Source organism: Pantherophis guttatus, chromosome 6 (assembly GCF_059756535.1).
Source record: "Pantherophis guttatus breed Tessera chromosome 6, ASM5975653v1, whole genome shotgun sequence".
NCBI classification, from domain to species: domain Eukaryota; kingdom Metazoa; phylum Chordata; class Lepidosauria; order Squamata; family Colubridae; genus Pantherophis; species Pantherophis guttatus.
Window position 1 is genome coordinate 53,140,721 of NC_142068.1, and position 231,380 is coordinate 53,372,100.

Sequence of the window (231,380 nt, forward strand, 5' to 3'; positions counted from 1 at the left end):
TTCGTTAGTCAAAAATTGTTTGTAGAATAATTGAATTGTTTGGCATTATGGTTGCAATCTGCTGGTAATAATGAGCTGGCTAATGCAAATCCTGACCACATAATAATCTGGACTTAATTTTTTTACTTGACTTTTACATTGAACACGCAACATCATTTTGGCTTCTTGATTGTCTTAATTAGTAACCTCAATCTAGAACATGAATAATGTGTGCCTATACACTGAAAATAAATCTTTTAGTTATGTAAAGCTTTTCTATTTTTAAACAGAACCTAACACAAAAGAAGAATGTCTCATCATTTATAAACGATGACACTAAAAACACTGTTGTAAAACTCATCAGGTCTCTGATACAAGCCATCAGCTCACATAGAAAAGTAGCTCCTGATATACCTCTGTGCATCAATATCATCTCTCAAGAATTGTTCCAGTAAAATGCAGCACAAGAGCAGATGGAATGCAGAGACTCTTATCAGTCTGACTAAACCCCACCAACATTTGATTCCTCCTATATTTGTATCTATGTGAATGCTTTTCACACTGATAGGGATCACCATTTATCAAAACAACAAACAATTACAGACTCCTCCTAGTTCACAAAACAAGCAAGCTTTCAGCCAAAATGGAAGGAGGATGGGAAAGACAAGAATTTTGTTTCCCTAGATTACCTTTATATAGATTCTCATTTGAAAGTAGGATACCCATTAGAATTCTTGTGTTGAAACTTTAACCCTTCTTTAACCGTTCAAATTTCTTAGGGTTGTACTCTGTTTTGACACTGCAAAGAAGGATTTTTTTCTGTTTGAGCTGGTTGATATAGATTTCTAGCCAAGTTTTCTTCTGCCTCTCTTTTTCTGTCCCTTCAGACTATATTTCATTGATTGTTTTTATTTTATTTTTTAGATGCTTATCTAGGAAACATGAGTGAGCCATTTTCACCTGAAAATGAAAAAAAACATATTTTAAATAAGTGAAATATAAATTTTGATGTTCAGATACATCAATTAGGTCTATAATAACAAAGGACCACTGATACAATTAGTGAATTCGACCACACAAAAATGTGAGTGCTGATGTAGGCAGTCATAACCATATAATTTAATGCCAGAGTTACATTCATAAATTTGGGAAGTTTTAAAATCAAAATAGAATTGTGTTCCAATCTACATGTCAATCTAGAAAATACAAGTGTGGTCAACTGCTTATAAGTTTTGATCCAACCAAATTCTCAACCATCCTGAAATGACCTCTTGTGAATTCTTTCCAATACTCTGCCAAAGACTGTGACAATCAAGAATCCTCCTGGTAATAAGGAATCAAGATGATCCATTTCTTCTAAAAACAATATTTTTAGAGCAAAGAAATCCAATTTTTTGCTAAAAGTATTTGTCATCTCAGATAGACTAAACAAATATGGTGATCGGTGACTGGCTTTAAGACACCAAATAGGTCATGAAAATCCCTGACTCTTTTAAAGAAATCTTATTTATAATGAAATCTTTTTATATTTTTCAATCACATCAGGGTACGATTGACATAAAGGCAAGCTATATGTGGTCTTTAGGTTAGATTTTTGTATACATTCTATTCTGTATGTGTACTATAATAACATTTATTTCTATTGTTAATACTGGACATTTATATTGCATAATGCTTATGTTTGTTATTATAGTATTATTAATAAAACCTACCTAATATCCTCTCCCATCTTGGGATTTTTTTTTTACAATAAAAGATGAGATGAATAAAATCCCAGAAATAAACAAAATACTGTAATAATTATCCTGTTAAATGTTATTATTATGAATTTAGTTAATTTAATTAAATGAAATTAATAAGAGAAATTAATAAAGAGAAATTCCTATAAATGCAAACGGATTCTAGTCCCCAGTACTAAAAACTCTACATTAGCTGTTATGCGTGATATTTTTTAAAACAAACAATTAACTTGCAGATCAGTCCTTTAAAAGGATTTGACTGGGCAACAGCAGAAATATGATCTTGTGTGCAACAATCCCTTGACATACCTCGGTGCTTTCAGATTCATTATTATTGCATTATATGTAGCACATCTGTTGCTGGTCGAGAGCCAAAGTATTTAATTCTATTAGATACATCTATACTGCTAAGTGATAATCTATACCAGGTTTATAGAACAAGCACTTAATTCTTGGCAGGGAGCAGTTGAAGACTTGATACAAGAGCAATAGAATATAAGCAGCACAGTTGTAGATCAGTGTCAGAAATTGGCCAGAAATCACTTCTGCATTCCTTGGCATGCAGGCATTCTAGTGTGGGAAACTATTCATTGAATTTATTGTTCTAACATCTGTAACGTTTTGGGTGGGGGTAAAGCAAGCAAGGCTAGGAGAAAAATACTATGGGGAAAACATTTACCTAATATTATACTAACTCTTTCAAGAGCTTTCACGTCAGCACTCTTTAAATAATGTATCTTTCCAATGGACATCTGGTAATATTTAATCAACAAAGATACACAGAGATATTTTTTGGTTTGTAACATCTGTGTATGTATAAGTAATGGACATGCATTCCATTGTTTGTTACAGTCCTTTATTCTTGAAGTTGCCTACCTTGTGCACCTTCTGAAATGCTGCTTTTATATGACCCTCTGTGCTGCATGTTATGCACACATGTGAATTCATTTCGAATTGTGAAAGGACAGGTAAAATGCTTCAACTCGTATAATCTGAGATATAACTAATAAATGCAACTGCAGATGTGGCTTTAACTCCAAGATTGTTCTCTTTTATTATGTCTCTCATTTATGAGTCTTGAGGGCCAAAACACAGTAACTTTTGAGTAGGTTGTGATTACACAATTTGTAGTTCCATTTTTTATCAATATCTTGGGAGGGGAGGAAAAATAGTTTTAAAAAATCCAATTTTTAGAACAATGAACAATGCTTAAGTACAATTTAAGCTAACATAGGATACATTCAACAAGAAATCTTTTTGTAAAACTTTTTAATAAAAAAAAAAAAGAAATCTCCAAGAAGCTACACATCATCATACAGTCACCATATAAGTATAAATATCAAAGATAGCTATAAGAAAGAGGAATTGTAAGATACAATTTCTTTTTCTTTTAACCAAGTTAGCATGTTCTTCTGACTTTCAGTATGATTGCCTTTTTATGATTATTATTGTAGTGTGTGTGTGTGTGTGTGTATGTTACATGTACAGATGTAATCATATACAGTATCAACTACCCAGTGTCACTGGGAGTTGGGTGGCATATAAATTTCATAAATTTGATTACAATATACCCTAGTTACCATCAAACTCCTATATTTTGATGGGGATAAATTATTTCATTATGCATTTGTTTTTAAATGACAACTCCATGGGGTAGATAATTTAATTTTAACATAAAACTATTAATTTTGAGATTTTTGTGTGTGTGTGTACGATACAAATAATTATAAGCAACTAAAATTATGTGGACCCTGCTTAATACATAAACAAATAATCATATTCTTTGCCATCTGAGCAGGAATGGCCTGCCTGTCATGATAACATGGCTTTGGTGTGTATCAGCTCATATTTTTTATGTTGTAAAGTGGTGACACTTAACAAACTTCCAACCTATTATTTTACGGTCAGTGAAAATTTCTATTCAGAATGGGAAAACAAAAGATGTATTATGTGAATGCTGGTGCACAGAGAAACAGAGTGACAAGCATTTAATTTCCAGGGCTGTTCAATGGATATGTTTTCATCCTGTGGGAGATATGATGTTGTAAGTGGAATCTCTCATGGGAGAAGCTTGATATAACTTATCATTTAGCCTGGACACCAGATGGAATAGTTGAGCTCTGGGTTCTATACTTATAAAGAAAGCACAATTTTCCCAGCACTCCCTTTCTCTCAGACTTCCTTAGTTGCAATGATAACTTGATTAATACCTATGTTTTGTTGCTCCTTTTCTCAAAAGTAAGGTGTTTCAGATACTCTTTCCTGTCAGTCCCAATCTTTCTGGACAAGATGTAGGAACCTAGAAAATGACTACTGAGCCTGATGAAACTAATCCCTTGGCATATCCAGTAAAACATATTGTCATATTGTCTAAGATGATTTAATATTATCATAGAATATGCCTAAATACAGAGAACAATACCAAAGAACCAATTAACCAATTAGGAATCTTAATGTACAATGCCAACAAATGTTAATGTGAGTTAATGTGAGTTAATCACAAACATATGAATTCTAAAGAACTGGTAGAGAACACTTACTGGTCTTTCCTGGCTACTGTGGTATTTTAAGAGAAATGTGTAGGAGGTGTAGAAATAAGAGAATAAAAAAAGAATACTAATTTATCCAAATGAAGCCTTCTGAATAGACAAGCTGTCCCTTTTAAATCTTGACTGACTTCTGCTTATTTGAAATGAAAAAGGAAATAGGCCATATAGCATCAGATCCTTCTTTTGTTTCCTCTGAAATCTCATTCATAGCTATATGCGCATTGTGCAGCCTGAAAAACCGGTACAGTGAGATAAAGGAAAAAAGATATTTGAATAACAGGGCAGAAGCAAAAGGGACAATCTGAGAAACCAGTTAATCTAGTGGGATCTGAAAAGAAATGTTAATTGAGAAGAAATGATTGAATGACAAGTAATTTAAGGGATTTCCTGGGATTAATTTACAGGTAAAATAATTGGAAATGGAAATTATTTGGAAATAATCTGGAAAAGAGACAAGTGTTTAAGAACAATTGTAAGAAAAAATCTTTCCAGATTAATAAATACTTGTTAAAAATCGGGAGAAGTCCAGAAGAACCTTTTCTTACTAAAACATTTTCACGAATAGGAGTTTACTTCATCAGATGCATTGAATTGCTACACTGATGTAGGATTTATAGGGGGGGAAAGACAAGATGGTTGGGCAGATGCAGGTTTTACATACATTATGAGACAAATAATAAATATTTTCTCAAAGAATAATTGTACTGTCCTAAAAATTTCATAGTATTTGTCGATATTTTGAGATAACCAGAAATCTTTGATGTAGGTTATGTAGAATATCAGTCTCTTGCATTCTTAACCTCTTTATTTTATGATTACTTTGAGATTTATAATAGATTAACCTGAGAGGCTGAAATGACCTAAGAGTACTTTGTCCTTGTTGAGAGCCATTTTTCTAATTTCTGTCCATTAATAATTCTGGACAAAGTTTATCCTATTTACAAAAATAGAATCTTGTGATCATTGGTGGCAAATAATGGCATATATCCAATGGTGGGATTCAAGTAATTTAACAACCGGTTCTCTGCCCTAATAATTTCTTCCAACAACCAGTTTGCCAAACTGCTCAGAAAGTTAACAACCGGTTCTCCTGAAGTGGTGCGAACTGGCTGAATCCCACCACTGCATATATCACATTAGAGGAAGAACATGTGATGGTGTATTTAATTTTGTTTGTCTAATTCATAGGTCCTGTGATGGTGCTCTTTGAATAAATGTTTGAATAAAGTAGACTTATATGTCATTTTAGGACCATGTTTCTATGTGTTAGGATCACTGTCCTGTTTCTTTTTACTTTTAAGAATCTGCATCAGGTTGGGCGACTTGTAAATAAATATGCAGAATAAAATGTGTCATATCTGCTTCTTAGGACTGAGACAGAGTGATTGGCCCAAGTTCATACAACTACTATGAATCTAAGGTAGATCTAGAATTCATGATGCCCTGGTTAAGTCCGGTTAAGTTTGGTTTAGTAGTTAAGTCCTACAGCCTTAACTACTAAACCAAACTGACTCTACTAAAGATATTTCATTTCTAAATATTCTTGGATTTCATTTATTAGCTTCATGCTTTGCATTTGTCTATATATGTGTGTGGGTCTGCCAGTGATTAAGAAAGTGTGGTTTCATTATTCAGTATGGGCTAAGGAACAGCATTTATATATCAGATATCCAGGATTATTTTTATCTCATTATTTTATATCTTGCCCTTAAAAATGGATCAGTGGGAGAAAACACAAGTCATGTATAATGTTTGTAAATTTCCAAATTGCCATTTCCTCTAAATAGTAATTGATTATGAGTCATCAAGTCAGTGTCAATTCTTAGCTACTACATTCCTCATGTCCACACTGGCATCTTAAATACTGGTGAAAGATTCAACTCTAAATTGCCAATGTTGACAAAGTAATAGTGTTCTGAGGCATGATGTCTATTTGCAAAGGATGATATCCAATTTTTTGTTTATTAAACTTATATCTCACTTTTCAGGAACTCAAAACGTACCTATTTCACTAAGCTATGTAAAATTCTTGCACAAATAATTTTTTTAACAAAGCATTAGTCTTTGAAATCACAGAATCTTGTTTCTTGTTAAAATTCAGTACCTGGGATGAATTGGAAGGATGTGCATGAAAAATGGGGGCAGAAAAGAAAGATTGAAGTGGGCAGAAATCTTTTCCTATATATACAGATATTTGCATTAATTGGTGGCTGGTTATTATCTGGGTTTATTGCTCAGCTTTTAATTAACTGTTTCCGGATTTAATCTTGCAGTGTTCTATCTGTCCTTGTTTAATCCCGCATTCTAACAGTGAGCTTATTTATGCAGATCAATAATGTTTACAAACATGAAAGCTGACTCTCTGTTTCTGAACTTATAAAGGATGGCATTGGTTATCAATAGCAAAAGAATCCTCAGCAGGTGGCATGTCAATGTGCATAAAATCAATGTGTACAGAAGAGAAAAGATTAAAACTTTTTGGGTGAGAGAAGCAGAAAATGATTCATGGACTCTCTAACACTTTGTCATTTAGGACTCATTCACCCATCCACAGATCCCTTCCCAAGTATGGCCTATTTATTTGGCATAGTTTTACTAAATAAGCATAAATAGAAGCACCCGCAGGCTTACTACAGCTTTGCACATCTTTTGTAATTTTAGGTTCTATGTTTAGCATGGCCAAGGAGTCAAATTGCCCTCTTTGAACATGATTAAATATTTAATTATTGGAAGTTATAAAACATATTTGCAGGGCACATGAAGGGAACTATGTAATTGTATCTTTCTTGCTTGTCTTTGCCAAAACAATCAATTTTGTTCCATGGTGTTCATCTTCTGCTGACTGCCAGCTGCCAGCAGTTTGGCTGTGCGAATCTCACCAGCTCAAGGTTTTTTTAGCCTTCCATCTTTCCGAGGTCGGTAAAATGTTGACCCAGATTATTGGGGGCAATATGTTGAATCTGTAAGATGCTTAGAGGGCTGTAAAACACTGTGAAATGGTATATAAGTCTAAGTGCTATTGCTATTGCTATTCTAATTATTTAAGATGTCTATGATTATCTCCCAAATCCGGTTATGCATGATACATGCGGGGATGGGGTATGCTTCTGAGATGGATGCGTGAACAATGCCAGGGCTGTATGCCAAGAATATGCACTCCCTTCAGAATCATCTAAGTCATAAAGGTCACCCCAGATGCCCAGCTAGACATCCCTGGGCAGCAGCAATGTAGGAGGAAGGTGCTAGAGGCACATGATGATTTTAGTGACAACAGCAAAGGCATCATTATATTTTACATAGGAGAAGGCAATGGTAACCCACTGCTGTATTTTACTGAGAAAAACAAATGGATAATAGGATAAAGCAACTGACTTTTATGGTGCCAGATGGTGCCCCCCTCCCCTGTTGAATGGTATTCAACACGCTATTGAGAAAGAGATCGGGATCTTTTGGAGTGTTTATGATCCAATGATTAAAGCCTTCCAGATGTCTAGTTGCTGATGCTTCTACCATGCAGAAAAAGAAATCTAAACCTGCAAAGACCGAATTACAGTGAGAACATGGAACCTAAGAACTATCAGCATGGGAAAATGCAATAATGAAAGATGAAATGAACTGACTACACATTTACATGTCAGGAGTCCACAAATTGGAATGGACTGGAATTTTTCACTTTGTTAAAACACTGTACTATTTACTACTTAGAACATACACATACAAAAAAGATGGAATTATTTTCATAGTCAGGAAGGATATAGTATTTGGGACAATGCAGTCAAATGCCCAAATAACATCAACAAATGTTTTGAGCAATTCTTTAATATGTTGAATTTCCAGCTTTGCATTGAATAATGATGCAGAAGAAGAAGAGTTTGATGAATATTATGGCAAGTTCAATCTGTTCTTCTGGTTAGACACTAGAATTCCAAAAAAAAACAAAAAAAAAAAACCAAAGTCAAGATAGACAATCATATCAGGAATCAGAGATGTTGAATATAAAATAGAAGCTGAAAAACAAATATAAAATAGAAAGGGAAAAACAAGCTGCAGAAACCCTTGACTCTAGAGGTTACTGCCATTCCATCAGATCAGGCCAGAGTAAGCATTCTTCTGTGAAACAGTGTCATATAGTGAGTGACACCCAGGAGGTGTGCCTACTCTGTTGTTGCACTGTCTTAGGAAACAACCATTCAGGTAACCCTGAATCTATTGACTTTGACCACCATGGATGGTTTATGTCACTAACTTTCAACTTCAATTTTCAGACAAAATACGGTATATCTAGTTTTCCAGCAGAATTGTATGCAGTGTCTTCATAATAACAATAACATGGGACTCATCTGATATATTACAAGCATAGCAACAACATGCAGAGTAATCCCCTCAGGATACGTCAGAGTTTTATTTTCACTCAAGCATATCAAGACTTTTTATGGAGAACAGTTCAGTTCACCTCCCAAATTCTTCTATACTGCTTTGTTACTATGCACAAGAACTGACTACACCCTGTATTATTTATATCATGAAAAATCCAACCGTGACTTGGAAGACACATCTGATCTTTAACAATTCTTCAGTTCAGAAAGCTATCTGCATTTTCAAAAATTCAGCAAAGATACTGTATAAGTATTTTCTAATGAAGAGTTGCCTGAGATACTGTTGGCTTCAGCAAACCCTGAAAATATCCAGAAGTTAGAAGAGTGAGATGGTCACTGAAAAAAAATATAAGTTGAAAAACTGATTCTTAAAAAATATGGATAGCATATGTTGACGAAATTATCCAGATTCTCAAACAGGAAACAAAACAAAGTAAAGGTGTGATTTTTTTTATATTTTATTTTTGCATGAGATAACTAAAGCCCTTTGTAGGAACTAAACCAGGGTTATGAGGTCTCACGTAGGCCTTACTTTTTCCTGTGTTGTACTTATAAAAATTTAGGGAATATTAAATTATCCCTTTCAATAATGTTTCTATTTTACTAGGCATTTCCAAGATGCTTAGATGAAATGTCATTTTCTCTTTGGATATCTATATCCAGGCCTTTTGCTTTCATCCATGCTCTTGATGGGTCAGGCATAATTTAATAAATGATACATTAATATGTATTTTCAAGCCTTTTTTGTATCAACTCTTTCACAAGTTTTACCATTGATATGCAACTCCACAAGTCTCTACTTCCAACTGACATTATTTATAGTAATGGAGACTTAATAATAAGTTTAGCACCTTGTTGCTCTCAAGATCATGTTCAGAGAAAGAAACTTTATCTCTCATTGGTTGAACTATATTACAAATTGCTTAATTTCCAGTTACAAATGCTTCTTCTAATTAATTCAGAGTGTTTTATTCTTTAGGTGCACAATTCAAATTTTTCACATTCAAATGACACATAACTAGATTGAATAAAAGAATGATTAAATATCGGCTTAATTTAAAGTATTATTTAAATCACTTACATTTTAAGTTACTGCATAACATAATAATATTCAAAGCAGTTAGATACATAAACTGCTTCCAGAAATTAAGCAAAAAGGTGACAGGGAAATCAATTGCAAAAATGTCCATTTAAAGCAGTGGTTCTCAACCTGTGGGTCATGAGCCCTTTTGGGGGTCAAACGACCCTTTCACAGGAGTCACCTAAGACTATCGGAAAACACATATTTTCAATGGTTTTAGGAATAATTTTATGGTTGGGGGTCACCACAACATGAGGAACTGTATTAAAGGGTTGCGGCATTAGGAAGGTTGAGAACCACTGATTTAAAGGATAACATAAAAATTAAACAACTAAACAATAAGATAATACATTCTTTTTTTTAATCAATTAAATAGAAGCATTATTATTCTCAACAATAAAAAGACTTTAATTTTGCTTGTACAATAATCTTAAAAATAATTGTGCCAAATATACTTGTTGAGGTAGGATTTTAAAAGTAAAAAGTCATTAGTGATATCATCCAGTCTAAAAGGGACAAAAAGGAAAAAGATCCGGGACTGATCCACCTCCCCTGTATATCTATTGGCAAAGATCACGCTGTTCATGGTTCCTGTCTATGCTCCATGGATCATCAGGTGCTCTGACAATATTTTGGGGATTTTTAATTATTTTTTTAAAAAAAGATCTTGCACTAAAGTAATAAATTTGAGTGGATCAACATTTTCAGGTCTCTTTCAGCTGTACATTTCAACTTATAGAAGGTAAGCAATCCATTTCGAATGGCTCAAAACCCAAGGAAGGAAACTGATTCCATAGCACACAGTGCACTGCTTGTCTATATACCATTTCATCAGGATTTTGTAAGGAGAGTCACTGACTGTCCATTAGCTTTAGTTCATTGATGGAACCAATAATGTCTTCTTCATTTAATAAATAAGCTAGCAATGTCCTTGGGGCTGTACAACACACACACAAAGACACTTCTTGCCCCAAGGAACTTACTACTTCTTTGCCAGCTCCCAGGGTGCCAGGTGGCTTAATGAATTAATTTTGCCAAGCGCTTTGAGATTTGGGGATAAAAGACTCAATAGAAGTGCAAAGTATAGTGATTAATTGCCTTTTCTTGGTGGGAAGTTGCCATCCCCTTTCTCACTTTCTCCAGCTTGCAAACCAGAGGGAGTATTTAACTTTTATATATATATAAAAACATCTTTACTAAGTAACAAATTAAGATGCAAATCGGGAGGGCTTTTTTTTCTTTCACTAATTGGCTGATAATTAATGAATGTGGAGCTGACTGAGCAGATGCTCCCCTTAGAAAAAAGAGAAAGACAGATTTGGAATTTTTCTATCCCTTATTTTTTAAAATCACATCAAGAAGATTGTAACATGTGGTGGGTGGGGAGTTAAGTAAAAGTAACTCCATCATTGATTTTTTTTTTTTAAAGAGAAAATTAGAATACGTATACGTTTCCCACTGATCACAAGGATATCCCTTTCTTTTACATTACTTTCCTCGTATCAGAATGTCCATGCTGGATGTGTATGCATTTCTGTCTGTCGGTATAGAGACAACTCATAATTAGCAGCCAGGCCTCTGGGACCTAATTAACCAATTCAATTAACAAAAAAAGCATACAAGTCACCCTGACATTTGTCAGCCATTAGATGGGATGTTGGGCTGGCAGGTTTTGTCAAGGCATTAATGATGATTAGCTCATTTGCAGTTCACTTTTTTACCTCAGGTCTTTCCACCTGGAAGTCTGGCAAAAATAACTCAGCAAAGAAACCAAAAGGAAAAGGGCTTGGAGAAGAAGACCACTCATGGAAACGACAGTGACCCTCAAAAAGAGTCTTGACCTTTCATTGAACACATAATCAATAAGAGCAGTCTTCGCCCACCTTCCCCTGGCTGTTCAGTTGAGTCTTTAGGGGAATTAGTGCTTCTCTGAGCCCAGAGACTGGCATTTGCTCCACAGGCTGAGCTATCTTGTTTTCATCTTCTTTGGTGAGAAAGGCCTCCACCCTGCAAACATCTTGTCAATAGTGAGCCATTACTCCAGCAGGGCTTCTCAGCTTGGCAGTCTTGCTTCTAGCTGAAGCCAAACTCTTTGTTCTTGGAGCTGATTAACTGCACGACTCCATAAAATAGGCAGATATTTATACATCAGTTTCTTCCAATCTTGCTTAATTGAAGAACCTTTCCCAAGCAGTTCTGATTTAATGGTATATTATGAATTGGTAAGAACATAATGCATCCCAAAACATAGGAAGCAACATTCTTGCCCAACAGAAAAGGAATATACTATAAGACTTGAAACACCTTCAAATGAACACTTACAAGGTTTGGGGTTTTAAAATCATGAATCCGGTGATAATCCTTAAATCCACTGAAACATATTTAACTCTAATTACAATGTAACTGCTTCTATGGTTGCTTGTATAGTCACTGGAATAATCTTTAGCCTTGTATTAATAAAGAAAAATAATCTGTCAAATTGTGTGGGATGTATCAAAATATTCTGCTTCAATGATTCTTTCAAGATTCAAAATTAACCATTTTAAGTCCAGTTTAACTCTGATTTATTACCTGCAAATTTCCTGAGAGGTTTTTTCTTCTTCACAGATGCTGGCTATATTAAAAATAAATAAAATGAAATTCACATGCAGAACTAAGAATACTTTTAACTTTTGGTAATACTTTGGCTTTAAAGTTATACTTTAAATGTTTTTTTAAAATAAACAGTTAAAACATTTGAATCAGAAACCAGTTTATCTGAACAGTTTATCTATCAGAAAGTAATGAGAGACAGATGCTTCATGGTATGTTGCATGAATTGATGACATGTGTGCTGAAAACTATATTTACATGCAACATGCTAATAATCACTATTATAGATACATAATAGCCATGCTGCATTCAGATGACCAGTGGTAGGAAAAATGAGGTGAATTTCAATGCTTTTGGGAAAAGAGTTCCTTGAATTTCTTTTTTCTTTTTTTTTTTTTTGGCATCTACTGATTTTTCCCATCAGACTTTTAGGAGCTTTTGTCTTGGGCATTTTCCACAGTGTGGGAAAGTATTATGTTTCTGAGATTTCATGCTGGTGATGTGAGATTGCAGAAAAGCAAATGACATAATAGGGTACAATATATACCAAGATTTATTTACTATAAATGTTAAAAAAATGTGAGATGTACATTGAATTTACCTTGATCTCAAGCATTTTTATAAATTCACTAATTATACTGGATTATCAAAAGAACCAAAACAACAACAATTGACATTTACCAAGCAGCATTTCTATACACATGGAACTAAAAATTTCATTTTGGAAAGTATAGAGGGCAAGGTAACTATATATAATTGGGACTATTCATGTACTAACAATATAACAGTGGCAGCCCATTATTGTCACATACATTGTTAAATCCACAAAGAGCAACTAGTAGGTTAAATCTATTTTAGCACAGAAAGCTTGACAAAAATCCTTGCCACCAAGCATTTGATACTGATCACAGTGTCACATCAGGGAACAAGAGCTCAAAAGAAAAAGTCATTTTTTTATTTCTGAACTTTAGACATAACGGCTTCTCCTCTGCTCTGGCTCCCCAGGTTCTAGTTCTCTTAGTAGGAGGTGTTTTTCTTTTTTGTATGCCACTCAACAAGCGTGAGATCTTTTTTTTCTGAAAAGAAAGAATCACAAGACTGCATGGATGCAACAGAGATGAGTTTGGAACTGATTCAGTGTTCATACTGTGCTCCTAAGGGAAATCAAATCATATCCAAACCTAAAGAATTATAACAAAAGGTGTGGCTATTACCTGTTATGTTGACACTTCATGCCAACAGTTTGTTTGTTTGTTTATTTATTTATAACATTTATATAGCTGCCCATTTTAGAACATCTCTGGGTGGTTTACAACCAATAAAATAATATAAAAAGAGCCTTGGTGGCGCAGCAGACTAAAGCACTGTTAAGATAACATCAGCTGCCTGCAATTATTGCAAGTTCAAATCTCACCAGGCTCAAGGTTGACTCAGCCTTCCATCCTTTCGAAGGTAGGTAAAATGAAGATCCGCATTGTGGGGGCAATAAGCTGTCTTTGTATAAAAAAGAACACCACTTGGGGGGAGAGGCGAAAAGCCCTACTAAGCAGGTGTATACAAAAGTATGAAGACTATTGCTTAACGCATTGTAAGCTGCCCTGAGTCTCTGGAAAAGGGCGGCATATAAATCGAACCAATAAGTAAATAAATAAATAAAAACAGTATATAATAACATATTAAATGTAAACAGTGTCAATTCTCAAGCCTACAAAAAGGAAAGAAAACAAATATATATATTATATATAGTCCCAGTCTGTGTCTATTGGCTTGGCTTCAGGGGTATGGTCGGTTTTTCTCCACCAGGTGGCAGGGCTTCATCTTTGTGGCTGGCTGGAATGTGATTTGGTTGGAGGTATCGGGGTGTGTGTGTCTGGCTTCTGGGGTGTAGATTTTTCTGACTGTGGGTGCTGGGACTCATTTGTTGACAAGGGCTAGTTTCCAGATGTCTGGTAGGTGGGGATATTGTCACATTTATTCATGTTATGGGGGCGTTTTTCTATTTCAATGGCTTCCATAATTATTCTCTTGTTGAGGTGTTCAGTTTTGGAGATTAATTTGGTTCCTTCAAAATCAATTTCATGTCCTGTAGCTTTAAGGTGCTGGAAGGAGAAAAAGGAGAAAAACCAACCATACACCTGAAGCCAAGCCAATAGACGCAGACTGGGACTCCCAACCAATCAGAACGAAGAGGTGGGGCATCCCAGCAAAGCAGACTACCAGCACCAGATTTGAAATAGTAACGCAGTTGCTGCAGAAGACCCCTTGCATAAGCCTGATGATGACAGATGAGATTCTGTCGAAACGTTGCCAAAGTGCTCTCAATCTTACACGGGAGAAGACCCAAATACACCAAGACTTGCATACCTGTACCCGTGAAAATCTACGAAAACAAATATATATGTATGTATGTATGTATGTGTGTGTGTGTGTGTGTGTGTATGTATATATATATATATATATATATATATATATATATGTGTGTGTGTGTGTGTGTGTGTGTATATATATATATATATATATGTGTGTGTGTGTGTGTATATATATATATATATATATATATATATATATATATATATATATATATATATATATGTTTTCTCAGGTTTTCGCAGGTGTTTGTATGTAGGTCTTTGGTTATTCGGGTCTTCTCCCACATAAAATTGGAAGTGTCTTGGCGACGCTTCGACGAAGTCTCATTTGTCATCTTCAGGCTGGTGTTCTCGGCTTCGTGCTTCCAGGAGCACCAGCCTGAAGATGACGAATGAGACTTCGTCGAAACGTTGCCAAGACACTTCCAATTTTACGTGGGAGAAGACCCGAATAACCAAAGACCTACATATATATATATATATATGCAAGTCTTAGTGTATTTGGGTCTTTTCCCGTGTAAGATTGAGAGTATCTTGGCAATGTTTCGACGAGGTCCCACTCGTCATCTTTAGGCTGGTGTCTTCGGCTTTGTGCATATGCAAGCAAAGCGTGATCGGAGATGCCATCTCTCTATAAATACTGGTGGGGAGGTATGGAGTGCTGGCTTTGTAAATATATAGTGTATATATTTGTATATATATATATATATTGTTAACTGGGTTACTCAGGGAAAAATTACCAAAATAACTGTTCCAAAACAGTCCTGTTTCTTGCTTTTCCAAGCACCCTAAAATCTCCATAATGCTGCAGATAATGAGCATATATGCATGTATAAACCTTTTTTTTCATAAAAGGATTTGCTGATGATATCACCATTGCCCAGTGATGTCCAGTTGAGGGTTCCTTTCATGTTTCTGCACAATTTCCCACTGAAGTGGTACACATTAACATACTCGTGATCACCTGCTTTCAAGCTGTTGGGTTGACAGGAGCTGGAGCATGTGAAGGGACCTTGCTCCATGACAGCAATGGATCTCAAGCGCAAAGCTGACGAACATCAGCTCAGTGTTCTAACCTCATGAGCCACCATATATATACACACCATTTTATATTTATAATCATATATATGAGATGAATTAATATAAAGGAGAAAATGTAAACCTAACTTGACATTTTTGCTTATACATAAATATCCAATGAAAAAATCTCAGAATAAAGAAGTAGAACAACAATCACAATGCAGGAATTAGAGTCAGGCAATAAAAGAAGGCAACAGGTAGCTTTTGGATAGAGGTATTAGAAAATTTCTTAAGGCCAAATACATTAGAATTTTATCTATGACATGGAAGTGGATTCCATGTATAAAATTCTACCCATGCTTGTGTGCAACTTTCTTTTTTCCTTCTATACTCTATGATATGCACACTGACACATGCATTTCATAAGCACTGTCACAATTTTCACAAACAGTCATTCTATAGAAAATGGATGTTTTGCTTGTTGCTTGGAGACTTCTGTAGTGGAATATTAAGCCACAAGAAAAGATTTCTTTATATAATAAAATAGCACATCAGGGAGAATACTTGTGTAGAATCTCTCTCCAGCTATCCTATTTGGGGTGAAAGAGAAATAAGGTAATGGATTTAATCATGTAAGTATTTTTTTGTAATTTCATAAGGGCCATTGACTCTGTGCCACGGGAGAGAGCTATTGTGTGGGAAGTGGGGTTTAGAGTCTTTGAGATGTGAGAGCAAAGGTAAGGCATTTGGGATTTCAGGCATTGCTCACATCAAGGAGTTGGCTGATAAAGGTCAAAAATAAGAATGTAAGACTGAGATTGTGCACCAGATACATATAACAACCATACCTGAATCTGTCTTGTCAGAACTGCAGTTTTCATGCTGTTGTTTTTTATAATGGCTTACTGAAAGTTGGTGATAATATAGGTTAAAGGTCGTGAATAATTCTAGTTTCTACCACTTTATTTGTGGTTTGAGAGATGGCTAATTATATTTCCACAATATTTTTTTTCAGCATAAGTATGAAGGAGAGATTAATAGTAATATGGCCTGTATATGCCTATTTTGTTTCCTACAATTCAACAGTAGAACCAGTGATTACCAAATAACAGCAGATCTACCAGGTAAGGTTACATAATTTATCAAGAGAATCCACATAGACCATAGAAACTGTAGAGGGGCATAATCCACTTTGGTAGCATAGCAAAAAGATGTCCAATAGTGCATTATTAATCTGCTATGGTATATATGCAAACATTTTTGTGTCATGTGACAGCAACCTGATACCACGAGTTTGACATGATCTATAGCATTTCAGCTAAACTTTTCCACTCCTTCTCTAAGAGTACAACAATGGAACTTCCAGGAAAATGGGTTGCATGTTTACTAGATCTATTGAGAGAAAAAGAAGGCCATGGGGAACCATGTTTCTGAAAGTGGGCTTGCAAAAAATAAATGTGATAATGCTGAATTACGTGTACATCTTCCTGAAAATAACATGCAAGATTGTCAGGTCTTTCTCTCTATGGCAGCCACAAAATAACATTAAGGCAAGAATAAGAATTCTGTGTGTGCTTGAGTTGCCAGTGCAAGGAATGTCAAGCTAGCAGAGAAGCAAATATTTTAACTGAGATCTGTGGAAGAAAAAAGAAGCAGGTGTTATGTAGCATGTGGCTACAGCTTAATATATTCAACCACTTCTCAAAGGGTTGATTGATCAACAGAACACCAAACCACCACTGAGAAGCGATGGTCTGGCAAGTAAAGCTGCACTAAGGGACTTGGTAAAAACCATGTTCCTTATGTTCAAAATATTTATGTATGTTTGTTTTGCAAGCTGTTTATTATTATTTGAGTTTTGTGGTTTAATACATCAGAAATAAGAGATTTATATGATGGGAGAAATGCTCCACTTGTGCTACTCTCTTCACTGAATCATTTTACAAACAAGCAACAAAACATCTAGGAGTCAGTGCTGCATATTTTCATTATACCCACGTTTTTGTATAATTCTAGATCATACTTCTAATTTGGTCTTGTATCCAGCATTACAAGTTATTTTTGAAGAATAAACAACATATGAATGCCAGCTTTTTTATTTTGAGGATATTTTTTTATTTTTAGACACAAATAATGTTAATACTGATTATTCATTTCTGGAAATAGTTTGGTAAAAGAAACTTGTGTATCTTGGTGGCAAAAGAAAAGACACATGGGAATTATACAATAGCCATCAACTCATGATGTACAGAAAAACTAAGTTTCAAATGTCCATTAAAATGTTTATGGTAGTTTAAGATCAACTATGCCTATTAGCTAGTTCCATGAAGTTGGCAGAATTCAGTTGTAAAATCATATTATCCTAGCTACATCATGATATGTTATTAGATTTATACACCCATTCACAACAAAGTGGGAGTGGTGTTTTTTTTTTTAGCAAAGCTAGTGTGTTTTCTTTTAAAACAGAGTTTTTCTTTTTTTTCTTGAAATGTTTTAATATTGCAGATTTTCATTCATTAATGAGAACTTTCACCTCATTTCATATCTCATATCTCATCTCTATTGGGTGGAATCAGTGGTGAAATCCAAATTTTTTTACTACTGGTTCTGTGGGTGTAGCTTGGTGGGCATGGCTTGGTGGGCATGGCAGGGGAATGATACTGCAAAATCTCCATTCCCACCCCACTCTGGGGGAAGGATATTGCAAAATATCCATTCCTACCCCACTCTGGGGCCAGCCAGGGGTGGTATTTGACGGTTCTACGGACTACTCATAATTTCCGCTACTGGTTCTCTGAACTGCTCAAAATTTCCGCTACCGGTTCTCCAGAACCTGTTAGAACCTGCTGGATCTCACCTCTGGGTGGAATTCAATAGACATTATAAAGCTGTTATTTTCTCACAATTTAGTTTTCAAAAGTATGGTTGGAAGGATAAAATGCAGTAGAATAGGCTTACATTTAAAGAACAGAGAATAATAAAAAGATAATCATATGTGTGCCAAAGACTTCAGTCCAGTTACCATAAGACACAACTGTTAAGAGCTGCACCCTTATTCTACCCAAGAACAGCAACATTTTTAAAGACTTTCAAAACATCATCATTATTCTAGATCATCATGATAAGAACCAAATGGATCCCTGGGGGGACCCCATTGGAGAGGGCAGGCACTGTGAGATGGGGCATACTTTCTGAATCCAATAGATGGCATTATTTGGTGAGGAAGACCAGAAGCACACCAATTTTGCCTAAGAGAATAACAGAGTTGGAAGGGACCTTGGAGGTCTTCTAGTCCAACCCCCTGCTTAGGCAGGAAACCCTACACCACTTCAGACAAATGGTTATCCAATATCTTCTTAAAAACTCCCAGTGTTGGAGCATTCACAACTTCTGGAGACAGGTTGTTCCACTGATTAATTGTTCTAACTGTCAGAAAATTTCTCCTTAGTTCTAGGTTGCTTCTCTCCTTGATGAGTTTCCACACATTGCTTCTTGTCTTGCCCTCAGGTGCTTTGGAGAATAGCTTGAATTCCTCTTCTTTGTGGCAGTCCTGATATAGTGGAACACTGCTGTCATGTCACCCCTAGTCCTTCTTTTCATTAAACTAGACATAGTTCCTGTAGCCGTTCTTGATATGTTTTAGCCTCCCGTCCCCTAATCATCTTTGTTGCTCTTCTCTGCATTCTTTCTAGAGTCTCCATATCTTGTTTATATCGTGGTACCATAACTGGACGCAGTATTCCAAGTGTGGCCTTATCAAGGCATTATAAAGTGGTATTAACACTTCATGTGATCTTGATTCTATCCCTCTATTTATGCAGCCTAGAACTGTGTTGACTTTTTTGGCAGCTGTTGCACACTGCTGGTTCTTATTTAAATGGTTGTCCATTAGGACTCCAAGATCCCTCTCACAGTTACTATTATTGAGCGAGGTACCACATATACTGTACCTGTGCATTTTGTTTTTCTTGCCTAAATGTAGAACCTTACTTTTTTCACCATTGAATTTCATTCTGTTAGATAGCGCCCAATGTTCAAGTCAAGATCCTTCTGTATCTTAAGTCTATCTTCCAGAGTGTTGGCTATTCCTGCTAGCTTGGTATCGTCTACAAATTTAATGAGTTCCCCATCTATCCCCTCGTCCAAATCATTAATGAAGATGTTGAAGAATACTGGGCCTAAAACAGAGCTTGGGGTACCCTACTGCATACTTCCCTCCATGTGGATGCAGTTCCATTGAGGACTACATGTTGAGTGCAGTTGGTCATCCAGTTACGAATCCATCTGGTGGTGATGCTGTCTAACCCACATTTTTCTATTTTATCTAATAGTAGGTTATCAAATGCCTTACTTTATCAAATGCCTTACTGAAGTCCAACTAAATTATATCGACAGCATTCCTCTGGTCCACTAATTTTGTCACTTTGTCAAAGAATGCAATAAGATTAGTCTGGCATGATCTGTTTTTGACAAATCTATGTTGGCTTTTGGTTATTACTTTGTTTGCTTCTAGGTGTTCACTGATTTGTTACTTGATTATCTTTTTCAGAATCTTCCCTGGTATTGAGGTCAGGCCAGGTCTGTAGTTTCCTGCATCTATTTTTTTTTCCTTTTTTGAAGATGGGAACTACATCAGCTCTTTTCCAGTCCTCTGGCACTTCCTTGGTGCTCCAGGTTCTTTGAAAGATATAGTTCAGTGGTTTTGAGATCTCATCTGTATTTTCTGCCTAGTATTTTCAGATAGGCAGAAACCATGGCAAATAGGTAGTTCTTCAGCTAATTTGGTGTTATGTCATGAAGGCCTTATAGGTGATAACTACCACCTTGAATTGCATCTGGAAGCCCAGTGGGAATCAATGCAGCTTCTGGAACACTACTGTCACATCTGTATATTAAAGAATGCCCAACACTGCCCATATTGCTGCATTCTGGATTGCTTGCAACTTCCAAGTGGTCTTTAAGGACAGCCTCTGAAGTATAACACAGGGAATGTTACACATAGGATTGTATAATTGTGACTGGAGAGTTATAACTAGCATGTCAGATTAAGCTGTGCAACAGATTTTGTGTGTGTGTATGTGTGTGTGTGTGATAAAAAAAAATGTGTCTTGGAAAGTATATTTATTGATAAACTCTAAAGTTGTATTTGCTTTTTTATTTTTTACAGCCAAATCACATTTTCGCTTTTCAATTTATAGTCAATTACTATTCTAAAATTGTTTTATCAGGTATTATGACCAAATTAAATAACATTTGATTTTTTTTCATCTCTAAGTGATAAACTTGAAATTTACCTCTATAAAACTCCGTTTTATTACTTTCAGCTCTTTTCTCTAACCTATCAAGGTTTTATTTGTCCCTAGTAATTGACAACTGTAAGTTGTCTGTAAGTAACTGTTCATAAATTGCAGATAATATCAGATTGTCAGTTCACTGGATATGTTTCCAATGTTGAAAAACAAACCACTTAGCAATAAGAAAAGCTGTGGAAAATCTGTTTACATTGTCAGTTTCCATCCATAAATAGTTCAAGGAATTCACTTTCTGACCCTGACCCTGTGACTTTGGTTGGAAGACTGTTACAAGATTTAAGATTTTATTTCCTGCATTTTAATCCATTATATAAACCACCACCAGTCTACAACAGGTAGTTGGGGTGGGGTTGTTTTGTTTTTGTTTTGCAGAAAAAAATTGTAGTAAACATTCCAGCAATAAATCTTCATCAAAATTTGCAATTAGTTCTCTTAGCTACTGGTGTGTTCTCTTCATCAAAGCAAAAAATAATAACAAAAAGTATAATAAAATAGGGAAGGGCAAGGGGGAACACTTGGAGGTAACAGAAACAGTTTCACTTTCTTCCATTGACAAAATATTGTATATATCTGAAGACATTTCTTGGAATCAAAGGAAAGAATTGGAACTTTGGTAAACAATAAACACTTCTCCATAGTGTCCATTTTCAATATCCTATTCCAAGTTCTATAACCCTTATATTTTACCTGAAAATTGTCAAATTAATTACATCTGATTTCACCAACTGGTGACAAGTAAGTCTGATTAGTTGCTTGCAGATAAAAATAAATGTTAATAGGCATTTTCAGTTTTATCCATAGTGGAATGATTCATTTTATACATTTTTATTATCTGCTTTTCAAATGCAGACATAAGAAATAGTTTCACCCCAGGTGACATCTGTTTTTAAAGTGTTACTATAGTTTCAACAATGCCAGCTCATTTTTATATCTAAATCTAGATAAAGGACTAATTTTTGCTGTAGGCTAATTGTGGAATTAATATTGGAAGGTACTTAAAAAAATCAATCCCTTGGTGGAAAAAAAAGAGAAAAAGAAAAGAGAGGAAACAAATATTTGAATAAAAATTGTTTTATCCTAGATTGATAAGGTGAATGTTTAAATGTGAAATAAAAGTTCTTGCTTTCTAAATAGATTCTAACTTAAGACTTCACTATTAAATTGTATGTTTTTATTATCTAAAGATTATGGTTTCACTCATTTTTCATGCTCAGTCATAATGTCTAAACATTATTTCACATTGTTTACTATGATGCAACTATAAAACTATGGGCACTCTTTTTTAATTCTGTAAGCTACTTTATATTTTAATTTTACATTTTAAAGAAAATGTAATACTAGTATATCTTATGTATTATCAATACATTAGGAATTTTTACTGAATTTATAACAATATTAATAATAAATAAATAAACCAACAAACAAACAAACAAACTTTATTGTCATTGTACATAAGATAAAGTTTATAACTGATAATCAGAAAACAATAGGTTAAGTCTTTTTCATACATTTTCCAACTTGATTTACTAAGCCCAATAAACTATAAGTGTTTAGTTTATCAGCATTTTCACTGGACTAAAAGAGAAATGTTCTAAATGGTTTGAAAGAAATTATGGACTGCAAACATTTATTTGTACAGCTTAACAATATAAAACCAACAACTTCCAGGAAAGATAGCAGAGTGAAGATGGTTTTGTGAAAAGTAGAACTGACATTTGTGACCATGAATAGGGAATCAATAAGTAGATCGGCTCCTTCAACTCTGTTTGGATAAAGAGACGATACAGGTAGTCCTCAATTTACAACAGTTCAGTTAGTAATCGTTCAAAGTTACTTGCTAATCATTTTCAAAAAATACTATTAACTGCTTCAAAGAAACTCAGTGCCTTCAAAGTGATACCAGGTGAGTGTTTTCAATTCTTAATATAAGAAAATGATGAGGTATCTTTATGATATTTAATAATTTAAACAGCAAAAAACAAAACAAGGTTTTGGCTACAGAAAGTTTTAAACAGATTAAGGTTCAGAAAATGTTGGAATGTTGCACTTTGAAATTAATTTTTAAAAATAAATGTATGTTTGTGGGGGGAAATTGATTTTGTATGGAGACATAATAAGACAAATAACATATTATGGCATTCTGATATATCTTTGAGAAACTACACAGTTAATTATAATGAGTTAATTATACCAACTATGTTGGTAGATTTGTAACAAGAATTAACAACCATCTGAATGGATTACAGAGAAAGAGTGTGTTCTATAGATGGTTTATTTGACCAAGGTTAAAATGGAATATGTTATTATTTTGGTTAGCTGTTTTTGGATTTGCTGATATCCAGATTGGAAAAATGTGGTATATTGCATTTTGAACATTGAATGTAATGTTTAAGTTTTTTTCTGCTACAGTTACTACAAATGCTAATTTAGTAGCATTTAAACTGGATGTATATCTGTATCTTTTCAGCTATATCTGAGCTTGTTTTTTTTTTTTTTAGGAAAAATTAGACCTCTTTGTTATGTTAAATTTTAGGTTTTTTTGTTTATATTAGGATAGTGGGATTACTTTATATTTGTTAAATGCGGGTTTGTTTAGACTTGAGAGATGGAATGTTTATTTGAATGTGTTATGTTGCTATTTAGAGTGGTTTTCTTGAAATTGTTGGCATTTAGAATGAAGAAATGTTGTGTATTGAATCTTGTCTGTTATGGTCAAAGACCAGCATAAATCGGGTAGGGTAGAGTCAGTTAAAAAGCATAGAAAATACATAGTATATCAGAGTATAATTTTTAAAAGTTATAAAAAGCTAAAAGATAGAAAACTAAAAGTATATATAAAAACAAGTTTTAACAAACAGGTTGAAGATTTAAGGTGTTTTTGTTTGTTTGTTTACATTAGGTATCTAGATCATTTTATGCCTTTTAAAGTAAATGTAATACCTAATATATCTTACGTATTAAATAGAGTTTGGCTTACAGTTAAGAGTTGAGGTGTGGAAAGTTGAGTTTTATATGTACAGTATTAATGTTATTATTTTAGAGCTGTGTTTGGACTTTTTGCTGATAACTGGATTGGAGAGAAAGTTGCTTATATGTTTCTACTTGTCATGAGGAGAAGTTCCTTTTAGGTTTTCTTATTCTGTTCAGTTTTTTATTTTCCATGATTTTTTATTGTTGAAATGAAAGCCTTTAATGAATTAATTTGAAAATGGATTGTTTTTAAAATTTAAAAAGATGAATCAAAATTTAAAATCATACCGTGTATCAAATGGTCCATACTTCAAAACTACTAGAGGAACAATTTTGCATACAGTTGTTATAGGCAGTGGTATGAGGGTAAACATTTATGAACCAGCTCATCTGATGCCACTGCTTCCAATGCTCTGTGCCACTGGCCACGAAAAAGCTGATAGGCATGCTCATGACTTAACTTTGCTTTCAACTACTTGGCTCATAAAATTTCAGAAAATATAACAATTGAGTTTTGTGAATTTTGTGAACCAACTCCAACAAACTACTGATGATAGAATATGTAAATTTCTGCTTCTTTTCTTCATTTTAAGCTATGATATGGGAAGTATAGTTTCTTATTGTTTGAAATGACATGCAGCTTATGAAGTCCACTCACATCAATGTGAAAATTTTGTTTGGCTTAAAAACTGGATAGAAATATACATTAACTCGAGAAAGCAGTGTACAAATATGACTTATGACTGCTTGCTTAACAACTATTCAACCTATCCTCAGCGTTAAGGAGGGTCACATGGTCACATGATCACATTTCAGGTGCTGGGCAACTGATTGGACTTTATGACACTTGCGGAGTCCCATGATCACATTATCATATTTTGTGACTTTTTGCCATTTTTCCAGCAAAAAAAAAACACCACCCATTGGATAAGCTAGATTCAGACCTACACTTACTTGATTTGCTTAGTGATTTGGTGACTCCTTAATGACTTTGATGACTCCTTAATGACCAATGATCGTGAAACTGAGTCTGGCCACATGGTGACTCAATTTATGACCACAATGACTATTGATCAAAAGTCGAACAGTACCTGTACAAAAAGTATATTAAAATACAATTGAAAAGAAAGCACATATCTAATTTAATAGACCAATTGGTGGAAGAAAGTCTACTAAATGCAAAAGTGTATAATCATGGCAGTTTCCATTATTTGCATAACGACACCATGACATCACGATACAAAGTTCATTATTATTATTTTTGGTATATGCAAGATAAAATAATTACGATTGTCTTAAAATAATTAAGATAAAATAAAATAATTACACAAATAAAGTAAATTATCACAAATATTTGGAATGCTATATTGAATTTAAGAACTCAAATTTTGATTCTATATGAGAAAAAGATAAATTGTGCCTTATATCTTGCTGTAAAAATGTCATTTAGGTGTAGTTATAAAGAAATATATTATAGCAAATGTTTTGTAGAGGTTTTGGGTAATATTGTAAGTTTAGTTATAAATTATTTAGAAATTTGCTCCAACATTCCTAATTGTAACCCAACTCCTTTAATTCACTCATTCAATATATCAGAGCCTTTAAGGTAGCTGAACTTCAGTTTTGGCTTATTGAGGGACAGACTTAAACATGGCTTCAACTGAGAAACTGGCTATCCTAGAACAAAAATGCTGGAGAATTCCTGGAAGCCTAGGACTGTAACAACTTGATCATCAATGGACACATAGACGTAAGTTACACCTACAAACTGCAAAAGAGACAATCAACAAGCCAAAAAAGGAACAAAAAACCAAAACAACCTCCCCACTAGCAGTTAACACCCAAATAAGCATAATTAACACCAATATTAACAACAATCCAATAATCAATAGGTAAACAATACCTCAATCAAGATCTACCAACGCAGACAAACAGATTAACAGTAGCAGAAGTGGGTTTCAGCAGGTTCTGACCAGTTCTGGAGTACTGGTACCTGAAATTTTGAGTAGTTCGGAGAACAAGTACTAAAAATACTAACTGGCTCCGCCCCCATCTATTCTCTGCTTCTGCCCCCATCTATTCTCTGCCTCCCAAATCCCAGCTGATCAGTAGGAAATGGGGATTTTGCAGTAACCTTCCCCTGGATTGGGGAGGGAATGGAGATTTTATAGTATTCTTACCCCGCCACGCCCACCAAGCCACGCCCACCAAGCCACGCCCACCAAGCCACACTAGCAGAGTCAGTCTTAAAGGAAGTTTATCACTACTGTTTAATAAAGAATATGTTAAAACAATTGCAAATGTTTTGTGACTAGGTCATTGCCAGTTTATTTACAGGATTTACAATTGCAATAGTATATGAATTCCTGAAAAATAACAGTGAACTTGTTTCAAATCTAGCTGTGCTAGATAGGGTGGCGTATACTATGTACTTATAGAACCAACTGACCTAGTATTAAATGTATTCAGACTCCAATTTTTTCCACTCATGGGTATACTGATAAAAGGTTTAACATAATTAACCGCCACTGTTTACATTTTGTAAACAGCTGTTACCATGTGAAATTTATGCTCTATAATCCAGAATTGTAATCTTACATTAGGTAAACACGTGTATAAACCACAGGCTTTCCAAATGCAGGTTATTTTATTGTCCCTAGGGACTGAAAAATTACTCTGAAGATGATAAAGCTTAGGGTTTTTGTTTTGTTTTTTGAAAAAGTCAAGTAGCTAATAATCCTTTAGAAAGAAATGGAAATCAAGTTGTTGTATACATGCCAGAGGGTTTAAGTGCATTATTTTTCACCCTTAGCATAAAACATGTTATCATTTAGCCTGCCTCCAAGAAACTCAAATTTTATCTCATCACCTGGCATCTTATTTTAATCTCTTCCCACTTTAGGCAATATCTTTACAAAAGAGGAAAGATTGAACTGTGTCATAATATAAAAGGCACGCACTACAGTTTCTTCCTCTAACTGTTGTTTGTATATGCTGATGCTATGTGTCTCAAAAAAAGGGTAACTTTTATCATTCTTTTTTTCTGGTAAAAGAACACTACTATACAATAGGGAGGAAGGACATTGTGATATTTAGAAAGAAGGTTACCAGCTCTTTTGGAGATATATGTATCTATTCTGTAAACTCACCCAGTGATTTCTGCATATCAAGCACTGGATCTGCTTTTTTACTTTTTTGGGTAGGGAGAAATATCTTTGCTTTTTTAAAATCAGTTCTTTATTTTCTGTCCAGTGAAAATGTTGATGCCACAGGGTTGATACAGAACAGCTACAAATTTCAACAAAGTGGTGCTAATGTTTGGTGATAAAGAAGCTTTTTGTTTCAGAAACATGTTACCATGTTTCCCCTAAAATAAGATCCTGTCTTATATTTTTTTGAACCCTGAAATAAGCACTTGGCCTTAATTTTGGGGAGGTCTTATTATTTTGGGGCACGTGGGGCAAGATTGGGCTCCTTTTGCCATTTTACCTGATTTCCAGCTCTGTCTCCCTAATCCTAACCAGAGGAAATGGCGGGGACTGGCTGTACATGCATTTAAATATTTTCAGGGAGGGCTTATTTTCAGGAAAATATGGTAGTTGAGTAACACCTGTGACTGAAAGTTTTACAAAAGTCCCATCTGAATACCCATCTGAGTTCGATTCTTTCAATCCTTACCAGCTCAAGGTTGACTCAGACTTCCATCCTTCTGAAGTCGATAAAATGAGGATCCAGATTGTTGGGGGCAATATGCTGACTCTGTAAATTTATTAGACAGGGCTGTAAAGTGCCAGTGCTAGTGCTACAGTTCCTTAATACAGCTGCACAAATTATTTGCATATTGTTTGTTTTACATAGTGCTGTCAGATGAAGAAATCAGAGAATCTCTCTCCAGTCTGATATTCCGCACTTGATAAATTAAAGGTTGATTGGGAATTATGAGATGAGTCATTACTGGAAAGTATAAAATTAGGATAGAAATTTGGATAGTCAACCTAGAACTGGGAAAGCCTTGATTTTGATTCCAATTTGGTTCATTAAATAATCTTGGAACCATCACAAAAAGTCTATTTTACCTAACAAAAACTGTTTTAGTGATATAAAGGAATGAGAGAACAAATGTGTCTTTTGAACTTCCTGAAAGAAAAAAACACTGAAAAAATATGAACAATGCTGGTCTAGGAAGTTCTCAATCATCCAGGTCATGGTTGTCCCCAAAGGTACTTTTTCCAAAAGGCAACTGGATCTTCTTGATTTTTACTTCTTGAATGAGAAGCAAAATATTTTCAAAGAAAAAAAACCCCAAGAAAGTCCAGCTGCCTTTTGGAAAAGAAATACCTTTGGACTAAACAATGCTTAGTGTTTTGTCAAAGAATCATAATTTACAGAAACATAGGATCAATTTAGGCACAATATTAAATATTAGATATGTAATATTAAATATTTAAAGAGTTACTCCCAGATAATATTATAAATTTAGTGCCAAACCAGTCGAAGTGATTATTTCAGGCATTTGAAATCAAGTAAATTTGGATCTAAAATTCTACCATATCTATAGAGCGTAGAGATAGTTTAAACTATCATGCCATATGAAGATGCTCATCGTGGTATTCCATTTTGGAATAGGCAGTGTTATGAAAAGCACAGAAACAAATTACAAAATAGTGAATTAAAGAAGTTAAAAGCATGAAGTAAAACTGATGTTAAGAAATTTCAAAATTTCCCTACCAATGCAGTGGAAAAGACACAGAGAAACTACAGGGCTTCTATCATCAGCGATTCAGTCATGTTATCAACCAGGACAATGATATCATTAACAGTATGCCACTTTCTATACTTTACCCTATAAGTGGGTTTGGCCCAGAAATTATTCAGTCTTCTCTGATGATACGTGGCTTTTTCCTCCTGGATTAACAGCATTACTGGGTTTTTGATTCTTAAAGAACTTTACAGATTGTCCCCAATCCCTTTGTTTTGCTTTGTGTAGTTGATGTAACTGGTATTTTGACTAAATGTACAATAGCTGAAAAATGATTATTAAAAAAGGAAAAGTACATTGTAATGTAGAGTTGATTTTCTTCAAATCGAATGGACTTTCATTTGTTATTAAATAAATCTACACCCATATCTGTTTCTAAGAATTGAAAGTTGAAGGAATAATTGGTTCTAATTTTTTAAAAAAAACATTTCATATTGTGATAAGTTACTATTAATGACGCGGAGATTGGTGGATGATGGTACCTAATTGAAGAAAGTATAAAACTGCACTAACAGGTGGTTTGGCACAGAGAAGAAAGAGATTACTGCTGCTCACTTCTGTTACTTAGAAAGAATATGAATCAATCTAGTCAGCTGGCAGCAGAAAGGGAGCTGTGGGGGAACAAAGACAGCTGGCTTGCCTGCAGTGCCCTCTCTTGTCCATAGCTGAGGGGCAAGCAGATCAAAAGAGTAGGCAAAGAGAGCTACCACATCTGCCCCACAGCCTGGGCTTCAAAAAAAGTCTCAAGGGAAAAGCCAAAAACTGTGCAAATTATTCTACTGATTGTCAACACTGACAATCAACATAAGGATTAAGAGATACAGTTTTCCGCTTTGTACTAAGGTGAGGTGGGTACAATTGGAATCCAAATAGCAATAAAATAATGTTTATCCTGTCAATGCTAGGGAATAAAAATATAATTTCAGTTCACCAGTAGATAGAAAGGACAGCTCCTCCCACTATAAATTATAATTCCTTCTCAAACTACTAGCTCTTATTGTCTGAAAAAAAGATTGCTTCAATACTTTAGGACAGCCATTATTATTTCTCTTGGTTATTAGTAGATCTTAATTTGAATTTCTCAGGAGGCAGTTTGCTGAGAAAATATTTTAACTATCCTAGAAAAGAAAAATGTCCCTTGTGGAATTCTTAAAAGACATTTTCCACCATTTCTCTTGTGTTCACCACTTTTTCCCCACAATGAGTCTATATACAAAAAGCAAAAACAAATTTCAGCAAGATGGATGCCATTTGCAAGAAGAGAGAGGTCAGCATAGCAAACAAAAAGGAAGCCCTCTTAATGATGACACTGCTCTTGAAAACCGTTGAGAAATTCCTCCATTTTCTGAAGACATTCTATAAAGTAGCCTCTTCCCACCAAATCCATTGTTTTATCTGCCTGGAAGTAGGATAGAGAATTTATCTAAACTAAAATGGGAACATTCCAAAACTTTCTGTGTTGTATTCTCATTCCTTTAAGGCTGCAGTCATATGTGTTTAACTTTCCGTGCAATTGTGAAACCAGCTTTTCATGTGTAGCTTGGTAAAGCATTATTAACTAAGCCAAGAGAGATGATCTCTATGAAAATTTCATGATGAAACTCCACCTCATTATATTACTTGCTGTGCATTGCCTGGCTTCCTGCCCATTCTGCAAATGTGAAGTCCTTAAAAAAAAAGCTCAGTTCTATAAATCATCAGTGTTCCCCTGTCAAACAATTATGATTTTCAGTCTTGCAATGTATCCCCCTTTGGAGTTATATTTAACCACCTGCACTGGCTTTCATTACATAAAGCATCATCAGTTAGGAGGATAGATAGGAAGGGAACCTTATGACTAAGTATATATAAACCATATGTAAAAATATTGGCTATGTTCCCTTTACTGTGCCATTGAATTTGGGCACTGGATAGCTGAATTTCAATGGAAATCAACTCCTCAAATATTACCCGATATAATATATTCTATACATACACAAAAGAATCTTTTTTTCTATTCATATAATGTGACTCTTCATCAATAAAACTCATCTCATACCCTGTCTCCCCCAAAATAAGACATCCCCTGATAATAAGCCCAATCGGGCTTTTGAGCGCATGGCAATAAGGCCAAGTGCTCATTTCAGGGTTCAAAAAAATATAAGGCAGGGTCTTATTTTCAGGGAAACATGGTAGTGACTTTAATATGGAAATAATAGTGATTTTAAGTTTAGGCAATGGGCCAGTGAGATTGTCTAACTAATCCTGTCCTGCACTTTTTACTGCTAGTGTTCCTAATCTGCACTGAAATTATGATTATTATAGAGCAGGAGTGGGCAATGTGAGTGTCCAAAGCTGTATTTCATACTCTTATAATATTACACCATTTTAACTGACAAAATAGTAAATTTTGATAGGACAATCTTTAATATTTTTAATGAACAAAGGACTAAAGTTTACTATAAGCTTAACAAGTGTGCATTTTGAGCCTAACAAAACCCACATCACTCCGAAAGAAAACCAAAACCTTTGTTCCCATCAACCCCTTGCAGAAATTACAAAATGCGTACCCCTTGTCTTTAAAAAAAAGAAACTTTCCATCGTTCTTCAAGAAAACATTAGACATTTATCCCCCACTATTTTTAAAGAATAATGAATTATGATTGGACTAGACATACAATTTACATCTTCTTCTTCTTAAAGAATTCATATAGTTTCCTTGGTTGTAAACTAGCAATCCCTAATAACCATTAAGGTCTTTCTATTCAGGTCACAAAATAGCAATGCTTTTACACCAGTCATTACAGTAGATACACCAGTACACCTCTATAAAGTCTTGCGGAAAATATTCAGGTCTGCCTGCAATAAAGTGAACAGAAAGGAAAACAGAGAAATATTGGCTTACAAAAGGCTCTGTGTTGAATTTCCATCTATCGCCTTGGCCTCAAAGACCACCCACTATCTAGGCTGCAAGTCTCTTGAGCAGCTGGTTTCCTCTGTGAAAAAGGAGCAAAGTTTTACTGCTCTGCGGCTGCAGTCAGAAAAGTACTCCGCCAGGTAATGAATGAAAAGTTCAGTGGGGACACAGTATGCATCCACACAATGACAAAGGAGGACTTTCAAAAATCAATGTGTTGCTGTGACTTATGAGAGGAGAGCTTGGATCCGCACTGTGCTCAGCATAGGGGCAATAAAACAGGCGATCTCAGGCCTTAGAAATCCAGTCACATCCCTTTGGAAAGAAAGAAAAAGAAAGAAAAGAGAATAAAAGGCTTGAAATTAGAGGTCTTCTGCTTGTAACCGGAGAATGTATAATAACGTCATACAGAGATTGAAGGGGGCAGATTGAGATATTGTGAGCAAAGCTGATGTTTCACTGAATATCAGGAGGCCTCCTGCCGAAAGAAAGGGATGAAAAAATGCTGAGCTTTTAATTTTTAAAAAACTTTCTCAGGTTTTTGGGAAAGGGTATAGTTTTGGATGTCTACATTAACATTTTAAAAATAATGTTACTTTTTATTTTTATAAACTTTAAAAGCTTATTTTTGCTTTCTTTCATATACCCGCTTACACACACACACACACACACACACACACACACACACACACGTGTAAATACCTAATTGCAAGTTCTTGAAACAGGATAAATGATTTTGCTTTCTGTAGGTCTTTAAAAATGGAATGATTTTTATCTTTATCTTTTCTTTATCTTTATCTTTTCTTGAAATCAAGCTTCAATCAAGATCCAATCGATACTTGAACTTTTATGTAGAATCATCCAGAACTGAAACTTCTGTATTGTTATTCTTGCACTATTTGTCCTTTTTCACTTTTTATTTCACTCATTAGATTTGTCCCAGTTGATGCTCTCTTTTCTTATGTTTTTTTTTTCTATTTCCCCTGGGTATTTCCTCTTTTAGGTAGCATAACCAGCTCTAAGCACAATGTAATAAGTTGGATTTGGTAGATGACAGTCTATGTTCATTCCAAAACTTAAGCAGCATCTCAATGATGCCTAACAATGAAGGTTTATTTATAGAACTAGCCTATAGACTTTGACTATTTAAGAAAAGAAGGCAAATTTGTCAACTGGGATAGTTAATTTTGTATCTTCACCACCACCATTTATCTATTCACTGAAAACTGAATGTTTTGTTGACTTATGTTTGCCCCAAATAACTGAATGAAAATTTTTGGGATAAAGACATCTATAATTTTTTGAAAGACCACAGACTTACACACTCAAACTATGCAATTTCTCCATGTTAAAGAAAGCATTCATTTCTCCAGCTGTCTTTGTATCTCAGTTCCATCGTGTCAGTAGATCTTTTTTGGCTTGATGTTCAGTACTAGACAGAACTGGTTTAAGTTTTCCATGAGAAAAAAATGAAAGACATCTGTACCACATTCAAACCAAGGCTTTGTTACAAACCAACAATAAGTATTGATAATTCAAGGCATACTTGTTTTTTAAATATTTGATTACAACTGTGTATCATTTATAATATCTATCCTTTAAAAGCAAATGCAGTCATATTCTATGTCATGAATTTCATTTAATTCCAGGTTAAATTTAAGGATTTTTTTTTTCATTTTAAATGCTCTTGTTTTCTTCATTCTAAATTTTATCTAATAATCCTGGTGTTAGACTCTCCAGATTGACTTTGTTTGTTGGGCACATAAGCAATTATTGGATGCATTTGTATTATATTAACATATTCTAGAATTAAATAATGAGGTAGTTCTTTTTTCTTTTGTTACAACATAAAAAGGGCATAAAAGAACAACTTTTTTTAAAGTCAAAAACCATACTGACTAAAGATGGATAGGAGACATACTAAATCAGGGGTATCAAACTCACGGCCTGCGGGCCAGATGCATCACATGCTGGTCAATCCCACCCCTGGTTTAGCAAAAGGGGGGAAAAGTCACGGTATGTCACATGACAACAACGTGACGTCACAAGTTTGACACCTGTGCACTAAATACTCTTAATCAAATTCAGTGGTTCACTAATTGATTGAGAATTTTATATCTTTTAAATCAATTTTCTATAATAATTGGAATAATTATTCTCTGTCATTAATAATTTTCTTTTCTCTAGCTGTTGAAAATCTTTGACCATACAAGGATTTCAGGGGATAGGATCCCTGCAGCTGTTGATGATCATGTGCACCTCTACTTTAGAGAAACTGGTCTCTTAATTATTGGAAATAATAAATACTTCCATGAGAAATATTGAATAAAGTCAGTAAATAACATATGATTTAAGGTAATTATGTAGATCCACATTAAGCTAGGGAGATAGAAGAAGTTACAGTAGTCTATTTGGTAGACCATGACACTTTATAATAAAAACACAGGATACCATATTACAAAATAGTGTGTTCTATAAACAATTATTATTTTCAGTACATAGAGTAATCGCAACATTATGGAAGAAGAGCAAAAGTGTGACCTATATGCCTTCAACAAATTATTAACGATTTTATGCATCTGTTTCTTTTTGATTCACTTGTCTTTGTACTAAGTTGAAGGGTTCCAGTATTTTAACCTTTCTTTTTAAAATATGCCTTCTGCATATTCCCATTCAGTAATATCATTTTTAAACTAAGATGAACAGAAATATTTTGGACAGTATTTGCTGTGGAACTGAATTTAAACAAGCAAAAATATATATTTTAAAAATAAAAAATAATAAATCTTTTATGTAACTAAGTATAGCAAATAGGCAATTTTCTCAAGATTGCAGTAACCATGTTTAGCACTGTCAATAATTAAATATAGACACAGAATAAGCCAATGTAGCTCTATCTGGTTAAAAGTGGAAGGAAATGATTAAACAGAATTGCAATTAATTCACTGAATAATATGGTAATTTTTGATGGCATATCGCTATCATCTTTACACTTTCCTTATGTACCGAGGTAATAAGGACTGCTGAGTGTGTTGCTGACACTAAAGTCACTAATAGTGTAATACAAGTTAAAATATGTCTCTAGTGTGGCTAGAACTAGCTGTAATAGTCACAAGTAATAGAATACTTCAGATGCTACTATTCTTACAATCTCTTTGAACCACAAGATAGGTGGAAAATAAATTTTATAAATAATAATAAAAAATAAATAAAATAAATAAACAAAACAATACAATACAATAATGAAATGAAATGAAATTAATTAAATGATAAAATAACCCTAATCCTAACCCTAACACTGAAAATGAGAGAGGTACATGAACAACTAATTAAATATTTGGCATATGCAACTCCTGGAACAGGAGAACAGATTGGACAGATTAACGTTTACAATCATAGTCTGTTAAATCAGCACTGTGCAAAGCATTTTAGTCCACAATCATCAGATTATAAAAGCTCTGAAATAAAACATACCAGCAAAGCTTTCTACCTGTATTGTGTCTGACTCTTTCCAACCCCACAGACCAAAGCATTCTAGGTTCCCCCGTCCTCCAATATTTTCCTGAGTCTGCCCAAACTAATGCTCTTGGGCTAAGTGCTTGACCAACCCTTTTCTGACAACCACATGAGTGATTTGAAAAATGATATGGGAGTGAAAATGTAGGCAGAAAAACATACTTCCATAGATCTTGTAACCCACAAAAAATTGGCTGTTCATAATGTGCTAAAATTAAAGTTGCTTTTTAAACTAATAGGTAGAGAAATTAATAAAAGGGAAATTATGTGGCTGTTATGTTTTAATGAATTCATTCTTCTTTATCATAGCTATAAAATATTCACTTAGTCAAGTTGCACAATCACTTCACTAGTGAACAGTTGACAAAATCCAGTGGCAAGACCTTGAATGTGTGCTAAAAGAGAAGAGTGGAAGAAAAGTGCTTCTTAAAACTCAGCTGGTCTGATTTTCAAAGAAAACTTCATAACAGCTAGAATGCCAAGGATTTGTTACATCCATTCCATTGGATATTTAATTTACTTATGGAAAAAAATTACCCCGTTGTTTTTTTTCAAAAACTAAATGTAGTTTAAGATGTCCAACTTCTTCTTCTTTATTCTGCTCCAATGTCTTTAAGCAAAGACCTGAAAAATTGAGCTTTTTTCCCTAGCATGCATGTTTGTTTATTATATAACTTGTATATTTCCTCACACAACAAACTCCAGATGGTTTAAAATTGCAAATTAAATGAGTAAAGGTCTAGATGCAAAAATTATGATTGCTGAGCCAACTCGGAATTTTGAATGTGAGCTATCTTCCTTCTTTTTGGAAGTTCCATAATTTCATTTTCGTTTGAATAGGCATAAAAAGACACAAAAAGGCATCAAGTTTAATAAATAAAACTCTTCTTCATTCAACGGATGTATTTGCAGAATTCATAGAATTATGATAAATCACTTAAAATATTCAATAATTTTTGCCTGATTTTATCAAGGTCCTATTTAGTTATTCCTGTTTGCATGAAGTCCATTAGATGCCCCTGGAAAACATCAGTATTATTGTGTGAGTACAATAATGAACTTCTGTAACTTAATTCCTCCATACTTCCACATGTTGTTTCAGATCTATGCACTCTTGAAGGAAGCCAAATCAACAAAGATGATTAGGGGACTGGAGGCTTAAACATATAAAGAACAATTGCTGAATTGGGTATGTTTAGTTTAATGAAAGAAGGACTGGGGTGACAACCAGTGGTACGACTAGTAGTGTTTCAATATCTTAGGGGTTGGCACAAATAAGAGGGAGTCAAGCTACTCTCTCTGATGGCAAGTCAAAAAACAATGAATGGAAACTAATCACGGAAAGAAGCAACCTAGACCTAAAAAGAAATTTCCTGACAGAACAATTAATCAGTGGAACAACTTGCCTTCAGAAGTTGTGAATGCTCCAACACTGGAAGTTTTAAAGAAGAGATTGGACAACCATTTGTCTTAAATAGTAAAGGGTTTCCTGCCTGAGCAGAAGATTAGATTAGAAGATCTCCAAGTTCTGTCCAACTCTGTTCTGTTCTGTTCTAATGCTCTACTTTGAATTTAGAATCCCCTCTCTGGATGTAGAATAAAATATAAATTGTCTTTAACTGAATTACTTGTCTTTTTATAATCTGTAAACCACCCCGAGTCACTTTATAGTAAATATAACATAACATAACATAACATAACATAACATAACATAACATAACATAACATAACATAACATAACATAACATAACATAACAACAATAAAAGAAAAAATTAATAAATAAAACATTAAATATTTAATAATATATTAATAATAATATAGAGAATTGCCCTATTACAATGCTATGTTTTAATCAAAATTAGATAAACTCACTGTGCATCTATAGAAACCCTTTTTTTTCTACAATATGCCTGAGGTGAGTCTTCTGAATTTATACATTAAGTTTTCTTTCCCTTCCCTGCCCTGCATCCCACATCCTTTGCAGCTATTCTCCCTTTTTTGACAGATACTCCTGTAAAAAGATGCCCAAGAGATATTTCTGCTAGTTAATTGTCTTTATTTTTCTCAGTTTCATAATTGCTCTACAAATTAGAAATAACTTTTTCTAGAAAGATAGAAATCAGTTAATTGTTTGCTACGTCGTCTAGGTTCACAGGTTTTAAGCACAAATTAATCTCTTTCCAATAAATAAAATAAAGATAGTGCTGGGGAAGGGAGTGCAGTCCCTTTTTTTATGATATTGTGGGGTTTTTTTCATACTCTAAAGCTTTTATGCCTTCAGCTGTCTTTACCAACTAGGAATTCTGCAAGAAAGAGGCCATTACAGCAAAGTAACTCTACCCAGTTTAAATTTGGCACAACACACATTTGCTGCCAAATTTTCCAGAGCAACATCTTAGTAAATTCTTTCTGACAATAGTTAGTGACAAGCATGTCAGAAACAACAAACTCAGTCACATATAAGGCATATCAATAATTTAGTCCTTCCCCCTCCCTTCCATGAGAGCTCTTGTGTTTTGCAATAATGAAATATAAGATTTTAAAAATAAATAATAGGCTGTTGCCAGACCAATTGTAGCTAGAAGTTATGAATTTGATTGATTGATTGAACATTTGACTTCATTCTCTCTAACAAGATCAAAGAGAAGCTCTTCCTTTTGCCCATGGCCACTTGCAATTTATTTAGAGATTGTATTCATAACCCAGCAGGTAGCAATATTGGACTGAGGTACACAGAAAATCAGGTCTTTGAGGTTTCTCACCCCCCTCAATTCAAGGGATGCAACAAATGAGATTTTTTAAAAGTTTATTAAGTCATTAACCGCTTAATCGCTAAGTGCAAGCCATTAGTTGTTTCTCTCTCTTTTCCTTCCTGTACTCCCTACCTTCTCCCCCCCACACAAAAAGCTGGTGATAATCAAAAAAACATGTATTTGTTTAAGCCATAAAATAAAAGCTGGTGTTTAAAACATGAGCTGCTTTCTCAAATGCGACAGACTGTAATTTTTTATTTATGCAGCTATTCTTTCCTCCCTACATCTTTTTTCTCTCTCTTTTTGTTTGCTTTTTAATCAGCATGGCAGGAACTAGTGACACTCAGAAATGACAGGTGTATGAATTGCAATGAGGGATCATACCAGCAGTATAGTGAACATGCTAGGAAAAAAGACACATGGTCAAAAACGCAAATGAGAAAATCCCACCAAATTTAGTGCAAAATTTCAAATTTGATCAAAGAAATTCTCTTTTTTTCCCCTTTAGTTTCTTTTGGCCAAGTATTTGAATTTTTCCAAATTTCTTGCTTAAAATAAGTGTACCAATCCTGTGTGTATGTTTCATGTATATATTCCAAGGATAGTTGCATGTACACTTATCTACCTATCTACCTACACTAGAAACTACACAAGGGCCAGTTGTTTAAAAAAGTTAAAAGGGAAGATTAACAGTTGATAACAAGATCATCACCACATATGAACAACGAATATCTTTCAATGTCCACTTCACCTGGAATTTTTTCGGTTGAACAAAATAACGTGTGCAAAGTCATATATTGGAGATGGACAATTATACAAATATAGAAAATATTAATATAAATAAACAAATGTTCAGAACTAGGACAGTTATCACCTATAAAGATCAAAATTTTCCAAATCATGGTACTCCCTGTAGTATTCTGTGGAAGTAAAAATTGCATTTTGAAGAAGTAAGATATGAAAATATAAACACCAATAGTTTATTTATTTATTTATTTATTTATTTATCATATTTGTATACCGCCCTACTCCCGAAGGACTCAGGGCGGTGAACAGCCAAAATAAAATACAGAGACATACAAAAGTTAAAAAACTATTAAAAACAGATTAAATAATTTAGGCTCAAAAAACAAATTAAAAAACATCCAATTTATCTAAACAACATTTAAAACCCAATTTAAAAGCCCATTTAAAAGGGAGAGTTAGGCCAGACCAGCCTGTTGGAATAAAAACGTTTTTAGGGCGCGGCGGAAAATGCGTAAGTCTTGGATCCTCCGTATCTCCGGGGGGAGCTCGTTCCAGATGGCAGGTGCCCCCACAGAGAAGGCTCTCCCCCTGGGGGCTGCCAGTCGACATTGTTTGGCCGACGGCACCCTGAGGAGCCCCTCTCTATGGGAGCGAACTGGTCAGTGAGAGGCTACTGGTGGCAGAAGGCGGTCTCGTAAGTACCCTGGTCCTGAGCCATGGAGCACTCTAAAGGTGGTAACCAAAACCTTGAAGCGCACCCGGAAGACCACTGGGAGCCAGTGCAGCTCGCGCAGGAGGGGGGTCACATGGGAGCGCCACATTGGTCCCATCACCACCCGCACGGCCACATTCTGGACCAATTGGAGCCTCCGGATGCTCCTCAAGGGGAGCCCCATGTAGAGAGCATTGCAATAATCCAGGCGTGAGGTGACAAGGGCATGAGTGACCGTGCGTAACGAGTCCCGATCCAGAAAGGGACGCAACTGGCGAATCAGGCGAACCTGATAAAAAGTCCTCCTGGCTACGGCTGCCATATGCTCTTCTAAAGACCGCCGCGAGTCCAGGAGGATGCCCAAGTTGCGAACCCCATCTGTGGGGGCCAACGACTCGCCCCCAATAGTCAGAGATGGCGCCAACTGACTATATCGGGATGTCGGAAACCACAGCCACTCGGTTTTGGATGGGTTGAGCCTGAGTCTGTTCCTCCCCATCCAGATCCGTACAGCCTCCAGGCACCAGGACATCACCTCGAGGGCATCACTTCAGTTGTATTCTGAAGTGAAACCTCTGAACATAATCACATACAGGAGAGAACAATTGTTATGCATCATGACACAAAGCATGTGAGCTCTGTATTTGCATCAGATGCCAGAACATACCTCCTTTCCAAAAAAAAAAAAAAATTAGCATTAATCTTCTGGGACATTTCTTAGGTATCTTAATACGGCATGGGTGGGTGTGTATCCTTGAACACTCTGTATAGAAAAAGTTATGCTTAGAGACCATACTAAACATTGGCAATTTATTGCTTAAAGAACCTTACAAATGTAGCTGCTATTTCTATTGCCTTGACTGTTTAAAATGTTCCTATGTGGAACAAAACAGGACATTCATAAATATTAAACAAAAGCAAAAGTATTGGAAGCTCAGTTTTTGTTCTTACTTAACTTGCCCTTCTCACAGGAAAACTATAGCTGAGGTAGAAAAATGTTAATTCCTATAAAACAAATTTTCCTTCTCTTTTCTTTATCAGTTGGTTTAAAATACAATATTGTATTTATTGTATTGAAATATAATACTCTTTCACATGATAATCCTTGACTAATCATAGACTACTTTCCTCTCCTCCAGATGTTTTAAATTATTACAATGCTCAACAATTGAAAGATAACACAATAACTATGTTCACAATCTGTGGATAGTGCAATACAGTACTTGCTTGTTGCTGAAAAATATATTTACAGTAGGGGAGTACAATCTACAATCAGCCCGCAAAGAACCTCCCAAGATATTCCAAATATTCTACACAAAATAGAAATATTAATGTGCCTGAAGGAAAAAGATATATAATAAAATGAGTAATGATATTCACTGCATGTAATTAAGGCCTTCTTTCTCCCGATTCTGCCTCCCTTTTGGAATTACAGCACCTAGCTTGCTTTTTGAAGAGTGACCTGAAAAAGTCCCATATGTAACCAATCTATGTTTTCTCAATTATGGATTCATTTCATATGTTCAGAAAGTTTTTTCAGTGTTGACAAACAGTAGCTGAAATCTTAAATTCTAAACATTCTGCTTCTATGTTAACTTAAGCTTTATTTATTTATACTTCCTCAGATTTCTATCGCTAAATTGGCAGCTAGTCTTCATCATTCTTAGCTTTTCTTTAATCCCTTAGGCTTTTAGTTCATGTGGAACTATTTCCCAGATATTCCTCCTCCTCCTTCCCTCCCTCTTCCTCTCTCTCACTCTCTCTTTCTCCGTTTCCCTCCCTTTCTCTTTCTTTCTTTGGAAGGGGAGGATAGAATAAAATAAATCTCTTATCCTCTTATGGACACAAGCCTTTGCTATCTATAATTGCAAGGAACAAACTGGATTATGCAAATAAGCTTATTATGCTAAGATTTGTTGTTAAATTTGGGGCTCATTAGCACTCCAGAAAGCACTGTTTGATGCTGTTTTAATAGCATATTCTGAGTGCATAAACATTTTTGTTTCACTTATTTTTTCTGAATCAATCTTAGCTGGATGTATTTTGATAATACTTCAGAAATTATAGGATGTTCCATTTCCCTCTTTCTTTACGTTCATGACATTTTCTGTAATCAACATTACCAGCCCCTGGTTGCAAGCTGGAAATATTTCTAATGCTTATTAGTTAAACTATTACTTCATTCCAACAAAAGAACATTAATATGAAAAGTTAACAATTTTTAAATTCTATTTTAATAAAGTAATGTGTAACATGCAAATATGTTGGAAGAGTTTGCTAGAGTTTGCTCAGTCATTCAATCAGTAATAATCTTTATTTTATTAGTTGTATGGTCCTGATCACTGTATTTTCTGATTAGCTTATAATTAAATAAAAAAAATAAAATAAAACTAGATTTCTGAAATAAAGACACAAATTACAAATGAACAGCATAACAGAGATTAAAACTAACAGCAACAAAAAAAGATTATATTTTAAGGCCTCAACCTTTGAGGACAAGAGAAAGTTACAAAAATGCTCAATCACAAGTAACCATGAGAAGAGCCTGAAGCAGCTATAAACAATTTTTTCAGACGTTTTAGTGAACAGTATTTTACCAAAAAGCTGTTCTCTCAAATACAAAGTAACCTGAATGTACCTCCCAAATGAAGGGAAAGTATGTTGATTTGCAAAGTTAAGACATTTTAATTTGCTGTACAGACCAGATTTCTGCTCTTCAAGAAGTCAGTGTGTATAATAGTGAATAGGATGAATTATGGAATATTTTCTATAACTATGGAGTTGAGCATTGGTTTCTAAAGATTATTATATAAAATGTAAATAAAGCATACATAAGAATAAATAGAATGCTTAGGGAATGGTTTAATCAAGAAATAAGATAACTATGTTATTATGCTCCATAGTTTGTTCAATACATCATAGAGAAATATATAGGCAAAATTTATGATAATTTTAGAGGTATTGTACTGAGATTTAACAATGTGTATATAGAGATGATATTGACTAAAAACCCAATTATTTACAGTGAAATTTGGATAGAAAATGGACTGTATTATGTAGCAAGGGATGTGAATGCAAAAATTAATTTCTCAAACATCAAGTAATCATGCTTAAGAAGAAGAATGAAGTAAACAATTACAACATGCATAAAGGGAAAAAAATGAAGCTCAAATTACATTTTTGTACTTTAGTAGAATGCTTGCAAAGGATGGTAGAATGGAAAGATTTTTAACATGTATAAATGTTGGTATGTAGCTTGGTCCATAATGAATATTTGTTGAAAGAATAAAAATAATATAAGAAAAAAAATTAAATTATATTTTATATGGAAGTGAGAACTGAATATAAAAGTAGATTGAATGCAGTGGAATTGGTATTTACGATATGTGTGGTAGTGGTGGGTAAATCCAGAAGAGAAGGTCAAGAATGAATGGTTCCAGGATTAATATGAACTAACAAAGGAGAATATTTGTAGCTCAGGGTTGAAATCAGGGGTTTTTGGTGCTGTCTGAGTTTGGTTGTTTTCTTGCAGTTTAAGTAATTTAATTACCTAAACTAGGTTAACATCATCAGTGCCAGTAAGGGGAGGGATTTGCTCTCAGTTTATATTCTAGTGGCTTGCCCTGTCTTTGTTGGTGGGGTTAGTCTTCGTTGGTTTGGAAACTAAGAGATTGTAAAATTTAGTTTCCCCTTAGTCACAAAGTCAGTTTTGTGAAGTTAAGCACTCACTCTAGCTCAGCCTTAGGAGGAAGACAATAGCAAACCACTTCTGAAATCTTGCCAGTAACATTGAAAGCAGTCAAGTCTGATATGTTTTTAAAATTATTGATTCTTACACTTTTTCTGCATTTTGCATAATGTTGCTGACTCCATACAAAATGCCATTACAGCTTGCATATATGGCTGCATTTAAAGGTAACAATCAATACAGTACATTTCACTGAAAATGAACTGCAGCCAGTTTAATATCTTTGCATAGGAATATTATGAGTTTTCCCAAAGACAAAGTTTTGTTCGAGAAACTATAGCCTGGGTTTCAACTAGGAGCTACTACACTGTCTTAAACGCCTTCCTGAAAAATTGCAAATATATTTTTCTGGGTTTTAGATATACTCTTCCTTAATTACATATGATGCTGATCATGATCATAATCCACAATAGCAAAAATGCCTAGACACCTTCATATTTTTATTTACACTATGTTAAACAGATGTCCTTTTCAGGTGACAGATAAGACTATGCTAAATGCAACCACAAATGCAGTCTTTCTTTACCAACACTTCCATTTATGAAGATTTTGTGATTTTTATAATAGTCTAATTGTACCTAAAGGCCCTCATGTTCCTGAAGAGAAATACAGTACCTGATGCCCTGTTTTTTAGTAAATAAATACTGTGTTTTTGTCTAGTACTTTTGTCAAACAGATGAAGAATAAATGTTTTGTCACATATTATAACTGGAAAGCTTTCTATTCAGAAACTATTAAGTTATTTTTGGTCTGTAAGGAAAGAGAGCTGAGATTGCCATGATTGGAACTTTACGTTTAAGTATATGAAGTACAAATTAAGAACAGTGCTCAGGAATTATTTATTGTCTTTGGAGATAAAGGAAATATAGGATATGTTACCTTATATACTAATCAAGAAGATTTTAAAATGTACCTGGTATTAAGTTAAGTGAATTCAGTGAATTCAAATTTAAAGAAATAATAATTATAGTCAATTAGAAAATAAATTTCTTCTTTTTGTCAAAATAGTTTATTGATTCTGTCTTTCTACTAGTTGCTCTACTGCAGGGGTTTCAAACATGGGCCAGATGCGTAATACACAGGCCATGCTCTCCCCAATTCCACGAAGGAGAAAAACACCATGAAACATCATGTGATGATGTGACGCCACAAGTTTGATACCTGTGCTCTATTACTATGTCACAAGCCTCAGAAAGGTATTGTTTCAAAAACGGAAACAAAAAGAAAAGTGATTGAATATTTCATTAGATTTTTGCCATATTTCAAATAAATTTTGATTCAAATTTTAAGGACATGGTGAACAAAACTATGTAGCTTAGCTAAGAATCTGAAAACATTTTGCTTTGATTTTGGGAGCTAGCAATATTTATTTTTACCAAAAGTGGACAATGGGCTATACATACACTTTTAATAAATCAATAATATTGAATCTACTTCAGTAACAAAGAACAGCTATTCAGATAATGGAAAGTGGAATTTGAGTCTCTTTTGATGGTTTAGATTCCATTTTCTATCACCTCTGGCCAATGTAATTTGTGTTCCAGGAGTTCACCATGTCTGGCTTTTCACTACCTGCAAAGGTCTCTACTTAATATAATATATAATATAATATAGAGTGACTTGAGGAATGTATGTATGAATTTATGTATGTATGCATGTGTGTATGTATATATGTATGTATGTATGTATGTAGGAATTTTGTATGTGTGTAGCAATGTTGGTATAGACCACTCTAATTCTGGGCCCATATAACATTGATTTGGTATTGGTGCAATTTAATGTTAGTCTATAAAGCCCTTTATGGTATGTTACCTGAATAATTGCAGGTCCACCTGTTCCACCCGAAGTGTATCCATCTACTGCAGTGTTTCTCAACAATGCATGCTGGCTGGGAAATTCTGTGAGTTGAAGTCCACACAGTTTAAAGTTGCCAAGGTTGAGAAACACTGATCTATTAGGAAGCAACTATTTCTTATCCTCTCTAGGCTTCTGGGAGAAGTAGTGTGGCAAAGTTAAACATGCTACTTTTCTATGACTGTTCCAATGCTCTAAAAGGGCCTTCTCTACTCTTCCCTGAAGAGGGAAGTTATTTAGGAAATAACTGAAAGCAGAATTATTTTGGAGGACATTATCTTAACTTAAGCATTGCACCAGCTTTTATTTATTCTTGACTCTCTTTTCTGTCTTTTGGGATTTTTTTTAATGTTATTGTTTTAATCATGCTGTGGATACTTAAGCTGTTGTTATATTGTATACTATGCAAACTGCTGAGAGTCATTATACTGTGGCAACATGTAAGTTTAATAAATATTAAATAGTCAAAGGAGAATTGTGGCTCTGTATGTGACACAGCATGTCATTTGACAATGAGAGCCTTTATAAATAACAGCTGTATGCATGACAGATAGATGCATGGCAGGCATCACACAATCAGGAATCATCTACAAGGCTATGAACCACTTCTACTATTTGCATTTAATGCAATATTTTAAAAGATAGAGCAGTATGTTTATACCTAGGGCCATAGATTTCCCTTGGCACTGAGAATATGCATATACATTTAATAAGGCATTGGAAAAGAGAGATAACCATGTATTGCCTTTCCAGGTGTCACTTTAACCTTAGACAAAACTAATGCTACCTAGCAAACAACATGTGTTGGGTATTAGAGTAGAAGATCTCTTGAAAAGAGATACAATTTCACTAAAACGAGGTAGGGTGGGCGGCAGACTTTCATATCACAGAAAATTTCTAGCTTTGCTTGAAATTATTTTTCTACCTTAGAAACAGATTTGCCCAATGTGAATATGATTAAAATAAACAAGTTCAAGTTGTTCTACTATAAGTAAAAGGTTTAGACAATCCCAATACTTTTAGATTTCTAACAGTAGGTATTCACAGGATCAGAAAACAGTCATCTGCAAATTAGAAATCTGATTAGAGCTTTTCTTCAGTTTCAGAAGGGAATCCAATTGAGCAATTATGTTCCTGATATTCTTTTTTATAGAAAGTTTTATCAATTTAGATTCCATAATGTGCAAAAGAACTGATAAGGGTGGAAAGGGCAGAATAACCAAAGCAGTGTAACACCTTTATTACAGTCCCACATCTTTTACATGTAAATTATGACAAAAGCAGAAAGCTTCTGCAGAAGTTTATAAACTACACAGAACCACAATCAGTTGGATAGTTTCATTATTCTTGAATAATGGCTCTTCAGCTAATTTTCCAAAGTGATTGATGTTTTGTTAAAACATCAAGGAATCTAGCTTTTCTATGTAAAAATAATTTATTGTGATTATAACAGTTAGGCCCAAACCATTCTTGCTTTCTTCCAAGCTTAATAATGAAACATTTGAAAACTCTTCTCATAATTTGCATTACAATCCCTTCCTAAAAAAATCAATAAGCCTGTAGAAACAATAACACATTATGGTGGGTAAAAAAATAAACATTACATTTTCCACCATCGTGTGAAAACAACAAATAGGTAAACTGTGATGCCTTTTTCTTGTCAGCAAATAGTACAATAATTCTGTGAATTGCCCAATCAGGCCCAGATGATCCATGCCAAGTAACATGCTTATAATAACATAACATATTGGAATTGTAGCACATTTTGAGCAGTTCTAACCAGTGAATGCCACTTCTCTATGTTGGTTAAATAGCCTGATAAGGATAATTGAACAAAAGATGTTCATTTAGGAGAGCCAGAAATACAAAGTGAATAATTAGTGAAGTAGAAAATGAAAGTATTTTACTATCACATCTTCATTTGGAAATAAGACATGAAAGACCTAGGAATGAGTACTATCAAATTTTCATCCGTCTTTTACTTTTCTGATATTTCCATTTTGAAGTCATTAAGCCATGTATGCTATCCATATAGTTTTACATGCAAAATAAAAGAATTAACAGAATAATAATTACCTATATGGAATATCATGTACCATGAATAGTGTATGAGAGAACTGGTGCCTTAACACAAGTGTCCTTAACACTTTATATTTTCAGTCAATGATCTGTTCAGCTAATAAATTTATTTATATTTATATGTAGAAATGAATTTGAGAGTTTGTATAATTTGGGATTGTATAAATTAACAGGATTTCACAATGTAATTTTTTCACATATTCACCAAAGCTATACATTTATTTGCTTCATCAAGTGAAACAAATAAATTTCATTTGATAAAATTAATCACTTATTCTAAGAAAATGCATATAATCCAAATTTCAGGAAAATGGGGACGTTAACAAAAAGAATGGTAAGGGATCTGCACATATGCATAATGGAATGTATATCAATATTGCTTTTTAAAAGCTGAACAACCAAGTATCCTAACAGATAGTTTTTCAATAAAACTAAGAGATTGCTATAAGAGGCCACAGAAGTCCATTCCAGTTCCTCTCAATAGAATTATCTTGCAGTGATGAAAATATACCTTTAAGTCATGGATGAAATGCTACCAGTTCGGACTGGTTTGGGCAAACCGGTAGTAATAAAAGCTACCAGTTTGGGCAAACTGGTAGTAAAAAATGCTACCGGTTCTCATGAACCGGTATTTCCAACAATCAGCTGTACCGCGCAATTTACATTCACTAGAAAGCAGGAAATCCTGCTTTCTAGCAAATCTAAATTGCGCAGCACAGCGGTTCTCCCATCCCGCTGTTCTACTTACCTTAGAAAAGCCTTCTTAAGCCTCCTTTTTCAGTGCTGTGTGGTGCACATGCACGCAAAGTGCATATTTGGCAATCACCATGCAAGCATGTGTGCAGTGAACCAGTAGTGAAGTGAACCAGTAGCAGACCTCAGGGTATTTCACTGCTGCTTTAAGTCATTTCCACTGAAGCTATCAGGTTTAAATCCTAAAATGACTTAATCCAGGCATGTTAAACTGACGGCCCATGGGCCGGATGCATCACAGGCAGGCCAAACCCACCCCAGCTCTGTGAAGGGAAAAAAATGTTGCAATACATCACATGATGGCAATGTGATGCAAGAGTTTGACACCCATGACTTAATCAAACTAAACTTTTATTAGGTTCATAGACTAGCATAAGGAGGATGGTGTACAGTCAATTAAAAAACATAGAAAGTATATCAGAGTCTAAAAATAAAAATTATGAAAATCTGGAGTATATAAAGTGGAATAGGGTTTACTGCTTGAACAGGTGGTTGGACTAGAAGACCTCCAAAGTCCTTTCCAATTCTGTTATTGCACATTGCAGCAGGCTTGGTTATCTGAAAGCAGCTGTAGGGTCTCTTACACCCTGGATACAATAAGGGTGAAATGAGACTAGTATCTATGTGTCTGTAAAACATGCACTGGAGAAACACATATTGTGTTGTTTCTGCATATTTAGATTCATAAGGGCATTTTCTCGCCAGAATCTTCCTGTCTTAGCCTTCAAGGACAGCTGCGGGGGAAGGGGTGTGTGATATCATCCCAGAGTAATGGCCTTCTAGTGTTTAGGTGTTTAGTTAAGGTACAGGTGTCTGTCAAACTTGTGATGTCATCTTGCCATCACGTGATGTATTACAACTTTTTTCTCCCTTTGCTAAACCAGGGGTGGGCATGGCCAGTGTATGACGCATTTGGCCCGTGGGCCGCGAGCTTGACATCCCTGACATAAGGAAAGCAGAGTATTTGTTGGATTTACTAGCAATAAATGTTGGAGACCTGGATAGATCCAATTGGCACTCTGTGTTTGCTACAAGCTGTTTAATGAGTGCTTTGTCCTAATCAGATCCAATGCTGAGTAGAAAATCTGGAGAGCAGCCCAAGAAATATATTTTAGTTGTCACTGCCTGTTTCCAGTTGTAAAAAGATTTTCTGATTCATGTTATGATTTCATCAGTTATCTTCCATTAATGAGACTAGGAAATCAAGATAATATTAAAGAGTCAAGACAACATGTGTCACACATCCAAGGTATGAGACCCATATGTAATAAGATGTTAGATTGAATATATTAATACCCGATTAATTTATATTCTGAAAGAAATTTCTAATGCAATATCTGGAAAATATTTTCAGAAAATAAAATTTCTGTTTAGTAATTTTTTATGGGGTTCTTTGATTCTGACAGTATCTTTCTAGAAAATGCAATTACCAATTAATGAGAAAAGGTTCCATTTTCCAAATTGCAGCTATCATCAAGCTTATTTATTGTCAAGTATGAATATATACTGGAAGCCAATATTAGTTGAGCAACATTGGATATGCATATAGCACATTTGTTGTATGTTTTAGTTACAATGCTAAAATAACTCTTGGAATTATATATTAGTTTTTTGTCTCAAATAGAATAAGATCTTTTCTGAATAGAACGTGTCCTTTTCAAATACTGAACCATGCTTTGAATGGAATAACCCACCCTGCATGGGACCTAAAAAAACTACCCTTTCCCCCAAAGTCTTGGTTCTCTCTGGTTTGATAACATTCTACCAATGCAACCTTATGAAAACAGATACCAAACCTGGACTGCCAAAGTCCAGAAAACCACTAAATGATAGCAAAGGGATATACAACACTCTAATCTTTTGCTGCCATCTGGCAGTGATTTGTATTTTTGCAGCCACATTCCTAAAAACAAGCATCTCCTTTCCATCTTCATTACTTTGAGTATTTAGATTCAACTATCTAGTGATCATTTCTCAATGAGCATGTTTTCTAGAAAAGTTTTATGTAATTGATCAATTGGTGATTGATTTCATGTTAAAGGTGAGATGGATAGAGATTTACAAGTAAAGAGTAGAAAACATTTAGGATGGGGCTGGGGAGGAGATAAGGATGCATTCCATCAGGCTGAAGCTTTGATGGAAGGCACAGAATGGGAGGGGGAATATTAACAAAGATATACATTTATCAATCACAAAGGAAATCCAGTTTCCAAATGTAGGTTTCCATTTTGCATTTGCATTTGTTTTTGTTCTTTTGTTCTTTTTTTTGTTTTGCATTTGACAGAATAGGGAGAGCTAAGTACCAATATTTCAGAAGGATCTATCCTCACACATATTTCAGACAAAGATCTTCTTAAAAAAGAAGAAAAATATAAATTAAATTTTAAATTAAATTTGGTAACAAATTAATTTTAAAAGACCCAAAATATTTCCAGGGAAAGAAAAGGATTCAGATTTCTTAATCACACGATTTGGCACATTATGAAGTCAAGAAGAAAATGATTCAGATGTATTAATCACAAGTGCGGCACATTTTGAAGTCAAGAACCATGTTGCAAATCTAGATGCCACTGTAAATAAAATTGGGTTGACTTGCTTAAAAATAAAGGCTAAACAAAGATATTTTCAGATATGAAAAAGACAGAACCACTGAATACCTTCTGTTTAAGCTTCATTGTTAAAGCAAAGGAATTGTAAGAAGTTACCACAGCTGTTATAGTTCTGCATGACTATTTAAATTCTTGCTCAGGAAAGAAACTAAAATGTAGCCTATCTATTCCTACTGGGTAATTTCACAGTCTGTAACCAATGTTCTGTTACTTTCAACATCATCAGCTTCACCCCTACCAAGGAGGAAGCTGTACAGATGTATAAATTACATTACAGTATTGCTTATAAAACTAGTATAAGCCAAGGGGTTAACATCCTGAAAGTTCTCCTTCAGCAGAAATGTGATGTGTGTTATAGTTTCGTTTTGCTTCTGGGTATTGTGATTAATTTCTGCATATTAAAGGAATTACTGTGTAGGAGGCCAGTTGAATAGGAAAAAAAGTGGAACAAGGAGTGAGGGGGAAAAAGTTTTTTTTAAATATTTCCAGAATTTCCTCTTTTCAAAGAATCTGTGTCAGAGGTGTTGCTGTTTTGATGTTTGTTCCCAACAGAGGTCCATAAATTTCATAGTGGTGCAAAAGAGGGAAAGAGGCTGTGAACACATATGTAAGTCAAGATGTTGTCTAATTAGGGCTTGGGGAGAAAATGTTTCAAGAAATCAACTTTTGCCAGACAGTTCAAGATAGCAAGATGATTTAAGATGATGAATGTTCTGCAAATGAATTACCCAGGAGGGGGAAACCTAATATTAAAGGATGTTCATGTGTTAGTCTTAGTGAATTTTCTTTTAATAATAGACTAAATCTGGTCACATTTGGACAGATTTTTGTTTTTATTTTGCTTTCTGTATAAGTTAACATCATAATTTTTCATAAGAAAAGAAACTTTAAAAAGACAAGGCAAAAGACTACAGACCAATTTAGGACACATATACACCTACTGTTTAATCCGTTCCTGTCTTGAACTAATGTCTTAAGAAAACTTTTCCAGATAAAGTCAGTTTTACATCATTTAGATATGTTAATATTTCTTCTTTTTCTTCTAATCATTAAAATGCTCGATGAAACTAAAAACCATTACAGCTTTATTTCTTAATACCTATATGATATTAAAATATAATAATATGGAAAGCCAGTAAATTTGCATGTTACAAAATAATTACTGTAAGAAGTGACATCTGAAAAAAACCTTTTTCTCTGGAGAAATCTCAGCTGCTTTATGGCTTTCCTTTTACAAGTAACTTTAACATTCTTATGTTTCATGGATTTTTCATTATCTTCATCTTGGTTTCTCATGGATCTTTATTTAAAAATAAGTATCAATATTTTTTCAATGTAAAACAGTCTTTAATGTATTTCATTTCTAATTATTCTATTAATCATTGCCACTCTATTAATCAGTGTTTTCTGTTTAAAAGACAAGTGTTCATAATGTAACCATGTACCTATATAATTTAAGTGTTTACTATAAAATATACCAAAGTTGGAGCTATGAAATTACCATATTACAAATAGGCGATACTGAATGTAAATTAAATCCAATTACACTGAATGATATTAACAAAATATATCTGTTTGGATTGAAATCAAGTAATATATGCTTTAAATTGTATCATTTTAATATGTCTGCTACAACTAAAGAGATATATTTTAGCTTCTTAAAAACGTATTTTAATAATTTTAATAGAATACTTTATTGACCAAGAGTGATTAGACACATAAGGAATTAGTCTTCCATGCAAAAGCTCTCAATGTACATGCATAGCAATAGAGTAATAATAATCATAATATTACATAATATAATATAATAATAAGAGGGGTTAGTAGAGAAGATGTGAAGGATAATAATAATACTACAGCTATACAACATGGATAAATATATTAGACATAAGGCAATACTGCGAGGATTAGGTGTTCGTTATGAGGGAAAAAATTGTCCCTGTGTCTAGCTGTTTTGGCATGTAATGCCCTATAGCAGCATCCTGAGGAGAGGAATTGAAACTGTTTATGTCCAGGATGTGTGAAGGATATGTAGATATTTTCTCAGCTTTCCTTCTGACTCGCTCAATATACAGGTCTTCTATGGAAGGCATGGTTGCAAATTGTTTTTTCTGCAGTTCTAACTAGTCTGCTGTACCTGTCTTGTTTAGTTTGAGTATCTGTTGGAAGAACATTTTCTGACTACTTTTCCCATCTTAGAAAAGAACATAAACAATATTTTCCTTTATTCCTTAGGAATCCAACAAATACTGTCTGAAATGGCTGTCTGTTGACCCTTTGTTGACCAATAATGATAAAGTAGGCCCTACGCTCATTGTGTTTTTATATAAAAGTCTTATTTACTCCAATGCTAATCTAATTGATATATAGATATTTCATCACTGTGTGTAATAACAGTGTTGCTTTTACCACACAAAGTTTGTGAAAAATAAATTAAACCCATGGAAACCAGTTGATACTGGTTTGGATTCAAATTTATTATGGCTAAATTCATTGAAATGGATAGAAATCAAGCAACCTAAATTATACCATTTCAATAGATCTACTTCAAGCATTACTAAAATCAGCTCAAATCTCTTTTGGTTTCTTAAAAATAAATTTCAGATCTGTTTTATGATTGTTCTTTTTAAAATAAGTCCAATAGACAAATATTCCCCTATTTGCCTGGCATGGAGACTTTTTCAAGGAGAACGTAACCCTAGTTTTGTTTAAACTTATTCCTGCCAGTTGAAAGAGAGCAGGGATTGTATCTGCACGTTTCCATTTTAACTGAAGATAGGACTAGAGCAACAGAATAATTCCTATCAGACTGCAAGCCAGTTCTCTATCCCCACAGTGAAGTACTTTGTCCTGTTTTTAGAAAGTTTTGCTATTTTGCTTTGTGTAGGCTTGTGCTTTAGTGTCCTCTAGTGGTGGAGTTGTGTGTTTTCTGTTGGGGGGAGAGAGAGATCAAGAAATTAAACCAAAGAAATTTGCCCTATGTAAAACATTATTTCATTGTATAAAGCTAGGGAGCAAACAGGCGTAGCTAACTTTGCAGCTTGTATCCTTTCTGACAGAATTTTACTCTATGTGAAGCTAATTAGTTCTTTCAACTGGTGGCTGCAAGAGTAAACAAATATTTGTACATAATAAATAATTTCTCGTGGCTAATTCAATATGTATATTCAGCAGACAGACCAACTGCAGTTTCGAGGCTGACCGATTGAAACAGATTATAGTAGTAGGCATTAAAAAGTAACATATTTTAATTCAAATAATATGTTCATCCAGTTCTGTATTTTCTAGCGTGACTATTGGTAGCTTTCCAATGTTTCAGGTAAACATCTTTTGTAGGTATTAATCTTTTAACTTGAAGAGATTAATATAACTGGAAACGGACTGGAAACTGTGTGTTCTATTATGGATCCAAGCAGGTATTATAGAATGTTCAAAATTTATTACAGAGAAGTTTATCCCAGTATTGATACAAAATGGGCAGATCAGAGGTCAACCTAAAGAAACAACTGGGGAGGATTTTTGCTGTGTGCGTGGATGAATCAGAGTTATTAAATACCATCTGGTTCATGAAATAAAAAATATCTGATTTCCAAGGCTCCCAAGTCAAGAAAGGAAAGAGAGTGAGAAAAATTTATCTTATATTTACATTTGCAGTCCAATAATATGCAAAGAAAAACCAGATTAAATACTTCAAAATGCCTAATACATTTTCCATCTAGTGCACTTGGACATGGTGGTACGAATATTAAGCTACTGGGCAGAGCACAATTTGTCCTTTAATACACTGATTTCTCCTGTTAAATTGTTGGTAACATATTGCAGGATAAAAATTAGTCACCCTCATAGCATTTACATAAATGGAGATTAGGTCATTGTGGAGTACATTAAAATAGGGTAAGGTCCTGCCAAGCATTGTTGGATGCAATGTTTCTTTATATATTTGGAAAGGAACTGTTAGAAATGGAATCTACTCATCAGAAAAACAAAAAAGTAGTTCTAGTCCATTCAAAAGTCCATCCTCAATTAGCTATGTTTATTTGTTTTAACTCTGGTCTGCTGAAAAACAAGCCAGAGTAGCCTGTTATCATAATTTGGCATAGTTTATAAAACATAAGGCACAGTTCTATTAAAAAGAAACACATTCCAGTTATTATATCAATGCTAGAAAAGATACCAATTCATGTACAGAAATCATAGCCTACAAAAATCAAAGTGCCAGATTCAAAAGACCAATTTGTGTTTTTTCTTCCTTGAAGAAGATTGTCTCTTGCCAGAAAAGCACAAATAGATCCAGGCAACTTACATTGTCTCATCTACTTTTTATGTACCTGTTGTCTTATTTAATTCAAAAGGTGTATATTTGCTTTATTCCATTTCTTTGTGTTAATTTTTTAAATCTGCCACTTACAGTCACTCTATTGAACTCAGCATGACAGAGCAAAAATAGATTTACCCAGATTGGATAATTCAGAATTATAAATAGTCTTCATTTATTAACAATTGGAACCTGGAATTCTATTGCTAAGCTAGGTAGTCATAAGGTGCAACATCACATGAGCATGCCAACTTACAACAACAGTTCCAGCAATCCTAGTTGCCACTGGTAGACAATTCCCATCAGATTGCAGCATCCTGCAGGTATGTGATAATAATTTGTGATCTCCTGCTGGCTTCCCCATTGACTTTGCTTAAGTCACAAATGACAATTACAGGACTGCAGGATGCTACATCATAACTGTGAGCCAGTTTCCAAGATTCAAGATTATGGAGATGCCACAGCAGCCTCAACAACAAGAACCATTCATAAATTGTCCTTGTTCACAGCTGTTTTAACTTCAAATGATCACTGAACATGGAGTCATTAAACAAGTACTACATGCATATATTTAAAGCAACTGCATCAAGCTAATGAAAGCATTTTTCACTAGAACATTTATTCTTCTAGTACAGGGGTGTCAAACTCAATCATGTTGCAGGCTGGATCATGACTTATCGTGATGTTTTTTGCATATGCGTAGCCATGGTGGCATGGCCAGGGATACAGCCCATGGGCTGCCAGTTTGACAGCTCTGTTCTAGTACCTGTAAAAGATACTAACCAGTTCTAGTACCTGTAAAAGATACCAACCTTTATATTAAGGTGCTACAATTACAACATCCTTATCTCTATTATCTAAATCCATATCTGCTCAACTTTGAGTTTGAACATCATTCTTCAATATCAGATTTCCTCAGCAGAGCATAATAAATTAAAATGACAAATAGATATATAAGCTTTAACAAAAAATAATAATGTACAGGCAATATCAATACATAGAAGTGTGTTTCAGATTCTGGCCACACACACACACACACACACACACACACACACACACTGAAAATGAATCAATGGGTTTATAAAGTTTATAAAAAAACAGAAGATATAGTAAATTGGGTAGTAGGTAGCATTCTCAAAAACTAGAATAATAGCAGGAAGAAATGTTACTGTTTCTCATATTGTAAAAGGATGATTTGTGACTAGGCCATACCTATTACAATGAATGAAGAAGTTTACTCAAGCATCCATTTAATGTATGTTGCCAAACATGCTCTCAAAATTTCAGATGTGCCTGAATGAGATAAAATGCTATAATAATATAGTTACTCCTTCATTCAGCAATGGAATACAGCTCATCTGTCCAGAACCCGCACTGCATATCAGACATAAATATAATTGAGAGAGTCCAGAGATATTTTACGAGAAGAGTCCTCCATTCCTCTAACCGCAATAAAATACCTTATGCCACCAGACTCCAAATTTTTGGCTTAGTCAACCTAGAACTACACCGACTTCAGTCTGACCTAAGCATAGTACATAAAATTATCCGCCACAATGTCCTTCCTGTCAATGACTACTTCAGCTTCAACCACAACAATACACGTGCAAATAATAGATACAAACTCAAGGTAAACCGTTCCAAACTCGATTGCAGAAAATATGACTTCAGTAACAGAGTGGTCAATGCCTGGAAAGCACTACCTGACTCTGTAGTTTCTTCCCCAAATCCCCAAAACTTTAACCTTAAACTGTCTACTGTTGACCTCACCCCATTCCTAAGAGGTCTGTAAGGGGCGTACATAAGTGCACCAGTATGCCTACCTTTCCTGTCTTAATATTCCTTTTTACTTATTCTTTTCATGTATTCAAATTATGTTTATACTTTTTACCTGAATCTTATATTTGCTTGACAAATAAATAAACTTAAACTTAAACTTAAACAACAATTGGGATCAGCAAGTTGATCATTAACTTAAACAATCACCAGGTGAAACGGAGATTGTGTTTATGATCTTACTTCAGCCTTCCTTTGCTTTATAGATGTAGGAATGTCATAAATATAAGGAATGGTTATAAACTTACTGTTAAATCGTGGGCGATTGAAGGAAGACTCGACACAATGTAACTGTAACTCTTTTATTTAACTCCAGAAACAGCAATGGCTATTCTAGCCTGGGCAGCCCTTTATATAGGAAGGAGCTGTCCCCGGCTGCAGCCATTCACGTGCCTCCAATTTTCCCGCTCTCAGGACTAATTCCTGATTGGCTTATTTGAACTGTTACTTGATATCTAACACTCCTCCCCCCTAGTTCAGTGTCCGCCAGTCCGGGGTCTCTTATGCTACGTAGTCGCGTAAGTAGGCGGGCCGTTTGGAGGTTCGACCGGACCTGCGCAGTTCAGTCGTCCCGGTGCCCTCGGGTTGGGAGGTTGAGGTCTGCTGCTCTCTCTGTGTGGGCTCCAGAACTCTCTCGAACTCGGTCTCCGGTGTGGATTCGCCTCCTTCTCCCACTTTACTTGGCTGTCCCCTCCGGCTCCTTTCGGCGCCTGTCACCTCCTCCGTGGTCTCAGGTACGTGCTCGCTGTTATCTTCTTCTGGGCTGGTGTTTGGCGTGTCCAGACCTGGCGTTTGTGTCTTGGCCCGCTCTGGTACTGCTTGCTTGTCTTTTCCTTCCCCCTGGTTGTTGTGCTGGGTTTCACTCTCGACTCTCGTTAATCTTCCTCTGAGTTGGTCAATGTGCCTTTTCCAGAGCTGGCCGTCTGTTGTTTGGACCCGGTAGGACAGGGGCCCCGTCACCTGGGTTATTGTTGCTGGTCTTGTAGGCGATGTTGAACTTGCCAATGCCTACCACAGGGATTCGGTTCCCTTGGTAGTCAATGAGGGTGAGGCGCTGTCGTTTGAGGTCGTGGGCTGTGATGTGTGGCAGGAGCTTCTTGATTGTTGTGCAGGATACCATCGATAGGCTGGATCCCGAGTCCACCTCCATTTTGCAGGGTCTCCCCTCGATCAAAACTGTCGCCGCCATCTTATTTGCCCTTCCCGCGCTGGCATGGCCAATCACGATGGTTTGATGGGTCTCGCCTCGATCCACCCGGTGGTCATCGTTTCTTTGTCCTCGCCCAAACGGTTGTCTCTTTCCACTTGTCTGGAACTTTCTGTTGTTCGCTGGCGATCGGGGGGGTCTGGTCCTCCTGGAGGCTGGCTGGGATGCCCTGCAGACCCTCGCTATGTGCCCTTTCTTTTCGCATCTTTGGCAGATAGCGTCCCGGAATCTGCATTCGGCTCTCGGGTGGTTCCCTTCGCATCCCGAGCACCAGGCCTCTCTCTTCCCCTGTTGTCTCTCCTTGCGATCGGCTTGAAGGTGATGGACTTCATCCTCCTCGTCCTCTTCCTCCGAACCCGATTCCACTCTTTCATAGTGCACGGCCGCCTCCTCCTTTACGGGCGGTCCACTTTTCATTTTCTTCATAGCCGCCGCCGATTTCTGGGAAGCTTCAGTTGCGGATGCTTCTTCCAAGGCCTCCTTGAATGTAATTTGAGGCCGGGCCAGCAACCTACTCTGTAACGTGAGGTCCCTCAGTCCCAGTACTAGATGGTCCCTCATGGCCTCTTCTAGATTCAGGAAATCGCATGCGGCAGCTATTTCTCGCAAGGTCGCCACGAACGCACTGATCGTCTCTCCCTCTCTTTGGTCCCTCCGATAAAACTCATGCCTTCTTACCAGGGATTATGCTTGCGGTGCGTAGTGTGCCTTGAGTATTTCTTGCAGCGTTGTCCAGGTCATGGTCTTCAGATCGGCTGGGGCGGCAAGTGCCTTTGCCATTTTAAACACTGCCGGGCCGCAATGGGTGAGAAAAAGGGCCCTCTTTCTCTGCTCTGATAAGCTCAGCAGATCGTTCGCCTCCATGAACATATAGAATCGCTCCATGTAAGCTGCCCAATCTTCCCCGGTTGGGTTGAATGGAGCGGGCGGTGTGATTGCAGACATCACGATAGCCGATGATCTGACCGGTATTATGCAGTGGATCGGATGGGTGGCTGATGATTGCTTGGAGATTGATGTGCAGTCCTGTTCCTTCAGATCCCACCTTCGTCGCCAATGTTAAATCGTGGGTGATTGAAGGAAGACTCAACACAATGTAACTGTAACTCTTTTATTTAACTCCAGAAACAGCAATGGCTATTCTAGCCTGGGCAGCCCTTTATATAGGAAGGAGCTGTCCCCGGCTGCAGCCACTCACGTGCCTCCAATTTTCCCGCTCTCAGGACTAATTCCTGATTGGCTTATTTGAACTGTTACTTGATATCTAACACTTACTTTTTGATCACTGTCATAACTATGAAAATTGCTAAACAAACCAGTAAACAAGGACCACCTGTAGTAAGCCAGATAAACATTTTGGATTTTGAGATGCCCACTAGATGACAATAGTAATACACAGAGAATCTTTGCTTCCATGTGACGGTCATCTGGGTTTTTACAGCTCCAGATCTGATAGCCTACCTTTTTACTAGGTGCTTTTTACATTCCTTTTTGGGGTAACTATATCTTGTCTAAAAGAAGCTTGATTTCTGCCACTGAGATCTAGTAACATCCACTCACGACTTGCCCCTCTTATATTACATCCCTTTCTTATACTTTAAGCAATCAAATGGCACACTTGTACATATTCATTCCATAATAAAGGCACATGTCCACATAGTAAATTTTGACAGCAGATATCGCATAGTCAGGCATGAAAATATATAGTGAGATAAAACTACTGATTAAAATAAACAAACCAATCTCTATCCTTTGGGTCAAAGTGCTTCATTCTAACTGATTACTTATAGAAATAAAGAAGCTGTAAGTTTTCAAAATAAATATTAGGCAGTTCATACATATTTTTACATATCAAAAGGGTATGAACACTGCATATCTGGGGGGATTCAGATTCATCTTGTTTTACATCTCCAAGATGCCGAATTGTAGTTGAACAAATAGGTGCATATGGGATTCACAGCTGTAAGATACAAGTGAATTCCTAGAATGCCTATAGCTTTGAAAATACTGTATTGAATCTATGTTTCTTCGTCTTAAAGAAACAAGCAAAAATTCAATTCTATTTAGAAAGTTCATCCTATGCTGAGGAACCTTAAATTTGTTCTTTATGATATCTTCTTTTTTGTAAAGTCTGCTTCTAAATCTGAAAATTTCTCTCTGGGTCTTCAGAACAATACATTTCTATGATTTAATGTTGCAATATTAGCTTAAAATAGCAAGTAACAATTTTCTACATGTTGCTTAAACAAAATCTATACTAAGTTGTTTATTCTATGCAATATACAATATACTATATAAAAGTAAAGGCTCCCCCGCACATACGTGCTAGTTGTTTCCGACTCTAGGGGCGGTGCTCATCTCCATTTCTAAGCCAAAGAGCCAGCGCTGTCTGAAGATATCTCCATGGTCATGTGGTTAGTATGACTAAATGCCAAAGGTGCACGGAGCGCTGTTACCTTCCCACCAAAGTGGTCCCTATTTTTCTTGCATTTTTTTACATGCTTTCGAACTGCCAGGTTGGCAGAAGCTGGGACAAGTAACGGAGCTCACTCTGTTATGCGGTGCTAGGGATTTGAACCGCTGAACTGCTGACCTTCTGATCGACAAGCTCAGCATCTTAGCCACTGCATATATAGCCTATATACTATACTATTAATTAGTTAATACAACAAAATCCGTAGCGTATACTATATAGCAGATTATTACACATTTGTAGAGATATATATATATCAATCAATAGATGTTTTGTTTCCAAGCCTAGGGTCCATTGAATATTATGACCATCTGATATTTCAAGTCATATACTTTAACACTAAAATATCTGGCTGTTTTAAAAAAATGTAAGGAATAGATGCTACCAGGTAAACAGTTCTTACAATTCCTGCATCTACTAAGTCATTATTCTTCATTGGTTTTACTTTATTGCCAGCTCCATTTCAGAGACAAGCATACCTCAAGACAGCATTTTTTCCCTACGGTTATTGTATTTCCAACATGTGTATATTGAATTGTATGCTTTCCAGAAGAGAATTACTCAACCAGTTTTGTAATTAGTTAGCCAGATTAATAGTTAGCTCTATACTAACACAGACTCTGACCTATCTTTTGCAAACATTAGATGAATTATCATTACCTCATGCAAAAAAAAAAAAAACCCACAAGCACAGCCTTGTGTGTGTATAAATTTTGTCTATTTGATCGCATTAGCAGTATTTTAAGGAATAAACATTTTTAGGAAATATACATGTTAGTTGAAAAGAGAATGTTCATATTCAAAGAACGTTCATATTCTATAATTCAAATTATATACTGGTTATAAGTTAGTATTCCATTAAAACACATTGTAATAATACATAATGAATCAGAGATCATCTTTATCTGACAGGAAGAGTTTGGTTTTTTTCCCCTCTGTTGCAATATGGGAAAATAACATCAGATTCACTGAGAATACAGTAATTGAAGATAGATGTGTATTTTCTTTCAAGTGTGAGGGCAAACAGCTTTTCATGCAATATCGTTTTTCCTTAATATACACAAGGAATTAGATGTGTGAGGGCCAGTTTGGTCTATTGGTACCCTTGTATTCAGAACAAATTACTTTCATCCCCATGATCAAATTATTTTTCAACTCTTTATCTTGTCTAAACAATGTAATGGCTTGGGGGGGTGGGCATGCCTACCAGTAATCTTATTTCTTTTATGTCAAGAAATGTGTTTGTGTCTACTTTTTTACTGATCCTATCTAAGAGTACAGAAGCCTAATTTTGGATGACATCATTCAGACCATTGGAAAATTGAATTATTTCTACTGAAATATTCAGTAGAAATGAAAACTTAAATAGCCCCAACATGTGGAGCTCACAACTTCGAAAATATTTCACTGTTAAACTCCATTATAGTTTTTAATATTCAAGCTAATCAGGTTTTCATTACTCCTTCAAAATTATATTTAACTACCTTAATAAGAGTCCAAAATCAACTTATTTATCTATAGATATAAATACTATTTCAATCTTCTTCTAATTTTAATGAATGATTTAATAAACCCCACTGAAACATGATTGTCATTTGCTTATACAATGTATAATATATTATCTATGAAATAAATTTTATATTAATCATTTCAAACTTACACATTTACTTTAAAGCCTTCTTGAGCAAATTCTCCATGATTCAGCAAAAAACTGCCTTAGAATTCCTTAACAAATGCAACCTGCAATTTTCCCAGAACCCAATTCTTTCCATAATATCATTCATCCAGGGGTGTCAAACTGATGGGCTGGATGAGTCATGCATAGCTACATCCACCCCAGCTCGGCGAATGGGAAAAATGTTGTGAAACATCACGTGATGGCAACATGACACCTCGAGTTTGACACCCATGATTTACACGGTCATTTGCTTGCAGTATTCTTCTATTTCTTGTTTATTTTCCATAGCCTGTACAAATGGAAGGGAACACCACCCAATCTTCCTTCCTAAATTTTCAAAATTCATAACAATATAATTGTGGCTAGTCTTGGCAATATCATTTGTTTCCCCTGTGAATTAGCAGGAAGGAATAAATGTGGAGCAGCTTGGAAGTTGGTTTGTCATATTTCTGATCTGTACTCCCAGCACATGATATATTTTAGTATGTTTGTTGGAATACATGTTTGTTTCTGTACTTCATAGTACAGAGCCACAACCAACACAACTTTTCCATTTATCTTTTTTGCAGCTATTGCTGCATTCTCTCTTCTCCTTTAGGAATCAATCATTCTGCCTCCTGTTCATCAGTAACCCTTTTTCTTCTCTTGAGGACTCCTAGATTGTTTCTTCTATAAGGACTTGAAAGTTGTTTCTGAGTTCCAGCAATGCAGAATATTTTTATGTCTCTTGTATGTCTCTTGTCTCGTCATTGTTCCTACTGGACTGGTTCTTTGTTAAATTATACTCCTTATGGCCAAGCTTTCTTTGTCAACTGCTGGTGCAGAATTTCTCTAGTTTTGATCTGAGAAATTCTCATTAAGAGATAAAGTGTGGTTATTTACTGCTGCAGTCCTCTGATTTTTCTTGACCATGGTTACATTGATTTGCTACAAACATATGCCAAGTTCTTTCAGAAAGGAAAATAAATGTTCCATAACATTGTAATGATTGCAAGGGAATGACTACAAAGTCATCTTTATTCATATCTTTTTAAAATTATTATTTACTGTTTATTGTCTGGACATTTTAATGCATTTAGATTGTTTTAAATTGCTGGAGTTTGACCATAATAAAAAGTTCATTCATTTGTTCATGAATAGTACCAGCAGCCAGATTTCTACAAAGATCAACAGTAAAACCACCACAAAGAATACTCTTCACTGTTGTTTCTACCGCATGCATGTAGTGAGAACAGCAGTGGACATCAATCTAGATGGTAGTCAGTTTTCATAAAATTTGCTCTAAAAGGGTACCTGAATATGGAGTGGAGCAAGACAGAGCACAGCTGTTGTCTCTTGCCTTACTCTGTAACCCATATCAACAATGTATAGCTTCAGAGGGTTTTTTGAGCAGGTTATCTACTACTTTCCTGAAATAATGCCAGACATTTTTTAAGAAATAGCCTAAGTGACTCCCCACACCAGAGGTGGGTTCAGCAGGTTCTGACCAGTTCTGGAGAACCGGTAGCAGAAATTTTGAGTAGTTCGGAGAACCGGTAGTAAAAATTCTGACTGGCCCCGCCCCCATCTATTCTCTGCCTGCCAAGTCCTAGCTGATCGGGAGGAAATGGGGATTTTGCAGTAACCTTCCCCTGGATTGGGGACAGAATGGAGATTTTACAGTGTCCTTCCTCTGCCATGCCCACCAAACCACGCCCACCAAGCCATGCCACGCCCACCAGGCCATACCCACAGAACCGGTAGTAAAAAAATTTGAAACCCACCACTGCCCCACACCATACTGTTCTTTCACATTGCATCTACCGGTATGTATGTAATCTCCAAATAAAATTAATCTAAACACCTGTACATATACATCCTCCACCATTCTTTGTAGCAGAATATTCTGATCAGAATAACAGAATTGGAAAAGACATCGGAGATCTTCTGTCCAAGCAGGAAACTCTATACCATTTCAGAATCACTTGCAAAATGGGTAGGATTCCTTAAACATTAAAATTGTGAGGCTTGATACTGATTCTTGTAAATATATTTTTTCCTTGAATTTACTGGGTATTTATGATTATATGAGGAACAAAGAAGGCGGATCTCCTTACCTAGAAATAATTTTTTACCTTCACCTTTTTTTATTTATATCATGAAGTAAAGGCCTCTAGCTTTTGAAAACACTTGTTTCTTCCTTTCCCACAACCAGAGTCAACCAAATGCTTTTGATGTCTAGGTCACCACATTAACAAGCCCTTGAGTAGATGGATGGTGCCCATCTCATCATGTCCCCACATTAATCACAAGTTTAAAATGTTTTTCCTTACATTTTTTAAAGTAGCATTCCACATTTTTTGCACTAGTATGAGGAACATATTTTCAGATATTATTTATGTGTGCCTTTCCAGGAGGTAAGTTCAAGAGATTTTTTAAATTTATTCTATATTTTAAAAATTTGATATGTAAAACCCAGCAGCAGATTGTCTTTTTCTTTCACCAAGATTTGTAAAATCAAACTTAAGGTCCAGAATTATACTCAAATGCATTTTAGTCTTGTAATATTAACTTTTTTTTTTTATTACCTCAACTATTTCCCCTGACTCCCTTGACTTCCACAGCAGGGGTGCTCACATTATTTCCTGCAGCGTTCCACCTCCACTTCAGAGCTGTGGATTTGAGGAGCTGCCCTACCGTTTATCAAAGCTTTCCCCTTGGTCATCAGAGAGAGAGAGAGAGAGAGAAAGGGAGAGAGAGGGGAGGGAGGGAGGGAGAGAAAAAGTCTTTCCTACTTTGGGTTGGAATGAAATTGTCAGTTTCTACTTTTTTCCTCCAAGCTTTTCTTTTTCGCCTTATTTGTATGGAGTTATCTGTTCACAGTTTAGTAATCTGTCTAGAACTGCTGGAAAGATCATTTTTATGCACCACTTCTGGCAGCTAAGCCAAAGGCTGGTAATAGCAGTGTGTTTTTATAGAGACACACAAAAACCAGGCATATGGCTGAGAGATCCACAGAATAGTTTATATTTTTCACACATCTTTCACCATCCTGCTTACAGCGCTTACTGCTCCTTTCAGGCAGAACATCCTCAAGAATTAAAGCCCTCAAGCTATTTGGATTTTAAAAGAAAGTGCATTGTTAATTTTCAAAAGCAAATATCAAATGTTCCCTTGCCACAAGGTATAAGCTATGTATGCCTGTAAGTCTTTACAAACAAGCATACACAAATATTTATCGCAGGTTAGAGTAAGATTTGTTAAAGAAAATCTTAAGAGACAGTTGGCCTATTTTGATATATCCCTATTGGTACAGTAAAAAAACCCACCATTTTCAGAAAGGTATGTTGAAGGTATAGGACTTTCATTAAAAGTTTGTTCTTTCTTTGGACATTCATTCAAATACCTTCTAGTGATTATTTCTTTTTTGTGCATTGTTGCAGTGTAACATCTGGTCTGCCAATATGTCTTCGTTCATGGATAAGCTGATGGAATTGAATAAATCCTAACTCTACAATCTCCTTATCTTGGACCTTGAAATCTGCTAATGGAACATCTTTCAGTTGTTAGTGAATGCAATTTAAGAAACACTTAAGAGTCCTATGAAAGTAATGGTTTGCATCTGTAGAAAACTACAAATGTGCAACATCCTAAGCATTTTTATTATGCAGTCAACAATAAGCACCTTGAAACAACTTTTCCCAGTCTGGTGTCTTCTTAGGTAATTATGCCCAGATACATTGAAATAATGGGGTGCTTTTCTACACATTTTCCCTAGGCTTATCTGCGAAATAAAGTCTGCAAAGAAAATTGTTATTGTAATGATAAAATCCCTGTCTATAGATTAATTAGAATATCAGTGAAGAAAATAAGTATTTCAGTGAAAAAACAATGAAAGGACCTATTTTATCTTTTTTGGTCAACATAGAGACATGTCCATGTCTTCTTGGACATCTTGTGGGGGGGGGAAGGAAAAGTGACATCTTATTTTTCCAGGGTGAAGAAAGATATTTATAGAATCTTCTATCATAAATACTAAATCTTTAAGTATCAAGATTTGATAGCATGGCATATCAATGTGCAATCTAGTTTGAATATTATGTTTGCTGAAGGACAACCAGAACTATTTGAAGAAATTAGTTATTGGCTGAACAATACATGTTTCTAAGATTTCATATAACCTATGGCTTGAAAATCAGCAGTTCCCAACCAGGGACCGGTTCCATAGAAAACAATTTTTCCACAGACCAGAAGGTTTCACACACTACCTAGATCCCATGCATGCACAGATGAAGTTACGCCTGCCTGCGCAGCCTGGTTTCTAACAGGTAATGGACTGGTACCCATCCGCGGCCTGGGGGGGTTGGGAAACCCTAATGTAAAAGCTTGTCTGGTGACACATCTGGTAACTGTTTAATTATGGTCAATTCATTATAATCCCCAACATTCCCTGAATTTTAACCACCAGCAAAGTGAAAGGTTTATAAAACCAAAGTTAGTGGTGATTATTTCTACATATAGTAAAAAATTCTTGTGGGTAATGTTTGGCTCCATATCTGTATTAGTTTAATGTAAAATAGATGCACATTTCCTCTCATCCAATAGACAATATATCAAAATGATGTGCTTAACATAGCCTTTTAGTTCAGTGTGAACACTTGACATCTCCTATGATGCAATTCTCCTTTTTTGGCTGAATTAATAGATCTTAAGCACATTCTCACCATCCTTTCATTCAGGTATTCAGGAAGGAACAGTTTATGCAGAGGTGCTTAATAAATCAAAGAGACACTTAGAGGGATGTGAATTGTTCAGTCTAGGTGATTATTTTTTCCCTCTATCTTTTTAGTCATTATAAAAGTCCAGCCCATGCAGACTACTCTCTGTGTACAAATGTCTGATGAAGTGGGAGAGATCAGAAACAATATTGTAGACAACAGATGAACACAGAATATTTAAAAAGCAAGAAGAGAAGAGTGAAGCCCTGCTGAAAGATTAAAGAATAGGAAAAAAGTACAAATGAGCAAATCAATTACTGTGTGAAGATTTAGAGGATGTTGTTTAATTCATCACGATCTGTGCTACATTGCGTTTCCTCACAGTTTCTTTTTTTATTGATGTTCCTCTTAGTTCTTTCCTTGACATCTAATTCTACAGGACTGAACAATCCTTTGAAGGTAAGTGTTGTGAACTGGAGGCCTGATCCTGCATCATTTCTGAAAAGATTAACTAGGTTCATTTATACCGAGATGGTGAATTCTTAATGATAAGGGCTCAAGTGACGCCAACAGGAGAGAACCATCAAATTAGGTGTTTGGAAATTAAAAATACTTTTTCTTTCAAATACCCGACTGTCAGGGGTGCACTACCAATTGAAAACAAAGTTGCTGATACGTATTTAACACATACACATTGCGTGTAATAAATCAGTTCTATTTAATTAATCTGTTTCTGTCCTTTGCTAAATGAAAGAAATATAAATTTCTACAGAATGTTGATGGACAGACTGGATCTAAAAGACCTAAGGAGTGGGGAGAACCTGAGTTTCCTGTGCCAGAATTAGACTGTCAGGCTTGTCTCCATTCAAAGCTCAAGAAAGAAAAACCCCAACTCCATGTTTATAGAGAAAGGTACTTTTACTGAGCATGAACTGAATGCAGTGGAAGAAAAGCAAAGTCTGAGGCAATAGGCGTGAAAATTGCATATTGAATACATCCCCCAGATCCCTCACCCCCACAGTCCCAAGGCAAATGTCCATTCCACATCTCCCCAAGGTGTCATGTGGGGTACTTCTTTAGGCGGCCCCATCTATCTGGTATGCTGGAACGGTTGACCTTGGCAGTTACCAGTTCTTCTCTGCAGCTGCTAAAGAAACAGCAAGAATATCTCTCCCTTTTCCGTCTCCACCAGCTCACTTCCCCCCACTCTCAAATACCATCAATACCCCCCCACTCCCGTTACAACGGCAGCTGAAAGCAATGAAGCAGAATGAGGCTGACACAGATCTTCCCATCCGACTGAGTGAATTTGGACTAGTTGGGCAGTCCTTTGACATCTTTGATTTGCATCCTGTGCACTTTCTATATCTTGATTTTGCTTTCTTCTATTTCTTCATAATCGCTAGAGATAGCATAGTTTTGCTCCAATGCAGAGACACTGTAAGTAAATCAGAAGGCAGTGGATCCAATATACACTCTTGACAGGCTCCAAGACTTTACTGCTGATAATTACTGAAAGCCATAATATTCTATTGGTTAGCCACACTAGCCACTGATAATATATTTTATATAATATAAAGATAAAAATGCCTTGAATTCAACTTTTAGTGACCATATAGAAATGTCCATGTAGTTTTCTCTGGAAACATGTGGAAGTGGTTTGTTATTGTCAACGTCCAGAATTCTATATATAAAAGAAAGGGACAAAGCTTCAATTTTATGGCAGGTTTGTATTTCATCTTTTTTAGGAGTTTAATGTAGAATATATGGTAATCCTTCCTTTAGTTTTCCCCCCCAAAACAACAGTCTTTGGAGGCAAGTTGGGCTCCGAACAGCAACCAATCATCCAATGACATTCTATGGTTCCCACTGTACCTGGATCAGAAAATCAGCAATTTCTACAATTCAATTTTAAGAATTGAAGATCAGAAAATCAGCAATTTCTACAATTCAATTTTAATTACGATGTTTCTACAGTTGTTGCTGAACTGAACTCCCTTGAGGTCCTAAGAAAGATAGGTGGTGAGAAAAGATATGAGTTTTAGTCCAAAGACAACATTTTTTGTCAGACTGATGATGATGAAGAAGAATACCAGAGTTGAAAGGGACCTTAGAGGTCTTCTAGTACAACTCCCTTGCTCAGGAAACCTGCTGTCCCACTGCTCAGGAAACCTTATACCATTTCAGACAAATGGTTGTCCAATCTCTTCTTAAAACCTTCCATTCATCTTTTCTATAAGGTGACATTTAAAATGTTTGAATCATATTGGAATAGTTGCAATCTCAAATTACTGGGATGATAATATGGTAATGAAGATAATCACCATCATAATTTTATCTTAATAGTTTTTTAGTCACCTGTTCAGTGCCATTTGTAAATATACCATGTTCATTTATAATTTCATGATGACAATTACTGTAGATGTAGCAAAGTTTGAGAATAGCCTCACACAAAACCATAATCATGAAAATACCCCTACAAAACACAATAGTAGATATTTTTGAAGACATCTTTGTTATTTTGTTAGTCAAATCTCAAGGTTTCTGTATGAACTGCTGTAATCCAGTTTTAGACTGTATGAAAGGGAAGCAATCACAGGGATTATTACTTAAATTTTTTCAAAGTTTCACTTTATAAAATAGTATTTTGGCAGCTTTAATATGTGTGGGCTTCAGCTCTCGGAATTGCTAGCTAGCATTCTAGAAATCCACACATCTTAAAGTTGCCAAGATTGAAAAACAGTATTTTAAAATATAAAATATTATGATGTGGTTCTTACCCAGATCTCAAAAATTGTCTTTTTAGGGGCTTTGAAATATTTTACTGTTTAAATTAATTAGAGAAAATACTTAGCATTATACTAATAAGTAATGTTTATATTAATAATCATGATCTTAGTAAAAATAAAATGAAAGAAAAAAGTTGGAAAATTATAAGTTTAATGAACCATACAATAAAACGACCATGTTGCTCAAAAATCTTCTTCATTTCACTTTTCAAAAATAAAAAACAAAATTGTTCAACAATATTCACAGTCTTTTGATTGAACAATCCAGCATTGATTGTTCCATCCAGTTTTTATTCAGTTCCCATGCCTGAAAAATGCACAGTAGATATCTTGCTAGATTCCAAGTGCTATAATGGCTATACTATATACCGTAAGGATACAGCCAAAAGCATATGTGCATCATTAATACTTCGAATCTTTATCACACTATCTTTCAAATTGTAATCAATTGCATATTTGTAAAATCCAGATTGCATATTTGTAAAAGACTCAAAATACATATTGTATATTAAGAAAACTAACAAGATTATTAAGTACGCCTTAAGAATATTTCACTTAGATTTTCATGCATGAAACTCAATTTTAACATATGGAAGATTTGCGACAAGTATGTGCACAAGGTAATACATGCATGGTACACTATATTAGAAACTTTCATGATGTGATAAATTCAGCCTACAGATCTGAGAACTTGGATTAAAAAAATAAATAGGTTTCTGCATAGCAGATTAAATTTTATAAAAAATGATGTAACTTCTGCAAATATATATTTAAAATCATGCACAAGGGCACAACTTCATAGAAAGTACAGGATATGATATCACCCAAACGTGATCTATATTTTACTTGATCAAAGAGCTTTCGAGAAAAATAATTAAAAAGTAAAACCTTATGCAATGAAATTCAAAAAAGAAGATTGAAGACTGGTAGAAAGCATCTGACTCAGCTTCAAAGTCCTTCAGAGTGCATATAATCAATGTTTGTCAATAGTAGTTTTACTCCCTTTAATTTATCTTTCGTGGATATAAAGCATGTTGTTATTAGTTACACTCCATATCTTCAGTCTGATTTTTGATGAATCAGGAGTATATTAAAATTCAGGGCACCTCATTTTATTCAAGGACAGATCACATAAAACTGTGTTTATTACAGTCCTTTCATCTTTCTGTTTCTCTGACTAGAGAAAACTTATTTATAGAAACTTTTATGGAACTGAAAAACAGTGAAAAGGCAGTATGGTATATATATGGTATATGTTGGTATCACCATGTCAGTATCAAAGTCCATAATTTGTTCTAGTTGTAAATTATTTTCTATATAATAATATCAAAGGAAATTCAGTAGTTTTCTGTATTAAAACTTAAATAATACTTCCATACGCTGAGTCATGGCAACTGAACGACTTTTCTTTTGGGTGTGAAACTTTTTGCTGCTTATTCAGTTAGCTTCTTTAATCTGAGCAAGTTGTTTAGGGATACCCTATATATGTTGTCCAGAATGGTTTCATTTCTTACCTAATCTAAATAGAGGTTGTTAGGTAGGTAAGCAGAAACTTGTTAAGAGTTGTTGCTCCTAAATATTTTCTCCTAGGTGGGTTGTTAAGAATGGTCTCCTTAATGAACCTCTGATGTGGTCTTGATCTTCTTGGGGACTGATATGCTGGACAAGCTTCCATCTCATTGTGTTGGTATCCAAATTGGGCCTTTATTAAATCAGCATCTGGATCCAACAAAAGAATGGCAGACAAAGCTGACACTCAGAGTCAACAAAAGAACCTATAATTTCTTACATGATTGAGGTGTCAAAGAAGCTAAAATAGATACTTGGAAAACACAACATATCTGTGTTCTTCAAACCCACCAACACACTGAGACAGAGGTTTATCCATCCTAAAGATCAGACACCAAAAAATCAGAAGAGTAATGTAATGCATGCAATCCCCTGCAGTGAGGTGTGTTCATTGGGGAAACCAAGCAGCATTTAATACAAGAGGATGGCCCAGCATAGAAGAAACAACACCACAGGACCAGCAGTACACCTTTATTTAAAAGAAAAAGGACACTCTTTTGAGGACAATGTTCATATTTCGGATAAGGAAAAATACATGATTTGAGAGAGTAGTGAAGGAATCCATCTATGCCAAAATGGAAATCATTCCCTCAATAGTGGTGGAGGCTTCATACACAACCTGTCTCCTGTTTTTTATGCTGCTGTTGCATCAGTCCAAGGAAGATCAAGACTGCTTTACAGATTCATCGGGGAGGTCACACTGAACAACTCATCTAAAAGAAAAGATTTAGGAGCAACAACTCTTAATGCCTCTTTGCATCTATTCACCTAAAGAATTTATTCAGATTAGGTAAAATCTAATACTGCTGAAACTACCTTAGTGGACATTTATAGGTCCCCCTGATGAACTTGTTCAGATTAAAGAAGCTACATGGATAAGTTTCAAACCAAAAAGAAAATAAGTCCAATTGACATGACTCAACTTCCAGCTCTACCTGGATGATTGAGAATCTTCATCAACATATTATTCCATATTATTCCATAATGAATTATACAATGTAGCACCATAAAGTTCTTCAAAGAACAAATATCTGTCATTAAAATTGGTGGAATTTGTATAGTATTGACTCATTCTTCAGTAACCGTGTTAAACAAAAGGGCAGGATATACAAGTCTCAAAGTAACAAACCATCTAATTTAAGTAGTACCTTTTGGTTAAACTGCACCTAACCATATAATGACTAACCAATGAACAGCATTAATCCAAATTTATCTCACATTTTAGAAGCCAGTTTATTAAAAGTGACATTACAAATAAGTTAGAAATAAAGTATGGCAACTCTTCCCCTTAGCATAGGCCTCAGAAAAGACTTCTTAGAGGAAAACTTTCCATGCCAGTTGTACTTGCTAGTCCAGTGTGATCAAAATTGAAAGTATGGTTAATGATTTGCAAAACCTGTTATTTAACAATTTAGATTGAGAAACAGGAAAAAATAGAAACAAGAAAAAGCATATTCACAAGCAGAAAGAAAAACTGTTTAAAATAAGAATGGTTAATTGGTTTGTCTATTTGCCACTTCTCTCTCTGATTGTCTTTCTTGGAAATACTCCTATTTCAGTAAGTATATTTATTTTAATGCCTTATTTAAAAGAGATTGATGAATTAATGTCATATCATACAACATTATGTTCTACTGCTATATTGGCAATGCAGTAGCATTGGCAAAGCTAAATATTCTATCAGTAATCAGAAAATATATGTAGTCTAGATCTTTAAAGATTTCAGATTTATTAATGTTTTATTGAAAATAAATGTCTTAGTTAATCTAAAGGGGAAATGAAAAACAAACTTTGGAAAAGATAGGCATTCTACCAAATAAAATTAATAATTAAATATTCAGCATTCATTTTGTATCTTCCTTCCCTTCCATATTTCTTTTCTTCTTCAGAAAACAGATTCAAACATTTATTTTATCAATCAATTTCTTACAAGCAAACATTGGCTTGCACTTAAGTAACAGGTTGAGACTTTTGAAATTTTACAGACCATTGTAGAATATTGTGCCCTTAACATAATTCTAACAGGGTCTATCTATCATTCATAGGAAAATATCGTCCAGTCTCCAACCTTCATTTTATTACGAAGGTTGTTGAGAGTGTGGTGGCGTGGCAGCTTCCACAGTACCTGGATGAAGCTGTCTATATAGATCCGTTTCAGTCCGGCTTCAGGTCTGGGCACAGCAGGGAAACGGCATTGGTCGCGTTGGTGGATGATCTCTGGAGGGCTCGGGATAGGGGTTGTTCCTCTATCCTGGTCCTGTTAGATCTCTCAGCGGCTTTTGATACCATCGACCATGGTACATGTTGCACCAGTTGAAGGGGTTGGGGGTGGGGGGCACCGTTTTGTGGTGGTTCTCCTCCTACCTCTCTGACCATTCTCAATCTGTGTTGGCAGGGGGGCAGCGGTCAACCCCGAGGCACCTTGTTTGTGGGGTGCCTCAGGACTCGGTCCTCTCACCCCTTCTGTTCAACATTTATGTAAAGCCGCTGGGTGAGATCATCCGTGGCTTTGGGGTGGAGTTCCATCAGTACGCTGATGATACTCAGCTGTATATCTCCACCCCAGGCTGCCCCAACGATGCCCTTGAAGTGATGTCCTGGAGCCTGGAGGCCGTGCGGGCCTGGATGGGGAGAAACAGGCTCCAACTCAACCCTTCCAAGACCGCGTGGCTGTGGCTTCCGGCGTCCCAATATAGCCAGCTGGTGCCATTGCTGGTTATTGGGGGCAAATCACTGGCCGCCACAGAGAGGGCTCGCAACTTGAGCGTCCTCCTGGATGCACGGCTGTCTTTAGAAGAGCATATGACGGCCGTGGCCAGGGGGGCTTTTTATCAGGTTCGCCTGATACGCCAGTTGCATCCCTTTCTGGATCGGGACTCCCTACACACGGTCACTCAGGCACTCGTCACTCCCCACCTGGACTACTGCAATGCTGTCTACATGGGGCTCCCATTGGTGTGTACCCGGAGGCTCCAGTTGGTCCAGAATGTGGCTGCGCAGGGGATTAAGGGAGTGATGGGGCGCTCCCATGTGACACCTCTCCTGCACGAGCTGCACTGGCTTCCGATGGTCTTCCGGATGCACTTCAAGGTGTTGGTGACCACCTTTAAAGCACTCCATGGCTTAGGGCCGGGGTATTTACGAGACCGCCTTCTGCCACCAATAGCCTCCCACCGGTCAGTACGCTGGCACAGAGAAGGCCTCCTCACGGTGCCGTCAGCCAGACAATGTCGGCTGGCGACCCCCAGGGAGAGAGCCTTCTCTGTGGCGGCACCTGCCCTCTGGAACGACCTACCCCCAGAGATACGCACGATACCAGACCTGCGGACTTTTCGTCGGGCCCTGAAAACTCATTTATTTCATCTAGCCGGGCTGGCTTGATCCCATCCTTTCGGTTTTAATTTGAAATTGGTTTTAACTGGGTTGTTTTAAATTGTGAGCCAAAATTATTAATGTCTTTTAAACTGTTTTTTAAATTTTATATGTTATGTTTTATCTCGGCTGCTCACTGACCTGAGTCCTGTTGGACTCAGGTCCATAATAATAATAATAATAATAATAATAATAATAATAATAATAATAATAATAATAATAACAACAACAACAACAACAACAACAGCAGCAACAACAACAACAACAACTATTATTATTATTATTATTATTATTATTATTATTATTATTATTAATTTGCTTCTAATGTTTCACTCCAAAATTGGAGTGAATTGGATTGCCATTTCAAATATTCAGATTTTAATAAACTGTGGTTTGTTTGTATGCATGTTTGTGTATTTGTACTCTGTATATGTTGAGAGGTCTAATGTTGTTATACTTACCGTCCTGAATACCCATGTTCAGGAGGGTAAATACAACAACATTAGACCCCTCTCTGTTTTGTATAATGGTTGAAATAGATTACAACTGCAGACATCAGTCCATTAATCAATACTCTTAAATACCTCTTAAAATAATGTATCAAAGATAGAAAATAAAGGGGAAAAAGTAGCACATATATTTTAGTATATATTCCTTACATTAATTATTATTTAACTATTAACTAATAAGGACAAATTATAGTACACCATCATTTTTCTTTCATCAAATATAGCAGTCCCTCCTTCCAGATTTTGCAACCATCTTTGTTCTGTTCAATTAATGATTAGATGAAAGGAAATGAAGTTATAATTTTTGGCCCTACTTGGAACAGTCTCTAAAACGGAAGCTGTAAGTTGCAAACAGAAGTCTGCAATAAAAAGAGCAAGGCAATACCTAAGCATTGTCACTTCCTCCCTTGAGCCATGCCTTATACATTCTGCAAATTCAAGTAGCAATTAGTTCCCACGGGAGACAACTGAAAATTTCCACCTCACAAGGGTTTGGATTTCTTTTGTAAAACTAAAATAAGGGGACACATTCATTTTATATGTACTGCCATGAACTCCCAAGAGGATAGAAATATACAGTAGCCATAAATAATATAATACAATATAATTATACAGATTCCATGATGGCCACTACTTACTTATATGGAAATCATACCCACCCTCCTTTTTGTACCAGTATCTGGAGGTCCACAAGACTGTAAATGAATTCCTCATTTTGTACTGCAGTTCTTCAAAGTGTGTACAAAATGTATGCATTGAGAGAAATACCGTATGTTATGGAGCATCATAATGAAAAGATATTTATTGGAAAAATTGAACATGTATGTACAATATATGTATGTATTATGTAATGTACAATATATGCACGGACTATGTACTGCAAATGGTCTGTTTTTCAAACATACAAAACTACACAAAATATATTGTTAGATTGTATTAATCTGTGACAAACATATTTTTCTTGGCACATCTTTAAAAAATATGAATAGATGCAACAATAGGAAAGAATGAACCTGTGGCTAGAAATGATAGAGAGTGAAATAAAATATAAATAAAATACTTTTTATGATGGGACAATGCATACATTTGACATTCAGTATTTAATATAAATCCAGAAGCTTCCTCTAATAATGGTTACATCACGGAAATGTGACTTTAAACAAATAAAAAGGAGGTATCATTGATATAAATTAGGAAGAATATGTAGATGTATCCTCAGCTTCACTCACTTTTACTAAGAAGTTGGACCTGAATTAAAGACATATATTTGAGTGGAACTATATCATAATTGGATATAGGCACGTATTAAATAATACATTAAAGTTGAAATTATTATTTTTTTAAAAAACTTGCATGAGCTTCAATCACCTGTTGTGTACAACTTTTGTTGTGTTGCATTGTAACCTTTAGCCTCCAGAGAGAAGAAGCAAGTTGCCAATTCAGCATTATTCATTGATCAAGGGAACCCCATATGCTCTTTTTTACAGGACAGGCAAGGGTGTGCCTGAAGCTACAGGATTGCAAAATGTCTTAGCTAGATACATTACCAAATGTTGAACTGATCTCTTATAGAGGGGAAATTCCTTTCTGACCCCTGAAGGCATTCAGCATATGCCCTGAAGCGTGAGAGTTCTCTTACAGCTAAGTGTCTTCTTAATGGGTTTCCGTAAGCTTTAACTTGAGCTATGTAGCCTGCGTTCTCAGCACAGATAGCAAAATGTTTGATAATGCAAAAATCTTGTGTCAGACTCATAGGAAGGTCTGCCTTGTGAAACTGACTGAAGAGGCTTTGTTGTTCCTGTCTCGAAATCAGATCTATTCTGAAGAAGAAACCAAGTGTGTGTGTTCTCACTATCACATGAGATAAATGGAGAACTTCAGACTGTTGCATGAGACAGAATTTCAGATTTACCAGTGATTCTACTCATAGGAATATTGAACTCATTTCACTTTGGCTCAAACGTCTATAGCCTTTTTAAAAATTTAATTCTCTTCTTCATATTTGAGGGGGGGAAATCACTAAACCTTAAACTTGTGGCACATCAGAAGAAAGAGAATGCTTGAAATTCTAGGGGATTGAAATGAAAAATTGCAAACAAAAAGCTTTATGGCTGCATAACCAGAATTGCACCCAGGCAAAAGAAACTTCTTTGAAAAAACATCAAACAAAAAAAAATGTGCATCTATGTGGAAAAAAGATGGGGAAGCATCATTTGAACTCCACGCCAAAACAAATTGGAGATTAATCCCTTCTTGATCCTATCAGTAGGGTTATAGAAGTGATTGTTGAGAAACTGAGGTCATGTTATGTGACTCCTGGTTGCATTTAGATTAGTATTTCCATAACCTAGTGGTTTTCACATGCACTGGATTTTCACGCCTAGATTTTTTTTCCAAAGATGTTTATAAATCCTTAGATCTCTTAATTCAACAATTCAAGAGAAGTTGCAATTTTCTTCTACTATCTCCACTCTCTTATAAATCTTCTTGCTATGGGGTATACCAGGATCTCTGATCAACTACAGCAAGGGGAGAAAAAAGGGCTGGGGAGAATACTGATTGAAGAAACTGCATCTGCCTTATCTCCTGCTTCATCTGGAGGCTTAAGGGATACTTATGCTGCTCAGGTCTGAATCCAGCAATTCTAGGCTTGGGAAATCTTACAAATATGCCTCTATTAGGGAGAATGAATCTATTTAAAAATATATAGATCTGTGATGCAATTATTTATATGTAGAGTTGCTATTTTAATTCACTGGTGCTATAAGCAGCAGAGTGAAACCAAAAGATCAACAGATAAATTATTTAATATTGTCTCCTCTAAACGTTTCATTTTCAAGTATTTTCTGACAACACAAATTTATGTACATAAAGTTATTGATGCATTTATTTGCATGTATAATAGATACAGATGAACAAATATGGGTTATTTCTAAGCAACGTATTAAGTATAAGGTTGCCACTTCAAGTTATTTTCTGTCTTCCAATATTTTAGGTTATTTTTCAATGTTTTGATAACAATTAGAAGAAAGTTATTAGTTTGTTTTCCTGTTTTGGTAGGGTAGAAGTAGAGGTAGATTCCACAAATCATATTTTATTTCTGTAGTATAGTTTTGTTAGAACAAAAGTAGTTATAATTTCAAAACACCCAAACTAACATAATTATATATAATTGCACTTCAGTAAAAATTGGGTAGCAAAAAGCAGACATGCATGGGCCAATTTCTACACTGCAAAGTTTTCATTGTAAGTGTTCCAGAGAATCCATGCTCCAAAACAATGCAATTTCACCTAAAAGAATAGTCCTCTATTTCTAAACTACAAGTTTGACTAGTGTGCTATGGATTTTCAATTGGAAATCATAACCTAAATCAATACCTTAGCTCATTCCTGTAGTGGGTTCCACTTACCACTACTGGTTTGGAACTGTGAGCACACGCGTGCGTGTGCTTGCTTCCCTCGCCTGTGGCGCTTCTGCGCATGCGCAGAGCATCAGTGATGATGTCCGGGTGGGTGGGCGGAGCCTCCCGCCATGGCCACTACCAGTTTGCTCAAACTGGGGCAAACCAGTAGAAACCCACCACTGGCTCATTTAGTAACAAAGTCTCTAAGATGTTGTAAGAAATTTTGCTGATTTTGGCACAACAGTGTTCCCTGGCTGCCCTGTAAAAAAATAATAGTATTTGTTCTAATGGTTATCATTATTATTAGTCACTCTTGATAATACCTTCAGTGTATTGTCTTAGGCATATTTTTTTAAAAAAATTGATTTATATGCCGCCCTTCTCTGGAGACTCAGGGCGGCTTACAGTGCGTTAAGCAATAGCCTTCATACTTTTGTATATTTTATACAAAGTCAGCTTATTGCCCCCACAAACTGGGTCCTCAATTTACTACCTTAGAAAGGATGGAAGGCTGAGTCAACCTTGAGCCTGGCAAGATTCGAACTTACTTTAATTGCAGACAGCTGGTGTTAAATTACAGTGCCTTGTCTGCAGAGCTATCCCTATTCATATCATGAATACTCAAGAATGTTTGGGAGGGCAGTAGAAAGCATTAAAAAAAGATAGTTACTAATGTGTGCTAGTACAAGTGAATCACTTCTCCTCAAAGCATTAAAACTGACACACCCTTTAGAAAGTTGATGCTACAGCTTTGAAGACTGTCCCTCATTATCTATGTATGCATACAATTGCTCAATGCTTAGTTACATTGGCACTCCCAGAAGAAATCTGGTCTGTCCACACATGGGCACATGTGTTCACATACGTAAATACACGCATACAGAAAATGAGAGCATACAGCTGCTAACATTTTTTGGAATTCAGTGCTTTCAAATGCTTTGCATAGCTCTACTGTTAGACCAAGAACTCAGCATACTTTTGAAATTTTCCAGAAAGTTGTAGTCTGAACATTAGTTGTTTTCAGTTTTTCAGGGGTAGCAAACATTCTCCAACAATTTTTCAAGAATAGGACTTATCCCTGAAAAGAGACAACTAGTTTCCTTATAATATTTTCTTTGGATAATTAAAGTGTGGGAAAAAATTTTCAGGGAAGCTGTGGGGACCTGAAGATAGTTTCATAGTGACTGGAGTTGATAAGCATGATAAAATAACAAGTTGGCAAATGGACCGGCTTCTTGAATTTCCTCTCCAGATAAGGAAAGGACTCAGGATTGCCCACACACAGCACAGAGAATAGCTTCCCATGAAGAAACCATAAAACAGAGTCTCCAGTGGTTTAGAGAGCTGAGAACCATGGGAAATGTCACCTTTAACTAAGCCATGCTTTTGAGCCTTCAAAAAGGACCCTGGATCATATATTTCATTTCTTAATATCCTTTAGAAATTGTTTGTTCACTGTTTGTTGGATATTAAGAACCTGTAGATTGGCAAGTTTTATTACATTGGGTAAGTCTCCTTCAATCCTCAGTGAAAGAGGATTTAAGGATTTAAAAAATATTTTTTTTATAAAAGCAAAAGGTAATTAAAACTGAGAGCTGAGGTGGCGCAGTTGTTAGGGTGCAGTACTGCAGCTACTTCAGCTGACTGCTAGTTCAGCAGATCAGCGGTTCAAATCTCACCGGTTCAAGGTTGACTCAGCCTTCCATCCTTCCGAGGTGGGTAAAATGAGGACCCAGATTGTTAGGGGGCAATATGCTATTTAGTATACTGTCTTTGGTGTAAGCCGCCCAGAGTCCTCGGAGAGTGGGCGGCATAGAAATATGACTAATAAAATAAATAAATAAATATTAAAAACATTGACTTTGGAAAGTTACAAACTAAGGACCAGAATTTGAAATAAGATTTTGAAACTAATTCCAAGAAGCTTTCCTGTAAGAAAATATAGCTGTTTGAAAAAAAAATAAACATTTTGAAATCAAGTATAAGAGATCTTCCTCTGGAAAAATGTTGATCAGAAAAATAAGTAACAAGATGGAACTTTAAAAGTTGAATACTACAGGAAAGCAGAAAAAATTAAAAGATTATAATTAAAGGAAAAGAGACCCACTAATAAAAGAATGCAACAAATTATTCTAATGGATCAAATTTAAGAATATTTTGGACTAATTTACTCAGAATTTACTTTTAAGATTGTCTGTTATTAACAAGACTGCTTCTGAGGCTGACTGGAATGTGGATTTAAAAATTACAGATTAAAAGAATGATATAGATAAAGATGTTATACTGGATATACAGGTGAAACCAGATGTCTTAACAATTAAAAGAGATACAAATAACAAACCAGAAGAGTGATTTGGACATTTTTTTCATTTTGCATTTACAAAAGAGATGTGTTAAAGTTTTAAAGACTTTCTGAGAAGAAATATGGAGGCAATGGGGGGGGGGTGGATCAAGTCCTGTACGCTATTAAAAAGTAATAAAAATCAAGATTGTTAAAAATAAAACAAAGGAATATAAAGAGTTTATTTGATTAAGATTAAAATATATAGATTATTATTTTCAGTAACTCTTAATGGACTTTTGTTGACTAGATTTAAATGTTAAAGTTTTTAGAATCTGTTTATAAATAAGGATTAGATGGGGTGGATTTGTTGTAGTTTAAGAAAAGGTGATAATGGTCATGATGAAAGGGGAAATTATTTCTATAGATATCATTTTTTTTCTTTTTTAAAATATATAAGATTTCCCCCCTTTTTGGACTTTTATATCTTTTCTGACATTTTACTCTTTTGTATTTGCTTTAGTTTGCATCATTATTATTTTTTTACTCTGTAATTGTAAACTTGAATAATATTACTGCAAGAAAGGATAATTGAAATCTGGAAAGCCAAAGAAAGTGTAAATAGCTGCAGATGTGACTGTGCCTGAGAAATTGAATCTTCACCTTATCACTAAACCAGTTCCAGCAACTCACGATTCATCTATGAGAAATTTCTGAAATTCTCTTATCTTTCGAAATAAGTTGTAAAGCAAATTCTCTTCCACAAATTGAATAAGTATTTATGGAATAAGTATTCAGGAAAACTTATCTATTTGACCCAAAGACATAGCTCATTCAAATTAGCTAAAATTTCAAGTTTTCCAAGCAACGGAAGTTGCCATTTTTCTCGTCTATGATTCCAGCCAGTAGCATCATTCCTTCTAAGCTTGACACTTCCATGAGGCACTGCTATTCCATTTATGGCCTTTTATGAAACAGAATTATGTTTATTACAAAGTAGACTGATTTCATCCACAAATATGACTAATTTACATTTGCTATAACAGGTTTTGCCATTGATTTTAAAATTATTTTGTTAAGAGACGACTCTGAAAATATTTCCTAAGGCAAAAAGTGTTTCTGCTTCTCATCCACAATTAGCAAAGTTAGCTTTTTAATCCATCTTTTCATTCTTGACCATCAGGAACCAGTGTAAAAAGAAATATCAGTGCATATTATGGCACTCCCTTACTAAGTCAAGCCCTCCATCTTCTGGCAATGTAGAATATCGCAGCCTAAAGAATGGAGAACAGAATAAAAGGCAGCAGGTTTTTATTTTAATTCTTATATCTGCTTTTGTACCTATTTAATATGACTGTGCAAAGCATTAGATAAGAATCTTTTATAAAGTGTGCCGGCACAAGCAAAGCATCTCTCTTTTAAGCTTTAAAGCAGCTGCATCCTCTGGAAAGCTTGGCAAGCTCATCTGAAGGCTATCTCCTAAAGACAGAAGCATTTTCATAGGGATCACCAAGGAAACACTTTGCATGCATCAAGATGTTCTTTGCACATCTCTGCAATAGAGTTGACAATGGCTCACAATATACTCTGAGTACATTGAGTATACAGCGGAATTAGATTCCCCTGAATTATGTTAATCCAATAATTAGTTTCAATCTCTATGTGTTCCTTGCAGATTAAACATTACAGATGGTGCCAGGAAACAAATCAGTGGAGATCACTGAGATTCAGGGGGGGAAATTCAAAATTAATGGATCTTAACTTCACCAATGGCAATATACCACTGGCATATATTCTGAAAGACAAGAAAAAGCTGATCAGCAGCAAGTGAGATACACCCATTTACAGAGACAATGGGTATGCTGTTAGAAGACCTGAAATACCAGATTAGGTATAGATTATCATAGAGAAAATCTATCCATGAAATTGCTAATAGTTAACACTAACTTGCTGGCACACAATTAATCAATGTATTCTGAACAATATACTTCCTGCAAAAAAAAATGGTACAATAATGAGCATTCAAGACACATGGCTGAAATATATTTGCTTTATTAGATTTTCATTTTACTTCTGTAACCTTGAAATTCCACCAAATCTGCTCCTAATTATCAGTTTAGTGCTATTTAGCCACTTTAGGGATAATTTGCCCAACAGTTTAAGCAACTTCTCTTCTTTGCTGATCCTGGCTATTCCTGAAACAGACTTGTAAAATTCCAGTTCAGATTTGAGTGGTTCAGCAGACTCAGTCTGGACTGCCAATGGGACTCAACTGGTAGTTTTCATGGTTCTTGGTCTTCGAACCTATGCAGAGAAGGGAAGCCTTGATGGTCGTCCCCTGTGTGAGGAGTCTTCCAGACCCTTTTCACTCTCTACTGATCCACATTCTTTTCCTTTAATTTCAAAGATGTTTAAACACATGGGTGCCTTCACACACTCCTCACACTCCTCCAAGATTCCGTCAATTGATGCTAAGGCAAACTTACTTTTTTCTACCCTTTTTTCTAACCATCATTGCTGTGAGCACTAATGATTACAGTAAAGCAAAGAGAACAATTGATTCCTTCCTATTTTTTAAGAAGGTACCTGCCAACCACCGGAGAACATAGGTTCCCCAGAATTTATTCTTTTATTCATTTGTTTGATTGTTTGTTTATTATTTGATTTTTATTCTGCCTTATTATTTTACAAGTAATTCAAAATGGTGACATATCTAATATTCTTTCCTCTTCCATGTTCCCCACAACAACCTGTAAAATGAGATGAGCTGAGACAAAGTGACTGTTGGCACTCTGTTAAGAATGGGTACCAGATTATGTCCCTCTATTCCTGCACTCAAGAAACACTGAGTAACCTCTCCAGGATATGAAGCAAGCAGAATTGTGGATCTGTCCAAAATAAAAAACAAGAAAAGTGGCAATGTATTATAGAGTTATTTCTGACAGAACCCTTTTGTTTATTCCCATAATTCAAAATGATTGTACAACATCATGCTGCTTTCTAATAATAATAACAATATGATATTACCAAAGTGTAACACAAATATGAAAGTCACGGCAGTAGTTTAAAAATGTCACCCAATACAACAGTTCACAGTTTAATAACCAAATGTAAACAACTAAATAGAAGTAACCTAATAAACATAATGTTGTTTAATCTCAACCCTGTGCTGAAAGTGTACTTTTACATGCCTAATTAAAATATTTGCAGTCAATGGGAAAAAGTAGTTTATAAAAGACTTAACTAAATATGACATTATTGTTGCTAGTTGAAATATATATTATTTTTAACTATACTGTGCATTTATTTTAAAGGGGATTGGGAGTATCGAAACTGATTTTTTTTAAAGGAACTGCTTTATTAATAGCAATAGCACTTAGACTTATATACTGCTTCATAGTGCTTTAAAGCCCTCTCTAAGTGGTTTATAGAGTCAGCATATTGCCCCCAACAATTTGGGTTTGCATTTTACTAACCTCGGAAGGATGAAAGGATGAATCAACATTGAGCCAGTCAGAATTCAACTCCTGGCAATGGAAATGCAGAATTAATGAGCAATACTGCATTCTAACCACTGGGCTACCATTGGCTCTTGGTTGACAGATAGCATTTATATTTGATTTGTCTTATTACTAAGTCTTAATACATTACTATTACATCTTATTACATTACTAAGTCTCATATTTCTCTCTCTCTCTCTCTCTCTCTCTCTCTCTCTCTCTCTCTCTCTCTCTCTCTCTCATTTCAGCATTCTGGGATTATATCATCATGGTTCAGCCAACAACCTGGTAAACTCTGCGCTTTTTAATGTGTTCTTTGTGACAAATACTTCATAATATTTACAGTGATAAAATATGGAAGGAATAATTAGGACCATGTGACCCTTTCAGAGACCCTTTTGGTTTGAAAAGAATTCCAGTGAAAGTGTCTTCTGTGCCTGCACTATATGGCTGCACTAAAATTGACAAAATATGACTATCTCATGGCTATGAACAGTTGGCTTATAGTTTTAATTTTATAGCACAAGAACCTTAACTCACACTTGCCTTTAAGTAGATAAGCAAGTCTTTGTTTCCAGTATGATGACTTGTGTAATTTCATATGGAAAATTAAACCTCCAGCCAGAGCCACTTTTGGTTAGAAATCATGCCCAATACCTACCGCAGAACCTATTTCAGGAATATGTTGATCTTGCATATTGAAGTAGTTGTTAATTTATCATCAGCAATGGGGGGGGGAACAGGACTCATTATGAGATTTTGTTCACTTCCTATTATAAACTGATTAATTCTATAATTAATTCAAAAGGAAGGATCTTTTTGAGTTTTGAATTTAAAGTTTCCATCATAGCAGCACAAGATGTGCAAAAAGTAAAAACCTGTGATCAAAAGCTATTAGTACTAAATATTAGAAAATCGCCTTTTCAAAGATAAAGATGAAGAAGTTAAACTTATCTGTTGCTAGAAATATCAGATACCAGGCAAAATCCATTTTGAAACTACATACATTCATATTTAGGTCACAGTTTTCTCAAATAAAGAAGGAAATATGGCAAGTAGATATAATGATATTATATAAATCCTATATTAGGATTTTTCTAGATTTCTGGCCAGCAAAATCCCTACTGATGTTTAATCTTCACTTGGATTCAGAGTTGATAGAAATTTTATGACTGCCAACTAGATATTTTTGCAATCATTCCATATGGCACCTGAGAATGCATGGTAAGCTTTGGGTCTGGCTACTCTTCTAATAGATGTGGAAGTAATTTTTATCGTTCTACACAACATGGTCTGGAAGAAAGTATTGCATGGATATGATGATTAAATTACTAGTTGTATCTTACAAAGATTTGTATAATAGATACAGAGGTTAGTTTTATTTTTCACACTAGATGATTCCTTTTTTATGTTGCCAAATCCTGAAAAAGTATAATGCTGCATATGATCAATCCTTTAATCAAGATAGATATTGCATATGGGGTCAAATTTATAATCATGTACATATCTGTATACCAAGTGGTTGATGAAGATTGTATAACTGATCAGTTATGATCAGGTAGGACAGTATAACAATCCAACTTCTATTATTTCCACATAAATGCTGGAGCAAACATAGCAGACATTTTGTCTTAAGCAGGCTTTGAAAAAAGTCTAAAAAGTCTAAATCAAATGACTAAAAAATGGTCATAAAAATGAGCATCAATAGCAAAAGGAATAACAGATGCAAGCTATCTTGAAAGAGATGTTTTGAATAGATCTTGCTGGTTCACATAATGTTACCTGATTCCTAATACTTGATTAGGAACAATGAACAAACTGAGCTAACCATAATCATAAGAAGACATCCATGGGCATGAGGGAGTATTGAGAAACTATAAAGATGGTTCCCATACAACCAAAATGGATTCTATTGTTTAGAAAAAGGGGGGGAACTCTTTATTCCTTTTATACAGTATTTGACACAGAAGTGGGAAAAGTACATAAAAAGCCAAAGACACCTTTAGTACTACAAAGTTTAATAAATAAACAGAGACATTCTAACTTTTGCAAAATAATCCCACATACTGTCAGGTTGAAATATGAATTCCTTTCCTTTTTCATTACCTTGCATTAAACTTTATTTGCTCCGTGGAGACAATGGCCCTATCTTGGAATGAGTTTCTTATCCCTCAGCCTGGTGTGCAGTCCTACAGCACTTTCATATTGCAAAGACTTGGCTCTTGAGAAATAATGAGTGAATAAAAGAAGTCTTGACTTGACATAACGATAAATGAGGTGAAACTTTTTTTTTTACCGTCAAGGAACCAGTTTTGGTCCATAGAAAAAAGAAGTTTCTATTTTAATATGGAATATAAAGCATTCATTGTACAAAAAAGTGTTTTTCATCAGAAGCAAAGGAAGAACAAAGATAAAGGCAGCAATCGAATGAATGAGTTGAGAAAACTAAGATAATGCCGTTGATAAGCAGTTCAAGGCGACACATTGTTCACCAGGCCATCGGCCCAGCCCTAGGGGAGAGCTTTTAAAAGTATCCCTGTATGCATTTTCACTCTCCTCATTACCATACCTGCTCTTTGAAACTCACCAGTGGTTCCAACAAACTACACTGACACCTGCCGGAAAGAGCGGATGACCCATCTTAATCAACTACTTCTGTGAAAAGTCTATGGAAAGAACTGTGTCCCATCTTTACTTTGCTATTCAGAAAGCTATTTGTCAATGGGTATCCTGAGAGCCATTGCTATGAACAAAGATCTGTTTCTGTGCACTGGAAATGTGGCACCATGATCAAAGTTAAGAAGAATCTCCTACTTGTTTCCTTTGTTCATGAATATGTCCCTTCTCTTATACGGCTACTAACACCAGAATAATTACCTGTACTTTATCCAGTACTAGTTTGATTGTGATGAAATGATTCCAGCAGCGCTCTGAATGGAATCGGGATTTTGAAGCACTCTATTTACTTTTAACAAGGCATTTCTCCTACCTCGAAGACCTAACAAATGTTGCAAGCACATCACAGTATTATATAGGAGTAGTCCATAGATAACAAGGGGAAAAATAAACTGTCCTATAAAAGGTTTTGAACAATGCCAGTTTGGATTAAAAGTTGAGATACAGCCTGAAGTGTAACAATAAACAAAATAATTGTCATTGACTATGTTTAGAATACAGACTACGTCCCAAAATAGACTATGTATTATTCCTACAAAAATATATACTAATCTAATTTTTTAAAAGAAATTTTAAACATTTTCCCATATGTGGTGAAATGTCATTATGAGTTTTTTCTGTACAAGTTTTTTTATATATCTGAGATATAGTAACAAAGATTTTAGAAGATCAATTGGCAAATGCATCTAATGCCTATATATGTGTGTGGGAAAAGATGTATACATTCACATGAACTTAACACCGAGAACTATTCTCAAGTTGAAATGAAAACCATGCACATTCTTCATCAAGAATATTTTTTTTCTATTGGACAATCCAGTTTACTATTCTGTCCATAATATAATGTGAGCTTCAATGAGCACACAAGACTGATTAAAAGAGAATCACAATTCAAAATATGAATACAAAATATTCCAGCAAGGAAGCTGGTGCATTAAAGTTTTTGTTATTTATCTTGTTATATAATATCAGATTTTTCATCTATCTGCAAAGACAATAATTAAATATAACTTCCATAACAATATGACTAGTTATTCAAGGAGTACAGCATATTAGGCTCATGCCTTTTACAGTACTGTATAATTTTTTTTGTAAATATATAATAGGATTGCAACCATACCTTCAAAATATTATACAGCATGAAACAATCTATGCCAAGTCATTGCCTAAGATTTCAACTCTTTCTAAAAATTGTTGTGAAAAAGAATTAACGATCAATTAATGATCCAGACCACATCTTCAGAGATGATAGTTATTTGACATTTCATTTCTTAGTTGAAGTTATTTATTTATTATATTTATATCCCATCTTCCTTCTAAGGGCTCAAAATATGCCCCCATGCTGTTTTGTTTTCTGCAGTACATTACGCAAAGGAATAGGAATGTGCTGATAATCACAATTTTTATTCTATAATGTTGTCTAGTTTAATTTCACCAGATCAATACATATTTGCTACACTAAACAACTTTGAAATGCTACTTTTCATACATGTTATAGTCTGTTTTTTTTCTGATATATCTGCAGACCCTACTGATGACTATGACGATGAATACAGTACTGATTATATAGAGCCAACGGAGACTGAAATCAGATTTAGTTTCTTTGACTCTGATTGGATTTATGAATTCTTCACTCATGATGGTACTTTGTTATATTCATTATAAGATGGAGAAACAGAATATGGGAAGGGAAAGAAAGGAATCCAATCTTTAGCTAAATGTAGAACTGGGGAAAATTGAAAACTCTCTACCACTTTATAAATCTGCCATTGCAAGCAAACATCAGTGTTCTGGATGAAAAACCTTTCAATAAAAATTGATAAAGGTTAAAAAATTAAAACAATTAAACTTCAAATTTATTTCTCTGTGCTAGTAAATCCCTGCCAGACAAACCCATGCCAGAATAATGGTATCTGTAAAAGAAACAGAAACAGCTATATGTGTTCCTGCCCTGAACCATACACAGGATCAAAGTGTGACCGTGGTAAGAAACATCTTGATATTGTCACTACTGTTACATAAAGCTGAAAAATGTAGATACTATTATAAATAATATAGTTTACAATATATAAAATATATTTATTTACATTGCATTCTAAAAGTCAGCTGGAAATTTGCAAGGACTTTCCAGTTTAAAACTATAATTTTAATTTCTATATTACTTTTTCACTTTAATTGGATTGTCCCATTAGAATTCATGATCATTTTCAATCATGAATACACACAAGACATTGTATGCATATTTTTGTTGAATATATTTCTTTCTTTAAAAAAAACAAATTCTGGACAAGGAGAATTCAAACATATGCAAAAGTGCGATCCTCACATGAATGGAATAGTCTCATTTTGTATGCTAAGATTCATATATACATATTTTTCATACAAGAATTCTGAAAACCAAGACAAATTCAAGCATCAAGCATAGATGATAAGGAAAATTAGTTTACCGCAAGGGGGGAAAAAAGCCAAAATTAATTGCCTAGAGTTAGAAGTAAAATATACTGAAAAGAACAGAAAATATCCTAGTGTGTTCAAAAGATTGTCATTTTCTATTTTGAGGCATGGAGTATAATAACAATGGAACATAGGAGCGATAGTTGAGAAAAACTTTTAGTGCTGAAATAGAACACAATAGAATATAAAATAGTAGCTTCAGGTCTGATTTTTATTTTACCAATAACAAAAAAAAAAAAGTTTGGAATGCAGCAGAAGGAAAATATAAGAACTTACTACAATTATCCAAGCATAAAACAATAACTCAATAGTTAGAAAACAATTGTGATCATTTTACTTAGTTCTCATTACATTTCAGAATCATTTGGGGAGAAAATGAATAAAGTACATAAAAGTAAGCAATATAAATCCACTAAGCAATCATTAGGTGTGGCTGGAACATTTATGTTTGGAAGTCTTCTGATATTCCAATAGAACAATGGCTAAATGTAGAGGATAAATACGAATATCTTCAGTTATTAGACTGAATATCTTCAGTTTAAGTTAAATACAGTTAATAGCAATCTCATATAACTATAGCAGTAAAGATATTAAATAACATTTAAAATTGAATATTTTGTAAAGAATTGCTTTAAACCAAATAGCTGAATATAATTGTATAAAATATTGCATTCATAATATTAGCCAATGTTAGTCAAATCAAAATGATAATGGAGCACTACAGAAATTATTCAAGAACTTGCTAAATGTTACAAATATAGGTGCACCATAGAACTTATTGATAATTAGTGAAATAAAATAGAAACTAATCCAGTAAATGAAGTACATATATATTGGCTCAAAATAGATATAAGAAATAAATACTGTATATTAACATAATTAATTATGAGAATGTAACAGTTTCATCAAGTGGGGAAAATTCATCAAGTCTTTCTTTAAGGAAGATATTTCATAAAATTATTTAATTGTATGTATGAATTTATGAACCCATTCATAAAACATGAAAAGACTCTATAGTCATAGTGGTACCCAATACAGTGCAGTCATATAAATCAGTTGTTTACTAAATGAAGGCATGATATTTTAGATATTGTAGCTATAATAATAGTTAAATGTGTTTATTTAAAAAGTCAGACTATGTGCAAACTAAGGATTCCCAGTCAGTACATTATTAAATTAAGTAGTTTTTAAACACAAAGCTATTAAACATATTTTAATAGTTACATTTACTTCCATTATTTACATTTGACATCTGTGTAAAGCATTTGACTGCTTATAATGGGATTTTTCAAAATCAGTCCATTGAATTGTAGTAGAATAAGGCCATTTATATGTGCAAATTATAACAACCCAATCTCAGTCCCACTAGGTAGACAGAGCATGAAATCAAATTCAGTTTATCTGAAACTACTTTTATTGAGATTAGCTATAGTAACAAAACCTTTCAAATCTGATTATGCTGTACATCCTTTACCTTCTTATAGTTCAATTAATTAGGAAGCATCTACCTGATTCACTTCTGAATATTATCTTGTTCTGGGATTTTAAAAAAATGTTTTAGTTTCTTTTGCTTAGGTAATGATACCTATATATTTCCATCATGCTCACCTTTGACCTGTAATGCCAGAAAAATTGTAAATGATCATGACTGTCCGAGCAGTAATCTCTGCATAATTTTGAGCATAAAATTTCACTAGTCAAAATAACTAAATAATAATATAAATAAAAACAAAATTAATTCCTTGATTATGAAATAGCTGCGTCTAGCTTTTCTTGCCACTAAATGTTCTTATATTGCAGATTCTAGGCCTTGACCATCCTAGCTTGGAATTCTGGGACTTCCCAATTTAAAATATTTTTTTTTCCATATTGTTTTGAGATACTGTTTCAAACACCATTGCAACTTAATGATGGATAATAATTTTATTATATATAGTAATTTTGTTATAATATGAAGATAAGGCGTACAAATTCATATTATTTATGTGTAGATATTTAACATACAACTGAATATTGGTATTTATAGTGCTGTAATATTGCTTTCCCCCGCCCCCAAGTTTATGAGCATTTTCATATGTACAGGGGAATGAAAGAGTAGGAATTGTATGATTATTTACTGTTTTACAACTCTGTAACTGTAATTTTCACCAGGAATTAAAATGAAATTGCACATTTGTGTATCTCCATTGTCAATCCTTGTACTACATAAAGTCTGTTTTTAGCAAATATCCAAAATTTGAAAAATCTACCTAACTTTCTTGTTCTTTTTACTGTTATTGTATACCATAGTGAAAAATACATGCCGAAGAATCAACTGCAATCGAGGAGAATGTCTGATTATGTTAAGAGCACCTTATTATCAATGCAGTTGTAAATACCCATATAAACCACCATCATGTAGAAAAGGTGAGACAAATTATTGTTGTCATACTAGTAACCAATTTCTAGCATTATGTCTACTGCTGCTGTGTTCTATGGATTAGAATCACAACTGTTTTTATCTAAATTAGGGCTGTCAAACTCGTGGCCCACGGGCCAGAAGAGTCATGGGCTGGCCACGCCAACACCCAGTTTACTGAAGGAGGAAAAAGTCATGATACGTCACATGATGCAGCTGTGATGACACAAGTTTCACACTTCTGCTCTAAATTATCATCTAAAATCTAAAACTTGTCACTCTAAAGTTGTTTCTTAACTCATTTCTTAAATGCAAACAATGGTCAGGACAGCCTGCATAAAGTTATTTAATGGACCTATAGACTTTAGATTGGGGAGACTTTGGATTTTCCCATATTAAATCCACTTATCCTTCTATGTGCTTGCGTATGAAAAGTTTTCCTCAAGATAGCCTGCATGGAGTTATTTTAAGTACAAGTGAGCCCATAGACAGAGCAAAGTTATTTAGGAGGTTTTAGAAGTAATTCCACTTATCTTTTTGTTTGTGTGGATAAAAAGTGTCATTGAATGAATAGCTTCTTACATTGTTTGAACAATCTCATTTAAATACAATATTCTAATTAATTCTTGAATATTAGCATCCTCGGCTTGTCAACCAAATCCTTGTAAAAATGGAGGCACCTGTCAGAGGCATCGTTTAAGGTATAAATTCAGCTGCAACTGCCCTGAAGGTTTCAGAGGAAAATTTTGTGAACTAGGTAAGAGAATTCTCTGTGTTTTGCAATGGTAGTGTGACTACTATAGGTGGATAAATTAACCTTTGATCTTTTTAATTATGTTAGTAATTTATGAAAAACTGATTAATATTCTTTGTATTGTAGACATTTACAGATAAAACTTATTTGAGCCCCATTTTGATCATCATGATGTAAAAAGAATATCCAACTTGGTTATTTTTTAATAAAATCTAAACTTGCTGGAATGCAGATTCTTGCGAAACATCGTTCTCAGATTCTATGTGGGTTCATGTATCTAAGAATAAAGAGGAGGAAAAAAATGCCAGAACAGGCCAAACTAAAACAAAAAGATCTTTCAAAACATGACAATCTTGTTGTAGGGACTGAAGACTGCTTTGAAGAAAATGGCCACACATACAGAGGAAATGTTAGCCAGACAATCCTCCAGAAAAGATGCCTTCACTGGAATTCTCATTTTCTTTTGGACATTAGTTATAACGCATTTATGGAACATGCTGACTATTATGGCCTTGGCGATCATAACTTCTGCAGGTAATCCATGTATACAAGAAAGCCCAATTCCAAGAATATCATTCTTATTTATATCCCATTTCAAATCAAATATTACTAAATAATGAATAGTCATTGGCTGTGTTCTGAGGACATCTTCAATTCAGCCATTAATAAAGCTTTCTTGCCCAAAAAAACAAGTCATAAAGTATTCACTTATAAGATGACAGACTCATTACCACTTTCTAGTCCTGGAATGCTCTCCATCTTTCCCATCTCCTTTTCCTAGACGATGTTACCATTTTTAAATTTAAGAAGATATGCTAAGCCTGCCAGTTTGCAATTTCATTTAAAATCAACTGAGGCGCCAAAAGAACCTGATGACTGACAAGTGAGGATTCCTTGACATCAAATTGTGTACTCCTATGTCAGTATAATGCAGGTTAGGTTGTTCCTGTTAGCAGTGATGAAATAACAGTACAATCAATTAGTACAATTAATTCATTCTTATTTACAGAAAAAGATCAGAAATAATTGCTACTTTGGATTATGCTTTTTATACCCAAATACTTTCCTAAACAATGAATGCTGACAGCATGTCTACAAAAGCATAAAAATTAAGCTTAGGCATTGGCACAGTATTATTAGCGGGTAAGTATTATAAACTGAGAAGATGCCATTATTAATCAAGTTTGTCTTCTTGGTTTCTGAGTGACTTGATATTTCAGTGTGAACATTGTTCAGTTCCACTGTTTATCAGTTCTTCAATTAATAACTTCTTTTCTGAAGATCCATTCTTCTGACAGGTGAATCTTGAAACTTCTCTCTTTTAGGAATCCAGATGGTGATGACAAACCCTGGTGCTTTGTCAATGTGAATAACAAATTGAAGTGGGATTTCTGTGATGTCCCCCCATGCTTGTCAACAGGTAGAATAAATAATAAAAAATAAAAAAATAACATGGTGTATATTCAGTGTAATTTAGTATGGCATTAATTTAGATTGGCAATCACTGTAGATTTCGTGTAATCCATCTACCTCAAGAGCACGATGCCCAAGACTTTAATGATACTGGAAGATTTCTCATTTGTAGAGCATCAAAAAGTATACCAAATAAACAAAATAGCTTGAGATGTCTATTACTAAGAGATATTAAAGAAGATGAAATTTAAAACAGGAAAAAAAGAAAATAAATGAATTACACAATGTAGAAAACATTTTCTGCATGATTCTTACAATGCAATTAAGGGGGCTTTCTTTGATTATTTGATGCTGTAGTACTCTTTTTTTTTTTTTTGCATGGAACTATTTCTAAGCAGAAGATTTTGAAGAATATTTTAGGAATATAGGAAGAACAAATTATTTCCCTTTGGGCCAAATCAGTTGTGTACCAGAATATGTTGAAATCCATTGTAGTAGACTTCCCAGAGCGTGACTGAAAAATCCAGATGAGAGTTATAGATAAAAAGGCTTTAACTAATGCTATTAAAAATATTGTTGTCTTTAACTGGTCAAAATGGCACATTACAGGGTGACAATTTGTTAACCAAGTTTCTTCAAATGGCTAAATTACAGAATGTGACCAAAATCCAGAACTGTGCTGTTGCTGTGGAAGGGAGGGAGGGAGGGAGGGAGGGAGGGAGGGAGGAAGGAAGGAAGGAAGGAAGGAAGGAAGGAAGGAAGGAAGGAAGGAAGGAAGGAAGGGAAGAAGGGAAGAAAAGGAGAAAGAATCCTCTATGCACCCTTCCTAGTCCATCTACTCTTTTGTGCATTCCACTGACCTATGCCAGCCACTACATTGCCTCCCCATACAGCTTTTTCAACCCACCTCTTGCACAGACCCTTCCTGATCTGCACCCCCATACACACACATACCTTTCTGATCCACACCAATGCCTTCCTTGACCTGTGCAATATCTCTATCATATTTCCACAACCCCTCCTACATGTCTTCCCTAACCCATTCAGCACCATTAGGGCTCACCCAAGAACCCTTTCTAATCTGAATCCTGAACCCCACCTTTCCTGACCTGCACAGTACCGTTTGCGTATTCCCAAACAACTAAAGGCATTTTTCCCATCCCTCTTTCCATGCACCATCCTCAACTATTAAACACCTCTTATACATTCCCATGGCTCCAACATAGCCTTCTGGATCTCTTCCATCCTTCTACATACCCAATTGCACAACACCTGTCATCCACTTTCAGTCACCCTTTTCAACCTATGTCACCCACTCAGATGCGTCTTGAGTGCATACCTTTCCTAACCCTTCAGGACCTCTTCCACAGCCCACATACCATTTGGACCCCATCTGACAGCAGCCATTTACCTGCCTGCTCGACTTGGACTTGCAACTTCCTGCTAGCTTTCCCAACTGACTTTCTTCTTACAAGCTTTAAACAAGCAAAGTAAATAGGAAAGCTGACAGGAATTCTAGGGAAGAAAAGAAGGGCGAGAGTGTGAGAGAGAGAAGGAAGGAAAAATGAGGGAGGGAGGAAACTCAATGGGGAAGCAGATAAGAAATAAGTTGCTCTCACTTCTCTTTGTTCACCAATGGTCATTCTGCTTGTCTGTTTTGGTAAGCAAATATCTCTGAAACAATGACCCAATGAGACATGGGTAATCTAAACCTATCTACAATTCTTAGATACTGACTGCCTGGGTTTTTAAAGCTAAGATTTTATGTAATTTTATTTATTTATTTAACATATTTCTATCCACTGTAATCAGAAAAGGGTTTTAGTGCTTTACATAACTGTAATATATTCCTTAGCTATTATTGTTCACATTTTAGGACCAATTGATGAATGTAAGACATATCCAAGTTAAGCCAGTCATCATTTTGTTAATGATCCTCCAAAGCCAACATTTGTTAATACCATATTTGTGATGCTATAATATTATTTCTAAGAATAGAAATAGACAGCACTTAGAAAGTCCAAATATTGTTTATTTATTAATTTAAAAGAGTTATACAACCACCCATCTTATGTTATAACCCCGAGCAGCATAGAAACAGTAACTAAACATTAAAAAGTATAAAATCAATATTAAAAGTTCCCAGTTCCCCCAAAACAACAATAAACAACTTTTCTGGACATCAGCCATACACTGCCCCAATGCTTATGGGAAAAACCAGGGTTTTTTGAAAGATCAGGAAGGTCAGAGTCTCCTGGATCTCAGGTGAGAAGATGTTCCAAAGGTCAGAAGCCACTATCAAGAAGAGGTGTTGCCTAAGTCCTTTGACAAGGCAACATTTAATGGACATTCAAAAAGGATGCATGCCCAGATGAATTAATTCTGCTTTATTGTAAATTTACTTTAACACAATTTTGCAAGTCTTCTCTGGGCTAAGCTTCCTTTTTTTGTGACCATTTCCTGGGCTTGTGGCATTTTGTCCTTCAGCTCTTGCCACAGTCTCTTGTGTCATTTCCTCTCATACAGCTTCTCAGTAAATCAAGATCATATTGATCTAATTCAATCCAGACCCCACATGACATGCTTATTTCAAGCCACAACAAATGACTCAACTGCACTATGCTTCAGCGTAGTGGTGAAATCCAAATTTTTTTACTACCGGTTCTGTGAGCATGGCTTGGTGGGCATGGTGTGGCTTGGTGGGCATGGCTTGGTGGGCATGGCAGGGAAAGGATACTGCAAAATCTCATTCCCACCCCACTCCAGGGGAAGAATACTGCAAAATCCCCATTCCTTTCCCACTCCTGGGGGAAGGATATTGCAAAATCTCCATTCCCATCCCACTCTGCGTCCAGCCAGAAGTGGTATTTGCCAGTTCTCCGAACCACTCAAAATTTCTGCTACCGGTTCTCCGAACCACTCAAAATTTCTGCTACCGGTTCTCCAGAACCTGTCAGAACCTGCTGGATTTCACCCCTGCTTCACAGCTTCTAGGAAAAAAAACACAAAATCTTTCTGGGAATTGGTATGGGATGATAGGCCCTACCTCCCTGCAGTGAGAGATTAGTATGGAGAACTCAAGAATCAAAAGGGAGTGATCTGTCCATGGCAAAGGGCTGATGTTAATGTTTCCCAAACCAGATCCCAATAGCACTGTCCTCAGGCAAAGATCAGCTCTCCACAGTGGAGTTGGATCTTTGAAAAGTTGGATCAGGTCCATGGTTCCCATGATAGCCATGAATTCCTGAGCCATCTCTGTGTGTGGAAATTGTCTTTGCCAAACCAGCCACAGAATCAAGGAGCTTGGGCAGGGACACTGCTACATTGGAGAGACAGAAGTAACACAACTGATCTCTATGGCTTGACCTAAATAATAGAATCTCAATTACATTCTTTACATTGCAGCAAAATTCTCTAGAAATATAACAACCTCCTTCAAGAATCCAGTAATAAGTAATACATACAGAACATGTGGGAAACCAGAAATAATAAGACCATTCAAGAGAATCTATGGAGGTGTCAAGTCACTTCCTGGCAAACATCCATGGCAAGCATCTCTTCAGAGGAAGATTTCAGCAGGTGTACCAAAAGGACATTATTGTGGAGGAGTATTGATTGAGCCATGCTGGGTTCTTACCGCAGCACACTGTATCATGTAAGCATACTTGCTGGATTCAGTTAATTTTCTTTTCGTTTTCTACAAATGCAAAGAAACAAAACAAAACCCCTAACTTTGATTTCATTCATCCAGTAGATAGAAGAGTCTAAAGTGCACAATTTTGGATAGCAAAAGTCAGGTGGGGAAAGTAGCCATGTCATGTTGTAGAATAAATAGAATTGTGCCATGTCTTTTCATCTGACACATAGTCTTGTTTCTTTTATATAGAATTCTAATGCTAATGCACAAGTCATGGCAGCTGTATAAAATTCAGAAAAATACCAACTTTGTCTTTTGCTTCTGAGCTAATGTGTTTGGCCTAGTCTTATCTTTAAACTCTATTATTTTATAATTTGGCAACCTGTAGAGTTATTTTTATAATGCTTTTGTTATTGTATGATTGTATAAAACAGAGAATACACTCTTCTTAGTATGGGTTAATCTACTAGAAACAATTTGTATGATTAATTCAGATGAAATTGGTGCAGTTCTCTGTAACTTAGAGTTCTATAATTATGACTGATTGTTCTTTTAGAATGGGCTACTTTCTTTCATAGGACAGAAGCACACAACCTCCAGGTGTCCCTTGGAGAACAAAATCTCAATAGGAAAGAGCATCATGAACAAAAGTTTGATGTAGACAAGATCATTAAACATGGACACTATACAGAGCAGGATGGCATCCCATACAATGATATTGGCAAGTTTCTATTTTATGTCATGAATAAATCCCAATCATTACCACTAGGAATGGAAAGAAGGAAATGTTAGTTGAACCTTAAGAACACTGATGCAGGTTAAATATTGAGAAGACAAGACTAAACTGTAATTAAGTTACAATAAAGAGAGCTAGCAAATTCATCTCCAAAAGTTTAGAAAATAATGTTATGTTTTTTAGTATAGATATATTTATTGCTTTTACTGCTTTATTTTTCTAAATAAATCTTCTAACCAAAGTTAGAAGTTAAGTGTAGAGATGACTTCATTAATTTAAGCAAATAAAAACCATGCTAATGAAATAGATAGGAAATATCTAGAAAAAATTAACAAATACTCAGCTCTGACCCAGAGAAATTAGAAGAAATCTCATCAGCAAATTTAAGGCTATGGTGTAATTCAGTGGCTTTATAATTAACCGTGCCTTAAAATACTGTGTTTTGTTCTCTTTTTACAGCTTTGTTGAAATTAAAGCCAATTGATGGGCACTGTGCTGTGGAAACAAGTTATGTTAAATCTGTGTGCTTGCCTGATTTTACGTTCCCTGATAACACAGAATGTTACATATCAGGCTGGGGAGAAACAGAAATAAGTAAGCCATGGCGATGGGAGCAATTAATTCGAACTAATATACAGACAGGATCTGAACTCATATTTGTTACAAGGATCTTCTCTATGAACAAAGGCTCCCTCTGCATTTTCATTTATAAGCTCCAAAATAGCTGCAGTCACTTGAAGTTTCAGAGAGCTGCTTTAGTGTCTTCCAATAGACATCAGGTGTGCTGCAATATAGCGCGCTGTTTTCTGTCTTCATTAATGTAATGAATCGATACAATTTGACTTAATTTGTCCTATTTTTTATCTTGATAGTTTAACAGGCTAGAAATTTTAATGTCTTGTTGACCTAATATGTAGCTTCAAACGCAATAGCTATGCTTTTAAAATGATTATATATATATATATATATATATATATATATATATATATATATATATATATATATATATAAACAGATGATGATAGATAGATAGATAGATAGATAGATAGATAGATAGATAGATAGATAGATAGATAGATAGATAGAGAGATAGGATAAATATAAAAATCCCTTCCTTCTTTCTTTCTCTCTTTTCTTTCTTTCTTTCTTTTTCTTTCTTCTGTTGTAACATTACAACATTACAACATTAACAATCATTTCTTAACCCAGTCACAAAACGGAAAATACAAGATGGGAAATAAGAGTTCTTTGTGTTTCTGGCATTCATTCTATAGGTGAATCATCTCATCAGCTATTGGATGCCAAAGTAAAGCTGATTTCCCAAAGGCAGTGTAATGCACCAAATGCGTATAATACCAGAGTGGTGGAAAACATGTTTTGTGCTGGAAGTCTTCAGAGAACAAGAGCAGATACTTGTCAGGTTTGTTGCTTTTTTGTATTTGAACACTGATTTCTCTTCAAACCAAATGTAAACAGACTATACATGGTAAAGATTAGCAAGGTGCTACATATGTACCTACTCATTATATCAGATAATATCCCCCACCTTCCTTCCTTTCAGCATAATATCAAAAGCATATACTGGTAGTCATGAACTTACAAAAGTTCATTTAATGACTGTTCAAAGTTTTTCAGACTTACAACCATTACAACATCCCTATGGTGATGTGATCAAAATTCAGATGCTTGGTAACTGGCTTGTACTTATGACTGTTGCTGGGTCCCAAGGTCAGGTGATCACCTTTTATGACCTTCCAACAAGCAAACTCAATGGGGAAGTTGTATTCCTTTAACAACTGTGTTACTAACTTAACAATTGCAGTGATTCACTTAATAACTATGGCAAGAAAGGTCATAAAATAGGGCAAAACACATTTAACAAATGTCTCTCTTGGCAACAGAAATTTTGGGCTCAATTGTGGTCGTAAATTGAGGACTATCTGTGCTTGTTCTTTTATACTTAATGGCTGATTCTAAAAGGCTACATACAATTTTTATATTTTCATTGTCAGTTCTTTGGCCAGTTCAAATCAAAATAAAATCAAACCTTTATTGTCAATGCACACCATGTCTACAATGAGATTGAATGAGCCTCCCTTGGAGAACTCCCCCCCCCCGAAACACAGAATACATCACAATAACTCAATAAATAAAAGGAAATCCCTAAACTCAAATAAGTAATAACTGGCACACATTCCCATATACATATATGTATATAACCTCATATTACGTTATACCGGTATGAACATGTTGCATGTTGTGCTGGCCCTGCCAGTCCATCATATTAAACCTAAATGTGGTGTTATGTTGCATTCAGAAGTCTGACAGCCCATGGATAAAAGCTATTTTTCAATCTATTCCTTCGGCTGGCTATGCTTCTGTATCTCCTATTCAATGGTAGGAGAGTAAAGAACTGCTGAACAGGGTGTAAATTTATTTATTTATTTATTTTATTTATTTATTTATTATATTTCTATACCGCCTTTCTCCCGTAGGACTCAAGGCGGTGTACAGTCAAGAAAAATATAGACACACAAACATCATAAAATTGCTAATTAAAATTATTACTTAGTTTGGTCAATTAAATAAAACCCAGAATTAGATAACATTTAAAAAATCATTCACATGTTCGTATGTTTAGCCCCGCCTGTTGGAACATCAGGGTCTTGAGGGCACGGCGGAAAGCACGGAGATCAGGGATATTCCGTATCTCCGGGGGCAGTTCATTCCAAAGGGTTGGAGCCCCCACAGAGAAGGCCCTTCCCCTGGGAGTCGCCAGTCGACATAATTTGACTGACGGTACCCTGAGTAGTCCCTCCCTGTGAGAACGAACTGGTCGGTGGGTGGCAAAAGACGGTCTCGTAGGTACCCAGGTCCTAAATCATCCCTGAGGATTTTCCTCACTCTGCTAAGGCAGCGGGTCCTGGCGATTTCATCCAGTGAGGTCAGGGGATAGCCCATGATTTATTGTACTGTGCTCATCACTCTCTGTAATGCCTTTTTGTCTGCGGCTGTCAAGCCAGCATACCATACCATAACACAATATGTGAGGAAACTTTCTATCGTAGACCAGTAAAAGGAACTCATCAGTCGTTGTTCCACCAGATTTTTTCGCAAGACCCTAAGGAAATGGAGTCTCTGTTGAGCCTTCCTGACCACCTGGAACGTGTTATTTTTCCAGGTGAGATCTTGGCTAAGGTGGACTCCCAGGAATTTGAAAGAGGAAACCCTCTCCACACAGCCCCGCTTAATGTAGAGTGCGGCAGGTTTCTCTCTCTGCTTCTGGAAGTCTAGCACCATCCAAGTTGGTCTTCTTTATATTTAATTTTAGTCCCAGATAACCTTCTAAATCTAAATTGATACTTTGCTTTTAAAACCATCACTTTTGAATGTAATGATTTACATTTCAGAAAAAAAATCATGAATTTATTTAATCCAAGATCCTATTTCTTTACCATTAATGTAATTCTTCAGGATCAAGTATAAAATGTTAGTATTAATTGTTTTTTAATTGTTGTCAATGTTAATTGTCTTTTTTATCTTTTACATTAGGGCGATTCAGGAGGTCCCCTAACATGTGTTACCAATGACACTTACTATATTTATGGAATTGTGAGCTGGGGAGATCAGTGTGGATTAAAAAATAAACCAGGAGTTTATACTCGAGTGACAACATTTCTCAACTGGATTAGAACAAAAATTATACGCGAGTCTAATTTTCACAACTAAGAATGGTAGTTATCAAAACAGAAAAAATGTTCTCTTCTATTTCAGCACTGAAGTATTTTTAGCCAAATTTCTACCCGCAAATGAAAACTCTAATACCTTAATAGCATTTTGGCTAGAACTCACTTGTTTATATAATGGCCAAGTAAATATGCAACCCTTTGCTTAAAGTAATATACAAAACTGATCTTTTTTATTGTTGTATTTTTAATCATTTGAGATATTAAGGCTATAAAACACAGTCATAACCTTCATAATAAAAAGTAGTTGCATTGAGAATTGTTTGCCCAGAAGACCTCAGTTTTTTAACGGGGAAGTTAGAATTTACATTCAGAAACCAGGAGGTATGCAGTGCAAATAAATATCAAAAGTTGTATGAATTCACACATCATTTGACACAGAAGAATCTATTTATATTTGCTTTCAAATCTCCTGAATGTCCTTTTCATTCATTTCTACAAGCATTGATTGAATGACAATAAACCTCCAATATCAGTAATCTCACATGATCAGGCCAGCTGAAGATCAAACAATATGTTATGCTATGTTGTATAATGAACATCTTGCAGTAAAGGAAGATATGGAATCTTGTTTTAAACTGACTTCTGCACAGATGGGAGATTAAACTGTTTCCTCTAGCCACTGTATTTCTAATCTTCTCTATCTTTTACTCAGGTTTTTTTTTTTAAAGGAGGCAAAAGTGCCCACTGGCATGAATTAATTTAGCCACATAGGAATTCAGAAATGAACATCATTAACAAATCAACAAAATAACTGTAGACTTTTTGGAAAGTGATTCCACTGATTTATTTTCCGTACAAATATATATTTTTTTCCTTTCAGCAAATCATGGTTCATATATTTTTAGTACAAAGCTGAGCCTGCCAGTCATCTAGTACTAATCTAATTTGCTGTCATAAATACTATATTGTATAATACATAGCTTTAAAAAATCAGGTAGAGTTTTTCATGCAAAAATATAAAGTTTAATATTAAATCACTCCTTGAGGGTTTGCAAAGGTCTTTTTTTGTAATAACTATTTCTGAACAGTGCACTACTCTGCTTCTCGGGAGATTAGAATAGCTACATGATTTGGAGAGAAAGCTGGAAAATATATGCATTTTCATTAGACAGATGTCAGTATTTCTGTTCATTTCTTAATTAGTTTCATTTTTCTTCTCTTCATTTGCAGAACTTCTGCTGCATCAGGATTCAGCTGGACTTGTTGTGATCCTTCTGTTATTTTCTCCTGCAATTGCAATAGATTCAGAATGTTATCTCCTCACAAAGACTATTGTGTCATTCCATTTGTAGCAAATATATTGAACAATATATCATATTCCAAGTAGCAGAAATAATGTCCTAAAGCTATCTTTCTAGGATTGTGTACTTTGACTGTATAAAACTCTTTACTATAGATTTATAGTTTGGTTAGTCCAAATTTCTTCCACTGATAACCTACAGATTTTCATGACTCTAATAATGATTTTCAAATAGTGGTTTAGATCCAAACCAGCTGAAATGCTGAGATGTTCACGGATGTCTTGTTTCCAATAATAGTTTAGGGGATGATCCAGATGCATACTGGGATCAGACTTGGTTCCAACAGATCCTGTATTCCTATATATCATTGCCATTCATCTTCCTGTTTCTTTTACAATTTAATTTAATTTAATTTAATTTATTCAATTTATATGCCGCCCCGCTCCAAAGACTCAGGGCGGCTCACAATACATTTAAAAAATCATTATAAAAAAACATTTAAAAATTAAAAACATTAAAAACATTAAAAACTCATTCACGCCTACAATGGATCTGTAGCCGAGACTTGACTATGAGGTACTATAATTATTGCCCCTGATTTCTAAAATTATAATGAATATTGCTTAGGTTATCTATCCATTCACTTACATAATCTGGATCACGCTGTTCTTGGGTTTCTTGACATTCTGTTTCCCGAGCATATGCCAGCTCTGCAGCCCTTCTGGCCATTTCCACTCTGTAAGAACCTGGAGGAGTCCAGCCAATACCTTTGATCCAATTCAAATCAGATTTGTATTTGACCTAGAAAATAAAATACAGTACTAATTGCATGGATCTTCAAGACTTAATACTTAAAATCAAATGAAACAAATCATATATATACTAAAGGCCAATAAAAGAAAATGGCGACCCCAGGAAGCAGGTGTGATAGGCAAGGATAGGTGACAGAGTACTGCAAGCTATTCTGTGCCACCTTAGTTGTTCTCCAAAATCAGGTGCTGTGGAGTCCTCCCATCTTAGAATGTTAAGATAAAACTGATCTTGTATACAGAATATGAAGCCAGATATTTTCTTTGCCATTGAAAACACTTGCATTTCTTCTTCACATAGCAAACATGCCTTGTTTATTAACAAAAGACCACACACACACACACACACACACACTTTATACAATACAAGAAAATAGTTGCTAGGACAGAAGAGATGGGCAAGACTCAAGATATCAAGTTGTCAACATGTATTACAGTCTGTTCTTTTTCTTCTCTTTTCTGAAGTGAATATATTACCAGTTATTGTTGAGAATAAATGTTGGAAATGTGCATATATGTGTATATATAAAACTATCTTTAAAACTTTTTGTAAGTCTTCACTTGCAATAATAGCAACTTACAGATGCATGGAGGAATTGGATTTATTTGGATGAGCTTTCCTCATGCACTAGGGCAGGGGTCAGCAACCTGAGGCTCTGGAGCCACATGTGGCTCTTTCACCCTTCTGCTGAGACTCCCTGTCACTGAAAATATGCATCACAATCGCCAATGTGCAACACCCGCCGTCATGTGGGTTTATTGAGCTTTTCAACTCCCGGTAGGCCAACCATGGATAAATCCAAGAAAAGAAAAGTTTCAGAAGAAAACAGAACATTTAATTCAACTACATATGCTAGTTTTGTGGCCGCTCAAGAAATAGTCAGGCACAGGAATAGTTTTGTGGCTCCCGGTGTTTTCTTTTCTGTGGGAAACTGGTCCAAATGGCTCTTTGAGTGTTTAAGGTTGCAGACCCCTGCACTAGGGAAAATAATTTCTTGGTTTTAGTAGTACTATTTTTTCTTTCCTAAATGCATTAGCATCTTTCTCTCTCTGTTTCTGTGTGGGTGTGGGTGGGTGGGTGTGTACATGCGCGCGCAGACTCTTCCACAAGTGAGCTATTCCCACAATCTTTTTTCCTCTAAACTGCCCACATCAGCATGACATCACATTTCTGTGGACAAATCTCCCAGTGACTGCATCTTTTAATGCATTTCCTATCTAAACTTTCATCCCAAAGGTGATTTTTCAAAAGACAACTGACTAAGCTGCTTCCTTAATATATACATTAAATTTGGATTTGAAAATGAGTCCATTGATTAGACATATCCTTGCCTAGAATGGGCTCCTTAGCCATAGATCCTAACATACTTACATCACTTTGGAGTTTGTAGGCTTGTTTGGCATGCCTGAGATTCAGCTGCTCCGGGTCACAGGTGTATTGATGTAGGCGCTGCCTATAGTTGACATCACTTATTAATTGCTGACTTTTCTTTGCATGAATAAATCCTGGCTGATCAGTTTGACTTCTGAATTGTCCTCTGTTTCTAAAATAATCTCTTTTATATTGGTTGTCACTCTGGAGGTGGCCCATCTTCAGGAAGTGTCTCATTTTAGGATCATCATGCGTATTGCAAAATCCAATCCGTTGACCTCTGTCCCTTAGGAAAGCTTCTTTGTATCTGAACTAAAAAAATATTGAGACATAGGGATGTTTATGTCATTATACAACCATATGGAAGCATAGTTTCACATAATTTCATATTATGCCATAAGCATTTTACATGTAGCCTGTACATGTACATCAATGCTAAAATCATGGTATGGCATGCTAATTATTTTGCTGAAATTATTTTAAGATTGGGAACATTTCATTGTAATTGAAGAATATATGTATAAAGCAACAATTACACACATAATTACACAATTTAAAATAAAACGCTAGGATGAGCTCTTCATCAGAGCATCTAGAGTGTTGGCAGCACATACAGGCATAGCAGGAATAAGCAATCTTTTTCAGCAAGGAACCATTCTCTGCCTTTGTTCCCTAATTATATTACAGTACACGCAAATACTACGCAAATTTTAGGAAAAGTTAAAGAAGAAAGGGAAATCAAGGTTTCGTGGGTATATTTTAAGTCCGTGAAAGCTTAAGCCATCAGTTTTGATTTTTTAAAACTCTTCACAAGTTCGCTAAATAGAACAAAATGGACCAAAATTATTGTCTTTTCTTTTGACAAGAAGAGCACATGTATCCTAATGTCATCTCTCTGAACAACAGCAAGAAGAGTTAATTTCTCCCTGAACTTTCTCAGTTTTCATTTGATTGATTGACTGAATGATAGACTGAATAAATACATACATTTATAAATAAATACATTTAAACTAATGTGAAATAAAATACAGGCCCAACTCACAGCACATTAATTTTTTTCATATGCATAATTGCATAATTATTTCATATGCAGTTCAATGGGAGTATTAGTGGATCTAATATATGGGGCTGTTGTTTTTGTGGAATCCTTATGGCACTAAAAACAGGTTCTTTCCTTGAACCTGTATAGAAAAAATCATGGATGATATGCCAGGGCATAAAGGCCTTTAAATGCAAAAAACAAAACAAAACAAAATATTTCATACATCACTGGCAATTTCTCTAGATGCCTTAGCTGTCTGGAAAGGGATGGCATCCAATCTGAAATCATAGCCAGCTGCCCGTGTTTCTTCCCAAGATGTTTTATATAGTTTCTGCATTAAGAAATGGAAAAACAAAGGGAAAACAAAATCAATTAATTTTATTTACATATCTGTTGTGGCTTTATTAATTAATATTTGATTCTATTACAATCATTTATTTATGACTCAAAAGCTAGCATGCATCCCTTCACTTTTTCACATACAAAATACAATGTCCTATTTGAAAAGAGTCACAAACGTCATAATTAAAGTTTGCTTTGATGCATTAGACACATCAATATTGCATTGACATTGCCCCTATTCTGTCTTTTGAAACATTTAGCAGTAGCATTTGGGTTTTACAGCAGAGACATTTCAGTGCTGCATTTCCACTATGTATAACTTCAAACATTTTTAATACCTTCTGTGCTGTCTCCAAACCCTGCTGGTTCCATCAAACTATCTAAAGTAGTGAGATGCTTTATAAGAGAGTAGATATTATTAAAGCATTAGCTAAATGCAAATTATGAAGAGAACACAGCTGAACATAGGAATGCAGCTGAACACATGGACGGTTTCACACTAGAACAGCTCTTCGTGTGTTCAGCATTGCCACATAATTCAGAGGTCTTGACTCAAATCATCATGAGGACCATGTAATGTGAAGTTCTTTACCCTGAAATCTTCTAAGCAAGTATTATAGCTAATCCACTCAGTTGTCGCTGTTTGACTCAGGGCCAACCCTGAGATAGGCTGAGAAGCCTAGGGTGCCAAGACTTAGAAGGTGCCAATGCAGCTTCTCCTTCTGAATCCTTCTAAAATGCAAATCCTTGTAGTTTAGGATGCTGTATACCCTTCCCTGGATTACATTTCTATCATCCCAACCACTATATAGTTTTTTTTTTAAAAAATGAAGTTTGTGAACTCAGTGGCCTTTAAAAGCGTCTGCTGGGATTGCAAGCAAAATGGCTGATCCTCGAACCCTTGGAAAATCATTGTTCTGCAGTTTCCTCAAAAGGAGCAGCCATTTGGAGCACATGTGGGAAATCTCCATCCGCTCCCATAGAAGTTTCAGTGAATCAGTCTACTCATCAGTTCCTTGGTCTTTACCGCAGTCATCAGTTCTGATTTGACAAAATCAATTCACCATACCTCCCTCAGAAGTCCATTTTATTATGTAAATTCTCAAGAGCTTAACTCCAGAAAGCCAAGATTTTCAGAAAATGGGCTGTGCATTATCATATTTCTCAAGCCATAAACTGGAGGAGCTGCTGTACTAGTACATGGCAAAGGAAGACCTAAATTTTACTCAGACTGTGATAATCTTGCTTTCTTGCTCTCCTAAGTTGTCTCAGGTAAAAGGAAGCCCCTCACAGGGTGGTGCCACGGTCTGCCATGATAGGGTTTATACGCCCAGTACAGGGTGATGACCCAGGAATGTGTCTTGTATAAGCATTGAGAGAAGTACTTTCAATTTCCTCTAGTTGCTCTGTGAAAGAGCCACCCATTACACATTCAGTATTACACATTCTAGGGCTTTAGTACCCCTAGACATTATTGCACAGCTATGACTATACCTTGAAAAATTAGGCACCAGCACCCAGATGTAGAGCCACACTTTCTTCTTATGTAAGTGAGGAGCCTTGGTGCGTGGTCAAGATTATTAAGCTGCTGTCTCACTTCCAGTGGTAGTTCTGCTGTGTTATGAATGAGACACTTCCTATTGCTTTCCTAAACATTCATAGAGACAATGCCAAATAACCTAGAAGGCTTCAGGCTCTGAGTTGGGGATCCCTGAACCAGGTAGAGATTGGGACCCACATTGTGGCTCTATCGTATTTTAACCTCAAATTTTATATTATGGCACTTCTGGTTAGGGTCTCATCTCATCAATAGCCTACAAAAAAGGAAATTCACAGGTCTGAATCTCCCATCCAAATATAATATTGAACAGATTAAGAGCACTGTTACAAGGGTAGACTCTTCCATTACATCTAGACAGCAACCTAGCTTTAAAGGAAGTAGGACATGGATGGTAATGGTGCACATCTATCTCATACTTTGCTGCCATCTTTCCACATCTGTTGTCTCAGATAAACACTCACTTTGACCTGAATTTGTCCATTTAGATTCATGAATAATTTTTCTGTGATAAATTAATACAACCTTCATGTTTTTGAATGGACCTGAAATTCTACCAAATTTTACTCCTGTAGTCTGGCCAGTAATATGCTTGTTTAAGATAAGATGACATAGAACACAAGCAAGCATGCATCCAAAAATTATAAAAGATGGCCTCTTTAAAGAGCAGTTTTAGATAAATCTTTAGATTTGTTTGCAGAACTTATATTAAAAGAATTTGGCATTCCCTCTCCCAATATGGATGAGATCCAAATCTAGACCCTTTTCTCAAGTTCTAGTCATTTGTCATTTCCCTCCCCTTTTTCTCTATCTCCTTTTCTTTCTTTTAAATCTGCAAATTTTTGGCCTTGCTGTTGCAGTTCATTCTTAACACAGATCCTTTGATTCGAAACCCCATGCATCATTTTACTTTATCACAGTTTGCACAGTTTTTGCACTCATCCTCGCACATTACATTCATTTGATTTATGGCTATCTTTGCAGCTTTACAAATACCAACATGGCTTTTTTTCTTCTTTTTCTCTGTGCTCTGGGGTCAGTCTCTCTCAACAGCTTTCTGTGTGTGGCATCTGATCCAATTGTGTATCTACCAAAAGCAGTTTCATTTTTAATGAGATGCCCCCAACATCTCCACCTCCTCATGCACTCACTGGCTGTTTCAGTTCAGATACATGCTGATCCATTTGAATGGTCTGAGAAGAAACAGAACATACCCGACATACAACTGTGCCATTCATCTGTGCATGGCAATGCCGCTCTAACTGCATGAGCAATATAGCTCTCTTATTCTTTTCTTCTGACATGAGAGGGAAAGGTTTGGTAGTGTTCAATGCAAAATGTGCTACCTGCTTCTACTTCTTTGTGTGTTGGAGCAGCCTTTCCAGCATTGTTCTCTGCTATTTTTATATTCCAGTAATTGATTAAATGGGTCACTTTATGGAATTATTTGCATATCAATTTTTCACATGACTATGCATATAATTTAACTGTTCACAATGAAACATGGTCTATTCATTGTTACAGAATGTTTTAATCTGTGAAATTAGTCTATAGCAGGCAGCAGTATTCTTTTACATGAAAGAAGGCAAAGATACGTGTCCGGGATAATGTTGCAGGATCCATCTGTGTACTTTCTGGAGAGAGAGAAGTTCCCTGAAGATGGGCTCCAGCATGAGCCCGAAAGCTTGGAAGACAGAACCTTTGGTCCCAGTGACCAACTCAGATCCGATCCTGCAATATTCTTTTTACCTGTAGTATAGTTTCAAAATTATATTACTCAAAATAGCTTGAATATAAGATAAGTAATCTTTGTCATTATACTGATTATGAGATTAACTTCCAAATGAAAAAGAACAATTACTTACATCACTGATGTGGAGTGCATTGAGCCGTGCCCTTATGAGGTCAGGACGGTCAAGGGGCAGGGTGTATCTGTGCATGTTGTCCAAATGACCAGCTCGATATAGCCGCTGTTAGGACAAAAAATATTTAGTGTAGTTCCACAATATCTAAAATTCTATTTTCTCCAAGAAAGGCAATACAGAATGCCTAACCTTGGATTCTTCCCTAAGCATAGCTAATATACTAAAGCAAAGCATTATTACACTATAGTGAAACAGCCCTTAACTGATATACTAACTAAAACAGTTAAGGGCTGCTTATGCTTATACTTACCTTAGGCAAAGCTTTATTTCCACTAAAAAAACAAAATGCTATCTCTATTTTGTCCAAGCAAAACTCTGCAGGCAAAAGCAGAAGTTTGCTCTTTGCAAAATCTTTGGCACTGCACAAAATACGGACTATGTCAGTTAACAGAACTTTTATGTATCTCGCCTGATAATAAATTCCTATGACATCGTTCAAATACGTCTAGAACTGAGATTATCCTACAATGCAAGTGCCAGAAAAGCAGATCTATGACGATCAGTAGTCTTCTAAAAATTATCCATGATAATTTGAGATCTGCTTACTTCCAAATGTTAATAGAGTAACTACCGTAAGCTATATACCTGCCCTAAACAACTTGGAAATTTAGAATAAACAGAATTGATCATCTCTCTATCATCTAACTGTCCATAACTGTGGTGGAAAGATTATGAGCTTCATTCATTTCTGATGGTCAGAACAAATTCATGGGCTGAGAAATACTGAATTATAAATGTGTATCTTTTAGTTCATGGATTTCAATGTTGCAGTTTAAAAAAAACTCCTAAAGTATAAATTAAGAATAAATTAATATTCTTGAAAATTCACAACATATTTTTCCACTGTTATTTTCTGCAATTTACTATACATCTGACAGCCAACAACAATCAGTTTATTTGTAGCAATAACATTTCTTCTAATGACATGGTTCTAAGTCATATTGTATGAGGTTGAGGGCAATTTTTATGACCTACAATATCATATATGCTTCTCTTACATCATTGCATTGAATGTAACTATTCTTTGCGTGGAGGAAGTCCAGAGAGTCTGTAACTGTTGTGAACTTCAGATGATCTGGTTTCTGGCGATATTTTGTCTGCAAACAGAATAAAGGACAATTATGATGAAGTATAATACAGAAGATTCTATACAAAGGATGTCATGTATAACATAACATTTTCATTATAGGTTCATTGGAGTCTAACAGATTTTGTGTGTCAAATATAGCTATTAGCCCAATTAGTTAAACCAGACCAGGAAATCAGTTTCAGTCCAGGCTTCCATATCATAATGATTGTATAAGGAAGAATCTTGATGGCCTACAAATCTTACAGATGCACAATCCTATGAAAGAGTTAGCAATACCTCACTGATGAGTTCTCCAGCCTTCTTCACATTTTCTATATGAGGGGATCTTAGAGGCATCCAGCCAACTCCCTTCATGCAATTCAGATCAGACTTGTAGGAAAACTATCAAATAAAAACAAAGCCAAAATGTGAGAATGTATCACAGGACATGGATTTATATTCACATTTGAACATTTATATTTTCTGAGATACTGGGATGATTTTTTAACCCATTCATATATTCCTTTTGGAATAAATAATGTATCACTGACAAATTTAGGAAAGAATAGACATCATTTCGGGGGCATCTTTTCTGAGATGTTTCCTTACCTAAACTGATAAAAAGAATGATCATGGACAGGCAAAAAAGCAGTGACAGCAGAAGCAAGTTCTGACTTCCTGCTAGCTTCCCCATTAACTTTGGTTGTGGAAAGTTGAAAGGAAGCAATCATGTAACGGTGGCTGACCACAGCAGCATGATATTTCAAGTTCTTTAGACCAGTAGTCTAAATGGATCTTGGATTTTGAATGCATTTTTTAAGTTAGCCTATTTGAGATACGTTTATTTTTTTAAAAAGAGTCATTGCTCTATGGTGCACTGTAAATCAATCAATCAAACAAACAAACGTGTATGTTGTCCATCTCACCAAAGGCAACTCTAGGTTACAAACAGACTTTAGGTTACAAACAGACAGGAGAGTTTTAGTAGTATAAATGCTTATCTCAATGCCTACTATTGAATATGACTACCTACCTATGATTGTCTTTATACAAACCTTAAAGTATACACCTATACAAATGCTATAGTATCCTTTAAAAGGAATGAAGCAGCCCTTAACTGTTTTAGTTAGTATATCAGTTAAGGGCTGTTTCACTATAGTGTAATAATGCTTTGCTTTAGTATATTAGCTATGCTTAGGGAAGAATCCAAGAGTGATTCTCCAACATTATTAATACTTGTCATTGAAAAGATCCTGTTGGGTGAAATCTTTTAAACTGCATTCTAAAAAGTACTAATTTGAGTTTGGAATCTATCAAATTATATGCTTTTGCTTTGATTTAGGCTAAACCTTCAGCCAATAAAGAGCCTTGGTGGTGCAGCAGACTAAAGCACTGTTAAGTAACACCAGCTGCCTGCAATTATTGCAAGTTCAAATATCACCAGGCTCAAGGTTGACTCAGCCTTCCATCCTTTCGAGATAAGTAAAATGAGGACCCGGTTTGTGGGGGCAATAAGGTGACTTTGTATTAAAAAGAACACCGCTGGGGGGGGGCGAAAGCCCTACTAAGCAGGTATATACAAAAGTATGAAGGCTATAGCTTAATGCATTGCAAGCCGCCCTGAGTCTCCGGAAAAGGACGGCATATAAATTGAACCAATAAATAAATAAATAGTACTATAGTATTTATGTCAATTTATTTATTATGTACTATTTATTAATTCAATTGCAAAACTGAATTAATATAATCCTTTAGCATAACTATTGAAAAAAAAAATTCTGAATTTATTAATCAACCATGTCCTTCAGAATGTACAGGTGCAGAAAAGCTTTAATAGATATAATTGTATACCAGACAGCCTATTTATTTAGTAAAGATAGCAATACTTGTTTGATTCACCCTGCACTGTTCTGTTATTGGCTGTCCAAGATAATTGTCTAAGTGTTACATTATTCTTACCTCTGACATTCAAGCACATGCATTACCTCACTCTGCAGCAAATGAACTCTTTTGGCCCACTTCATCCTCAAGTCTTCAGGGAGCACTGTGTATTGATGCAATCTTTTCCTGTATTCCTGGTCACTGATGAGATTCTGGGCTTTTCTAGCATGAACTAGATTAACCATGTCCATAGGGAGATTGTACTGAGAACAGGTATTTCTCGAGCTTTTCTTATATTCCTGTTCACTCTGTAATTTAGCAGCATGCAAGCAGTGTAGCAGATTGGTATCATCCAGAATGCTTCTGGCACCAATAAGCTTCCCCCTCTCGGAAACGAAGTTGTGCTTGTACTGTAGCTGTGATGGAAAAGAAAACGGGATTTATCTTGCACCCCTGCATCTGTGATGCTTTAAAAAGTAAGCTTTATGTCTCTCTCTATATATATATAAAAGGAAAGTGTTCACTGCAATGGACAATTCAATACATGAAAGAACCACCACATATTTTATTGGTGTTGTGCTTCTGTTCACTTTTCATCTTTTACATGTCAAAAACCTGGTTCTGATCAGCACATGCCAAGAGAAATTGTATTGTTTGAACAACAGGACTGTATATGTGAAAAAAGTGAGATTTTGTAGAAAGTCCTTTTGAATTCAATGGTTAAGTATTTGAGGAACTTGCTGCTAGTAGGAAAGCTGGAACATGACTGTGAGATGAAGCATTATACAGGTGAGAGCATCTGCATCTGTTTTATTTGTACGGTGCCAAGTTGGTTTTTCAATATCATCAAAGAGATAGCATGTTCATAAGCATCTCTCAGCATGACTCAGGCTATGTTGTGTTTATCTTAAAGTTATTTTGATGTATTCAAAATAGTTATTGTTATGCAAAAGATGCTATATTTGAATGTGGTCTGTAATATATGAAATCGCCTAGAGAAATGGTACTTGCATGAAGTCACTGGGATTGAGGAAAAGGGTTTAAAATCTTGACTTCTCACAATAACCAAAGAGAACAAATCTACAGATTGTAGGGGTATCACTACAATCTGCACTGAAAAGTAGCATTCTTATAATAGTGAAAGTTTGAATGTTGCTCATAGCGGCCTTATTACTTGACTTTGGGGAGAGAGGGTGTGCATTTTGTTTCAGGAAATTTAATTCCCATACAAAAACATTGGGCTTCTAAAAGCAGAAATTAATATATTACAATCAAATGTAAATGTAAATCTATCTTCATGTCCCATAGCTGCTTTACTGGAATACCCAAGGAAATAAATGGATTATCTATTTACATGGATCGATATTATTTTGCATGTTCTGGGTACATCTGAATGAAACATCCAGAGATGTTTTTCTTTCCCCTATTCCCATTGCAAGAGCTTCAGCCCTGCTTTGTTTCTGATTAACAGTGACTTTTTTTTAATTCACACAAAGAATCTCATTCATAAGTAATACATTCTGTCTCACATCCTTGTCTCACATGATTATGGGGCTGCTTTAATTCAGTAAAATCGGCTTTCTACAATGTATTACACGAAGTTAACAAAAATTAGGCAAGATGGAAGGCTGCATAATTCAACTCACATCACTGGCAATTTCTCGGGAGGCCTTGGCAGTCTGGAAAGGGATGGCTTCCATTGTCAGTTTATAACCCTGAGCACGGAGATTATGCCAAGATTCCCTGTATTTTGCCTAAAGTGGAAATGGCAACTTTAGTTTTCTTGGTTAAATTTTAACTAAAAACTAAATTAACAAAAGGAACTTGTTTGAGTTGCAATACGGGTTTCAAAATAGTTCACATAGGTTTTAGTCATTTGTAGAAAGATGCTTCTTCAAATCAAATCAAATAAAAACAATGCAATAAACATATCAAATGGTAACTATCTTTATATGGATTGTTTAATTTGTAGAGATGTATAAGGAATAATTACATCTGTAAAAAACCATGAGCCACCTACAAAACATATATTTGATGTGGATAGAAATTTTCACCCATATCATTTTTGCATGCATTTATTCATTTTCTGGGCTCTTTCTATTTCCACATTACTATGGGAAAGAAAAGAAGGTGAAAAATTCAGGATAGATAGTTCTCCTATCTATTCTAATATTAACATCCCAAAACAACTGCAATCATTATAACAATCTGATCACAGAATTTTTAATTCTAAAAATTCACTACATTGGAACCAATGTCAGTATAAAGACCATTTTCAATAAAAAAATTTGAAAAAACTAATATGCAAATTTTAAATGCAGCAATGCCAATGAATTAAGATACTGATATAATAGATGCAAAAGGGAATTAAAATTATCAGCTGTCAAAGCAGTCAGATTTTCCTCTAAAGAATCATGGCAGCAAATATAAAATGCAACATAGAGGTTAAAATTGTAATAAATAGATAAACCACAACTACTCTGACAGAGGATCAAGGACAGAAGATCGCAATTACATTTCATACATATCAGTAAAATGGATAAAACTGTCGACCTCTCCTGTATAGAATAGGAACTTAAAGACACTTATTAAGGAGAAATATGCCCAAGCCTAAAATAAGCACTTACCTCACTAATGTTCGCTGCATTCAATTTTGCCCTTTCAAACTCAGGAAGTCCCAGGGTTACCCTACAGTGATGCAAAGTGTCTTCTCCTGCTGCTTTGTACAGGCGCTAGGAGAATTGTTTTTAAAAGTTGAATTAACAAAAATTCCTTTTAAATGTTATTTAGTTACATTTCTGAAATGAAAGTACAGTCACAGGTTGGGATTTGTTTTTAACATATATTTCTAAATACCACATGTTTTGAATAAAATATGGATTTTATTTTAACGGAAATAATACATACATACATACTAAAATATTTTCCATATTTGCACAATAGACAAAATATGGAACTCTCCAGTCCAAAACTGAAAGCTTTGATCAAGAATTTCCACAACTGAAGAGAATCAATAGCACATAATGAAATTATAATCAATTTTCTCCATGTAGAAAAAGAGAGAAAAACAATGCTCCCCATTGCACTGTTGCAATTGCTGTGACTTGCAACCTCTATTCCCCATCTGAGGGAGAAGGGCAGTTTAGAAATAGGATGGATAGGATAGGATAGGATAGGATAGGATAGGATAGGATAGGATAGGATAGGATAGGATAGGATAGGATAGGATAGGATAGGTAGGTAGGTAGGTAGGTAGGTAGATACTGTTTTCTTAAAGTAGATACATAATTTCCACCCACCATATTGTTTCTTTCATGTTCATTGCATGCTAAGAATAGAAGAGGGATTTGTCAGTGTCCTACTTTCCATTTCTATTCTGTCACTACTATATACACAATTATAATAATATTATATACATGAAAGGGTTAATGCTAATGGAATAACAGGCCATTGTGGGGCCGTCCCCACTAACAACTTTGGAAAGTTCCTGTGCCTAGATCTAACTATACAAATAATGTAATTTGTTGCCTGTTGTTCACGTCTTGCTCTTTCTCTGTTTTTGCTTGCCTTTTATCCCCTTTTTTGCCAGCAAATGTTTTTGATGTTTGCTGATGTTTAATAAATAAACATCAAGCTACATTTTTGTTAGCTGTACTGTATAGTATGTATACTTCCTCTGATCTCAATATCAGGAATGACTGGGGATGTATGGGTGCAAGCTAAAAGAGCCCACAATAACTCAAAGAGAAAGGATGAGGGCAGATGAAACAAAATTTTAGGGTGTCACTCTTATCCATACTTTTCTTTTTCAATGGCACATATAGCTGTAGGAGAGACCCCTTTGGTCTAGTAGTTAAGGCACCAGGCCAGAGGCTGTTAAGTTCTAGTCGAGCCTTAAACAAGAAAGCTGACTGTGTGATTTTGAGCCAGTCACTCTTAGCTCATGATGTCAGGCTTGGGTGAAAAGTTGATCAGTCAATTCCTGTTCCAACCAATGGATTATCACTCAGTGATTCGAAAAAGTGAACTCTCTACTTGAAGAGAAAATGCTAAAAATAAAAAAAAATAGCTGGAGGTTTGTGGATTTTCCCTAAAACAGGTGCATTTTTCTATTATTATTCTTGAAATAGAAGAAAAACCAGCTGATATCGACTCAATCCTTGGATGTCCCAAAATGGGGAAGATTTCAATCTGGATGCTATTTTTGAACCTCCCGGTATTAGAAACATTTCAGTCAGCATTTCTGTCTAAAGAGGAACATTTGTTCCTTGCATTCAGTCAGCAAATACACAGCTGAGTTTTTAAAGGACAGAAATAAATAGAAATAAAGAAAATCATAACCCCATGCAAACCGCAATCTTTACAAAAAAGGCGATATACAATTATTTCTCTCATGCAAAATAAAAGCACATTGTAACATTGCATTTCTTGCTTTTTTCTTTTTTTTTTACAAACATTTACATTTCAAAATATTCTACCTCTTAGTCTGATTTATTATGTTATATGTAATATGTAATAATATATTCTGCATTTAATGTTTTGGGTCAATCAATATTTTGTTAACTAATTAATCTTAATTAATTAATCTTATCAATTGAAAAAACATTACAACACTTAAAAAAAGTTATTGAAAAGAACGAATCTATAAACTACAGAAATAAGACAGCACTAATCCATGATTTCTAAAGCCTTATTTCATGACATTTCCATAAACATTCAATGTTACTCTGGAAAAAAAAAACATAGCAAGGAAGTTTAGGGGACCAAACAGTTTCCCGATGCGGATTTTATTTTATTTTCATTTTAATGGTGAAATGAATCTGCAAGGGTCTTCTGAATAGTTTAAGAAATCAGAAGCAAGATTCTTGGCCTCTGGTGCTTTAAGTGAGTTTTTGAACACATTGATGTTAACTATCTTTGAGACTGTCCTTCCAGTATACCCCTTTGCATTATGGCTGCTTTCAAGAACAAAAGAGAAGTCATTTGCACGAATCCCTATGAAATAACTGCTCTGATTTGTTTTCTTTGTCAGTCTGATTGACAAAGAGATATTAAAAGCTTTTCTAGGAATAATAAAAAATGATCTCACAATGTTAAAGGATAAATTGATGGTGCTTTGCTCTCTCCCCACCCCACCCCCTTTCTTTTTTTTAGTATATTACACTTCTCAGAGCATGCTGCTTTCCTCTCTCCCCACATATTGCATTTTAAAGAGAGCATTTTCTGATCCATGTTAGCAGAACCTACCTCATTAGCAATCATATTGCTGAATTTTGCATGAAGGAGGCCAGGAGAGTCTGTCACTGATGTGTACTTGAAGGAATTTGCTTGCTGACGGTATTTACTCTGAATTCACACAGTGAGAGGCAGACAAAAGGAGAAATGCAAGATAAGGACATTATATTTTCAATGCTACAGATTTGGCTAGTACTTTACACAGAATATGTTACATGCAGCAATATATTGACCTGTACAATATATCATTTCAATCTCTTGCCTCCATATCATTAACCGGACCTGTATAGTAAAATCAAGAGACTCCCTAAAAAATAAACAAGGATTACAGTAGTTGTTGGCTTTGCTTCTTTTGAACTATATCTTAGCATTTTGGTGGAAATGATAAACAACCAGATATTTAATACACTTCAGTATTTTTTAAAAAAACAAAATTATTAAAAGTTCCAGAACTAGTCTTAAGTGAAGTAGAAATAATTATTCCACATTAAATATTATTGTGACTTTTCCTTGGTTAAGCAATCATTTCAATGATCTTTAGACTGGAAATTTTACAACCCAGTTTTTGGCTTAGTTGGTTTGGTCCACTCATCAGTTTGTTGTGGTGCTGTAGAGCCTCAAATGTTTGATTCAACTCAAAGTAGATTTGATTAAATAATCTCTTCACTTAGAAGCTTTGAACTGAATCCGTTCAGATCTAATATTTTTTACTAAAATTCCTGACAGAAATAAAACACTTACATTACAGCTCGAAAAAGTTGGATCTCTTTTATCAATAGTAGAGAGGTTCTACATTCACATAAGTCTAAAGGGCTTCCAAAGGATAAATAGGCCGGCTGGTTGGGTCTGTTTAGTCATATATTAGAACACATATGGAATAGGACATGCCCCCAAAGGATGAAAGCCAAACACCTCACTCTCCCTACCTTTTCTGCCTTTTTAAAGGGCTTTTTAATCCAGAGAGGCTTCTTCAGATGGGATATTAAAAAGAGATTGGGAACTATGAGCAAGAAGAGGACAAGCAGGGGGAGGATTCAGTTGTCTTCACCTCTAGGATCTTTTGACGAAAAACATTTACACCATGTTTATACATGAAAGGAAATGACATGCACATTTTTAAAATGTGGTTTCTGCCATTATATCTATTTTGGTCTTTATTTTGCCTTATTATTGACCCATTCTTTTGCTCTGGAGAAAAACTTAAGAGTGAGATAAGAGAGAGAGAGAGAGCAGGAGAGAGAGAGGACGAGGGAGAGAGTGCATAGTAATGAGGAAGAGTAATTCTCTTTCCAGGCCACTTATATCGAGTCACTTGGGTTTTGAAAAATGTGATTCTATGTCTAATATAAAAACACAGACTTCCTTTCATCTGGAAAGGAGCATTTCCTTCTACAAAGGATCACCCTAATGTACCAATCACTTGGGTCCTGATTACAGAACAGAAAGTTTCTGAAAGTAGTTATCAAGGTCTGGAAAACCTTGAACTCCGTTCAGTTCATCCAGGATATAAATTGAATGATCAAATAAAGAAGAATGGTGGGAATGAGAGCCCACCCTTAATCAGGAAGCCTCTTTGTCAGTTTTACACAGACATCTGGCAAAACCTTGTTTGTAGCTGAAGAAATCAAAAACATCTTTTGTTACCTCACTGATGAGTTCAGAAGCTTTCTTCTTTGCTTCAATCTCCAAGGCCCCAGGTATGATACAGCCAACTCCTCTCATAAAGTTCAAGTCAGATCGGTATAAATTCTATGAGAAACCAATCAAAACTAATTGATAGCATAGAACTAAGAAGTGGTTATTCAAATGCTTTCTTTATAAATAACTTCTGCTGCATGAAACATATATAACCTTCAACCATACTGGAATTGAATCTCCTTGTTTCATGATCAGAATAACAGAATAATAGAGTTGGAAGGGACCTTGTAGGTCTTCTACTCCAATCTCCTTCTAAGGCAGGAAACCATTTCAGATAAATGGTTCATTCAAACACACTTTCATTTAAATGCACAAAACATTAGCCCAGTCTTGTCTTGTCTTGTCTTGTCTTGTCTTGTCTTGTCTTGTCTTGTCTTGTCTTGTCTTGTCTTGTCTTGTCTTGTCTTGTCTTGTCTTGTCTTGTCTGTCTGTCTGTCTGTCTGTCTGTCTGTCTGTCTGTCTGTCTGTCTCTGTATAACTCTATCTATCTATCTAACTATTGGCAGAAAACAATACCTAATTCTGAAGTCGATTATGTATAAAATTGTAAATTATTTTTGATATTTCCTCTAAAAATCATTCATATCAATTAAAAACCCTACACTGATGAAATGATCATGTTTATACTCACCCCAGAAACATTAACTGACTACTTTTTTAATGTCACAGTTGTAACAGTGGTATTATATGTATGTATGTACATGTGTGTGAACACACATAGTTTACACATTTTAATAGTTATTAAAAGATACAAAAATTTAGGTACTGCTGAATCAGAAAAAGATAGACAACAGGCAGCCTACCTGCCTATTGGGAAAGGGTCTCCATCTATGGACATTTTACTTCAGTGTGGAAACCTTCATAGCCAGATTTTTGGAAGCCCTTTTGACTATTGCTTCTTAATGTCAAGTCTATCTGTAACAAATAATCTGTTCTTGTCCACAGTTTGATATGGATGAGATGATAGATCTAGCTTACTCCAACAAAAGCTAGTTGTTCACCTCAAAATGTGTCCTCCCAAATTTCAGTTTGGCAGAAACCATTATCTCAGAGCTAGGGAAATAGAGTAGCTACTGGCATCCATAATCTTCTACAATATACTGAAGGCACTGGGCCACAGGGTTAAGTCAAGTGGGTCCTGTTGCTGCACCATTTCTTCTGGTGGTGGGCAGGATCCTTTCTTGAGCTGCTAGATTCCATTGTCAGGATGGTAGAGTTCCGTAGTTAGGGAAATTCAACCTGTTATCTCTGGTTGGACTGTCAGGAATCCTGATTATTGTTATAGCCCAAATTTTCATGGGAGATAGCATGTTATACCCACAACACAGTCTGATTAATATATGTCCTTTGTCGTGGTAAAATAGCTCTGATTTCTATTGCACAGTGTCAATGTCATCAACAAGGAGAATGGACTATTGCTGAAATTTGTGGAATCCAAGTCATTTCCAGAGGGTATTAGGGGAGATTCCTAAATAAGTCCACTGAGATTTAATTGTTAGCTTGAATGTGAGGACAACAGTGGCTTTGTGATGAAATTGCATCTGAGCAAGCAGAGCTCCTTGGACTACTGAGGAGTTCAAGAAATTGCTGTGTTATTTTAAGAACTGAATATAAACTATTCAAGAGACCTATTGAATTTAAGCAGCATATAAATCTAGTACATACAATACATAAATATATTAGAAAATATATTCTTAAAACCCAGTCTTTAAATTTTCATAGGAGCAGAATGGGGAGGTCTATTTATACCAGAATCCTCAATCTTTCTGGCTTTGCAGATCAGCTGGGGGAAAGAGCGGATGGTTCCGTGCAAGCACATGTATGGGCACAGCTCCATTTGCACTAGCAATGTGCATATGCACCAACTGCTCACCCAAATGGAGAGCGTATGCACGCACTTGCCTACTGCTTGCGCAAGTGGGGATGCATGTACACTTGCACACCATTTCCGTGGTCCAGTGGTAAATAGCTCATGGCCACTATTGAGCCATCGCCCAAAGTTTGGGGACTCCTGATTTATACTGATTAAGGGAGGAAAATAAATGATTATAAAACTATAATTTATTATTATAAAAGTATACTTTAAATGGCTCAGCCCACTTTGATTTGAATCTGACCTTGCCCAATTTTCAAATGTGATTTTCACTAAAGATGGATCTGTCTCTCTGTCTAACAGAAAATGTTCACCCCTCAATTAAACATGGTATGCAGAACCATAATTTACCTCACTCTGTAGTTTGTAAGCTTTTTTAGCACACTGCAGCCTCATATCCTCCGACAGCGATGTATAATCATGAAGCAGTTGTCTATATTCCTGATCACTGATCAAAGACTGGGCTTTTCTGGCATGTACTAAATTCACCATGTCTAATGGTAGGTAGAACTTATTCTTCTGATTATCAAAATCTTTCCTGTAATTTATCTAAGAAGGAAGTAAAAACAAATGCTATTTTTCAGTCATGACTTAAAAGACATTCATAGAAAGTCATTTGACAAATTCTTTTGAAACTATTCCTTTACAATTATTATTATTATTATTAATTAGGAAACAGGCAAAAATTATAATATAATCACAGGAAACAACTGGTCACTGGGATGTACTGTTATTATTTGCTCCTCAACAAGCTAGGCATGCATTATGTGCACATTACTGAATCCTGTTCCTAAGTATATGAGTATTGCCTTAGAAGTCTTTCTAGTACTTTCAAAACTGTTCTTCAATGAAAAATGCCTGTATTATATTTGTGAGCAAAATCAACACTAGCCAGAGCATAAAACAACTGAAAGCAGTATAAAATCAGAAAATATGGAAAGAGCTGGTCCATAGAATCACCAAAAATATGTTATGATTGAATGAATATCAGCAGCAGCAGCAGCAGCATCCTGCTAGAAAGTTAAAAACATCTTTTGCCCTCTTCATTTTTCTCCTAACATCTTCTTTTGACATTGTTCCTGAATGTATCTTCCCTTCCATTCCCATACTTAATATTGGTGTGTTATTATTTTTTGCTCATTTTGTTGGATCTGTGTTCCTTTCATTGTATCCTTACAGAAACAAAATCTTATGATGCAGCGGCGTCCAACCTTTTGGGCACCAGGGACCTGTTCTGTGGAGAGAGGTTTTTCCATGGACCGGAGATGGTGTGGTTTCATGTTTTGCCTGCATCCCACAGATGAGGCTTAGCTTGTTTGCACGGCCTGATTTCTGGCATGCTGCAGACCGGTGCTGGTCTACGGACTGGGGGTTGGGGACCTCTGTTATAATGCCCAATAACTCAGATAGCTTAAGAACTTATTTAGGGAAGACAAGTCTATCACTGATTTAAACAATGATGGTGACATGGATTTTCTGGAGACATCTTTATTTTATTTATTTATTTATAATTTAAATTTTTATACCGTCCTTCTTCCGATGGACTCAGGGCGGTGCAAAGCCACAATAAAACACATATATCCATAAAGTTTAAAAACAGTTTAAAACATATTAAATAATTTGGCCCTTATATTAAAAAACTAAAGCACCCATTAAAATTCGTTATTTAAGCCAGCCCAGCCTGTTGAAACAGTAAAGTCTTAAGGGCATGGCGAAAGGTATGTAGGTCAGGGATCATATGTATCTCCGGGGGCAATTCATTCAAGAGGGCAGGTGCCCCCACAGAGAATGTTCTCCCCCTGGGGGTCGCCAGTTGACATTGTTTGACCAACGGCACCCTGAGGAGTCCCTCTCTGTGAGAGCGTATTAGCCAGTGGGAGGCTATCGGTGGCAGAAGGCGATCTCGTAAGTACCAGGTCCTAAGCCATGGAGCACTTTAAAGATAGTAACCATCTTGGCCATGACTCTAGGTACTGAAGAAAGATGGCAAAAGGAGTTATGGTATTGATGTCTTATCCATGCATTCTGTTTTTTCTTTTGTTTTGATAGGCATCTGCTTGGTTGATGAAATAAGGATGCTGGATTAGATAATTAGATTAGATTAGACCAGACTAGATTAGATAATTCTGTCAAGGATCTTATATTCTTATGCCAATAGAGGTGAAAGTATCATCCACTTATATTGTTTTGAATGTGCTGCTCTTAACCAATTAAATATTTGCTTATTAAAAATATGGTGATACAAGTTTATTTAGTGTACCACTTACATCACTTTGTAGCAAAGCTGCATGCATGAAGTGAGAAATGTTTATATCTTCCAAGCCATGGGAACCAATCAACTGCCCCCTCATTTTCTCAAAGGCCTCCTTATACTTATACTGAGGAAGAAAAAGAAAAGATCAACATAGCAAAAACATGAAAAGTGAAATAAAAGTATCCATTACTGCATTGCTTTTTGTTTTCTTCTCAGATAGTGAAGACTTTACGTAAAGCCATATGTATCAAATGGCCATATTCAGGCGAAACCAAATCTAGTTTACAAGAAAGGGAATGTGAATTTAGAAATTCAAATTACATTTATTAACATGTACTTTATTTAAGCAACAGCTGGTTTTTAATTGTTATGAGTAGTACTAAAGTGGTACTAAAGTGGTACTAAAAACACACAGTATTATATTTATTCACATAATCCTTGAAAATATAGATACATGTTATCCCATTACAATAGATCATCACACCTGCTCATTTGTTTTATTTTGTTGAAGTCCATATAATGGCCTAAGATGAGTTGCAATATTACTGAGGATGAGCTTAACATCTCTGAGTTAAACTCTTGATATACTTGGAGAAAAGATTTAAGAATTACTCTAAATAATAATAAGCCAGTAAACCATTTTAAGGAGTAGATGAATACTTTAACCTAAAAACCACACTAGAATATATTCAATCTGTTATCCGAATTTCCTAATTCTAAAGTAAAGAGCTTTATAATAATAATGTAACAGCAATTGTACTTTTGGAGACTACAACTGAAAGTTTAATAGGTAAGTATACTTCTAGATAACAAATTCAAGGTTCTGTGTTAATAATTGGGACTAGCTTTGATTCTGAGCCATTGCTACTGAATTAAATTCCATAAATAAATAAAATAAAGGACATCATGTTTCAGTATCAATTTCAAGTCCATCTTATCGCATACAATACAAAACCCCAACGATGCCCTTGAAGTGATGTCCCAGTGCCTGGAGGCCGTACGGATCTGGATGGGGAGAAACGGGCTCAGGCTTAACCCATCCAAGACCGAGTGGCTGTGGTTTCCGACGTCCCGATATAGTCAGCTGGCGCCATCGCTGGCTATTGGGGGCGAATCATTGGCCCCCACGGAAAGGGTTCGTAACTTGGGCGTCCTCCTGGATTCACAGCTGTCTTTAGAAGAGCACTTGACGGCCGTGACCGGGAGGATTTTTCATCAGGTTCGCCTGATTCACCAGTTACGTCCCTTTCTAGATCGGGACTCGTTACGCACAGTCACTCATGCCCTCGTCACCTCTCGTCTGGACTATTGTAATGCTCTCTACATGGGGCTCCCCTTGAGGTGCACCCGGAGGCTCCAACTGGCGCAGAGTGCGGCCGCGCGGGTGATTATGGGAGCAACATGGAGCTCCCATGTAACACCTCTCCTGCGCGAGCTGCACTGGCTCCCGGTGGTCTTCCGGGTGCGCTTCAAGGTTCTGGTTACCACCTTTAAAGCGCTCCATGGCTTAGGACCTGGTTATCTACGGGACCGCCTACTACCACCAACAGCCTCCCACCGACCAGTACGCTCCCACAGAGAAGGGCTTCTCCAGGTGCCGTCGGCCAAACAATGTCGGCTGTCGGCCCCTAGGGGGAGAGCCTTCTCTGTGGGGGCACCGACGATCTGGAATGAGCTCCCCCCAGAGATACGGAGGATCCCGGATCTGCGCACCTTCCGCCGCGAGTTGAAGACGCTTTTATTTCATCAAGCGGGCCTCGCCTAAATCTTCTCCCTTTTAAGTGTAAATTTTAAATTTTTAATGTATTTTAAAATTATGGGTATTTTAAATTATGGGTATTAATTCAGCCAAATTTATTTAATTCATTTTATTTGATTTTAAATTTTCTATATCTATGTGTTTTATTTCATGGCTGTACACCGCCCTGAGTCCTTCGGGAGTAGGGCGGTATAGAAATTCAATAAATAATAATAATAATAACAATACAGACAAAATAAGAGGCAATTTTATATACCGTTTGATTCTTTTTCCCAATTTGCACTTAAGAATTTTATTGGGAGTAGGAGAGAATATTCCTCTTTGTTCATGAACACTGACTTTGACATTCAAATTCCAAGAGGACTTTTAACATTAAATAAACCCTTTTTTAAAAATAGTGATCATTAAAATTATCTTCCCTTCTTTGTTCCAGTTTGCCAATATAAATTTTATAATACAGTTATCAAATACAATGTTTAAAGCTACATTAGGATCCATTTATCTAATTCTACCTAGCAGAGTAATATTTAATTCACACATAAAATTTGTGGAAATAATTTGAAATTCTTTACTCTCCAAAAGTATTTGCTTTCTTCCGTTGTCCTTTTCCAGTGTCTAAACAAAATGCCCTTACAATTATTTCTTTGCCATTGTTACTAAATCAACTTACATCACTTATAATTTCATTAGAAGTCTTTGCTGTCTGGAAAGGAATGGCATCCAGTTTTAATTTATAACCACCATGTTGCATTTTATTCCAGGATTCTTTGTAGTGAGTCTGTTTGGAAATAAAAAGTAAGACCAACATCCATTTAGTGACACTCAAAGCATGTTCTTCCCTACAAAGAACAAGCAACTATACTTAGAATGTATAGCCCAAACGTATATAAATTAACTTGTTTCTAACAAAATAGGCTTCTCTACTTAGGTCAGGATTGTACATTGTTAGTGTTATAGTTCATATGTGATGCTGTGTTGACTTCAGACAGAATCTTGAAATCTGCTTCAGTTGGTAATGGATATCAGAATGACCTTGGGAACAGGAGGACGAAGAGGACAATAGCCTAGACCAGGGGTGGGAAACTGTGACCCTTTTACAACCTGTGGACTTCAACACCCAAGCTGGCTCAGGAATCCTGGGAGTTGAAGCCCACAGCTCATAAAGGGGCCATATTTGCCCACCCCTGGCCCAGACAACAGTCAAAGAAGAGCTATCTAAACCAAAAAGAAATGAGAGTGGAGGAAATATTTCAGAAGGGACTCTCATAGTTCTCTGGAAAGTAAATGTAATTGAGGGGAGAGGGGAGATTTTATTACTGTAATCTTACGACAAAGCTAATACTAGTATTCATAGTTTTGATTTTTGGGCGGGGGGGGCTTGGACAATAGAATAGCAATAGCACTTAGCTGTATATATCACTTCATAGTACTTTACAGCCCTCTATACAGAGTCAACATATTGCCGCCAATAATCTGGATCCTTATTTTATCGACCTCGGAAGGATGGAAGGCTGAGTCAACCTTGAGCCCTGTCAAAATCAAACTCCTGGCAGTGGCCAGAGTTGGCCTGCAGTACTGCATTCTAACCACTGCACCACCATGGCTCTTCTTGAACAGCTGACAGTTAGACCCATTGATTCAAATTAGAACTATGATTAATTTGAAAAGGTTAATCTAGATTCAATCCAATGTGTCTGAAATGGTCATTTTATTAACATGTCTAGGGGCAGCAAAACTATTTTGCCTAATCTCCACTAATTTTTACCTTTAGTATTGGCAATAGCAATAGCACTTAGACTTATATCCCACTTCACAGTGCTTTCCAGCCCTTTCTAAGCAGTTTACAATAGCTTCTCTTTTATCTTAATTTGCAGTTATCATAAAAGGTGTCAGTAATAATAGCACTAGCAAGAAGAAATCAATAATTAAAATGCCCCAGATGTAACATACTGCATTCTGGAGAATAAATTGCATCCAAGCATTATAGAAAATTACATTGGGGCCATTTTTGTTGCAATGCAAACTGCATCTGAGGCATTTTGAATAAAAGCAATGGTGGCTACCCTCAAGATGAGAGGATAAATGTGCTGAACCTATAAAAGTAACTACAATTGAATGATTCCTTGCTACTACATAATGTTACTACCCCACAAATAACTTGGTTGCAAATTTTGCAACTTCTACCCTTTGATTTAAGGAGATTATGGATTAATTGTCACAATTGAGTACTTGTTATAAGATACCAAACTTCATCTCAATCTTGGCTCTTCTGTGGCATCTTGGAATCTTCTTTTCAGAAAACCACACAGACAACAATGTGCAATTATTAAAAATGAGAGGAACAGCAAAAATGCATATGCATAAGACAGGTCTTATAACCCCTTACTTACAGTCAGGCTTATCCTCAAGAAAATAAGTGAGACAAATACATTTTACACAGCTATAGTTAATATAAAGAAAGTCAAGATGTATCCTAAAAATCTTACCTCACTGATATTCAAAGCATTTTGCTTAGCTTGAGAGATCTCGGGAAGTTCTGCTATTTGGGTATAATTATGTTTGACATTCTCTCCATGTTCTTTATAAAGCCTCTGCAAAATTCAGAAAATACTTTGTAGGGCACCATTACATGTTTTTGTGCATAGTAACCCTTTCCACCCTCCACCAAATCAATCCTTATCAAATTAATTCAAGAACTATAGTCAATATAAGAATTCATTAAGTTATGATTTTCTTGTGACTGTCTTTATTAACTGGAGATTTAAAATCTCAGTTTCGGTTGCGGCATCTAGAATCTGGAGCAGTCTTCTAAGTCAGCTATTTCCAGTTGTGTCACTGAAACCTTTTTGACAAATTGTGAATTCCTTCCTTGGTATACAGCCAAACCATTCTTTGCTTATCATATAGTAAAGTTTATAAAGTGATGATTCACAACAGCAGTAAATGTTTTTTTTTTTTAATTTAAATATGACTACATTAATTAGCTTCTGTCAAAGAATAGCATCCCATTATCTCAACTGAGTGTGTACGGGGAGAATTGGTATGCTGCTGTCTCATGATAGAAATTCTTTTCTAAAATACAGCACTTGCAGGACAACGTGCTCTGGAAGACGGAATTATCTCCTGCTGTTTTCTGAGTTTTGAAATCCTTGATGGCAGATTTATTCATTTATAAGCCCTGAGTAAGATAATTATTTTAACTCTTGAATATGAATATGGAATGCTTCACAGGCTTATTTATTTATCAACATACCATACATGTTCTCCTGAGCTGTGGTGATAACTTAGGAAAATGCCTCTTCCCAATAATGCTTAACTGGTACCTACTGTGTTATTTTTTCACTGTGAGGTAATAATTATTTTCCCAGGCTTTAGATCTCACTGAGCACTTATGTTATTATTTAATTTGCTTATTTTATTGTTTTATTTTACATTATATTAGGATTATTTCTAAATGGATAGCTGTATTTAAATTTGAAATACAACAACATAAATCATTTTTCATCTCGTGTAATTGTCTTTTGAGTGTATCCATCAAAGAATTACCTAATACTTTAGAAATGATCTGCTACAGATTATGTATATGGCTATATAAGATTGAAGTGATTTGTATTACTGGCACTGATTTATTGTAAAAAAGAGAATTGTTAATAATTGTTTCAGTGAGAGAAAGAGAAATTCATACAGTATTTAAAATGTTCCCTAAGGAGAAAAAATAAATATTACAAATATAATGCTGATATGGTTGTAAATTGTAAACATATGTTTAATGTACCAAACTGTATGAGTCAGGATAGGGTTACAAATTTATCTGTCTATATATGAGTGTTCTCCTAGGCTTTTTAGAAGAATGGTAGGTTTCCATTAACACAAGTTTCTCAGTTCCTGAGAATGAGGTCAATGACAGAGAAAACTAGTGCTTCAATCAGATCATTCAAAGAGGCTACCACTTTTATAATCATAATGTATATACATTACAACTTACATCCACAGCCTGGTTATAACTAATTCTAGCCTGGATCATCTCAGGAGTGTCTTTAATACTGGTAAACTTCAAAGCATATGGGTGCTGACGGTATTTCTTCTGTTGAGCAAAAAAAAAAAAAAAAGAGAGATCAAAGCAGTGAATTTTGTGCTGCTCTTTCATGCTATTTGAAATAAAAAAATCATAGGTTGCTTGAGATTAGAGTGAATGTGTAAACATAATTATTATTCCTCTTTCTTCATGCTTATCACCTGAAAACTTTCAGATTAGAATTAGTTTCCATTTAAAACTAATTTTTACTAGTGTGATCATACAGCATTTCCACTTAAAATTTAAGGAAAACATTTCAAGAGGATTATGTGTAATAAAATGCCCAGAATCCCATGAAAAAAACCTTCATGCATTCCCCTGAAGTCTGAAATACAAACTAGCATTCTATATTGGTAAGCCCTTGAAGTAAAACAGCTATTTGAATATAATACTACAATGATATTTTGTGCATTATTTGAAATCTGATGATTTGTGTCATGAACACAAATAATAAAAATTGAAGCCAAGTCAAAGAGGCATTTCTGTAGCCTATCTTACTGCTTATGTTACACAAAAAAATGTGATATTTGATCATATGTTTTTCCTGTATTTATATACAGATCGTTCACTTCAAGGACACTGGATTGTGACATTTATATTAACATCACTTCTTTATTGCTTCTTTATTGAGCTATTTCCACAAGTGAAAATAATTGGTTCACCAATTTAACTGTTGTAATAAAAACATTTTAAAATATTTTTTTAAAAAATGGTAGACACTTGCTTCAAAAACTAAAAATATCCTCGTACGTATAAAGATAGAGTTCATAACAATTACGTCTTTGGGTTGCTAGAGACAAAGACTAATAGATATCCAATTTTTAGAAAATACATTCCTTCAAATTATAATTGCAAGCAAAAGTGAAATATAGTTGGTAAAAACCACAGCTTCCAAAGCACTGCCATTTCAATGGTGAAAATATTAAAGCTGCAAAATAATTATACCAAGTGCCTGAATATTGCTTGCTTAAAAGAATATTGTAAAAGCATAAATATTTTGTTTTGTTTTGTACTTTCTGGTCAAACAGCTTCGGCAACACTAAAACTGTACTAGAAAATCTGTGACTAAATGTATTTCTGCTATAAATGACCATGCCTGTCATCACACCATCTTTAGTGTGACTGCACAAAAGTACTTATGAATCCTTAAATTCTTTTAACATATTTGCTAGGAATGCATATTCGAGAATTCAGAATATTTTGTTTGTGGATGGTCTTAGTAGCATTCAGAAGCACCTATATGCTCTATTTTGTTTTTGTTTTTTGTACTGAAAAAAGTATGTGAATGGGAGAGCTTGAGCATTAGATGTATTAATCGTATTAGAGTCATAAATATACATGTTAAGCCTTGATGTACTTCATTAATAAAATGCAAGGTGGTGGGATAGCAATTGTTTGATTGCCATTATTATTCATGATATCACTTGTCACCTCCTTTGCTTTTGGAAAGACTATATGGACTCCCGCTGTTTTCTGTTTGGTATCTGGCTTCCTTCTAATTATGACTACAATGCCTGGTTTTGAGAGCCTTTTTCTTTTTTCCCCCTTTCAGTGAAATTATTTTAATTTTATACCGACATTTTACATGCATTATGGGGCAGGTATTGCTATGGCTGTCATGAAATCTCACCTCGCTAATGAGTTCTCCTGCCTTCTGAGCCTGCTTCACATTTAATGACCCAGTGGCGATCCATCCGGCTCCTTTCATCCAGTTCAGATCTGCTCTGTATCGGTTCTGACAAAAGGAAATGAAAATGCTCCATTGTGACTGCTCACACATTAAAAATGCCACCTAAAGAACTCACACATCAGAACCCCAACTGAGCCAAATTAGAGCCTGCTTTTGTTTTATCCACTTCTTTGCAACTGTGGGTAGAAATGTGAAAGGGAGGAGGGTGGTTTAGAAAAGAGACCGCGAATGTGCTGACAGTGAACCTTTTTACTATAAGGTTTAAAAGAAAATGCATCGAGAAGGAACTTATTTATTTACTCCCTTTTACAGATGACTAAATGGTTTCTGACAACATTCTCAAAGTATCAGTCATGAAAATCAGGGCTGGTTCAAAAGATTTCTCCATAGAAATCTTTTGTCTATTTTCTTGAAATAAGGCAAATGAGTATGATAAACCTTGCTCCAAGGTAAGTGTGAATTGAATTACAAGCCATAGGAAAGATTTGGGGCAGTAAAGGATATTAATGAAGGTGCATACAGGAATGACTTATTTTAATCCCTTTTTTGCATAGCTGGAAAAGACCAGTGCAAATAAGGATAAATAGTGTACATTTTATCTAACTGAGGAATTGTGTCACACCAGATCAAATTGAACTATAACTTCTACCATGTTGGGATCCCATATTGTATTAAATTATAATTTAGCAAACTCCTGAGCCTTTGATAGAGCCACTGTGTCAGTGGACTTAGTATAATCAGACTGTGATAGTTGTAATCAGTAAACCTACCAAAGATTAACCATCCAAAGTTATTCTTTATGATTAGCCCCAAATGGCTAAGATGTGTAAGGTTGTATAAAAATAATCAACTTTGGGACTTACATCACTCTGCAAGCCATAAGCCTGCTTGGCCCATTCTACCTTCATATCTGTGGGCAAGGCTGTATAGCGGTGCATAATTGTCTTATATCCTCTATCAGTAGCCAAGTCCTGAGCTTTCTTGGCATGGACAAGATTTACCATATCCATGGACACATGATATTGATTCTTTACGTCTTCAGATGCCTTTTTGTATTCCAGGTCACTCTGCAACTTGGATACATGAAGCAAGTGAGCCATTTGTGAGTCTTGGCTCACATCTTGCACTCCAATCAACTTTCCTCTAGTCTTCTCATAATTTTCCTTGTATTTTATCTGTTGAGAAAAATAATAGATTATGGCAGCAAAGAGAACAAAATAGCCTACTCGTTATTAACTGTGGGATCAGATCCAGTTAACCTTTCTTATAAAGGTATGTCCAGGTAAGTTCTTGTTTATCAGATATAATTTATTGATTAGTAAAATGTTTAAACAAAGATGCATGCATTTATTCTAGTTTTAATAATTCCTAAGGGAGCATATTTTTAAATCAATACTCACATCACTTGCTAGGTCCCTCTTTGCCTTGGCTGTCAGGAATGGTATAGCATCAAGATGAAGTTCAAATCCTTTCTCTTTCTGCCTCTCCCAGCTACTCTTGTAGATTTTCTAAAAATATGTTAATACCACAATTATTTTGCTTGCTGTCATGAGCTACAGGCATCATAATAGCACCCAATACCTCCAAAAAGAATCAGATTTGTATTGTTTTACCAGTTATTTAAATGCATTTCAAGTTCCTATTATTAATCCAGCTTGTTTCCCTATTGGTCAAATTAAGAAGATCCTTATAAAAGATGTCAATATTAGCAACATAGGTGTTCAACTACAAAAGCTCTATGGTGGTTTTTCCCAAATGGGATAATCTAAATGCTTTAAATTTTAGCTTCCATTATTCCTGACATTGGTGATGCTGAATGGGGCAATTGGGAATTGGAACCCAAAACAGTAAAGAGACCCTGTCACTCTTAATGAATACTAGACACTACTTTTCTGATAGAACTAGTTAACATTGTCTAACAGATACTCAGAATCCATACTAAATTATAATTCACAAAGTTTTTGGGAGACATTGTTGAACTCTTATTTTATATAAATGTATATTATATATAAATGTATAGATGCCCACATGGATTGTGCACCTTTCTGAAGTATTTTGGTAGGAATGCTTCAGAACTTGAACAAACATAACAACTCTCTACTATTACTTAAAACGTAAGCTATTTTTCAGGCTTTCTCCATAAACTCCACCCAAAATGGCATTTAAATCTCAACATACCTCACTAATATTTGCAGCATTTATTCTGGCCTGTATGAATAGAGGCTCATCTTTGCTGATGGTGTAGTTGTGAAGAAAATCCTCTTTTGCTGACCTGTATGCAATCTGTTCACAAAAGCAGACCAAATCATTACATCCAGAGGCATAAAGCATAACAAGAAATATTTAAGCTGTTACAAATATATCAACATGCCTTCTGCTAGGTCCAATCTGTAGCCCAGTAGCGTTGACATTAGCTGACAGGCTACAGTGGTTCAGGAGTGGAGTGGAGTGGAGTGGAGTGGAGTGGAGTGGAGTGGAGTGGAGTGGAGTGGAGTGGAGTGGAGAGGAGAGGAGAGGAGAGGAGAGGAAAGGAAAGGAAAGGAAAGGAAAGGAAAGGAAAGGAAAGGAAAGGAAAGGAAAGGAAAGGAAAGGAAAGGAAAAAATCATAGGACATAAAGTAGTATATAGTTCAGATTGCAATCCTCTTAAAAAGCCAATGATGGAACTGTTGACTAGCATTTATAAAGAAGTCATAAATTCATGCATTTATTCATAATGATTCATGAATATGCTTTGTTTCTCCAAATTCTAGTTTGTAAAGCATTGGGTTTGTCAATAATATCATTATGATAACAATTTGTGTAAGCAGTAGAAGCATTACAATAGGAGAGTGAAACCATTTCTTATTCACAGTGTGAAAAATTGGTTTGCAGCTGATGCTAGCTTCTGAATATTATATTGCATCAGAATGGGCTGCTTTCCCCTAATATGCTAATACAAAGTAGTATGATATCTATTTTCTAAACAATGGAAACAGTTCAGAATAATAAAAATAGTGTCCCAGAGCACTTCATCTTCTTCATTTTCTATTTCTTCGCCTATTTTGCCTGCAAGCAAGAACTGGTAAGACTACAAAATAGATGAAGTAATAGAAAATGAAGAAACTAAGTCTCTGGCATTTTAGAATTCAACAGACAAGCACCTGCTACATAGCATCCCAGATTTAACAATAGTTCTTAAGAAAAAGAAAATAAGCCTGGATAGTGGACACTGCCGTCCCTGGAGAAATACCAGAATAAAAGAAAAAGAACTGGAAAAATATCACAAAATACGAAGTCCTATAAATAGAAGTATAAAGGTAAATAAAACAAAGACAGCAGCAAAGGTATTACCAATAATAATAAGTGCCTTGGGTGCAACTAGAGCACCCTTGAACACTATCAGCATTGACAAAATCAACATCAGTCAATTGCAAAAGGCAGCTTTACTTGGAACACGTTACATCTTGTGATGATACCTTTAACACCATTAAACACCATCTGCCATCCCAGGTGCTGGGGAAGGTCTCAGTAGGCAGATAAAAATGCCAAATCCAATCTAAACCTCTTGCTAACTATGCAACCAATGATAGTTTATGAAACTTGCAAGCTAACTCTCAACAATTCTGTTTATCAATTAAGGGTGACATACACATAACCTTAGCAACAAACAGTAGAGTCCTGCTGAGGAAAGATATGCAGAAGTTAATTTCTTTTTCCTCAGTAGTTTACCACACGGCCTTAATCACCACAATATCCAAAACAATGGTAAACCAACACCTTGCTACATTATTTATTTATTTATTTATTTATTTATTTATTTATTTATTTATTTATAAATTTTACCAACTGCCCATCTTACCACAGGTAACTCTGGGTGGTTTACAATCTTAAAAGATAAATATACATTTACTAAAAATATAAATGTTAAAACAAGCTAAACATTAAGTAGTAGCAATAGCAATAGCATTTAGACTTATATACTTCTTTACAACCCTCTTGTTGTGGTCCGCCAACAGCCTGCGGAGCTGGCAGCAGAGTCGGACAGTGAAGAGGTTGGGGAGGAACATGGCCCAGTCCTGGAGTCTGGGGAAGCCTCGGACGAGGGCTCTGCATCTGAGGCAGAGAAAGGGCCATCTGGGAGGTACGTGCTGCCTCCAGAGTCGGCTCTCAGCAAGGCAGAGGAACAGGGGGAGCCTGTTCCCAGTGCGCACATGCACAGAGCTGCCAGAAGGCAAGAACAGTTAAAACAAAAGGGACGACTCAGGAGTAGGGCTTGAAATGATTGGCCCCATCCATAAAGAGGAGCAAAGGCACGTGGGCCTTTGCAGGAAGCAAGGTTTTTAATTTTGTTCAGTTAAAAGTCTGAAGCTCTGTTTGATTCTGGACTCTGTGTGGCTTTGCCAATTAGGTCTTTGGCAGAGTGTCAAGAGAAATAAATGTGGGTGATTATCAGCCTGAAGGACTCTTTACAACTATTTGGGAGTCATCTGTGAATGAACAGCTGTTGCAATAAAAGAGGTTTTGGGGACTACTCATGTGTTTTACTGACCCAGAAAGCCTAGGTCAGAACACCTCTCTAAGCGGTTTACAGAGTCAGCATATTGCCCCCAATAATCTGGGTCCTCATTTTACTGACCTCAGAAGGATGGAAAGCTGAGTCAACTTTGAGCCTGGTGAGATTCTAACTGCCAAATTGCAGTCAGCTGGCAGTCAGCAGAAAGTCTGCAGAACCGCATTCTAACCACTGCACCACAGTAGTTGGTGTATGTACTACATATGAACCAATGTAAGAAATAGAAAATGTTCACTGCTGAATCTTCCTATTTTTCAGTGTTGGTATTTGTAAAGACTTAGCTTTCTGGGAAGGTTTTCCAGTTGGGAAGGATGGAAGGAAAGAAAAGAAGCGCAGCAGGAGCAAGGTGGATGGACTCAGTTTACAATAGCAATGGGTGCATTGCAGGGGTGGGTTCTACTTATCTTTACTACCGGTTCGCAACGGGGCTGCGCACATGCACACATGCTCTTCTGCATCAAAATACAGAAGCATTTTGATGACATCGGAGTTGGTGTGCGGAGCCTCCCACCGGTTTTACGACCGGTTCTATAGAACCAGTGCGAACTGGGGGGCAATCCACCACTGGTGCATTGTCAGAAGACCTGAAGGACCAGGTTAGATTGTCATGGAGAAAAACTATTGATGTCAATAAGAGTTAACACTGCCTTGGTGACATAATCAATCAACCAATAATCAATCAATTTGTCCTCATAGATTTTTTTTGTTTTTAACAATAACAAATCAATACAGAAAGAAGATGAAAGGCAGACTCACATCACTCTGCAGTTCCTGGCTTTTCTTTGCATGTTGGATCTGGGAACTGTCTGCAACACTTGTGAACTTTAGAGCATCAGCCCTCTGTCGATACTTTTTCTAATTAAAATACATTTTAAGATGATTCAGACATTGTCACCACTTTTGTTCAACTTTAAAACTGATCAGGTATGCCTTCTATTCATTTCCAGTCTAGGTCCCAACAGCACTGCAAGGTTTTTTTAAAAAAACATTGCTGTCAACTCGGAAGTTAAAGCTAGCTCTGTTGATGAAATGTAAGTTGAACAGTATTCATGCATTTTTCCAGGTTTTTGTTTGGTAGTTTTAAATAATGGAATTTCGTTAATTTAAAGATGAAGGAGGCTTATCTAAGGCCCAGCTTTGACTATTTGTCTTTTATACAGTTCAATAGAACATTTCCTGTACATTCTTTCCGTAGCCGTGTCTAGAGAAAAGTAAGCCAGCAAATGGCTGCATTCATTCTGGGTAAAATAGAGTGAGGGATCAAGATATTGGTCCCTTTGTTAAACAGTGTCTTGACGCGAATTAGGAAAAATGCCTTTTCCATTGCAACACCTGTCCTCTTGAATGCTCTCACCTCCCATATATAATCATCTAGAAGCCTTAAACAGATATTTTAAAAATGATCCTTTCCTAACTGTTGGGACCAGAATAATAGGTAATCTCACCAGGAGAGGTATAATGTGGTACAATGGTAAAATTGTGGCTTCCAAATCACCTATTATTTATTGTAATAGCAATCACACTTAGACATATATATCACTTCATAGTGCTTTATAGCCCTCTCTAAGCGATTTATAGAGTCAGCATATTGACCCAATAATCTGGGTCCACAGAAGGATGGAAGGCGGAATCAACCTTGAACCAGTCAGAATCAAACTACTGGCAGTGGAATGCAGAGTTAGCCTGCAATACTGTATTCTAATCACTGCGTCACCACAGCTCTTTGTAGTTGTGATATTAATTGTAATCACATCCTTCATTATTTACATATGTTCATATTTGGTTGAAATAACTTTGGTTGAAACAGTATAACTTGAAACAGACTATTTAAAAACATAAACACGTATACTATCTCACTCCAATTCCTCAATCAAGTGCAATACACACTACTGTGGATATGGATTTAAGATTTATGGTATTATTTTAATATCATAGACATTCATTCTTAACTATAATGATGCACTGAGACGACACTGCAAACCCCACCTATTTGTATCTGTATCATATACAAATATATGGAGAGTAAAGATGGTTTGGGAAGACAAATGATAAAAACAGGAAATCTGTGCCAATGTGTTGCTACTTCTATCCATCCATCATGATGTTTCTTGCGGATAAGAAAAGGATGGAATTTATACTGCCAATAGAACAGTAGATTCAATATTTTAAGAAAATGCTAAATTCTGCAAACCTCTCCATTTGCAGAAAATTTGTTGCTATTAATTTAATAAAGCTCAACCGATGGTTTGACAGTCAATCACATGTTCAAAAAGCCATAACAGTGGGTCATGCCATCAGCATACTTACAAGTGCTTTTACTTTCTATAAAGCTTCAACAGCATATTTGAGTAAAATCAGTAAACTGACCTCACTGATGAGTTCTCCTGCTTTTTTTGCTTGTTCAATATTGATACTTTGGTCCGCTATCCAGCCAACTCCCTTCATCCATTGAAGGTCGGTTTTGTACTGAAGCTAAAGGAAAGGGAAATTCACAAGTTTTAAGTAGACTGGTATTACTAAAGTATATTAAATTGGCCAGCTATATGTAACAAGAGTAATTAGGAGACTTCTAGTCCCTTAGACATGAAAGCCATTTGGATGGGCCAGTTACTTTCTCTCAGCTCAGACATGGGGATATTAGGAGACAAGAACATTATGTATATCATCCTGGGATGTACAAAATAAAGGCATGATATAAATCTAATAATAAATGCAAATAAATATGTAAGTTATAACAACAATATAAATTTGTAAAGTTTTATTAGAACTTTATAAATGTATAAAATTGTATGTATAAAATTATTGGTATTACTGTTGGTACTACTAGAGTTCAACAAAATATTCTTCTATGAGAATAAATATACTAATTTAATAAAATTTAAGTCAAATTAAATACATTTTTATGTTTACAGTGCATATGTAATTTCGTGTGGATTGGTCTGTAGTCTTAACACGTAGCCTGTAAATGACAATAGCCAGGCTGTACCATCCGAACTATAAAACTCTGGATGACCAACAGATGGCAAACAAAAAATTAGATTTTTCAATCTACTGATAATCTGGATTTTTGCAGCCCAGATTTAATAGACCAAACAATAACCAATAGATTCTAATCACATAATTATTCTTATAAGCCTTTTTAAAATAATAAATGAAATGTCTTTTATCCTACCTCACTTTGTAGCCCATAGGCCTTTTTGGCCCACTGTGTCTTTAGATCTTCTGGAACTGCTGTATATTCATGTATTTTCTTCCTATAGTCAACATCACTAGCCAGAGCTTGGGCTTTCTTTGCATGTTTCAGATTTATCATATCCAGTGGTAAATGGAAATGTGCTTTATTCTTCTCAAAATCTTTTTTATATGCAATCTGCAGTAATATCAACATATTGCATTACCAAAAATTAAAAGAGATTGATGAAACACCAATCTTGAATTAGCAGATTAAAAAAAAAAACCTTTCAGTTCCTTCAAATCTCTGCACAATCTTACTTATCTGATTAAGAATTGAAAGATTAAATTTCTGTTCCAGCTTGTGAAATTTTCTTTACAGTAAAATGTAAAATTTTTATTAACACTTATTAACTGAATTATTTTCAAATAATTATGTTGGTTACTGCATTTGGAATAATTCATCCTTTATTCTTTGGCTGCAGAAGTTAGGTAAATATTGGGTTTCATTTGCAAAAACTTTAACCTGCATATCAAATGTGGCTCAAGGTGCCAGAAGCATGCCATACCTTTTCTTGGGGCTGTGCTATGACCCCATTTCTTCTAGGGGTCAAGCAAAGACCAAAGAATCAGTACCTGAAGACACCTTCAAGAATCAGCATTTTGATTAAGTCCTCACGCCTTTATTTAGAAGGAAATAAAATGCAATGGTTTTTCTCAATTTTCAACCTCTGAGAGAAAAAGAATGAAAATTTTCTTCTGCTTAGGAAAAGGAAAATATTATCTTCCTTTCTTTTGAGTGATGGATAACACCAATTGGTAGTTCAGGAAAACCTACATCACTTGACATAATTCAGTATGTTGAAGAAGAAGAATATCCGGCCTCTGAATGTGTTTGAGTTCTCGCTTCTGCATATTTCAATCAAATAAACACACAATCTCATGCAGATTTAGATTGGCATAAATTCAATGATTTCAATGTATCTTATACCAAAATAATAGCCTTAATAACTTATTTTGAACCAAAATTTCAATGCAAGTTTCTTTGAACTAAGATCTGAAACTCTGGCAATAAATTATATTATCAGTTATAATATAAGGAGATCTTACATCTTCCCAATCCACAAATATTGCGCCTCTGCATTATAATAATTATGAAGAATTTGAATTATCCATTTTGCCAACCCTGCTTAGCATTAAACATAATTGACATATATAATGATAGAACAGATGTATTGTTAGTCAGTGAAAGGAAATTATAAGGGAATAGGAAATGAATCATGTGAGCCTGATTCCTAATGTAATAAACATGATTTGATCATTATTACTATTTGGTCTCCAATCTCTACAGGATTTAAGCTTTTAACCCCTAACCACTATTGTCTTGCTTAATAAAGAAGTCGAATAAGAAGAAATACTGATGTTTTTTACTGTAACCAGTGGGTTCTGTAAATCCTAAAGAAATAATAAAAGTGGATATGAAAGGACATTTACCTCACTATTTATTTTCGCTACTTGCATAGAGTGCAGGAGTCTTGAATCTTTTGTTGACAAAGCTTTTCCTTTCATTTTCTCATAGTCTTCTTTGTATTTAATCTTTATAGAGAAAATAAGTAATAATTATAGAATCATACACTGTGACCCCTAAATATAAACTTCCTGGCATTTCAAAGGCTGAATAATGTACAAAGTAATTATCTAATACTGTGGTTTTTTTCCTTAAAAACTCTTTGCACAATGAGCTCTTTACTTACCTGAATTCTTACCTGAAAAGAATATGAAAAGCTCAGATGTTTACATTTTGCTTTCTAAGGTACTCTCTAACTGTACATATCAGGGCAACAATTTTATGACAACAGTTACAAAACCCAAAATATATACCTGGGGTTAAAAGGGACTGTGAACATTTATACTTAAATACAATCTTTTTTTAACTAAATCTAAGTAACTAATTAAATGTTGCCTGAAATACTTCAAAATGAATTAAACATATGTTTTGGTCCATGTCTATTTTTATCTGCATGCATGCTTAATTTCAAACCCTGAAAATTAATTTTCAAAGTTTCATTCAGAAAGTGTCTAGAATGCAAAGATGATTCTATCCTAGTTTATGGCATATTATTTTCAAAAACAAATCATATTGCTGAATTTCTAAAACAACTTGCTTTCATTTACATAAAGTATGCTGCTTTTTACTATGAATAAATTCTTCAAACATATAGAAAACATAGAACCTACTTCACTGGCAAGATCTCCTGAAACTTTGGCCGCAAGGAAAGACTTGGAATCTAACTTCATTTCAAAGTTGCGGCCTCTGTTTTTCTGCCAGTCTTCTTTGTATTTAACCTAGGAAGAAAATAAAGTTGCATATTATATACTATCAATAAAAATAAGCCATATATATAAAAACATAGCGAACCAGGTAGCGGTTCTTATGACTTATGACCATTTGTTCAAAGATAGTTAACAATGGTCTCCTCATCTTCAAAATTACAACCATTGTACCACCTCTGCAGTCATGAAATCACAATTTTGGTGCTTGCAACTGACTCATATATTTTTTTTTTAATTTGATTTATATGCCGCCCTTCTCCGAAGACTCAGGGCGGCTTACAATGTGCTCAGCAATAGCCTTCATCCTTTTGTATACTTAACGATGGTTGCAGCATCTTGCAGTCATGTGATCATGATTTACAACATTTCCAACTGGCTTCCAACAAGCAAAATCAATTGGGGAAGCCAGATTCACTTAATGACCAAGGTTATTCCTTTAACAACTACCATAAAAATTATTATAAAATAAAGTCCCATCACATTATAGCTCACTTAATGACTGCATTGCTTAAAAACTGAAATTTTGATTCCCATTTTGTTCTTAAGTCGATGACTGCTTGTATGCACAGACCCTGTTTCAGGCTATATTTACATCCATGTCTCTGTATTATTCAGAATCACTTGGATGCAGATGAGCTTGGTTCTTCTCAGAAATGCTCTTTCAGACAGGGTTCATTTAAGCAAGTGAAACCCAAGTGTGAAAAGGGTGTCTGAAAGGAATCTTATTTCATATTTTAGGTTGAGGGCTAAATTCACAAGCCTTATCTCTTCCTTACAATTCATGGATAACCATGATAAAGACAATTCAGTTTTCCTCTCTCCCACTGGTCATGATCATGGTAGCTAAGAGCGAGAAACCATGAGGATTTTCCCTTCCTGAAATTTCTAGCCAACAGTTGTTAGCTGGATTGTTGAATGGAATGGGAGAAACTTAATGTCCCTTTCTTTCATATGTTGCACCCTGCCAATATTTCTTCTAGATAAGCAGAACATTGTTTCTTCCTTCCACCACCAGCAGAAAACAGAACTCTGCTTCCCAGCTTCCTGCTAATAAATGCTCAGACTTTACTACTTTACTATCTAAACTAATCTGTGTCTGTGCTTCCTCAGAAGTAATTCTTACAGAGTTCAATTGGCAGACTCTACATATAAATCACTATGGCAGGGGTGGGCAATCTAGAACATTTTCAAGGCTCCATGCCATGGCTGATTGGCTGAAGCAAAATAGTTTAAAGCTAAAAACCAAACCCTCATATCCCCCCTTTTCTCTTTCTCTAATGCCTTCCTTTTCTCTCTTTCATGCAGCAGAAAGTTGTTGAATGTTTGAAGTGCTGTCTTGCATTCACTTAAACCAATATCTACACTGGAATAAGGAAAATCTTACCTCACTGTATAATTCTGCATTGGCTTTTGCCTTCACTAGCTCTGGTACATCTTGAGGCAAAGTATAATGTGATTTGTTTTTCTGATAGTTGGCTCGATAATTCAGCTGGCAAAAGTCAAAAACATGTTTTTAAAGATTTGTAATTAATCAAGATCATAATACTATTGTGAAGCTATGCTACATCTCAAAAAAGGATGTAAAATCTTCATGTTACCCTATAGTATAGCAACTTGTCATTGAAAAATATGAATGCAAAATAAAATATAAATTATAATGGCTAGTATTTTGTTAGCATATTAATAAACAAAGAATAAATAAAAGGTATTCTCAAAGAATATATTCTCACGTCTTGAAAAGAGGGTCTGAATGATTAAAAACTATACTGTATAATATTGGGAAAATTTGGTTAGTAAATATTCATTTAATTTTCATTGAAATTCTGCCATTCATTTTTTTAAGTTGTTCTATTTATTAACATATTAGATTTTACATAAATTAGTCATTGATGTCATAACTAAAATGGTCATCTTCTATCTGTATCAATTCCTGTGACCATTAAGATATGATTGCCTTCCATTTTCATCATCCTAGAAAAATCTCCAGAAGGGAGTGAAGAATTATTTCAGTCTAGCTAGCCTGTTTTGCTTCATGAAAGCACCTATAAAATAACGTCTCAACTTTATTATTCTAATCCCATAAAAATTGTATAATGTATAAAAATTGAATCCTTTATGAACAAAAGATAATTACAAAAATAAATATCTGGTAGACATGATTAATTACCATCTAATATTGCATGTTTCTCTGACGTATTTGTGTCACCGAGCGGTCTATGGTTTTTTCAGTTATGATATAGCAATAGCACTTAGACTTATATACCATTCCATCGAACTTTACAGCACTCTCTGAGTAGTTTATAAATGACAGCCTATGGCCCCCAACAATCTGGGTCCTCATTTTATTGACCTCAGAAGGATGGAAGGCTGAGTCAATCCTGAGCCGGTCAGGATCAACTCCTGGCTGTGGCCAGAGTTAGCCTGCAATACTACATTCTAATCACCATGCCATCAGGGCTCCTGGTTTATAGCATCCTGGTTTTATTTTGATTATGTGTGTTGAATAAGCCACAGAGACCTGTTTCACACAACTCATCAAACCTAAATATACTCTGAGTCCCTATACTCTGAGGGACTAGTTGTCTTCTGTACACTGTTCTTCCTCATCCTATCCACTGCTATTGTCCCTTTTAGTCCAACTCACACAATGGCCCAGAAGGAGAAACTGAATCTGCTAATCCTTCTTATTCTTGTTAGAAACAAGATGAAAAGCCATTCAATGGCCAAAGGGACCTGGCAAAAGCACCCATCTATCAGAGCTGTGTGTTCAAGTAGACAGTGTTGCCCTTGATAAATTTTGTATTATTCTTTCCAGGAATAAATACCTGTTTGCTTGTGCAAAGTTGCTGTGTTTTGGGATAACTATTTGACAATCATAATAGAACTTACATCGCTAAGTTGCTGGGCATTGATTTTTGCTTGAAGGATCTGAGGCGTGCACGTAACAGAACTATATTTCAATTTATCTATATTTTGCCTGTAGTTTACCTAAAATTAAAACAAGTAAACATTCAGATTATACTTTCAAAGTTTAATACAGATTAAACTTTCAAAATTACAAATGTTGATCTCATCCAAAAACGTTCAGATCACAATGCAGGGTACAATTAATATTTTTATCAGAACTTAATCATTATTCATCTCCTATTGGTTGATTGGTTTGATTGATTGATTGATTACTTCTTTACTAAGCTGAAAATTATATATCATTTAAAAATAGTTCATTTAGAAACTTTTTAAAAATGAAATGGGACATATTTAAACCATGTCATCTATAAAACATCTAAAACTCTTAATATGATATAGGAAATCTGCATCCAATGCATTCTTTTTAATTTGGTAAGCCATTCTTGCTTCATCAAATCACCTAGAAATACAGTGAAATTCCAGATATGTTTATCATGGGCTCTGATTTCTGGGGGGGGGGACGGGGGGACACAAGAATATGGCTCTAAATGTTGGAAGTCAACAGAATGACTTGATGAAAAGAAGGGCATCCTTCAGTTTGTGTCTGTACTAGGAGTCAGTGCTTTGAGGGGAAAAGATATATAGCAGCTCAATAATATTTGAAAGTGTAAAATTTAGTTATATAGAGTTTCAACAGATCTCATTTCAACCCTGACTATAAGGCTGAGCCTCTAAAATCCATATCTACACTGCTTAGATGTATAGGAATTTGTCTTTCTTGGACTAATTCATTCTTCTGACTGTTGTTTGATTACTTAGGCAGCTTTATTCTACAGCTTAATAAAACATGTAAGCAAATAATGCAGATAATACCTTATCATCTGTGTATGTGTACTCCAGTTCAAACAGGTGGCCAGAAAAGCAAGTTAACAAACAGAGTGCTAAAATCAAAACTTTTTATATTAAGGATGTTTCAATCTTTAGTGTGATTTAAGGTGGAACCAGATTCTTCTTTTTTATTTCCATTGATTCTTAAAGAATAAAAGCCATTATTTGGAATTTAAAATTATTAAAACCTTGGCATAGGTCTGACTCTCAACTTTTGCCATTCTAGATTGAGCTGACAAAGATATGAAAATGCTGGACTGCCTCAACCAAATACATTTCCCCAAACTGGTTCTCTAGATGATTTCAAAGTACAGTTTCATATTCTTGATAATCATGGTTTCATATGACCAGGGTAATACAAATTTCAATACAAATATTAAGGAACCCAAGATCAGAAAGCCAGTCTATAGTTATTGAGAATCAAAATCTCATGTAACTCTCCAAAGTTTCAGAAGTCTATACAAACTCAGTTAGATGGGTCAATGATCAGATACAATAGAAGGCAGCTCCTTCAGTGGAACACAAGTTCCTACATTGCATTGTCTGGAAGTACTTTAACAAAAATAAGACATTGAATGGCTATCTTTTTCTTCTGCTAGAAACATAATAGGGAATTACTATTTTTAGTACCCTATTTATTATTCGATTTACTATTGTTTTATACCATTTTTAGCTAGCAACAAAATCCCAAAATGGAATATACATTTTCAATTGAAAAGTACAGTATTTAGAAAGCTAATGTGAAATCTTTGAATTAGGATTAATCTAAAATAACTGGCAATAGATATATATTTATGTCCTGAACTGAGCTATCCTTGTCACCTAAACTATTTAACTGATATGTTTGCATAAGTCATTTTGCATAGGAAAGCAGTTCTAGGTTGCCTACATTTCAAGAAATTATAGCAGTATGCAAGAAATCAGGAGAAAATTTCCAGTTCCTTCTCCAAAATGTAATTCCCAAGATTCCAGGCAAGATTTAGCAAACTTTTAGAAACTAAAATGCTCTGAATCTAGCCAGGAAGGAGATTAGATTAGATTTCATTCATTTCTGTTTGTGACCATTATGCTTAAAAACAAGAATAACTGATATTCTTCCCTGAGTTTCATTATAGAAGAATATATACAGAATGTAACTACTCTGACTTACATTCTCTCTTTCTACTAAATTTGAGCACTTCAGTGGATAGCAATAAATAAATAAAATGCATAAGGTAAAAAAACATTTTAAAAAAAGTTCATTAAAAATTAGCAATCAAAGCCTCTTAAGAGAGAGATGTCTTCACTGGTTTTCTGAAGGATAAAAAAATTTAGTGGCAAGGCAAAAGACCCTTTTCTGGATGCCAAATAAGCAAGTTCCTGACAGCAGGAGCATCTTTAGAAGGGCTTTTCATGAAGATTTTCATTGACTAGTCATAATCCTAATGGGGCGGGGAGGGGGGTCTCGGTTGATCAGTTCCTGAGTAATCTAGGACTTTGATTAACAATTTCTTAACTAATCTTGCTAAGTAACTGGAAAGCAGAGCAAAAATTTCCATACATCTTATGATTTGGGTACCGTATGCCACATAACATCCAAGCTGCTGCATTTCAAACCATTTTTAAAGGTACATAAAGTGCAACAAAACCAACAAACCAAGATATAGAAAACTGAATGCTGTACCTCTTATATTGGTATTAAACCAGTATCTCTTATATTGGTATAAAACCAGTACAATTGTGGTAACGTAAAAGTCCCTTTGCTAGATAATTATAGTAATGACATTTGTTGCAAGCAATGAGAACAGGACTGATGCCAGTCTATCTAAATACAGCAGATTGTATCTCTTATTCTCAGTCCCTTGGCAGTTCATGAGCCTAGTCTATCAGCTAGAAAACAACCTGCTCTTCTAGGGGTTTCAATGTCTGTCTGTCACTGCAATTAAACAACTGTTTTACAAAGGTCAGAAACTATACTTTTCCCCCCAGGAGATGGCAAGTCATGCAAAATAAGTCATGCAAATAAGTTATTTACATCTTTCAGAGGATCCAGCTTCCTTGTTGTCTGATAGGAGGGGGTCAGGATCACTGGGTAATTGTAGTTAGACTCATCATGTGCATAGTCAGATTTATAAGCTATCTGGAATACAAGAAGCACAAAAACAACCACCTTTTTAAAACTATCCATTTTTAAATAGTTATATGACAAGGAAAAATGGAAACTATTAAACTTAACCAATAAAGCAAGATCTGGATCATCTATGTCAAAGATAACGGAATTATTTGCAGAGTTTAAATGCTGAATCTTCTTCAGCTATGCATAGCCACTATGATCTATGGGAACATTCCCTTCCATGTGTGTCATGGTTTTTTAATGTCTTGTACATTTGTAAATAACATGCTTCAAGGGATGTAACTAAGAAATGCCATCTCACTCAATACCAAAAATATTGGATTAAGTACAGTTGTTCTTAAATGCAGCAGTATCAAAATAAGAGGTGGCAGAAACAGCAGTTTATGAACTAAACTTTTATAAGCATGAGGAATAAAGGAATGCCCTTCCTTAAAAATTAATTTATTATTAATTCAATTATTTTAATGCCTAGTCCCAAGACTCATAACATGTCAATTAACAAAATACATTCTAAGAGGAATTGAACTACCTGTCATATAAATGGAAAAAAAACCCCTATTGTTTCCTCTAGTGATCCAAAATACATGTTTACTGGCATGATATATCCTTATGCAAAATTAATTTTTAATATTTCCTTTGAACAGTACTGAAATATATACGGCTGTTCCTGCAGCTCATAAGATATAATTAAAAGTGTGTCTCTCTTTCATTTCAGGAAGCAAAGACTAGATATCATTTTGAAATGTTATATAGAAAATAATTAAATACAATCTGATTTAAACAGCTTACATTGCTTGCCAAATTTCCAACCTTCATGGCATGCAGTGTGCGCCGGTCCATGCCAACTCCTTCATAATGGCCTTTCTGGTTCTGGTAATGTTCTTTATATTTGAGCTGAACAGAAACACAAAGCACCTCTCACATATAAATATTATTACTTTCCCTTGCAACAAAGAAGCAAAGACTTAACAGAGAATTTAAAACAATATAAGAACTGATAGGGTGTGACTGTATTGTTATTTCAAAAGATGATTCTGCGTTATCATTTTATTTTGGTGCTATGCTAGTTAGAAAACGTCCACTTATTTATGAACAAAAGACCATAGTGGAATCCAATTTAACCATACTGATTTACAACTTCAATATAGATTATTTTTAATAGGATATCATGTTTTTCTAAATACATAAAATGTTGACATTATGAGCCTTTCTCATCATAAGGCATATAATATCCAAATTCAATCGCTGTTACTTAAAAACTGATAACAAAATGTTATTGGGTTATAATCTGTTTGGCCTATATTTTGCTCTTTAATTTAATTTAAATTTTAATTTAATTTAAATTCAAAATTGATCACCAAGGCTACTTGATAATTGAGGCTATAAACAAACATAATAGATGAAGATAATTAATATTAAAATTAACATAAATTATTGGATTACTGATTAATTTATATGCAATCTCTTTTGCAATGATTTTTGTATTCTTTGATCTAAGCTATTCGTTTTTTTCTGAAAGTCACTTATACAGAAACAACAGTACCTAAGTTAAGCTTTGGTAGAAGTGCACACAAATAACTCAGACTTACATCACTAGTGTATTTTGAGATCTTGTTAACATTCCTGAATTGAGGAGTCTCACAGTAGTTAATACTGTGGCCTTTACTGTTCTCCAGATCCTTCTTATACTCAACCTTAAAAATTAGAATTAACAAGAACAAAAAGATATGTGTAAGGTGATAGACTGACAGACAGACAAACAGACAGAAAAATGCTCATATATCATCCATATATTAGCACCATTTTGCAGATGAAAAGGGGGAATCAACCTCAGGAGATTGGCACAGCTGTTATACTTTTGACAATAGTAACCAAACCTATTGTCTATCACTTTCATACAAATGCAGATTTTTTTTTTTCTGAATGTATTAGCTCTGGTGAAGCTTCTCTTGCACTGATTTAAAATAAAAAACCTGAAATTTTTTATATTAAAAAGTAAGGGATGATGGAACAGTGGTAGTTTTAGAAATAAGCTATCAGTGTTTCAGAGGTAGAAAGTAACTCTGTGATAAGTGTGACAAAGTTACATGTAAATAACTATAATAAAAATAAAATAATAAGTAACAATAATTTACCTAAAAAAATCGCCTCTACATTTATTGTTAATCAAGGTATATGATTTTACCTCACTGTACAGCTTGTTCACATCCTGGGCTTGTTTCAGAACTAGATTTTCTTGGGCTGAAAGACAGTGGTAATGGGCTGCTCCTTTCATTTGGGAAAAATCCTTCTTGTATTTAATCTGAAAAAGAAATGTGGTGTAACAGCTACAGGCAAGCCATATTTTTCATTTACTTAGCTATTGCCGATTGGTGAGACAATCATTTTAGTGAACCTATAATTTACCCCATGGTGCTATTGGTTCAATAAATGTATGAGTGAAAAAGAAATTAATATATACAAAGTCAGGTACAGTTGAACTGGACATGCTGTTAACCTGCTTTTGAATAGAATATTTGTGATTTACTTTTTCTATTTTTCAAACTAACAATAGCTGCTTCATAGTAGTGTCAACTAAATTGTGGGCGTGGGTATGGGTGTATGTACACACACACACACTCATTCCACACTAGCAACTTGCTTCAGCAAATAGCAGCAGGTTCTATATCAAACAACAGTTTCAAGATACATTATTTTCAGAAGGAAAATAATTTGGTGTTCTTTTCTTAAAATTTTCCTTCAATGTCCATCACAATATTTGAGACTGCATATCATGCTGCATTAATGTGTTTGCAATTTTGTTGTTTTATGAATCTTATTACATCCTATATAAGCACTGTTTGCATATTTGTAAGCAACAATACATTGGGAAAAAATGTCATAAAACTCCAGAACTCTTTTGTTCTCATTCCTGAGATAAACTTTATACAGAAACCATATCTGCATCCAATAAATCAAAGAAACTTTGGAAACATATTTGAGCAAATATCTTTCAGTATAAAAATAATTTGTTCTATCCAGTTGCAAAATATGAAAGCTAAACATTATAATAAGCTTGAGGTAAAAAAAAATTGGATTCAGCTTCCACATACTTCACAGGATTGTTTTGAAATACTAGTTTATATAATATTGTGTTAGTTCTTTATGCAAAATATATAATAATAATTTTCATTAACTGCATAGTTAGGAAAAGTAAATAAACTATGTCAATTTAGTTGATTATGTACAACTAGAAAATAAGACATATGCATATGCTAAATAGTTCATGAACCACCTGTTCGGATCCTTTATTGCTAACTGTAGGTATTACTACAGACTTAAAAACATGTAGAGCTTGGTAGAGTGCTAGAATACTGTAGCTAATTATATGCCATGAGTTATGGTTGCTTCTTAGCAACCACATAGATAGACCTTCCCCAAGACGGGTACTAGAATACAGTTTATTTAAGGTTTATTTAAAGATAAATATAGAAGATGAGTATTTCTTCTTTTAATAGTAATAAAATATTTCTAACTAAAATATTGCTTCTAGTTCTGAAAGCATGTATTTAGAGCATACTCAATCAGAATTCAAACAAAGGGTCATTTATGTCAGATATAAATGCCTTATTCTCCAATGTGTAAATAGTGTACAGACAGGGTATCAGGGGTTAATTTATTCTTCACTTCTTAATGTATTCATAATTCACCACTCCCACATATAGCTCCACCCATTGTATATATAAGGAGCTACCTACACCATTTTCCCCCGCTTCTATCTGTGAATATTCAGTGAATATAGAATGCCTAATGTAAATAAAAGAATATATAGTTAAACCTTTAACTCTTGTTGATCTTATTGAGTCTGATCCTGAAAATATTGCAACAAACTGGTAGCAGAGGATGGTTAATTGACTCAATAAAAAGCCTTAAAATGTCTAAGAAAGATAGGCCCAACACCAGGGCCTACAGCAAAGAAATGGAAACGGAACAAGAAATAATCAACGAATCCACGAATGCAATTTCGAGAGAATCCGAAGAATACACCACTGAAGACGAAGAAATAATTGATGACCAGGAGGAAATCGAAATAGAAAATAACGAACTCAGGTCAGAGATATTAAAACTATTAAAAAGCCAGAAGAATGATGAAAGCCTCATCGCGAACCTCCAAGATATGCTAAAGAACAGCGGAGCAGCGAGAGAGAAAAATATCACCAATGAAAAACCCAAAGAGCCAAAAATAGTGAGTAATATGACTGCGGAGAAAATCATTACAAAGAAGAAAAACGATGATCCCGCGCAAAAATTTGAATGGCAGCCATCTTGGTTTCAACCGGCCTCCAAGATGAACGAAGAAGAGCCAATCAGCAATCTCGATTCAAAATTTCTGGCGCGAAAAATATTACCGGACAACGAAAACGAAAAGGAAGATTCAAACACCTCAGAAGAATCAGAACCAGAAAGCGAGGAAGATCCAACAAAACACCAAATAAAATCAGCGATGAAAACGCTCTTTGATGCATTTGGGCCAAAACTGAAAATTACTAAAAAGACACTAAAAAAGCGAACGAGCAAGCCAATGCCTCAAGACCTGCCCGCTCCCATCCTGACTACTAGAGCGCTGACGCCGGAACCCAGAGAGCCCTGCCGATACCGCCCTACGCCGCAGACCGAAGCAAGCACCAACGCTTTCAATAGAAGAAGAAGAACAGCCACCGTCGCCAGAACGCCCAAAGTCGAACCAGAGACCGACTCATCTGAAGAGGAGCAGAACGAGCGGGCCGCAATGAGGAGAACCTTCCACGACGACGCCGAAGAAGAAATGGACAACGCGCATGCGCGAAACTACGCTGACGATCCGGGAAGACATGAACAGGAGAGAAGATCATGCAGACTCGTAGCGAGCATCCCCATGCCGTTTTGCAATTTTCTGCATTTACGAGACCACGGACTACCTCAGGTTGTAAGTAATGGACCCAATAATGTCGGAAATTTACCCAGTGACTTCCCAAAACTAAGGGTTGATGGCATTAATTTACAAGAATGGTATCAACAGCTCCAGGTTGTCTTTATGAAGGAAAACTTATTGTTTTTTATCACTAGTCCCCCAAAAAGACCTTGGACACTAAAAATAGATTGCTTACACCATAGAGCTTTTTTCTTAATAATATCTAGTGTGTCTCCTGCAATGTATCACAGCATTAAGTCAAATTTGACTGTTTCAGAAATTATTCAATGCATGTTTAATTTGTTTCACAGTGACAGTGTAGCCACCACCACAAGGATATCTAAAGACTTCTTTTCATCTAGGATAAAACCAGGGGTTTCCATAAGTGAACATTTAATATCTTTGAACAAAATAAGAGCTGAACTGCATTTAAGGGGGGAAGTGATTTCAGACCAAACAATGAAAAGTGTCATTATCAACTCACTTGACCCATCATGGGACAATTTCATGTCACATTTAGACACAATCAATCTAGGGTATTTATCCATAGAAAGTCTATCTAACAAATTGATAACAGAAGATAATTCTAGAAGGAATCGTTCTAACAATCACACAGAACATAAACCATATAGGAAAGTAGCTTTTCAAGAAAAATATAGTGGAACATTTAAATGTCATAATTGTGGATCCAGGGAACACAATAGAAGAGATTGCCCAAAAGTCTTAAAAGAAAGATATAGATCAGAATACAGAAACAAACACGATTATAGACAGCCTTCCATAGAAAGGCATAGATATAGGAGCCCACCAAATCACAGAGAGAATAGAGGGGGCAGAGACAATTCAAAGGATAGAAAGTCTGGTTCACTGAATGGATTAAATAAACAAGACAACACTAACACACAACAAAGTGAGAACAATAATTGGCTTATTGATTCTGGAGCAACTAATCACACCACTAATAACAAAAGTATATTGTCTTCATTTGCAGAAGATAAATTTGTAATTAAGGTTGCTAACCAAGAAAAGGTTCAAGTATTAGGTAGAGGAAATGTAACCCTGCCTGGTTTAGGAAAAATAGAGGGGGTATTACTAATACCTGAAATACCTCATAACATATTAAGTGCCATAAAACTAAGTAGAGATTCTGACATTAACATTGTTTTTTCAAAAGGAAAGGCAACTTTGGAAAAGAATAAAATAAATGTAGGCACTGTGGTGACTAAAGGAGGACTACCTTACCTAATAACAAAAGAAAAATGGTTACATAACATTGATTCAAATATGGAAGATTGTATTGAAATAGATGATGAGAATGTTAGCAACAGTGACAATGATGAATGTAAAATATCTCATGATCACACAGATGCACACAACGATAAGAAACCAAAGATAGGTAAACCAATTCATGATGAGTGTGCTCACATATTGCATAGGAAGCTAGGACATGCCAGTTTTCCTGTAGTGCAAAAAATGACTGAACACGCAGAAGGTGTTAAAATAAAGAATTGTGAAAATTATCTGGAATGCTCAGTATGTAAATCTACAAAACTAAAAACTAGTCCCAGGCCAAGAAAATCTACCAGATCAACTAACAAAATTTTTGATTTAGTACACATGGACTTAGTTGGTCCATTAACTCCATCAATCACTTATAGGAAACGTTACTTCCTGACAATAGTGGACGATTATAGCCGCTATGGATTTGTTTACACACTAAAACACAAAGATGAAACATTTCAAAAATTTAAAGAATTTTACAAACGCATAGAAACACAACACAACATCAAAATAAAACAAATTATGACAGACAGAGGATGCGAATTCATGTCTAAAGAATTCTCACAATGGTTAAAAGACAAAGGAATGTTACATTACACATCTAGTCCATTTTCTCCGTTCCAAAACGGGATTGCAGAGAGAAAAAATTCCACATTACAAACCATGATTAGATGCACATTGGAAGATGCTGGCTTAAGCAAACAGTTCTGGTCAGAAGCCTTACATTATTCAAATTACACACAAAATAGAACATGGTCCAGCATTATAAATAAGACACCATATGAAGTGATGTATAATAGAAAACCAAAATTAGCACACATGCATATATTTGGAGTCACAGCAGACGTACACATACCTAAACAATTAAGAAGAAAGGGAGAAAATGTGTCCAGGAGACTCAGATTTATGGGATATGAGACTGGCACTAAAGGATACAGATTCATTGATAATAACAACAAATTTATAGTCTCCAGAACAGCTGTGTTCCATGAACAAGCTAACTGGTCTAAATTACATCTTAATGAGATATTCCCAAATAAACATGAAGATACAAAATCTCATGAGAAAGGGACTATAGAAAAACAAAATACCAACAAATATAAAAACAAAACCAAAACTTGGACAAATAGCCAACTCAAAATAAAGACAGATACACTAACAAAAAAGGAAGCAAGATATTTGCATGATAACGATAGTAAACCAGAGAGAATCATTAGAAACACCAGAAATCAAATGCCAAACAAATACAAGGATTATGTAATGCACATGAATGGTGAACCAACAACACCCAATACATACGAAGAAGTGTTAAAACTTCCTCACGAAGAAAAAGAAAAATGGGAATTAGCAATGAAGAAAGAGATGGAAAGTTTACAAGGACTAAATGTATTTACACCTGCATCTGCACCTAAAGATAAGACAATTATTGGTACCAGATGGATATATAAAATTAAGAATTTAGAGGGAGGAAATACTCTATACAAAGCTAGATTGGTTGCACAGGGTTATGCACAGAAATATCCAGAGGACTATACTGACACGTATTCCCCCACTGTAAGAACAGAGAGTGTCAAAACAGCTCTAGTGGTAGCTTCAGCACTCAATCTAGATGTATTCCAATATGACATACAGACTGCGTACCTACACGCAAAATTAGATAAAGAAATATACGTGAGAGCACCTCATAGTCCATACACAAACAAAAATGAGACTTGGTTGTTAAACAAGAGTTTATACGGGCTAAAACAATCTGGTAAACGGTGGTATGATTGTTTAGTAAAAGTACTTAAGACCATGGACTTCAACGCTACCACTGCTGATAATTGTTTCTTTGTCAAGAGGGGTGATGATTACATTGAATTTGTATTGATTTATGTGGATGACATTTTATACATAGGAAAACATAAGGAAAGAAGAGAAACTTTTGTAACTAAACTAAATGAACATTTCTCATTGAAATCTTTAGGCAAGGTAAACAAATACCTTGGTGTCCAAATTAATAAGACAAAAGGGGGATTCAAACTTACCCAGAGAGATAAGATCATAGATCTTTTAAATAAATGCAACTTAAACAATGCCAAACCTTGTGATACCCCTATGCAAACTGACTTTTTAAGGAATTCTGATGAATCTTCTCCCGAGTTCAAGGATAATACATTCTATAGATCAATCATAGGTTCACTCCTTTACATATCTAATTGGACTAGACCGGACATCACTTTACCACTCAATTTATTATCTAGGCATGTCAGCAAACCAACAATGTACCACTGGGAAGCTGTTAAAAGAATTTTAAGATATTTAAAAGGTACACTAGACTTTTGTTTAATGTTAGAACCTAATGATATTAAAGAACCAAAGCTTACGTGTTATGCAGATGCAGATTGGGCTGGAGACACCTCATGCAGAAAAAGCACATCTGGTTATGTATTTCTCTTAAATGACTGTCCAGTCTACTGGTACACTGGTAAACAAGAACTAGTGGCTACTTCAACAACAGAAGCGGAATATGTTTGTTTATCCAAGGCCGCAAATAATCTTGTATGGTTTAATGATTTAATTTCAGATGTCTGGAAAAAACCTGCTCTGCCTTTTGTTATGCATGAAGACAATAAAGCAGCCATTGAAATATCTAGATCTGATGCCATTGGACAAAGGTCCAGACATATAGATATAAAATTTAAACATGTGAGACAATTATCTCAGGATGGATTTATTAAAGCAGTGCATTGTGACACTTCAGAACAATTAGCTGATATATTAACGAAGCCTTTACCTTCTAAACAACATAGATACTTAACCTCTAAGTTGTATGTTTTGTATTGTCCTGAATCTGAATGTAACTGGTGTTGTATAACGAATCGGCATTTAGAGGGGGATTTGTCAGATATAAATGCCTTATTCTCCAATGTGTAAATAGTGTACAGACAGGGTATCAGGGGTTAATTTATTCTTCACTTCTTAATGTATTCATAATTCACCACTCCCACATATAGCTCCACCCATTGTATATATAAGGAGCTACCTACACCATTTTCCCCCGCTTCTATCTGTGAATATTCAGTGAATATAGAATGCCTAATGTAAATAAAAGAATATATAGTTAAACCTTTAACTCTTGTTGATCTTATTGAGTCTGATCCTGAAAATATTGCAACAATTTAGTAGATCACAAAAAACAGCTAATGTCCTAAAAGGACTTTAGTTGCTCAAATAATATGATACCAGATAAACTATAGCAAGCATTTTGGATCTGGCCCATGTTAGCTGAGACATCCAATTTCATACTTACATCACTAGCCAATTCATTTGCCTTCTTAGCATTTAGATATGCTGGTGTGATCATAGCAGGGAAACTGCCTTTTCCTCTATGCTCTTCGTATTCTTGCATATAATCCTGAAGAATATTCAGCAGTGATCAATTACTTATTAATTTTTATATCTCATTTTAATATTAGCCTTTGTAAGCAGTACCACTTCCATATATTGCAACATCAAATGGACAATGTAAGAGAGTAGATAGTGAAAGAGGTTGAAAACAACATTTTACCAATATATTTTTAAATTCCTAACAGGAACATATGAAATTATAACCCATATTGAAGGCATCATCTTTTTAATTCATTCATTTATTTGTAGATCACACTAAAGGCAATGTATGAATTGATATAATTGTAGTGGAAACAAAATGAAAGTGTGGTATACAATGGTGTTATTGTGAAGTAAATTTAGTTATATTTTTTCTTTATCTGCCTTTAATTATTTTTCCTTTACTTATTCTTTTTTCTTATCTTTGCATGACATTGCTTACCTAAAACCAAGCACTGCAATAGATCATGTATACTATTCTAAGAAATCCATACAACCATGGAATGCAGAAAATACGGTATATGAATTTAATAAATTAATAAATATAGTGGACCATATTAATCATTTCCTTGCTAAGGGTATGGAGAAACCTTTCTCTTATCTTGCCATATCAATGAAAGAAAATAAAAAATTCTACTATCTAATAAATTCTTACAAACAGCTGACATACAATCTTTGCATCTAGCTGAACCTCCATATCCCCATTTCATTTTATTCTAAAATTCACCATTTCAAGAAGTAGCATGTGGGGCACTAATGCAAGGGAATCAAAAGTCCTAAACTACAAGAAGAACCACTACTCATAATTTGTAGACTGAAACCATTATTTTAGAAGCACACTAAAATACCTGTGAATCAATTTGATTGTTACCTGATTAAATTGATCTACATTTTCTCTTAACGTGCCAACAGAATGACTTGCTTTTCCCTTAATTTCTTTTTCATATCTTTGGTGATACTTAACCTGAAAGAAATGATAATAAAAGAAATGAATTTATTCTGACATTCTTTTAGGACTAAGACTGATTGACTACTTTCTATATAAATGTGCAGAGCATAAAATAAGTAAATAAACAAAAAAAGAAAAAAGTGGAAGAAAAATAGAGAAGACATTACCTACATTTATTGGTAACTGGAAACCTCTTGAGAGTGTTTTGTGTAAAAATAAAAAAAATGAACTTGGTATTCATGGCTTTGATTAAACAGGATATATTATAGAAAGAAGAAGATACGACTTAAGAGAGAAAGCTTAAATTATAATTGTCCTTATAAATGAAGTGAAGAATATTGGAAACCACATCTGTAACTTTTTTCTTGCTTCCTTATTTTTCAATTGTTTTCTTTTCTTGCACTTTTTGCTTTCTTTTTGTTTTTCGTTTTTTTCTTTCTTAATTTATATTAGTGTGTATTGGTGATTATCTCCTTTTCCCAAAGCTTCCCAAAAAATCATATTTAAAAACCGAATAGCCAATGACCATTGTTCTCATATCAGCCAAAAGATTGATGAGGCGATTCCTTACATGACTAAATATAAACATTTACACCTAATTCCTATATCCGGGAGTGCCATCTTTCTACCATTCTGAAATTAATTTGTCCTTTTCTTGTATCCTAAAATTCATTTTTTTAGCATAAATGTTCCATAGTAAGGAACAACCATTGATCTATTAAACTGTCCTTTTCAAAACTAGGATAATATTTGTAATTTTTCCCACTGCAGAAAATGCCTTATTTTTTAAAAAAATATGGTACAGATGTAGCTTTGATTTAGCATAATTTACAGAGCATATGTTATCTTATAGACAGAATGTGTTCTATTTGTGACTTGTAGAACTTACATCGCTAGCAAGTTCATTGGCTCTTTTAGCAATCTGATAAGCTGGTGTTATCATAGCAGGGAAGCTTCCTTTGCCTCTTTGTTGTTCATACTCTTCTGGGTATTTAAACTGAAAAAAAGTCAAGAAATGTGTAAAGGTATAGCAATAGAGCTATAAACCCAATTCATATAAATCATGGCCTAGGTCATTATACAAAACAATACATATAATACAATACATACATATTGACTGATGCAAAATTAAATAAGTCAATTATTTTACATGATATATCAATCTAGCTATAGAAAGATAAGTAAGTAAGAAATAGTAAGACGACCCATGCATATAATTTTTCTTTATACTTACTTCACTCATGAACTGGCCCCCAGCTGTTTCATGAAGCATTTCTGGAGTATCCATAACACTGCTGAATTTGGAAACATGTTCTTTATGTCCCTGTTTGTATTCCACCTAGGGATGGAAAAAAGACAACTTTTCTTAAAAATAAATAAAGAAAAAAAATTGTATTTCTAAACAGAGAAGGGCAGGAATATCTAGTGGATTTTCATTTGGTTTCAGTTTCTGCAAAGTTTTATATTTTGGACTGAAATTATTTATTCAATTTCTATACCTATACGGTCTGCTTATACTTTGATTTAGGTCTGACTTAGGTCAAAGTTGCGCGCCAGCTCCCACAGTTCCTGGATGAAACCGTCTATCTAGATCCGTGCCAGTCCGGCTTCAGGCCTGGGTACAGCACGGAGACGGCATTGGTCGCATTGGTGGATGATCTCTGGAGGGCTCGGGACAGGGGTTGTTCCTCTGTTCTGGTCCTGTTAGACCTCTCAGCGGCTTTTGATACCATCGACCATGGTATCATGCTGCGCCGGCTGGAGGGACTGGGGGTGGGAGGCACCATGTTGCGGTGGTTCTCCTCCTATCTCTCTGACCGGTCGCAGTCTGTGTTGGCAGGGGGGCAGAGGTCGACTTCGAGGCGCCTTGCTTGCGGGGTGCTGCAAGGGTCGGTCCTCTCGCCGCTCCTGTTCAACATTTATGTGAAGCCGCTGGGTGAGATCATCCGTGGTTTTGGGGTGCGATGCCATCTGTACGCTGATGACACTCAGCTGTACATTTCCACCCCAGACCACCCCAATGATGCCCTCGAAGTGATGTCCCAGTGTCTGGAGGCCGTGCGGGTCTGGATGGGGAGGAACAGGCTTCGGCTCAACCCTTCCAAGACCGAGTGGCTGTGGATGCCGGCGTCCCGGTATAGCCAGCTGGTGCCATCGCTGGCTATTGGGGGCGAGTCACTGACCCCCACAGAGGGGGCTCGCAACTTGGGCGTCCTCCTGGACACACGGCTGTCTTTAGAAGAGCATATGACGGCCGTGGCCAGGGGGGCTTTTTATCAGGTTCGCCTGATACGCCAGTTGCGCCCCTTTCTGGATCGGGACTCCTTGTGCACAGTCACTCATGCCTTGGTTATGTCACGCCTGGACTACTGTAATGCTCTCTACATGGGGCTCCCCCTGAGGAGCACCCGGAGGCTCCAGCTGGTGCAGAATGCGGCTGCGCGGGTGATTATGGTAGCGACGTGGCGCTCCCACGTAACACCTCTCCTGCGCGAGCTGCATTGGCTCCCGGTGGTCTTCCGGGTGCGCTTTAAGGTGTTGGTTCTCATCTTTAAAGCGCTCCATGGCTTAGGGCCAGGGTATTTGCGAGACCGCCTGCTGCTACCGATAACCTCCCACCGGCCAATACGCTCTCACAGAGAGGGCCTCCTCGGGGTGCCGTCGGTCAGGCAATGTCGGCTGGCGGCCCCCAGGGGGCGAGCCTTCTCTGTGGGGGCACCCGCCCTGTGGAATGAGCTGCCTCCTGGAATACGATTGATCCCGGACCTCCGGACCTTCCGTAAAGCCCTGAAGACGTTTTTATTTCATCAAGCCGGCCTAGCCTAAATGGTTTTTAATTGGGATTTTAAATTTTATGGATTTGGGGTTTTAAATTTGGGTAGCCAATGATTTAATTCTTTTAATTATCTTAACTTTTGCATTTGTATGTTTTTTAATTTTGGCTGTTCACCGCCCTGAGTCCCTTCTGGGAGAAGGGCGGTATACAAATTAAATTAATAAATAAATAAATAAATAAAGTATATGCCCTCTCTTCTTTTTTCTTTTTTCTTTTTTAGAACCTCTTACCTGCATAACTGAAAATTCTGAAAATTACCATGGAGAGCTGAGTATAAGGTTTTATTATACACTAGTGGTATTCATGGACTAATAAAAAAGATTAAAAGCACTGATTTTTGTTTTATTTATGTAACAGAGATGTCTACACCTATTCTTATTTCATTAATACATGAACTTGGAATCCTGTCTTTTTGCTAAATAAATTGAAATAAATCAAAACTAATTATACTTTCTCACGGTAAATCTTTAAATTGATACAGATTAAAGTTATTGTCTGATTCCTTTATCTTGACACAATATTTTAATGAGTTATTCTCAACTGTTAAAGTTGAGTTTATTAGCTGTTTAGACATATATGAAAAAAGTTCTAGACAAATCTGAAATCTACAAACAAGACTTGAGTGATATTTAAGGTAAGATAAAAGTGATTAAGATGACTACTTAATGTAATATCAATTTATAATTTGAAAGAAATAAAAATTATTGATAGTAGTACCATAATATTATTTTAAATTAATATACAGAATCCTGAACACATATCTTTATAAGGCCAGCCTGTAATATTTTCTCTATATACATTACAAGTATATATTAAGATACATGGATATAATTTGGTATACTTTCACCTTTATAATTGTTCAGAATCAGAACAATCTAAATCAGAAGCAAAATTCAGTTTCTCTTTGGGTTTTCTATTATTATAAGACTCTACTATATGCCAACAGCATTCCGTGTGCCTTTGGCGTTTAGTCATGCCACATGACCAGAGAGATGTCTTCAAACAGGGCTGGCTCTTCGGCTTTGTAATGGAGATGAACACCGCCCCCTACAGTCGGGAACGTCTAGCACATATGTGCGAGGGGAACCTTTACCTTTACCTTACTATATTCCAGGCAAGTATTGGGATATATGTAAGTATGCAATTCACTCTCAGTATCTGTGCTTTATGTTGCAATCAACAAATGTGCATGTGTGTAAAATACTGGACCACAACAAATGTGATCTGTTTTCCTATGAAAATAACATAATCAGGATTTTAAAATAGCACCGAAATTTCTGCTTTTTACAAAAATTTAATTAAGCCTCTCAGTATTATTACTTTAGTTGGAATCAATATCAATTAATTTATTTATTTTCTAAGTTATCCCAGAAGATTCATATCCAGAAGATTCTTGGTAGCTAAACAGAATTTTAAAACAACAGTATTATATGACCAAAAAAGTCCATAAAATAGCAAGTGTTAGGGGACCAAAACCATTCTTCCATATCCTTAGCAACTCTTAAGGCATCTCAACCAAGGCCCGAGGGAAAAGCCTCAAGGGTTTCAAACAATATTTAATGACAAGTAAGATGGGAGCTACACAGATTTCTAGGTGATATTATTTCATAAGACAGGTGAATATGAAGTGCCATCTTGTTTTGATGAAAGGATGTTGAACTTACATTCTCTGGCCTTATTTGTCAAACCATTATGCTGATTTTATTCTCTACAGGCCAATTAATTGCCAGTGATGTTCATTTTAAAATATGGACATGACAATGGATACATAAATATAAATATACTGTATAGCAAAAGCCTGATAATATTAAGAGGAAAAAATCCTTCAAAACTCTATGGAAATTCTGAAAAGTTTATGGGATGGAAATACCTATTTGTAATATTACCCAGTTCTTAAACAATGGTAATTTTAAATACTTTGATCCTGAGTTGTTAAAACATTTTGTTTTTTGTTCATATCCAAAATAAATGCATTTATTAATCAAAATGTTTGTTTTGTTTATTTATTAGTAAAACTTATATAGTCACCCATGTCATGAGAAGTGACTCTTGGCAGCATATAACAGTCAGACACTGCATAGACCAGGGTGTCAAACTCAAGGCTTGGGGCCGGATCCATCCCGCAGTGTGCTTAGATCTGGCCCACAGGGTCACCCTGGAAACAGTGAAGGACTGGCTCACAGTGCTTCTGCCAGCAAAAATGGACCTTGGGAGGGCTGTGTGCAACCCCCCTCCGAGCTCCGTCTTCACTGGCAGACGGTTGCAGAAGACCGTCGCAGCCGAAACAGAACTGGTGAGCCCGTTTTGGCTGGCAGAGCGCTCAGGCCACCAAAGCCGCCCCCTGGCGTCACATAAGTGATGTCGAGCTGCCCACACCCCTGCCCAAGGTCAATCACAACCCTGATGTGGCCCTCAATGAAATTGAGTTTGATACCACTGGCATAGACACATAGGTGATCAAAAAGTCATACTCACAAACAATTTTATAAGCATTGGCTTTAATCCTTAAAGAATTCCCGACAGCTATCATCCCAGCACAATCTATGGCCTAAATTTGATAAATAAATAAATAAAATCTCATTGCTCTGTCCCCAAATACATTCCCAGAAACTCACATCACTGGATAGCTCTGTGGCCTTCTTGGCAATCTGATACGATGGAGTCATAGAATATGGAAAGCTTCCTTTTCTGTTTTGCTGCTCATATTCCTGGTTATTCTTCAGCTAGACAAAACAGATATGTATGCATTTACACTTGGCCGTGAAATTATATCTCAAAAACAGACATACAGAGTTTCAAATATTTCTTTTTCTATCAGTTCTAAATCCCCTTCATACATTGTTGGCAATGTATAGATAATTTCCAATATTTTTTTTAAAAAGTGAACATAGTCTGTGAAGGCTGTATATGACAGGAAGAATAAGGACAGCATTTTATTTCCTCATGTTTCCTTAAGACAGTTAGCTGAGGAACTAAGCCATCATGAGAAATAATATTTGTTTTACAGATCAATGTCATACAGTAGTGATTTACTTACATCACTAAGACTTTTCTGCATTTGTGTTATCTTGATCATTTCCAACTGTGGGATAGTTTCTCTATACCAGGATTTGCTTTTGTTACATACATCATGGTAGGTTTTCTAAAAAGAATAGATGTATAGTAAGAAATTAATACAAAGATTACATCCATTTTTATTGGGTTTCCAAAAATGAGTTAGTTTTCTAAGTAGTATTTATAAATAGAAGACTGAATGTGCACATATCTATTTTATGTATTTTACACAATGGCGAAATCTGAACCGGTTTGCTACCGGTTCGCTGGCTGCACATGCGTGCTGCATGCCAAGCGCACGCTGTGCATGCACATGCGCACCAAATGTGCACTGCGTGCGCACATCCACACCAAACACACACTGCATCCACATGTACAATACGCACCATAAGGAGGCTTGGGAAGGTAAGTAGAACAGCAAAAGGAAGGATCAGCTGTGCTGCGCGGTTTAGCTTCACTGCTTTCTAGCAAAGCTAAACCACGCGGCACAGCTGATCATTGGATCATAGCTTTTTTTAACTACCGGTTCGACTGACCGGTAGCTTTTTAAACTACCAATTCACCTGAACCGGTAGCTTTTATGGTTCCCCCGAACCGGTAGTTTTTATCACTATCAGTTTGCCAAAACCGGAGCAAACTGGTAGCATTTCACCCCTGATTTTATATCTATTTTACACTGATCTTATTGCCTTTGCATAGGAACTGAAAATATCATTTCCCCTTTTACTCTGTTTGTTCACACTGAATATGAGGAGTGAATTACATATACCAGGAACTGTTTCTTATTTCAGTTCCAGGACATTTCAGCAAGCTGGATATAGACTAGAAATCAATAAAGTAACATCCTAATCTCCTCTATCCAGTACATCTGCCAGAATTACAACATTATGTAATTGCAAGGCAGTTTCATATTTTTTGTTTTTAATATTCATGAATCTAACTATGGTGTCTCACTTTAAAAATTCAGTTACCAATTTTTTTTCTTTAAAGAGATATTTGCCATAACTAGAGCATAGTTTGCTCAAATATCTCTATGTTATGCATTTGCAGAATTGAATATAAATTAACCACATGGTCTAAATTCACATAAGCTCCTTAGCAAAAAGGTGGCTGGTTGTTGGTGATATTGTGTATTCCACAAATAAGTCTCAGTGGAGTTATCTGCAAGTAAAAATCATTTTGAGTTTTATCTTCCCACTCAATTACTTTTGATATATGATAGAATTAACTTTTTTTCTTTCTATTTTTAAAATAAAATTATAAATATCTAACCAAAACAGCTGAAGATGAATGTGATATTAGTATAAATAAACATTCAAATCTGTATGTGTCTACTCAGAAGTAAATGTTTTGCTTGCAGCCAGAATTGTACAAAGCTACCATTCTAAGCTTTGCATAAAGTCAACATAAATCTTCAGATCAGGCCACCAGTAATTCAGACATGGTCATATATGGGTCATTCTTCAGAGAACCAAATGAGGGTTGAATAAAAGTTACAGCATATCAATGGTACAAGTAAGAACTGTTACAAACTCATGCTGAGCGCCGAATTAAAATAAATTAATAAATTAAATTAAATTAAAACATAATAAAAGTGAATTAAATGTTTCTAATATGCATGCATACTATGAAAAAATATACAGACTACATGTTGTTAAATGGCAGTCCCTAGTCTGCAAGTCTTGTTACTCCATATCATGATAGGCAAAAGAAAGGGAGGAATGGTTGCAAAGTATTGTATATGCACACAGGAGAGTCACCCAAGATTAGAAAGTAATTTTAGCTCGCCAATGAAAGCAAGGTGCTATCTATATCAGATAGCATTAATAGAAGACCATACTGGGAAAAATGATCAGTGATAACAGCAAAGGTAACATCCATACTGGCACATGATAAACCACTCAGTTTCATATCAAGAAAACCACATTGGTCTTGTGGTTAAAGTGACAATATAGTGCCAGACAATGGACTCTTTGGATAACACTCAAAGAACAGCAAGGCAGATTCTTACTCGAGGCACAAATAACCAAGCTCAGCTGATCATATTTTGGAAACATTATGCAAAGACCCAGCTCTCTTGAGAAGTCCATAATGCTGGAAAATATGAAAAAAATGCCAATCAATGGCATGCTAGAAACTCAATTATAGTAACAAAGGATGTGCCACTGGGAAACCTGAACAGCCAGGTTTCTGGTCTAACTATCTGGTGACTCAATCAATCAAACAGCACAAGAAAACTGTAAAGAGCTGAAGATTAGTATATTAAGTCTTGATGACTTAACAGCTTTTTACCTGACTTACTTGTTGCATTTTCTGCGTGGCTTCCATGTCTCTAGATTTTACATCCCAGTGAAAAACAGACTTGAATTTCTCACCCTCTTCTCTATATTTAAGCTGCATAAACATACAGATTCAATTGTAATGAATAAAAAAGGCATTGTATTAAATACCTATAAAGCAACTATAAATTATCTTAGTGCGCGCACAGCCCCCCACATGCCACATGCCCCCGCACATTTGAGCACGACCCCCCGCATGTGCCCCATTCCCCCACGCATGCACACATGTCCCCCACATAGGTCCTGCCCCCCATGCATACTCAGAGGGCTGAAAAAGTTATTTTTGACTGGTCCTCGCACTTTTGACCAGTCCTCGAACTTACGACTGTCCTCACATTTTATGTTTTTTGACCTATCTTATCACCATGGTGAAGAGAAGCAGTTGTGAAATGAGTGACATAGTTGTTAAGAATGCTGCACGGGCATAAATGTGAGGATGGTCATAAGTGTGAGGACTAGTCAAAAGTGCGAGGACCTGTCAGAAATGACTTTTTTCAGCTCTCTGAGTAGTCCCTATACTCATAGCCATGGCCACCCGGTCACATAACCAGCTAGCCATGCCCACCCAGTCACATGATCTCCAACCCACACCCACAAAATAAACCACGCCCACAGAACCAGTAGTAAAAAAATTTAGAACCCACCCCTGCATCTCATGTATTCACAATCATGTTTATACTTTTATCTATAATCTTGTATATGCTTGACAAACAAACAAACAAACAAATAAATAAAAACATGAAAGTAATTTTATCTTCTTTAATTAGCCTTTCTAGCTTTCTTGAGGCAAAAAAAATGTGTTATTTCTTTTGGACTTCTCAGCAGCTTTTGATAGTATCTAGGATAGTATCCTTCCAAACTGAATAAACTGGATGCTTACTAAAATAAATCTTTCATTTAAAAAATGAAATTGTGAGAAACAGCTCTTATAAACTCCCTTTGAATTTTCTCTGAAGCTTAATTTTTTGGCTATATAGAGTAGTATGTCTTCTATATGGCAAAAGGAAAGGAAAAGTAATCTCTGGTTTTTCTAGCACTCAATTTACTGGAAGTAACAAGATCTCCTATCATGACCTTCAAACGGAAATAGATATTGTTTTTGATCCCTGACTCATTCCTGACCAGATATCTCATGCTCAGTTTAAAAGAAATATAATTATTGTTCTTGTAGGTTTTATGAAGGGATAATTCAGAAATATAATTTGATTTTTTTTCAATATATATAAGAAATTTCAAGAAATTATCTAAGAAAGCCATATAGAATGAGGGTCATAAAGCTGTAACAACAATGCTTATCATACTTTAAATAAAATAGAAGCATCAAATACATATTCATATCATACATATTACACCTGCAAACTTACTCAGGAATAAGTCCAATGAACTGGAAGAATTTATATCATATATTGGATTGTAGGAGATATTTCCTGTTTCAATAGTGAAAATTCATAGGCAGTACAAAAAGAACCAAAGCCAGAAATTTAGGAAAGCTGTAACCCGTAGCACAGTAATAAAAGTATTTGGACATATTTCAAAGGCCTTTTTTTTTTTTTTTTTTTGTTGAATAGAGGAATGGTATCTAGCAACCTCCATAAAGTTTTACCAGGTTTCTCCATTGCAACTATAAAAAACTCATTTGACTTTATATTTCTGCTTAAAATGGAATATCTCAGGGTCAATGTCAAATTCAACAGAAAAATAATAATTCATTTTTAAGCTAGCTAGCAACTTGGAGAAATAGAACAAATATAGATTTTAGTGGAAGGAGTGAAACTGTTATTTCTATAGTTACCTAAAAAAAATCTAACATTACAATGTGATACAAAGCACATCTTACCTCACTTATTGCTGCAGACTGCTTTTTCACATTCATATTTATCGGTGTCTCAAAAATACTTGTAAATGTATTGTTTCTGGGGTTATGTCTATGAAAGAAAGCAGGCACAATTTTAGAGAATTATTATCAATAATCTCTAAAAGAATAGCATTCTTTTAAATAGAGATACTCATATTATCACATGACATTTATTTGATCACTGAACAAATTCCAACTTGAAAAACTGGCAAGGGTTTGTTGTTTATCATTTAACTTTGGCAATAATTTATACCTTGTTATATATAATTATAAATGTAAAAAATGTAATGATTATGTTTCAGGCACTGAATATTTAACTTTTTAAGTACGTGGTGGGTCCTGAAGCATAAAGGAGCGCTGTTACCTTCCCACTGAAGTGGTACATAACAGCACTCCATGACGTCATGCTGGCCATATGACCAAAGAAATGTCTTCAGAGAGCACTGGATCAATGGCCTTGAAACAGAGACGAGCATTGCCACCTATAGTGGGCAACGACTAGCAGAATAAACTTCTTTTTTACCTTTTATTGAAGCATAAAGGAAATTGGATAAAGATATTGGGCCTTTCTCACTACTGAGTTAAAGTATCATCCAGACATCCTTTAGTCATCATAAAATCAAAATAACACAAAAATGTGCTAGCTCTGCTACTAGTCTCTATCCTGTATTGCATCTCTTCTGAGTCACTGCTAAATGGTGTTCTAATTTGCGAGAATGCCATTGATTGTAGGCCAGGGAATTATTTTTATATCCTGACTTTGCCGATATCCTTTCTCTGTGTGTCATCATACAACAAGGAAAATGTCCTCTCATGATGGCACTGTTGCACTGTGGCTAAGGTTGAGGTCAGAAGCCAAGGACCTGAGATCAGGCATTACAATAACTATTCTCAGGTGTCAATTATTTGGCCTACTGAGAAATAAGTAGCTGCCAATCCATTGCAATGTAAAGAAAAGGGAAAGAGACATAGGATTTTAATTGGAGATTCTTTTCCTTTTTCTCTCTCTTAAATCAGAGAGTTTGTCTTGTTTTTTGAGACATTCAAGGACCTAGCTATGATAACATATTTCTAGTAGTTTTCTAATGTCTGTATTAAGAGTATATTATCAAGGCTAAGTCCTCAAATCTCTGCTTTCTAATTCAATTAGTCTCGATGGTGCCTGATGTGCAGAGGGAATGGGTTTAGGACTTTGCCTAACTTATCTAAGCTTGTTTGTTTTCCTATCCCGTTTGGTCTTTTCCCAAATTAAAACTAATGAAATATCTCCCTCTGAGAGTCCTTCAGTTGCAAGACTGATCATATGGGCCAATAAGAAAGTAAAGTCAGGAAAACAGAATTGTGCCAGTTCTCACAAACTTATAAAAAAAGGGAACAGAAAATACTCACTGGAACTGCTGATTTTTAGAGTGAAAAATACTAACAAAAACAATAATAAATATTTAAAAAGATTTTAATATTTATATTCAATAAAAACTATTAAAAAAAAACAATAATAATGTGACACATTATAGCCGCGATGGCAAACCTATGGCACGCGTGCCAGCGGTGGCATACAGAGCTCTGTATCACTAGCTGCTTCTCTGGTTTCCGGCGTGCGCATGCGCACCAGCCAGCTGACCTTTGGGTTTCTGGCACACGCACGCAGACACATTCCGGTTTGGGCACTCAGTGCTGAAAAGGTTAGCTATCACTGCATTATAGGCATCCATGACTAAACATGAAAGTTTAGCATGTGAACTTTCAAAAATATTTACCACTGAGCTTGAATTTAGAAAAAATATAAAAGGATATGCACAATATTCATCATTTTCAAGCATTATTCTCATTAACTGCACTCAACGGCAAGTAATTCTACGCAACTATCTTCCCAGAGAAGGTATTAGTAGCTACAACAGGGATAGAGAATGTGATTTGGCAAACTGAAGAGTCTCAAATCAGGCCTACTAATACAAAGATGGTCCACCCCCTATTTAGTTATTTAGAATCATTCTAATGCTTCCAAATTAAATAATCCCATAGAATTGGAGGTGATTTATAATGAAACCATAGCACTACGGTAAAATATTAACTTTTTTCCTTTGATGGAATAGGAATTTAAAATCTGAAAAGTCATATGTTGCTAATAACTGCTCTAAATTAAGGGAACATATTTTTTCTGGGCTAAGATACACGGTCCAATGAGTCTTCAAATAGGACTGCAAAACAAAATGGGTAAATTCAAAGAGAAAAAGAAATCTAATTTTGAGTTTATTTTAATCATATTTAGATTTAAATTAAACTAGGCATAGGTGATATAATTATCTTCCAGATATGCATGGAATTATTTTTCTATTTTATTAGAAATGACTTTCAGGTAAAAGGTTCTACGACAACCAACAAGTTATCCCACGGTGAATTGGCCATGTTGAGTTCTCCCACGGCGAGTTGGCTGGGTTGATTTGGCCATGGTGAATTGGTTGTGGCGAGTTGACCATTGTGAATTTGCCATAGCGAATTGTCCCATTCTGCTCTGAAACTTCAGACAGAGGCACACAAGTTGGGGTTTCAAGTTGTGTGCTTTATATAAACTGGATCTTTTAGAGTACACCTATTTTGGTCTGTAATCTAATAACCAGTTATAATTCTGCTGAACTAAAACTCTTGTCATTATCTTTTGAGCAGGCTGGTTGGTAAATCTGTGAGTTGTAACTCAACACATCTGGAGATTAGAAGGTGGGAGAAACCAAAACAGCCTGGTACTAAGTAAACAGTTACTGAGTACCCCCTGAATTTAATCAGGCATTTCACTTTCTATCTTAGTCTTTTAAATTATCATATCTTCAACTGTACTTTCAAACAGAACTTAGTTTTAATGCATACTATACTGTATTTATTATTTTAAATGCTATGGACAGGTTTTGTTTATCCCACAATACAGATGCATTTTATTGTCTGAATAAATCAGTAATAGCTGAAAAACATCTGAGAAAATTTTCAATAGTATCAGAATTTATAAAATATTATAAAACAAAATTGACACTTGACAATACTTACACTTGACAATATGGCCTTTTCTGGTGGCTAACAAAATTATTTACCGTTAGCATCATCTTGCAAACCTCACAGTGAAAACAGGCTTTATGCCAGGTCTGGAAAAGCAGACAGAAATGGGGTGAAAGTTATTTGTTTTGCATTTTCTAAATCTAGTTTAAAATTTTATAACTAATTTTTCCAGACAGTCTAACAATCAAACACACATGAGGTACGTTGTAAATCCATTTCTCCTTTAGAATCTTTTTTTTAAAAAAACAAAGCAGTGCAACAAATTTAGCAACTGTTCAATTCTAACTTGGCCATCCAATAGTTATATTGATTAATATACTTTAGGATAAGTATATTTTATTTATTTGAACAAAATTTTGCTGAAGTCATTTCTTCAAGATAGACAAATAGAACATTTATAATAATGGCAAATAGTAATTAACTACTAACCTGATCGATACAATTAATCTTCTCAGCAGGATAGACCCCATAGCCACACCTGGCACAAGATTGAATATTCATATTAAAATTATATATAAAAAATTAAATTCTGAGGGTCCAGTAATATACAAAAAATGCCTTGTTTCCTAAGAAAGATACTCCAGTCTGCTTGTGCTGTGCTTCTGAGTTGCACTCAGCTGTTGCCTGGTTTTTAAAGCTGCCACTTAGTAAGAGGGTTATTTTGGCAACTGTGTTAAGAGTTCATAGAGGGAAAGAGATGCAAGAATTCAATGAAGCCTTTCTCTAAATAGATGAGTGAAGTCAGAGAGAAGCATCATAGTCATATGAAAATAAAGGCTGTCTAATTGGTAATATATAAAGTAGGGAGTTCAATGTTCATTTGTCAGAGTCCCAGGTTTGCCTTCTAAATATATTTCAGATCATCTTCAGATTATTATGTATTCACTAAAAGTCTATTAAGGAAAGCACAAAAGGCCAAAGCATTTTCAGAGCAGAGACTGATTCCCAAGCTTTCTTTCTTCTCCTGCCCTCTGAAAAAAAGGCGGGGAAAAAATCAATAATACCTATTGTTTTTCAAAAACTATGGCACAGGATGGGGTTGGGAATTCCAGAAATGCCTGAAAAATTTAACTACTTTTCAAGTTGTTGTACTGAATATCTATTTTTCTTCAGGAATACAGTTAGCTCTCAATTTACAACGACAATTGAGGCCAAAATTATTGTTGCTAAGCAAGTCATTTGTTAAGTGAATTTTGCTTTATGTAACGACTTTTCTTGCCACTTGTTAACTGCAGTTAATGACACAATTATTAAGTAAACCTGGCTTTCCCCTTGATTTTGCTTATCAGAAGGTAGCAAAAGTGATCACATAATCCAGGACACTGCAAATCTGCAACCATTATAAAATATGAATCAATTGTCAAAAGTCTGGATTTTGATCACATGACCATGGGATTCAGCAATGGTCCTAAGTGTGAAAAATGGTCACAATTCATTTTTTTTCCCAATGCCGTTGTAACTTTGAACATCTCGATTTAATTTGATTTCCTCCCTTAAGAGGACCCTGCCCATAGCCCTGGAATAACACTAGGAAAAAGTTAAGATTTTCTCCCTTGTTTGCTAATTCAAACTTTTATCTATCGCCGGAAAAGCATGTCGCCTTCCTTAACTTAGTCCTCTCCAGATATGTGAGGATGACAGAACTGACCATGACTAGACGAAAAAGCAGTTTATTCCTAAAGGGGAAAAAATCCGGCTGGCGAAAACTGAAAGTCAACTGCCTGGAATGAGGGGAAAGGACGAAGCACTCACCGGGGTTGCGGATTGCGAAAACAAACGCTTGTTCCACGCTCAGCCCAAAGGAGGCGCTATAGAGACTTGGCTGGGCCGACCGGGAAGACGGATGGCTAAATTCAAGTCTCTCCGCGGTAACTTCCTGGGTTGCCGCAGGGAGTAAACTTTTCTGACCGTTTAGTTTCGCTTTTACCTTCGACTTAGCGTTGCGGACAGCAGGCAAAGCGAGAGGAGTGGGGAGCTGTTCGCCACGGACATCACGCGGGCAAGTATAGCTTATTTCGAGAAAAAGAACCTCATTCCCCCCCCTCCCCAAGACTCAAGTCCCACCTCCATGCCGATTTCTCTGTACTTCAGAAACTCCCTGGTAAACGACGGGCTTTTTCAAAACTTTTAAAAAGAACTCTGCTTAAGCTCTCCTCGTTGTGCTTTAATTCGCTGTTAAACATTTTGTGGCCGAGAACTCGCCCGTAAGAACCTTCAAAAAGTGATGGAATCTTGCAGTCTTTGTTTCCCTCCCCACCCACCGTGTCATACTTATTCGTGCCGAGGGTTGCCATTTTTGCTTTTAAAAACTAATGGTGAAAGTTACACCTGTTAGAGTTCTACTTGACTGATTAGTTTCATGCAGCTAGTCCTCTTCGGTCGGTATCAGATGGCCATTCCAGAAAATAACGCATCGTTCGTGTTCCTTTCCCGTGCTACAGAAAAGCGATCTGGGGAATTTCTGCTTGGCCTGGAGCTAGGAAAATGAGGATTTAAGTGCAGTTACTTCTGTGTTTCAGTTTTCCATGCTAAGATGCTTGGGACCAGCTCTTCAAGCACGCTATCATGGTTGCATTGATCTGATAAACTTACTCTATGGTTGGTTAAGTAATCCATGGTTCACTCAACTGATTAGAATTGCACAACGTGAAAAACTATAGGGTATCTACAGTCTGGGTTTATACAAGAAACGAAACTTTTGTGGTTTAGCTTGTTGTAGAATTGCAGCTTCTTGCTGGTCTCCAACTGATGGACACAAAACGGCGTGCTTGCTAGAAAAAAAAGATGGGCTCTATTATATCATTTCCCCCTATCTTATTAACTGAAGCATTCTTGCCTATTTTCTGATGGGGAAGAAAAGCTGATAAAGATCAGTTGATGAGATTATCCAGGATCCATTTTCAAGGTTTCTGGTTAAAATGAAAGAAAAAGAACTTGGGAACAGAAATGAAACAAAAAGTTGATTTTCTACACGAAAGAAACCCCCCCGGGGGGGGTGTTGCTCTTTGCCCAGCCAGTTATGGGGTCAGGATGGCTTTTCTCTTGTCACAGTCTTCTAATCAGAGCCATCTGGTGGCAAAATCCAAAACATGCTGCCTCTTATTTAATAGCTGTAAGGCAATACATAAGATAAGGATCTGGGAGAATTGCCTCTGCTGCTCTAGTGTTTTGCAACCCTCCCATTAAGAAAAAAAAGAGTGCTGCAGCAGAAGCTGGGATAATGCAGAGGCTTTCAGGATAGGTTCTCCTTTCCAAATTGATAAGGATATTGTAAAGGCAGGCAAGATTCTGTTCATAGAAGCAGAATAACTCCAAACAAGTTGAGCTATCCCTTTTTGTCTTACGGAGGTATGACACGAATTATTTAAGTACCTGCAGTTATCCCAGTGATATCTCCTAATCTCCATATTGTCTATGGAGATTCTCAATCATCCAGGTCATGATTGAACTAAAGGTGTTTTTCAAAAGGCAACTGGACTTTCTAGGGTTTTTTTCTTTGAAAAAGTTTTGCTTCTCATCCAAGAAGCTTCTTCAGTTTTTATTGAATGGTGGAGAATCGAAGGATTTCTATTATTTGCTGTCATCTGAACCACTCTGAAGGTCAAGTCGGTTGTTAGCTCTCCAAGAGTTGTTGAGTCCACCTGGGGGTTTATCTGTACCCTCAGGATCACCTGAATCAGAATGCAAATGGGTGTGTAACCTTCTTGATACTGTTGAAAGGACTGTGTTGTAGATAGGAGATAGTGCCTTCCTAACACTACAATTTTAACATAGATGGTCTCTGACCCTCTTTCAAACCATTGGTCCTCTCTGTCCAGAATGTGAACTTTGCTGTCTGACACACCTATTGAATGGGAAAACAAAATGACCACAAACACATGCACAACAAACCCATCAGGACAAGATTCAGCAGTTCATCTGCATTTGAAAGACAAAAGTCACTTTTTTGAAGACAGCAGATTTCACATTCTGGACAGAGAGGACCAATGGTTTGAAAGAGGAGTCAAAGCAGGGGTGAAATCTAAAATTTTTCTCTACCGGTTCTGTGGGCGTGGCTTGGTGGGAGGGTGTCCTGTGACTGAGTGGGCATGGCCAACTCGATGTAACTCACAGCCATGCCCACTCAGTCACAAGACCCCCTCCCACCAAGCCACGCCCACAGAACCCGGTAGGAAAATTTTTTAAATTTCTTTTTTTTTTTAATAATACTTTATTGATTTTAAAAAAAAAATTTAAAAAAGAAAACATCAAATCTCCATTAACATCTGAGGTGTCGTGCGGTTACATATTTACATTATATACATATAAAGTATCTTCAAATCTACCATTATTAGAAATAGACATATCCTTATAATCTCGTTCTATTATTCCACCATTTGTACCACCTTTCCCATACTGCCTTAAATTTTGAATTCTCATCGTCTTTAAGAGCACTTGTTAATTTTGCCATTTCTGCGCATTCTAGGATTTTATTTATTATTGTCATCTCTGGAGGGGTTTGTTTGTCCTTCCAGTATTTTGCAAAGGTTAATCTGGCCGCTGTTATAACATGTATAATTAATTGTATCTTGTCTTTAGAGAGTCTATCTCCCATCATTCCTAATAAGAAGATTTCGGGGGAAAGTTTTATATCTTCTTCCAGTATTTTTCGTAACCAGATTCGTATTTTTGTCCAAAACTTTTTTGTCTCCGGGCAGGACCACCACATATGAAAGAAGGTGCCAACCTCCTTTCCACACTTCCAACATATTGCTCAGGTACTGGGAAATATTTTTGCTAGTCTAGCTGGGGCTAGATACTATCTATGAAATATTTTATAGTGATTCTCCCTATAAATTGCTGATTTAGTCAGATTATAATTTCTATTCCAGGCCTCCTCCCAGTCATTGAAATTTAGCATATAGCCAATATTTTTTTCCCAAATGCTTAGTTGATTCCTGGCTATTCCTTCTGCTCTGTCCTCGCCTAATAAGAAGTTGTAAAATCTCGCTAGCATTTTCTTTTCAATCCCCAACATAATTTTATCCAAATTGTTGTTCTTCGTCTCTATACCGAATTGATCCCTATCTTTTTGATATCTTGAGCTTATCTGTAAGTAGCTCCACCAATCTAAATTGAAACCTTGATTACTTAATATTTCTCGTGATTTAAGAATACCATTATCATCTAATATATCTTTGTACGTGCCAAATTTTAAGATATCCCTTTTATTACAGGCAGTCAGAGCCTCCATAATTGAGAGCCAGATCGGTACTTTTGTGTAAAATCTTTGCCTAATTTCTTCCCATGTTTGAATCAGGGTCTCCCTTAATTTGTGTTTGTGGAAATATGAGTTCTTTTTATTCTTTAGGCCCCATAAATAAGCGTGCCAGCCTGCCTGTAGATCATGGCCTTCTAACATCAGAATTCTCTTGTTTTGTAATGTAACCCATTCTTTGATCCATACTAATTTGGCCGCCTTCTGATATGCTTCCCAATAGGGTAATCCGAAGCCACCCATGTTTCTTTCCCTTGCAGTGTTTTATATGCAATCCTTGCCTTCTTCCCTTCCCATAAAAATTCTTGCACCTTCTTTTCCATATCTAGGAAATATTTTTTATCAATATTCACTGGTATAGTTTGAAATAAAAATATAATCTTGGGGAGAATATTCATTTTAATTGCTGAGATCTTACCTGTAAAAGACAATTTTAACTTCTTCCATCTGTCTATATCCTGCTTTATTTTTGTAGTAGTGGACTGTAGTTATCCTCCTTTAAAGAGGAATATCTTGCAGTTATCCATATTCCCAAATATTTTATTTTCTTCGCTATCTGAAGTTCTAAGGACTTTTCTAGCTCTTTCTTGTTTGTCTCTGTCATATTTCTTGCTAAAATTTTAGTTTTGGTTTTATTAAGCTTGAAGCCAGCGACTTCTCCATACTGTTGTACTTCCTGGAGTAATTTGGGGCCAGATTTCAAGGGATCTTCCATTATTTAGGCCACGTCATCTGCGAAGGCTTGTGTTTTAAAAATTTCTTTCTTAATTTGTAGTCCTTTGATTTCTTTGTTATCTCTGATCTTTCTGAGTATGATTTCCAGCGCCATTATAAAGAGTAGAGGGGACAGGGGGCATCCCTGTCTAACTCCCTTTTGTATCCAAAATATCCGCGTCTTGTCCCCATTTATTAAAATGCCCTCTGTTTATGGTAAATATTTTCAATCATCTTTCTAAAATTTGTCCCAAATCCCATTAAATCAATTTGGTTGATCATAAATTTCCAATTTAAGTTGTCGAACGCCTTTTGGGCGTCCAAGAACACTAACGCCAGCTGTTTTTCCAGGTGCTGTTCATAATATTCTATGACATTTATTACAGTCCTCACGTTATCCCTCATTTGCCTCCCTGGGAGGAATCCTTTCTGATCATTGTGAATCCAGCCATTTAGAATTTTTTTTAGTCTTTCCGCAATTATACTTGTAAATAATTTGTAATCTGAATTTAACAAAGAAATCGGCCTATAATTTGCTATCTGTTTCGGATCGGCACCTTCTTTCAATATGAGTGTAATATAAGTTTCTTTCCAGGAATCTGGGATTCTTGTACCAACTAATACCTTATTAAATATATCTAACAGTTCTAATTGTAATTCTTCCTCAAATTTTGCATAAATTTCCCCCGGGAGACCATCTGGGCCTGGTGTTTTGTTTTGTTTTTTATTTTGGCAAGAGCCAATTTGAGTTCTTCCACTGTGATTTTGTTGTTTAACATTTCTCTCTCTTCTTCCGTTATCTGTGGCAAGTTAGCTTCCATCAGATATTGTACAGTTTTATCTGGATCAAACGCTTCCTCTTTATATAAAGTTTTGTAAAATTCTCTCGCTCTTTCTAACTTATCCACTTCTTTTGTCAAGATATCACCATTGGAGTCTTCTAGTGTGAGAATTTGATTTTTTTCCTGTTCTTTTTTTAATCTGTATGCCAGCCATCTTCCCGACTTGTTGGCGTTCTCAAAGTGGTAGTGTTTTGTTCTCTTGATTTTTTGCGCCAACTCTTCCTGATCCAGAATGTTAAGATTATGCCTTGCCATCATCCACTTTTGTTTGGCCATCTCGTCTCCCGGGTTTTGTTGTAATTTGCTATCCGCTTCTTCTAGTTTCCTATTATAATCCTCTCTAACTTTCCTTTCTTCCTTATTTTTGAATGCCATGTATGATATCGCTACTCCTCTCAAATATGCTTTCATGGTATCCCATACAATTTCCTTCGCCGTGCCTTGCTTGCCATTCTCGATGAAGAAGCGCTTAATAACTTTTTAAATTTCTATTCTGCCAGCGTGTCCTTACCTTTCTTCCGTGGCTCCGCCCACCCACCCCATTCCCCGGAATCGGGGAATGCACCATTGCCCGACTACGTCCTTGCCACGGAACCGCTGCCTGCTTGCCCTTCGCCACGCGGCTCCGCCCACCTGCCCCATTCCCTGACTCCTCCTGCTCACCTTTCTCCCGCGGCTGGCTGTCAGGGAAGGCAAGCGGCCGAAAGTTACCAGAGTCGCTCACTCTCCTTCTTGAATGAGCCGCTCTGATCCACGTGCCGGCTGCGCAAGCACACACCCAACCTGCCACTGATTAGTGAATTAAATAAACAGTGTGCGCTTGCACAGCTGGCGCATGGACCAGAGCAGCTCATTTAAGAAGAAGAGTGAGCGACTCTGGTAACTTTCGGCCGCTTGCCTTCCCTGACAGCCAGCCACGGGAGAAAGGTGAGCAGTAGGATACACCGTGTGGCAAAGAGCGAACAGGCAGTGGCTCCGCAGCAAGGCCGGACAGGGAATGGTGCATTCCACGACTCCGGGGAATGGGGCGGATGGGCGGAGCCTCCAGCTGCCATTGCTACCGGTTTTCCAAACCACCGGCCATCATCGCTACCTACTCATCCGAACCGGGAGTATTTCATCCCTGGGTCAAAGAGGCCAACTTCATATTAAAATTGAACAGCCCTTTCTCAACAGAGGGCAAGGGATACAATGCCACCTATCTTATGTCTACAACACAGTCCTTTCAACAGGCCCAAGAAGGTTCCACACCCATTGCACTTTGATTCAGGTGTTCATGAGGTAAACCCCACTGACCAGATGACTGCAAAGAATATAAATCCTTCCATTCCCCACCATGCGGTCAGAAATAAAGAACCTTTTTGGATGAGAAGCAAAATGTTTTCAAGGGGAAAACCTATAAAGTCCAGTTGCCTTTTCAAAAGCACCTTTGGAATAATCCCCATATTGTTTCTGTATGCCCCAAGGTTTTCAAAAAGTATGTTTGTTTTTAGCACTTAGAAACTCTTCAATGGCCTTCATTGTGCAGAGTAAATAACTCAGTTGGGTGTTTTTTTCCCTTGGTACAGTCAGCAATATATTATTGTATTTATAGATCATAGTACACTTCATTAGGCACGTGGTATTTTTCGGAGTATAAGGCGGACCAGAGTATAAGACGCACCTACCTTTGGTTGTTGTTTTTTTTTAAGTTTTTTTTTTTATTTTTTAGACAAGCACATATACAAACATACAATGTATTTTCTTTGAACAGAGTATTTGGCTGGTTCACAAATTTAAACAGTGTTTAGTCATTTCAATTAAATTTACAATTTCTATATTTCCTTTTTGCCATATTTATTCCTCATCTATTTTTTTTTAAAAAAAAACCAATATTACCCTTCATTCTCATCTCTAATCTTAATCAAATTTATTCAATTTTTTTATTTTTTTTAAATCATCAATTTTTACCCACCCTGCACTATAGTAAACTATTAATGTTTAAATCAGCTTGTACCTTGAAATTTTCAGTATTATTATTTTTAGATATGAAATGAAGTGAAAAGTTTCTTGCTGAAAAAAATGTACAAGAAGTTGATTCAGAAAATAATACTATTATTTGTTTGAATGGAGATCCATTTGTAAATTGCTTTTTTAATAATTTCTTTCTATAACATTCTGAAAATGCTAAACATTATGAGAGCTGCTCAGTCCTTCATATTCAATCTCCCAAAATGTTTCAAAGCTCATGAAGGCACAAATACGGCAACTGACCACAGACCTTAAAACAACTGTGTCTTTTCTTGGTAACACAGCAGCATGTTTAGAAATAAGGCATATACAATCAGTGGCAGAGCAAGAATGTTCTCTTCACATGTATGCGGGGTTTTTTTTCATTTTTCCAGTTATGTTAAATAATAAATAAGTAACAAAGAAATTGTATTTCAGTAGTTTTGTAAAACATATTTCAACCTAAACTTGAATGCAAATGTCTAACCTCTAGATTCACTTTTTTTTAAAAAAATAGAAATATATCATGCTATCTAAAATGATACTAATTGTAAGAATATTGATTGTAGAGTCTGTTGCTTATCTAAATATTGGCAGAAGATACCTATTCCTGTGTTGCCACTGATGGCTGAAGATACTAAAAATGATTATGCTGATACAGTCGATGCAAAACCTTCAAGAACTGATCGGTTATCCATCTTTGCAAAGTAAGAAAATAATTTTGAAATAAGAAATCTTAGTTATTCTAAAATAGGTATACGAAAAGTTGTGATAACAGTTCATCTGTAGATTACATGTGAACAAATTATTTTGTGACATAGGAATGTTTATGAATATTTTGATCTATTGACAGTCACTTTCATATATTTTTTTTGAAGACTTCCTTTTTTAAAATTAAAACGATTGGGAATATTTACCTCAATTTCATTTAAATTTCATTTAACATTTTAAACTCTATCCATATGACTATGGGCTCCCAATGGTAACTTATTCTGAAGAATAACTTATTCTGAAGAATAGGTTTTGATAGTCTGAAAGTTTTAGTATTTTACCATTAATCTACTCATACAATTATATGTTCATAATGTAGTCTACTATTTCTGATACTGAAAGTCATGCTTGAAAGAAGAAAAAGTTAACAACAAACAGGGATTCATCATTCAATATGTGGGTCCAGCAGCTATTCAATAAGAATTTGGAGATAAATGAACAACAGCTCCTGATCAAATTTTGTATTTAAAATGAGGCCATTAGGCTACCATTAGTTGCATTATTGCATTCCAATCTTTTATTGGTACGTAATAAAAATGAAAGTTTATACATCTGCAAGTTTCAAATTCAAAATGCCACTTTCAAACAGCTGTTTTTAACCTGAAACATTTTAACACTGAACCAGCTTCATTGAAATAAAACATTTGAAATTCAAAATAGTTCGACACTGATTTTTTGCAGGCTCCATGAAAATCCCTGCTTAGAGAGAAATGTTTATTATCCCCAATTATATATGTGATTTATACAACCATTCATCTCAGACATTTAAGGAAATAGACTTTAAATTGTCACTAAAAATTTCTGTTTTGAAAGTTTTATTAACAGGGATAAAGAATTGTTTTATGTTCCTATTAAATATTTTTAGATAGTGGTTTTAAGATGCTTTCTAACATCTTAAATACTGACTGTAAGCATATCCTGGAACAAATGTTTATTATAAAAAGCAGCATATAAATTCTTAATATTTTTTTTTTACTAAAATGGATTTACTTTTTTGGCAGGCATAGCGTATGAATCCTTTTATTTTATTCTTTTTATTGTGTTTATTATACAATAATCCAAGTCCTACTTTTTAAGACGGGCTTACTGTAGTATAGTGGAATTTCAAACTAGGGTTTCATGTTTATCTGTGCAAATCATTTGAGCAACCTCATATCTGTTCCTCAAACAGTCAGGTAAAGACTAGGGATGTGTTTTGTTTTGTTGTGAAAGGTTTTCTTGGGGTCATGTATACTGTGAAATACAGCTTTCCCAAATGATAACAACCACATCAACATGTTTGGATGTTGCAGTTTCCAGCTAACATGGGTATGGAAGTACACTAGCAATCACAACTGGAGATTATAAGGTTGGCTTAAGTGATTCTCTTGTCAGGATTATGCTTTTTGTTTCATTATAATTTACCTTACATTTTCACACAAATAATGATCAATAAACTGACTACATAGCTTCCATTTGACATGTGTATATCCAAAAGTAGGAGAAGCATTTTTGTTGGACAAGAATACTGTTTAGTATTACAAGCACGGACAGGCACTCTGTTGCTAATAAATATAGAGCATTTTGTTCCGTGTATGAGGCATTTCGTCCTTTTTGTTTTCATTGCTAAAACATGGCTTAACAACATAAGAGATCAGGGAACTGAAGAAAAGAAAAGAAAAGTGGAGTGTGTTTTTGTCTGTTTCTGATAAGAATGTCTCTAGTGAGAGACATGTATTCAAGTCAGATAAAATTCAGTGGGAAGCCTATCCTGATTTCTTCCATTTGAACATTTCATAAAAGCAGGTTTCTCTGTGCAAGATATGGCTTGTAGCAGGGATGGGGAAAGTAAGTAGAAGCTTGGGTGGGCATGCTTTTTGTACCTGTCTACATTTCCTTAAATCAAAGATGCCTTTTGCTAGAATCAAAACATGAGCCTGACAACTGAGCAATTGCTCACAACTGCTACGCGCAATTGTGTGATCTCCAAATTACCTTTTCCCTTTCAGAACACTTCCCAAAACATTGTTAAAATCTTACTTCAGCACAGATTATAAAACTAAACCTTATTTTGTTCTTTTTTAAATAAGTTATTCCTTCATATATATTTTTTAAAAAAGATTTCAAATCTAAACAATTAGTCTTTTTTAAAATGAAAAAAAAAAATCAATAAGGCCATTCATTTAAAAAAAAAGTGCATGGTTTGCCCACAAGGTGGCAGACCAATATAATTTTTTTTGTAAGAATCTTCATATAGTTTTATAAAGATATAGTATCACAATTTTTTATTCTGTCAAGTATGCAATGCATATGTTTCTCTAGAATCTCAGCTGATAAAATATGGTAAAGCAATATGACAAATGTTCGGATAGGTTTAGGACCAGTTTACACGTACATCAAATTTTTGTGTGTCTGATCTCTAAGTCCCTATATCATACATATATATGTCCATTATTTTTGCTATTTTGAAATCGATTTTTCAAAACTATTTTTAAAAGGTTTTTCATTTTTATACTTGTTACACTAAATGAACCAAGTGTTTGTTTGGATATATCAGAAGGTAGGTAGGGGTGTGTGTGTACATATGTATGCATGTATGTATATGTACATATGCCTACACACACACACACCCATCCAAAGTTTAAACTTTAACTAAAGATTCAAAAGCATTCAAAAATTATTTCATCTTCATTAATGCTTATCTAGTTTTGTGAGTTAATTCTTTACATTTTATGTTGGTTTTACCATTTTGTACTTCAGGTGTTGTGGGAAAGGCCTAAATTGTTGCACCCTATGATATTTACATCACCATATTATTTTGGTGGAAATATTTACTTTCTCTATACTTGATTATATGAGTTCTCTTTTACCTCTTGGCAATCAAAGTCATTCCCCCTTTGTAGTTAATTAGTTCAATTGTTTTTCAATTGAGATTGAGGTTTGTAAGCAAACAGTTGCAGATTAAAAAAAATTTAAAAATGTAATGCGTATAACATTTTCATATGGCAGAAGGACATAACACGTATGTCCTTCTTAACAAGGACATAAATGAATGAATCTACGAGTAACTCTTACAAGTAAGTCACTTGAGAACACTAAATGGCCATCTTAGAATTTCCCCCCTTTTGATGTTTAATTGTCATTATTCTATAATTTTGAAATTTTAACCCTAATTTAATTTTTAATGATAACTAATGATAACTTTTATATGTTGTTTTATTTATTGGTTACATTGCATTGTACACCACCCAGCACACCTCTTTGAGGGAGCTGAGTGGTTTAGAAATATGAAAAAATAATAAATAAATAAACAAACAAACAAACAAATTCTATAGTACTGCTTTAAATGTGCTGGAAAGGTTCTCCTCCCCTCGCCCTTTGAATTGGTAAATTGTGTGGGTGAATATTCAAAGTTGGCTATTGGCTTTAAAGGATATCATCCTGCTTGAATGTGCAGCGTGGTACACCTGCCTTTTGTATGCATTCTCCCATTCTAACAACAGTGCAATAATAAAAGAACATTGATGCAAGTACATCTTTTCTGCCTTTCAGCTGGAGCAGAAGAGGCTTACATGACCTCAGCTACGCACTAGGCCATAGTAATGGCCCTTTCAATAGCCTTATAGAAAAGTCCAGCGTGACCTATTGCTGACACAGACAAATTGTTGAGTCTGTGAACACATTGCAGTTTGCTTCAGTTTCTGGTGTTGTGTGAGCATGATGAGATGCTTGTGTTATTAGAAAAGATAATAGAGATCCCTCAGCATAAGGTGGACGTATTTTTCAGATGCAGAGTAGTGTACCACTTGATGAAGAACCAAGGTACTGTTCTTTCTTTTTCCTATTCACTCGATGGGAGAGGACATATCTAACATCCATCTAATGTTAGATGTTTAACTATCTAATGTTAAATATGAGTAAAATTAAAATTTGAAAAATCATCTTATAAATAGATTGACAATAAAAGGGTGAAGTGTAGAATCATACATTTGTTAGAAGAATTAAAGAAATGAACATGTAAAATAAAGCTGTAGTCAGGATATGTCTGATGTTACATTTGTGTTATTTGTAACATGCCTCGATGATCAAAAAAGGCTGTAAAGTAGATAAAACCTATTCCATTAAGTAGCAAATTGTGATTTTGATGACAATTGCAGAGGATCAGTATGGCTTTGGTTGGGTTAAAGGAAACAATAATTCACTGTAATCAGTAACAAATATTACATAGCAGATATATCTTTCTTTAAACTTGTATTTGTATTTCTGTTTATAGGCTTTAGGCTTATTGATTGCTGGAAGACATTGAAACTTTTTTTTTGTCTTAAGTAATTGAGCTGACCATTTTTTTTAAAAAAAATATAATCAATTATCCTCTTCAATTAATAACAAGGCACTTAATCATTTGCTTTGTCAGATAACTATAGGAAATTCCAAAATGTGTGGCATTGCAGATTTACTTCCTTAATGTCCTGCCAAACATTATTCATAAAATTTAGGTGATTTCCAGTAATCTAAGTCTGGACTTACATGGTCCTACACTGTTATTCCAAAGTAGGTGAAGAAAATAAGGTAAAAAGTTGATCTTCGATGACTGGTCCCTGAATTCTTAATGACACCTCTTAGATAAAATGTAACTTCAAATATTCCTGAGATTAAAAAAATATTGATTATCTGAACAAATGCCAAATTGATGAAGTCTGCTTATTGGGTGGGATCTTGTTTGTCCTAGTGGATATCCTTTGCCAAAGGACTAACAGGGAGACCACAACTAGGTATATTCTGAAACCTTGAGTTGAAAAGGGCCAAATAGGACATTAAGAAATGAAATTTAAAACATCTTTGGCAAGTGGCTGTCTAGTCTCTTCCACTCACCTCATTAATGAAAACCCATTTATTACCTGTCTTGGCAATTGCTTACACTGTTGAATTGTTACTCTTTTTTTCCTGTCACTCAATTGAAATATATTTTCATGTGTTATAATTCCATTGTTCAATGCCTATACTCATTTTATACTGGCGATGAGACCAGTATTATTAAAGAGTATACATTTTATGGTGAAGAGACCAATACTGTTAAAGAGTATACATAAGGAACAAAAAAAAGATAAATATAGTTAATTTAAAGGAATAAAATCTGCATTAGTCAATGACCATGTTCAGCACTGAGCAAGGGTTAACCTTCTAAGGTAACAAACTAGCAAAAACTATGATGAACATTTATTTTGTTAAGAGCTGAAACATGTACTGTAGAAGTTATGGGGCCCAGGGTGGGGGCAATATGTTTACAGTTATGTAGGACTTACTCTCCAGTTTTCTGATCATCTCCTTTTCCTGTTCTTCTCTGAACCCGTACATAAGTATATATCAAGGTTTGAATATGTTGAGCCTGAGTAAATGAACAGGGTCCTTCGGGGCTGTAAACTCAGCCATGTACTCTTTAAATCCGTGACCCTTCTGACTAGCTAAAATAGCCTGGAGATGTTGTATGAGTGGTTTTAGTGATGCATAATTCTTGAATGAAGGGATTGTTCCTTTACCTCTGAAGGAGGCTTTGGTTTTTCTCAAAAAGCCATTGTTGGACTCCACTACATTGTGAGTAATGCACTCATATTTTTGCAAGCCATTTTAATTATATGTGTTTTAATTTCACTAAACAGATGGGTAATTATTGGATTGTTTGGAGATCATTTTCATTCTTTCCACAATAACATTTAGTTATATTTCAACAGAAAAAAGAAGAATGAATGGGAAGGTCAACCAGAGGATTCTTCTGGTAACCAATATCGGATTATTATCCCTACATTCCAATATAATATAGCCTATAAGAAGCTTGGTAAATGCATTATTATAAACAATAAGAACTTTGCAAAAGAAACAGGTATGTCTTTATTCTTCTATCCGTGCATTAATTTCTTGTAATAACGTTTTTAAAAATGTGTGAACTTTTAAAAGTGAATACTTTTAATAAGTGGTAATATCACTATGTGCTGATATTAACTGACATCTTGTTTTAGTACAAACCTGACATAGGTTAAAATAATCTATAAGTGGACCTCACTTAATAGCAGTAATTGGAACTGTAATTATATTTGCTGATCAATGCAGTAGTAAGATGTGATGTCACATGACCACATTGTTTAACAACAGCAGTCCTCTTTCTGTTATTTAGAATTGTGGCTCATTAAGCGAGGACTTGTGACTTCCTGCCTGCTTCCAATAGGCAAGCAGTGTCAATGGTAACGCCAGCAGGAAGTCACAACCTTATACTTGTGACTTCCTGCTAGCATTACCATTGACACTGCTTGCAAGTAGTTTGGCAGGCAGATAAATGGCTGTTGGGTAGAACTGCTGCCAGCTGCAGAAGGGTACATAGTGGCTGCCACAGTGCCATGCAAAGCAGGTATGGACTATGTAATGCAGGCAATAGATTTATTTTTTAATCTTTATTTATTTAGAGAATTTATATGGCCAGCCACTCTCTTTCAATGACTCTGGGAGTCTTACAAAAAATAAAAACCCATATACAAAGAGTAAAAATAGCTCTCCACCCACTGGTGAAACAAGCCACTTGAACTCACTCTAGGTTCCCCAAATCGGTTCGCAAAACCAGGTCTTCAGGTCCTTGCAAAAGAGTGTCAACGTAGGGGCCAGTCTAATCTCCGAGGACAAGGTGTTTCAAAGGAAGGTAACCACCACGAAAAGATCCATCTTCTGAGTTCCACCAGATGTACCTCCTATTCCCTGCCTCCTCATCGTGGTGGGTCAGGTGGATGTACCTGGGTAGAGAGGGTCCTTCTCTTTACCTGGTCCTAATCCATATTGGGCTTTAAAGGTGACAACCGACGTCTTGAATTGTACCTAGAACAAATCTGCAGCCAGATGCTGCAGATGGGCATGCACTATGCAATAAAGGATCCTCAGACCTTTACTTTGTTGAGTGCATTGTAACTTCAAATGCTTACTAGTTTGTTGTGGTTGTTAACCAAGGATATTTGTTTTGGAATATAGAAGACTTTTTTTAATGAAAAAAATACAGTAAACCTCACTTTAGCAGACTGGGGAAGTTACATCTATCAAAAAACAAATCTCTGTTAAATCTAAATATACATTAATGTATAAATATCGAGTATTTTCTAAACAACTGAGCTTTTCTGGGATTTTTTCTTTCAGGGAAGGATAGTTTACATTCAAATTGTAATCCATTCTATTCATTGTGGTTTTCAGGACAATTATTCTGCCTCCACCAGGCTGTTAAATAGGGCTGTAACAAATTAATAACATTAATATTTCTACGTCTTTTTTGTAGCCATCTAACAGTCAAATAGTTGATTGTGGTCAAGCATGACAGCCATAATTAAAACCTTTTTGTTTATAAAAGTCTTTGGTTTTGAAAAGTTATTTTTAAATATCACGTACCTCTTTTTATGTTTTGATTATACATTTCCTAGTTTGCTTTTATCTTTTAATGGAGGGTTTTGTTCTTCTGGTTTGTTTCATAGTATTTTAAAGTAATTCTTATTTACCTATTTTAATTATATCTGTGATTAGTCACAATTACCATGCATGCATAATTCTAGTTATTGGCTCATCCCTTTCACTACGGTTACTTGTCACTATAGAAAAGTAAAAATAGCATAATTTGGCCTTCAGCAAATATTAGACAGATGATTATTCAGAGCTATAGGTTATAAAACTGCTTGTATAAAATACATATTTCACACAGCCAGGTGTGACATTCATTTGTTTTGGCTCAGGAATGTTTATACGAAATGGTACTGACAAAGATGCTGGTGACTTACAAAAATGTTTTCGGGACATTGGTTTTGATGTTTCCATCTATAATGATCTCAGCTGTAAGAAAATGAGGGAAATTCTTGGTGAAGGTACTGATTTTTTTTTCTTAACTTGACTTCTTAACTATTATCTTAAAAACTAGTTTGGAGAACTTTTTCTAAATTGATGCTGATCAGATACATTGGGATAACTATTAAAAATGCATAACTATGTGTCCAAAAATTCCAAGATGTGGGCACAGAATGAGGAAAAGAGTAATAAATCACATATCAACTTCCTTCTCTGGAGCTTTAGGATCCTCAAATTGTATACCAATTTCAGCACTTGCAATGTTTTAAGATTATTTATTGTTAAAATTATGGGCCTGTTTTTATACACAGAAAAGCACCCTTTTTAGTTGTTATTGCTAAATAGAGCTGAGTGACATGTTCATTTGAGCTGTGGTGGCACAGTGCTTAGGATGCAGTACTGCAGGCTATTTCTGCTGACTAACAGCAGTTCAGCAGGTCGAATCTCACCAAGCTCAAGGTTGACGGAGCCTTCCATCCTTCCGAGGTTGGTAAAATGAGGACGCAGATTGTTGGGGGCAATATGCTGATTCTGTAAACTGCTTAGAGAGGGCTGTAAAGTACTGTGAAGCGGTATATACCGTGTTTCTCCAAAAAGACGACCTACCTTAAAAAGAAGCCCTATCATGTTTTTGAGTGCATGCAATCAAATTAACCCCACTTACAAAATTAACCCTAATTAAGATCCCACCCACCTCAGGGTGCAGGGGGGGTGGAGCAACGCACACAGGTAAAAAATAAACTAGGGTGGGGATGTGGGTATGGTCTTACTTACCAGGCCTCGCACACCCCAACACCTGCCTCGCCTTCTTTTGCGGCCGCTTGCCGCCACTCGCATGCATCACTCTGCCCTCCGTTTTGCCTTCAGATGCTTGCTGGCATCTGTTATCTGCAGCTGATAACAGAGCTCCAGATCAGCCCAGAGCTCCATTATTGGCTGCTGAGGGCTTTCCAGAAGGCATCTGCAGCCGATAACAGAGCTCCGGATCAATCCAGAGCTCTGTTATCAGCTGCAGATGCCTTCCTGCAGGCATCTGAAGGCGATACGGAGACCAGGGCAAGGCATGCGAGTGGCAGCAAGCGGCTGCAGAAGAAGTGGTCCAGCAGTGGGTTACTGCTGAGTGGGACTGTCGGTGCCACCGCCACGAGGTGAATCAATAATTAGAATCCTCCAAAAAGAAGGCCTAGCCGTTTTTTCAGGGCTCAAAAGAAAATAAGACCCAGCCTTCTTTTTGGAGAAACACGGTAAGTCGTAAGTGCTGTTGATATTTAATGATGGAACGTGTGGTTGATTTGTAGTTGCCAATGAAGATCACAGTGACGCTGCTTGTTTTTCCTGCATCTTATTAAGCCATGGAGATGAAGGCCGTATCTATGGCACAGATGCATTCATGGCAATCAAGGATTTGACGATACTTTTCAGAGGAGACAAATGCCAAAGCCTAATTGGAAAACCCAAATTGTTCTTTATTCAGGTAAGAAGGCGTTTGCTGATTTTAATTCTTAAAGGATAGAATGTTTATCAAAACAAAGCTAGAAATAGCTTGACATACCCATATGTTTTAAAACAACACCAAAACTGCAAGTAAAAAGGGTCAAAAACTCACAGACATTTTCTTGTAAAATATCATATAACATACATTTGTGATCTTAGAAGAAAAACTGGGCTGTCATCATCATTCCTTGAAAAGTCTAAATCTTTATTGTACTGTGCGTGCCATAACATAATTGCAGAAAGTACCTGATTGTTCTCCTTTTACCCTTTTGTGGGATGCAGTGGCCCATTGTTCTATAATATTTTATTTCTCAGAAGAATTAGAGGTAGGTTTCAGCAGGTTCTGACCAGTTCTGGAGAACCGGTAGTGGAAATTTTAAGTAGTTTGGAGAACCGGTAGTAAAAATTCTGACTGGCCCCGCCCCCATCTATCCTCTGCCTCCCAAGTCCCAATTGATCGGTAGGAAATGGGGATTTTGCAGTAACCTTCCCCTGGATTGGGGAGGGAATGGAGATTTTACAGTATCCTTCTCTTGGCCCGCCAAGCCAAGCCATGCCCATAGAACCAGTAGTAAAAAAAAAATTGAAACCCATCACTGGGAAGGATACTAAGCATAGCTGGGCCGAAATTAATTTTGTTGACATATATGACGTCTAATCCTATCAATGAGAATTATGCTAGATGGGCCAGTAATTTAGCTTTGTATAAGGAAGCTTCACATCTCAAGCACAATTGGCAAATCTATGCAGCTTTATCTCTCCAGACCTTCTCCTCTCATTGTTTATCTTTGTGACAAGAGTTTCTCTTCGTTATTATGTATTTTGGATAGCCCAGGGGCAAATATATCTCCCAAAACTAGGTGTGAGTATAATTTTGGATACTTTATGAATAATAAATCATATGCCCACTAGCTACAGCTTGGCCTTTTCTGCATAGTCTAGTAAATGAAATGCAGCTGGAACATTTATGCTGCAGCCTTCAGACTTAAAACATTTTTGATGGAAATGTTCACTGCTTATCAGTGATAGAAGCCATTAATGTACACTATATCACTTCAGTGGTTATCCAGGTAGAATTCGTTAATGTACAGTATTTAATTTTACAAAGTGTAAGTATTTCTTCAATCATCACATGACTCTGCTAGAGAACTATCATAATGTGTTATGATTTTTGTTTACTATGTGCCATTTATACATACGAGAATTATGCCTCCTATTTAATATTATGGTTTCAGGCATGCCGCGGTTCTGAATTTGATGATGGGATTCAGACAGATTCAGGTTCTTCAAATGACAGCCTGGAAATGGATGCCAATCCAAGATACAAGATTCCAGTTGAAGCAGATTTTTTGTATGCATATTCCACTGTACCAGGTACACTTGGGGAGTAAAAAGTAACAATTTGATATAGGATGAGTCAGACGTAAAATGTGACAGAAAATGTAGGCATTTGAATAGCGACTATTGGAGGGGAGATGTTTTTTTTTACAGTGAATTTTAGTGGGAAACGCTACGTATTAGTGATGATTAAGCATCTAGCAGGTATTGAATGTTGCATGCTAAGACAATAAGGGATATAATTATATAATTGGGGCAGGTTTGTTATCTCACAACTATATAAATAGGAAAAACTAGCCTGTCAGCTTTTCTGTAAAGAAAACATGCCTGTTCCTAAACTTGTACAGTCCTAGTGTGGATGAAAGAGATAATGGTAGGTTAGTGAAAAGTGTGTATACTCTGTTGCAAATTCTTCAATTCCTCCTTAAATCCAAAATATATTTTTCTGTGGGATCTTGGATCTTCTATGCAAGTCCAGAAAAATACACATCTTCTTTACCAAGCTGTTGGCAAGTAAAGCATCCTCATCCATGCTCATAAAAAGCATCTTTCAGTAGGGCTGCATACCTCTGCCTAATGTAGTCCTTAATTTACAACTGCCATTCAGCCTGGAATTTCCATTGCTAAGTCATACAGTTGTTCAGTGAGTCAAGTGATGGTCATGAGAACTGGTCATAAGACACTTTTCAGTACCATCATAACTTCAAATGGTTGCTAGATGAATGGTCATCAGTCAAGAACCACCAGGAATAAAAAAAATAAATGGAGGGTTGCCATGATTGATTAGTATATATTCATCAGTGGTCCAGCAAGGGTCCTTAATGAACTCAGAAGCATGTTCTAAGGAACAATCTCATACAGAAGTGGAAATTCTGTTTTTGGTTAACATGGCTCATACCTATTAATTGAATTATTTTTAATTATTAATTTTTTCGCTCAAGCTAGTTGTAAAAATGTTGATATTTTTATCATATTGTAACAAATTATTGCACAAGTTAATTATCATATATCATGAATATGAATATCATGAAACTAAAAATAATGATATTCATCATACAAGAAAACCAATGTCTCTCTCAAAATACCTTTCCTATCTTAACTTTCACATTCTTTATAATTTTAGAAAAAGTTCTAGCCTATTAAAAATTCTTAAATTCTTTTCTATGTGATATATATTCCAGAGACGATTTATTTCCCACAATCGTACAGTCTTATTACATATAGAGAGGATATCATTTTTCCTTGTACTTTACTCTTTATTAATTTATTCAGTCAATTTATAAGCTGACTCCATCAATAAAGTGATTCAAGATGATAAACAAAAGCATAAATATTTTGGAATAAGGCAAAAGAAAATGGAAACATATAACAAACACAATGCAGTACATCAGAGAAGAAAATACTTCTCTGTATAAATAACAAGGAATTGAAATGTCCAATATCAGTATCAGAAGTCACAAAACACTGTGGCAGGGCCGACTGTAAATCCAGTTTTAAGACTTTCCTGTGGTAATAGATGGGTCAGAGGCATGCAGACTTTGTTCCAAAGAATATAGGTGGCCACAGAGAAGACAAAGGAGATAGTGTTCCATGGGATATGAAGCATACCAGTCTCACTCAATCTTTGTAGGGCTGTATGTTTTATAGCCCACATGTATGGGCTATAAAACATGTACAGATTGTCATTGCCAACAATCATCACTTTGCATTTATGATTTGCAGTTTGTAAAGCAAAGGAAAGCTGAAGTAAAATCATAAGCACAATTGAGGTTTCACTTAGTGACCATTTTGTTTAACAACTGAGTCGCCCATCCAAATTGTGGTCTGTAAATGAGTGCTACTCTACTCACCAAAAGCTTGAAAGACACTTGGAATCAGTGTTTCCGCTTTCCAGTTTAGTCCTATTCTACCTTTGGATTTGTTGGATGAGATAGCTAAATTTACAATATAAATTTGCACTGTGTGTTAAATTCTGTATTTTACCCTTTCTGACTTTAAAAGACAATTCTGTCATTAACATACAATTTCCCTATTCTTACTTCTAGGTTACTATTCCTGGAGGAATCCAGGGAAAGGATCCTGGTTTGTGCAGTCTCTTTGCTCAGTGCTGAATGAGTATGGCAAAAATCTGGAGATCCTGCAGATTCTGACCCTGGTTAATTACAGAGTAGCAAGAAACTATGAATCTCAGTCTGATGACCCACGCTTCTGCAGGAAGAAGCAGGTTCCTTGTGTGGTATCCATGCTAACCAAAGAACTTTATTTCTGTAAATTGGTGCCACCAGCACAGCAAATTTAAAATACATAACTTACATTATACATTATAACTTGCAATACATTTTTAATCTAAGCTTTTCCAGGAAAAGGCAGTTATAAATCAAGAGTTAAAATTGATATAGGCATTTAAAATACACAATACCAGATTACCTCAGTTGATTAATATATTGATTTTCACAGTGCCACATGTTTCTGTATTATTGGAGGTGCCTATTCCTTGTTTCTATTTTTACTGGGAGCAATCACAATATTTCTCTGGAGTCTTGCTTTCCCGTCATAGAAATCGCTCATTTTTCCTCTATTAATTACTTTTTTTAATTTATAAGAATTACTGTATATATTTGTCAAATACTGCCAGTGGCATGCAATACCAAAAAAAAAGTATTAGCAAAGTTCATTTGATGTTCAGTGATAAAATGGTTGAGAAATCATCTAAGTATGCTTAAATGCTCTTTTTCATACCAGTCTACATATAGAATCACTAGGTGGGGTCCATATTTAGTCTTATAAAGCATTACTTTCTGTGTACCACTTGATTTCATTATTATTAATTTAAACTCCAAAATTTCAGTGGGTCTGCTCTAAGTAAATCAGATGTTAATTTAAGTAACTCTATGAACATCTCCCTGGTCTCTTCCTTATTTTGGCAACCAGTTCTTATAAATGTAAGATACATATGAATTGCTTATTTTTATCCTGAATGCAAAAATGCTCCTGGTCCTTTTTTGCGATCAATGAACAATAAATACAATGTACAATCTATTCTACACCAAAGTAATTTTGTATCAAAGACATTTGGTAGTACAGTTATGTAATATATAAATAGAACAATATTAAAGGTTGTTGATTTGTTCAATGCATAATTCTACAAAGCAAGTAAAAGAATAGAAAATTATTTCTAAGATCTATTTTCCTGTAATTATTTACCACTGTTAACAAACCTTAATTTTGTTCTCATTTTCTATGCATAATCATAGTCTTTGCCCAAACAGGTTTCTCTTGGAATATCTTCATCCCCTGTGGTAATTGTTGGTTTCTTATTTTCATAATATACACTCAATATTATGTAATAATGTTTTCTTTTTAAAATTTTACAAAAAGCCTTTATTGTTAGTACATATTTACATATTTGCACATATATTGTACAATTATAGTAGCTACTTGATAGTTTAAGGACTTATCAAGTAAAGGGACTTGTCCCTTTTCAAACAACTTTTGGCCCAATATACTTTTCAAATGCACACACACATATATGCACTGATAAAAGTTCCTGAAATTGAATCTTTGGGATCAGGCATGTTGTTTTGGTTTTTGACACAGAAGAGAAGATCTCGGCCCTATGATGACCTTGATGAAATACATGACAGCCAATCAAAGTAGGTGCTATTTTGGGATGTAAAATGATTACAATTCAGTACTAAATAATTTAGTTATTTTCCTTGTCCTACATTTTGCATACAAAATAAAATTGGAAATGTAACTACAGAATAGCATTAGGCATGGGACTGCAACAGTACTAAAACGTTCTCAATGACTCCTAAGAATTCTTAAGAGTTTACATTTCTGCTCTATGAAGATGTATTAATAAGCCGTTTATCATAGCACTGGCAACAGCTATATCCATTAACTTTATAAGAATGTTAAATATTTTGAAATGCTTAAATTAATCAGCGGTTAACAAAGGGAAGGAATATAGAAAAATTCCTTAGTTTATCACCAAATATTCACAAATTCAGTAAAACAGAAATTTTCCACTGTGTTTATGTCATTTGTATAATGAACTGTGGATTATGTAATTTCTGATTTAGTGTTTAGTCAACAATAACAGGCACCCTTTATATCATGGATCAGTTATGAGGACATATTTTCTAAATTATCTATATCGCCAATCTATATATAAACAAAAACCATGTTTCTTTGAAAATATGTTAATGAATTCCAAGAAGGAAAAACTAATGACATAAACATAGATATACAATACAACAAATCTGTTTGTTAAGGTGTTTTTGTTTTAAATTTTGGAAGAAGGCATGTTCAGCACCTCACATCTGGAGAAATCATTGGTAGTATGCTGTATTACTATAATCCAGCTGTCATTACAATATGTGCTTCTCTAGGTTTGTTTTGTATCTTCCAAATATGTAATATATGTTTAATGCTAAAAAAGAAAGTCATCTTTAGCATAGCAATTTTCCTGGAAAAGGAATATTGGGCAGCAGTTCCTAGCAAGGATGGCCAACTGCTGTAGTAGTGGTCCTATATATTTGAAGGACACATTTGGGGGCTGATGTTGTATGCAGGCCAGACAGTGCTATAATGCATTATGGAGCTGTATGTAAGTCTAAGTGTTATTGCTATTGTTAATAATGAAAGATATTTGAACAATTGTTTCACTCTCCATCTGCGCTTCACAGCAAGACAGTACAATTTCCAGTTGTGCAACCTATTCCCTCATTTGCTTCTTTTGTTTTTTCAGTTTTATCTTGACTGGATTGCCAAACAAATCTTGGCAACATTTTCAGAAGTGATTTGCCATTGCTTGCTTTCTAGGGTTTAAAGGAAGACCCTAGCCCAGACTCATCTACCTGGATTCATGCCTGAGGCAGGGCTGAAACTCCCAGTCTCCTGGTTTTTATCCTAGTACCCTAACCACTAGACCATGGTTTTTATCCTGATACCCTAATTACTGGATCCCAACTGAATGTTTACATAAAATTTACATAGGATTCTTGCTGTCCCTCTTTCTCTGGCAATTTTGGTATGCCTTCCAGTTGTATCTGGGCTTATTTGGGGCAGATATGGACAAGGATGTTAAAATAGTGAGGGGAAAAATCTGTTTTGACAGTAGATAATGCCTTATCAGAAGTATTAGACCTTTCCTTATAGTTCTCCATCTGCATTTGAACCAACGGAAAACTAGCAGCATCTTGTCATCCCCATATCAAATCCCAAGTACTACTGGCCTGGTTTATTGTTGGATGGTGCTCTGATTTCACATGTGAGAACATGCCTCATAAAATAAATAGAAAAATTCTCCAGCTTGGTTGTCCTCTCCTCTTCAAATATCCCCCCATTGGGAAACAATCCAGTTGCGTCAGTGACAGAAAAATTGGCCTTTTTTGCTTCTGCACATTATGAACAATGGGAATATTCAACATGGTTGAATATCAACATGGTTCATAATTCTGGCTTGCTTCAAGTTGAATCAGACCTTTTGGTAGATCAATTAAAAGCATGCAAAGCTGGATCAGCACAAAACTTTGAAACATATCCCTTAATGTAGATGTAGATGTAGATGAGAGGTAATTCTCAGTCAGAAACCCAATGAGAGCAAGTCTAACCATTATAAAAATGGAAACAAAACTGGTCCACTCCAAAAGAGGGAGCCATATAGCCTATTATGTAGGGAGGGATGAAAAAAATTACATGTAAAATACTGAGCGTATAATCTTTTTAAATAAGGACTACTTCAATATTTACTTTCATTACTGACATTTTACTTTCAATGTTCTTAAATATTACTAGTTCTCACTTCTTGGATTTTTCTCATGCATTTTCTGAGTGATTTTCTGAAGCTTGACAATCTCAGCAACTTGTTACTCTTGGACAACCCAGCTTCAACTATTCCAAAACCAATTCATACAAACCCTCTTGCCTACTGTTGACCTACTGTTGACTGAATGAAACGGTAATCTCTTAGTCCAGTTTAAATATTAGGTAAATCTGCACCATTCTCTGAAAGATACGCAAATTAATCAACTGATTTACACCAAAAACCAGATAGGAAAAGACCAGCAGTTGCTAGCCACTGCCCAACTTCTGTAAAATTATTTTGCTGTTCAAGTTCCATCCAGTAAAATGAGATAGATCTTCTGATGACTTAAAAAAAAATACACCACACAGTTAGAAGTTAGAAATTTCCTTGAGCCAGATATATACCCCTCAGTGATTTTGGGAAACGGAGGAGAGTTTCAGTATCTCCACAAACTTGTGGACTACATCTGAGGAAAAGTATTTTAAGCCAATTATCAGGGAATCATGGGAGAAAATTCCCAAGCTCTGTTAAATGCAGGTCTGGACAAACATGAAAAAGGAAATACTGTGAAAATCAATTCTCGTGTCAGTGAGACATCAAATACAAGTATATACTTCTGCCTCGGTTCTTGGTTACGGCTCAGACTCCAACTGAAGCATAACAAAAACTTGCTCAATAAAAATAAATATGTGCACTAATTCTTTGGATATAACAATTGTTTTAGTTATTTATTACTCATTTACTTTGCAGTATTTGTTGCCATCTCAATCAGATTGGCTCCTGGCGAAGTTAAAGAAGTCTAAAATTACATTAAAAGCATAATAGTAATAGAAAGAAAAACAGTACATCTTAAGGGCCAAATACTAAGCTACTTTGGTCTGTCCAAACTAACAGCCAATCAAAGTTCTGGAGCAAAGTGCAATGAATTCACTGCTGATAAGACCTGATCCTTTTGAACAAGCATTGTGTTTGGATGGCACATTTAATTAATTATATGGCTGCTCATTTCACATAAAAGACTGGGCAGCTAATTAAAAAAAATTAAAACCCAACATAAACAGCATAAAACAGTAACAGAACATTTATAGATCCTACTCACCCATACTATCAGAGCTGCAGGTGAGATGGCAAAGCGATGTTTTGAATGACTTGCAGGTATGGGCAAGTCTGGTCTCGGAATGAAATCTCTATTTTGTTCTGGACATCAAGAGGGACTGAAATGCAGTGGTTTACAGTATAAGTGGATCAAAGATATGAATAGGAAAAATTCACATTTCTTAAAGGCATCAGCTGAAGTGACCTGTAAAGGTGTAAGGAGAAGGAGAACATCTGGTAAGTATTGCCATGCTGAGCATTGACTAATTAAGGCAGGTAGTGGAAGAAGGTAAGGTGGGCTTCTGCAAAACCAGGACATGGGTGGCATCAGGGTCATATGAGTTAAAACTGATGAGATAGGAAGCAGCACTACTTGACCCAGGGAACTTTCGCAAACACGGGACAGGTGCATTTGGGTTTAAAGTCTGGGAAATGGCTGAGAATCTACTGAGAGAGGGTCAGAAAAATTTGCAGTTTAAATTCTGGATAAGACACACTAAAATATTGCAGTAGGAAGATCTCTTGTATATGTATGAATTATTTCTTGGGTGAAATAAAGCTATCAAGCAGTGTCAAAGTTCATGAAATTGTGTGAACGTGAAACATGAGAAGGTGACTTTAAGGAGCCTTATGCAGAGTGGGAGGATTCTGGGCGGAATTAAGATATGAATTCTAAAAACATGAATAACAGTGTAGGAGAGATACTATGGGATGCGGTGGCTCAGTGGTTAAGATGCTGAACTTGTCAATCGAAAGGTCGGCAGTTCAGCGGTTCGAATCCCTAGTGCCACGTAATGGGGCGAGCTCCCGTTACTCGTCCCAGCTTCTGCCAACCTAGCAGTTTCAATGTATGGCTGTGAAAGTTGGACCATAAGAAAGGCAGAGCGCCGAAGAATCGAGGCCTTTGAACTATGGTGCTGGAGAAGACTCCTGCGAGTCCCTTGAACTGCAAGGCGATCAAACTGATCAAGATGAAACTCAAATACTTTGGCCACCTAATGAGAAGGAAGGACTCACTGAAGAAAAACCTAATGCTAGGAAAGATTGAGGGCAAAAGAAGATGGGGACAACAGAGAATGAGGTGGCTGGATGGAATCACTGAAGCAGTAGGCATGAGCTTAAATGGACTCCAGAGGATGGTAGAGGACAGGAAGGCTTGGAGGAACGTTCATGGGGTCGCGATGGGTCAGACACCACTTCGCAACTAACAACAACAACAACTTCATAATATTTCTTTTCCAAAACAAAACAGTTTTGGCAAGAGAAAGTTGCAAAGGTGTGGGCAAAGGAGACATACTCTGCCTTTTCATTTAAACCTAGATTTTAAAATTATTTTATAAATTCAAACCAAAAAAATAAAGAGGCATTGTCAGTAGTAAACTTTTATTTGTTATGCAAGGGATAATGGGCAAGAGGACATGAATGGGAAACCATCTATTAATGCAGATAGATAGACATATAGCCTGAAGGAGAGACAATAGAAATCAGAGGTTACTTTCATCCTTCCCTTCTCCTTGGTTTTGTCTCATCTCTGGGTCAGTGGGAGGAAAGACACTGAAGCTGTTCCTAATCCCACAGATCAAAGTTCAGATGCTTGGCAACTGACTCATATTTATGATGGTTGCAGTGTCCCCAGTTCACGTGATCGCCTTTTGCAACATTCTGACAAGCAAAGTCAGTGGGGGAAACGTATTCAATTAACAACCATGTAACTAACTTAACAACTGCAGTGATTCACTTAACAACTGTGGCAAGAAAAGTCGTACAATGGGTCAAAACTCATTTAACAAACGTCTCACTTAGCAACAGAAATTTTGGACTCAATTTTTGTGTAAGTCGAGGACTACCTGTACTGAGGATTGTTTCTCCATTGCAGTCACCTTTATGGTCCCCGTGCCAATGTCTTAACCTGCTGCACAATCCCGATTAGCAAATTTGAGCAGGATATCTTATAGAGGGGAAAAAAAGCACTGCCTCTCAGCAGAAGGGAGATAAAGAGAAACTGTTTCAACAGTTATCTTAATATTTGTGACTCATACTTCTCTTTCTATCATGAATGATGGCTGTGTTGCTGGGCCAGTTCAGGACAACCAGAACGTACACAAGCCTGACAAACAGGCTTTGTAGGCTGATAGAGCTGGGTAGTAAAATGCTATCTTATCGAACTGGAGGCAGTATCTGCGTTTTGAAAAAGCCAGTTCTTCCCAGTAATTGTGCAGTCCATCATCTCATAAAGTCCCATTACATTTGTGCCAAGTTCTTGCTATCAAGAGAAAAGCGTGAAAGAATGGAAACATGGTGGGCTTTGCCTATTCCAGCCTAAAATTGCCAACAGGTACCAGTTGCAGTCAATCTTCTGCACTAGTAGTCAATCAGCTGCCTGACAACAGAATTGTCAGAGATACACACTGGATTTTATACATTTTAGAATCGTCTTGACATGTTTCAGTTACATCAGAATGGTGTGGGTTAAGCTGCTTCTGGTATGAGTTGGGGTGATATTAAATACGGGAATTCTAAGAAAATAATAAGGGATTTTTTTCAACGATTAGATATACATAAGGAAAGGTCTATGGATTTGTTTTCTGAGAGTTTCCCTTCTTATGTTATTCATTAAATAAAGTATTTTGATGGATTGTAATAATTGCAATCAAGTAGCCAACTATATCTTCGTACAATTCATGTCTCTCTTGCTTTTGAAACAGTGTTAACATTTTTAAAACGATTGCTATGAGGAAATGAAATAAAAAAGCAAACTAAGTGCCAACCAGGATTTAGTATTATTATTGCACCTGTTCTGTGCCCTGTCAAAATCTCTTTAAAAACAGGGCCATTTCCCGTAATTTCCTCATTAAAACAACTTTCAGTTTTGACAGTAAATGAAAAAAGTTGGGTATTTCCTTATGAGTCATAGTTAGGGGTGTAATTAAGACTGATATAAAAAGACAGCCGCTCTAAATAATCCAATTTTCAATAAATGTCTCAGTGACATGATTGGGCATTGCTGATCTCCAGCATAGCAAACATCCTATCCTGTAAGTATTGCTAAAAATCATAACATTTATTTACAGCTGACATTAATGTGTACAATTTAATTTTATTTTCTTCTTCTGTGTATAGTTGTTAAAGAGCAAAGTGCCTCACTACATTTTATTGTCACGAAATTTGGGTAAAACCCCCTCATAAACACTGTAGATAAAATTTAAAACAGGAATAAAACTTGAAATTTTCCTTCCCCCCCCCTACTTTTGGAAGAGTTTACAAGAGTTTAATTGTGAATGGAAATTCTCTGAAGTTAATAGTACTGCCCTTTTTTAGTATTCCAAATTTGACCATAGCCCTCTTGTAAATTCACAAGTATATACATACATAAGATAATATCCTTTAATTTTAAGGTGTTTTACCATCCCTCAGCCCAATAAAATTTATACAAATGGCACGAATAAAACAAATGACACTAGCTTACTCTAATATTGTTTGGTGTATGCTGTATAAGACTAAGAGTTGGCACTTACTTTGAAAGATTTACCATTTAGAAGAAGACAAACTAACTGTCCAGATTCAAATGTAACTTATGTTTCCTTTAGCTTATCTACAGTCTTATTTTTAAAAAATCATTATTTTGTAAGTAAAACAAACTTTACTTATAATAAACCTTAATAGTAGCAGAATTGCTCAGATCTACAATATTGTAGTTTGAAAATAATTTTTGTACAATGCCTACTACATTATTGTAATAGGAATATAATATTACATAATAATTGGATTACTAGGAGATATGGAGCAACCAAAATTATATTTAGAGTGAAATTAGATTTACACGATGTTGTAAATTTAACATTCCCATAATTTCTAATACAAACTGGATGAATTTTTCTTATATAAGCAATAATATCCTACCATTCTCTATAAAATAATGATTTGCTATTTTTCATGGTGAAATAATGGGTTTTATGAGAAACTTTGTGAAGCAAAGATATAAACTAGATCCTATTTTATTACAATATGATATACTCTATCATAGTATCATTCTCAACTTTTTTGTTAACATGGCTGATGTAGATGCTGCTTCATATGTTATAATCTTCAACATCTACCTAAGGTATCTTAACATCTATGATATTTTCTTCATATTTGTCATGGCAGAATGCATTTTTAGGTAATTATAAACTTGAATAGTTCTATGAGCAAAATCTGGTGTCTGTTTTGATAAGACCTTAAATTGTTTGTTAATTTTTTCATAAATATCTGATAAATATTTTTATCAAGGCAAGTCATCCCCCTCCCCATCTCAGGTTCTGTTTCAATTCTTTAAACAAATATTTGATTGAATTGGAATACTCTTTTAAATAATATATTAAGAGTGGTTTGCATTTTAGTTTTGTCTTCTTTCTTATTGGAGGATAACTACCGATTTCTTGTTTTTGGCTCTTTCAAGTATGCTCTGCTCCACTTATTGAACGATTGAGCACTTCTCCTAGACTTAATGTGTTTCTTGGTTGTTTTTGGTGGGATATCGGCTTAATTAGATAATAAATAGAAATAGGTGTAGAAATAATAAGAACATCATGCCATCTGTGACTGAAGCTATCCCTCCACTCCCAAGAGGCATATACCATCAAAGGTTAATTTTAAAATAGTAGAAAACCAATATTTCGAAGAATATGGAATATATGTCACTTGAATATCTTGAATGTAAAATACAGTTACCCCACAAAGCTGAAACAAAATATTTAGTTTTAAAAGAGCTTTGTAGCCCTGCACCCTCAATCTGTATCTTCCCTGTGCTTATACTGGCTATATTCTAAACCAATTTAAGAAAATCCTGGCCAGACTGAGATATTTTGGCAACAATTTGAAACCTATTCAATCCAGGCAGCAGGCTACAATATCTTCCCACTGGACAATTCACCTGTTACCATTCCTGATCACCACTAATCACTAGTAGCATTGCTTCTTGTAGACAGGTTTCATTGGGCATATGTACATTTATGGGATGCAGTGGCTCAGTGGCTAAGACGCTGAGCTTGTTGATCGAAAGGTCGGCAGTTCAGCGGTTCGAATCCCTAGTGCTATGTAACGGGGTAAGCTACCGTTACTTGTCCTAGCTTCTGCCAACCTAGCAGTTTGAAAGCACGTAAAAAATGCAAGTAGAAAAATGGGGACCACCTTTGGTGGGAAGGTAACAGCATTCCGTGCGCCTTCGTCATTTACTCATGCCAGCCACATGACCATGGAGACATCTTCGGACAGCACTGCCACTTCAACTTTGAAACAGAGAGGAACTCCCTAGAGTCAGGAACGACTAGCACATATGTGCGAGGGGAACCTTTACCTTTACCTTACATTTATGCATGTATACATGCATGTGTAATGGTCTGTGGGAATATCTTTGAAAGTCAGGAGAATGAAGATCCACTGGCTCGGCAATAGTCAGATAAGAGACATCTCAGTCCACAAAGAATGGGCAGACATGGTAAGCATCTCAGAAAAATACTTCTAGTTTCCTGGAAAGTAAAGGCAAGGAGGAAAAGATATCCCCAATTATAAATTTCATTCTAGGTCCTCTTTCTTGTAGGCTGATGTTAATGTAAAATATATTCTTCATATAGCAGAAATGAATAAAGAAGTGATATTTGCTATCAAGATTGTTCCTTTCGATCCTTGCAAACAAAGAATTACGTTATGCACTAGTCACAGATGTGATGAAGAGGAAGAGGAATAGGGTTTTAGTGCAGTGAATGATTAATCTCATGATAAAATAGGGTTTTTAAAAAACTGCAATTTTCTTTAGTTAATTCCTTGTAGAAATGGAACTTTTAGTGAACAGTTGCTGTTCTGAATTTTTTTCTAGAGAAAAACAAGACAAAGTTTACTCCAGTGTAACAACTGTATGTATCCACAAAATTCTCAATTCTAATAAGAAGGAAATTCTTCTTGTCCTGAAACATAACTGGTGTACAGATCACATCTGCCTGGTACTCTTCAGTAAAAGCACTGTGTTTTCTAAATACTTAGAAATGAGAGAAAAAAATTGCACATGAGTTAGCTTCCAATGATTATGGACTATATTTCAAATTTAATACATTGTCCTATTTTTTTTTCTTTTTATCTTGGCACTAGCATTCAAAAGCCATGGTTCATTTCTTCAGACAAATCTAATTTATTTGTAAAATATGATGAATTCTGTTCAGCATAGAAGTTAGAATCGGTTTTGAAAATCTTCATTTTGACTGTAATCCTGCTAGCAAAGTAGCATTTATTAGCAGACTTACTATATTTTTTCTCCCCTTTGCATCTAAACAGGCTTTCCAAAATAGTTTAAACAGATTAAAGGGTCTTTCAGGCAAAAGACAAAAAGGAAAAAAGGGAAGTCCTATTAATAAATAAATCTGTTTGCATAATACTAATGTCCTTTGAATTGTTCATTTTGTTAATATTAATGTTTTTATCTGATGAAAGAAAAGTAGGAATTTCATATATTGCTAAACAGTATTATATATCAGTTCCTAAATCTGTTTTCCTTCTTACAAATCTTGTATCAATGCAATTCTTACAATTCTAATCTTAAGGGACTTTTTGTTGCTTTTTATTATTCTGTTGAAGTTCCAGGATGGTAATTGAATCTCCCAGTATTTTATTTTTTTTGCACAACATTCCAAATAGCAACTGTTCTTACTGGACAAGAAAATTAGAAATAAAATATCACATTCTTATTCTTGGCAAAGACCACATCCTTTGGGGAAAACTGACAACTATATGAGTTTTTTTGTTTGGTTTGGCATATGAAAGCATTTTATTTTATTGCAAGTATATGAGTAACTTACATTTAAATAAGATTGACAAACAATATTGGTTACCATCTGATAATATTTTGTATGGTTATAGTTTCTGTTTGTATTAAATAGATTAATAGGATTAGTGAATTAGTGAATCCTGAAAATAAAAGGTCTGTCTTCTAGAAATCCTTTGATTATGATAGCCTTGAGAAACAGTGAACTTCATCTTTAACATACATTCATTCTTTGTTTATTTTTCAGGTTGAACTAATAATCAAATATGGATTCCACAAGAAGAACTAGTATTGGTACATAAATTCTAAACATGTTTTTGCCTGATTTTTCTTTTCACAGCATTTTTGATACTTGATATTTGTCAATATTTGCCTTGTTCAATGAATGCAGTCAGAACGTTACAAAGTTATAACAATTTGTTATAGCCACCATTCCTACTCTTTTTTCAAGGTGACTTTAATCCACATTTCAAACCTAATCAAGAATTTGGCCATGGACATTCTTAAACCACCTTAGAAACAGATTTTCATACCTAAAGTCTTGCTCCTTCCAATAAGCTATTAGTCAATGAAGCAGAAAATGCCCTTGTCCGTGCTTTATATTTTACCCTTTATATTTATTACACACTTCAGAAATGTGGTCTGGCTGAGTTTGATTCACACTGAGTTGTGCTTATTCATCAAAAAGCAATATGCGTACATTTTTATTTTTACTTGACATTTTTCAAATACTGCTCTGAATTTTCTGTGAATACTAAGCACATTTCAACATGTTTAACCATTTTTATGAACCAAAAGGTCAATTTGCTAGAATTTTGTTAAGAACAAAAAGAAATTCTGCTTGTAACTGTAGTCTGCACTTTCATACAAATCCTTCAGGCTATCTTCTGATTTTCAAGAACTAACGGGCCAGTTCTGACCTTGTTCATGGGTCTTGATGATATGCAATAGTATCATAGTAATCAATAAAATGAATCGTGCAGAGGATGACAGGAGCTTATACAAGAAATGCTTCCTCATTCTTTCATTTGTATCCAGATTCAGATCATGGTATCTACAGCAGCATATATTTTTTTTAACCATTGTCATTGCTTAACTATATTACATTACTCATATTAGGATTAGGTAATACAGTAATGGCACACAATGCAAAAAGGTAATTTGCCATTGTGTGCCAAAAGCAGGGGGACTGCGGGGGGTACGTGCCTGTGCCCAAACCCATAATTATACGCACCTGCCCCCATGCATGCGCGTGCAACCCCCCCACATTCCCACCGCTTTTGGCATGCAATGGCCCGGTAGGCCCGGTAGCCCCATTTTTTGCTCTCCCCAGGTTCCAGAGCCTCTCTACAAGCCTGAGGAGGGCAAAAACAGCCTTCCCCACCCCCCGGAGGCCCTCTGGAGGCCAGAAACGGCTCATTTGCCGACTTCCAGTCCCACCGGAGGTTGGCAAACGGACCATTTCTGGCTTCCAGAGGGCCTCCGGGGGGATGGGAAGGCTGTTTTTGCCCTCCCCACGTTCCTAGACAGGCTCTGGAGCCTGGGGAGCCTGGGGAGAGCAAAAAAACGGGCCTTCCCCGGCCCTCCAGAGACAGGAAACAGCCTGGTTCCCTACTTCTGGTGGGCCCAGAAGGCCCAAAAATTAGCTAGCATGTGCACACCAAAGCTGAGCTCGCGTGCCCAGCAATATGGTTCCACATGCCATAGCTGGCACGCATGCCATAGGTTTGCCATCACAGAGGTAATACATTATCCTTCCAAATATATATTTTTATAAAGTATTTTAATATGGTTTACTACAGTATAAATTTAATGCTTTTTTTTGTTTTGATATATATAATCAATTGGAAATCATACAATAGGCAGTGCTGTGTTTGGAGTGTTCTCACAAACATATATAGACATCATATTATTTCTATTTTCAGAGTATGCAATATTTTGCAAATGCAAGTGTAAACAATAGTGTGGAACACTAATTAAAATGAGGTAAAATAAAAGGAAACCTAATGAAGCTACTTTGCATAAACACCATCTTTTGTATTTTTCTGTATAGTTCTGTTCTGGCAAACAAATTCCTATATGCACTTTGTCATTTCCCCATTTTTAGGAAATATTATACCAAGCTACACAAATTAATTAACTTATTCTAATCTTTTATGATTTATGTATCCTTCATTCTATTTTTCTTGAGCCACATTTTGATCTGTACACTTTGGTCTAGAAAATTCTGGTTGTGGGAATTTTGGAATTTGAAGTTCACACATTTTAAAGATGCTGAGGTTAGAACCTTCTTTTTAATTTTCTCCAAAATTGCTCTTAATTTTCTGGGTCTCTTGTTATATTCTTTGTTTCTTTGTTCCAATATACACTTTGCTTATCGCCCATCTTCTAGGAAGTATTTGCAATGTAGTGACATATTCAGGATCTTTTGTAGCTGTTCGTTTTTTTAAAAAATACAGAATGCCATTCCTTATTTATTGCACTTACTATTTTGTTTCATATATGTTTAAAACAGGTGGACAGTAAGTGAGAAAAAGAGAGATGGCTTGATGATACTTCAGGGCCAAAATTTGGCTGCCCAGCATTTAGCATTAGTATTTGTGTAGGAATGGCAATCTCTTTTTATAAAACATAAGCTTTTGTTTTTCTTTCTTAGGAAATTGTGACTGCAGTGTCTACAAGCATGGTTTCTTCATAAAATCACCACCACCTCACCTTTTTAATAATCAGGTACAGTTAGGAAAATGATAGCTTTGTTATCATCATCATCAAAATACATTCCTCATGTGTTGATTTTCTACTATATGTATGAACTTGATTTTTCCCCTTTCTGTAGGTTTCCTGGAAAAAGAGATATTTTATTCTTTCTCATTCTGCCCAAAATGGTTACATCTTGACCTATCATAAAGGCCAGCAAATAAAGGGCCACATTGAAATCAATGAGTAAGTATTTGAACAAGTGTGCCATAGGTTATTTTAACTGAATTATTAGTGAAATACAACACTTCTGATGCTTAAATAATAAATGTTGCTGCAATTTTCCCTGGTCTACATTATATGATATGTGGATGCACCTTCCCTGTGTCACAGTTCCCTGATCCCCAATTCTTTATAGTCCTAACCCTGTTCCACAAATATTTAAAAATCTAGTTCTTCCATAACCGCCAGCACAAGATGAAACAGTCCCTGATACTGAATCTCTGTTTAATAAGCTTGGCTAGGTTTTGTTTTATTCTGTAGGATCATTATCATCATTTTTATTCCTAACATCTAAGTTACTTTTATTTGTTGTTTAATTGAGGCAGCATATAATAACTAAGTAAATATTAGAGATGAAATTGGAAGGGAAAAGCCAAATAACACTTTTCATGATTAAAATAAATGGGTGTTATAGAGCTGCTATGAGTTTAGTCGCTTACTGACTGTGTGTATTTGTGAAAAGAGATTATATATGATTATGCATAAAGGGCTCCTTTTTGTGAAGGCACAATCCTGATTCTATAATCACTGTATCTGACCACAAGCAAAGAGTGATGAACTATTTAATGTTTGCCTGGGTTTTGTAGCATGGGTATGATAGCTCTACTGATTGCTTAGGAACTTCTTGGGGCAGGAATTTTCTATACCAGATATAAGTTACAGACTTTCTTCTCATATCTAAGAAGAATTTATAATATTTGTTTACCTATTTTATAATTATTTGACAGGGCTTCAAAAATAGAAATTGGCATAGGTGACTTTGAGAAAATGTCTGTTGTGAAAAAGATGTTCAAGTGTCAGTCCACTGAAGTGATGAGTATCAGTACAGAGAATAGAATATTTTACCTTATCGGAAGAGATAGGTAAGTTCATAATTCTTTTATGGGCCATGGTCTTAATTTGTTATAATGTTGGAAAACAAGAACACCCAAACTTTAAAAATGGATTCTCAGACTAAAACATTTTTGGGGTATGACTTTGTGTTTAAACACATCCAATGAAGGAGGTATTTTACAAACTTGATACCTGCATGTATTATGAAATTGCTCTTATTGATGTATTTTCTAGCGTTCAAATGTAATCTGCCTCCCTATAATTTCAGACCATTATTCTGAATTCTGCAGTTTGCATAGAAGAGAGATATTAACTGCGGTGGGCATAGTTCAATAATGTTTATGACAAAGTTAGATTTTCCAGATTTGTAGCTAGAGCTGTAAAAGAGAAGAGCAAACTATGGAGAACACTCACTCACAGTTATGGGAAGCGCGAGGGAGGGAGGGAGGGGAGGGGACGGAAGGGAAAGGAAGAAAAAAGAAAGAGAAAGAAAGAAAGAAAGAAAGAAAGAAAGAAAGAAAGAAAGAAAGAAAGAAAGAAAGAAAGAAAGAAAGATCTTTTTCATAATTAGGGATTATTCTAAGAGGAAATAGAGGAAATTCTATGATGAGAAGAGAAACATGAGCTAATTCTTAAATGAAATCAATTCTAGTGAAATATTTTGCATGGCTCCTTTGAAAACTATCAAAGTTCGGACTTGCACTGCTTTTTCGCTATGGGAGAAAAAAAAGTTATACTTTAAAAAAAATGCAACCGTATTATGTTTAGTTTCCAGAAAAAATGCCCATTTAGAAGAATAGGTTTGCCCTTATGACTGCAACATTTACTTAACAACCATGGATTTGTTTCATTACTGTGGTGATTCACTTAACAGAATTAATAAAATTGGTCATAAAATTGGTTGTTTTACAATTTTGACTTACGATTCTGGCTGTAAATTGTAAATTGTAAATTAACATGCATAGGATTCATTTGAAAAGCATAACTTATTTTGCCATTGTTAGTCTGATATCAATTTTTATTAACAGGAACTGTCTGAGGTTAACATACAGCCCACCGTCAAAATATCATCTTTCCTCTCTATCATTCTACATAAAAAACACCACTGGAATCATTGAGCAAATAGAGGAAGGCTAAAAACTGAGCTCAACCTATGCTCAAAATATTTTATGCATAAAATAATGGAACCACACAATAAGTTTCTTATCTGAAAGCACCTTGAGCCCTGTTAGGCTATTCAGTTCATATCTGAAAAATCCTTGGGGTTGTCTCCAAATATCTGTTGCCTTATAGATGCTGAAAGCAATGATTTATTCCTACAAAAATGAAAAGATAATGCAGATACTTACTTACATAAATGACTACACTTTACTTATTACCTAATTTACATAGCTGCCAATCTCACAAACAAGTGACGTACAACAAAATAGGTCTTCACCTTCTTCTTTTTCTTTTTTTTCTTTTTAAGAGGAGAGATTTAAAATCTCTTAAATCAACCCTGATTCTCCATAGATAGGCTGAGTTTTACTGGACAACAATATGGAAGTGGTTTTCCTGTGTCTTTCGGGATTTTTTTCCCCCCAATTTCTTATTCCAGCTTACAAATTAAGCATCCAAATCCAAGGGAATTCCACTCTTCCAAGCCATTGTGCTTAATTCCCAAGCCCAGATAGGTGCTGCAACTTGCTGCATGTTTCTTGATTAATTCTGCAATTCATAGGCAAGGGCAAAGAATAACAGAAGTCATCATCTGGGAGAATTGCTAAAGGTTATGAACATCATCTGGACTTAATTTTTAACTTCTGTTAATCACCTGTCAACACACTTTGATTCCTCACTCATGTGTCTATTTCTCTTTTGTCTATTTTAAAACATTTAAAACGCTAGCAAGGAAGTTGAGGAATGGGCTACCTTCCTGTTTACATTGTGCTCAGAAAAACAGGTAAATTAATATTGTATTTTGCCATTTTGAATTACACCAAAAGTATATGTTATTAAAATACCATATCTAATGTTTCTGGAGAGGCAGAAAAAGCTGAAGTGTTAATTTTCATTTGCCTTCATCCTTTTTCAACCATATTCTAGTTCACAAGGAAATGTGGAATGCACAGCAAATGGGATTTTTACTAGCAAATGTTGCCAAAAGCTTTAATAAGGCAATCAGATTACCGAAGCAGGTTTCAAATTATTAGCTCAAGAAATGTCACTTTTACAAACAACATTGTCAACTTTTGAAGTTGATAATGATGAGCTCATTCTTTTTTATTTGCCTTCATTAAAGACAAGTTTACTTAATGTTCTTCCTCCTTAGTTAAGAATGTGAATCAATTTTCCTCCACCCTATTTACATTTTGCTTTTACTGTGTAAAATTTTCTGTGAGAAAAGTGGGCTTCTTAATCTCCTGAATGTTGACAAGATAATATCTACATAATTCTTGATTTTTACTTGGGATCCAAGTCCAATTTTAAAAGACAGGATTACAACCCATCAAATATAAAACAGTCTTGTACTGTATTTATTTAAAAGATTTATATGGACATCCATCTTTGCTATTGGAGAAAAAAATAATTACGGTATATCTTAAGCAACTCTGGGTAGCTCACAACAATGAAAGCAATAATTATAAAACAATCAAAGGTAACAACTATGAAACAATCATAATCAATCATAAAAACAATAACACAATAAATTTGTGTTATACAGAACAATAAATTGTGTTATACATAAAAGCATGAACTAAATAATATAAGAAGAATATATAGGTGGCTATTGTTTAAATTTCACAACCTTCTTAAGTGCTAGATAAAGTTTTGATTTGCCTAAACCTAATCATCAATCTTACATGTTATGAACAATCATAAAACTGATTAAGACTAGTGAGTCTTTGCTAGTAAGGGGAAATTTTTGTTTCTTTTATGTTTGCTTATAAACCACATTTGCACAAGTGCTCTGGGTGGCATACAATTTAAAATAACATACAATGTGGCCAAAAAAAAAAAAAAGGTGAAAACCCAAGAACTAACATGTTAAAGTGTTAATCAATTTCCCTGGGAAAGAGCTGAATCTTCAATGAAAGGGCAGAACACCTGGGACTATTGTAGCCTTGCAACACAATCCTTGCATTGTTTCCAGAAAAGCACCAAGGCAGAAAAAGGCTTATCTGATCAGCCACAATGACCCCTGTCACAAAATGTTTAATAGCAAGAGCTCATAGATAAATAGTGCAATTTTATATCCCAAAGTAATGCCTCTTCACCTAGAAAAGACAATTTGGACATTTTCAACACAGCAAAACATTTGACGATTAAATTACAATGAATACAATAAAACAAGCAAGTAGTACTTTGCTAACTTTTGCATAACTTTCTGAAGATACTTGCCACCCTAGATGGATGTAATGTAATGTGGATTCTAATTATGGGCATCTGCAGTTTCAAAGAAAGAATATAGCAATGTATTTATAACACAGGTTATACACTGCCCATTTTTGTGGGTCTCAAGTAATTTGTAAATTGGTTAAAAATATAAGGAAACGTATAAAATAAACAGGAACAAGTAACAACGAATAATCTGCCTAAAAGATATCCTGCATACCACTTGTCCTCAAATGCTTGCAGAAACATGTCTTCAGCTGTTATGATAAACAATTGTTACGATTTATGTAAAAGTATATAAAGTTTGTTGCCTAAATTTTGAATCAGAAACTGACAGTCAGAAGTCGGTCCAAATCTGTCCCAGCCTGTCTTGATGACTTGGATACTACCTCTATCACCAAAAAGGATCAGTGTCTTGGCACTAAATATGAAGTAAGTGTTTAATTTTATAGACTTTTATAAACGTATCCACTTTAATTGCAAGCCCAGTTATTTAATATAAAGGGACAAGATATTAAAAGGTCCAGAAATACTGTCTCTTAAGAAATTTGATTTCATTCTTCATTCTTTCTCCCAATAGTTTTATTTATTTATTTATTTATATGCCGCCCTTCTCCGGAGACTCAGGGCGGCTTACAATGCGCTAAGCAATAGCCTTCATCCTTTTGTATATTTATACAAAGTCAGCTTATTGCCCCCACAACTGGGTCCTCAATAGTTACTCTTATATTCCCACTAAGCACAATTAGTCATTATTAGCTTGTTTTAGGAGTTTTGGGAGTGATTTACTCGATCAGACTTTCTTCCATTCTTATGATAACTCTAGATATTTATGATTTTTTTAATTCAATACTTGAGGTGGCATGAAAATAAAGCAAGGACTGCATATCTGTTCCAGAGGTGGTATTCAGCAGGTTCTGACCAGTTCTGGAAAACCGGTAGTGTAAATTTCGAGTAGTTCGGAGAACCGTTAAATACCACCTCTGACTGTCCCCGCCCCCATCTATTCTCTGCCTCCCGAGTCCCAGCTGATCATGAGGAAATGGGGATTTTGCATTCCGCTGGTGTGGGGTGGGAATGGAGATTTTACAGTATCCTTCCCCTGCCACACCCACCATGCCAAGCCCACCATGCCATGCCATGCCACGTCCACCAAGCCACACCTCAGAACCGGCAGTAAAAAAATGTGAATCCCATCACTGATCTTTTCTTTCAACAATTTTTTTTTCTTATCTGAGACCAGCCAAAATCATCAACTGGGTAGCATCCCAAGCATGCTGGCTGGAAAATCCTGGAAGTTCCAAATATGCAATTTTTAAGGTCCCCAAGATTGAGAAACATTGCTTTCAGAAAAAATTCCCATCTCTTCTTCCACATTATGCTCAATATTAACAGAATGTCTTGGCTATGCCATTGACAAATATTTCCTTAGTGATAAAGCATAGGTTTTTTTTTTTAATTTATCCTTTTCTTCTTCAACAATTGTAACATATTAAAAGGAAATTAAAGCAAAAATGTCTGTTTATATTAAGATTTTTAGCTATCACTGTTAATTAAGCACTTTGAAATAAAGCCATTTAGTGATTAATTATTTTCTTTGGGACATAGGACATAGCAGCATCAGCTTATAAAAAAAGGCCTAACTCAGACCCTAGTTGTCAAGAAATCCAGAAAGATTTACATATTTATGAGTCACCAAGAAAACTCCTACAACGCCTGGTGAGTTCAAAAACTGATACTGGATATGTTGTACATCCGGATTATCTGAAATATTTGTTAATAATATTTCATTATTTGCAATAAGGGAAATAATTTCACAAGCTATCTTCCTTCCTTCCTTCCTTCCTTCCTTCCTTCCTTCCTTCCTTCCTTCCTTCCTTCCTTCCTTCCATCCTTCCTTCCATCCTTCCTTCCTATCTACCTAGCTACCTACCAACCAACCAATTGTTACTCTAATTCTGATTCTTTTTACCCTTGTGAAGCTCCAAATATGCTGATGTTTGACAGTTAGTATTGATGAATGAATGATTAGTAAAATAATGCAGTATGCAGATGTTTTACCTTTTGGTCAGACTATCTATACAAAATAAATGTGTATGGGATCTATGCATTAGCTTGATAATGTTCAGTAGGTATCTGAGCATTTTACATGTACTGTCTTTTAAAATTATATCAACAGCTCTTATTACTGTACTTAATAGACAAATATGTACCAAAAGCAGAGAGGGGTTTTAATTTGGCTTTGTTTTCCCACCATTTAATATATAAATATATTTTAATCAGTGACCTCATTTTCTGAACTTCATTTCTGATTTTCTAATAAGAATGCTCACTGTTTTGTGCTGGGGGGTTTTCTTTCTTTTGTAGCTAACATTTATTTATTTGAGAATAACATTCTCAAATGTTATTGAATAAAGAATAATTAAATTATTTTTTTAGAGGGAACTGACAAATATTCCTGTTGAAGGACAGGAAGAAAAAGACAAAGAAGAATATTATGCTTCTCCAACAAGTCTTTTAGCTCAGGTAAGCAGAATGGCATGCTCTCCTGTGTTATTGATTAGGCTAGCCATGGAGTATGCACAATAAAGATGTTTGCATAAATAAATACAACATTTAATATTTATCCACACATTCATTATTTATGTAATTATTTGTATGCTGCTTAACCAATTTAGGAGGGTTATAATCATAAGTGATAAACATCTGAAGACCTTCATCCTATTTTATAATGCCCCAATTTGTCTTCTCCTGTTGTCACCAATTGGAATAATCAACTCCAGAAAATTTTGAACCATTATAACACAATGCTCCATATCACCAACTCTTATGAGTAGTCCAAAATAATGTTTTGATTAATTTTGGTGAATGCAGCTAAGATCTAAGAGAACAAAACAGTCTCTCTCTCGCTCTCTCTCCTTCCCTCTTTCCTGCCTCCCCCCCCCACACACACTTGTCTGTGGTCTCCTTTAGCATCTCAAATGTAGATTTTTACTCCCCAATGTAGCTTATGTTAATACATGGATACATCTTCCATCTATGTTGAAGATGATCCCAGATAATTTATTAAATTTAAGCATTACCTGCACCATAAATGAGAAAAAAAATACCTGCGCCATAAATGAGAAAAAAAATAGGACTGTTTTTCTTTGTCACTCATTTGTCATCTGAAGGGCAATTCCATAGAGAGCAACTGTGATATACAGTATATATAATGCTGATTCATTAGGGACTACTTTGAGAAAATTTTTTGATTTTAAACCCTATTCTAAGATTTTCAGCAGTCCCTGATATTTTTTTAGAAACTAAATTGATTACTAAGCAATTACTATTTTATTTTGCTTCACTACTAAGAAACAGTTTTAGCTTTAGCCAGATAGAGTGTATCAATATTCCCACAATAGCAGAATCCAAATCTAGAAACTGTTAAATTTAGTTGATGACACTTGTATATAAACAGTGTATAAGACATGCATTTATTATTTTACATCATTTATTTTCAAAGTTGGATGAGGTGATTGATGGATTTAATACTCTGGGAGAATCTTGCATCCCAGACAATGAAAAGCTCAGTAGCACTAAAGAATACATGTCCATGAAAGATTTGTAAGTATACTAGCAATAAGATGTTTCTCTCCTGAAACAAATATTACACATTTCTTTTACAACTTTCTTCCCATGTGTGTAGCAAACTCAAAGTTAACAATAAGTGCAATAGTTTAAAAGTTCTCCTGATTATGCATGTTGCAGGTAAGGACACCAGAATTGGCTTCAAAACCAGAATGGCAATCGATGACAGAAAGTCAAATCCTTTTTTTGTTGTAGCCTCTATATAGTAGTTCTACTGGAAGTGCTTGGTTCCTGTTGTCCCCTATATGGACAATACAGTTGTTTCAGATTTAGAACAACTTGGTGCAGCCAGCTGTGGATGGCCAGCTAGGTGCAGCTACCTTGCCAATACCAAGTTGCTTCTGCCAACTCACTGTCACCAGGTTGTTGCAGGACAACAACATGGGCCTTTCACTGTGGAGGAAACTCGTTGGTGGTGCCCAGATGGAGAGCCGGACAGGCAGGCAAGCAAATGAGTGAGCAGATGGTCAGAGTGCACAGTGGCAGCAGCAGTGGTGAAGGGATGTGAAAATGGGAAGCCCCCAGCTGCCACCACCATTATGTGCTCTGTACACCTACTCATCTGCCCGGCCACCTGGCTCTCCTCACTGACTCGCCTGCCCACTCACCCGGTTCCATCCAGACATTCACAGCAAGTTGTCCCAGGTGCCCACAGTAAATTACCTGCAGTAAATTACCCATATTGAGTTGTCCTGTAACGATTTGGCAGCAGTGAGTTGGCAGAAGCTACTTGGTGGTGGTAAGGGAGTTGCCGGGAGCTGGCTGCCCTCAGTTATTCATGCCGAGATGTCCCATTCTGGTCTTTTCTCCCTATAAAAAATGGCACAAAGCACTTCCTTCTGGGTTCTCTTCTTGTGCTGAAATAAATCCCCCACCGTGCTCAGAAATATTTTGAATGAATTGCTCTCTATTGCTTAATTGCTCGTTGCAAATAATCAGGAGAGGGAAGAGAATGAGAATTCTGAAAGTATGAGGGCTGGGGAGATAGGTCAAAGATTTGGACGAGGAAGAAGGAGATTAGGACTGTAGGGGGAAATTCCATGGTTCAGCTTAGGCTCCTGTGTTCCTCTTGCACATTCTTTCTATTTTAAATTAATCTTTACTACATCAGAAAATGTACAATCAGTCTTGCTGATATTACAATTCTATTTCAAAAGGACTATCTGTATGTAAACATTTGATTAACTATATATCCTGAATTCAAAGTGACATAAGATTGGAGATCAGTACCAAAAGTAAAATCTAACTTCTGATATTAATACTAGCACAGTCAGAATGATGCTAATTATTACTAATAATTCTAATTGCATATTGATCACATATTTAACTCATAATCAATAAGTTTCTAAAGAAGTATACTGCTATTCTGTTTCTGCACTAGTTACACACTTTGTTTCCTTTTGCTATGCCTGTATATGAGACAATTGTAAATAACACAGTAGCCAAATTCAAACGTCACATCAAATCAGAGTTAAATCCAATCAATGGATTTCAGGCAGGCTTGTTTTAAACAATCTGTATTTAATGCTGACTACATATTGTTGATAGAATGACATAACAAGTTGTGCTTAAGCAAAACCTGCTAATAAAATAGTCTAAGTTTTTCCTTATGGCCAATCAAGAAAAGAAGTATGTGACCTTGAGGTTTGCTGTATGGTGTAACATAGTATTTAAAGTTTATTAATAACAATATTTGAAGTAAGTAATGGAAGTTACCAGGAGTCAACATTGACTTAAAGGCTGTCCAAATATGGAATCACCCATAATTATTTGAGCTAGAACAAGAAGCAAATAAAATTCTGGATCCCTAAATATGTGAAGGCCCAGAAAAAGAAAAATTCATTAAGACTTTTCAAATTTGGGGAAAAAAAAATCAGAAAGCAGAATAATGCAATATAAGTAAGTTTATTTCCAAACACTTCAGTGTACTACTTTAATGTAGTTTCAATATATGTCAGAAGTCTGACTTTAGAAATTCATTACTTATGGCCATGAGGTCAATGAGCAAACTATCACATTTTTAAGCTAAACTTTACCCAAATTATCCTAAATTTATTCTTAATTTTACATGATCTGCTTTCATTCAAGTGTTGCTCTTCAGTTGATTGTCCAGAGGTTAAGAGTTTTGAGGACCTGAATGTCTTTTAAGGTTAATATAATCTGTCCCTCAGGATTCCAGAAATGGTGAAAAATAAAATAAAGCCAAAAGATGTCAATAAGGAATTAGTGATCCTTCCCCAAAATCAGATGGATATACAAGTGGCAGAAAATAGTGAACACAAACCAAAGCTGTTACCAAGAATATTGGGGAAAACACCCAAACTCTTCTTTTTATCAGTGGTTCAATTGTCCATTATTCTCAGGTAAGAATTTCTTCTGAATACATCCATTTCCTTCATGACTGTAAAATGTTGAGATCTAAAAGGAAACCTTTTTTTTTATTATTTGATTTATATGCCGCCCTTCTCCGGAGACTCACGGCGGCTTACGATGCGCTAAGCAATAGCCTTCATCCTTTTGTATATTTATACAAAGTCAGCTTATTGCCCCTACAACTGGGTTCCTCAATTTACCTACCTTAGAAAGGATGGAAGGCTGAGTCAATCTTGAGCCTGGCGAGATTCAAACCTGCAGTAATTGCAGGCAGCTGGTCTTAATAACAGGGTGCTTTAGACCACTGTACTACCAAGGCTCTTGTCAAATTGTTCCAATTCTAAATGGATAAACATCACATTGGTAGCTAATAAACAAAATTTTTAAGTTAGCATGTTGTTCCATTATGTGAATCAGGAAGTAATGTTTAACTATATCTCTCCATCATCTTATTCAATGAATTCACCAAAGCATAAATTTGCTCCTTTATTTACCTATTAAGAGAAATAGAGGAGAAATAAAATGGGTCAATTTTTCCTTCTTACTGAATGCCTTTTCTTTGGTTGTGACATGTAATTGTATATCTGTATTTGGTTTGACACTGTCAAATTGACAGCATCCTGTACTCCTGCCATATCCAAGAGGAGAAAGAGATATTAATGCTGTTTGGAATTTGGAAAGATAGGATTTTAAATAAAAATATGGGAGCGGGTGGAAATCCAACTATATGCAAAATTAAAGGACTATTGAAATCTGTTTGCTGCAGATTTGAACCATATCTGGCTGGATATTTCCCAGTCCAATCTAGTCTCTTACTATTGCTTACAGTATATGTTTCTCTATCTTAAGAATGAGCATGAATAGCAATAGCTTGAAATGGTATATGTTGTGATCAGACAGCTCTAAATATTGTATTTCATCCTCTCTTTCAGTAAAATCACAGATGATAACCAGTTGGAGCAGGTGGATATTCTCCTTCCCCAGAATAATCTTATTTCCTACTTAACACTTGTAAAAGCTTCTGGATGCATATGGTAAAGTCTTTTATTTATATTTTATAAATTATTTATTGCATTTGTTATTTAAACTTCTAAAAAACAATCAGCTGAATTGTTTTGGGAGACAGGAATGTGTTAACTACTTGCGTTCTTAAAATGAATCAGCCAACTAAATGATCAAATTCAAATTAGTTTTTCAACAAATATTACATTGAGGGGACTTTGATAAGACTCCTGCTGCCTTAACTAAATATGTTGCTTTATCATAATTAATATGCTGTCAAGCCAAAATAAATGCATGGGTTATTTTTAGTAATGCCATCTTCTCATCACCAAATATTCTTTCACAAGAGACAGCTCCAACTAATTAATGTGCAGTTGGTTAACTATTAAAAATAGCAAAGTCACTTTTGGTGACTTTTGGAGTCCAACTTTTGGTGAATTCATGGACAAATCCACACTGCTGCTTTTTGGCAGTATTGTGGAAACTGTTTATGACTGCCATTTTTCAAGGTATTTTTCCCTCAACTTCTCAGTCATACAGGATTGGTATTCCTTTGAGATTTCTTTTCCACAATCCAGCCTAATTTAATTTGCAAGTCCAGAAAAGGCTAGTCAGGTACTCATCGTCTGTTGAGATTTTAATTTCATTAACTAAAGTCAATTAATTTGATTAGATAGTTCCAACATTACAAAAAATCTTTCAGGTCTTTCTGTAGAGTTTTGCCAAAGAACCTTATAAAATTCTTTTTAAAGTTATAAAGTAGCTCTTTTCATTTTAATTATTTAATTAGTTCTTAATTCTTTTAATTTGAACTGCTGTTTATAAGTTAATTTTATGGCCTTTATTTTTTTAAAATGTTAAGATTTCATGCTTTTTAACATTGTTATTTATTACACTTATCGTACACTAGTCTAGCCATAGATTCTAAGTCTCTCAAAGGGGAAAAATAGACAAATTTTATAAGAAGCAAAGGAATACAGCTTGAAATGAAAAGGATTTGTAGATATGATCTCAGACTGATTATATACCTGCAGCAAATTATGGCAAGATGAATTTAATTAATCAACAGGGCATCATTATTCCTTTAAGAAGAATTGAAACAAAGTGAAATAGATTCATAAAAAGAGCTCCCCCTTTCCTGAAAACAAAGATAAACACTGTCTGGAAACTAAATCCTGCCAAAAGACATTGGAATACTGGAATGTTTATCTTTGGAAAATGAAGACTTTTTCATGGAGCTGTTATGTAGATAATTAAGACATGGAAATTAAAATGTATAACTTTAAGCATCAAGACTATGCACTCAATTCTTGTGCTGAAAAGAAATTGCAGGATTAAAGATGTATGCAGTTGCATTCTCTTTCATAGTTATCATAAGGTCTCCAGCTACCATTTGGTGGATCTTAGAAAACTATAATAGATTTCACAGATCTTTCTAACAATCAAAAAGTAACTTGGAAAACATGTGAAAACAGTTGTTCAAATGCAAAAACATTTCCCTTTAAATTCTGAAGACAATGCATAGTAAATAGTTTTTGTATTTATATCTCATAGCGTCAGAATTGATACTAGTAAAAGGAAATTGAGGAGTTTGCCTCAGGGAGAACAAACATATGAAGAGACCAAATTGGTGGACCAAAGAGCTGTACAATCCAGGCTGCCTGGATTGCATTGTTGCTCTTGAATATTTTATGATCAGTATTAAAGTAAATTCAACTGGCAGAAAATAATGCCAGAAGCCTAATATGGGGTTGGTCATTATTCCCGCAATAGACACCCAGGATAAAATTAAAAAAAAAAAAAAACCTGGCAAGTTTTTAAAGTTCTACTGCCTTGGTAAACCACAAGGTGTCACACTTTCTCTACCACAATCTTTCTCCAAATTATGAAAACATTAAGTAACAGGTTTTCTTTGTTGCATTGCTTGCTTAACTTCATCAAAAGTAGGAGGCTGTGGGAAAAATGTATTAATAAAACTATCAAGATCCTACAACTTTAGATTCTAATCATTCATAGCCTGCCATGCTACACCTGATTAATAACTAATAATGTATAGGTCATTCATTTATTTATTTGTTAAATTTATTTGCTGCCTATCTTGCCATAGGGATGCTCTAGACAGCTTACAATAATAAAAAGGAAGAAAATGAAAGGGGTGTAAACAGAACAGAAATAAAACAATAAAGAAATAAAATAAGCAATGGAAAAGCACACAAGAATGCATCAATATGATAACAAAAAAGATGGACGGATGGAGAGCAGAGCAGAGTGGTGGTGGTGGTGGTGGAGTCTGCCATCAGTCTAGCAGCCACTTTCAGATATCAGTGAATAACAAAATAAATAGGAAATTTGATTAGCTACAAACAAAATGGCTAGCTTCTAGTATCACATGTTTTATCTATTTTCTTTTCTTTTCAAACCAAATGGGAAATTGTATGTTTCATATTGAAGGCTTGGACATTGAAGAATATCCCTTTTCCCACCCACTTTGTGGTGTTGACAGGCAAAGAGCCCTATCAGTATCAATCACTGGCCCATCATATCAGGGACTGGCAAAAGGAGGAAGGATCCAAAAAATAAAATGGAAAGGAGATTAATAATATCCAAAGCTCTCCATTAGGATTGTGGTAGAATAACATGTATTAAGAACAGAAAAAGGAAGTTGTTATAAAGAAATCGAAAGTGACCCTGCATTGACTTTCTTGGATATAAAAACTAGGAAAGGAAAAACACTATCAGACCTTCAATCACTATTTCTCAGCCTCAGGAACTTACAGTACATGGACTTCAATTCCCAGAATTCCCCCAGCCAGCATTTAACCTGGCCTCTATCAATATAGTAGAATTTAAGTATTTCTTGAGGAACATGTTTCATAACTTGGTCTATCTCATAGAGTTAATATGAGGTTTAATACCTGATACTCTTTATAGTAATTCAGAAAGGTATGTCTGATTTTTTAATTAATTAATTGATATAAAATAGAAATCAACTTCTGGGTCCATAATCATTTTAAATCTTTGCATAATAGATCTTCTGTTTGTTCTTGGACTGACTTCTCTTAATAACGCATACACACACACACACCTGTGCACGCACATACATGCGCGCGCGTACACACACGCACAAAAGCAAATGCTGCTCCCAGTTCATTCATTGAGCATCAAGTTCTCTTTTCTGCTGCTAATTTTTGGAACCTATTGAAGTATAGTGTCCTGCAAGATATTAAGATCACAATAGGGTTGGTATATGACTGTATAATAGCTTGGTGTGGAATATTTTAATATAGTAATAGCCTTCCACTCCTCAGTTTCAGACAATTTTACTTTTAATTAATTGCTCTTCCTGGTCCTAATAAATAAACAGTTCTCAGAATCATTCAATTTTCTAACGTTTTTAATGCCAGCCTGACAGATGTGCTGGGCAATGAAAATTCAACATGATCAGATCCCACCAACTTCAGCAAAAATTGCCAACAGTAAAGGAATGCACCCTTAAAACTGTGGTCTAAAGTGATTTTCTCTGTTCATTTCCAGATCAGGTTAATAAGAAATCTAAAATGTCTGATGTTTGTCCCTTCTCTAATTTACTGCAGCATTTCTCAGTGGAAAGACCCATATCGTTTAGGATGCATATTTCATCAAGGAGATTATATAGTGGCTGTGAATGACTTGCAAATCAAAGATATGGATGAAATCTTTTGGTTCATAAGTAGATCCACAAGAAAGGAGGTAAGAAATAGCAATTGATGTAAAGCTTAGCCCTAAGCAATAAAAAGATTTTTATGCAAAATTATCATTAGATATTTTGCCCAATCTATCCACTTATAAATTGCTAATCCACAATTAAAAATATCAAGCCAGATGGTAAATGATCAAGTATCACCCATCTCTCCCCATTCACCTCCCCAGCTTGGTTTCATTAGCCATAGGGTCCCTTTTAAATTTAAGCCTGATCTTAGAAATAAAGTGACAATGAACAAGCATAGTAAAAACTAAAAGGGTTTCTTTTTTTGTCAAACTAGTTCCTTTCAATAACTTAAATCTTTTTAAATACCACCACTATTATCAGCAACAACACATAAACTGGTTATGTGAAATATCCAGAATATTCTAACTCCTGGTGAGGAGGATCAGCAAACTGAAATTTGTTGTTTTTTAAAACTAGAAATAAATCTCTAGACGCAGGGCTGGCCTACAATTTGTTTCTGTTTGTAGCAAGAAACAAGCTAACATTCCTTTCTATCTCCCGTCATCCCACAAGTTGTACGTTAAATTTATCACCATTTTAAAATCACTCTGATAGAGAATTAAACCCATTGTTAGGGCAGTGGTAATTCCTGGCTTTTTCATCTACTTTTCTGTGTCTTAACATTGAAATACTTGCTGAAATTATTCATTTCAGGACTTTGTTGCCAATATATTTTTCATGGACTCCATCAAGATGCTAATGATACACAACTTCATAAAACTGTCTGGCAAGAAAATTCATTGCTGTTGCAGGCTTAAATCATCAGAATTGTATACATTTCTCATCTCCAGTGTTTATTATAGAAATGCATGCTGATTGGATCTGAAAAATTGTTTATTATCTTACCCCAAAAGTACAAGATAAACTGTAAGATATAACACTAGAATTCTTACTTTTTTTAACACCATTCTTACTTTTTTCGCCCCCAAGGTAAAACTGACAATAAATCGAGTCCCAAATTCAGAGATTTTGCATGCTCCAGGATGCAAGTGTCCATAATGGCATGAAAGAACAGTGTAAGTATATCATAAGACTATATCTTTTTTATGTACTTAGCAATCAGCCAGGGCACAATCATATTTTCTTTGTTATGGTTTCACTGGCTTGTTATCCTATCTGTAGAAGGAAATCAATGAAAAGATGAGTTCAGTGACAATTGTTCAGTTCACCCATCTGCCAAGTCGATCTCTGCAAGTTCATTCTTCTTCTCAGTTCATTGTTTTCGGTGACAATATTTTAAATGATTAAACAAATAATAGAGCCAGGTTAAATATTACATAATTTTCCCAACTTAGCATAATAACAAGAAGTTAACTGTATGAAGATTTGCAGGGAACTGAAAAAATAAAAACAGAAACAAATTTGGGAAGATATGGTTTTGCTCTAATCTCATGGATGTAGCTTCCCAAACCACCATTATTTGATTATAAACATGTAGGAAGGATTCATCTTTTTTTACCTTTATTTCTTCTGATTATAGACACTAAAAGTTACAGGTGTCAAAACTGTTCAATCATTTCACTTTGTTATATAAAACTGGACCATAATGTTCTTAGATTCCTTTCTCATTTTTCTCTTACTGAGGTTCTTCCATCTTATTTCTGTTTGATAATTTAAAGAGACTTGCTTATATATATATATATATATAAGCTTTTTCTTTTTTGTAGGCTTTTATGTGCATATTCTTTCTAGAATATGCACATAAAAGCTAGAATTCTAGCTTTCTAGCTAGAATTCTAGCTTACGTAGGTAAAACCTGGCTAGAAAGAATATGCATATATATATCAGGTCTTTAGGTATCCTGCTATCTTTGTGAATGAAATGATGATCCTGGTTATTACAAATCAATGAAATAAAATGAATGGAAAGTGAAAGAATTTGCAGCTGAACATTAGGGAAATCAGTATTTTATATATATAGTTATCATTTCTACTTATATTTTAATAATTAACTGAGTTTCTAATAACTAATAGCAGTCAAAATAGCATTGATGAACAATAGGATATCTTACCAAAGTTTAAATGAAGAACATACAGTAGCTGCTGAGACATTCAGCACAATCTATGATAGGGACTAAATATAATATAAACTATAGCAAATCTGATACCGTGTTTCCCCGAAAATAAAACCCTGTCTTATATTTTTTTGAACCCCGAAATAAGTGCTTGGGCTTATTTTCGGGGAGGTCTTATTATTTTGGGGCGTGTGGAACAAGATGGGGCTCCTCTTGCCGTCTTACCTGATTTCCAGCTCTGCATTTAAATATTTTCGGGGAGGGCTTATTTTTGGGGGGTGACTTATTTGGCGCATACAGTTAGGCTTATTATCAGGGGATGTCTTATTTTCAGGGAAACGGTACATATCAACATCCATTTTAAAATAGAAAGTTGGTTCTCAATAATACTAGGCTGTGGTACTAAATTAAATTTATCTTTGATTGTGCCATTAAATTCAGTAGAGTTTAAAAACAATCAAGGATTAAAATGTTTTTTTTTTTTTGCTGACATTTCCTATAACAAGAGTGATCCTACTTAACGAAGTGTTTCTTCTCCAAAATAAAATAATCACAGATTTTATTTAATTGTATTAAATTAGGTTCAAACAAAAATCAATTTCCGTCATTCAAGATAGTCAGATATATTTGGATTTTACTGGAAAAAACATTAAAATTCCATGTTGGTTCTGATAAGAAATTAATATAACAATACTTGTTTAAAAAATACAGGAAAAATATTTTGAAGAAAATAACTTTTAAACAGTTAAAAAACATTTGGGGACTTTTGAAAAATTATTAAAATAATACAATTAACTAGGTGGAATATGAACAGCTAACATATTTGTTATGTTCCTTGTTTGAACATGATACCTTAGCAGTGTCTGATATTAAGAATGAGTAAGTGTATTGAAGCTTTTATAAAAACAAAAACAATAATACAATACAAACTTTTAAAATATTAAAGACATAAATTTAGACAATATGCAAAAACATACTGAATAAGGAACTTGAATAGTCCATATTGCAAAATTGATGGTCTTGAATACTAAGAAATGTTAAGTGTGTCATTTAATTCACCTAATTCTTTTTCAGGTATATTGGATACTTCAACAGAGCTTCAGAAAAGTTTACCTTTTTATGTTGCAGATAAACGTTCTTGTAAGAGGTTCTTGTAATAAAATTAAGGTTAAAAGATCTCCATGTATTATTAATTATATTCTAAAAATCTGGAATTATTTTAATTTATAATGATCTTTAGGTAAATTGTGCCTAAGACTGCTGCCCAAACGGTCATTATATACAGTATGTCATGTGTCTCCAGTGTTGCAATGAAATATGATGGTTCTTGGCATTTGAATTGGTTTTGTGTTGATCAAAAGATAAGAATAAGATCAAGTATGCTTGATATGGTATAGGATTAATTCATGGTTTAAAAACTGAACTGTAACCATGTGTACAGATATAATATCAGTTTTATATCAGAGAAACATATGCAAGGTTAATTCTACAGTGTATGTTGTACAATGGCTTTCCCTTATTTTTACTGTTTACTTTCTTCTAGAATTAAAAGTTTTGTTCTCACATGTCATTATTTATACCGTTTATAAACACAATAAAATTTATTTTTAAAAAGAAATATAAATCCACAGATAATTTTGTCATTCTTCATGTTCCTTTTTACTGTTTTTCCCAAATTTGTAAGCTATGCTTTAGGATGAGCATTGCTTCATTATAGCCAGAGATGTTCAGGAGAAAATAACAGACAAATTGACACATGGCATTCCAAGTATTAATCTGACAAAATTTGGATTCTACAAACCAGAAGGCACTTCATTAACAATTCGGTCAAATTAGTATAGCAGAGCTCTATTAGTAATGCATATTTAGAACTATGAGATATAGCTAAATTCAATCATACACTGACTTTGTGATCAGTGTGGATCCTGAAACAGGGACAGAAGTATCTGTGTCCACATGAACTGCATGTCCCAAGAACATCTGATGGCTTGCCAAGATTATGTCAAAGTACATTTTATTTTAAAATTGTGTGAGATTTCTGCTATGTTAACTTTGAGATCAGCAGACTAAGGAGAAGGCAGTGTCAATAGCAATCACAGCACAGTCTACCACCAAAAGTATGAAAACTGACTTGGGAGTAGGAAATGGTTAAGAAGAGAAGCATGGATGTTAAAAACAACCATCAGTTTCAGTGATAAGTAGAAAAATATCACAGGTTTTGGATTATCTTTAACAATATAGGTGGCTATAATGAATGCCTTAGTTTTGGAAATTCACCAAGTGTGATCCTGAATGGGATTGCCACAAAGAAAATGGAGTTAAGCCACAAAGAAGGAGTCAAGCTATTCTCCAAAGCACCTAGGGCAGGACAAGAAGCAATGGATGGAAACAACCTACAACTAAGAAGAAATTTCCTGACGGTTAGAACAATTAATCAGTGGAACAACTTGCCTCCAGAAGTTGTGAATGCTCCAGTACTGGAAGTTTTTAAGAAGAGATTGAACAACCATTTGTCTGAAATGGTACAGGGTTTCCTGCTAAACAGGGGGTTGGACTTGAAGACCTCCAAGGTCCTTTCCATCTGTTATTCTATTCTATTCTATTCAATTCCCCCACAAAGGGGTGATTATTGTCACCTCCAATTTGGACTGCTGCGATGCGGTCTCTCACATGATGTTGGTTCAAAAGTCTGTTAATAACATCTAGGAGGACTGTATTTTAACACACATTTATAAAAATGCTGTTTTAAATCAGGTCAAAGATGAACCATCTTCACAGAGTGGTTACATTCACACCCTAGGAATAGGAGGGCAATAACTGTAATTTCATAGCAGCTAAATTTTAGTGACATGCTGTTTATGATCGTTGAAGTATATCGCTATCATTGTTTGAACCTATTCTTGCGGGGGGATGTGGCTTTCTCTGTGTGTGAATTTATATTCCTATACATGGGATTGTTTCAACTTTTTAGTTAAAAATTGTCTGAATTTGGATGCATCCTAAGTGAAATGCAGTTTAGTGGAAGATATTATTAACATCTGCTAATTAGGAATGTAAATGTCAGAAATTGTTTTGTTCTGTCGCTTGGCAAATGTTCCATCCTGACATCTTCCTAACTAATTAAGCCTCATTTTTATTTAACTGTTGCACCAGTCATCTTTTTTCAAATCCCTCCTGCTTAGAAATATGAGGAGTTGCAGATTTAATTATAAACACACATTAGATCATGACTTCCTTCTCCCCAAGTCGTCTTTCACCAGCTGCTTTTGTTCTCCTTCAAAATATCTTTTGTTATCTCTGCTTCATATCTTATACTCTACCAGTGTGATAATTGTTTCAATTGTTTCATTAATAACAGAATGAAAAATAGTTTTGTTTTGTCATTTCTATGAATGCATGGCTGCCACAAACTGTCCTCCAGAATTGCTCCTCTGAAACTGCTAATGCCTCCCCGCTTTAATATCAGTGTTATTAGGGGGTTAACTCAAGAAACCAACAATGGACTAGAAAGCAGCTGTGCTTCCTATATGTTTAGAATGTAAATCAAGACACTATTCATTCCTCTTTTACAAGCAAGCAAGCAAAACATTCCATAATTATATCTAATACAAAAAAAAACCTCTCCTTATTCATCACTTCATTTTTTTAAAAAATCCAAGTTGTTCATCATGTCAAATGATTAAAATAAAATTAGAAAATAAAATTGATTTGACATCTAAATTAACTTTTAATATCATTTCTGGAAAGTGATCGTTCAAAATTCACTTTCTATGTTATCTTTGGGGAAGCCAAACGAATCCTTTCTGCTGAGAGATTTGTAGGATTCTGTAAGGAATTTGCTGGAAGCAAGTAGAGAGACGTAATATTTTCCTGTATTTTGCTTTACGTAAGTACTTATTTTAGAGCCGCTCTATCAACATAGTGATAGTGCCACTCATGTAAAAGGAATGAAGTTGTTCACAAGAGTGGAAAATATTTGTTCATGCCTAGGTATTCATCATGGACGATAAAAAGATGACAGTGTATACAAACAAAAGATCAAAGCATGTACAATAGAAAAGGCTTTTCAGGTGCATTTGCTGAATCATAAGTGATTTTTCAATACCATTTATTGAAGCTTTTCAACCATGAAGGCATTTTCAGAAACCCTTATAAACTGCCTTCAAGGGATATTTTTGTTTTGTTAAAAATATCTTGATAGACAAGCATGCTACATTTTCTATAGTTAGCATTAGTAGTTGGAACAACAGTTGCTAATAGTTGTTAAAGACATTATTTTCTTTATCACTACCTGTAATATAAATCATTAGAAGTATATTTTCATATAATTACAATTTCTCTTGCTTTAAGTTTAAGTGACATCTCCCAACATAAATAAACACAAATTGCAAATTGTGACAGTATGGACTGCATGACCTAATCTAAGAAGTGGGATTCCACAAAGTCAGCCTTCAACTTTTTTATTAATGATTTGGATGAGTAGATACTGTAAATGCCTATTTCCTCTTCAGCATGTTCCCATATTGCGTTGCACTCTTGTTTTCATACTATAGGAAAATATTATAAATTATTTTGATGTAAATTTTGTTATAAAAAAATAATCCAATTACTTAGCCTGTAATGGTTTGTAAATAGATTGCTGCTGTCAGAATGTAACCAAGTTTAAATTTATTTATTTATTTTATTTTATTTATTGAATTTCTATACTGCCCTTCTCCTAAAGGACTCAGGGCGGTGAACAGATTAAGATTTCATATACATATAATAATTTTTTTTTTTAATATAAACAGTAAATAATAAATTGAGTCAACTTGGTGTATCTGCTAAGACCTTGGCATAGAATTTAGATGTTTATGCTAGCCCTGCTTGTTGAAACAGACAGATGTTCAGGGCACGTCGGAAAGTGCAAAGATCTGGAATTATTCATATTCCAGGGGGTATTTTGTTCCAAAGAGTAGGTGCCCCCACAGAGAAGGCTCTCTCCCTTGGAACTATTAGACGACATTGTTTTAATGATGGTACTATGAGTAGGCCTACTCTGTGAGAGCGTATTGGTTGGTGGGAGGTTATCGGTTGCAGCAGGTGGTCTCGTAAGTACTCAGGTCCTAAGCCATGGAGCACTTTAAAGGTAAGAACCAACACTTTGAAGCGCACTCGGAAGGCCACCGGAAGCCAGTGTAGCTCGCGTAGAAGAGGTGTTACATGTGAGCGCCATGTTGCTCCCATAATTACTTGCGCATTCTGGACCAGTTGGAGCTTCCGGGTGCACTTCAAGGGGAGCCCCATGTAGAGAGCATTGCAGTAGTCAAGTCGGGAAATGACGAGGGCTTGAGTGACTGTGCGTAATGAGTCCCAGTCTAGAAAGGGACGCAATTGGCGAATCAGGCGAACCTGATAGAAAGCTCCTCTGGCCACGGCTGTTATATGATCTTCTAAAGACAATCGTGCATCCAGGAGGATGCCTAAATTGCGAGCTTTCTCTGCAGGGGTCAATGACTCGTCCCCAATAGTTAGTGATGGGACTAACTGGCTGTACCGGGACGCTGGCAGCCACAGCCACTCAGTCTTATAATAATAATTGATTGTGAATAGAAAATCCAACAGTTTGTTCAAAGTACTATAGAAAATTGTATAATTCCTTCTGTGTATAGTTTGTAATCTTTTTATAAACAATTAATTACTTAATTATTATATTGGTACAGATGGCGAATTGCAAATCCATCTATCAAAAGTTCAATGCAGAAATTTAAAAATCTTAAAATATGACTTTATGTCATCTTATTATCCTCTTTTATTGAAAGAATAACTTTTATAGCAACTTTCAGGCAAGAGGATTTTATTTCCAAATTGCTGAGATTTATAAGAACGTTTTATAAAGCTTTCCAGAAAATATTCAGCTAACAGATTTAACCAAGAGATAAGAATATTTGCCCCATTATCCCAGTAATCTTCCATAATCTAGATGTGTTGAACATTAGCTTTTAGTCAACATAGCCACTAGAAATGTCATCCACCTGAAAGGTACTAGACTGACAGGTGGTCTTATCTGTTCATTAAATCAAGAGAAGCACTGTAGTCTCACTCCTTTACAAACAGGCATTTACACATTTGTAATGTGTATTTTGAACCATATGTATAATTAATAATGTGAGCTTCAAAGAAAAAAACC

The 231,380-nt window shown here is 35.4% G+C and overlaps 4 protein-coding genes across 9 annotated transcripts; 3 read left to right on the forward strand and 1 right to left on the reverse strand.

The window, feature by feature from the left end:
* Positions 1 to 72,405: 72,405 nt before the first annotated feature.
* Positions 72,406 to 103,256, forward strand: HABP2 (hyaluronan binding protein 2). Its single transcript, XM_034440159.3, has 14 exons — positions 72,406 to 72,536; positions 84,293 to 84,332; positions 88,246 to 88,362; positions 88,594 to 88,704; positions 91,464 to 91,580; positions 92,210 to 92,329; positions 92,689 to 92,860; positions 93,652 to 93,746; positions 97,145 to 97,394; positions 97,955 to 98,097; positions 98,572 to 98,706; positions 99,387 to 99,532; positions 101,665 to 101,846; positions 103,032 to 103,256. Exons 1-13 carry the CDS (start codon positions 72,468 to 72,470, stop codon positions 101,839 to 101,841), a joined length of 1,692 nt encoding a protein of 563 aa, XP_034296050.2. The 5' UTR covers positions 72,406 to 72,467; the 3' UTR covers positions 101,842 to 101,846; positions 103,032 to 103,256.
* NRAP (nebulin related anchoring protein) lies at positions 102,618 to 171,919 on the reverse strand. Of its 3 annotated transcripts, none has more exons than XM_034440157.3 (42): positions 171,739 to 171,919; positions 171,301 to 171,395; positions 168,247 to 168,334; positions 166,372 to 166,464; positions 164,054 to 164,158; positions 163,632 to 163,739; positions 159,415 to 159,519; positions 159,070 to 159,177; positions 158,103 to 158,195; positions 157,155 to 157,259; positions 149,837 to 149,953; positions 149,241 to 149,345; positions 148,441 to 148,545; positions 147,553 to 147,657; positions 144,633 to 144,731; positions 143,128 to 143,232; positions 141,648 to 141,755; positions 140,904 to 141,005; positions 139,411 to 139,608; positions 138,606 to 138,710; positions 136,995 to 137,093; positions 133,863 to 133,967; positions 133,085 to 133,192; positions 132,548 to 132,859; positions 131,625 to 131,729; positions 129,905 to 130,003; positions 128,406 to 128,510; positions 126,590 to 126,697; positions 124,174 to 124,284; positions 122,258 to 122,455; positions 119,980 to 120,084; positions 118,348 to 118,446; positions 115,728 to 115,832; positions 114,747 to 114,854; positions 113,205 to 113,516; positions 111,517 to 111,621; positions 111,149 to 111,247; positions 110,091 to 110,195; positions 106,549 to 106,656; positions 105,284 to 105,595; positions 103,751 to 103,903; positions 102,618 to 103,088 (listed from the first exon to the last, which is right to left on the reverse strand). In XM_034440157.3, the coding sequence occupies exons 1-42, from the start codon at positions 171,808 to 171,810 to the stop codon at positions 102,990 to 102,992; spliced, it is 5,181 nt and encodes a 1,726-aa protein (XP_034296048.2). In that variant the 5' UTR covers positions 171,811 to 171,919; the 3' UTR covers positions 102,618 to 102,989. The 3 variants fall into 3 exon arrangements, with proteins under 3 accessions (XP_034296048.2, XP_034296049.2, XP_034296047.2); XM_034440158.3 differs by having other exon boundaries at positions 102,618 to 103,117; positions 103,765 to 103,903; positions 166,363 to 166,464; positions 171,739 to 171,908; XM_034440156.3 differs by having other exon boundaries at positions 166,363 to 166,464; positions 171,739 to 171,908.
* Positions 171,920 to 173,112: 1,193 nt separating this feature from the next.
* On the forward strand, positions 173,113 to 194,735 carry CASP7 (caspase 7). 3 transcript variants are annotated; one of them, XM_034440165.3, is made up of 7 exons: positions 173,113 to 173,308; positions 180,681 to 180,818; positions 186,591 to 186,739; positions 188,616 to 188,744; positions 190,023 to 190,198; positions 191,454 to 191,592; positions 193,602 to 194,735. In XM_034440165.3, exons 2-7 carry the CDS (start codon positions 180,736 to 180,738, stop codon positions 193,853 to 193,855), a joined length of 930 nt encoding a protein of 309 aa, XP_034296056.1. In that variant the 5' UTR covers positions 173,113 to 173,308; positions 180,681 to 180,735; the 3' UTR covers positions 193,856 to 194,735. The 3 variants fall into 3 exon arrangements, with proteins under 3 accessions (XP_034296056.1, XP_087729035.1, XP_034296057.1); XM_087872909.1 differs by lacking the exon at positions 173,113 to 173,308 and adding an exon at positions 176,012 to 176,066; XM_034440166.3 differs by lacking the exons at positions 173,113 to 173,308; positions 180,681 to 180,818 and adding an exon at positions 184,535 to 184,683.
* A 14-nt stretch (positions 194,736 to 194,749) lies between these two features.
* PLEKHS1 (pleckstrin homology domain containing S1) lies at positions 194,750 to 226,835 on the forward strand. Of its 2 annotated transcripts, XM_034440161.3 has the most exons (16): positions 194,750 to 194,855; positions 195,154 to 195,209; positions 205,504 to 205,550; positions 207,913 to 207,986; positions 208,093 to 208,199; positions 208,964 to 209,098; positions 210,957 to 211,011; positions 212,772 to 212,876; positions 214,053 to 214,163; positions 214,884 to 214,970; positions 215,950 to 216,050; positions 218,246 to 218,437; positions 219,380 to 219,481; positions 223,043 to 223,178; positions 224,128 to 224,213; positions 226,286 to 226,835. In XM_034440161.3, exons 3-15 carry the CDS (start codon positions 205,523 to 205,525, stop codon positions 224,194 to 224,196), a joined length of 1,302 nt encoding a protein of 433 aa, XP_034296052.2. In that variant the 5' UTR covers positions 194,750 to 194,855; positions 195,154 to 195,209; positions 205,504 to 205,522; the 3' UTR covers positions 224,197 to 224,213; positions 226,286 to 226,835. The 2 variants fall into 2 exon arrangements, with proteins under 2 accessions (XP_034296052.2, XP_034296051.2); XM_034440160.3 differs by lacking the exons at positions 194,750 to 194,855; positions 195,154 to 195,209 and adding an exon at positions 201,447 to 201,498.
* The last annotated feature ends 4,545 nt before the right edge of the window (positions 226,836 to 231,380 follow it).

Bases quoted from the DNA above. Each gene is read 5' to 3' on its own strand.
- NRAP (XM_034440158.3), bottom strand. From the start codon at position 171,810: ATGAATATTCAATCTTGTGCCAGGTGTGGCTATGGGGTCTATCCTGCT. The intron at 164,159-166,362 runs GTAAAAAGCTGT...TATTCTTTTTAG, and splicing joins AAATGCAACAAGTAAGTCAG to AAAACCTACCATGATGTATG. The intron at 124,285-126,589 runs GTAAGTTGATTT...TTTCTTCCTCAG, and splicing joins CTAATGAAATTATAAGTGAT to TATAAGTATAAGGAGGCCTT.
- CASP7 (XM_034440165.3), top strand. From the start codon at position 180,736: ATGGCTGAAGATACTAAAAATGATTATGCTGATACAGTCGATGCAAAA. The intron at 180,819-186,590 runs GTAAGAAAATAA...ATATTTCAACAG, and splicing joins CGGTTATCCATCTTTGCAAA to AAAAAAGAAGAATGAATGGG. The intron at 190,199-191,453 runs GTAAGAAGGCGT...TTATGGTTTCAG, and splicing joins CCAAATTGTTCTTTATTCAG to GCATGCCGCGGTTCTGAATT.
- HABP2 (XM_034440159.3), top strand. From the start codon at position 72,468: ATGGTTAATTGGTTTGTCTATTTGCCACTTCTCTCTCTGATTGTCTTT. The intron at 98,098-98,571 runs GCAAGTTTCTAT...CTCTTTTTACAG, and splicing joins CATCCCATACAATGATATTG to CTTTGTTGAAATTAAAGCCA. The intron at 99,533-101,664 runs GTTTGTTGCTTT...CTTTTACATTAG, and splicing joins CAAGAGCAGATACTTGTCAG to GGCGATTCAGGAGGTCCCCT.
- PLEKHS1 (XM_034440161.3), top strand. From the start codon at position 205,523: ATGGATTCCACAAGAAGAACTAGTATTG. The intron at 205,551-207,912 runs GTACATAAATTC...TTTCTTTCTTAG, and splicing joins CACAAGAAGAACTAGTATTG to GAAATTGTGACTGCAGTGTC. The intron at 219,482-223,042 runs GTAAAGTCTTTT...AATTTACTGCAG, and splicing joins AAAGCTTCTGGATGCATATG to CATTTCTCAGTGGAAAGACC.